Source organism: Perognathus longimembris, chromosome 22, assembly GCF_023159225.1.
Source record: "Perognathus longimembris pacificus isolate PPM17 chromosome 22, ASM2315922v1, whole genome shotgun sequence".
Lineage (NCBI taxonomy): Eukaryota > Metazoa > Chordata > Mammalia > Rodentia > Heteromyidae > Perognathus > Perognathus longimembris.
The window spans coordinates 13,862,575-14,139,508 of record NC_063182.1 but is presented as its reverse complement, the minus strand read 5'-3'; the positions used below and the strand labels follow the sequence as shown (position 1 = coordinate 14,139,508).

General features: G+C 34.8%; 2 protein-coding genes, 1 long non-coding RNA gene and 1 other non-coding gene across 4 annotated transcripts; 3 read left to right on the top strand and 1 right to left on the bottom strand.

Annotated features, from left to right (window-relative positions):
• Positions 1–63,508: 63,508 nt before the first annotated feature.
• Positions 63,509–225,955, bottom strand: Xrcc4 (X-ray repair cross complementing 4). The gene is made up of 8 exons (XM_048331064.1): positions 225,872–225,955; positions 214,419–214,567; positions 204,919–205,094; positions 156,006–156,172; positions 148,555–148,707; positions 147,535–147,641; positions 117,991–118,147; positions 63,509–63,995 (listed from the first exon to the last, which is right to left on the bottom strand). Exons 2-8 carry the CDS (start codon positions 214,555–214,557, stop codon positions 63,884–63,886), a joined length of 1,011 nt encoding a protein of 336 aa, XP_048187021.1. The 5' UTR covers positions 214,558–214,567; positions 225,872–225,955; the 3' UTR covers positions 63,509–63,883.
• LOC125339809 lies at positions 80,667–89,485 on the top strand. Its single transcript, XR_007208629.1, has 3 exons — positions 80,667–80,867; positions 86,050–86,058; positions 89,475–89,485. It is a non-coding gene; the product is annotated as an uncharacterized LOC125339809 (long non-coding RNA).
• Positions 203,749–243,832, top strand: Tmem167a (transmembrane protein 167A). The gene is made up of 6 exons (XM_048331066.1): positions 203,749–203,759; positions 218,201–218,208; positions 226,100–226,163; positions 235,330–235,439; positions 237,852–237,886; positions 242,887–243,832. Exons 3-6 carry the CDS (start codon positions 226,161–226,163, stop codon positions 242,955–242,957), a joined length of 219 nt encoding a protein of 72 aa, XP_048187023.1. The 5' UTR covers positions 203,749–203,759; positions 218,201–218,208; positions 226,100–226,160; the 3' UTR covers positions 242,958–243,832.
• On the top strand, positions 236,210–236,342 carry LOC125340260. Its single transcript, XR_007208736.1, has one exon. It is a non-coding gene; the product is annotated as a small nucleolar RNA U109 (small nucleolar RNA).
• Positions 243,833–276,934: the final 33,102 nt, after the last annotated feature.

Below are 276,934 nucleotides of genomic sequence, written 5' to 3'. Positions count from 1 at the left end.
TCACTTATAGTAGATATATTTTAATTTGAAAACCATTGTTAAACTCTTTTCCTAATCATGTCATGTAGTTCTTTGAAGTTGTTTCTGGCAGAAGATTAGATCCAGCCCCTTTCTTTCACCTTGGTCAGAATTGTGCCTTCTATGTCTCATTCTTATGGTGTGAACAGTTCATCAAGTAAATAAAGATGTGATGGTAAATGGAAATAGTAACTGTGTATCATGGTTTCTACTACATCATATTACAACAGACAGCAAACATTTAGTCTGTTTTTTCAAGTGTAAATGTTGCACTTTAATATTGGGTTTCTATTTAAAGTAGATTGAATATAAGCCAAATGTATAGTTGTTCAATTTAGTGAACTCGTTAAATTAAGAATTTAGTAAATGAAAGTTGTTGATTCATGTTAAGTAGCTTGTTAGAAACCCAGTTACACAACAGTTGAACTGTGAGGGATAATTGTAAGGAATTTGCACTTTATTCTCCTTTACCTCTGATGTAGTTCATCAAGCAACTCTCATTAAATAGTTTTTCTTTTTTTCTCTTCAAGAACCTGCTTGCCTTACACATGCCGGTGGCCGATTAACAGACAACACACTGTACTGTGCATCTATTTTGATGTGAACAGGGTACTTCATCAGCTAAGTGTGCATTTCCTGGGTTCAAAGATGCAGTGAAAGCAACCATAGCCCTCCAGAAACTCAAAAAAAAAAGCCCATCCCTTGAGACAATTTTCTCTGAAGCATTGATTACCCTTTCCTATAAAATCAGAGGAGACAGTTATGTGTTTGTGGCTTTGAATATTCTCATTAGTGTACATTTCATTATCCATCTCCTCCAGGATTATCCTTCCATCTTTACACCGCTTCAAATGAACGCTGATTCAGAAGAGAAATTACTTTAGCCTTTGGTGAAATAATTGGCAGACCACACATCTGAGAGAGTGGGGTGGGAGGCAGCACACCTTCAGGGAAGCGAACGGTTCCCAGAAGCTTGAGCAACATCTTGGACAGCCCCTCACAAGCAGGGGGTGCCCTGAGGGAAAGAGGAGGCCAGAACTAAAAGGTGTTCATTTGTAATAAATCCCTCTAATGCAGGTCCAGACTGGGAATGGAATTGGGGAAGTGAAACACCCTCAGTGAGATAAAGGGCCTATAAATGAATGCATTCCCTAAGAGCTTCTAACGTTAACTTCCTCAATGCCAAAGGTCTTAAAGCAAGCAAAGCAAGAGCAGTAATAGTAAAGAGTGAGAGAAAAAAGAAAATCCAACTGGTAAAGGCATACATTTTTAAGAATATATGAGACAAATGTTTTATCATACATTATTGAAAACTCAATTTTTACATCAAAATGTCTTTGTGCATAGAAATAACTTGAACTTAAAATAAAAGTAAATTCACAGGACATAAAGACAAATGAATCAAAGAACTTCATTTGTTCACTTGGTAGTCCAGTTTGAAGTAACACAAGGTGATTAGTAGCTCCTTAACTCTCTTAGTCAAGTTATAATGATGAGTGGATAGATGGATGGATGGATGGATGGATGGATGGATAGATGGATGAAGTCAAGGTAAAGAAAAATATCTCCTTTACATACATAAGATGGGATTCCCCAATCTTTTCTTAATTAAGATGCTTTGTAATCATGTTGAAATTAATTAAATTAACCAAGTTTTCGGCTAAAGTTTACAACTAATGTCATCAGAAGTGAATTACTATTAGGGATAAGCATATGATAGAAAACATAACACAGTTTCTTAGTATATGAACAAGTTCAATACAAGTGTTAAGCTGGAGTTTTGCAACTGTCTCTTGGTTAGAGATGTGGTGCATAGTTTAAATACTCCCATTATAGAAAATTTCATGTTACCAAAGTGATTTCACTGAGAGGATATTTTAAAGAACTGCACAAAACTGTTTCTCTGCCAAATTAAAGGTATAATGACAAACAGATAGGTAAATATCTTGGTAACAGAGTAGCACAGGAGTGCACATTGCCCATTTCTCCTAGAGGTTTACTGATTAATTCAGTCACTCTTATTTACCCCCAGAAAGAGTAGATAAAATATGATATTTAGTCTACACCAATCATAGTCAGGTGATTATATTAGGTGAGTTGTTCTCCTTTTAACAAAATCTTCAACAACTACTAGTCTTTCACTTTTTCTTCAGGCTTCATGGGTGGGAGTATTCCTTGTTATTATTGTTTGAGTTTGGTTCTCTGCTTGGTTGTTTTCATGTGTTCCTTTCTATGTTGTTCCTTATTTTTACCACTATAGGATAGCATCCCCACACACCAGGTCTATAACCTAAAAAGCTTTGAATTATGAGATATTTGAGTGCCAGAATAGTTCCATAACTGGAAACTTCTACACCTGATCTAGGTGGTGGGTTAACAGGCAAACACAGAGTGCTAAAAGTGTTGTAGAAAATTGTCTTCAGCCTATGGGTAGAAAATATATAAAAAACATATATTTCATATTTTGACTTGGGTCTCATCCCTAAGATATTTCATTATGTATTCACAAATTTTCCAGAACCTGAAAAAAAAATCCAAAATCTTCAGTGCTCCTAGTCTGAAGTATTTTTGAAAAGGTTTATTCAATCTATCTCAGCATTTCTTAGATGAGGCTAGAAACCTGCTAGCTTTAATACTAGAAGTATAGCCTATTTGTATGCAAGCAGTTAGAGCAAATACCTTTCAGTTACAGGAAAAAATTGAAGACAGTAAGGATTGTATTCCTCCATTCTTCTCTCCAACATGATCACTTCTTAAAGCATTTTAAAGTAAATGTACCTTATGCTTGAAATAGTTTAAATCACTGAAGAAATAGTAAAGCTTTCTACTGTCCCACATTAAAAAAATCCTTTCTTCAAAAACTATTAGGGTTTAGTAACTGAACTTCAATTTGCATCTGCACTAATGGTTAAAAGTTGATATCCAAAAGGCAAATGAATTTTGCCTCAAGTACTATGATATGAATTATCTTTTTAAAAATACACACAACTACATACCTTTCAGAAAACCTTGAGAGTTAGTTTGCTATGGAATCACCCACTTGGCTGTGTTTTCACTTGTTTTCTTCTTTGCAGTCTGGTTTCTGAATTGCTCCAGGTATAAGCTGGTTCTGCTGCTCCAAGCCCGTTCTGTTCTCCAGGTCTCCTCTCCGAGACAACCTCTGTTTCTGATGCTGATGTCTAGGCCATTAGTAGTTACAGATGATGAAACTGAAGGGTGGAGATAGAAAGGTGAATGAGAGAGGAGTCCAAGAATGGTCATGAAAGGGGAAGATGCAAGGAAGTAAACACCTAGCCCTCTGGGTCCTAAGTAGGGCAATCTGTCCAGAAGATGTGTTTAATTTTTGAATCACAAAGCATTTACTTTCCTTCCTTCCTTTCTTCCTTCCTTCCTTCTTTCCTTCCTTCCTCCCTCCTCCTTCCTTCCTTCCTTCCTTCCTTCCTTCCTTCCTTCCTTCCTTCCTTTCTTCCTTCCTTCCTTTCCTCCTTCCTTCCTTCCTTCCCTCCCTCCCTCCCTCCCTCTTTCTGTCTGCTACCAATTCTTGAAAGGGTTACTATTCTCATATATATTTCTGGCTTTTATTTATTAATTAGTTATTCACTAAATATTAAGGATTGATCCCAGGATCTTGCACACGTGAGACAAGCACTCTAACACCTGAGTTACCTACCATCCAGGCTTTTGCTTTTAGTTTCAAAACAGGCTTTGAATAGGTCAACCTCAAACACTTTTGACCACCCTTCCTCTGCCTCCTGTATAGCTTGGATTCCAGGTGTGCATGACTATGCCTGGCTTATGTTTCCAACTTTTCTTTAAAATATGAGATGATTAGACTCAAATTTCTATATGACAATAAATGGTGGCAACTGAGTAATGACTTCATATAGGATTTTTGCTCTCTCTAATGAACCCCAGTCCCAATCTTCTCTCCAATTCCAAGCTAGCCTCACTCTTCTAACTACTACAGGGATTTATGGATGTCTCTTCTGCATAAAGAAAATGGGCTTTATTTTATGTCAGTCTCAGACTTTCTCCATATACTTTAAGTTTCAGGTTATTTTAACAGTGCAAATTCCAAGTGTGGCATGTCTAAAGTTAAGCTCAAACTTTTAGCTGAATAAATGTGTTCACCCTACTATGCACCTGGCATTTTGTTAGAAGCAATATAACTAGTTCAGACTACTTCTCAAATTGTCCGCCTAAGATTATGACAAAAGGGAAAAATAATGCTTACAAGTCACTGATATTTAATAAAGAATCAGTGTGTTATGAGTAGAATACAAATGATTTTAATTAGGCACATCAAAGATCAAATGTCAACAATGTATGACTTTGGTTTTGGTAAGCAAACCCAAGTACAACTTTAAAGATTCCAAAATGATGAAGAAACACTGTAGTAGATCAAAGAGCTCAAAAGGATTGGTTGGAATATTTTAAAGATTTGTCATATTGTTTTTTCAGCTGTGTTACATATAAGCAAAACAATACAAATTTTAAGTAGATTTGTCTCAAAAAAAACAAAACAAACAGTTTTTGGTTTCAAGGCTGTAGATCAAACATCAACATGATGCTTCTTGTTACCTAGAAACACTACTGGGTTTCATTAATCCTATATGGTTGCATTTCCAACTTATACTCGATTACAGTAAAGGTTAAGCAGGAATTGTGGAAAGGAAAATGGGAACTATAAAAGAGATTTCATTTGATTAGTTACAATGTACTACAGTGTGCATGTATTTTTCACAAAATTTATGTTGGAACTTGCCTGCAAGGTGAGGGTATAAAGCTATACAGCTCTTAGGTCATTTGGGACATTTGGATTCTGACTCACGAATGAGATTTGTGGTCTTTTAAAAAGTCTTGAGGGAAACAGTCATTCCATTTTGTCTTTCTGTCACATAAGGTGTTGATTCTCTCCAGAGGAAAAAACAATGTGCAAAGACTCGGCCCTGAACACATACCTCAACCTCAGACTCCCCAGACTCCACAACTGTGAGAAGTACATTTCTGTTGTTTACAAATTACCCAGTTTGCTACAACAGTTTGGAGTGACAGAGTATTTATTACTGACAGTGGATTTATTCTATAGCTGTTGTAACACATTACTACAAATTTGGTGGCTTAAAACAAAAGAAAACTTATTTTCTCTCATTTATGGACTAGCATCCTGAAATCAAGATGTTATAGGAGTTCTTTGGTTTGTAGCTGCTTAATTTGAATAGCTATTTTTGTCTTCATGTGATTTTCACCTGTGTATCTATGTCTTCTCCCTCCAATCTCTGTAAAGACACCTGTCCTAGGAACCTTGAGTGTTATGGCTAGGGGGAGCATGACAAATGTTTTTGAATTTTTATTATTTGGCTTTTTTGTTTGATCTACAGACTATTCTAGAAAGCAAGCCTGTTAAACATATTTGAAAACAGTGAGACATTAGAAATCTCAACAGAGTCCTTTGGGTTGTTTAGTTAGCAATGAGGTTGCACTGAATTGCCAGTGAAATGTCTAGAGCTTGTATTCATACAGCTAGAATTGTTTTGAATGATTCTTTAGGATAAAAGGAAGGGAAGGCGGGAGGGAGGAGAAAGGGAGGGAGGGAGGAGGAAGGGAAGGAGGGAGGGAGGGAAAGAGATGTATGCAGACAGTTTCAATTTGAATAGCTACTATAATTGATAAAACAATTATTTTTAGGTTCCAAATATTCTCAAAGGCCTTTTTATGAGACCTAGTGAGAAAGGTAAGAGAAATGGAACAAAATGAAATTGTAGAGAAGTGGAGAAACTTTTTCACTAGGTTAGTCATTGTAGGAAACAAATGACTATATCATGATGTCCTAAGCTGTCTGAAAGTGTTTTGTGGCAGAAAAAGAAACTAAGGAAAAAGGGGAAATATATTTGTGAAATGGCATAAAAATACAGAAGCTTGATAATTCCATTACACTATGAATTGCTGGCCAACCTGGAGACGCTGGAAGAAATACTGACCTTCAGCTAAAGGAATGAGTTACTGCTATAAAAATTAAATAAAGTACCTCAGAGGCATCCAAACTGGGCTTGAGGTTTTCAGTGATGCTCTTGATGTTTCATTAATTAGCCAGGACTACTTTTCTCTAAGCTTCTTTCTGCCTCACTGGGCATCATTTCAGGATATTCTTCTCTGACAGGGAAAGCCACACTTAATATAATAATCATGTCTTTTCATTCATTTTAAGTAAAGGATATTTGTATTTCCTTAAACTCACTGAAAATATTTTATAGGCAGAGATTTAAAATCACACTGAAATAACGCTACCAACTCCAAACTCTGCATTAGTCTCCAAATGATTTCTGCTTAAAACAAAGAAAAAGGGAAAATGCTGACCCTTGGGTGAGAAACTGGATGAAAGGTTGTATTTTCTACTTGGGAGACTCATGAACTCTACTATCCTTTTTCTGTCTGTCTAGCCAATGCGTCTCTGAATGTTCAAGGATTGTTTTCAAAGCAAATTGATAAGAGACTCAAAAGACTTAGTAGTCTGACATGCAGGAACCTTATCTCCACCCCTCTTCCCTTAAAGGGCTTACCACGTTGTAAATATGAAGCAAATACGTAATAACATGAAGAAAAAATAAAATAATTAAATCAAAGAGTGAAAATAAACATGCTACCTTTTGCCAAAATGACTTTCTTTTTTGTATGTTTTGTGAAAAAGCAAAAACAGTGACAAGATGAAGACATGAGTGTCAAGCACAGAAAGGACAGCCTAGGGTAAGATCCATAGGCCCGAGAACAAAGCTCTCTCTTGTCCTAGCTGGGACGGCCAGCCTAGGAACGTGTCCACTAGGTGGCGTTTTGCCTCTTAGGTTGATTTTGTATTTGGAACATTAACCCAAGCATTTTGGTAATCATGAGGAAGGTAAATATGACTCATTTGCCTTAAAAACAATTTTTGTCTGAAAATGGAAGTTTTCAGTTGGATTAATAATAATAAAGAACTCCTTTTCCCCATGAAAACTTAAGTTCTATCATTTTGGAAGAGTTCATGGTCAAGAGCCTGAATATTAGGCAAAGTTGGAAAATTTTGGAGCTGAAAGCAACCTTGGATGTAATTTCACGCATTTTGATGTATTTTTGCAGGTCAAACAAAACTAAGAACCAAGTATGTCACATACCTTGTCTAAGACTACAATTTTAGATAGCAATGCCTTGTCTAAGACTACAATTTTAGATAGCAATGGAACCTTAGTATGATATTCTATCACCTTAACTGTCTTAATCTAGGTTAAACATTTTTGTCCAACAAAACTGCATCATATCTAGCTTAAGTTCTAAGCACAAAGCTCTTTGCTGAGGATGAAGAAATAGAACCATTCTAGATTTCTAGAATCAGAAACAGTAAAGGTATAGAAACAAGTGAACCAGCAATTAAAGTCATTCATTGAAAGATGACCAATGATATTGTCTACCTGGTGCCCAGAGCAGATGGTGTCATGAGACAAGGAAAGGACCAGCCATGGGAAAAGTGATTTAAGTCTGAATGTTCATGACACGAGGTGAAAATAGAAGCTGGTTAAGGAATCATAAAAAACAAAAGCTAGGTCAGATGAGCCACTGGGTTGAATGGAACACATTAGTGAAGAGAGTGGTAGTGTCAGAACTAGGCTTGCTCCAGGACTCCTATTTAGGCCAAACTAACAAAACCCAAACCCAAGCAAGACAGCAAGAGAGCCTGCCAAAGTCATGAGAACAACTTCTGGAACAGGAAACTGGGAAGTCATCAAGTAAACTAGTCTGGATACAAGAACCTGATTTGTGGGTTGGGTGTGTGGGTACGCAACTGTAATCTCAGCTCTTGGAGAGGCAGATGTACAAGGACTGAAGTCTGGGGCTGTTCCAGGCAAAAATGTGAGACTTTACCTGAAAAAAAGCAAACCTAACAAAACGGGGGCGGGGGGGGGGGAGGGCTGGGTACAAGGCTCACATGGTATTTGCCCAACAAGCTTGAGATACTGACTTCAGTCCCCAGAGGAAGATGAAGAGGAAAAGGAGGAGGAAGGGGAGGGGACAAGGGGGAGATGAAGACAACAATGAGAAGAAGAATTTCATTTACAATGAATATTGTCCCAGTCTGGGAGCTTCTAATATACACTCGGCCAGGGAGAGAAGTATGAAAGAAATATGGGCCGTTCAGAGTTTATTAACAAAAGCTCACATGTAAGACTTCATTTACTCATTTATTCTTAATAAAGGTAGACAGACACAAAGTTTATTTAACTGACAATTTTAAATAGCTATGATGTCATCCTTAGTGAATATTTAACAAATTCTTCATGAAAAATCTTGGTAGAGGTCATGGTAGTGAGAAGGCTCTTTTTGAAATGGAACTATCTCATCAGACATTTGTGGAAAATCTCTCATGATGTGTGAGCTGTGAGTATCAGCTTCCAAGAGAGAGAAAGCATTGGTTAGAAATAAAAAACTAAAGGAAAAAATGAAGTAAATAGTAAGGAAAACAAGTTATTTCTTTATTTTAGAAAATAAATGGGGGCTGGGAATATGGCTTAGTGGTAAAGTATTTGCCTCGTAGAAAATTAATGCTAGATCAGACTGACTTACCACACAACCCTCCTTTCCAAATCTTACATTTGCCTGTTTCATTCTGACAAGCAACTGACTTTTCAGATAACAGATAGAAACCTTTGGATGTATCTCATGAAGCAAAACCCCACTACAACAAAGCCAAGCCGACTGACTATATTCATTATTTCCAACTACTATCTTGAAATGTTTTATTCAAGCTAAATGTGACTATTGGCTTATGGGTTTTTAACTTACCAGGGCTACTCAAATGAGATTTGACGATGCCACTTAGCTTAGGTATTAATTTTTGAAGAGAAACGTTTGGTTTCTTTTCATTTTCTCAAAACACTGAGCTTATCACCAAGAATAACTCAGTAGCTTATGCATTTCTGAGCGGCTCTTGCCATTGCTGTATTTCTTGAGCTGTATGATGGTTTTATAATATTTTCTTTTGGAATAACCCATTGTATTTAGGCTTTCAGATTTTTGAAATAAAAAAATAGTTTTAAGACAATGTCACTGCCTATGTTTTTGAGTTTTGAGGTTTTTTGTTTTTTTTAAAGAAACATATCAAAGTGACAATAAATGTGACACTATAGTTCCAGGAAAGCTATTCACAAAGAGAAATCATTTTCCAGCTCTCTGGTTTCCTTTGTAGGAGCAATTTCATAAAATGACTGTACTAATATATGTGCCCACTGTAGTGTGTGTGTGTGTGCGCGTGCGTGTGTGTGTGCACGCATGCCTGTATAGACAGGCATCTGTCTGTCTGTCCATGCTGGGATTGAACTCAGGGCCTGGGCACTATCCATAGCTTTTTTTGTTGTTGTTGTACAACCTGGCACTCTACCACTTGAGCCACAGCTCAGTTTAAGGCATTTTTTTCTATTTTATTGTTATTATAAAGGTGGTGTACAGAGGGGTTAGAGTTATGTAAGTCAGGTAAAGAATACATTTCTTTTCAGACAATATCACCTCTTGTCTCTCTCTCTCCCAGTTTTGTCCTCCTATCTCCACACACTTCTGGCTTTTTTGATAGATTAGAGATAAGAGTCTTGCGGACTTTCCTGTCTGGGGTTGGCTTCAAACTGAGATCCTCAGATATTGGCCTCCTGAATAGCTAGGATAACAGATAGAGCTACCCTATAGGCCACCCTATACTTTTAGTAACAACAAAAAATGTAAAAAATTAACAAATACATTTGACTTTTCTTAGATTTCTTATATCCAGGTGAAAGAATTTTGGCCTAGTCAAAAGAATCCCATAAAGTCAAGTAACAGTTTCCAATATTCATTTTTTTCTTATTTAAATTCCATTTTTCTCTCTTATTTCTCAGTGTTGGGCATTTATTCTGAAGATTGATTTGAACTTGGTAAATTTACATGTGTGATCTATTCACTACTCAGAAGAATGATATTGACTTCTTTGAAAATGTTATACTTCGGTTAATGTACTCTAGGTGTGGTAGTAACAGGAAAGGAGACTGGCTACAGATGCATGTTCACTAAAACACATCCTTTAATCCTTTCCTGAATGTTCTGCTAGTTTAAACCTGTCTCCTTATCTCCCTTTGTTGGTCTGCCCCTCTAGCTCTCATCTATACAGTACTATAAGGCAAGGCTCACATTGCCAAGTTTAGATCCAGTCAAGATCTGTGGTTTCTCTTTCAACCTGACCTTGAACCTTTGGTGTTTGGGCTTGTTTAATCTTGGCAAATTTTGCTTCCTGTTTCTAAGAATGAGCTATTATTAGGCACAAAGCCTTCTTGCCCATCTAATAGTTCTTAGAAAGCCAGATTACCAATGTGGGAATGAATTTAATAGGGTAGAATTTCATGATAAGGAAATAAACCCTGAAAGAAACAAAACAACATTTTACTTGACTAAAAAATTGTGTTTAAGTCCAAAACATTAAAAGAAAGATTATAATATTATATTTTAAAAATCCCAAGAGGCAAAACCAAGTCCCTAAAACTAACATATGAGGTGTTTTACTGTCATAAAATCTTTATGAAACTATGCTTATGCAGCTTTAAAAAATCTTAAGCTGATAGTTGGGATATATGGACCAAATTTTCCTTTGGCAATAACCAACTCTCCAATATTAGTATGTTTGTTTTAACATTTGTTCATAAGTAAGTTTGTGCTTTGCTTATTTTAAAGAGTGGAAGGAAAGGTACAAACAGGGGAAGAAAGCAGAGGAGAATGTTAAGGCCTATAAAACGTACAAAGGTAGCTGGCACCAGTGGCTCATGCTTGTAATCCTAGCTACTCAGGAAGCTGAAGTCTGAGGGTGCCAGTTCAGAGCCAGTCCAGGCAGGAAAGTCTGTGAGACTCCTATCTTCAATGAACTACTTAGGAAAAGTAGAAGTGGTGCTGTGACTCAAGTGATAGTTAGCCTTGAAGACAAAGAGGCTCAGAGATAGTACCCAGGCCTGAAGTTCAAGCCCCAGAACAGGCAAAAAGAAAGTATAAAGGTGTCTGATACGAGTGCACAGCTCTAGCGAGAGCATACCCTCTCTGTTGGCCAAGTGGAGCCAGGTGTGGCTTCACGGTCAAAGTTACTGAATTCTAGGTGTGCTTGTCACAGATATATAGTCTCATATCAGATTTGGGAAACTTCTTTTGCACATATTACATGGTTTTCCATTATTGAATTCCAATTGCATTTATATGCATTTAGGTAATGTATCTCAAATAACTCAAAGAAGTGATTTCTTTAGTTCTGGCAATAATAAATTCTGCATCTTTTTTTTTCTTATTTATTTCTTATTTATTTCTTATTTATTGTCAGAGAGGTTACAGTTTCATATGGTAGGCATTGGATACATTTCTTGTACTGTTTGTTACCTCCTCCCTAATTCCAAATTCTGCATCTTTTCTGAAGGTTTTGAGTACTCTACTTCAACCATCCTGCTTCATCTACAAAGTCTACTTTGTCATTATCCTGAGGACAATATATGTCCAGCATTTGATTCTGTAGTGTCTGTGGCAGTTGTACAGTACCTGCTCTCACGTGCAGTAACTAAGAAGGTGTGACTGACACATTCTATTGGAGCGATGAAGGCCTTGGGCTTGAGTGAACACAAGATGTGCTAATAAACTCTGTGTATGCTACCAATAAAACGGGTTCTCCTCTTGATCCATGCAAAGGCAATAAGCGCAACTACAACACAAAGGAATGGAGAAATATATATTACCTGCAGAAGTAAGGGGAACACCTCAGGAGTTCTTTCCATACTAGCACCCTCAAAGTATGCTTTTATAAATATAGAAATCTCAGATAGATGGGTATTGAACATTCCTCCTAAGCCCACCATGATATGACTTGCAAAACTTTGCAGCACTGTTACTTACAATGACTAGCACTATAAATTGGCTTCCCCAAACCAATTTTAACCACAACTGTGCAAGTTTCTTGAGACAAATCATTCACTTCTACAAGAAATTAGGATAAATGGTATTTCCAAGTAAAATCAATGGCCTGAAAGTTTCAAAACAGCATGCAACCACATTCTTTTTTTTTTTTTTTTCTCTTCCCAGCAAGGTTTGACCCTGGTCTAATCTTTTTTTTTTTTTGGCCAGTCCTGGGCCTTGGACTCAGGGCCTGAGCACCGTCCCTGGCTTCTTCCCGCTCAAGGCTAGCACTCTGCCACCTGAGCCACAGCGCCGCGTCTGGCCGTTTTCTGTATATGTGGTGCTGGGGAATCGAACCTAGGGCCTCGTGTATCCGAGGCAGGCACTCTTGCCACTAGGCTATATCCCCAGCCCCCTGGTCTAATCTTAAATAACAAAATTTCATTATAACATAATAGCTAAATAACTTCAGCTTACATTTTGACTGAAGATCTGCACACATCTAAGACATACAGGTTAGCTGAAAGGAGATTATAATCAAATTAAGTCATATGCTTGATGGATGTGGTACTGAGAGAATCCGTGCAAGTTAATTCCATCAGGCTGTTTGGTTAGTGCAGTGATTGGGACTGAGCCTGAGGGAATAGGAGGCCATCTACATCTTCTTGTTCAGGAAAAGATCATTGTGAGGGCAAGGGGAAAAAGATACCTGGGGATGATGTTCCATGCCTTTAATGAAACTTGTCAATGCTATTTGAAAAGGGGAACAGGAGCAAGAGGAGGAATGGGAATATGGTAGATGGTATATATTTGTTCAACTGTGAACATTCATGTACATATCAAAACAAAACTCCTTTATATTACACATATACCTTAACTCAAAAATTAAAGTAATAAAAATTGAGTATAGAAATATCACCCTTGCATAATTCATCATTATAATTTAAAGCATTTGATTATGAACTTATATCATAACCTTTCCTTTTTTTCCTTTCCTTCATGTTGGTACTAGGGCTTGAACTCTGGGCCTTGCACGTATGCTGCTCAACAGTTTTGCTCAAGTCTAGTATTCTTCTGCTTGACTCATGCCTCTAATTTCAGGTTTTTGCTGGTTAAGTGTAGATAAGAGTCTTGAATCTCAGCCTCGTTAGAAGTTAGGATGATAGGCATGAGACACTAGCACCTCCTCATAAAAATGAAGAGATTTTTCTCTCTGAGTATTTCAAATGAGTAAGTTGAACACATTTCTGAAAATCTTTCCAAAAGAGGAAAAGTACTTATAAAAAAAAGAAATCATTTTCAGTTGTGAAATAGCATGTCTTAATAAATATTTCAGGCCACAAGACCCAAAACAAACATTGCTTTCCTTAAGGCAAAAATTTAGTTCTAATACTCTTCCTGTCCCATTAATTCCTGTCCCATTAATTCCATTGAATTATAAAGCAGATCTTTACAGCTTACTGTAGTTAATAATTCAAAACTGTATTTAAAGAAGACCTAATGTATGCTAGGAACTGGAGTAGAAGCAAGCAAAATCCTGTAATCTTGGCTATGTGGGAGCCAGAGATCAGAAGGCAGAGTTAGTTTGATTCCAGCTAGGGTAAAAAGTTAGTGAGCCTCTAACCCCTATAATTTCAATAAATAAAATGGGTATAGTGGTATAAGCTTGTAATTCCAGTTACATGGGGTAAGTCATTGGTAGATAGATTGTGTTCAAAGGCTGTTCCTGGCCAAACTGCCAGACCGTGCCCGAAAAACAACGCTAAAAGAAATGGAGTTATGGTTCAACACCTGCCTGAAGCAGTTATCTAGCAAGACCAAAAATGAAAAGACAGAGAGGAGAGAGAGAAATAAGGAGGGAGGGAGAGAGAGGGAAGAGAGAGAGAGAGAGAGAGAGAGAGAGAGAGAGAGAGGTGAGCAAATCAAACTCAATCTTAGTAATCATGACACATGATTTTAAATTGCATAGTTATAGTGATCTGCATATAAGGAATGTGTTCAATAAGTGAATACAAAATAACTTGATCTGGATGGACGTAGTCAGAAAAGACTGCTGTTCATGAAAAGATGGATCAATTTAACTTGGTGATTGGAAAGGTTTGGCTCAGATAAAGTGAGGAGAACATACAAAGGCCAAGTGAGTCAAAAGCTGCTTTAGGACTTTTTAAGCCTTCCTCAATTGGAGGTCAGAGATAGAGTGCTAATAGCTTGAGGTCAATGGAGAGACATATCAGCCTCTGACCATACAGAGCTGCAATTGACTTACATGCTTCTGATGTTCATTCTAATGAATATGGGAAGACGTAGAGGGAATTTGGGCAGGGGCAAGGTAGGACAGTTGGAATGTGAGTTGGTGGGAATTACATGTTGGGGTGTCACTCTTTGTGTAACACTGGGTAATTTTGAGGCAAGCACTCTTGACACTAGGCCATATTCCCAGCCTACACTGGGTAATTTTGAAAGGGACCAATAGTGTAGCTGTAGAAGGACAAGCTAGTATATTTTGCCAGGTAGATTAGTGGGAGGTAATGGTCTTTTGTACCAAAATGCTGTCCATGAATAATAAACTGTCCTAAGAAAATTTTGAGAGGAAATTGGCAAGACTAAAGAAATTTGATTGGTAGGTTGAGAAGAAAGAAACCACACAAGGTTTTCTTTTTCAGTGGGCAATTGCATGCTTGACTGGCCAGTGAGGCCCTTGGCTGAGATGGACACAATGTGTAAGCATGAGCACTTTCGTGAAAGCTCTGGAGGATGAGCCTGGACCAGAAGAAATTACCTTGCTAGCCTAATGAAGCCATCAAGTAAGCAACTGGATTTGTAAACCCAAAGCTTGATGGAGATGTTGACTAGGTAAGTATTTGTAAGATATATATATATATACATATATATATGTACATATATATATATATGCACACATAGAGATGGAAGTGGTAAGAGGAAAATGTAGTGAAGACAAATAAAGAGAGGAGGGGTGGAGGTTAAATATAGTCACAATATCGAATGCATATCTATGAAGTTAAGAAAATCGAGGACAGGGTTTGGGCTGGGAAGGAAGGGTGGGAATGACAAGAGGGTGACATCAATCAAGATGCATTGAATTTACAAACTGGCTTGTTGAATGGTAACCCCTGTGTGTACCTACTCAACAATAATGAAAATATAATAAAAATTTAAACTCTAGCTCATATAGATTATTCCAAACGATGATATCTCCTTCCTGTGATGCTCTAAGCTGGACGGGAGATCAAGGCACATCACTGTGATTGTGCATAGTTCTTATAACAAAACCCATTACTTTGTATGGGTTTGATGCTCACTGAAAAGTTTAAAATTTCACTCCTACAGTATCCTCTCCCAAAGCATTATCTAGCTCAAATAAAGAGGAAGCATTAGACAACCAAAAGGAACAGAAATTCTATGAAATAAGAGATCTATATTTTTCAGAGTCAAGTGAAAAACCTTGAAAGGAAGAAAAAACTGTCAAAGATTAAAGAAAACTAGAGACCTGAAAACTAGTTAGTAATAAATAAATTCAATTCAATGTGATTACTATCCTGGATAGTACAATGAGAAGTGCTAGGTGACATAGCCTCAAAGCCTCATAAACGAAGCCCTCAACTATTTGACATTAGATTATAAACTCCAAGGAGGCAGAGTTTCTCAATCATGTTTGTTACCATTCATCTAGGGACTGACACAAAGCCATTTATAATTATAATATATACATACATAATATATATATATATATATATATATATATATATATTTGCCAGTCCTGGGGCTTGGACTGAGGACCTGAGCACTGTCCTGGCTTCTTTTGCTCAAGGCTAGTACTCTGCCACTTGAGCCACAGTGCCATTCTGGCCATTTTCTGTATATGTGGTGCTGGGGAATTGAACCCAGGGCTTCATGTATAGGAGGCCAGCACTTTTGCCACTAGGCCATATCCTCAGTGCCATTTATATATTTAAGAAATATTTTGTGCCAGGTGTCAGCGACTCATGCCTGTAATCCAAACTATACAGGAAGCTGAGATATGAAGTTCGTGGTTCAAAGCCTGACTGGACAGGAAATTCTAGACTTTATCTCCAATAAATCATTTATAAGACAGAAGTGGAACTGTGGCTCAGGTGGAAGAGTACCAACTTTGGATGTAAATGATAAGGTACAGTGCCCCGGCCATGAATTCAATCCCAGTACTGGCACATACACACAAAGTATTTTGTAAAGGATTAAACATATGAGTGAGTATATACTCTTGATGTATTTTGGACTGTTCATTGATATTCAATTTTTCTGCCCCTGACTGATCCCAACCATTTAGGATTTCCAACCCTGCACCTTGCATGTCTCTGGGTCAGGAGGCATTCCCATTTCCTGAGTTTCTTGGCTATCCAGAATTAATTATAAATAGGGAAATGGTATACACGATTCTATCTGACTCTCGTAGCCTTTTGCTTCCTCTCTTCTCAGTGACTAAGCTTGACTTTCACATCTGTATTCACCCATGGACACACCCATAAGACTGACAAATTCATCTTAGTTCATTATCAAGAGAAAGTTCATTATCTCCAAATAACTTGTTTCATCAAACGCTATAGTTTCTGTTCCTCCCAACACCAGTGCCTAGAGCAAAAGGTTATTATACAGGCCAAGACTGGAGAGTGCCTTCAATCTTCTACAGTCTTATCTTGTATAATAACCTTTTGTGTTAAAAACTAAACCAACCGGGCTGGGAATATGGCCTAGTGGCAAGAGTGCTTGCCTCCTATGCATGAAGCTCTCAGTTCGATTCCCCAGCACCACATATATGGAAAACGGCCAGAAGGGGCGCTGTGGCTCAGGTGGCAGAGTGCTAGCCTTGAGCGGGAAGAAGCCAGGGACAGTGCTAAGGCCCTGAGTCCAAGGCCCAGGACTGGCCAAAAAACAACAACAACAAAAAAACTAAACCAACCTATTGGTCACTGATAAACAACAACAACAACAACAACAAAAACACAAAGAAAACCCTTTTGACTGATAATAGTATCTCCTACTAGCACTAACATTCATTTATTCAGAGAAGACAGACAGGCAGAGACAGAAATAAACAGAGAGAAATAGAAAGAGCAAGAGAAGAACAGAGATTGAAGGGAGAGGGAGCAGGAGTGGAGAGGAGAGAGGAGAGAGAATATACTGACAATCTGTATTCCAATAATTGATCTTGGAGATTTCCTGTCTGAAAACAGAAGGCAGTAGAGATTGATGAATAGACATACTGGCTTTATTTAATTGTGCTATAGAAAAGGGTTCTACACCTCCAACTGAACAGGCAATTTATGCTTCATTAAGCTTCTTCTCATTTTTGCACTTCAGGTGCTCTGATTAGATGGCAGCTCTGAGCTGAATGGTTCATTCAAGCATGACAAGATGCCAGCAAGTATTGGGAGAAACAGTGGAATTAAAAGCACCCTTTGCATCTGGAAGACTCTACCTCTCACGTCTCATAATGCAGAATTGAACTCCATGGCTCATAAATATTCATAAGTCCTAGAAAAGAATTGTAGACAAATGAAAAACAGGGACCTCTTTTTTGGGAAGCCCAATAATGGTAAAATGATAAGAAACTTATGTTTATGTAAGTAAAATATGCTCTTTTTTTTACTTTTGAGGATTAGACAGCTTATATTTATTTATTTATATTTTTTCTTATTTATTGTCAAAGTGATGTACAGAGAGGTTACATTTTCATATGTTAGGCCTTGGGTACATTTCTTGTACTGTTACCTCCTCCCTCATTCCCCCCTCCCCCTCCCCTTTTCTCTCTCCCCCCATGAGTTGTTCAGTTGGTTTACACCAAATGGTTTTGCAAGTATTGCTTTTGGAGTCATTTGTCTTTTTATCCTTTGTCTGTTGATTTAGATATTTCCTTTCACTTCCCTAGTTCTAATACCTGTATATACAGTATCCAGTGTACTCATATGAGATACAGTGATAGTGTGGGTAAAACCATAGGAAGGCGATACATTATTCATGGTAAAATATATGGAACATTAACCCTTTCATGATAAATATTTTCCAACAATATATAAAGCTTGTAAGATACAAAACTTGTAGACCTTTTATTTTTGAAGTGGCATAAATATATTGAAATACAACTGAAGAATAAATTATATGTTGGAATAATGTCTTTGAAATAAGCTTAACTTTACTCTACATATAAACTATGCTTTTATGTTCATATATTTACTTAAATTTACATAAGTAAGAATAAAATGAGTAGTAATAAGATTTTTTCAAGTTTTGTTACTATTTTTTTATTAACTTCACAGAAAATGAGACAGCCTGTCACTCTATTGTAAAAAGCTGATAGTCTTAAATTTGGGTCTCTTTGGAGATAATTAAATACCAAAAGTATTAATCACTTGTTTTAAACTTGTACCCATGAGTCAATAAAATCATGAAATGATTCCCCCAACCCTTATTTCATAAGACATATTCTTTAATGAGAAGGTATTCCCTTCCATTCTGAAGGTCTATACTTCTTTAAAAAAAATTATTGTAAAGGTGATGAACAGGTGGGTTACAGTTATATAACTAAGGTGATGAGTACATTTCTTTTTGAATACTGTTTCCCCCTCCCTCATTTTCCACCGCTTTCTCCTCTCTACTTTTCTCCTCCCCCCCCAGTTGTAAAGTTAATTTCCAACATAGTGTCTAGTGAATATCATTGTTGCACTAGTTCATCTTCTGTCCTGCTGTTTCTGTGATTCCCTTTCCCTTCCATGAGTCAGATAAACTTATATACAAGATAAAGGGCACAGAAAACACACACACACATACACACACACACACACACACACACACACACTGCAAACAAAACATAATTTAAAAAAAAACTCTTATTTCCCATTTGTCGAGGTTTTTAGCCCCCGGCACTCCCCCGACCTGCAGGAGAGATGGGGAAGGCACACCCGACCAGATGAGCCAAGAAAGGAAAGGGTCCACAGACCTCTCGCACCCAGCCCTCCCTCACTGGAGGAGGAGGACAATCAGACGGCCTGAGAGTCAAGTCAGGGCAAGATCTCGTTTATTGGGGAAGTACGTGCCACTAATATAAGGCACAGGAGCCAATCAGGTCTAAGATCGGCAGGAAGGGGAGGGATGAGCTGTCCATCAAGGGCGGAAGAGCCGGGGTGTCATAGCCCACAGAACCGCCTCCGGGTTATAACCAAAGACCCTAGTAGCAGCTGCGCGTTGTTGTTAGGCGCCGCCATCTTAGCCACACGTGGCCCCAAGACTGAGAAACAGGCGGGGCCAGCTAGTTGACTTCCAGGTGTGCCCCATACCATTCTTGGAGTTTATTTTGATATGCTTCATTATATATGGTCATACACACCTAGCAATTGGGCTATTGTGATCCTCTGCTAAGACTATCATAGACATATTCTAGTTATTACAAATGAAGGAAACAATGCAACCTACATTTCTTTGGGCCTGGTGGGGATATAGACAAAAGGAAATGCTGCTAGACTGTTGGTGGGAGTGTAAACTCAACCACTTTGGAAAACAGTATGGTGCTTCCTCAAAAGACTAAACATAGAGCTAAACGTAGAACTCTCAGCAATCTCACTCCTGGACATTTACCCAAATGACCACAAACAAGGCCATAGTAAAGCTACCAACACAACCATGTTCATTGTAGCATTGTTTATTTACCATAGCTAAGGTATGGAACCAACCCAAATGCTCCTCACTAGATGAATGGATCATGAAAATGTGGTATGTGTATGTCTTTCTTTTAAAAGTTTCCATTCATTTTTCCTGTGACTTCTTTTTGACATGGTATACTGCATGATAAAACACCTTCGTTTCACTTTCTAACTTACTCCCATCCAGAGACCTTGAATCTTTGCAATTATATTTTCTTCTTCAGTATGGAACCAAGAGGCTTTTTAAACAGTGTAGTCATGTGTCCCAGTGATGAAGGTAAATTCTAGAAGAAACTCAGCAGAAATGTAAAAATTTCAAAGGAAACCTGGAAAAACCCAGAGAAGCGAATGAGAGGAATGTCAGTGATACTCACAGGTCAAGGCCACTCTGACATGAATAATCCAGCAACAACTTTGTGATTTCACTGTCTTTTCTCCATGGCAAGGCAAACACCCTTTTAAATTTCCCTATGGCATATTTTCCATCTTGCATGAACAAATGTTCTCTGAGTGACTTCTGTGTATCTCCGCATGTCACTTTCTCTCACAGGAAACATTGTTCCCCTTTCTGGTCCTATGTATACTTTCTTTAAACAAACATTTTCATGTTAAAAAGCAAAGAAACTCTATGCTCTCCATTTTTGTTTGACTTCCCACACATTGCTGTTAACCATTTCCCAAACACAGATGGACAACAGGCGTGGGCTCTTCCAACAGTGGCTTTGTCACAAGGTCTCTGACCTTTAAATATTTTGATTTATTCTTTTGAAAAAAAATTTTCCCTTCCACAAAAACTGTTTATTTGTAAAATTTTCCATTTGGGCAGTATTAGCACTCTAGTGATGAAACCTACACCAATGGCATGGCCAAGAACTGGGCTAAAAAGCAAAATAAACACACAAACAGTAATTAATATCTGAAAGGTACAAACATTAAAAAGAAAAAGATTCATTTAGTTTTATTAGTATAGTAATTACAATATTAGTTTCACAGAATATAATGGGTTTCACTATGTAATTTTCATATATGGATATAACATATTTTGATCATACTCCCATTCCTCTCTCATCCTCTCTTTTCCTGGCTCCCTTCTCTTCCCAAATAGTCCCTGTTCATTTTGTTCTAATTTATGGCAGAATAAGGTATCAGTTTATATAAATACATTTTTTAACCAACTCATTGTTTGGCTATTGTGACTATGGTACACATGGGTATGCAATATTCTTGTTAAATTCTGACTTTGATTCCTTTTGGCATGTACTCAGAACTGGTATAGCAAAATGATATGGTAGTTATATTTTTAGCTTTTTAAGAAATCTGCATACAATTTTTATAGTAGCTACAGTAATATACATTCCCATCAAAGGTTTCTGATGGTTTCTCTATATCCTCACTGTTTGTTGTTCCTTGTTTTCTTGATGATAGTCATTCTGACTGGGGTGAGATGAAGTTGAAACATAGTTTTGATTTGCAATTCCCAATGTCTACAAATGTTGAATAATTTTTTCATGTACCTTTTAGTACTTTATTCAAAAAATTGACTAGTTCCTTTTTCTATTGCTGATTGGATTATTTCTTCTTTTCTTGATTGTTTTTTCAGTTCTTTATATATTCCGAATATTAATCTCCTGTTAGAAGGATAGCTGGCAATAATTTTCTCCCATTCTGTAGCCTAATTCTTCCTTTTATTGTTTCCTTAGCTGCTCAGGAGCTTTCAAATTTTATACCATCATGTTTGTATTCTCTCTCCTATTTCCTCTGTTATTGGAGTCTTATTCAGAAAGTCATTCCTCATGCCTTTATTTGGAAGTGTTTCCTCATGTTTTCCTGAAGTGCTTTCAAATTTTCAGGGCTTACATTTAAATCACTGATAATGTTGAACTTTTTTGTACAGAGAGAGAGAGAGAGAGAGAGAGAGAGAGAGAGAGAGAGATATCAAGTTTCTGTCTTCTACATGTTGATTGCTTTATTTATTTCACACAATCTTCTTGCCTTATTACTGAGCTAAGAAATGCTTTGCCAGTATGCTTTTTTTTTATGATTGGGATCATTCAGACTACAGTTTGGTGTTGTGCATGCAGTAAGAACAATATATTTTCACAACACCCTCTGAAAACTTAGTAGATCACTCCACTTCTGAGGGGAGAAGGCAGGCTTCTGTTTGTCCAAACAGCAATTTCCAACATGAAGCCATTTAAAAAGCTAGTAAGTGTGTTAACACAATGTTTGAAAGCTTTAAATTAGAACAGATTTAATATAGAACAAGCGGTACATGACTAAGGGACAATCCAGAAGTTGAAATTCTTAGAAGAACCTAGTACTTTCAATCTATCATTACTAACTTTAACATCTTCCTCTATAAAATAAGGAAGACCACAATCAACTATAGGTCTCCTGATAATGCTAGTACTTCCCATTTTATGAGTCATAAAATATTTTCATTTTAAAAGTATTTGTGAAGTATTTTTGTTTCAAAATGGAGGCAACTTTATTTTAAGCAAATTCATGATGCAAAAACTTTGATTAATAGTCAATTATTCATATTACTATAGTGAACTTCCTTATTTTGTTCTTTCTTCTGCTTTTCAGAACATTTTGCCTTAAATTATGAGCTTTGAAGTGAAAATTGTATAATTTGACTTTTAACTAACTTGTAAGGATCCACGTTTTCATAAAATAACATATTGTGTATACCTGAGAGTGTCAGACTCTTTGACACCACAATATTACATGCAAGAAGAACCAGGTGTTCTGGTACATATCTGTAATCTTAGCAAGAAGAACATTTCAAACCAGGTGTTCTGGTACATGCCTATAATCTTAGCACTCAAGAGTATGAGGCAGGAAGATGGAGTTTATGGTGACCATAAACTCAGTCTACAAGGGAGGTTATATCTTTATCTGATGATCCAGATATCTTTATCTGGAATACATATGGTGAGTCTGTCTAAAAACAAATAAGTAAATAAAACCAAGTAACTAAAGAAAATTTAAGATTTATTTTTATTTTAATATTCATCTTATGACTTGTACATGAGTATTCCGTGTACAAATCTTTCCGTATGTATGCATATGTGAAGTAAATACATTCAGTAAATAATAGCACTAATGTGAAGTATATGCATACACATGTATTTTAAAATTTACAATTCGTGAAACCTGATTTGTCTATTATATGTATAAATATATATAGATATAAATAAATGTATACAGACATATATATAGAGAGAGAATGAGAGAGATCTATTATAGTAATTATATATAACCTTATAATTTAGTAATTTTATAAAAGAAACCTTTTGATGGATGTACAGCTATGAAGAGATCTGAATTAAATATTTATGTAAGACTTCAATATAGACCACACAAATTATAAGAATACACACATAATATAATTATCTATGCACTGAAATATCTATCTACCTATACTGACATACATATGTCAATTGGCAGGACAAAAAGTAGGTTTCACAGAATATGGGGACTTTTTTCTTGAACAAGGTTTCTGTGCACATGCACATGTGTGCACACTCACATATGTATGTACAAAACCAACATTAACATTGCCTTTCACCAGATATTTTGAATACGTGTCTTACAGGCCCAAGGCTGGGTTGTGTTTCCTGGAGTTAGCTGAAGGTATATGACTTGCTTGTCTCATGGAATGTGAATGTAGTGGTGTATTTCACACTCAGGCTGAAATTCTGAGGCATGCTGTTCTACTCATCACATGAGGTAGTGATCATTAAGCACAGGATGACCAGAAGTTTCTTTCGGACTGGGCTCTGAGTGATCCTAATAAACAAATGTTGTTTGGCATAAAATATATTTTTGCATTGCAGTATAGCCTAGTCCAGCGTTTGGTGAAATCTTCTGCAAAAGACCAGCTAGTAAAGATTTTATATTCTGCAGGCCACATATTATTTTATATTTTTCTTTTTTAAAAAAAAACAAACCTTTCTTTAGGGGCTGAGAATGTGGCTTAGCAGTAGAGTGCTTGCCTAGCATACAGGAAGCTCTGGATTCAATTCCTCAGCACCACATAAACAGAAAAAGCCAGAAGTGGCACTGTAGCTCAAGAGGTAGAGTGTTAGCAATGAGCAAAAGGAAGCCAGGAACAGTGTGCAGGCCCTGAGTTCCAAGCCCTAGGACTGGAAAAACAAAACAAACTTAAAAAAAACAAACCACAATTTTGTCTTCTAGCCTGTACATAAATAGTATATAGGCCATTTTCCTACTTATTAATCTCAAGGTCTTGTTAGGAATATAAAGAAGAAATGAAGGTATAAATACTGTATGTTCTTCAAACTGTTATTATTTCAATTTAATGAATGATTAAAGCAATACTTTCAAACAAAAATGGGTTAAAAAAGCAAGTGTTTGTGCCATTTTATCTGTTTATTTTCCTGCAGGGAACTTATTTCAAATGAAGCTCTTATCAGACACCAAAGCATTTTTTTATAGGACATTGCATGGTCCTCTTGGAATCATACACACACACACACACACACACACACACACACACACACTACATACAATATGCACATAATCCTTTTTAAGGTAATATCTATCAACATACAATGTAATCACCCATCTGCACAGTACTTTGGGTAGTCTTGGTCTCAGATTTCTTGTTCCATAAAATATATTCATAAAATATAAATATATTCATAAAATATATTCATAAAATATATTCATTGCTAGTATGACTGAGCAGTCTTAACTTTTCCTATTTTCCCAAGTTTCTCTGTTATTCACAGCCTTATGAGCCAGCTCTAGATTTGTAACATCTGTAGGCAATTTGGACTTGAACTTTTTCTGTTGGTGATGATAAAAAATAATGTCATGCAGTGGCTGAAACTACAACAAATGCAAAAGTGATCTTGGTTTCACAAGAAACACTCATGACAAAGTACTACATGGGAGGAGCTAAGGAAAGATTTTTATTACTTCAGTTCTTACCTTTCCAGATCAATTGTTTTATGAGACTCAAAAATGTTTGCAGTAGCATATCTGAAGAACTTCAAACTTTTAAAAGCAACACATAGGGCTCCAAAGAGATCTTGTCATCTGTGATAGATATGGTGATTGGATTGTTTCACTGGCATATGTGATAATCATCTCTCTCTGCTATGCTATCCAAATTTAACTCAGTAAGCAGTCTTAGAATGAATAACAAATGTTTCCCATTTAAAATGACATTACAGTGTTTTAATCTAGCAAATCCAAGTAAAAGAAAATCATGAGACAATAAAAAATTAAAGGCTAAGTTAAACATGTTTCTTATATGTATTGCAGAAATATATATATGTATATTATAGGCTAAAATATATACAAGCATTTGATGTAACTAGAAGAATCTTGAGACACATAAGACTTGCATAGAATTATAAAAGGTTGTAACTAGGATGATTTAGTGAGTGGCCACACAATATAATACAAAAAAAGAATAATTTGATTTTTAAGGTGGAAAATAATGGTCTAAGTATAAGCAGAAATTATCCCCAACTGAATGACCTAGACTCTTTCATTTATGCTCTTCCCTTCCTACTTTGAATAATGTAAATCTAAGTGGCAGAGTAATAACACTAGACACTGGAGCCCAAAAACACGACTTTAGATATTTGTACAGGCCTTCTATAGTGTGACTATAGGAAACATAACCTCTGGGCTTTTACTAACTCATTTAAAAACCAGGTGTGTGAAACAAAAAACTTCTTTTCAAATGGTATTTCCACAGGTTTGGGTCAGCAACCTTACATTATGTGTCTAAAACCAAACAACTACTAAACATAAAAAGGTCTAGAATAGACCTATCAGTGGATCACAATAGCTCAACAGCTATGTATACATATAATCATATAAGATGAGGATAAGCAAAACAACTCCAAGAGAAGGACACAGGAGGACTCTTATTGTTGACATTACATTTAAAGTTCTAGGTGAATTTCCTTTGGCATACGCCACGTGGTTACTGTATATGATTTCGGTACACTGGGTATTGTATGTATGCCTACCTGATCAAGGGAAGGGAAAGAAAAATGAGGGTGTAAGATATCACAAGAAATGTACTCACTGCTTTATAATGTAACTGTACCCCTTTTGCACCACACCTTGTCAACAAAATTTAATTAATAAAAAAATAAAAATGTAATAAGAATATTCCACTCTCTGAATTTGTGCTGAAGGTATTTATGAATAACATAAATGGAAGGTACCTTGTGATCTATATGTGTTGCTCTGGGTGTTCATTATTATTTGTCTTCTACTTTGAAATCGTGAGCTATATAATGAAGATTTGTCAGACTACAAAGAAAAGTAACAGTGAAGATATCACTTTATAAGTGTTTTCAATATCTCATTAAGAATTTGTTTTTAAAAATCTGCCCTAATGTATGAAACTGTAACCTCTCTGTACATCAGTTTGATAATAAAAATTTGAAAAAAAAATCTGTACTACTTATTAGAGAACTCTGATAAGATTTGAAAAGAGGTTTATCAGAGAACTCTGATAAATATGAAAAGACATGTTTCATACGAAATGACAGAAAACATTTTTTAATCTTTTTTTCCCCTTTATTGTCAAAGTGAAGAACGGAGGGGTTTACAGTTTCATATGTAAGGCAGTGAGTACATTTCTTGTTCAACTTGTTACCTCCTCCCTCCTCCCCCTTGCCCTCCCCCTTTCCCTCTCCCCCCATGAGTTGCACAGTTGGTTTACACCAAATGGTTTTGTAAGTATTGCTTTTGGAGTAGTTTGTCTTTTAAATTTTTGTGTCTCAATTTTGATATTCCCTTTCCCTTTCCCTTGTTCTAATACACGTATATACAGTATCCAGGCTACTCAGATGAGATATAGTGATAGCAGGGAACCACAGGAAGGGAATAGGAAAGAAACAAACAAAAAAAAAGGTATGGAATGTTGAAAATAATAACAATGATATAACACTTGTTTCCATAACATGGAGTTCATCACTTAGTATCATCTTATGTGTTCATAAGGGCATAGCTATTGAGCTATTGGGATCTGCTGCTAGGACTATCCTAGATGTGTACTAATTATTTCCTATGAGGGAAACCATACAGTCCCGGTTTCTTTGGGTCTGGCTCACTTCACTTAGTATGACTTTTTCCAAGTCCTTCCATTTCCTTATAAATGGGGCATAGAATAGAAGCATAGAATTCCATTGTGTATATGTACCACATTTTCCTGATCTACTCGTCTACTGAAGGGCATCTGGGTTGGTTCCATATTTTAGCAATGACAAATTGCGCTGGGATGAACATTGTTGTGCTGGTGGCTTTAGTGTGTTTTTGCTTGTAATCTTTTAGGTAGATGCCCAAAAGTGGGGCTGCTGGGTTGTAGGGGAGCTCTATGTTTAGCCTTCTGAGGAACCTCCTACATTCCCACTCACAATGTAGTAAGGTGCCTTTTTGGCCACATCCCCTCCACGAAATGACAGAAATCTTAACATCTAATTTTGGAACTTTCCCATGGTTCCAAAACTTCAGGACATAATTACAATGAAGGCCCAAATTATAAGGAAATATCCAGTTCATTTGAACAGAATTAACATAAGACTTTAATTGTAAATAGTTCTTAATTCAATGACTCTGAAAGCATAGCATTATCTGAACTCACTTTTTCTGTCTATTGTAAAACGGTACCTGTCTTGTTATTTTGGGGATACTCTTTTAATTGAATATTTTTGTAACTATATATAGTTTATGCTATTCACTAATGATGAATCTAAATATTATTTTAAATGTATTTTCATAGTACTTACTCTAATTAACAATCTAACAATGTAACAATTAGGACATTACCACAGGCAACTTTGTATTGCTTGCTAAAAGCCTGTATTAATGACATCAAAGTTATAAATTCTATTTAAATATGACATGGTCTAGTTTTGTTCTATAGCCAGTGTACTTCCAAGCAGCCCTCTGGAGATGGTGGGCTTTTGATAATGTAAAATATGAGAAGAGAGTAAAGAAGGTATAACCTGCATCCACACAGCTGTTAGAATAAGGCAAAATTGTGTCATGAAGTTGGTAGATTGATGTCATCATGAGCAATTTTATGACAGTTGCATCTTGTTGAATAAATGTGCTAGACACATTGACAATGTTTTACAAGCATTAGTACATGCTATTTAATTTTCAGAACACTATAAGAAAGGGAGTATTATTATCCCTTTTCCAAAATGAAGAAGAGGGAGTTTTAGAGTTGAAGACAGTAGCTCAAAACCATAGTCACTAGCTGGCAGCACTGTGAAAGTGGTACTCTTCTTAAGAGACAGGGATTGAGAATGACACCTCAGGGGAACAGATATGGACAGTGCACTTAGTAAAGTCTCTTTAAAGTTACACTCTAGGTATGTAGTATGTATGTAGCAAATAAAACGTTTGTAATTTAAAATGCAAATAAAGAGTTTTTTCCTTGGGGATAAAATTGGATAATAATAATGACCATCAGGTAGGACAGTTATTATTGTAATTGTTGGGATAGAATATTATTTGAATGATATTATATTCTATAATTGACAATGATTATTGAGAATTTACATGACACAAATACTGCTTAAATGCATTTAGTCCTTCAAATAATCACAAGTAAGGGACAGGATTACTTCACTCTCATTCTGCCAATGAACTAAATGAAAATAAAAAGGCTAAGTAATGCCCACCAATATTGTACAACTATCCAAAGAAAGTGTTGAAGATATGTTTCCTCCATCGAAGGTTAGACCTTACTGTCTTACTAAGGTATTATATTAACAAAAATAAACAGCAAGAAAATGTTTACATTACTTAGTAAATCTATGATTAAAAATTCACCCAACTCCTTGTTATTCTGTCTTGATTTACCGTCTCTTGATTAGCTCTTAGCATAATCTAACAACGGTTTCATGACATATTCTGCTATACCTATCAGGTAAATCTTATAACAAATAATTGATCAGGATAGAATGTATTGTACTCACAAATTGACATGTTGAATTGAAACCACTGTACCACCATTTCAAGATAATGAAAAATTTAATGAAGACAATATATTTCCAGGAGTCAAATGTAGGGTGTGGAATATGTAGTTTCAAATGTAGCTTCTTTATCATTTTTCATGGAATACAGATTATTAACTAACATTTTTTAGACTTAAAGTGTCACTTTGTACTTTTACTTCCATATTTAGTCTTTTAGTCCCTTTTACAACTAAGTATATAAAATATGTCAATCTGGTTGATGAGTGTATGACAAGTTACCCATACTTAATGCATACCATCTGAGTAGTTTCATTCTTAGTGGTAGGAATAAAATTCAGTAAATTAAAAAATTTCAGGCTTTAATATGTTAATGATGCTAAAAACAGAGTATTTTAAAATTATTTCCTTCGTTCTCTCCTTTCTTTCTTTAAAGATTTTCTCTTCCTTTCCACTGTTCTCTGTCATGATTGAATATAAATTGAATTCTAACTGACACATGTGGAATTGTTATGGATCATTTTAGCAATCTATTTTTTTCAAATGAATACATTTTAAAATATAATTGAGTATTGCAGCAATAGTTCAGGCTCAGACCACATGCCTAAGTAAGTCACCAGTTCATCAAATGTGAAAATTAATGGGGAAGTAATAGGGTGAATTAGGAAACCTGGGGTGATGAGGATCCAGTATTACCTTATGTACCCTTGCATAATTAGCCACAGCCATGCTGCTTCTGTTCTTCTAAGGTTTGCACAGGGTGAAAGCTCAGGGAAGCTTACAAGTCATCGTTCCACATGACCTATACAGATGGGAGTAGATCCAAGCATCTGTTCTGGACTTAGAACTGCACCATCCACCTCACTTTACAGAAAAGCACTTGCTGCTTTATGTTAAGAGTGCTGACAACTGGCTGATATCAACCCTAGGGTTTTCTGTGGATACAGGTGACCGATTTGACCAAGAACAAATTATTTCTAGGGTTATACATATCCAGAGATTGAGCACTGCGAATTACTGTGCATTTCGGACACATAGGGCCAGTGCAGAACAATTGGGTCAAGGTTGTGTCAGTTCTGAAGACAGTTGTAATTCTCTTGTTCATTAATATTAGATCCCTCCTCAAGACTTCCAAACACACTGATTACTTATAATTTCCAGCCTACCAACATTTTAGCACATATACTTCACCAACCTAATTCCTTATGAGTTGTGCCATTTAATACGTGTCAGTTCCAAGCCAGCCAACAAAATTATCTTCACAAGACAGTTCTTTTTCTTTTATATGAAGTGAAGGCCACCGTAGGTCTTGATCCCTTGTTATCCACCTCATATAATAGCTATTTTAACATTCAAATATTTTTTGACATAACTAACATTTTTTTAAACCTAAGTGATCAGGAAATAATTTTATTTATATTTCTTTATTGTATCCACACTTGTATAAAATGCGTGCATTTCCTTACAGTGCATATCAGTCAGCCATAAAAGCAAAGATCAATGCAAATTAATTTGCATCATTTGTACAAATGCATGTCTCTTTGGTCACACCTTCTTAATGAATAGTAGCAGACATGCAACGCAGCAGCTAATAAGTAATTTTAATAGGGTGATGTAACAGCATGTGAACTGTTACCTCCTGGGAGAGTGAATGACAGATTCCACTTCTCATTAGTCTCAGAGAATTCATTAGTGCCCAATGTGGCAGCTCTGCTGAGTGCCCTTAATTTAGAAAAAGAGACAGGAGGTTTATGCGCCCAAGAAACTCTAAAGATGGATGATCTGAAGTTGAAGGCTTTTAGGGCAAAGGACTCTCCTGAGAAGACCGCAATTATTCACTGCTTTTTTCAGGCAATTGATGACAGCTCTCTTCCCTTTAGTCCATGTCATTGCATACAATAGAAACAACAAAAGACTACTAGTTTTCATCACACCTAAGAGGTGGCAGGTAGAATGTAGAATGTTTCAAAGGCATTTATATGGCTTATCTCCAATAACATTTTTATTTTATATAAAAATGAGACTGAGCAGAGACAATATAGGGAAATACAATTTACTGATGTCTATAGTATTCTATTTTTCAACAATAGTTTTAAACACTTCACAAAAGCAACAGAAAGCTGGATATTGACTTATTTAAAAGTCATATTTGGGCTATTTGTGCCACATATGGAAAAGATGTTTCATTAACAAGCTTCTTAAAAACCACAAACAATATAATGACTTCTGGACAATTAAATATATCACATATATTATTATATTATTAAAAAGCTTTCCAATTCTTCACTGTAGCCACTAATAAGAAATACATTTTACACTAAAACAACACATATTTGCATGTATTTACAAACCTGAAACCAAAATTAAAGTACCTTTGATATATTCTTATCTAATCTGTTCTATTTGAATCAATTTCTTTATATTATTGGATTCTATTTGATTTAATTGTTAAGTTGTTGCCTTTTAAAATATTGATTCTGTGTAAAATTTGACTGAAATTCGATATTGCCATTGACTAATAAATCCATATCTGCAGATTATGAACCATGTGAAAGAACCATGTCTCAGTACAAAAGACATCTCATAGTAATTTTATAAGAATTATGCCTTTTTATGTGCTTAATATTGGCCAGGAAGGCTTTGTAAAACTAATTTACTCTTCACAACAGTGATGGTAGTAGAGACTATTTTATCCATTTCTCACATAAAGAAAAGCATGCTCAGAGAAGCAAAGAAATTTGCTTCAGTACACACAGAAAAAGGGCAGTGGACCTAGAGTATGGGCACAGTGCAAGTATTCAGGAAGCATTGGTTGAATAAATTAATAATTAAATAAACCATGGTTGAGAATGAGGGCACAAGCTTACTCACTTTTGACTAGAGGATATGGTCACAGAAAAGTATCATTTCAGCATTTCTTTCTGGACCACAGTCTGAAGTTTTGGATTTTGGCTTCCTCAAAATAACAAGCCAATATAATCAATTTTTAACCAGTATATATTAATTATACACAGTAACAGGTTGATTTCATAGATATATTTCCAACATCAACATGTAAGATTATTTTACTGATATCCAATACCTCCATTACTCTCCTAGGCCCTCTTTTATTCCCTTTTTGTTGTTCTTCAATGGTCTAATGACATTTTATATGTGCATACATGTATTTCAATCATGATCTTTTCTTTTTATTCTTTTTAATCTAGGTACCTGATATGAGAGAAAATATGATATATTTATTTTTTGGAGTCTATCTTATTTTACTTTACATGATGATTTCTGGTTTCATTGATTGATAGGCACCCAAGCTGATTCCATAACTGGGTTATTATGAATAGTGAACATACATCTTTAGATAGCTCTATTGTATATGATAGATATTTCTTCAGATATTTACCCAAGGATGCTACAGCAGGATCATATGATAGTTCTATTTTTAGCTTTTGAGGAAATATTATACTGATGTATATAAAGTCATTAGCTTTTATGTGAAAATGCAAAAATCATTCCTGATTGGCAATGGTAATAATAACAAAAATAATAAAAATACTAATTATGCTCATGATGATTTTGGCTAATATATATTGATTACTTAATACATAGACTGCACATTATATATTTATACTTGTTTTAACTTGTATCAATATAAATAGTAGCCAATTTATATCACTGATATGTAAATTAAATTTGTTAGCCTTTTATCAAATTTTAGGGCATGAACTATTACTAATTCAGTTTTATAATTGAGGAGACTGGGCATAAAAAGGCTAAGGGACTTTCCCAAGGACACATAGCTGATAAAAGCCACCCTGATGTGTGTAGAACCTAAGCTTGTTACATTGCTTTTTGACTGATCAGGCAGTGCCATCTACCAGTGTTCTTTTTATCATGAATACAAGCCAACTGCTTCCAAAGGAGGCACAATAAAAAAATGCTAACTGTGGTGATGGAGTACAATGTTCATTAGGAGCCCATTATATCTCTTCACAAGCTCATAGTTACTTGAAGTGCTACATTGGTATGTAAAGGTAGTATATATTACTCGACACAAATATTTAAATTGTGATTTCATGATCATATCTACTTGTTTCCATATTTTATAAATTTAATGATAAATGTATTCCAGGAAATTAGTCATGATTTTAATAAAATAAGATCAAGAAATATCTAAATAGTTAACAACAATTCTGTTTTCATCAAGTATAAACATGAATTGCTTATCTGTGAAAATGATATGGAATTCATTGACCTAAAGAGACTGACCCAGAGCTAGAAAAGGCACAATTTGAAGTCCAGAAGCCAGGTTTACAAGTTGATCACAGAGTTTACCAAAAATAAGTGTGTACTGCAGTGTCCTTCAAAGTACTTTGTTGGAGAATGTCTCCCTTTGATCTTAGGAAATATAGAAATCAGTTAATGACTTTTTTCCTTTGATCTCCTTTGAAGCCTTTCTGCTATAACACATAAATACAGTTGGTGAAACTTACTAGTATTTGTGTAGTAGAAAAAGCCAGTAACCACAGATACATACCTCTTTTACCAGAGAACTACCTCAAACCAAATTTCCCAAACTCATGGCATTCTGACTAATGAAATGTGGGGGAGAAACTTGTGCCTGGTCTCTCATGGGACTTTCTGTTTCTATTCCTCCCTTCTCTAACTTCTAGGTAAGACCAGGCAGTATATAATTAAAGAAGGAAATAACCTAGGTCTTCAAATGATTGCTAGAGCAGGGTCCCTTTATAACCTGCATCAGACAAACAGAAGAAAATGAAATGAGCTCTTGATGTATTAGGCTTCTCAGATCTTAAACATAGATGATAGGTAAGTAGGAAGGTAGATAGATAGATAGATAGATAGATAGATAGATAGATAGATAGATAGATAGATAATATCTGAAACAAAAAAAAGTGTTTAGAGAAGCTGAATTATTCACTCTGATTAAAATAGTACTGAATTTAAACATTGGTACAACTTCTATGCATAGATAAGAGATGGTAATTGTTGCTTAGTGGTATTACCTAAGGAAAAGGATATGTTACATGAAATGTTTGGCTGCAAAATCTCAGCTGATCTTGGTGAGAATCATAACAGCAGATAGAAGTATATTTGTATATATGTGAGTATATATGAATGTGCACACATATATGAACATATGTATATATATGAATGTGTGTGTATATATGTATGTATGTATGCATGTGATCAGGCTGGCTTCTAGAGCCTGCTAGAAACCTTCTCCCTTCCTCCCTTAAAGAATAAGATGAATGTAGGACCATTCAAAGAAACAGAAAGTAGGGTTTGAGTAAATTTCCTGAGTTCAAATACTGGCTTCTACCACTCACAGCTGAGTTGCTTAGCAATTTAATTCAATTCTTAGCCACCATCAGGAAATAGCACTACACTCCTATTTATTTTGAGGATTAAAAATGCTTTAAAACAAAGTATGACATATAGAATTTAATCAATGTTCATTATCATTATGAGTATTTTAATATTATATCCACATGATTGTTCATTTGCCAGGAGCATTAAGATTTGACTCCTACCCCTTCTCTAGACATTTTTTTCACATCTCAGGATGCTGGGCACAATAATAAAGTATTACATTTTACAATCCTGTTGTTCAAGTTTGTGTTTTCTGTGTTCTCATGCAGGAAAAAAAACCCATCTCCTGTTGATAATCCTTTAAGAATTACAAAGAAGGAGAATACCCAACTTTTAACTAAAGCACTCACTTAGCAACAATGAGTGGGAGTCTGGGTGCAGGTTAAATGTTTCTGCCCTGGTTTTCCCGCCACTTACGAGGCATTTTAGAAAGCACAAACCCAAGGATCAGCCTTCCATTTTCACCCATTTCCTGCTACAGCCTTCAAACATGGTTGGAATACTGTGAGGAAGTCAAGGCCATCTTTTGCAGCTTGGTTATAACGAATGGGGAACTTCATCACAAGCCAAGATTTTTGTCAAGCATAATGATTTAGAATGAACATTACACAGGAAGGTTCTTAGTGCCTCCTCCAAACCAAATCCTCTAAGTAGAATTAATGGCAAAGGCCAAAATACAGAGTGTTTGCCCTTTTCTCTTTCATTGGACACTTTATCCTGGTGACAATAGTCTCTCATGAAGACAAGAATGTAATTATCAGCTCCATTTTTTCTTCATTTTAAAAGCCAGTTCACTGTCCTTAAAATTGTAAAGAGAATAAATGGGGTCAGAGCAGAGACCATGGATGTGACTGAAGGCAACAATAAAGGAGAACTTGCTGACATCAGTGAAAAGATGATTGCTCAGACTTACTTGTATTTCACTCTGCATTGACTTCCTTCATGGAACATGATAGAAAGAAAGTAGTACTCGGCTGATTTTTAAGTCTTGGCACAAATCAGAACTTATTTGGTTTCTTTCATAAACGAAACCATTGATTAAGTTAAATAACAATGCATAATGTATATTTAATGGTTAAAAGAAGCTTTGTGATAAAATTACAATTTTCTTTTTGTGGTACTAAAATTTGAACTCCAGGCCTTACCTTTGCTGTGCTGGCACTACTACTTACGCTACACCTCCAGCCTTGCTTTTGCTGGTTATTTTCTAGCAAAGATAGGGTATCTTCAACTTTTCTGCTCAGAATGACATTGAACCATGATCCTCTAGATTCTATCTTCCTTAGTAGCTAGAATTACAGGTACCAAGCTTCAATACAACATAGAAAATGGAGGAAACAGATTTTTCTAAAAAATGCACAATAAGGTAAATAGATATATGCGGATGAGACTTTTTTATTCCAACTTTAGAATTCTATTCATCTTTTTCTGTCCTTTTTGAGGTAATGGGTATTGAACTCTACCACTTTGAACCACACCCCAAACTCATCATTAATCTTTTGAATACATGTAGCCATTCAATATACATTCCTGATTTTCTAGAGCTTCTACTGAATTTATTTATTTTTTTGGCTACTAAGAAAAAAGATGTGACATTTAAACCTTTATGAAGATATTTTCCCATTTATGAAAATTCATTTACAAGATAAATCTTATGTACTTTGTGGGAAAACTATATGATTGGTTTCAATATATTATAATACTAGAAATTGTTTTCCTGTTATAGAAAAGTTATTGCTTCATGAAAACTCTTCATTCTTCCAAAAGGAGGAAAATAGAGTTTTACTTTGTAGTTATAGTATATGATTGAATCTAAAGACTGAAAGGTTACCAAAAGGGGAGAAAGAAAACAGGAGAGAAGGACAGTGAGAAAGAGAGACATAAACAGAGAGAGACACAGAGACAGAGACAAAGAGAAAGACAGAGAGATTAAAGATTCATACTTGGACCAGGAAAATTTGAACTTTGAGTTCCATTATTTATCAGCTATATTATCTGTAATGTGTTATTACTGTTCAATAAGGCCATAATTTCTCATGTTAAATAGTCTAATTACAACTTTCTTTAGGAATACATATAAATCACTTAGCGTGTTTTTTGTTTTGTTGTGCTTTTGTTTTTCGGGTGCTGGAGTCCTGAAGCTTGAACTCTGGGCCTGAGTTTTGAACTAAAGTCCTCAGATTTCAGTCTCCTGGGTAGCTAGTGTTACAGGTGTGATCCACCAGTGCTCAGCTACATTTAACATGTGTAACACAGAAAATCAATCAAAAGTATTCATTATTTTCTGTTAGTGTTACACTCTGTGTGTGATACCACTTTTAGTGTTCAAATTCCCACAAATTAAAATATTAATATTTATTCATTCATTCAACCACCTAATATTATCATGTATTAAGGGACTAACATAATATTTTAACCTAAAAACCATAATATTTTAATGTATTTCAACCTAGAAAAACTGTTGAAATGACCCTCAGCAAAGCAGAATTTAGGGTATTTCATTATGTCTCTAAAGAATTGGTGTTATCTTAGGTTTATTTTGATACTTTTCTAAAGATGAAAAATGACACTATGGTTTTTGGGTCAATGGCCAGTGGGAATTCTTTTTACAGCTGCCTGTGTCATTTATCTTAATCAGACACTAAATAAGCCATTTTTGGTTATCATTGTATCTTTTACATTTTGGTTCCCAGATTGTCAAAGAATATAGTGTAAGCTTTATTTTCATCTATCCATGTGGAAAAATGATATGTAACAGGGTTTATAAATCCTACATTTCAATTCACTAGCTTTTGAAAGAGAGTTGAACTAAATTGTCAACTGGTAACATAAATGTACAGAGCTTGCATTACATTAATGTTTTGTCAAAGACTTAGAAAACAGTTTTTTGAAAATACACTAATTTAGAATTAAATGGTATAATCTTTTAAGTATATTGCTAGTTCCTCTAAAGGCCTATGTGATATATATATATATATATATGTATATATATACACATATATATGTATATAAACAGTATTTTTTAAGACACCAGCCATGGAACTTGGTCTACAAGTAGCAATATTCTTATTGTTACTTCAGTTACATGTATGGCTTGCAAAAGTTAGTGAAGGATCAAAGCTTGCCCTGAATGATGTCATAACAAGGTAATACAGAATCTGATTATGTGAAAAGCTGGTTATTGACACGAAGAGGTCAGAAACCAGCTGGCTACATATAAACTAAGAAAAACTAACAAATATCCTAAGACAGTTTTTACTCTTGATCTTCTGTGAACTTGCAACTCTAGCATAATCTTTTAAGACCCAGATACTGAGAATGTTCCTTAAATCAGCACCATTCTATGAATATATATATATGCATACATATACACATATATACTATATATACACATACATACAATACATACACTACGTGTGTATGTGTGTATATAAGTGTATATAAATATATGTGTGTGTATATATACATATATATTCTGTTGCTTACTATCCGAATAGCTTGGAGAATATTTTAAAATGTATCTTTCCCTTTATATATGGCACTATTTTTAAGTTTCTGTTGAACAAAATCAACAGCAAAATTTTGCCTCTATGATTTAATGAATACACTGAATAAAACAATTTTGGAGGTATATTATTTTTATCCTGTCAATATGAACATCTGTTTAAATTGTGTGGGGGTAGAAATTCCGTTGGCCTTTCTGGACCATTGCTAATAATGATGGAAGAAACTAATCTGAATATCTATTCTGTAATCATCTATGTCTTTCCCCTGCCACCACCCTCCTTTCTTCCTTCCTATGTTTCTTCTCCTTTCTTTCCTTATATAATTCCTGGAAATATAATTGTTTATAATATAGATCACACACACACACACACACACACACACACACACACACACACACACGCACACACACACCAGCTCATGCCTACAATCTTAGGGACTTGGGAGATTGAGATCTGGGAATTGCCAGCCCAGTCAAACAATTCTGAGAGACTCAAATTGAGTGGAAGTATAGCTCGAGTGGCAGAGCACCAGCCATGAGCCAAAGAGCAGTGCAAGAACACATGGCCTTGATTTAACACCCTAGTACCAACAGCAAAAAAAAAAAAAAAATACATACACATATGAAAACCTATAAATCTATGCATATGGAATCTATAAGCAAAATAATACATGTACATAGTGCAGATTAATCATTATGAAATTTCTTGTGATTAAACCAATAGTCTTCCCTCTTTATGGTCTTTTACTCAGCCAGATCCCAAAGCAAAGTTCCAAAATTGTTTTCTATTTTATTCTCCTGGTGACTTTCCACTATTAGTTTAGGTACCTGATTCCCAGCTGTGGCTACATAGTAGAGTCACCTCAAAGTTGTTTATTTTAAATACAATTTTTTAACCACAGAGTATCAAATAGAAAACAACAACCACAACAAAAACCTGAAAAAAGCATGTAAACTACAAGCCTTCAATTTCTGAGTCATTCCAGGACATTTCACATAGAATTTTTCTAAAGTGAATTCTGGCTTTTGACATTTTGCTCTCCCAGTGGCTCTAATAGTGCAGTCAAGATTGTTTTAGAATACTGCTATTAAAACTAATGAGTTCATGAAGCACTGGAGATAATTTTAAAATGGAATCTATTGCAGTAGTTCTTAGCAAAATGTTGTGCTAAAATTTGGCTCTTCTAACAAGATTCCCCAAATTTCTCAGTCTGCAGACCACTTTGAGGTATTATATTAAGAAAGTAGATAGTGTATGTATTTTCCTACTTACTGGTTTGGCTATGTTATACTCTATACAGTGACTCCTGGAGATGTTGACAGAGATTTGCTGGTGTTCACTAAACTCCTTTGTTTCTTTGTCCTATGTTTGTTTTATTTTTATGAGTAGTTGTAATATTGGTTTCATTTGTGACTTTAGATAATAGGTCTAAAATCCCATTTCTTTAATTTTTTTTTGGGGGGGGGCAGTCCTGGGCCTTGGACTCAGGGCCTGAGCACTGTCCCTGGCTTCTTTTTGCTCAAGGCTAGCACTCTGCCACTTGAGCCACAGCGCCACTTCTGGCCGTTTTCTGTATATGTGGTGCTGGGGAATCGAACCTAGGGCCTCATGTATACGAGGCAAGCACTCTTGCCATTAGGCCATATCCCCAGCCCCATTTCTTTAATTTTTGACATTGCTATTTGCCTTTTGCTACCTCCCTTCAAAATGAGATTATTACTATATGATAATAAGTATATTATTTCTTTTTATTATGCCCTTTAAGAAAAAAAAATTGTTTCATCTCTGTTACTATTTTGGCACTGAAATAAGTCACTAACATTCTTGTACTCTCCTGCAGCTACAAATAAGCCTTCCATGCCATGTCCTTTGTCTCTTAAAATATAAACCATGAGACTTTCTGTTGCATATCTAACCATTACACTAAAGCACAACAGCAAAAGAATTGAAGCAAGTAATAGAAAAAGAAAAAGAAGCAAAATAAAAAGGCAAATTTCTTTCTCTCAAAAGATTTATGACTAGAAGTCTTTTATGAAGTAACATGTTTGTACTAAAACTTAGCCCAAATAGTGGGAAAAAACTGGAAAAGCTCTACTTTAAAGCAAAAACCAAAAGCTTCATAATTTACTATTCTTCCAGCTCCTTTTCCTTGGAGCCTTGTCAGCAATCTGGGCCTCACAAGGAGTAGGCTCAACTTGCAGTCCAACAAAATGAACATCAGGAAACTAGTACTTGGAAAGTGTATGTGTGTGTGTTGGGGGGGGAGGGGTGTAGCTCAAAGAGAGGGAAGTGAACAAATGAAGATGGGAACAGAATGGGGAATAATGCAGTCATAATATTCAATGCACACATATCCTATAAAACTAGGAAAATTGAGGGAAGGGCTGTGGTTGGGAGGGATGGGGAGGAATGCTGAAAGGGGTGCTATTGAACAAGATGCATTATCTTTATAAACTAATTTGTTGAATTATGATCCTTTTGTTGCAACTACTTAAAGACAATAAAATATAATAAAATAATAGTCTTGTAGCATGGAGATCCATATATATGTCTTAAAATTATAGCATTCAGTTGTCATAATATTCTGATCAAGAGTTTTCACTATGGACTTTTTCACTGGGAATTTCTATTAATTTCCACCTACACCTTGGAGCTATTTGGACTTCACGTTGTTGTTGTTTTTTTCATACTAAACTACATTCGATATAGATAACTACATTCGATATAGGTAACTATTATCATCAAAGCCTATTTTGTGGGTTTTACTGCCCCTTGACTTTTTTTTTTGATACCTCTCCTCCCCCATCTCTCAGTAAAAGACGAGGCCACCATTTATTCTTTTTTTATAATTCTCCTCTTAGAATTGGATGCTCAACCTGGGACATCTCTAAAATCCTCTCCTGGGTCAGATAGACTGTTCATACTTTCTAGTTTTTAAATTCACAACTTGTGTACTCACAGTTACCTTCATAAGTGACAGCACAAAGGCATCATACATATCTAGTGTTTCTAGCTTCTATGCTATTATTTATTTTTTTAGGTATGATGTTCCTAAAATCTTTTTTGAGAATGTTTTAAGAATGTTTTTTAAAATTCATTTTGTTTCTTAAATTACTTTCTCCTAGGTTTACTGTTTTAACAAATTCAGACTTTCTCTTTCTGTATGTGCTAGCTTTCCTCATATGCAAATGACTTCTGTATATTACTAAAGATGGGGACCTAGGTAGATGGATACATGATTCTGGATTTTGTGTAAGCAAGACCATTTTAATGCAAGGTCTCTTCCATTATAAGAGGTTTTCTTAACAGGTTGGTCAGACAATGTTGATTGGTAACTTTTATTTAGGATCAGTTGATTAGGGGCTAGCTGTTAGGTAAGAAATCTGCCACTTCTCAAATGTTCATCACTTTTCTTTGAGACACCAAGACATTTAGAAATTTTAGCTTTTCTGAATTTGCTCCATTTCTTTAGCAAGAATTGATCATATGTTTTGCCTAAGGACAAAATGCTTCTTGATATCTCCATGTGTATAAATTGAAGATTGGATGCTGACTGAAAAGGAATCTGAAACATTCAGACCTGACACAATGTGGTTTAACTTCATCTTTCACCCTCTTCACAAATTATGCCTACTAATTCTGTACCCAGGAAGATTCGTTGTTTTCTTGTAAACAACTCAATCTATTGCAAGCTGCTGGTCTTTCAATTTTTTTCTTTCAGAAGGCTTTCATCTACATATTACATTCAGGAACTTATTAAATATTTGCCCTTTACTGATGCACACACCCTATTCTGTGTGCATGTTGTGCCAGGCGATTTTGCTTCTTGGCTCTTAGTAATCACTCAGTGTGCCTCTGGTCTGCTTTCTGTCACTGGAAACTGATTGCTGCAAATGACATTTCTCTGCCAAATGGCTTCCATCCACATTCAGCTGTTGGGAAGCACAGTGAGATGTTGGAAAGAGGCAAGAAGGAAGAAGGCACATATCTCTCCATCTCATTTTTCTTTGGAGATCCTCTGGAGCACCAGTAGCACTTCTTTCATTTCATCCAGATCAACACTTCCTGGCCCCAAACAGACCATAGTGCCAGTTACTGAGTGATAGTCCTGGATCTTGGCTGTGCTGATAATACTGTTTTCATTGGTCCTTTCTGCCCTAGTGGTGGTAGAAAAAAAAAAGGATGTTGATAATTTATCTTCATTTTCAGATCACCTCACACAGATATATTCACTTAAAGATTTGCTAGGCTAAACTCTAGCTGTAAAACTATTTGCCTTGATTTTCCTTTTTTTTTTTTTTTTTTTTTTTTTTTTTTTTTTTGCCAGTCCTGGGCCTTGGACTCAGGGCCTGAGCACTGTCCCTGGCTTCTTCCTGCTCAAGGCTAGCACTCTGCCACTTGAGCCACAGCGCCGCTTCTGGCCATTTTCTGTATATGTGGTGCTGGGGAATCGAACCTAGGGCCTCGTGTATCCGAGGCAGGCACTCTTGCCGCTAGGCTATATCCCCAGCCCTTGATTTTCCTTTTTGAACACTTAGAAATATTCTATATATTAGAAAAATTCTAAATATGTTTCATTTTAAAGTTCAATAAGGTCTTAGAAGAAATGGGTATCTAATACACATTAAGCTTTATCATGAATTAGGAATGTATTTGTGGAGAGAGGGAAGAGAAAGAGAGAGAGAGAAGAGAGAGAAAAAGAGAGACAGAGACAGAGAGACAGAGAGGGAAAGACAGAGGGAGAAGGGGATAGAGAAACACCAAGAGACAGAGAACAGTGAGAGAAGGAGAGACTTTTTGGTACATCTATATTTTTGCCTACTAAAACATATGTATTGAGCTGCATTCCACTAACAGCAGGATAGTGTCTGTATTCTGAACTCTTTACAACACAGTGTTTCATACTGCTTTTTTTGCATCCAATGTTTGTATGGGATATCCAATAAAAATACAAGTTTCCTTAGCTCAGAGGACCTCATATTTGTCTTGCACTAACAGCTGGAAATGATCTCTGAGGAGAGAGAGCCAATAACACTTGTCCAACTTTTGGTTCCAGGTGGCTGGCCAAATTACTAAGGAACTCAGAATCCCAATAGTGTGAGAGAGATACAAAAAAGAATTTTTGTAGCCTCTGCCTCTGATGTATAAAAAAGGAGGATTTATTGCTCTCTAGAAAAGTACAAATCCCCAAATCAAGACAATCATCATTGAGATTCAAATGATCAAATCATGACTCAAAAAAGAGTGAGTCTCACAAAAAATGAGTCAAAATTAGTGCTATTTCCCCTGCTTTCTAGCTTAAAAATACATTAGTTCCCTCTCATATAGACTCCAAGGCAGCAATGAAAACAGAATAAGCATACTTAGAATAAGGAATTTATTTCTCAACCTATGGATTAATGTCATTGTATCAGACCTTACAATTATCATGTGGAATTATCAACTTGGAGTCTTGATTTGCCACATGTGTTCATGGTTCAGGCCATTTTGTGGGGGTTTCCCCAATATATTTTTTTCACTACAATACTCCCCATATTTCCTACTTTATCAACTACTAGAACGCATGCCATCCAAGACCTCCCCTGTACACTATTTATTTTGTCCAAATGAAAAGAGAATATGCATTTCAACAATTTTTCTATATTCTAGAGCATATACTTTACCTTTGTCACCTTCAGAGTTTTCTTGTGTATAAAATGAAGCTAGGTGATCTAAAGATTTCTATCCAGCTCTGTGGAAGGGTGGAGTGGTAGAAAACTGTAAGAAAAATGCTTAGCCAGGCTTCATAGTTATCAAAAACCTTAATTTGTCCTTAGACCTTGCCTTTTCAAATGGTTATTTTCTGTGTTTACAACATGATTTAAAAAGTTAATGTATCTTAAATTTTTTTCTTTCCATTTTGTTTATTCCCTTGCTTTCTTTCATGCTTTAACTTTCAAAGAAGAGAGAGAAAGAGAGGGGGGACGAGAATGAACCCTAAACTTCAGCTAATGTCTGAAGGCCTGGCACAATTATTCAACGGGTCCATTCATATCTCTTCACATCTCTTTCACATTCCCTATGGTCGATGAACAGGTCATTGTGGGATGGAGAACAGAATTGGTTTTATGAAGTGACAAATAAGTATTCTGACTAAACACAAATGTTTTGGTGACTGCTGGGTGGAACCCAATAATTTTGCCAAGTTAGGATTAGCAACAGTTCTGCTTCCCTTTGGTGGAGATTCAGCCTAAAATCATCATGGTAGAAGAACAATGATGGAAATGTAATGTGCAAAGTAACATCAATTATAGTAATCACCAAATGTAGTTTTCTAAGATCCAAAGATAGAAAAAGGGAATATATTATCAAATACATTAACACAATTTATCATTTGCCTATTAGGTATCTTCATTGAAGACTATTTCTAATGACACAAATTAGAATCCAACATGACCAACCAACTGATCCAAATCAAGCACAAGAAAGGTGTTTCCAGGGCTTCTTTATTTCATTCCACAACATTACCATACGTGTTTCCCCATGCTAATTACAGGAATAAACAATGCAGGTAACTACTTATTCTTTTAAGCTGTCTAAGTCAAAGGTAGGCTTTATAAATTATTTTAGAAAAATAATAACTTATCATTTCATATAGTCACAAAAGCTACTTTAAAATGTCCATGAACTATATATGTTAGTTTATATTTGAGTCATTAAAGTTTAATTTCATTGGATCCCTATAAAATATAGCATGTCAATATCAAAACATTTAGTATTACTAAACATGTCTGCATACGTTTGCTCATTTTTCAAGAGACACGAACTTCTGAGGGTAGTTTGCTTGTTTGTTCATACTAGAGGATTATGTGGAAAATACCCAACCAAACAAGATACATGATAAATAAGCCATGCAAAGAAAAAGATTGGTCTTTGTACAAAGTAATGTCGTTCTGTCTGGCTCTGACTGTCTCTTGAGTTTTGTAACTTACAGATAAACTTTAGTGATTTAAGAAGTGTTTCAGGGAAAGACTTCTGGAATACACTTATCCATTGTGGATCTGACTGTCTACGGGTTCTCTCTAGCTGTTACTCACACAGGAAGTACATAGAAAGAAATTTCATTTTCAAGGAAAATAACTTTCTTTTAAAAATTACATTTATACTACATTTAGTTGTACAAAGGGGTTGCTACTCAACATGTCAATTATGAGTACAGTACATCCTTTCAAAGGGAGGAGAAGAGGCTAGGTTGGGAGCAGAGAGCGGAGGTTGGGCAATGGGAGATTCCGAATTGGAACATCAAAGTTAGTGATGTGAACTCTCCATCACTTAATCCCACTTGTGATGTTGTCTCCACTGTGCTGAAATATAAAAGGAAAGTATTGCTGCAATTACCCATCACTGGAGTAGGCACTTCTGCTATTTGGAGTCTTTGGGGAAAATGTTCTCAGTCTTCAGAGGTCATCTTGAATGAGGTAGGTATGGGGATTCATTTTCGTTGGCAGCAAGATATTGAAAAGAAAAGGGAGAGTCAGAATTATCTCACAGACAACTAGAAAGAAACAGCAACTTGCACACCCTCTGGTTTTTTAAACGCTAGCCAGTGACGTCTGCTTGGTTTGAGTAATACACTTGACATTGTTCTGCCAGCATCTCAGAACGTAATCTTTAACCTCTTCTTTGAGTGGACCTTGTGGCAGTGTGACACAAGGGGAAAAAATGGATATGTCCCTTGGAGGCAGAAAGCAAGTAGAGGAAGGCAAGATTTCTGCCTCCGTTTTTCTGATTTGGTAAGTAAGTAACATTAGTGTTGGGAAAAGGAAGAGAAATTCTGCTCAGAGTGGTTCCTGAATGCTTATTTTCATTTTCCAACGTTTAACAGGGCTACTGTGTTCTGTGTGGACTAACAAGGGTGTTTGCACAACATAATTCAAAAGAACGATGAAGAAAACAAGTTTATTTATTAAGTAAATTAGAAGTGTTTGAAAGGACAGACTATTATTATACAATTATTAAAAATTAAATAAAATTTAAAATCCTCACTCTAAATTAGTCACCATTCTGGCTGCCTGTGCTTGACAGCAAATGACAACAAGAACAGCCCAGTTATTTTCAATACAAGGATTTCTTGATAGAAATTACACTTTCAATCTCTATTAGATACATGGCAATCAAAGGATGGCATTAATTTGGCAAAGAAAGTAAGAAGAATTGTACTTTTTCATCATCTTATCTATAGACATGTGAAATAGTAGTGTGCATGCAAGACATATTGTTTATTTGGCTTCCTCATGCTAAATGTCATCTGGATTTACAGTCCCATTACAATAAATTCTGTTTGCCTCGGGGGTCCAAGACCTACTGGTTGGGAACTATGGAGCAGGACAGGCTTATGATTGATGACAAGGAGCAGGGCTCGGGGCACATCTGCTAGTCTTCATTGCTTTTATCCTCCCAGCCTTCACATTTGCTTCCTGAAGCTCTGTACTCCGCTGTGTTTACTGAACATGTTTTCTATGTAAACTTTAACATGTTGGTTATGACTCTTCACAGTGCAAACATTTTCATGCTAAAAAATAAATAAATTTCACCTTGAGTGGAGATTTATATATCTGGGACAAAAGTTATTTCCAATTTCTTTTTAGTAATACTTTAGTCCTTAAGCTAGGAGGTGAATATATGGTTCTTTGCTGCATGACTGTCCATACTTTATGTGGGATAAATATTTAATAATAAATTAAAGCCAAAGGATTTCCTGTATCTTAATCCCAGCTGTTTCCCTTCATATTGTCATGGCCATGACCAACAAAATCTACTGATAAAGTTATTACTTGCTACACAAAACATTGCTAAGCAACACTGTAAACTTACTTTTTGAGTGTTTTCTGGAAATTTCTCATTTATTTGAAGGCACTTTTTCAGAAGTTGGGTTTCAAAATATGCTGGTAGACATTTGCTCAATTGTACTTCCTTTTTTTTTTTTTTTTAGTCTGACTTTTGGATTCTGATTTCTCACAAGTCATGTTCCTATCAGCAACACCTTCTTATCATGACACAACTTTTCAATTGTTTTCTCTATCTTTGGCTTCTATATATACATTGTAACCACTTCCCTCCATTTTCTGTCCTCATTTTCTTACTGAAAATACACTCCATACAGTTACAAACCACTTTAATCTAGGACCAAAGTTCATTTTGTGTTTCTCAGTTTACGGGCTCTGTGTGTGTGTGTGTGTGTGTGTGTGTGTGTGTGTGTGTGTGTGTGTGTGTGTGTGTGTGTGTGTGTGTGTGTTGGTCCTGGGCTTGAAATCAAGGCCTAGATGCTGTCTCTTAGCCTTTAGCTCAAGTCTGCTTTACCACTGGAGCCACAGCTCCACTTCTGGCATTTGGCTCCTTAACTCAAGACTAGAGTTTCATGGCCTTTCTCTCCAGGGCTGACTTAGAATCATGATCCTCTCAACCTCCTTGAGTAGGTAGGATTACAGGCATTAACCTCCAGTGCCTAGCAGTTCATGTAACACAATGATCATCCCTTTTTTAAAGTTCTAAGTTTGTTTCCATTTTATTCATTTGTTTTCTACATGCATTTATCCACAAAGCCTTGCTGAATACACAAGAAATAGAATAGGGGAAAAGAAAGCTTGGATATTTATCTGAGTTAATCTTCCTTTATACCAACGAATCCACTTCATCTTTAACACTACTATCACACCTAGGTTAAAATGGGTACAGAAAGATGAAATAATATAAGGGAAGAAAAATACTCGCATTCCATCCTTTGTTAATTTGTGCGTTTTCTTTTGTATTTTAATAGAACATACAAATCATTTCTAGTAGAATTTCTTTTGCAAGATCATAGTTTTTGTGACTTTATCTAGAACAATATGTAAACAAGCATTTTAAAATGAAGAACTATATTTTACTCACTTCTAAGAAGTATTTTATACTACTCCATATTTCTTTAATGCCAGTGATTTTTCTAACAATCTTAGTTGGAGCATTGTGCAATGAGAGGGAAAGAATTTTTTTCAATTGAGTATTGTGGTCAAAAAGACCATTATTCTGTTTTCAACATTACGTTTCTAGTTTGAGAACCATGTCACTCCACGCAAAGCCTTGTTAAGAACACCACACATCTCTTGTAAAGAATATTCACACACCATTAATGAAGTCTGCAAGGGATTACCAGAAAATCTTATGTACTGTGTCTCATGGGCTGCTCCTGTCACAAATGAGCAAATGTCTTCCAGGTTAAGAATTATGGCAGCACCTACAAGGATCAGAACTTATCAATGAACCAAGTGGTATAGGGAAAGTACAGTCAACTTCCAACAGTGACTTGCAAGAGGGTGGCCAACTCCCTTCCCCTGAATTAGTCATCGTTAGCCCCACCAGGGAGTGATTTAAACCAGCTTACAAGAAGTGACTGTTCTGTGCGAAGGGATGTGGTTAGTCACTAGCGCAGGTTCACTGCTTTTAGTATGGCCCACGATTCATCCTCCTTCCATCATAACAATTTTGGGCTCAGTATAAAACTAAGTGGCAGATGAACAGTAACCATCCCTCCGATTCTCCCAGCATTGCTTGTGCTCCAGGCACTGTGCTAATCATTCCTTATTTCACTTCATCCTCAGAGCCACCTGGAATTACTGGCTGCAGCTTAGAGATGACAAAATCTAAGTTAAGGGCAAGAAAGACGTTTCCAAAGGGTCAGCCAGGACGGAATTTGGAACTCAACTGACACTAGAGTCTGTTCTTGCAATCACTAAACCAATGCTTGATGAATTTTGTTCCCCACGGATGAGGGAGCAGAAATACAGGATCCTATCCCAACCAAAGCAATTCACTCTTTTTGTTATTTTATTGATTGATTGATATTTTAAGGTTTTAAAATTATCTTTAAGTAGTTGTACATTCAGCAAATTCATTTATAAATACAATGCATCGTGATCAGTGTTACCCCTTTCATCATTTCCCCCCTCCTTTGCAACTTTCCTGCTCCTTTCAATTTTCTTAACTTTGTAAGATATGCATCCAGTTTTATGACTATATTCTTCTCCCTTCCTCACTTCATTTTTCTGCTCCTCTCCCTCGGGCACCCCCCACCTTTCAGGTACCCCTTTCCTGGTATTTAATTTGTTGGACTGCTAGTTAGACTTTGTAAGGAATTATACCATTTGAATTCTTGCCTGAAAATTCTGTATTTTGGTTAATACATTTCTGTACTCTTGCTAAAGCCCAAAAACATTTACTAGTACATTCACAAGTTAGTTCTAGCTCCCAGATATGAGAGAAAATATTCATCCTTTGTTTCTTTGGACCTGACTTACTTTACTCAAGATGTTTTTTTTCCAATTCCATCAATTTTATTTCTGAAAATGCTGTAATATAATTCTTCCTAATAGGTAAGTAAAATTCTATTGTGTATGTGTGCCACCTTTTATCAATCCATTTGTCCATTGAGGGCCATATGAGCTGACAAGACCCTGGCCATGGTGAATAGTGCAACAATGAACATGGTTGTTCAGGTGGCCTTACTGTATTCTGATTTGGATAAGTGCCCAAGAGTGGTATTACTGGATCATAGCAGAGCTCTATTTTTAGCTTCTTCCAGGAACCTCTACATTGCTTTCCAAAGTGATTGTATTGGTTTATATTCCCATCACCAGTGTATGAGTGTACCTTTCCCTCCCACTTTTACACCAGCATCTGTTGTTTTTATACTTGATGATGTCTATTCTAACTGGGGTGATAAGGAATATCAGTGTTGTGTTGATTTGCATTCCTTTATGGACAGAGATGCTGAGCATTTTTTTGTGTATCTATCTACTGGCCACTTTTACTCCTTCTTCTGAGAAGTCTATATTTAGCTTGTTTTTATATATCTAGATTCCAAGAAGAGCTACGTGAAATAAGAGTCTATAGCTACATTTTACAAACTCTTTGGTGCTAGTTGGTCACACCTGTAATCCTAACTACTCAAGAGGCTTGAGATCTGAGGATTGAGATTCAAAGGTATTCTGCACAGAATAGTCTTTGAGACTCCATCTCCAATCAGTCAGCAAAATGGCAGACTGGTGGTGTGGTTCAAGTGATTGATTGCCAGCCATGAGCCAAAGCAGAACAAGAGCTTAAGGGCCTCAGTTCAAGTTCACACACACACACACACACACACTGTTTAAAACATTTGCATTAGCTCCCTTTTCTCTATACAGTACGTGGGTCATGCACAAGGCTACACAATGGCCTATGTCCTTCACTTTGAACCTCCAATAGATAGAAAAAAGGATACTCTGATTGCCTCTATCTTGTAAAATCTTATGTCTGTACCTCTTGTATAGATAATCACAAGTCTTACACTATTCACATGAGAAGATAGACAACTTCATTGTTACTTCATTGGTTCCCTTATTGAGAAGCCTTCTAGAGACAGAGATAGGAACAGGTATGTTTTGTTCATGGGGAATCTAGAAACAGTGAAGACCATCAAAGAAATCTGGGAGAATTGAACAAATAGAGAAAAGTTATTTTTTTAAACATCATAGAGTTGGAGTGTGAAACAGATATAAAAGAAAGAACAAAAAAGGTTTCAATTCATTGAAGAGTCTAATAGCTAATAGTTAATTTAGGCCACTGCAAGTAACTACACAGGGAGTGTTGACAGTTTTTTCTTCTCATGTTTCAACATTTAGAAGAATATTACTGTTTTCAATCTAGAAACATCTATGATTTCACAGTTCAGAAAAGATGCTGTTTGAATTTATTACCCAGAATGAAATGATTCCCATTCAAAGCACTATTAATTAAAGGTAAAGGAAGCCTAGATTATAGAGAAGTAACATGTAAAAACCACAAACATTTGTCTCCTCATATGTAATGAAGCTTCCTGCAAAGGGAAGCACTTCAAAATGTCTGAACACCAAAAGGCAGAAGCTGCAAAATCCACTATGTTTTGCACTGACAGGTATTTTCTGTATCTAAAGAAGCAGAGACCTGGAGTAGAGGACTTTGTATGTGGAAAAAAAAACAACAACAATCCAATGTGAACTGCACCTCCATTCTGAATAATGAAGTAAACACTCTCTGGTCTTGATAAAGAAATAACAACCTGAATTCAGATACTTGAAGCCCAGAAGATAGGTCTTCCATTTAGCCACCTAAAACAGAGTTCTCTTTCTCCAAAGACAATGTGTAAGGTGGAAGATGAAAAATTCAGAGCAAAAGCATTTCTTTTTATTTACATGTGGATATGTGCTGCTTTATATTAACATTTTGTTTATTGTTGGAGAAACTCTCTCAAAGAATATGTCCATCTGTGTGCATATGTGTACTGTAAATGCAAGCATGTTTGTGGTATGGTTAGTTTGCCTACGATACATCAAGATCTTAGAGTTTGAGACAGAAAAGGCAGTGGAAAAGCTGGATGGCATTTTATAAAATGTAGACTAGTCAACCAGACAACCCAGACAAGAACTGTACATGCCCCATACTTAAGATAATAGGTGACCGAATAGCTCTGGCTTAAGAGAAATGCACTGTCATATGGCGCCATTTGTCTGCTAAGGTACATTGATTAAAGCCAAGTGAGAGAGAGTGTCTGAAGCAACTCTTAGAGAATTAACACAGTCATGTCAGAAAGAGAGAGCTCCCAGGAGAGACAATGAATTCTGGGAAACAAATCTGAGGATAAGAGAAGTGATTTCTTTCTCCTTTGGAGGCTTATGATATCTATACTAGGAAAGACTTGTTAGAGGGGATCTCATTGAGGGATGTGTGTGCGTGTGTGTTGCAACACATATATGTATATATATCCCACATGGTACTGTAGATCTTGCTAGGGTAGACTGAATTACTGTGAAAGAATATGATGTACTTCCTTTGTAACATTTCTGACCGCTCAGGTTTCCACATAAGCAGTATTAAAGTGTTTAGATAGGATGAGGACTGCGGAACGACCAGTAGACTTAGAAATTTAGAGGTCTCTGGAAATCTCAATAAAAACTTAAATGTAAATTACAAACATATATAAAAGTATACACAGGGCCATATATGTATATATACATATATGTATTTTCTAAAGGACTGTATAAGCAAGGTAGGTTTGCAATGGTGTAATTCCTATGAACTAACCCATTGAACATTGCCCCATTTGTAAGGAAATGGAAGGACTTGGAAAAAATTATACTAAGTGAAGTGAGCCAGAACCAAAGAAACATGGACTCTATGGTCTCCCTCATAGGGAATAATTAGCACAGGTTTAGGCTAGTCACAGCAGAGGATCACAAGAGCCCAATAGCTATGCCCTTATGAACACCTAAGATGATGCTAAGTGAAATGAACTCCAGGTTATGGAAACAACTGTTATATCACTGTTGTAATTACATTCAACATGTGATGTGAAACTGTAGCTTCTATTGTTGATGATCTTCTTGTATCCCCTCCCTGTGGTGTACCTGCACTATCTCTGTATCTTATCTGAGTACATTGGAAACCGTGTATACTGGTATTAGAACTAGGAAACTGAAAGGGAATACCAAAATCGAGAGACATAGGGTAAAAAGACACACGACTACAAAAGCAATACTTGCAAAACTGTTTGGTGTAAATGAACCGAGCACTTCATGGGGAGGAAAGGGAGAGGGGGAGTGGGGAGGGGGGAATGAGGGAGGAGGTAACAAACAGTACAAGAAATGTATCCAGTGCCTACCGTATGAAATTGTAACCTCCCTGTACATCAGTTTGACAGTAAAAATTTTAAAAAATAAATAAATACTGGTAGCTAAAACATGTGTCACCTGGAGAAGAGGTCCAGAAAAGGGACGAATGGCGAGGGGAATGGTGAGTGAATAGAGGCATAATGTTTACTGCATGTGGAATGGAACTAGGTAAACTGAAGGGATGGGTGGGGTTGGAAGAGATAAAGGGGTGACATTGATCAAGATATTGTGTAATCATAAATTTCTATGTTGGATTGAAATCCTTTCGTGGAATTATTAAAAAAAATAAAGCACAGCCAAGTGTGTGGTGTTTTATGTGCATCAAATTGCAAAAAAAAAAAAATCTTGATACCCATCTTGGGGATGAAACAATACAATGGTCTTCAACAGATAAGGTAACCATTCCCAGGAATACAGAAATGAGCCATAATCTAAGGAAGGACAGAGAGCTAGAGGTTGAGCCACATGGCTGGTTAAAATGATAAACAATGACCAGAATGAATTTCTAGGGAGAATAACCCAAAGGTCATATGTGAAGACTAACATCTTAATTTGGATCTTTAAAAATAATATGATTTCAGTGTTAGCTGTGCAGTCATTGTGTATAGACAGAAGACTTCTGAGAGAAATATAAAACTTGAATCTTGTCAATGACAAGAGCATTGTCCATCTGACCACCTTCTTAAGTTAGATTTAGTAAATGGTTTAGTCTATGACAATGTCAATGAACCAATCAGTAAATGATATCTCATTACATTTGTACATTAATGCTCTTGTAGGTATCATGATATTGATTTTAAGTAGATTTAAAGTTGTATGAGTACCTACTGATTACCAAGTATTGACTGCTCTAAAAACAACAAGTTGTATGGGAAGAGGAAGACTAAAGTCTTGTTCTAAGTTTGGTTACAGTCTGGTGTTAAACGATGACTCAAATAAGCTTTCTGAGTACAATGCTAATCTCATATGTAGGTTGAAAAAATAACTGATCAATCAGTGGTTGGAGAGAAACAGGGACAGGCAAAAGACAGGAGACAAAAATCAAGGAGATGGGGTTGCAAGGAGGTTATTTCCTGAATCTTCTAAGCCATGGCAAAGACTGGGACTTTTATCTGAGCGTGCAGGGAAGGCATGGGAAAGTTTTAGGGAGAAAATGCATGTGAACTTGACTTTTTATTTTGGTTACTTGCTATGATGTGAAGAGCTAATTAGGAGGCTCCTGAAATAACTCAGGCTAAAGAGGGTTCTGTCTTCTTCTAGCTCTGAATTTCTGTTCAATTCTGGATGTATTTCGCTTATGAATTTGATGTAGGTTATAAGCAAAATAGATAAATCATGAAGAACTGTTGGAATGGAGGTGACATTTATGAAATGGGAAAGAAGAAAGATTGAGGAGAATTGTTAAATGTTAGATTTAACACATCTGTTGGGCATCCAGGAGAGAAGGCCAGGAGGAGGTTGACATTTTTCATTGTATTACATTACTTAATGCTATGGGCTAGCTCTGCAGTCACTTTGAAAACTGTATTAGTTAGCTCATAATGTCATCATAAGAAAATCCCATAGACAGGGAAGCTTTGAGAAGAAATTTATTTTGTTTTAGTTCTGGCTGATTAAATCTTGGCCTTTTCTTAGCTTATAGATGGCTACCTTCTCCCTTTTTCTCAGCTTTCAGGAACTGATGGAGCCCTCTTTTTTTATGAACCCGCATAGTGGGCAGAAAATGCTAAAGGAGGAATTTCCAGCTAATAGAGACCCATGAACCAAACATAAAGCGTTTTAATTTATCAATATTGCAGTGTGTCTAAGGGAAGGACTTAAGAATGGCCACTACATTTTGCAATGTGAATTTCTTGCTGACTTAGATAGTACTGACTGGTTGAATGGGAGAAATGTTGGTTGGGCTAGAGTAAACGTTAAACTACAATGGGAAACTGGGTGCTAATGATTCAGACCTATAATCCTAGCTACTCAGGAGGCTGAGATCTGAGGGTCACAATTTGAAGCCAGTCTGGGTAGGAAAGTCCATGAGCCTCTTATTTCTAATTAACCAGAAAACTGGAAGTGGAGCTGTGGCTTAAAGTGGTAGAGTGCTAGCCTTGAGCAAAATTGCTCAGGGACAGTGCCCAGGCCTTGAGTTCAAGCTCCATGACCGATAAACCAACACACACACACACACACACACACACACACACACACACACACACACACACACACAGAGAGAGAGGGAGAGAACTCGAGAACCTGCAGTTCAGTTTGACTTGGATCATAGCTTATTAACTAAGAAATATTGTAAATCTCAAAAGTACTCCTTAACAATGGAGAGTAACTACTTACATATAAGTAGCTTGAAAGACTTAATGGGGTTATTAAGAAGCCATCAAAGGTGGCACCCTTTTCTGAAGTAATTCAACAAAGGTGTATCATGCACGGTCAACAGGGAAGGCTGACTAAGGGAGGGGTAAATGATGGGTATAGAGGCATGTCTCTGTATGGTTACTCTATGTTCCTACTAAAACAATGTAAAGCCGTAGTATAATTGTGAGAACTAATGGAGAATGTAGAGTGGCTCTCTTGTCACATAGTGTTCTCACACTGAGCCATCAGAAAGCCCATCTTAATTATGATTTTTTTTCTTTAATTGACAGAAGGAATAAGGAATCTGTTTGGTAAGTGTTACTCTATTCAGATTTTTGCTTGTACTCCGAGTCTTAGATAAATTGTACAGTGATGTGCTTAACAGTGAGTCCATTGGACAGACAGTTTGGTTCTTCATGGTAATGTATTCCTAATTGGAGAGGTATGTGTCCAAAATGAAAAGATGGAGTGGAAAAATGAGATGTTCACTCTTAGTTTTCATGCAGGGCATCACAACAGTGTAAACTTCTCAGCCTTCAGAAGACGTCCTGCTTTCCCACAGCCCAGGGTGGAATCCATCCCAGTGTTCCTGGGGGCAGTGCACACATCATGGGAACAAGCCATAAAAGCTTTTACTTGCTTTATCTAACTTCTACTCTCGCAAGTTCCCTCTGCTTTTTGGCAGGAAGTGGAATGTGATGTCCTATTTCCACATCGGATTCTCAGATTCCGGGGCACCAGCAGATCCATGTCCCATCAGCTATGGCGTGTTCTCAAACAATTTATTTGAATGAGGATTTCCATTACCTTCAGAGCAGAGTCATCACCTTAAGCACATTTGCAGTTCCACAAGTGGAATTTCCTGAGCTAACGGAGCTCCTGCCTAATGGTGTCTGAGTGTAACTCGGGAATACGACAATATTTTCTGCACACAAGCTGGCAAAGGCTCACAGCAGCAGATTTTACCCCATGCTCCCCTTTGAGCAAACCCGGTTCTAGAAGTCTATTGCAGGCAAGTCACACAAAATTGTGTTTGCCTCTCTTCACCTTTCTCTAAGCTTACACCTCTGGGTTTTTGTTAGCATTACAAAAAGGATATTTAAAACTGCACTTTGGCCACCTTGTAAAATGAAAGAGTACATTGTACAGGCACCAAAGGTATACGTCAGCGCTTTTATCAAAGTCAGGGGCCTGCGCCACAGCACTAATTGGAACCATGTGTTGAAAATGCAAGACAGGATTTTCAGCTGTTCTTTAATTAAGTGGAATAAAATAAGGACTAAACCTCACATTTCTTTATAAGGCCAGGCTGCTGGAGTTGCTCCATTAGCGGGACTGATGGATGACTCTGGGCGGGGAGGCTGGCACCTGTGTATGGGCTCCCAGGCTGTTGGGAATTGTTTTATGTTAAGACACTCTCAATGATGCTATTATGTTTTCTAGCCAGGTTCATAGAAAGTCTGGCTGCAAATATTTCTCAGATCAATGGATGAGGGAAGTGATAGAAAGCTAATTACTTTCAAGTGCACTGGAAGAGTGACTAGGGAAAGTTTTTTTTTTTAATCCTTAAAAAATTCAGTTACTGCAAAAATCATCAGTGAGGTGGAAAAAGTGCTTCCGCATTCACTTGCCCCTCCTCCCCCTTTGAAATGTGGGAGAAATAAGAGTTGATCTGACAAACACCTCTCAACCTTTTCTGTTAACATTTGAAAACACAATTAGATGCTTAAAAAGTGCTATTTCTGTCACTTCTTTTGGTGAAGGGAGGGTAGCACTCTACAACTCTTAATTGTCCTGGGATCAAAATCCCAGGAAATAAAATGTCTCAATGTCTCCTTTCAGGGTGTAAACTCCCATTCACAATGCTTTATGTTGTTTCACATCCATTGAATGGCAACAGTGTATGCAACTCTACTTCCTCCTGGCACCTATAAGGATTGGGCTCAGAACTGGCACCTTCCCTCAGTGTTCCAACTTTAAGAAAGAATTGTGAAAATTCGTTAAGAGTAGTTGAATTTATAGCCTCCTAAAAGAGATGCAAGAGATGAATTAAGGATGACTCCCAAAGATGTGATCAAATCCTAATGGATGAACCGTAGACATGACTGGGTTATGTGCCAATCTATCAATAGGTTTCTACTTTTCAAAGGTGATTGGAAAAAAATGTAATTTCTACATGCTCCCTTGTATGAAGTGGAGTCTGACAATCTTCAAAACAGGCCAGAAAGAGCATCAGGGAATCACATAGTCTGCAGGAGAAAAGAGATTTGTGAGTGTACTTGGGGTGCCTTCATCTTACATCCAAGCCTCCCATTGAAGAGCACAAACAGGAGCTGACTCCCCTAACATCCTGCTAATGTTTTCTTCCTTCCTTCCTTCCTTCCTTCCTTCCTTCCTTCCTTCCTTCCTTCCTTCCTTCCTTCCTTCCTTCCTTCCTTCCCTCCTTCCTTCCTTTCTTTCTTTTTTTGCCAGTCCTGGGCCTTGAACTCAGGACCTGAGCACTATCCCTGGCTTCTTTTTGCTCAAAGCTAGCACTCTGCCTCTTGAGCCACAGGTCCACTTCTGGCCGTTTTCTACATATGTGGTGCTGGGGAATCGAACCCAGGGCTTCATGTATACGAGGCAAGCTCTCTTGCCACTAGGCCATATTCCCAGCCCTAATGTTTTGTTTCTTGAGGATTGTTTTTGGTAGTGCAGACATTTTTGCAATACTGATTCTGCTGATTAACATGTTAAGTGAAATAAGCTAGACAATAAGACAACCCAAAATTCTTTCCTGTGCAGAATCTAAGTTGTAAAAAGAGAAAACAATGTGAAAGAAGTTACTATTTGGGAGGATAAGAGGGGGAAGGGAAAAGAAAAAGCAATGAAGTATTGAGGATGATCAAAGTGTATGATATATATGTATAAATATACATATATATAAAAATTTATGTGCAATGAAAATGGGACAAACACTTTCTGCTGCTGTACATTCAGGTGAAAATGGAAACACTAGTGCAAACTTCAGGACTCTTAGTGGAAAAGCTACCTTCCCTTCCCAGCCCATGTTTTACTCCTGTTATCTGCGAACATGCCACAAGCATTTCTCCCTGCCTCACACATAGCTGTGTGTACTTCAGACACCCGGCAAAGCCCGAGTGATGCTTGGCGCTCAGCTCCCTCTCAGCTCTACCTCCCTCTCACATTTCTTTTGGCTCCAATCTCTTTTCTCTGACCTCTCCAAAAGAAATAAGAACAGCCCCCTTTTCCCTTGTGTTCCTTGAACATATTGGGTGCATCTTTTTTATAGCACCTATAGCATAACTGGATTGTGTACCGACTGTCTCCTGCCTTTGTCTAGATCTCCTGATTCTTGGAAAGATGAGGATGCTGGCTCCTTTGTTTTTATATCTCCATGGATTGCCAGAACGCTTAGAGGACAAAATGTTCAGTAAACTGTTGGCGAAAAAGTCAACGCAAAATACATACTTGTTGGGATTGTGTTCTAACTACAGCTGAGAACTTTGTTTAAGCTACAGGTGCCATGTCCTTAAATGTAGTCCAAATTTAAAATTGTTGAAAGAGTATTATGGACATGATGCTTACAAAAAAATGAAAGACTACATTGAGTTACTACTAACCAAACCTTTAGGTAATATATGCCAATTTTATATACTCGTGGAAGTCACAAATAAGGCTATAACAGAAAAGTGAAAAAGAATACCGAAATCGAGAGACACAGGGTAAAAAAAGACAAACGACTACAAAAGCAATACTTGCAAAACTGGTGTAAATGAACTGAATGTCTCATGGGGGGGAAACGGAAAGGGGTAAGGGGGAGGGGGAGAATGAGGGAGGAGGTAACAAACGGTACAAGAAATGTATCCAATGCCTAATGTATGAAACTGTAACCTCTCTGTACAGCAGTTTGACAATAAAAATTTTTTTAAAAAAGAAAAGTGAAAAAGAAATATTCTTCAGGCCTTGTTGGTTCAGGCCTGTAATCTTACCTTCTCAGGAGGCTGAGATCTAAGAATTGCCATTCAAAGCCAGACAGGGCAGGAAAATCCATGAGAGTCTCATCTCCAATTAACCATCAGAAAAAGGGAGTTGTGGCTCAAAGTGGTAGAACACTAGCCTTGAACAAAAAAACTCAGGTACAGTGCCCAGACCCTGCATGCAAACCCATGACCAACTGAAAAAAAAAAAAAACAAAAACAGGAAAGAAAGAAAAAATATATTCTTCAGAAATGGACAAATGGGGTTATGGAGTAACACAGAACTGGAATAACAGAATTAATCAAGAAAATACATGTTCTAGAAAATGCCACTACTCTTGTAGACTATAGCATTTTTAACTGAATACACAGTCTTTCAGTGATAAAAGTTTTGCCCATGAAAATCTATCTCTAAGTCAGATATAACCCCACTATAAAATTTTAAATAATTTATTTATATATGTATATTTTTTGCTATTGTTGTTCTTTGTTTGGTTTTTTTGCCAGTCCTAGGCCTTGAACTCAGGGCCTGAGCACTATCCCTGGCTTTTTGCTCAAGGTTAGCACTCTGCCACTTGAGCCACAGTGCTACTTCTGGCCGTTTTTTCCCCCCTATATATGTGGTGCTGAGGAATCGAACCCAGGGCTTCATGTATGCAAGGCAAGCACTCTTGCCACTAGGCTATATCTCCAGCCCCTGCTATTGTTGTTTTTGTTACTGTAGTTCAGGGGATTAAGCCCAGGCCTACGCAAGCACTCTTGTGTTTGAGCTATGCCCTCACTGCACAGGAAATTCTGTCCTCTGAAGCACTTCAGTTTTTATACTTTGATAGAAAATCGACTTCATACATAGGCTTATTCCATTATGTGCTGATGCAGCAGAATAGTAACAGTTATGAGTTTCCATACAGGCTTCACTTACTGTGAGACAGGCACACTGTGCTGCTTTATGTACATTACCATACTTGATTCTAATTGTATGAAGGTAAATACATCAAGGTTAGAGATCTTGATCTGTTGCTTACCTGCATTCTAATTTCCTACTTATTGTATTACTAGGTTCCAGCCAGAAGACACATGATTCCTGTCCCATACATAAAACAAAATCTACTATAAATGTTTTAGATGGCCTCCATGTTACACTATATGAGTAACTGTGTCAACTATGGGTTGTAAAAATAATGCAAATTAATAAACCATCCCAAATCAGAGTGGCTTTCAGTAGTTAGTGGTTATTCACATGTTCACCTGACAGTAAGGCTAGATGGATAGATTCTCATTTATTCATACTGGTCAGAGCTGGACAGATCTTCTAAGGTGCTCAGCTCTAGCTTGGAGATCACATTTATTTTTCATCTTTCCATATCCAACTTCCTTACGGATTCATTAGAGTGAGGGGGAAAATGTACGTGTTCATTTTCTGTGTTTCTGTGTTCTCATACACACAAAAAAAACAAGAATTTGTGTTTCTTCGGGATTATGCAAGCTCCATTAGCTGGCCCTTTCTCCGCATCCTCAGAAAACCTCATTACTTGACATTTCCCGCAAGCCCATTCCTTCTGAATGAAGTGTCTGTAAAATTGCAGAATTCATTTTTTCCTTGTCTTCATTGCATTGATTCCATTACTTAGCTTATTTTATACCTCTATAATACTAGTGATTTTTTTATAGGTTTGAACTCAGATTCTTGCACTTGAAACTTAGGCGCTCTCCCATTGACTAACCCCGGCCCCTTTTTACATTGGTAATATTTGAGATAGGGTTCATCCTCCTGCACTGGCAATCCCTGGGCCACGATCCTGCTAGTTTTCACTTCCAGCTGCAGGTGCAATACCATGGCTAGCTTTTTCCATTAATACTGAGTCTCAGATTTTCTGCCTAGTGTAAGCTGCAACAGTGATCCTTCTCGCTTCCTACGTAGACAGGTGCATACCTTTAGTGTCAGTCTGTGGCACCACCTTCCACTTTGTCTTCTTTATTGCAAAACTGTGCAATTGTCAATGGAGGCAATTATTTCACACCCTTACCATGACCTTCATTTTTAAAATTTCCATCTGATCTCAGGTAGACACCTCCTCAGCTTACTCTCCAATTCCATCTAATTTCTTTCTCTCCCTTGAGCTCTTTATTTTCTATAGTTGCTCACTCATAACTTTTTATTCTTTTTCTGTGAATCCTATCTCTCTTTATATTTCAGTTAATTACAGAGTGGGCTCAGGACCCAATTTTGATGAAATTCTTTTCTGTGTAGGCCAGTCACTACCACACCTAGCGTCTAGGATAGAGACAGGTACAAATACTTAATGAATATTTGTTAAATGTATGCTTATCTACCAATTCTGAATATGGCACAGGTCTATATTTTGTGTTATAATTGTTCTCTCACATTTGTTGAAGTAAGCTTACCCAATAAAGAGTTACTTGGCTCAAAGAGTCCTACCTTTTATAAATCTGAGTTACAAACCATGAAGCAAACTTTAAAAAAGTAGTTTTCTGATTTTTAAAACCACACAGTAAACAAAGGATTATTTTCTTTCATGAATTTCTTAATATATGCCATATTATCCACTGCAAGAGGCAAAAATGATAAATTTCAAAGTGCAAACGAATCTTCAGGGATGGTTGGGAGGGGCAGGTGGGAATGCTGAAAGGGGCGAGTGACATTGATCAAGATGCACTGTGTCCGTAAATTGCTTTGGTGAATGGCAACTCTTGTACAACTGCTTAAAGATAATAGAAATATTCCAAGAAATGAGAAATATAATCTCCTTGTCTTAGAAGGGAGGGTACTAAGATGGAAAAGGCTATGATTTGATATATTTCATGTTCTGTGCCTTACATTGATCTTCTGAAAACTTGTTTTAGAATATAGCAACGGAAAACATGAGGAAAAAATAGCGTGGAGTAGAGGGCAGGGTCTGGACATCTTAACAGCAAAACTATAGATATCCATTTATACAGGAAAGCATGTATTCATTTTCTTTACACTGGATAGAAAAGAACGCAATATTAAAGGCTTAGAACTCTGTTCTAACCAATTGAACCAACCTGGCACCTCAGCAAGGCTGAAAAGATTCAATGCACCAGAAAAATAAAAGCTTCTAAAAGTTTCTAAATACTACTGGTATGGTTGCTTAGGAATGTGTGAAAATACATCACACACACACACACACACTATATACTGATTTTAGTGAGCTGGGGTCTATTTCTTGTATAATTCCCTTAGAAATAGCTGAAGCAAATTCAGTATTGAATTCCAGTATGGATGAGCAATCGTGTATGTTTTAAAATTTTATAAAGCTTCAGATAGTGAAGTGAAATGCATAGTGAAAAAAATTTCTAATGACACCTGAGGGTCACTGACGTCATTCAAACTAAAAAATAAAACAAAACAAAAACCCAAACAAACTGTTCAGGGGAAAGTTCTTCCAAGAAAATGCCATTTGATTCTAGATTAGAACGCTGAGAATGAATCAACCATCTAATAGTGGAAATTCTAGTCAGAGGTGTCAGCAGTAGGATGGGTCTGGGAACTAGTGTATTACCAGCACAGAAGGTCAAGAAATCAGGCTGGGAATACGTACAAAACTATATGGTATACAACTCATTGTGGGGAAGGGGAAGGAAAAGGGGGATGGGGGAGGCGGGAAAAATGAGAGAGGAGGTAACAAGTTGGATAAGAAATGTACTCATTGCCTTACCTATGAAACTGTAATCCCTCTGTACTTCACTTTGACAATAAAGAAATAAAAACTGGCTGGGGAAGCTGGATCTTTATAACATGGCGAAAGTGTGGTTTAATTAAAGAGCAATTGATTACTGTTACAGTATTTATGCAGAGAAATGATACTAGCTCAGATATTAAAATTTAGTCTGGTTAGGTTTTAAGCGAGGAGAGTAAGCAAAGATACCAAAGTGGAGGCCTTTATAATGGGAAAGGCAGACAAAGGCAAGTTGAGTTTGGGAGGTAAACAAAAGCATGTGTAGAAGCAAGGACATCAAGGAGTTTTCCAGGAATTTTAGCATGAAGCAACTGGGTAAATGGAATTATAACGGGAATATAACTAAATCTCTGCTTTGTGAGTATTTAATATCCCAAGTATAGGCAGAGATGTCTATATTGGAATATGTTAAGATGTATTCAGATTTGATACAGGGAATCATTTCTCAGAGAATTTAAGAATCCTTTCCTGACATATCAGTTTCAAATTATACATGTCCATATACACATACTTACAATTTTGTGTGTATATGTTTGTCAACACATCTCTGAATATTATTATAATTATATAGATTTGAGTATACAGAAAACTGCACCTGCTTAGGTGATACTAGCATATAAAGGAGATTTAAACCACACACAGTCTAGGATATCTATACTGACCTAGATAATATGGCAAATGAACAGAAGAGTGCTGAAAACTGACTCCAGGACAACCAAACATTTAACTGTTGAGTAAAGAAGTATTTGGACAAGAAGTCTAAAGGAATGTGACCAGAGAGAAAACTCCAAAGAACAAAGATTATTGCAAAAAAAACTTGTGCTGAGAAGTGACTAACATTATACAAAGTGCTGAGCACTAAGACTGAAGCAGTCTTGGATTTTGTAACTTGGTGGTTACTGTTAATTTTGAGTAGCTCAGTGGGAATGGATGTTCAATTGGACAGAAGTGAAGACAGAATCAGAGGTTAAGAAATATAACTAGTGAGGATAAAATGAAGAGTGCTGAGTATTGCTTGCAAAATATGTTGCAAAATTTTTGTCTTCAAACAGTGCTTTTGTATGTGTACAACAGTACCAACAATCTTTGAAAAGTATATTCATTCTTTTGACACAAAGATGAGGGATTCCATAAATGTAGTAACCACTTTTAAAAGGTATTTGACCATAAAAAAGGAAAAAAAGTTAAGGTAAATAACACGTTTTAATAAGAATACAAAATTTTCAGCCATGAACTTTTTTATTATCATTATGTACAGACTAAAGATACTGTATATATCCTGAAACAATTTACAATCTCACGTTGTTAAGAACATTGTTAGCCTAAAGGAACTATAGACATTGAAAAGCCAGCTCTACATACAGCATGCATGAACAAATACAAGGAATGTGTCAGATTTCATGTAATTATAGACAAGGGGAATCGCATAGTATACCACCGTCACACAATCATATCCTCAAGGGCATGTGCAATCCAGTTTGCAGAACAGATTCAACTAAACGCACGTGTAATTAAGCTGTAAGGTACAATAAGATCTGTGGCTGAATTGACATATTCCTTTTTGATTCTGAAGTGAGTAAAAATCACAGTCCAGTGAACAACGAAGTACTTCCCAGGATTGTTAAATCTCATCAAAGAGGTCTCCTGGACTGCTGTTTCTTAGAGTTTCTAAAGACATGTTTTCAGCAGAAATGTGCTCCTTTTTCAATGGCTCAGGCAGTGAAGAGTCAAACCTGGAGTGAAAGAAAATCAAGATAACTGTGGTTAAAAATATTTCATTGTACAGTCAAAGAAAATGAAGACACATATTAGTTAAATTCTGTTTAATGATGATTTAGAGATTTGCCTCTCTCTATGCTTTTATCTGTAAGGAAAAAGAGTTAAAGGACATTTACTTTCTTTAATTATTTTAGAATTCATCTATATTACGAGCTAATAGGAATTCAAGAGACTCTAGTTATAATCAAGGTCAGGAAGTAAAATATCCTATTCTCTGTGCTGTAATCATGTTTATACCAAGATAGAAGTTTCTTGAGTTATTTATTTTTTGAGTGATTCCAAAAGAATTAACATTCTCCTGACTTTCTTCGATTTTATTGACTTCATTATAATCTCATACTAGCAGGAAGTTTTGATGGCATGAATTTCCACTAGTGGTAAGTTGAGCAGATGAGTAGATATATACAACAACTTTTCACAATTGTGGCAGTTGCTGAAGAACTATTGTAAGCTCATAATGATTTACATTGTACTTTGGTCCAGCACTGAAGTTATTGCCTTCCTGGACTGGCCTCTCTATATGTAAATGTTTTTTTTCACTTCAATAATCACCACTAATGTGCTGAGTGGAGGGGGGGGACAAGATGACTATCAAAGTAAATCTGTGAATATAGAGTTATATCTTTGAATAAGCCATTATAGTGCCAAAAGAACCTGAATCACAAATGCTCAGTATGAACAATTAGATGTAGCCAAAGAGGGAATTATGATTAGGTTGAATCAAAAACTGGTTAACTGGTTATACTCAGTAATACCTCTACATTTCCAATGTCAAAGCCATAGACAGAATCACAGTAGCTCCATATAGATGAAGGAGTTTAAGTTTTGTAGTTAGACTACAGGGTTGAATTCGCCTCCACTTCTTACTAGTGATGTGACTTCCTACGGTCAAGTCATTTAACTTGGTGACACTTCTGCTACATCAATTGTAAAACTGATAAACAATGTCTGCATCACGGGTGGTCTAAAGATTAAACAAGGTTATGTAAACACTTGTAAATCCCCACAGAACATTTGGAAACTATTACCACTATTGCCACTCGCTGCCAATACTGAATTAACTACATAAGAGTTTCTGCTAGTAAAAGAATAATCAATTAAAAATCCAAAAATATCAAGGATGTGTAGATGATGAGCACTTTAAAAACCTGCACTTCTACTTGCAAATCTTATTAGAAATGAATTCATCAAATGTTTTTCCTTGCTTTCTTGTCTACAAATAATTAGCTGGGTTGGCTATCATGAGATGTGGGATTTGTTCTCTTATTTTGTACAACTCAAGTGAAGATGACAAAGCCTTACAGAAATGCAAAGGTGCTAGGCATTAGTAGACTGTTAAGTTGACAAGCGCAAACCTCTGGAGTTGCAATGTTAAAATTAACTATATATGTGTGTGTATGTATTTATATATATGTATGTATACATATATGTATATATAAAATCATACTAATGGATAAATAGGTAAAACACATTCCAAAGAAGGACAAATGGTAACAGTACATTTCACATTTTAAACAGTTTTCAATGCCAATTTAAAACATTTTTCACATTTTGCCCTGGTAATAAATGTCTTAGATTTCCTTTAGGAAAAAGAAAGAGAGAGAGAGAGAGAGAGAGAGAGAGAGAGAGAGAGAGAGAGAGAGAGAGAGAGAGAGAGAGAGAGAGAATTGAATTATTTCAGACTTTGAAATGGCTCTGTAAATCTTTGGTTCATGGTCTAGGACATTACATAAGAACACAGAGATCTATCAATTTTGTTTTAAATAATCATCATGAGACAAAACAATCACAGCTATAAGTGATAAGTCTGAAGGAAATAGTTTCCTAGTACTATATTTATAAGTCCCATCTCCCTGGAAGCCAAGAGGTGCTTAAAATAGATTTTTGACTCCTGTTCATTCACAGTAGGGTTCTATAAGAGTTGGTAAGTGGAGATAACTGCATAGTTTTTATATCCATTGAAAGGCCAGGGAGGAAATGTGGAGCTCTTTTATTGTGAAACTTTTAGTAAATTCAGAAAAGGTACAAAGAGAATACTAAATAGTCTTTTCCTTATTTTGCACTACTTCTGTTTTTAGCAAAAATGGGATAATTTTATCTAAATGTTTTTACCCCACAATATATTTAAAATATCTTTACATGTTGAACAATTCAGATGTATATTCACCACTAGGTTTAGTTTGGGTATATTAAATTGGTACATATTTGGGTTGGTTTCATTTTTTGTATTATTGATAAATTATGCAAAATAATAATAATTAACATCTATATATACATGTCTCAGCATATTTACTGTATTATTTTTCATGAACATCCTTGTTTCTAGAAATCTTGTTTGGCTCAAGTCTGAAATCAACTCAGAGAACCTGAATTAAAAGTCTGTAGGAAATGAGCTAAACAAGTAATTTGAAACTTGGAAGTTCCTCCTGTCTGATTAAATTATAGTCATTAGTTATGGCTTAGTTTAAATTCAAAACTTTCCAAAAAAACTTAAAAACATTCACATCCAGGCTGATAGTTCTTTCTTCTGAGAATTTAGCGTATGTAATATTTGTACCATCTATTACAATACTTATATTAAGTGTTATTAATTTAATCAAAAAATTTTGGGTATGCCTTATGACAAATTAATTCATTGGGTTAAGGAAGTATGAGTGCAATAAGTATAACATATCTTAATCTCAGAAAGCCTCAATTTTTAGTTTAATTTTTCAAATATCTATTTATATCCCCAAATTAGTCTGAAGGTAAGAATATAAATATGCTCATACAAAATTATTTTTTATCAATTTAAAAATCTCTATAAATATGATAACAGTATTTAGATACCCCCCTCACCCCCTTTGATTTTCAAATAATTTTCCATAGGCAACAAGATTTAATAGGGAAGGATTCTGAGTTCTGAGTCCAGGATCAGGAGATCATTATAAATGCTCCACTACATCAAGAGTTTGGTTGGGTCACTGCACCTTTCTGTACTTCATTTTCCTAATTTAATTTGTGGAAATTTAGTTACTATAGATGATTTAGAGTTCGCTCATTCCTTGAGTTCTGAGATGGCTACACTTAAATAGTTGAGCATAAACTACTTTTCAAAATACTTGAGACACATTGGTATAATTTGCAGTGAATTGCTTGCATTTTGGAATATATTCTAAGAATATTACTGAAATGTGTCAAAGTGTCAACCAGTGCAAATTCAGAGGTCCGGAAAAGTGTGTAATGATTAAGGAAACCATGACACCTTAAACTCCATGCTCATTTGACTTCTGACAAAAACACTTGTGCTGAAATGAAAGCCATTTTATAGGGTCTAACATAGCTCAACCTACACAGAAAGGATGTGCTATGTTTCATTCTAAGCCAATATATAAAGTTGAAGTCTAGGTGAATTAAACACTTGTACCAGAAAAACCAAGTTTTTAAAGCTTGTAAAAGGTAATAAGTTCAAATGTCTTTATTATTTGGGGATAAAGAAGTTTAAGTCAGAATGAAAAACCATAAAGGTTGATAACTTCTATCCCATGAAAAATATGTACTTCTTTTATCCTCAGCACTATCAAAAATAAAAATAAAATTAAAAAAGAAAAAAGAAAAATTAAAAAAATTGCTTCTGTTTATATACAGATAGCTTAAAGGAGGAAGTACTGCCACATATTCTACTATGAAAAGGTTAGTACTCAAAATTGATCCCAAATAATTTTAGGAAGCCCAGTATATTTGAAAAACATGTGCCGAAGACAATAGTAACTTGGACCAAAAATGGACAACGGAGGTAAATAAATGATAATATATTTCTTTTATTAGCGATCAAGTAAAAGCAAATAAACCCATTGTGAAATGGTTGATGCCACTTACGAAAAATTAAAATCTTTAACAATATTAAGATTTCAGGCTGGGGATATAGCCTAGTGGCAAGAGTGCCTGCCTCGGATACACGAAGCCCTAGGTTCGATTCCCCAGCACCACATATACAGAAAACGGCCAGAAGCGGCGCTGTGGCTCAAGTGGCAGAGTGCTAGCCTTGAGCGGGAAGAAGCCAGGGACAGTGCTCAGGCCCTGAGTCCAAGGCCCAGGACTGGCCAAAAAAAAAAACCAAAAAAAAAAAAACAATATTAAGATTTCAGATTATGCAAAATAATTAGACTAAATATTGCCAGAGAGATTAAAACCACTTTAGAAAATCTATGGCAATAGCTGCTAGGAGAAGTATTTGTATGTTAATACCAAGGAGATATGTAGAGTCTTAGGGGAACTGTTGACTATAGTGAAAACTTAAAAAACGATCTAAATGTCTTTGCACAAAAAAATAGCACATAAATGACTGAACTTTCACATAATGGGTTACTGTACTGCTCATGCATATCAAGGTTGAGCCAAAAAGCAATGTACATATTAATGCACACAATAAGACTATTTAAAGTTGAAAAATATGCAAAATGAGGTAATACTAATCTTTACAGTGTGTTTGTGTGTGTGTGTGTGTGTGTGTGTGTGTGTATGTGCTCATACAAACACAGGTTTGATTTGGTTTTATCATAGGTCCACTCAAATCTTCAAGAAAAGGACCTCAACACAGCCTTCTCCACAGCAACAAAGATAAAAGACAAAGCAAACAACCCCTGCCTACTCAAATAAATTGCGGAGGTCTTCCTATAAAGTAACTAAATGGTTATCATGCTGACTGTAACAGTTTCCAGTGAGAAATAAATTCTATTATTGAAACATCTTTTAAATGAAAAGTTTCAAATAATCGAATTAAATATTTGATATCATTAAAGTTATCGGTGTATTTTCAAATTAAGCACTGCTGTCTTCAAAATCAAATGGGAAAAGTAGTCCATAAATTTTACATTGACCTTATAAAAATCCACAAGCATCTCCTAAATAAATTAACAGACTGAAGCCATGAGAATCCCGTAAAACCAGTGTTACACATTGTCTGGAATTCACTGGGACTACACGTCATTGCACTGGCCTGAGAAAGTGAAAGAGGAGAAGCTGACTCGTTCTGGCAACCAAAGTGGCAAATAAAAGAAATGGCTTTAGTTACTTTCAAAATTCTTAAAGATTTTGAATGAAACAGGAAAGAAAATGAAGAGTGGGTACATTCAATGCTAAAATGCCTCAGTTTTTTTTTTTATAGATAATGGGAAAATTTTCCTGCACAATACATATACATTTAAAAGTATAATTTCCTGCACAATACATATATATATATATATAGATTTTAAGGATAAGAATATTGCTAAGCACCAGTGTCACATGCCTATAATCCTAGCAAGTCAGGAGGCTGAGATCTGAGGATTGCAGGTTCAAAGCCAGCCTGGGCAGGAAACTCTGTGAGACTCTTATTTTCAATTAAAACACCAAAAACCAAAAGTGGAGCTGTGCTCAGGTGGTAGAGCACTGACCATGAGCTAAAAATCTGAAGGACAGCACTTAGGCCCTGAGTAATTTTCTAGTTCTATATAATTCAATTTTTTAAACCAACCTTTAAGATAATTATGGCCACAACCACAATCCACAAGGATGCTAAATACTTATGCAGAAATTTCACATAATGTAGAAGATTTTTTTTAGTCTTGCTTTACTTTATCCAGATCAGTAGCATTGTCCTGATAACACATTGGAGTTATGTTTAAGAAAGTCAATGTGTAAAATATGTTACAGTAACTTCCTTTTTGTTTTATATCCATTGTTATTTAAAAAAATGTTTTTATTGTTATTATTGAGGTGATGTACAGAGGGGTTACAGTTATATAAGTCATGTAAGTCACATAAGGAGTGCTTTCTCTTTGAACAATGTCACTCATCATTAAGTTTCAAAATAGTATATGTGATGTATTTGTTCATCTATGCCTATAAAAGTAGGAACTGTCACTTGGGTAGAGAGTTGCTTCACATTTTAAGACAGGTCAGGGGATTTGTGAGTTTACTATTACATGAAACCTCTCTCACTGATGTAGAACTTTCTTGGGGAGGAGACTTTAGCACTTATAACAATACAGAATAAAATTAACTTGTCCAAAGCCAGGTATCAATTAGTATGTAAAGAAGTAGGAATGCAAGTTAGTGATCTTAGCTTAGATTTCTGAGTATTAGATTCTGAGATTTAATTGAATATTAGCTTAGATCTCTCTCTCTCTCTCTCTCTCGCTGTCTTAACATTGCCTTCATGCTCCATGAGTACACACTAACTTGTATTTCTATTACAGAGGATTTTCCCTCTTCTCAAAATGGTAGTTTAAATGTGTGCAGTACATTTCAAAAAATAGTTTTGTGAAGTATTCTTTGAAAATGAGATCTGTGGTGCAAAGTATTTGGAAAATAATTGTTTTCTTTCATTACTTTCTCTAATTATTTCATTTACATATTATACATCCGATGTATAAAAAAGTTGGCGAAAGTTCTTCCATAAATATACTTGAAAGGCAGCTATGCTCACCACTATACCATCAACACTGACCCATAAATATACTTGTTACATAAACTTTTAGGTAAAGTTAAAATCAAGTTGTGGAAAAGTGAGTAGAAAACTAGAGTGTAAATATATATTGTAGACATGTGAATGTGTGTACACATGCATAATATACACATGCATATGTGTGCATGCATAAACGTTCATCCACACACACACATACTTGCATGTGTAGAAGAGATCTGGAAGAATATAGGAAAGTCTGGTAATGTTAGAAAGGTAGTTGTGATAAGAAATAGAGATAACATTTGATGGATATTTTCCTAAATTGTCGAGAGTTAAAAAAGTATAAATTATATTTTTAAAAGTGATTTAAGAAAGATAAAGAATGTGTTCAACATAGGTTTTTCAAATGAACTTAGAATTTGATGTTTCTTTTCTTAAATTCCTCAACCATCAACATCCTAAGCAACCAGGGTTCTCTGGAACGGGTTGTATGACTTGCCTCCGGAGAAAACATCTACCAGCCAAAATCCCAAAATTTGGTGGTCTAAAGAAGGGAGACATAAACAAAGGAAAAAGAAGGGAGAAATCTGCTTTTAGCCAACTCCATGGTAAGAAAATAGGAAAGCACAGGGGCAGAAAGAAATAGTCATGGAGATTAGTGACAAGAAACCAGGGGCCAGCAATGATGCTTTCCCCACAGTGCGAAACCAGCTGTTTCACTTTCCTGTGGTGGCTGCAACAAATTACCACAAAATTATCATCATACAGTTCTGGAGGCCAGAAGGCTGACAGACATCTCACGGGGCTAAAAATCAAGGATTGGCAGGGCTCTAGTAAAGAAGCTATTTCCTGGTTTCCCAGCTCCTAGAAGCCTCTCCTTTCCAATGTTTAAAGCCAGTAAAGTCAGGTGTCCTGACATCACCTGACTCCCACACTGTGTGTCCTGTTTTATCTCTTCCTCTTACTCACTTGCTTCTTCTCTCTGTCACTCAAGGACCTTTGTGATTTTATTAGCTTTAACTGGGTAAGCCAGAATAATTACACCATTTTAAATTCATCTGATTTGTAAACTCAATTGATTTGCATTCTTATTTTTGCTTTTCAGGTAATCTAAACAATTCTCAGAGTCTAGGAAGTGAGATGTGGACTTTGGGGAAAGGGCCTCATTCCAGCTTTAACATTATTATGATTCAATTGTTAAGCTAAACTATGAGACAAATATATTTTAGAAAATCTGAGTAAAGAAGAGAATATGTAGGTGCAGGTTGCAGAAGAGCCAGAGCTAACAACAAACAAATGAAACCCAGCAAAAACAAAGCTAACCAGTTGGAAGCAGGCAGGCCATATGCAAGGTCCTTACAGTAGGACCCGTGTTTAAAAAATGCACAATGGGTCTTCTCTAGAGATTAATTAAGTTACAACTACTGAGACAGGCTGGTGACTACTACCACCCATCACCACTTCTCAGCCCTCTGCTATTCCACTGTTGATTGACGTCCTATCAGTGGGTTGGAGACTGAGCCAAGTAGTTAAGATTAAAAAAAAAAAGAGCCCAATTACTGCATGAGCAATAATGAGCTTCTGAACTCCCCTAAACACATAGTCATCGTAGTCCTTGTCTGTAAGATAATAACACAGATTACTTTAACTACACAGTTCTACAAACAAGGCTGTAAAAAAACCATTATGAGCTTCCATAATGAGATGTAATCAGTCAGCCTCTTAGGGTCACAAGGTTGAAACGCTTTAAATTGGTGTAATGTTCTGCTGATTTCTACAGCCTTTCTATAGCTTTTCTATAAAATGGCTGGCTAGGATGACACAGAAGCTTGAATTAAAAAAGAAACTATTTTTGTCATATTACCAACATGATAACTTTTACATAATAGATATCGCATAACTGAAGCATAAAATAAAAAAAACCACAAAAATGATTTCTTTATAGAGTGCGATAATTCAGCTTGGTTTATGAGTAAATGTATGGTCACTCTTCAAATTCTAGGAGATAGTCTTTCGTAAACAAATGAGTCAGGAACGAGAAGCCTGGGAAAAGGCAGATGGAAAAATATAAAATTCCGTGGCTTTTGATTTTGAGTTAAAAATATTAAAAATTTCAGCTGATGTTTAAAAAATAACCAAACTCTAAATAAAGCCTAAGTATATATGGAAGCAGAAGGCTTTTAAAACAGATCACTATACTGGACAGAGAACAAGAGCTTCACTGTGTAGATGATAATACAAACCATGGAGGATGTAGTCTATTGGTCAAAATGTCAGTGTCTGGGCCAACATTTTTGAAAAGCCTTTAACATATATGGTATCAGGATTCCAATGAAACTTTGTGCCACTATTAAATTTCAGTTTTAACACTTAGAAGACATGAAATAATTTCAAATATTATTTAAGAGTCATTCAAATCCATACAGAAAGATCTTGAATACAGTTTTGGTATATTCACATAACTAACTATTCACTAACTAACTAAAATATTATTTACATTTCCTTACAAAAATCTGGGTCTGTACATAAATTAGCATTTTTCCCAAGACTTTGCATAGAACTGTTTGTTTTGAACAAGTATAGCATAAGTTTTAATTAGTGTATTAACTAATAAAATATGATTGTTTCTTTAAATGTCCTCAATTAATGGCTTAAGAGAAAAAATGAAAAATGAGATTCTTAATATAATCCTTTGAAATTCATAGAGGAGGAAGCTTCACATGTCGCTCAGAAATACTGAAACCAATGGTTTGTAAAAGGCAGTGGTTCAATTTGTCAAGATGCAGGTTTGGCCACAGCATTCAATTGCTCCTTGAACAAGCATATCCATAATAGTAAATTATCAATTCTAATAATCATTGCTATCTAGTACATTTTACTTTGATATTATTAAATGTAGGAAATAGTTATTAGATTATTAGTCTCTTTATTTTTCTTTTCTTTATCTTCGAGGCCATTTTTCTTTTTTTCTTGGGTACGCTCTACCACTTTAGTCACACCCTCAGTCCTTGGTATTTGATTTGTTTTTCATATGTGGCTTTGTGCTTTTGTAAAAGTCAGCATAGGACTGTGCTTCTCCTAACTCTATATTTGCTTACAAGGATATGGCACATGACTGGCTGACTGGCCCTCAGTTCATTTTCTACGCTGCTGCTACCAATAAGCTATCTATCTCCAAGATAAACCATGATTACCATATTCTACTCCTACAAGGCTTCAATTAAAACTCTCAACATAGAGAAAAAAATCATTGCCAACTTCATGTCTATGATTATAGTTCTACCTATACTACCTATTCAATGCTCTTTCATGCCAAACTGCTTTCCCTGCACAAAACATACCTATCTTGACTTCCATACTTTCCCACATAGTTTCCTTTGATTTTTATTTTTTCCTTTTTAAAATTTACTCAATAGGCTCTTAACACATCATTCAAAGGCAAATTTAAATTTCACTGCTATAAATCTTCCACAACTTTTCTAGGAGAGAAAGTCATTATCAAATAATTGTCCAAAATAAATCCTAAATCAAGGGGGTATTGTGTCACTAATAATCCATACTTTGTTTCTGTGGGTTAGCAATTTGGAGAGGGTAGGGATGGCTTGTTTTTGTTCCATGGCGTCAAAGCCTTTACCAGAAATATTACAAAGCAGTGAGTAACACAAAGGCTGGAAGCCATCTAAACAGGTATTCACATATCTGGTGCTTAGGTTGGAAGGTCTCAAAGGGTAGTATAGAGAGACTATTTGGCTTGGCTTCCTTGAAACATGTCAGGCTCCAGTAGCCAGACATTTAAAATGAAATATTAAGGCTCTGAGCATATGATTACTTCTGATGCAGCCTCTAAATTGTTAGGACGTCACTTCTTCTGCATCAGCTACCTTTTAGGGAAAGGAATATGGAAACATTATATGTAAGCCTTATAGACATTATACACATAATGCAATGTACACTCATTTTTCCTATGGAATTTAGATTATACCATCTAACCAGTTATGGATAATAAGTGTTGTATATCTACTTGTCTAAGTGTATGGGCCACACATTCTTTCTTACACATTTAAATCATTGTCCATTATTGTTTTGGAAATAAGGCATGTAAGTATAATTCAGAAACAGTAACACCTGACAAAACTTCTGGCCAGTATAAACAGAAATAAACAAATGGTCTGAAAAACAAAGGGAACTTATGTATCAAAAACTGATATTGAATTTTGATTTTGATTTGTGTGTAGCTTTGGGCATTAACTTTTTTTTGCCTACAGGGCAAGCACTGTACCCTGCATGTCATGGTCATTCCCCCAGACCTTTTGCTTTTCAAAATTGTTTCTGAGACAGAGTCTACCTGTTGTTAAGACGAACAGTTTGTGCTTAAGATCTTCCTGCCTCTGCCTTCCAAGTAGACAGAATTACACGTGCCTGCCCTTATGCCTGGCTGTCACAGTATTTATTAAAGTATGTATGATTATACTTTGATATCAGTCCTGTAACAGAAAATCTTTTCTTTCTTTTATTTTCAAACTGATGTATAGAGAGGTTACATTTCATATGTTAGGTATTGGATACATTTCTTTCACTGTTTGTTACCTCCTCCGTCATTCCCCCCCTCCTTCTTTCCGTCCCCCCCCACCCCAAGAGTTGTTCAGTTCATTTACACCAAACAGTTTTGCAAGTATTGCTTTTGTAGTCGTTTGTCTTTTTTAACCCTGTGTCTCTCGATTTTAGTATTCCCTTTCACTTTCCTAGTTCTAATACCAGTATGCACGGTTTCCAATGTACTCAGATAAGATACAGAGATAGTGCAGGTACAACCACAGGAAGGGGATACAAGAAGATCATCGATAATAGAAGCTTTGGTTACACATAGCACGTTGAAAGTAGTTACAAAAGTGATATAACAATCGTTTCCATAACCTGTAGTTCATTTCACTTAGCATCATCTTATGGGTTCATAAGGGTATAGCTATTGGGCTCTTGTGATCCTCTGCTGTGACTAGCCTAAACCTGTGCTAATTATTCCCTATGAGGGAGACCATAGAGTCCATGTTTCTTTGGGTCTGGCTCACTTCACTTAGTATAATTTTTTCCAAGTCCTTCCATTTCCTTAAGAATGGGGCAATGTCATTCTTTCTAATAGAGGCATAAAATTAAATTGTGTATATGTACCACATTTTCCTGATTCATTCGTCTACTGAGGGGCATCTGGGTTGGTTCCATATTTTAGCTATGACAAATTGTGCTGCGATGAACATTGTTGTGCTGGTGGCTTTAGTGTGTTCTTGTTTGTGGTCTTTTGGGTAGATGCCCAAAAGTGGGTCTGCTGGGTCATAGGAGAGCCTTCTGAGGAATCTCCATACCACTTGCCAGAGTGGCTGAACCAGCTTACATTCCCACCAATGAAGTAGGGTTCCCTTTTGGCCACATCCCCTCCAACATTTGTTATTGTTAGTTTTCTAGATAAAGGACATTCTTACTGGGGTGAGATGGAATCTCAATGTTGTTTTGATTTGCATTTCTTTTATGGCCAGTGATGTAGAGCACTTTTTCATATGTCTCTTAGCCATTCCAAGAGACACAGAAAATCTTTTTTAACCTTTCTCTGAGTTAATATTTCCAAGAGAAGTTTTGATCTTTAAATCTTTGCACATGGCCTGGAGTATCCCTCCTTCTTTGTTTCCTCCTTCTCTCCCTCCTCCTTTCCTTTCTTTCTATCTTCTCGGCTGTTCTGTTTTTGTTGTTGTTCAATATTCAATATTATTGAAAGTCAATAGTAGTTCATATGCCTTTAATAGTCAATATTTACTAAAGGTTATTCTTATATCAGGCACTGTGTTAAATTCCTTAGCTGTGAGATTGTCACAACAATCTTAAATTCTTACAATGTTTATTTTTCCAGATGAGTAGTGATTCCTCAAGGACCCTCAACTAATAAACTACCAAAGACCTATCTGAACTCAGGTCGGCCTGCCTTCGCCATGTCATTTCATTGTTACTCTTCTTTCCTTAATTTCCAAATGTCTTTCCTTTAATTTTATGATGATGCATGAAATTTATTATAAGGCATGGAATATACAAATGTCTTTCCTTTCATTATTATGTATGATAATGCAAGGAATTTATTATGATGCAAGGAATTCTACCTACCTTGTATGTCTTAACTCATATGCAATGTCTCTCATGATGTAGGCCTTGAAGTTGATCTCTTTAAAAAATCTCAATTCACAAAGCACTAGAGAGTTATTCTAACATAAATGGATTCTACTCAAAACAATGTGATTTTACTTGTCACTTGGATAATTATAATATGTAAAATTGAAAGCAGGGTCATGCACAACAAATACCTCTTAAAGTACAGAAGGTGTTTACAGTCAAATTATAAATGCTATTTTTTCTTAGGCTTTTCTAATAACACTAACATCACAGTCTTGATTGACAAGTATGGCCACATCCTTAGATGTGAATTATGATTTCCTAGATGCTGTCTGTATAATATGAAATTGACATGGTCACTGCCTTCTTTGAGCTTACAATCTAAAACAGATGTCATGTTATAAACAAATATGAAAAAAGATAAAGGTGCCTGCATACATCTGTTCAATGATTGAAACAGATTGCATGAAATATTTATATTATCTTCTAGTCACTGTGTAAAGTAGGTGTGCATGTGTGTATATGGGTGTGGATAGTGTATATGTGTGTGTAAGACTGGAATGTTCACATTCAGGAAGAATGGAAAGGTTGATGTAAAGATTTTGCAAGTGGAGCTTTAAAGAATCTTTCTGTATAAAAAAGTCAACAGCTCCCATCTGTGCAAGTAGGACTTTATTAGAAGAATACAGATGTCAGTCAGCTCAGAATAACCACTGTACACATGGGAACCAGATGCTTCTATGTAAAATAATCTGGGGTGGTTCACAGATGAATCACTGAAAAACGTAATTATACATCAGTCCTCATTTATTAGTAACAGGTCAATTTATAAGGAAGTCATATGGAAATATACATCCAGAAGAAGGAGAAAATATAAAAGTAGCTACTTTGAGATGTTGAAATATAAACTCTTGCAATTTTTTGCTCTATTATCTTTGTGACAAGGTAAATGATAAGTATATGTTCTTACTCAAAAGCTTTTGAAATAGATGTGTATTGCCACTTCTTATATAAAGTTGTGCCAAAAGAATTTATCTAACATCATCTCTTCTTTTTCCCCCAAAGGAGTTTATTTGAACAGAAAATAAAACATTTAGTGGCTACACAATTCTTACTGATCTAATTAATAGCTGTCAGAGTAAAAATTCACATACCAGAATGTGAGCTCATTATCAATCTTTTGAATGTTTAATTTTATATTTAGTTGAAATGCTGAAATAATATGTTAAGGATTCAAAGCAAGTAAACAAAGCAAATGTAAAAGCCCTTAGAAAGTATCTATGTTTTATAACATTGACCTTTAGAGTTCCAAGGGCCATTACAGTGTATTTCATAAAGATGTCTACCTGGTTACAGAATCTACTTGCTTGTATTTTTTCCAAGGATCAGAGTATCTTGTGAAAAATAAAAATGACTCTTTAAGAGCAAAAAATTTTTTAGAGGAGTTTCCATTTTGGCTGCAAAGACATTATTTTAAACAAAGAAGATCACTATGCCCAAATCTACTTCTATGGAAGACTGTGGTTACAAAATTTCATTGGGAGGGAAGACAGACCAAACATGTGCGGAACAAAAAGTGCAACTATTCCATTTGTACTTTGATGGTGAGGAACATAGAGACTGTTTTAAATGTCTCAAATAACAAAAGCCTTTGGAATACAATACTAACCTATATTTTAGTGTTCTAACATTGAGGTTGTTTTTTTTTTTTCATTTACTGTTTGGCTACGTTATGGGTAGATCTCTTTCCATCTTCTCCTTTTCTTTCCAGACTTGACATATCTTCCTGAAGCTCGCTAGGTATGGTGGCATATACTTTTAGACCTAGCTACTAGGGAGGCTAGATTGGGAAGATTGAAGTTTGAGGCCAGCCTGGGCAACAAGTTTGTAAGACCACAGCCAATTAGAAGCTGATGTAGTATATTATATATTTGACATCACAGGTATATAGGAAACATAAATAGGAGGATCACAGACTCAGTAAAAAGTGAAACACTATTGGGAAAATAACAAAAGTAAAAAGCTCTACAAGTATTGTCTAGGGCCTGGAATATAATATTGACTGCATGTCACTTATGCTCAAGAAAAATTCTGAACTGAGGTGTGGCTCAAATGGTAGAATGTTTATTTAACAATTATGAAGTTCTGAGTTTAAACTCTAGTAAAAAACATAGTTTTTTATTTCTTTATATGAAAATTGTAAATCCTAACTTGTAAATTTAATCATGTCCAAGTACTGAATTTAAAAAAAAGTTGCACTAATTGGGTTCATCATATAATATCCTCCTTTGATAAATGTGGTACGGTATGATGATGATGATGATGATGATGGTATTATTATTATTGTAATATATCTTTTTTGTCTTACTGAAGTTCAACTAACAAACAGAAATTGAATATATTTCAGGTATATAAAATTTGGCAGTTTTTTTTTTTTCTGAGTAGAAGAGAGAACTTTATTCAGCCGAACTGCTGGCCTACTGCTAAATCCTAGGCATGTGTTGCAGGCTCAAATTTGGTGTTTTGATATTCATATCCATTATAAAACATGCACCATAGTCAAACTAATGTTTTTGGGTAACATGAGAATAAATGTCCTTCTTTAGGAAGTTTCCATTTACACTTCAGTATTTTTGATTATTGTCCTATTTCTGAACTTAAGGCCTCTATGCCTTACCCATCTTCATAACCAGAGCTATGTATCCTTTGTTAAACACCTCCTTCTATTTCTCCTTCTGAACCTCACATTTTTTTCTAAAACATGACCGTTAGATTTAGTTTGCTGGAACTGTTCAGGAATTTTTGTATAGATGTTCTGGAATAATACTGGGCTGCAACTTTTCTTTTTAAAACTCTCTCCAATACTTTCCTTGTTGAATCAAAGTTATGTGAGTCTCTTAGAATGAGTTTGGAGTATTCTTCCATTTAATTTTCTGGAAAAGTATGATAATATTGAGATGGATTTGTTCCCTTTGAAACCTTAGAACTTTCCTTAGAGAGAATCTGTGTTTATTTGTACTGAGGGCAAAGGGAGCTACCCAAGGGTATTCACGGGACCCAAGGCGGTCTTCAGCCACTGTGCTCAATCAGCATGTTTCAGGTAGCCCTGATTGGTGGTTTGTTTGTTCATTGCTTATAGCAAACTGGTTACTTTGGCCTCACATTGTCCTTGTCTTGTCTGTGAAGACCTTCTACTACTTTAACAGCTTTTCTGTGAGCATTAGAAATATACATATTTATGCCTAGTTTCCTACATTTTCAGGGAATTTTTAAGAATATAAAAACAAATATAACTAGTAAAAAGATGAGGGAATTCAAATTGTTAAAATTTATGCTATATGCCATAAAACATGAATCTTTAAAAAAATGTAACAAGTGTACATAAGCACTTTAAAATAATAGCTGTGGTTTATAAAGGTAGTAATGATAAATAATAATAGTGATTATTAATATTATTATTGGCAGTATAAATAATGTATAAGCAAAATGGATAAGCAGTGGTATGATTCCATGTGCAGCAGCAAAAATAAAAATAAGTGAAACACTGCTATACTGTACATGGAATTATCTCAAAGGATTACACTCTATAAAAGAAACTGGATTCAAAAGGTGACATACTGTACAATTTTCTATAGCATTCTAGAAAAGACAAATTTATAATTACTAAAACCAGGTCAGTAGTTGACAGGGTTGGGGTTAGAGAGAGAACATGGACTATAAAGACATGTGTGGAAAATTTCTAGGAGGAAGGAAGTTTTCCCAATGTGATTGTATTTGGAGCTGCCACAATACATAAACTGCTCATTTAAAAATTCAGAATTTTATTTCACATATTGACTTATATAATTTAATTATGCCTCAACAAAGTAAAACAAACAAAAAATAAAAAGTAGTAATCTTATTCCACAAGAGCATTTCTCAACAATTTAATATTCACAGTAAGCTTTTATTTTTAATTAACACAAGGATTTATTCTGTTATTTAAAAATCTGATTTGTAAACAAAATTAAGCTTATTTCATATCTTGAAATATCTACGCAGGGAACAACAGTGTGGGTTCCTTCTCAATCCTCTGGGAGTGAAAGAAAGCAACAAGCAAAGGAGGGTTTGCTAGTGTCAAGCTGTCAAGGGCCACCTACTATGCATATTTAGATTTTTCTATTTCTTTCTATTTTTTTTCAGAAATAGATTGAGTCAAAAGTTGCTTTCTGGTAGGAATTGATTGCAATAATATAAAACATGTGCCTGAGTGTAGAGCTCCACAGTGATTCTCCTATCACCAGCACTCAATTTGAAATGGCTCCAACTGGGTTAGAAAGATTACTTTGAAACATTGTTGGCACATTCTACTTTTTTTTCTTACATCTGAGAGCAAGAATGAATGAATCCTATTGAAATTGTAAATAAATTTAAATAATTTCCCAAATAGAATTGATATTTTTGTAAAATTTGTGCTGGCATTGATTCAATAGGCAACTTGTTTTCATTCCAGTATCTCTAGTGTAGTTAAATGGTGAGAATGGAAGGGATTTGATTTTTAGAGCTGATGCAGATCAAATGATTTTGAAATCGCTCAAGTTTCTGGACTCAGACAGATGCAGATTAAAATTGAAGAGACAGAGATAGCATAATAGTATAAGACTCTCCCACGCACATGCAAAGAAGAAAGACAGAGAGAGAGAGAGAGGCACCGATAGTTAAAAGAGTAGACAATGACATAGCTTATGAAAAATATATAGAAATGAATGTCTGGATAAATGGTATTTTCAATACATAATGAAACACCACAATATCTAATGATGAAACTAAGAGTTAAATATATTTAAGATAGTTGCAGTAAAATTAGAAGCAGAAATTGTAATATATTTAAGTGTATCTTTTACAGGTGAATATTAGCACATGTTTTGTCACCATAGGTGAATTTACTGCAACACTACTATTCTGATATTTTCATAGAGTGATATATGCCAGGAAAAACAAAATAAATCTATGCTTCTAGGAATAATGAGAGAGGATTTCCTAGACTATGTACCACTGATTGTTTAAGCAAAATTGTACACATGAATAAAACATTTTAAACGTTGTATCAATGGAATTCTCTTAGACTACAGATAAAACCAAACAGAAAACTGAAATATGCATAGATGAATTACAATCTCTTTTGCAGTTCTGTGTGCATTTGCATTAATAGCAATGTGACATAGACTGCAACACAGGCCAATTATCCCTTGAAACCCTTTGCCAAAATAAAACATGAAGTGAGACCTCCCTGATGGGCTGAGTTTGCAAACCTGCATCTAATTGGGATGTAGACATGGTTCAGTTTACTAAGGGTTTGGGCCGAAAGCCAGGAAGAGTGACTGGAAAGGAGCCGTGAGCTCCATGGTTCTCAGGTAAGCTGGGGGCACAGGGGAAGCCAGCAAGTGTTGGGTTTCACCTGGTACATATGGTCACAGTATCATTTTTAATTCTCGTAAGTTCTATAGAGGTATTTGGCTTCTTACCCCAGGATATTGAATAGTTAGATAATGTCTAATGCTGTGACATGGGAATGAAATTCCCAGTGAGTGATGATTGGGTAATTCATTTTGTTCATTCCGGGTATAGAACTAAAAGGAACAGTTGAACTCTTACTTTTCTTGTCCTGTCTTCTTTGTCTTTTTAAAAATTTGTCTTTTCCCCTCCTTGTTTCACAAATGATAGATACCAGATGTATGTCATAGTAAGTCTTCATTTCTATAACATATCTTGCAATTCTCTCAATTACAGAAATCATTATTTTAAAAACAAATTTCAAAACTCACCCAAATTCTCCCTAATCTACAAAACTAGGAGCTCAAAATGGAAATTTTGTGCACACATCACTACAACTACTTTTACTTTTCAAATATCTACCTTTTACTTTTCTAATATCCTCTAGGCAAAAATTCTTACTAAAAATGAGAAACTGTTGTTCCTTTTTTATTAAGATGTAAAGGACATCTGGTAACCTTTTCAAGATGGCTTCATAGACATTTCTATGAAAAAACTTCTCTAAAATTCTCTGTAACTTTCTATGACAGGAAATAATTATTCTTTACTTATGTAATCACTGAAATATTACTTTCTCTTTTTTGTAGCGTATGTGCTACTCCGCTTTAAAAAATGCCCATATATTTATATATACTTTTGATAAATGTCTATCAATATGTTAAAATGAATGAAGATTATTATAGGGCTTAATATTTTCTGATATTAAATGTACATTTCATAAAGTGGTTTTGTATTTTAAGGTTCAAAAGGCTTTTTTTCTGGGGTGGGGAAGGCTTGAACTCATGGCCTGAGCTTTTTTTGCTCAAGATGAGCTCTCTACCACTTGAGACATAATTCCACTTATGGATTATGGACTTTGTTGCTCTAGGTAGCTTCAAACAGTGAATCTCAAGATCTCAGCTTCGTGAGTAGGTAGGATATCAGGTGTGAGCCACCAGTGCCTGGTTCATACTTTTTTTTTTAATACCTAAATCTTCTATAGCTAATGTGCTTCTTGTGTATTCCTTTTTCTTTTCCCACATTCCAGTAGGCTCTCATTTACTCTTCTAGCTTTTGTGTTGTTTTTTCCACTGGACACTGAGTACCTTGATGTATTTGTTTTCTATGACTGCTATAGTAGATTACCATAAATTTAGTCATTCCAAACAATACACATTTATTCCCTCACAGTTCTATTGTCCAAGGTCTCAAATTAAATCACTGGAACAGAATGAAGATGTCAGTAGTGCTGAAATCCCTCTTGAGCCATTAGGCGTCAATCTGTTCCTTGTCTCTTGCAGCTTCTGGGGTTGTGGCATTCCTTGGCTTGGAGCCACATCATCACAATCTTTGCTTCCATTACTACACTGACTTTTTCTCCTCCATCTGTGCTAGGTCTACTTGTGCCTTTCTTTCTTAAGAAATATGGAATTGCATTTGAGCCTATGTGAATACTCTAGGGCAAATCTAAGTTAATCTCAACATCTGTAGTTTGATGGTATCTTCAAAGTTTTCGCCTGCTGTGGTAACAATCGCCTGTTCAAAGGATTGGAACATGGACAAAATTGGGGAGTTATTATTCAGTCAGCCACACTGAGTGAGGGAGTAATTTCTTATTCAGGCTGGTACCTTCAGTTCTTACCATATTACCTGGCATAGAGTAGGGGCTATATAAAAATTTAAAAAGTACATATGATATTCTATGATGTTGATAATTACATATAAATTAATGTTGTAAGTTTGCAGAAACTCATGGAAAATTATTGTGTTCAATGGAGTTTACTTTGAGAAAAACTAAGGCATTAACAGGCTAGTTGTAATGTCTTTAATGTTCCTATATAGTAAATAACTGACTTTGCTTTATAGTTAGACTCCACTTAGTATCTAATGATATTTAGTACTCAGTGTATTTGTATCTTGTGACTGATAAACAAATTAACATAAGCTTAGTGGTTTAAACCCATGCATTAGCCAGAGAATTTACTCTACAATGTACAAATGGTTAAGTAAATGTCAAAAGTGAAAACACAGAACATATACTAAAATAAATAACTAACCAGTACAAGTTCATTATTTTATAATTAAAATAATTTCCCAAATAGGCATTTTATTTGAAATTATAGATATTAAATTGTGACAAATTTTCATTAATAACAAAATACTCACTAGTTAATAGGTGTCAAGTGGGCCTCTCAGAGGCTGAATGTAAATGTTTTAGTGGACAGATGGCTAGTTTTTGGTCTTTGCACCTCTTCAGAACAATTTCATCACGGTTAATGAGGTATAACAGAACACATGCAACTTCTGCATCTTGGTCGTGGAATAGTCAATGTATCCATAGAGAAATTCTTCAGCTATTAGTACATTCTTCAGGTATTACCACCTTCCTGTGGTTAAATGTAGTGGACTAAGTACCCTATCTGTACCTAAATGGTGGGTAACAGATCAAATATAGACGTACATTTTATTTTCCAGATATGAGACTGTTTCTGTGTATGACATATTCTTATTCTTATGTAATATGTTCAGATTAGCAACAATTTTAAAAATAAAAAATCAGCAGTCTTATTCATGAATGTCTGCTGTGCTTAAGAAGAACATGCACAGCTAAAATGATTTAAATTTTAAAGGAGATAATTTCATCTACTTTTTTATATTACTACATAGAAGTTTCCATGGTGGGAGGGAATGTAAAAGCTCTGATAACACCTGTGAAAAGAGCTAGAAGTTTTATTGATGCATTCTGCTGCGTCATACCAAAATAGCTGATGAAAGTTTTGGTAAATTTTTGCAATTCAATAAAAATAAAGTAAAAACCAATAGAAATTTACTGCAATCATAATGTTTAAAAATACTCTTTAGTGAATAGTGGATAAACATTATTTATTAAAAGCTATTTGGGAAGAAGAATGCAGTCAAAATTTAAAGCATATTCTAAAAAATTAAAATTGAGGCCAAGAGTAGGGCTTGAGGAATTGGGAAGAATGATGAAAAGGGTAACATTGATCAAGATGCATTTTATTCATAAACTGATGTGTTGAATGGCAACTTCTTTATAAAGTTACTTGAAGATAATTAAAAAATTAAAATATAATACTTGTATTTTTCTATATCATTTAAATTTGAGCTACACTCAAGATAATTTCATCCTATTTTGGTTGTTGAGAATCTAGACTACTAATCATATCAATTTCATTTACAAACAGAATCTGTATTATCATATCAAATAACTTCCTTATCGTATTCAATGTACTTATTACCTAGAAACTATTTGAAAAGGTAATTATTAAGTAAATGACTATTTTACTCATTTTTAGAATAATGGATCTAATTTATTCATTTGAGTGAAAAATATTTAAAACGTGTACCTTTGATATGCTGTGATTATTCTTTTATTTACTTTAGGAAAAGCATGTTAGATGTTAGAGAATCAAACAGGCAAGGCTATGAGTCAGTAATATCTAAATAATAACACTAATAAGTAATAAAGTATTATTTAAGAGTTTATCCTTAGTTGGACACAAAATATCTGGAAATTCTTTACTCCAAAAATGACTAGTAATCACACACACAAATCACCAGTCTTTTAAAACTCACTTTATAGTGAAGTGAGTCCTCAAATAAATTAGAATATAATGTTCTTGAAAGTGGTATGACCAATACAGGAAATTTATGAGACATCAAGATTAGGAGTGGGGCAAGTTATCATGTTAAGCATTGTATCACTGTGAAGCTGAAATGGGGGAGCAATGTGCTACCTACATAAATAACATTCCAAAGAGAAATGCTTGTGTGAAAGCAGGATGTCTGCTTGGAGAATATGCTGAGGCTGTTGTACAAGAGCAGAGCAAGTAAAGAAAGAACAGGACATGATCTTTGAAGGATAAATAAGGCAGATGACTTAAGAATGGGAAAGAAAGCCTACATAAGTATCCAGTAGCAGTAACTGGTCACATAGAGTATTAGAAATCTATACAATGAGATATTTTTGAGATCATGGTTTTTAAATATTATGTGTAAAAATAAATCTCAAGGTATAGGGTCAGTACCATGAATATTTTATGATTCCCTTTGTGTACAATTCTATGTGGTATTCACATCAGAAAACTGTTTTACAAAAGGATACAGAGGTAATAAGTTTGATAAGAAATGCACTTACTGCCTTACGTATGATACCATAATCCCTCTGTATATTACTTTGAAAATAAATAAAATATTTTAAAAGATGCAGAGGATTTCCTTTTGTGCTTTTCTGTATTGTGGTATTTGGTGCTACCTATGTTGTCACTTGTATACTGGCATTTGCGCAGGCAAACTTCATTAGCTGTCCATGGAAGATTTTTGCCTTTTGCTCTCTGGATGCCATTTCAGCATCATGATGTGAAATTTTGCAAGTGTTCTGTTTCCTAACTTCCTTTCTCAGAGCTTAGTCCAAAAGATTTACTAAGTTACAACGATATCCCTAAGAAGAATCAGTTCCTCAATTTGTGCTTCTCGGTTACTTAGCAACAACATCAATCTTTGCACTCTCATTTCCATAACTTCTCCCTGCTGAATCCTGTACCAACCAACTTCAATCACACAAAGGAATAAATTTACTCTTGCCTGTCTCTCTCCTCCCCCATCCACAAATGTATTTACAACTCTTCCACAAAAAAGTCTATTCTTCCAAATTCGCCAGCCATATGAAAGACTGCTGAATTCATTTCAAACTTTGTCACTCATAAGAGCTAAAGAAAATTTACCTGCTCTATTCCTATACAGGCATTAGTTCTCTTTCTGCTGAATACATGCACACTATCTAAGAGCAGGGTGAAATCTTTCTATTCTTAAGTATCTCCCCACCAAGAAATCATGTGATGCCCCTCATATAACAGGTGTTTGCTCTATGATGCTCTCTTCACTGATACCATGCTATTTGATCCACACTGTTTACCAGGCAGGTCTTCTACCACTTTAGCCATATCCCAAGCCTTTTTGGCTTTATTTTTCAAGTGGGTTTCACATTCATGTCCAGATTAGTCTGGACTGTGAACCTCCTATTTATATAATTAGGATGGCAAGTAGATCCTACAGTGCCTAGCTTTCTAAAGACCTAAACAGAAATTTCTTAGAGGGGGAAAAATAATGGCTAATAGATACATGAAGAAGTGTTCAACATCTCTGGCCACAGAAGAAATATAAATCAAAACAACACGAAGATTGCACCTCACTCCAGGAAAATAACAATAACAAATGGTAGATGGTTGTGGCCAAATGGGAACCCTATTACACAGTTGTTGGGAATGTAAACTTGCTCAACCATGGAAAGCAGTATAGAGAGGTTCCTTAAAAGACTAAACATAATGGGCTGGGAATATGGCCTAGCAGTAAAGTGCTCACCCCTTATACATGAAGCCCTGGGTTTGATTCCTTAGCACCACATATATAGAAAAGGCCAGAAATGGCACTGTGGCTCAAGGGGTAAAGTGCTCGCCTTGAGCAAAAAGAAGCCAGGGACAGTGCTGAGGCCCTTAGTTCAAGACCCAGGAGTGACCCAGTAATTCCATCCTGTGGTAGGGCTAGAACTCAGGACCTGGGTGTTGTCCCTGAGCCTTTTCTGCTCAAGGTTAGTATTCAACCACAGCTCCAGAGACAGACTCACAGACTTTTCTGCTAGGTTTGGCTTTGAACTACAGTCCTCAGATCTGTCTCCTGAGTAGCTAGGATTAAAGGCATGAGCCACCAGCACCTGGCTTTATTTCCATATTTCTTAAAACAAATTATCTGATTCTCCTAGAAAACAGATTAGTCATTGGCTGTTCCACTACCTGTTCTCTAATGAGGCACTTTAAACCCTACGTTTAAAAAGAAAACAAATCTTACTTTCTGCTTCTTATGTATATTTGTTATGTATGCATGTTACATATGTTAGGCATGCTATTCGATTTCTGTGTTTCTGAACCTATCAGAAGATGGTTCCTACTTACAAATCCAGTACCACTCCACTTGACTATCAAGATTCCAGATAGTTACAACTGAGTACGCCCTTATCCTCACTTTGGTCTACGACCCTCTGCTTATGACTAAAACAAACATATACATTTGATTCATAGTTTTCTTTATATGCATTCTATACTGTCTCTTAAGTGTGGATCTTGTTTTTGTGCTCATTTCTTAATTTGTAAGTATATTTAGAAGACTGTTTTAGAAAGCTCAAAGCTTCCTCAGGGTTAGAGATAGAAGAGAACCTGTCAAAACTGCTGTAGAATGGCCAAAAATAGAGCTACTAGGTAATTTCGCCAATTTCCCCCCTCCAAATGAACCTTAAACATTTCCAGGGACAATTTCCTATCCAGAACATACAACAAACATTACTGTTTTGTATTAATGAAATCAAAATTCCCACCAGAATTAATTTTGAGCTTCTAGAGTTATTCTACTAGTGCATGCATTGAACTGAAGTATTTCAGAAAAAAAAAGAAAAACATTTGTGTTTCTGTTTAGTATTTGGTCAGGATGAGCCTGGTCAACACAACAGGACAGAGAATGAAGCAAAGTCTCCCTCTGACACAGTAAAGGGTCTGAATTCCAAATATGAGCAACTGACTACTTACTACCATAGAGAACAATTATGAACACTGATACACATTAGGGACTCATGAAATTTCCTCTTTTCTGTTCTCTCTTTCCCCTTTCACATTCTCCTGTCTGTTCTGGTGTGCTGAGTGATTCATCTAGGAAATGAAGCCACAAAAGGATGAGTCAGGATTTCCAGCATATCTAACACCCAGGCTGCCCAAGCTGTGGTATTTCAGTGATACCGGCTCCATTGCCTAATCAGCCCTCTTTCCCTGGAGTGAGGGAGGGAGGCTGTGGCTGCACTTTGCTCACACCACTCACTTTTACCAATGCCAAGTAATGCTTCCTTATCTGAAAATCATAAATTGGGCAGTGTCATGCTACAATGGTTGCCCCTGTATTTAATAATCCACTGCTTTGGCATCAGCATTTCCTGTTGATTAGAAATCATTCATAACTATATAAAAACATCTACTCAAAGTCAATTTTTTAAAAATGGATTTGAACTCAGGGAACTGTGGATATACTACCACTAGAGCCATACCCTAACCCTCTTCATTCTCCAGTTCTTTTTCATATTAGGCCTTTTTTTCTGAACTGGCCTTGGACTGTGATCCTTCCAGTTACAACTCCTGTATAGCTAGAATGATAGGTGTGCACCACCATGGTCTATTTATTTATCAAAACAGGGTTTTACCAGCTTTTTGTTTGGGCTACCTTCAAATTATTATCCTACTGATTTCAACCTCTTGAGCTGAAATAATGGGTGTGAGGCACTGTCCAGCCTAAAAGTCAGTCAATATAAAACTTGTCAGCCACAGTGGTCACACTTAAAGAGCTAGCTACTCAGAAGGAAGTATTTGGGAAAATGACAATTCAAGGAGATCTCTGGCAAAAACCTTTATGAGAACTCAGCTCAACAAAGAAAAGCTGGGTATGGTGGCATGCACCTGTCACCCAAGTTATGTAAGAAGTATAAAAAGACGCTTAGGATTCAAGTTGTCTGTTGTGCATACACACCTTATTTGAAAAATAAGTCAAAAGTGATCTTCTGTCTCCAGAATTTACCATCAAATTACAAGTTATTCATAATTATCTCAAGTTACTTTTTGTAGTCACTTTTCAAAACACAGCCTTAATCAATAAAAACATCAAGTGAACAAGTAAACTTACAAGTATCTTCCATGTAAAGATATTTACTTAAGAGGATATTTCTCCATAACAACTTCTATGAAATGTTCTCCACTTAACTAGCTCACTCATCCAATCATTATGGAAAATAAAACATATTCCAGATGCTACTCTGACATTTACATTATATATTTTAAAAGTTCTGAGTTTTTCAAGTAAATTTTCAATATAATTTTATTTAAATTAAATTAACATTTCCTAAACTTATTTATCCAAATAGCATTTCTTTCCATCTACACACTGGAACAATGATAAACAATCTGTAAAATTAATTTGGGTTATACAAAGCTGAAGAAATTTTAATGAACTGTGGACTTCATTCTAGTCTCAGCTCTACCTCCATCTGGTCTCTAAAACTAATTCATTAGAGTTTTTGTTTCTCCAGTCTTGATAGAATGGTATCTAGATAGTAAAGATTTAGAATTAGTCTAATTCAAACTTTGTTTTAATTTGAAATTTCAACTTCATTAACTCAGTTTTGCAGATATTTTGAGGTGACTATAACATGCCAGTCAACTTGGACTGTGTCTTCCAAAAAACTGAAGTTGTCGTTTTCTGAAGAAAATTAAACATTGTTCAGAGTTCTATATGACACCCGACATACAAAAAAATCAATACATTATGGGAAAATTATTGAAAAAATTATAGAAGTAAAATAAAAGTAAATTTTATAGTTTATCTAATTGGGAAGGTATTTGATTATATGACACTGTATTTAATAAAATAATTAGATATGAAAGAATTACTAAAAATTACCTATAATCCAAAAAATACAATATTAAAATAGCTCCAAATTGTCTGCTTACCAAAGGCCATTAACCCTCAACAATAGATCAAACTGAATTGTGAGAGATGACTGCAACAGGCTCACTCTCATAGGAATGAACCTTACCAACAACTTTTTTTTTTTTTTTTTGGCCAGTCCTGGGACCTGGGCTCAGGACCTGAGCACTGTCCCTGGCTTCTTTTTGCTCAAGGCTAACACTCTGCCACTTGAGCCACAGCGCCCCTTCTGGCCATTTTCTGTATATGTGGTGCTGGGGAATTGAACCCAGGGCCTCATGTATAGGAGGCAAGCATTCTCGCCACTAGGCCATATCCCCAGCCCTACCAACAACTTTTTATAGTTATCCTATGCATGTGTACCATATAGTGCTGTTTTAGACAATGAAAAACCACATATATGATATTGGTGTTATGAAATTTGCCATTGTTTAGTGATACAGAGCTGTTTTAATGCCATGGTACAGGATATACAGTGAGAATAAAAATTTAACTTACTGGAATTAATGCTATGACCAAACAAGGGAATGTATGTTAAAGACTTTGAAAAGATTTTGTGGGTGCTGAGCAAGTTAAATTATTGGAAATGTGACATGTACACTACATAATGATTGAAAATAATACTACATAATAGTAGCACTTGATAATAATGAAAAACTATATTTTGACTGGTAAAAAATAATGCATTTCACTAAAATGGCCAATAATTGCAGATAAAAGAGGAAAAATTCAAAGGATAAAATACATGAAAAGTTAAGTTTATATAAAAATTTGAATAAACCTTAGCTATATTAAATAAAAATAATAATTGTTATTACTTTGAAAAAGAATACACTATTTTCACATAGGCAAACAAACATCCACATAAGTTGCTAGGAGTTTTGAAAATAAATAAGTAAGGAAATTAAATAAATTTTCTTTCATTAACTTAAACTAAATGTATCTTAATATATAAAACCAAAAGAATTTAACATATTTAGGAGAACTTTTCTTTTTAAATTTTTCCAGTCCTGGGGTTTGAACTTAAGGCCTGAGGGCTGTCCCTGAAATTTTGTATAAATTTAGCACTCTACCACTCGAGCCATAGCTCCATTTGTTGTTTCTTTGTGGTCAATTGGAGATAAGAGTCTGGCTGGCTTCAAATCACAATCCTCAGATCTCAGTTTCCTGAATAGCTAAGATTATCAGCCTGAGCCACTGGTGTCTGGAAAGGGACTAGAAACTTTTATATACGCATATGTTGTACAATGCTTAAGTAAAATTAAGTGTATCTATTTCTTTCTTTATACTAAAAACATTTTAAACCTTTTTTTCTTACCTTCTGACATATACAGTGTATTATCTATAATCCCTTACTGGGCAACAATAAACCAAAACTTCTTACTCCTTTTCAGTCCCTCTCCATAGATAATTAAAATTTTAAATAAAGCCTTCTGGATATTGTCTTCAGGAGCACTTTTATTTTGCACTTTTATGTGTTAGGAAATTGTCTTGGAAATTTACAATAGACACTAAAAGAAGAGAAAGCAGGATTTTCTCTATAATCCTAAAGGATAAAACTACCAGATAGAAGTAAGAAAAAATTTCTTAATGATAACAAAAATAAATAAGTAAACCCAGCAAAAATGCTGTATGTGATTTCTAAAATGCAACACAAATAAAGGCAGAAGAAAATGAGGACAAAAATACTATAATTATAAATAGAGTCTTAACTAAATAAAGCTTTGTACTTATATTAGTAACAGATAAAACAAGTTTTGAGATAAAAAGATTATTAGAAATGATAAAAGGATTTTGGGGATAATTACTGATTCTATTCTTGTATTCTTTAGATGTCACTATTTTTATCTTATAACGGAAAAATTGGTGACTACAAGTTGTTTTCACAACTGGAGATTTTAAATGTGTATGTTTGCACTTTAGTAGCATAGGAGAACAGACTGGGGATAAATCTTCAAATCAGATCAGAACCATTAAATATATACAACACAGTTTACCCAACAACTACAGATACTTTTATGCCAGGAATAACTGTAAAACAGTAATCATCAATCATCAATCATCATCATCATCATCATCATCATCATCATCATCATCAGAGAATGCTTCCATTGTGTAAGGCAGGGACAGAACAAAGATACATTAACTGTCCTACTTATGATGAGAAAATTATCCTGAATAAATTTAAACAAGATATTATATGTTGTATATAGAAAGATAGTTTTGGTAGCAAGGTAAAGAACAGCTTAGATGAAGGACAATCCAGACGTGTGCAAATATATCTGCAAGGAATGATCATAAACAAGATAAGGAATAGACAAACTTTTGAGCCTTTGTCATCCTGCCCTATACATATCCTCTATTGGCTTCAAATACATATGTTCCTTTGGCCTCAGTGTTCGAATATCTAGAAAGTTATATAATTTATTATGTCCCAGTATGTGTGTATGTCATTCAATGTATTTATTTGTTGATTGATGGGCACATTCTAGCTACCACAAATGAGGGAAATCATGCAACCTGTTTCTTTGGCTCTGGCTTACTTCATTTAATATAATTGTTTGCAAGTCTTTGCATTTTCTTATGAATGGCAAAATAGCATTCTTTCTGATGGATCAGTAGAATTCTATTTGTATATATAACACATTTCATTATGATCATATAAAATAGTATTTTATGAAACAAACTCCAAGTAAAGGAAACAAGGGATATTTTTTAGTTGCTGTTTTTGTTTTCAGTTCCTTTAGTCTTTTTTGTTTGTTTGTATTTGGGGGAGTAAAAAGGAGCACAGAAAAGGTGGAATGACGGGTGAACAAATACAACACTGGTACTCGCTACACATTATGTGGGAAATGAACTGTACATCTTGTGGGTGAAGACTGGAGGGTAAAACTGTGAGAAATGGAGGGAAGAAGAGACATGGTTGAAAAAAGAATTGTACCTGACTCATGTTATGGTAACCCCTCTGTATAGCACCTTACAAGAACAACAATAACCAAGAAATGCAAAAGCTTCCAGTACACAAAAGGACTTGGAACTATATAATGAATAACATACTAATACAAGTCCTATTTACTCCTTAAGAAGGTGAAATCCGGAAACAATCTTTGATGTAAATACCACTAATAATTAGAAGAACCTGAATCAGAGTGAGTCTATTTTTAAAGTATTGTATAATCTGAGTCTTCAGTACTATCTGCTTTTAATAATCATCACGATTAGATATTTTTCATTGGTAGTCATTTCATCAAAGCAAAAGTACTTGTTATTCTGTTAACAACTATTTAAATTCATACCTATTACATATTCACTCCAAAATCTTAGAAAACTGAAGAGAAAACATTCATAAGTATAGAGTGTTGGAGAAGCCACTTGGTACATGAAAGCTAGACAAATCCAAAGCCAAACTGTCTATTTATTTTCCTGATAATGCAAATTTAATGTGGAATTTGGCTGACATGAAAGTGCATAAATTGTAAATTTGAATTAATTTAAATTAATGTGCTTAATATTTGAATATAGCACAGCATTCTACATAGAAGAAGTTCATTCATAAGTTAGTTTTGTTTTTAATTTTTTGTATTGCGTCCTCAAAGCTTATAAATAAAATGCTGGCAGTAGAAATGATATGATGAGAACATTGCTATGAGCATGTGCCACTTGGCACATCCTTTCCAAAAACATCTTATTTATTTATTTATTTATTTTTTTTGGCCAGTCCTGGGGCTTAGACTCAAGGCCTGAGCACTGTCCCTGGCTTCTTTTTGCTGAAGGCTAACACTCTACCACTTGAGCCACAGCGCCACTTCCAGCCTTTTCAATATATGTGGTGCTGGGAATTGAACCTAGGGCTTCATCTATACAAGGCAAGCACTTTACCACTAGGCCATATTCTCAGCCACAACATCTTATTTCTCATAGTATTAATTTATCTTTCATTTGTATGTCTCTTGTATGTGAAAACAAATCATGTTCACTCAAATGAATGTGTGTTGAAAAATTAAAACACTAGAATAAGATGAATGAAACAGGCAATAAAGAAAATGTGATTTGGAGGGATTTGACACATCGGATCAATCATTTTGGAAAACTAGAACTGCTTCTTAGGGAATCGGATATGAAAACACATTTGTTGACTTGTTTATTACTTCAGATATATTTTTTGCACACCTATCTCTCAAAGAGGAGTATGGAAGATGTAGATGCAATGGCCAAGCCTTATGTAATTTACAAAGTAAAAATGGAGGAAAGGCACATAGACAGACACAAGACAATGGGTTAGATTTGATGATATGCATGATGTGAATAACAAAAGAGGAAAGAAAAGTTACTTTTACAGTTTCCCAGAAATCTTTGTAGAAGAGATAATTTACAAATAATAAGACAAAAGCTATGAAGAAATAAAATTATTCAACAAATATCAGTTTAAGGGACAACAAATGAAACCTTGAAGGAATAGGGAAAATTCTGAAGAATTCCAGTAAGTCTAATTTCAGGGAAGCACTGATAGGTAGGTCAAAACTGAGTTATGGTTCTTGAGATTTGGCCATGGAAAAAAACAGAGTTTCCTTTGGAAAAGGGAGAATAAAGTATGGGATATATAAGAAAAGTACCACTGATGATAACAAAGAAATAGAAGAGAATAGCTCCTGGGACCAAGACTGGAGACACAGAGTCTCCAGTGTGGTGGCCTGGGAATGAATCCATGGAGAGAAGAGCTTTGTCAGTTGACGAACACTGAGTTCCACATCCTCATTTACAATGTAATTCCTAATTGCTAAATAAAATTACATTGAGCAAGAAACAGGTCTATAATAAATTTCATTGTATTTCTTATTGTTTTCGACAATTGTGACTAATTCTATCCAGATTGTCATATACTGAGATTTGAAAGATCACTTTATCCTCTCATTATATGAACAACTTCCTCTTTTTTCTTGGGAACTAAGAGAAATCCAAAATATACCCTGTCATCTAGTCTAGATAACAAAATAACAAAAGACACACATCGATTAAATAGTAAATACACACAAAAAAATTCGGTTTAAATGCTATTACACCAACAATTGAGTTAAAAGGAAAGGAAAACAAAGAAAAGAAAGGAAAAGAAAAAATTGTCTTATGTATTCAGGTTTTTGTATTTTTAGGTGGGGGGAAGGGATGTTAATCTGGAAGAGTAAGAATACCTCTTTTTTTAAGAAGTATAAGTTAATTTAATCTAGGAAAATAAATTAAATCATTCAATTTTGTAAATACAGTACCATTCGAAAGGTCATTTATCAAAATTTTTCATTACCATAATGCAAACAGTGAAAATGTCAAACACATACTTAAATATTTGTTTTAAATTAGATTTTGAGTTTAACTGTGCGGAGTTTTGCAGCAATTACATTTTTAGTCACACCTAATTATTGTAGGGGATAGATAGTTGAAGTAGCAATAATTATAATAATAAATTGCTCTGGGACAGAGCACTACAGTTAAAGTGATCTCAAATTCAAACACATTTGGGAAATGTTAATTCAATAAAGCTAGCATGCCTGGATGTACTGTGAATCTGAGGCAAAGGTTATAGCCTGAAAAGTTTTCCAAAAGGGCATGACTAGAGAATATGTTATTTGCCAGGCACTTCTTACCATTTCAAGTAGTAAATGCTATCTGAGATTCTACTGTATACAAAATTACAGAAATTATACTTTTCTTGACAAAGGTTGCTAGTTTTGATTCACTGTGTTTTTTTTTGTTGTTGTTGCTGTTTTTGGCCAGTCCTGGGCCTTGGACTCAGGGCCTGAGCACTGTCCCTGGCTTCCTTTTGCTCAAGGCTAGCACTCTGCCACTTGAGCCACAGCGCCACTTCTGGCCATTTTCTGTATATGTGGTGCTGGGGAATTGAACCCAGGGCCTCATGTATACGAGACAAGCTCTCTTGCCACTAGTATCCCCAGCCCCAGATTCACTGTTTTTAGAGCTCTTTCATAGGATGCCCACAGTACTTACCTTATACCATAGAATACACATCCTCTACACACAAAAACACACACACCATATATAATGATTATGAAAATATAGAAATAAAAATGTATATCTTATCTGATCTACCTATCGTGTATACATCTATTTAAAGATCAACATTTACCTGTCATGGGTAATGCCTAAGGATCTAGTTATTTTTTCTTACCATTTTCCCTCATTTTAAAAAGAATATAGTGTTTCTGAGTCAGATGTCATAACACATTGAGATGATTTGGTAAAGTTGATAAGGTATAAAGGAATAGAAGTTTTAAAAGACTATGTCTGACTGCTTAACCTAAAACAAAACTAACAAAAAGAATCACCCATTATGGAACATTGATAGATGAACTATGGGGAAAGATATTATACTTTGCTGACCCAAGAATAATCCTGCACAAGTGTCTGTCCACTTAACGTAAGTGCCATCCCAAAAATAAAGTTCGGAATAAGAAAAGCAATGCTATTTTATGCCATTATTGTTGTTCTCCCCTTATACAAAATACAGAAAAATATGAAAGAAAGTTTCAGACAAAATTTAAAGGCATCTAACTTATTGAAAAAGTCTATACAGTTCATAATTGCCTTAATACATAGATTTGCTGTGGACTAAATTATATGTAATGTATAATCTCAAAATACTCCCACTAATCATCTAGATCAATGTTCAAATCTGTGGATGAAATTTTGAAGAGAGAGACAGATCCTCAAACAATCTGTCTGAAGTTTTCCAGGTCCCCATGTTGCCTTCCATCACTTTTTATTTCATTTTTCTTCCTTTTGAGAATTTTCCACATTTTATGTATTTGTGTTTTACATACATAGATAGTTTAAGAGACTAAAGCTGCCAGAAAAAGTTCATTTTATAGTCTATTTAAATTAATTCAGGGCTGGGGATATAGCCTAGTGGCAAGAGTGCCTGCCTCATATACACGAGGCCCTAGGTTCGATTCCCCAGCACCACATATACAGAAAACGGCCAGAAGCGGCACTGTGGCTCAAGTGGCAGAGTGCTAGCCTTGAGCAGGAAGAAGCCAGGGACAGTGCTCAGGCCCTGAGTCCAAGGCCCAGGACTGGCCAAAAAAAATTAAAAAAATAAATAAATAAATAAATAAAAAAAATAAATTAATTAATTCATATTATATCTATGTAAAATCTATCTAAATTGAATAAAATATAAAGCACAATAAATTATTGATTTTGTGAGTATGCTACATTTCCTCTTGTAAAATGACACATGTCCAAGGAAGAATACATTTTACTCACTATTCATAAGTGATAATTTTATAGCAATTTATTTTTATAGCAATAAAATCATGAATATTGACAAAAGGATAAAAACTTAATTTTAGGGATTAGAGAAAAGCACATTGTTCTGAAAATATGACTTCTTTGTTTTTATAAAATCCTTGAACCATCTAAGTTGCTATATGCACTCTGAAGAACTTTTGCTTTATGCAACCATTAGATAAAGTGAAACTGATTCTTTTGAGTTATATTTCAGACAAAAAATTGATACAAAGATATTCTTCACTACAATCTTTGTAAGACAAAACTAAGCAAATTGAAATTCAATGACTTTTCATATATCAGTTAATTAAGCTTGCAGAACACACGAGCACTGCAACACCTAGTGGCAAGTGAACTGCAAGAATAACAGCTAAGTTTCAGTTACATGAAATAGCAGCCACTGAAGGCCACAAATGGTTAGCAACAATTGCATGGGAATTTTAATATGTTGCCTAGAGGTTCTGAATGCAAATGACAGCAAGACATAACCATCTCTGGGAATATCTAGCCTTTATTAAAGAATCCTACCTGGTTGTCATGGATAATGTGGAAGGGTGATGATGATGCAACATGTTATTGGTTTAGATAAGGCCTTATAAACTTTGTACCTTGACTGGTCTTTGAAATGATGATTCTCCCAATAGCTATTGTTACAGATGTAAACAACTGGTACCTGGCCCATAATTGTTATGTAATCAAGATTTTAGATCTATCTATCTATCTATCTATCTATCTATCTATCTATCTATCTATCTATCTATGTGTTAAAGACCAGGACCTTAATATGCTTGCCAGTCAAGCACTATTTAACCAGTCTATTTGCTTTTGGTTTATTTTTCAGACAAGGTCTCCTAGTAATTTTGCCTTGAACTGTGATCCTTCTACTTCCTCCTCTATAGTGATCATGAACAGGCTCAGCCTGTTCATACTCAGCCTACAATAATTTTGACTGAATATAGCCTATTTTCAATTTTCCAACTCTGTAAATGTTTTAGTTATTAAAGGACAATTTTTTCAGAACCATTTTTACAGTAGCAGAGTAATATGATTGGCAGAGATCATCAGAGTAATGTGGAGATTTAAAAATAGCATATGATATAGCCTTTTAAAAGCAGAAAAACACAAGGAAAACTATAAGTTGTCTTTCTGAAGTCAGACTTGTATCTGCTTAATTTATAGCAAACATCAAGCTTAAGAGAAAACTAAGAGGTGGTGAAGAACTTATTTTGACAGCAACGTATCCGTTTAGTTCTTAGTGTTTGCTAGCACTTGAGAGTAAAATTTACTACTGGGCAGTAGTAAATCTTGGAACAATACATGGATAATATATGGATCTAACTCCTTTTTTCTTTTATTATTGCTATGTATGTTAAGACATGGTACATACCCTCATATTTCTTTTTGTTCACATTTTGGCCCCACTTTGCAAAATTATTACAGACTAGGGAGAGTCTGTATGGTCTGTAATCACAGCTAGGTATGTGCTGGCTATCATAGCTATCACTATTACGGTTATCATTAATACAGAGGTTTCCCAAATCATAAAAAAGTGCATCTTAGAAAACTAAACCAGAGAGCCATTTAGCAATCACTGCTGGTTGCTTTGGTCATAGGATAAAGGTTCAGATTGACAGAAAAGCAAATGTGTAAGCTAGAAAGGTCAGAACAAAACTGTGAAAGGAAGCTTCTTTTACACATTTTCAGACTCCAGTTGATTCGTGGAGAAGGGAAACTGAAATTCACACAGACAGACCAATTCATAGTTTGTCCCAAGGGTGGTTTTTAGATTTCAGTCAGAGACGTGTTTTGCCAAGTTATTCCATCTTTAAAACCTCACCCAGCTATGAATATTATCTTACTAACCAGGAATTAAAGTCTGGATCCACTGGCTTTTCTGCAGTAAAATATGCCAAGGGCAGAAGTATCTTACACTAATCCTACTTTTAATTCAAGTACACTTTGAAGAAAAAGAAATAACAAGTTCCTTCAAAAAATCATAGTTTTAGCCTTTGGAAATCAGTTGCTACATTCCAGGAGGGTGTGGTGACAGTGGAGGGAATCACAGACCATGCCTCCGCCCCTCTGAATAAAGCCCAGAGGAAATTCCAAAGAGACCAAAAAAAATTGTAAAACTCAGAATTACAAGAACATCCTCATGATGTTCAACTGAATTTATTACTTTTAATTTATCAAGGCTATTGTAATGAAACAAACAACCCCCCTCATCTCGATTGATATTAATTTGTTGCACAATATGGCACCACAGTCAGTATTTCTTGGCTGAATATTTCCCCAAATCTATGAACAAATCAGAATTATTCTGCCAAGATGTTTACTTTCAATTCCTTTGTTTCTGCAAGCTAGTAGGTCAAAACAACTAATGAAAAATATTACGTAGATATTGCAATGATTGTGTAATGACCTGTTTTTATTTACAGTACCTAACTCATATACCTTTTCTATTCTTGTCTGGCATAGTCAGGAAAGCAAAAGGTATATCTGTTAATTTCTTAGAATTAAAAAAACATATTAACTTTACCAGGCCTGCATGAACATAATCAGACTAAACTCTTCAATAAGAAGCTTAGCCTCCCTCATTTATTCCAGCTCACACATTCACCAGAGACAAGCACTATTAACAATAACTGTTCTGTCCATTAGGGTGCCAGTAGAAAATATGTGGAACTTACTGTTTTTATAATGTGTGTATAATCCTACAAGTTTCTTTTATTAATATACAGGGAATTCTGGTTTAAGTGTACTTATTTGTAGAGGTTAAAAATCAGTGGTATAATCCATAAAATGCAACAAGTTCTAGTCTAACCTATCAAATAATAATCAAGAAATTATGTGTGCTTTTCATTTTTAAGTATTCTTCCTTTGTTTCCTCTCTCAGTTTAGATACAATTGAATGAAGTAATGTCTGTATGTCTATTTTGAAGACTACCTAGAAAACAGTACTATTTGGGAAAGAATCTGGTTTTATGACTACTTTGTAAATATATAATAACAAGTATTTAACTTAAAATTTTAATCAAAGTATGTCTCAAGAAATTTTAATAGTGAACATTTGCTGGCAAAGTCATTCTTATGCATGAATGCTCTATTGGTAACAATATATTAAAAGTTTATTCACAAGACAATATATTTGCTTATAGGCTCAAATTGCTAAATTGACCACTTATAAATCTAACTCCATTTTTTAATGGTACTGAATGCTTGAATTCCAGTGCCCTATAGCTGTTCAGGTAGAGCTCTACCATTTATACTACAACTCCAGCTTGGGTCTGGACTGGCTTCAAACCAGCCTTCTGTGTAGCTAGAATGTGAGCTACTGCTGCCTACCACTAACTCCATTTTCAAGTCTGTAGGCATCTATGCTTAATTATGAGAACAAATGAATGATAGCCCTAATACAATGTTTTTTAAATTCACCTAAGTCTTTTGCATGTGGTATTTGTAGGAATTACCTAGTGATTCCAGTTTAAAATTTATTTAAATAAAGTGTTCTGTGTATAATGCGTTACAACATTAAAATTTCCTTTACTTTGTGATTTACAGAACACTATTGTAAGGTTAACTATAGAACTGTTACTGGGTATATTTTCTTTTTTTTAAACCATAATAATTAAACACAAAAATGAGATGAATGGTCAATACTCTCTCTTTTTCATGAACAGGACAATCAATAATAACTATATCATATCCATCTTAAAAAATGCTCTATACATTTGTTTTGATTGTCTTTCATTATGGTCTATTTGGTTTGTGGGGGTGAGAGTAGGTAGATCATTTGTTGGGAATAAATGTTTCTTAATTTTATTTATTGGAAAGGATTCATCTCACATTATTTCTGTAGAATTTTCAAGTTCATCTGGATATGCAATTTTCAATATCAACATTAAAATGAAAATAAAAGACCTATGGGAAGATCCTGACATATACATAAGTAAAACTATTACCCAAAGCCATTACACTTTGTGTGTGTGTGTGGGGGGGGATGTAATCATAGCAAGATAGCTCAGAGATGAGTTAAGAACCTAAAATATAAAACAGGGTGCTTCACAAGCACATTCATGTCTGAGAAAGAAGGTGGGGCAGATGGAACAAGTATCTAATGTCTTCCTTCTAGATGCCAAAATGAAGGAACATAGTATTTGGATCAGTTTAGTTCATTTCCAAATGTTAAATCTAAATTTTAAATCTAATATTTAATGAATTAGTGAAATGAAACAGTAATTGAAGAAGCCAGAGAAGTGGATGTCATGTAAGTTTTAGAATCTACTTTAATGTCCTAATTCATGCCATTTTTTTCTACACAGGAGAAAGTTTGGAGACTAACATTTCAAAATATTAGTTTTCATTCAAGGGAAAAATTAAGAAACAATGCAATGATGGATACTCCAACCACACAGACAGAAATGGAAAAAATGAGGATTAAGAATATCCACTTGTAAGTTGGGTGGATAACAGAAAAAGCAATGAAATAAGAAAACCACAAGGTTCCACCTAGGGATAGCGTCAGTATACTGAAGATTTTGTCAACATCACTTCAAACACAATAATCATATAGCCTACTCCATGAGGTCTCAAGTTATGGATGCTCAGACCTATTACATGTAGAGTATAAGCATATTTGAGCAATTATAGAGGACTGAAGAATATGCATACTGAGCAAGAATGATCTTCAGTGGTAGTGTTCTCAGAACAATGCAATGTTCCTGCTGATATGCAGTTCAATGCTTTGCACTTGCTGATACCAAGGGTTTTCTGTGCAGTTTAGTGTTATTAATGATGAAAACTAAAAATGGTTAGATAGAAGGAACCAGTGGGAAACAAACTCAAATGCCCCCCCAAAAAAACCCCAACCCCCAAACCTTTAGAAGAGTAGTTTTAGTAAATTAAAAGCTAGTGTCCTCTTAAAAGAGTACAGTCATTATAACCAACTGATACTAGATGTGAGAATAACCTTTTTAGTTCAAGAGAACCCAGAAATCTCTCATTATTGAGTTAATGTTCAGAAATCTCTCATTATTGAGTTAATGTTGGTGCAAAAATGTATTAAAGACAACAAAGTGAAACCAAACACATATGGAGCTAGCTTTAGCTGTGTCTGCCACTTCATTACTCTGGAACTAGAGTTCAATTTTAGTGCATGAAAAGCTCTATGGACTGAGCAAAAGGGTTTGTTTGAACAACTATAAGGAAATATCAAGAAACTTGAAGCCAATTAACATCTTAACTCAGTTTAGCTGATGTGCTGAAAGGTGCTATGTAAGAAGGCACTGATAGATTTGAAAAATGTTAAATAAGGAATCCAGTTAGAAAATGATAGAAGTAAAACTTGAACCCAGATCTTCTACATCCAGGCTTGACACTTTCACAACTAACCATTATAAGATATCTTTTTCCTTATTATTATTACAGTGGGATAAGGTCTTGTTATGTAACCCAGACTGTCTTTACAATCATGATCTTCTTGCCTTAGCCCTGCCCATTCCAGAGGCACAATTATAGGTATGTACCATTGTGCTTAATTATGACATCTTTTTGAATGGGGTATTGTTTTTTGTAACTTTAGAAGACATAGAGGAGATACTTTGCATATGTACAGAGTAGGTAGAGAGTACACTAACAAAAAGTTTAAGACAGAGGATGCAAAAAGAAATTGTGAAGAAAAAGTTATTGGAAATAGACATTGACTATGAATAAGACTTCCTTGTTGCAGGGTACTGGTGGCTCATGCCTGTAATCCTAGCTACTCAGGAGGCTGAGATCTGAGGATCACGGTTCAAAGCCAGCCCTAGTAGGAAAATCGGTGAGACCCTTATCTCCAATTAACCATCAGAAAACTGGAAATGGTGCTGTGGTTCTAGTGCTAACCTTGAGCATAAGAGCTCAGGATAGCACTCATGCCTAAGTTCAAGCCCCAGGACCAGCAAAAACAAACAAAACCACCAACAAAAAAAGTTCTCATTTTGGAAAAGTTGTATTTAATTTACAAGCCAGTAATGGATAAAGCTATTACAATGACTTGAATGACAGTATTCCTTTCACAATTCTCACTGAAACTTAATCCCCATATGGGAGCATTAAGAAGTAGGCATTGAGGACTCGATTAAATCATTTTGGACTCTGACCTTATTCATGGATTACAAAGGGCTGAAAGGAACCCAGTTATTCTTTTCCTTTTCTCCAACTATGTTAGGAACCAGCCCTGACCTCTTTTACCTTGTGAAGATTCAGCAAGAAGGCCCTAACCAGACAATGAATGTCAATCCCTATAATTTGTACTTCAAAGAATCCAGAGCTGTGACAAACAACTTTGTATTTATAAACTGATTTGTTGAATGCTAACTCCTTTGTACAACTACTTCAGGATAATAAAGAAAAGTTTAACCCAGTCTTAATATCAAAATGGATGAAGACAGACATTATTTAAATATGAAATAGAGGAATAGCAAGCACTACCTAGTTTTATCGGTGCCTCCCAAATTCTATGACTACAAAGTATTCGATTAATGTTTCTGGATTGTCTTCATGGTGGTCAATCTCTGCATGTTTAGTGAGATGAAGAACACAGTTTCAATTTAGTTAGTGTACATATATTTTTTCAGTTCAATGAATAAGCCAGACAGTAAACAAGTCAAATGGAAAGTGAAGTCATTAGGTGGGGCGAAGTGATGTCAAACCACTGTTTTCTCTCTTAACCTTAACCAGAGTGCCTTGACTCCATTTGCCCAACTGGCACAGAATGAGTTTATGAAAGAGCATTTGTTAAATAGTTCTGTGAATAATAAAATTTGTTCTTACCCCCTGCTTGAAAAATGAGCTCAAAATGCTGTCTTTTCCATATTAAAAAGATACTTTTCCTACTTTGCAAAATTATCAGAGAATCTTTAGTTAATGTAAAGTTTCTGTATTACATTGGCAAAATACAAGAGATAATTTTACTTATATCAGTACTGAGAGAAAACAAAATGCCCAAATTATATCATCCAAAAATAAATTTTATGCTTATAAATCTGTTAACAATAAAGCTAGGCAATGTTCTTTCTCTAATCCTCTATTCGGAGTCAATATTCACTTCAGAGAAGTTAACATATTTAGTTTAGTGTTTGTTTTTAGAAGGACAGAGGAATGTGATGGTACTAAGAATATGCCATATTTAGACAAGTTTATGTATCCTAACAATCAGGATAGGTTAGATTATACGCAGTAACAAACACCATACATCTCCCGGCTTTAAACAAAGATTTAACTTCTCATCCATGCTGTTTATCACAGGTGGCCCAGAGCCTCTACTCCTTTGGTTCTCATTCCTTAACTTACAATAACAGGCTAACCATCAACATTGCCAGCCAGTAAGGCAGAAGGAAAGGCTCTCTGGCTGGGAAGTTTTACATGTCAGTTTTAATCAAAACTTGCTGGCAATAACTAGCCTAATAGCCTCATTCAAATATGGCCACAAAATGTAATTTTATCTTGTATCCAGAGGTACCAAGCTGGAAACATGTGGTATATAGAACTAATGACTATCACAGTTATCCAAATAATTGCTCTACTTTTTTTTAAGGCATCTTTCTTTATTTTCCCTACTTGACTAGAGGATGAAATAGGAATCTGTAACTTAAAAGGCGCTGAATGAATTGTTTTGACTCACTGACTATACAGGAATATATAAAGAGCTCAAATTAAAGTGTGATTTAAATAAAGTAATTATACCACTACTCTTTCCCCTTTTTTTCTTCTGTCTCCGTCTTCCTTCCTTCCTTCTTTGCTTCCTTCCTTCCTTCCTTCCTTCCTTCCTTCCTTCCTTCCTTCCTTCCTCTTTCTCTCTTCCTTCCTTCCTTTCTTTCTTTCCCTCTCTCTCCTTTCCTCCTTTCTCTCTCCCTCCTTCCCTTCCTTCCATCCTCCCTCCCTTCCTTCCTTCCTTCCTTCCTTCCTTCCTCCTTTTCTTCCTTTCCTTCCTTCCCCTCTCTCTTTCATAGTATATATCATATATTACACACACAAAACACACACATACACAAACACACACATATTCAAATTCCAACTGCTTTTCCCTCCCATGTATGCTGTCATCACTGGACAATAAAGCATGGAGATCTAACAATACAGTAACAGCTCTCTATAATGTTCCACAATGGAAAGACTTGGAAAAATTATACTAAGTGAAGTAAGCCAGACCCAAAGAAACATAGACTCTATGTTTTCCCTCATTGGTAATAATTAGTATATATCTAAGAAAGTCCTAGTGCTGAATCACAATAGCTGAATAACTATGTACATTTGGTCACATAAGATGATGCTAAGTAAAATGAACTCCACACTGGAATTCACTAATGGAGCGTCAAAAACCAGCATGCCTGTTACCTGTTTTCACTTTAAGATCATAGTCATAAGTACCAAATGTCCAGGAGTCACACACATCTTTATCTCTAGATCTCATTTATCCCAGGAACTTGAGACTCATATATCTTGATATGTCAGTTTTGATGTTTCTAATGTTTTTTAAGCTTAATCTAGCCCAAACAGAATTCTTTATATTGTTTAGTAAATCTGCTTCTAAAACAGTCCTATCCTTTTTTGCAAACTATATCATTCACCTGGCTCACCAACTGAAGATAGGAATCCCCACTGATCCCCCTTTTAGCCTCTGAACTGAAGCCTACCAGCGAGTCCTGGCAATTATACTGCTAGTACACATTTAGGTATGCCTCTATTTTTCCAAGTCACCTATGTCACTACCAACTTTCACCTGAACTGTAAAATCTCCAACATCTATTTTTCACATAGCATACTCTAAAAGTTCCTACTTGATTACTTTTTTTTATTACTGCTCTTCAAAGAGTGATCACAGAAATATCTGAAAAGTAACTTTCTACTTACCATGATTTACTTTTGATTAATAATAAAATATACCATGAAAACATACAAACTCTTAATAAAAACACTGTATCCTTTCCCACTCTTTAAAGAAGGCAAGAAAGGCAGATGGAAATCTCAGTATTTTCTCTGAATGATAACTTGTCATTCGAATTTATTGTATACTTTTAGAGTCCTCCATATAAACTCTTGAGAATATAGAACTTCAGAAAAGGAAAAAAAGAACAGAATAGGAAAGGAAACAGACTTGCAAGCTACCACTTAAAAGATTATTCTGCCACATATCAAACAGTGGTACTGGAGCCATAACACCAAATAAGGTGGATCAAGCCCTTTCTTTAAAGGAGGGACAGAGGTAGTGATAGCATTACACCAATAAAATAATTAGTGTGATAAGGAGGCGATGTTATCTAATAGGTTCAGGTAGAGTTGGAAGGCTTAATAAAAAAGATTAAAAAGGCAGGTATAATGGCTGAAGTTTATAATCCTATCTACTTAGGAGGTGAAGATCACAGATTTCAGTTCAAGGCCAGCCTGGGGAAAATATTATCACAACTTTATGTCAACCAGCGACTGAGTGAGGTGCTATATGCCTTTTATCCCAGTAACAGGGAAGCACAATAACTTGGCACGGTCATCTCCAGAGACCCAAACAAGCACAAGTAGAAGAATGCAAACCAAAGCAGCATAGAACGAGATGCTGCCTCAGAAATAACAAATGGAAAAAGAGCTGATGGCAAGGCTCAAGTGGTAGAACATCTGCGTAGCAAGTACAGGCCCTGAGTCACATCCCAACTTCCACCTTCAAGACAGAATTATAACCAGTTTTTAAATTAACCAAGCAAAAATATGTGTGTATTTGTGTGAGGTACAAATGACTAGAGATGGGAAAACTTCTAATATTCTTATAGGGTATAAAAAGTAACATGCAGCCTGCTGGGCACTGTTGGCTCATGCCTTGTAATCCTAGCTACTTGGGAGGCTGAGATCTGGAGACCACGGTTCAAAGCTGCCCAGGCACATAAGTTCATAAGACTCATCTCCAATAAATTACCAGAAAAGCTGAAAGTGGAGTTATGAAGTGGTAGTGGTCTAGCCTGAGCAAAAAGTTCAGGGATAGCACCCAGGCCCTGAGTTCATGCCTCAGGACAGGTATACACATAAACATACACATACCACACAGCCATAAGTAAAATGCAGCAGCCAAGTGCTGGGGGCTTAGTCTGCAATTTTAGTTACTCAGGAGGCTTAGATCTGAAAATCACAGTTCAAAGTCAGTCTCCACAGGAATGTGCATGAAAATCTTATCTCTAATTAACCACCAAATAATACTAACAGATTGCTGTATATTTATAGTTTCTTAAGTTTATTTTTTATTCTCATTAATGAGTTATTTATTCTATTTGCTAACATCTCAGTTACTTTGGGAGTTCACATCTTATTTGGGCACAACCAGTATTTTATTTAGAAAACAGAGATAACATTCATTTCAAGTGAGGTTAAAAAGTTTTTTATTCCTAGTAGGATAAAACTTTTTCTTTCTTCATATTTTAATATCCAAAATTGCTTATTTTATATTTAATTATGATGCAGTAGATATAATGTAAGTTGACTATCTCACTATAAATTTTGAACTCACAAGATAACAAACACATTTTAAGATACTAAAATACATATTACCAGCAGACAGTAATTTCTTTCGTGAAATAATGCCATTAAACAGTTATGATGACTATTTACACATTATTCAACTTTGTTAGAGTGCCCAAAGTGTAATATGGCTTAAATGATAGTGATTATCAAGTCAGTTTGCATATGACACATAATAAACTATCTTTCCTTTTCACTTTTTTTCTTCATTTCTTCTTTTCTATGGCAGTCCTAGGGTTTGAACTTAGAGCCTTGAACTTGGTAGGCAAAAATTCTACCCCTCAAGCCACAAGCCCTTTTTGCTTTAGTTATTTTTCAAATGTGGTCTCCAGGTTTTGCTTAGGTTACCTAGACCATGATCCTCTATCTATGCTTCCTCTGTAGCGGCAGTAATAGGCATCCACTGCTACATCCAGCTTTACAGGTTGAGATGGGGCCCTTAACGTTTTGGCAGAATTGGCCTCAAGCCATGATCATCTCAATCTCCACCTCACAAGTAGCTAGGATTACAGGCATGAGCCACTGTACATTACTACAATATATTCTCTTTACATGAAACTCTGAGAGTTTATAATAGACCACTATTAAATTTATTTTTAAAGAGAAATCTAAGTTTTTCAGTAATTTGACATTTAAATGTCTGTAACAACTTGGAGTTTGTTGCAAGGGCTCTTTCCACAGTAAATTATAAACATGGAAATTCACATTTTTAAACACTTTTGTAAGCTGCTTCAAAACATATTATCTTCAGATTTTGTTAAAACAGAATGTAACATGTATTCATTTACAAGGTAAAGTTTCCTAATCATTTAATAATACTGGTTTAAAAGGACATAAGCTGTTATTAATACTGGATAAAATATTTTGCAATTCACTCAATTTAAATTCACTCAGAAAACCATTGCTTTAAAATGTAAGTCCTGATTTTATTGGCAAATACATAATAATGCTTATGATTAATCTTTACATATTTTGAGTTGCAAACACAATTAATAAATCATCTTTGAAGTGCACTGACCATATTCAGTATACTCTGGAACACATTCAAGGAGCCATTAATCAACATATGTAGCAAAGAGAGTCAGAGCTTCAGCATGATCAGTTAGGTAAACAATGAGGGAAGCTAATAAAAACCTATCTACTTTTAAAACCACCACATGTTTACTTTTACAACTAACATAAACATTATGATAAAATTAAATCTGAGTAAAAAAATGAGGTTTGTTCACGATGACCAAAGTAAATACACAGCAGTTGAATGCTCATTTTGTGTTTCAAATTTGACACCAAAGATGTTTAAAGCTTGCATTCTCCAACAACATTGAACATACAATACACCCATGAAATTTAAAATAGTTTGGGATTTGAACTAGAAAAAAAATGCAGTAAGTTAGAAGTGTTTCTTAAGAATCAATGTTTAAACACAAAAATAGATTCTTTTGGAAAAGCAGATAGAGAACTATCACATTTGAAATTGGTACATGAAATTTCATGTATCGATACATATGAACACATGTATACAAATATATACCTAAACACATATATGTGTGTATATGTGCATACATGCATGTCTTAATTTTAATCAAGTGTTTGAACCACAGACATTTAAATATATTGTTTTCATCCAACATTTTATCTTATTTATAATGTTGCTTATAAAGTTAAAACATATCAATATATCTTATTGGTTACTAAATAGAAGGGAAGAATATTTGCTGAATTAACATATAAAAAACTATGGGCAATTTTCATTTTCAAAAGATTTTTTTTTTTTTTTTTTTGGCCAGTCCTGGGGCTTAAACTCAGGGCCTGAGCACTGTCCCTGGCTTTTTTTTGCTCAAGGCTAGCACTCTGCCACTTGAGCCACAGCGCCACTTCTGGCCATTTTCTGTATATGTGGTGCTGGGAAATTGAACCCAGGGCCTCATGTATAGGAGTCAAGCACTCTTGCCACTAGGCCATATCCCCAGCCCCAAATGAAGATGCTTCTTATTTATCTTAAAGTTGTTTAAGATGCAAGTTTTCCTTGTTTTTTTTTTTCTTTTCTTTTCTTTTTTTATCAGTCCTGGGCCTTGGACTCAGGGCCTGAGCACTGTCCCTGGCTTCTTCCCGCTCAAGGCTAGCACTCTGCCACTTGAGCCACAGCGTCCCTTCTGGCCATTTTCCACATATGTGGTGCTGGGGAATTGAACCCAGGGCCTCATGTATAGGAGGCAAGCACTCTTGCCACTAGGCCATATCCCCAGCCCCTCAAAAGAATTTTTTAAAGAACTATTTTATGTTTGATTTCCATAAATACAGTTTCCTTTAGAAAAAGCATTCCAAGGTTCAGCCAAAGTCAGGGGGAAATGGTGCTTTAAAAAAATTATAGTATAGAATACTCCCAGAACATCTGGCTTCCTACAGGATTTCACTTGATCTCCATGGCCATCAGAAAGGGAGGGTGGAGGAGTGGGGTGGGGTGGGGGTGGGGGGAATCATTAACCCAACCCCTACACTCACAGAGCTTACAGCTCTTTCAGTTGTGTTATTGCAATGATGTCAGGAGGAGTCAAGCCTCACCAAAACTCTACATATCTCCCTACTTCACAGAGTTGTGGAGAGAATTACATGAATTAATGGAAAGAAATTCAAGTGCCTAAATGTATCTAGAACATATAAATAAAGAAATTATTACCCATATTACTTTTGAAGCAGTATAAAAACTGCTTCAAAGTATGGACTTTGGAGCTGGGCACTGGTGGCCCACACCTGTAATCCTAGCTGTCCCAAAGTCTGAGATCCAGAGAATCTTTTTTTTTTTTTGCCAGTCCTGGGCTTGGACTCAGGGCCTGAGTACTGTCCCTGGCTTCTTTTTGCTCAAGGCTAGCACTCTGCCACTTGAGCTACAGCGCCACTTCTGGCCGTTTTCTATATATGTGGTGCCGGGGAATCGAACTCAGGGCTTCATGTATGTGAGGCAAGCGCTCTTGCCACTGGCCATATTCCCAGCCCAGATCCAGAGAATCTTGAGTCAATGCCATGTCAGACAAAAAAAATCCAAGAATTTCCATCTTAAGATAAATAGCAGACAGCAGTGCTGGAGGCACGGTTTAAGTAATTGAGCTTAAGTTGATCATGAGAAAGGTTCTGAGATCAAACCCAGTTCCACCGTAAATCTTACAAAAGTATGAGCCTTGAAATAAGATGATCCTCAATTCAAAAATCACAAAGTAAACTACTTTGAGCAAATTATCTAAGTTCTCTACATTTGAGCTTCCTTATCTATGAAGGGTTTAGGATATAATACATATTCAAAAATGGTAAGTACTATTAACATTACATAAGAACTTTATCCATAATTTACATGAATACAAAATGTAATATACAAAAATTTAGAGAAAAATGTCCAACTGAGGAAAGCAAAAATTAATATTTAGTATATAAGAGCTCAGATAAAGCATTAAGCAAAAGATCTCCATTGGAAACTGGCTAAAGTTATGATGAGTAGGTCACAAATAAAAGATAAAATGTAAATAACCAGAAAACGTGTAAGACATTGCGGGCTGAGATGCATGCCTGTAATTTCGGCTGTTTGGGGGGTGGATGCAGAATGACTGTGCATTTGAGGCCAGTCTGGCAACACAATGAGAACCTACATGAAAAACAAACAAGTAAATAGTGGCCTTAATTTTAAAGATTAAATATGAAATTTTATAAAATTTCCAAGGTGTGCTAGTTTTATCATCCACTATTCACCTGAAATTCTGCAGCTGCAAAACTTCCTGATGGGACTACTTAAAAGGTGACTCAGAACAAACAGCCCAGACTCCGTTATGTCTCAAGGAGCAACATCTGTGAACTTTTAATATGTTTAGAATTTTTGGATAGTATATTTAAGCTCTGTTTTCAAAAGATATTTATCATACACAAATCTAAATCATGTGTATAAACCTCTGCATAAAATATGTCATCCTATATATTTTTTACCTGCTAGTCTGTAGAAACAAATACCATGCATAGTTTTTTTTTTCTTTTGGCCCCAACTACTCTAGTAGATTTATTTTGCAGGAAGGATGTTACTGAATAGCTCCTGTCAATGACTTCCCAATTCTGTTCTTATCATTGAAATTGTCTTAGATAAAGGCCCTGTAATCCACAGCTAGCAGACAAGTCCCTAGGTATTGGTATTGTGGGAATCTAAGGGAGGCCTCACTTTTTTTTTTTTTTAAAGTAAGTCATTCGGTTTAATTCCTATCATTCTTATAGAATGATGTGGCTGAAATTTTTTTTTTCAAATTTTTATTATCAAACTGATGTACAGAGAGGTTACAGTTTCATACCTTAGGCATTGGATACATGTCTTGTACTGTTTGTTACCTTGTCCCTCATGCCGCCCTCCCTCCCCCCCTTTCCCTCCCCCCCCCCCCCCGGGAGGTGTTCAGTTCACTTACACCAAACAGTTTTGCAAGTATTGCTTTTGTAGTTATTTCTCTTTTTTTACCCTGTGTCTCTCAAATTTGGTATTCCCTTTGAATTTCCTACTTCCAATACCAGTATCTTTTAAAAATCACTGATATTTTACAAGTGTATATTCCAAACTATTACCCTATAGAATGTGTACTCTTTATGCCATTGGTACTATTTATCCCATAAGCTGTTACTGAAGTCTGTTTTTTTCTCTTTTTTGTGGCTAGAGGCAGCATGCTTGAGAAGGATATTCTTAAATGCATCTGACAACTTAAATGAATTAAAATTACTTATTCCACAGTTTCTCAGAGATTTTCATATATAATCCTTCAAGTTTTGAGGGTAGGTGCACAAAGCTCCTAGAGGTGTGGTAGGCTCTATGTACTTCCTTGGAAGTGAATTGCTTTAAAGAAAACTAATCCTTTATATTGTTTACAGAATGGAGCCTGTGAATGGCTTTCTAACATAAAGTTAAAATACATCAGCAAATGTCTTAGCATTCTTCCTTAAAGATTAGTATATAATTAATACACATATCCTCTTATATCCTTAAGATTATATCATCTCTATATACATATCTCTTAAGTGAAAGAACATTGCTTATACTTAACTTCTGATAAACAGGGATGAATTTTGTATCCCAAACTTGAAAACTGAGTGAATATGGTACATCTCCATGTTTTATTTCCTTCTAGGTCTCCAGAATAATCCTGGTTTGATTGCACTTTCATTTTGCCTCTCCAGTTTGGTCATCTTTCCTAGGGTCTGAAGCTCTAATTCCGAGACAAGTCTTTGTTTAGATGGTAATCCTATATCTCTTAAAAATTAGTTTGCTTTTGAGAGAAACTACCTATAGAACAAGAAACAGAATATCTAGAAGGAAAAACTGAATATCCAGATGGAGAAAAGTAGGTGGCCACAGTTTAAAGCATTAAGTTATTTAATTTGAGCATGTTGTTGGTCGATTTTATTGCATAGCTGTGAAACTCAATAAAACTGAAAAACAGACTAAATTTCACTGAATAAGTAGTTACTCAGAAGTGACTTCCAGGCACATAAACAAAATTTGACTTAAAAATTTATATACTGATATGAACAAAGGTAGAGCTGTTTGTGTTTGTTTTTATAATATTTTGGAAGAAAGAAATAATAAAATAATTAAATATTTAAATAAGTATTTCCTCCTTAGCCCTTATATAGTATAATAAAGCATGATATTAAAACTTTAAATCCAGTATCAAATAAAGCTCAAATTTCATTTTTTTAAATTTTTGGCAATACTAGATTTTGACTTCAATTAGGCAGGTACTTTATCACTTGAACCATGCCCTAGTCCTTCTTTCAGTTATTTTTCAAATAGGGTCCGTGTTTGGAACCAAGGACAGACTTGGGTCATGTTTCCCCTACCTATACCTCCCACATAGTTGGGATTTATAGGTGTGTATTACCACATTCCGCCTGCTATTATATTTTTATAGAAAGTAGTTTTTACAATGCTCTTTCTTTATATTCATAATTTCATCTGATATTATTGAAAGTAGATGACTATGTAGTAATTTCACAATTTCTGCTGTATTTGTCAGCAGAAATCATTGTTCATTGTGTTTAACTTACAGAATTAAAAAGACCATAGGGAATGACTATAAATCACAGCTGCAAGTAGTGCAAGATAGTAAACAGCAAGGGATGCACAGCATATGGTTATATTCATAATAACTCTCAGTGTTGATGCTAGCTGACAGCACAGGATGAGTGTTCCTGAAGTAAATTCATATTGTGTGGATCTGTTACACTAATTTTTAAATGAATATTTATCAATATATACCAGATTCAAGGATTTCAGCTTAACTAAAAGTGGGAAATTATCAAGAATTGAAAAATACTGCTTAAAAAAAAAAGCCCACAGAATTCATGTTTACCAGAAAAAAGCAAAATGGCAGCACAATTCAGCACCTTACAACTGGCAACATATGCCAATTTAAGTGATTACCGCTGTGTGTACTCTACATAAATTTCACTGTTTTCAATTTTCTATTTTTTCTGTTTCAAAAGTTAACATTTTAGTATGGAGTCTAAAATTGGTCACACTGAACAAGTTATTGAGTTTAAAAGAAAAAATAAAAATAAAAATAAACAAAATAACTAGGGAGCTTTGAAATGATTAAGCTTAAAAGATAGAATGCTAGCCAAAATATTAAGATTTCTATTTGATCTTCAATTTGATCATTCCTAACAAAAGTTACAAAGCAGTATAAATCATAGGAAGACAGAAGAAAAGTGCTTTGCAGGCAAGAAGCAGCAATGCACTCTTACACAAGAGGAAAGGCTGAAGTCCTAACAAGGCTCAAACAAAGAAGAGCTCAGCCTCTGAGCTTACACCCTGCCCTGTTCTCGCAACCCAGACTCACAGCAGCTGCTTCTGCTTGGACTTACTGCTTTTTACTCCCTATTACTATGTTTCCCATCTTTATCCTTTGTATTCAGATCCAATGACAATTTTTCCAACAACACCATCTTTACTATGTTTCTATCAAATCCCAATTTCTTCAAATATTTACATTCATAAATTCATGTAATGATAAAACAGGTCTTCTCAACAGTTTTCTAGTCTCCTAGACTAGTAGGCTATGTGGGGTCACGATGTGATGGGAAATCACAGAATTCTTTTGTTTTCAAAAAACATCAGCAGTTACTGCGCATGTTCTTAGTCAATGTCCAATTATGGAAGTCCTACAGTGAATATAATCATGACTAAGATTACAAAGGATATAAAGAGGAAGTAATACTGAAAGGAATTGACAAATGTGTGTGAGATCTTACATGAGATTAAAATGGAACAGCTGATCAAGTCAGGATCCCAGATGAATTCACTGGGTTATACTGGTCTGTATGCCATGGTGATGTAAACTAGAAAAATCACCACTTCCAGTGCAATCTACTTTTCATAATGAAGAAAGATAAATGTGGATGTCCTTAGGAACTTACTTAAGGACAAAATTCACGAATGGTTAATAAGTTTTATAAGTAAATGATTGTTTCCTTAGTAAACTGATAAAAAAATCATGTAGTTAAACAGTTACATAAAATGCATGACTGGTTACTGCTAAACTAACAACTTGGAAAGATAATAAGAATAACACAACAATAAACTGATTATATGTGATTCTTAGCAGATGATTCAAAAATTTGCAGTTTCTCTCAACTATTAAAATGTGAAAAGCCAGCAAGATAAACATGGACATAATCAAAAGTGAAAAAGAACATGATATTAACTGCATGGATGTTTGTAGAAACAGTGCCTTTTCAAAAAGCTATATTTTCTTGGCACTGGTGGCTCATACCTGTAATCCTCGCTACTCAGGAGGCTGAGATCTGAGGATCTCACTTCAAAGCCAGCTCGGACAGGAAAGTCTGTGAGACTCCTATCAACTACTCAGAAAAAGCCAGAAGTCGTCTGTGGCTCAAGTAGAAGAACACTAGCCTTGAGCACAAAGAGGCTCAGGGACACAGCCCTGGCCCTGAGGTCAAGCCCTAGAACTGGCAAAAATACCACAATAAACAAAAGAGCTATATAAAGATATTTAGTCATGCTGAGCTCTGGTGGCTCACGTCTTAATTAGCTACTTTGGAGGCTTGAGATCTGAGGATTTGGGTTTGAAGCCAGCCTGGGTAGGAGAGCCCATGAAACTCTTTTTGTTTTTTCTTCTTTCATTTAATTTTATTGTAAAGGTGATGTACAGAGGGGTTACACTTACATACATAAGATAGTAAGTATATTTCTTATTGAACATTGATACTACCCCCCTCATTTTTTTCTTATTTATTGTCAAAGTGGTGTACAGAATAACTACCAAAAAAGCCAGAAATAGAGCTGTGGCTCAAGTGGTAGAGGTCTAAACTTGGGCTAAGAAGCTTGGGAGAAGCACTCAGGCCCTGAGTTAAAGCTTCAGGTCTAGCATACACATTTCATCTTTGTACCATGCATATCAAAAGCTTAAGGAATATAATGATTAGAAAATGAAAAGTGGAACGGATATGAAGAAACTGTAGCCTCACAGAGATTTGGAACTAAAGATGGGAGGACCTTGTGAACCTCTACAAATAGCCCTGAGGACTCCCCCCTGGGGTGGGGGTGGGGTTCATACTTCCACATTATGAAAATCACTTAAGTGTCATAAGTTGGAACATGACCACCATTCAATAACTATTTGCTAAATTAACCAAAATCTTAGAGGAAAAATTCCCACAACTTATGCACACGTAGGCAAATGTATGAAATGTATGTACACATGATCTGTATATCCATTGCAAATTAAACTATTAATATTATTTACAAATGTTCACCTACTCACCTACTTGATGTAATGGAATATCACTGATTCTAACTCTTCAGTTCATTACACCTAAATTTGAATGCATATCGATGGGAAGTAGTATAAAGAAGAAGTAAAAAAAACACAGTAGAAATAAAACATAAAGTGCAAAAATTTCATAGAAATATTTCAGCTGAAAAAAAAATACCAAGCATAACCAAATCAAGTAGCAAGTTTGAATGTTGCATGTGTCTCTTTTAAGCAGTAAATTGGATTAAAACACTTTACTAAACACAAGATGGGCTCTAATATTTTTAGTAGGTTACATGTCATTTCTAATTAATCTCTAAAAATCATATGAAAAATATATTTGGTTATATTTTCAGCTTTTCTGCCTTAAATACTAATATGAATTAACCAAACAGCAGATAATATATTGACTGTTTATAATATCTGTAAGTCATATTTTTTCTTCTTAAAAACATGGAACCTCAGAAATAAAAATAAACTTAAAGTGGGCTGGGGATATGGCCAGAAGGGGCGCTGTGGCTCAAGTGGCAGAGTGCTAGCCTTGAGCGGGAAGAAGCCAGGGACAGTGCTCAGGCCCTGAGCCCAGGTCCCAGGACTGGCCAAAAAATAAAAATAAAAAATAAAAAAATAAATAAACTTAAAGTATATAACAGCTTTTAAAGACTCGTCTCATTTTTTGACAATGAAATGCCTTACTTTTCCATCTGTGCCAGCTGATGATCCTCTGGTAGCTGAGGAGCCATTTTAGGTTCTGTTCCAAGATTTTTTTGCATACGTTGCCTCCTCTTCCTACTTGGTGCGATATCAGTAACATCGGGACTCGAAATAATGGAGTCATCTTTACTTAATGTGGCTAAAATAAAGAAAGGTAAGTATGAAATTCAATAATATTATGCACATAGCTTGTAAACAAACCTTCAACTTACTCCTTTAGCAGTTAACACAAATTGTTACAAGGAAATTACAGTAAAACTAATCTCTCAAACATTCATGTGCACTTAGTGACATGAGTCACTTGAAGCGTTGTTCTACTCCACAGTGAACATAAAACATTATATATAGTGTACATATAGAATTATTTGATCCATCTTTGCCTATTTCAGACAAGAACCTTCTCTAACACATTGTCAGTCTACTTAATGTTTTTTATGCTAGAATTCGATAGAGTATGGCATCCACAAAAGGTTCTGGGAGAAAAAAAATGCTGAAATGCTCTACAAATGATCTAAATAAAATTTATATTCAACAGGAATCATCCACAAGTATCTTAGTGAATCAGGTAATGTCACAAACATGTTTTTAAGTACTGGAATTAGAACCTAGTCTCACTCCAGCTACCTAATTGCTCTCAACTACCAGATTTGTCCCCTAGTCTTTTATAATATGTCTAGATCAATACCTTGTTTTGACACAAGTTCTTGCTCTCTTTTTGAAAAGGGTTCCAATCCTTCCTCCACCTCCCTGTAAAACTAGAATCACAGGCATGTGCCCCACAATCATCTTAATTGCATAGACTTTTAGACAAATTTTGAAGAAAAAGGAAAAGGAAAGTAGGGAAATAGTAAAAAATGTCTCCCATTTGGCTATTATTAAAATATACTGCAGTGTTTGGTTCATGTGAGATAGACGCAACAATAGGGTTGAGTTAATGTTCCTATATTCTCAATTAAAAATTTAGCTCCAGAAGGCTTAAGAGTCTCCAGAACATTCACTCTTTCATACAGTACACACTATGTTCTGTTATAATACACATTTATGTAGGAAAAAGGGGAACTCTGAACCGGGCATTAGTGCCTCACACTTATAATCCTAGTTATTCAGGATGTGGAGATCTGAGAATCAGTTAAATGTCAGCCCAGGAAGGAAAGTCCCTAAGACTCTTACCTTTAACTAACCACTAAAAAGCCAGAAGTGGAGCAGTGTGGTCCGTCCAAGTGGTAGAGTACTAGCCTTGAGCAAAAATCTCAGGGACAATGCCCAGGCCTTGAGCTCAAAAATTCAGGACCCGCAAAAGAGAAATGTACTCACTGTCATATGTATGAAACTCAAACCCCTTTATACATCACTTGAAATGGAAAAAAAAGAGAAAGGAGTGGGGGGTGTTTTGATAGTAGGAAATATTATAATGATAATACTTTCTCATTTGGAATCTCAGTATATTTGAATTTTTTTTTAATAGAAACATTCAAAAGTGGCTAGGGGAAAGTTTTTATTCTAGTTAGAAAGTTTTGGCAATGTGCAAACATTAAAATGAGAGCAAACAAAATTGAAAAGCATGTATAACTTAACTATTGTAAATAAATACGGTCAGGTTTAGTGTAGATGAGTTAAAACCTACATACCTTCAAAAATTAGCATTGATTAAAGTGCTAATTATAGCAACAGAAATTTTGAGAACATTCCTCTTTGTATGTTGAATCAGATGTGTGTGTGTGTGTGTGTGTGTGTGTTTGTGTGTGTGTGTGTGGTACTGGAGCTTTAACTAAGGGCCTTGTGCTCTTGTTTAGCCTTTAACGTCAAGACTTGTGCTTTACTACTTGAGCCACACCACCACTTTCAGTTTTTTGCTGGTTTAATGGAGTTAAGAGTCTCATGGATTTGACTTAAGTGCCTGGACTAGCATGGAACTTTAATCCTCAGATCTCAAACTCCTGAGTAGCTATGGTTAAAAGCACTTGCCACCACGTACTAGCTGAATCAAATTTTAAAGTTAATGAAATGATTGGAATCACACGCACTCAGAAATTCTCATTTCCTTCTGTTTTAGATAAAGTGTGATACAAAGGATTAGCTGACTAAGGACACTGCTTATGAAGATGTTTGTTAATAGAATTTTCACTAGAGACCTCACAACAGCAATGATGTAACTGCATGGATTATGAACTTCCTACATAAATTTTAGTGTGAAGTTCTGAAGAAAAATCATTTCACAGATCCATGAGTGAGTGTGCACACACACAATTTCTAGCAGTTAAGTCTGCATGCTGAGTTCTCACTCCTAAAGTTCATACCTGATTTGATCTCTCTCGATTAGCTGACACTGTTGGCTACTTGCTTGAAACTCTTCTCTATTCTTTTATTTATTTTCTCTTAATATGTAGTACTTTCGAGAACTCACATACTGGGTAATGTGCTATAGATATTATATTTCCTTAAAATAACTCAGTGAAATATTTATTATATTAATTACATTTACGGGGAAACCAAGACTTTAGAGATGTTAAATGACTTATCCAGATCAAACCAACCACCAGTGCTTCCATTTTATTATTTTGAAAATTAAAAAATATTTTCCCTATTTGGTAAACTATTCCTTGATCAAATCTTAATTCAATGTCTACTAAAGCAAACTTTATTTCCAATGCTGTTTAGTTATTAGGTTCCACCAGACTTCGTGTACATTATTTATTGACCTCCAAAAAGCATTTCAAGAATAAAGGATGTTTTATTTATTTTACTACCTTCAAGATAAATGGTTTCCTAAATTTATTAAGCTATGATCTATCTTATGAAGACACAAGTGCAGACTCTATGAAAACCAGGCTCGAGATAGAGGACATTTAACTTTTAATTAAAATATAAGGTAAAAATTTAAAAACAAGTTGCAAAAACTTTTGTCATTTATTTTACAATTCCAAGTGACAGCTGACATAATAGCAAGAAGAAAGGACATGTTATATGTGATATGATTATACCATTTCTAGAATGTATACAACTCATTTAAAATACCATGTGATTTGATCTGATGTGAAATCTAAAAAGGTTGATCTCAAGAGTTTAATTTTGTTTACCAGAAACCAGGGAGAAAGGACTGGGAGAAGTTGACCAGTGGGTACCAAGTTATAGATAGATAAGTATAAGAAGTGTTTGTATATGTTTGAACAGCAGAACAATTATACATGATGTATTATATATTTCAAAAAGCTAGAAGGTAAACAAGGAATTGTTTAGCTTACAAATGTAAAAGAAAAATAGTGTCCCTAACTGTATGCTAGAGTGAGCTATAACCCAGGTAATAGACAAACCAAGAGAACTTTAAGAAGAATAACAAAAAAAAAATGATTCCTGATTACTACTCTAGGCATTTTTGCTATTTATAGTTCAATCAATAACTAAAAATTTAGTAGTTAGTAGGATGAACTAAAAATATGAGCTTTTTAGTAAAAACAAGACATATATTTAAACTACTAGATTGATGAATATGGCATACAGGGCTGTCATGTGTGAAATTAGATAACTGAGATGCTTACATTGGCTAAAATACTCTAGAGCTACTACTCACCATTACATGTGCATGTTATAAAAATCCCACGAAGCCTATTTATTTTTAGACATAATTTCTTATGCTAAATGCTCTGGGATGTTATGCTAAGTCATTCTGTGTTCAGTTATGAGATCTGGACAAGGTAGCTGCATGAAGATATCATCAATTTTACTTCAGAACTCCTTATTTGCCAAAAGTGGATCCCTTTACATGGATATGACTGGAACCTGAAAGAAGAGGTAGCTTGGAACTTGTTCAAGCCTAAGAGCAGGTTCAAGGATTTAGTAAATATTTAGGTAACAATTCTATTTATGAAAAATTTATTTTGAAACTTATTATTTTGAAGCAAACGGTGGGCAATTACACACATATATAAGTGCATACATACATATATGTGTATAAATATCTATGTATATACAACATGTATATACATATACATACATATATTTATCTCTCTCTATATATACACATAATCTCACACTTCAAACTTCTTGGTTTATCATTACTTATCACAATGAAGCTGAAGCTGTGATTGACCAACTATTGTTGGCAGTTCACCTCAACATTATGATTCATTTCTCTTGATAATTACAGTGGAGATTTTCTAAAATTGGCATGAAGAAAAGGGGCAGCTGTATAAGCTTAGTACTCTTCCAACAGACTATATCTTTTCTTGGTTTGTGTTTACACTATGGGAAACAGGGCTTCCTTCAGTTTCTCAGGCACATGTAATAACTGATTCTACTGTAATCAACTCTCCTTTATATATTGCTTTAAAAGGGAATTTTTATATTGAGATAGTCTTTAATAAATATCAAAACATTCTATCATATCTTGGAACATTTCCACACATGTACATATATTACAATCAATTCCTACCTATATCATTCAACTTACCCACTCTTCCTAATACTACTTTACCCTAGCATTATTTCAAGAGTTTTCATTGTTCTATTTTTACACTTGCTGACAATATGTTTTGACAAAATCCATCCTCTTCTAACCTTGTTAGTCCAAATCCCTGTCATTAGTACTCTCCAAAGAGAACCTTTTTCTCTTTCCCTACCTTCTCAACTATTGATTAACAGCTTTTATTTAGGTTTGTCATTCTGGTTTCATATATAGTTGGAGTGTATCACAAAAGAACATCTCTCTTCCTTTTTCCATTGCTTTAGTGTTTCATATTAATTTCTATTCTAACAAGGAGGTCCTTGAAACAATGATTGTGAGTCCACATGAAAGTACAATTGTTTCATTGAAATAGAACTACACTGATAGAAAGCCAAATATAGAGACTTCCAAGATGACTGCTTTATCTACAACTTCATAGACACTTGCAGCTCCAGATATGTGGATTCCACATCAATGATTTCTCAGATGAAAAATGTTCAAAAATTTGTGAAAGTAGTCACTTCTTTTTGTCATTCTTCCCAACACAACACAGAATAACAGCATTGATGCAGAATTAAGTATTCTATAGGCAAAGTTGTGTGTAGGCTATATAAAAATACTACACTCATAAAAGTAACTTCAATATCTCAGGATTCTGGTATCCACAGAGGGCCTGGAACTAATCAACCATGGATATTCTGATGTGACTTTATAAATTTAACAATTCAAGTTTTCCCTTTTAAATTACGCATCGAATTTAAAAATATATTAAATTTACCTTGTCATCTGCCCTTATTTTGGATACGCAGAAGACTGTGAATAGAGTTGAAAAAGAATAATTAATAACAAGGGGATACATGGCTGGTTGGAGTCATATTCATGAGAGAAAAAAATGCAGGCAACAAATGTCGAAAAGTATGGAAAAGTAGAAAAGAAATGGAGAAAGTGGAGAAGACATAGACGTACATTATAGAAAACTGTAAGCTTTCCAAGCTAGGCAGAAGAGTATATATCTGACTTTCTCTGGGGAGCATTCACCTTCCAGAATTCTCAGTTTTAAATACTATCATAAATTTCTTCATCATGACAATGTGTCTTTCACCATTTCCAGTGATTTCTTTTTGATTTAAAACAAAACCAAAGCGGGATAAATTCAATTGCCAATTAACCTACTGCAGCTAAAGTACTGACTGGCATTAGCTGTGGGATGAACTTCAAGTTCTCATCAGGTTCAGTGCATCTAGAAAATGGAGAATCTCTCCACAAGCTCTGCTATTGTGAAAGGTGGCTCCACAAAAGCCACACGTCTTCTCATCTGACAGAAGCTGCAGGATCTTGGCAGCAAAGGAAGACATGAGATGAATGTTGGCTTCCTTGGCCATTCTCAAGGTCAAAATGAAATGACACTTGGCCAAATGGTCAGGAATTTGGGTAAGTCCCATGAATTAATAAACTACCTGGTAAACTACAGTTTCTTGTCAATAAATTCTACAGTGTTAATATTCTGAAGAGTAACATTTCTAAAATATAGTGTATTTTATGAGGTTAGCATTGTGTTTACTTTTCTCTCTTCATCATAGTATCCCTAGTATAAACAAGACAATATTCTAAAGGAGACTGCCACCTCTTCTCTACTTTCTATGCCACAGCCATTTAAATACTCACTTAATGTTTTATACATACACACAAGTGGATAACACATAAACATCCTGAAGCATCATAAAGATTATCCCTCAGATTAAATTATAGAACAAGGAAACCCAGTCAGGTCCTTTGACCAGGAAAACATAATATGTGCTGTTTGTATATGTCATAACCAAGCAAATACTAGCAGAATTTCCCCAATACTCACATAATAAAATTCTAATGTTTTACATCTGCATTCAAATTCCTCCACAATGTGACCTCCCATACATCTTCTACCATTGTCTCTAAGGTATATTCCAAGGGTGGGACATCTGTCTTCATTACTTTTCTATTTTAAATATTGTCCACTGCTATATTGGCTACCTTAATGTTCTCTTTCAGTATAGCTAGCTTAATTCACTTCGGCCATGCCAGCATTCCTAAATCACAGCAAGTTTCCTCTTTTCTTTGGACTTAGAAATTATATCATTCATTTTACATATACTATCTCATACTGTTACTCTCTCCATTTATCTTTCTTTTCCTGTTGAAGTATCCATATTGCTAACATACTACCCAACAGTTTCAGATGTGAGAAATATGAAGGCTGGAGCTCTTGTTTCCAAAAGTGTATTTCACTTATTTTTGTGAAAACACTAGTTGTAGACCTTCCAATGATATAGAGAAGACACTACTTACCTTGGACATATTACAGAGTCTCAGAAGGACCCTGGTTGAGGCATGTACTAACCGTGATTTCTAAAATGATCAGGTAAGTCACATGTAAAATGATTCAAATCACTTTTTGGCCTTACACATTGTTTTGTAAAGACAGAAGTATCGGTTACATTTGATATCAGCATTATTGCATTCTTTTCAAAAGGTTTCTATTCTTCTAAATGATCAAATTGATTTTCAAGGCTTGAGGAAATTTTAGACTATCTTCTAGATCTTCTCACAAATATAAAAAGAAAATAAAATCCATAATACAAGTTAGTGTTTTTCTAAATTCAAAATAATTCAGTAGTCACAAAAAAAAGCCATCTGTTCTGCAATAAAGAGTACCCAAACTGTCATGATTGTTTGGAGCTGTTTTATTTATTTATTTACTCATCCTCAAGCATCCATTAAAGTATTTATAACCAACAAGTCATTGTGTTTTAATTTCAAGTTATCAAACAAAAGAGAAGTCAAACCTTAATATACAATCATAAATAAATCTGAAGCTTAAAAACAGATTCTTTCTTCAACAGGGAAGGCCAACAGCCAATGCCTCTGGGTACTTTGTGTCTCTGTACTTTGTCTTACAGACAAGAATTTAGATAATCAGGAAGAGGAACTGAGATAAAGTGAGCACACTTCAAAAAGAAGCATCTTAAGTAACTTATCTTGAGAGTCAACTTCCAGTCTGACCAAACAAGTAAACACTATTTTTTCAGATAGGTTGCCATTTGCAGCCTTGTTTTCATAATCTAATCTGAGTAACTGATCATTATCTTATAGTAAAGCTCATTAATCTATCCTTTTTTTATTATTATTAAGGAGTTGTCCAAAGTGGTTTTCAGACAATGTCACACCTTCTTCCATCCCCCCTATTTTTCCCTCACACCTCTATCCACAAGTTACATAGCTCCTATTTTTCATCCTGTGTATTTAATACAATGACTGTATTTGCCATTCCTGTGTTCTCCTTTACCTCCCCTCCCCCCAAGGATATGGTTTTATTTCCTGCTTTTTTCCCCCCTGATAAACAGTAATTTAGTTGTTCAGACATTCCATATTTGAATTCTCCTAGTGAGTATGCCTTCCTTTAATCACTTTGTTTGTGTGTAAATGCATTTGATCCCTTTATCCCTTTATCATGCCTAGTTGGATTTTAGATTTAACTTCCACATATGAAAGCAACCATACGCATTTTGTCTCTTTGAGTTTGGTTTACTCCACTTACCATGATTTGTTCTAGGTCCATCAATGGTCTGATCTTTTAATCAGCAATCATCAAATAAACTGACAAATAGTATAAAACATTAAGAAGTATGTGCGAGGGCTGGGGATATAGCCTAGTGGCAAGAGTGCCTGCCTCGGATACACGAGGCCCTAGGTTCGATTCCCCAGCACCACATATACAGAAAACGGCCAGAAGCGGCGCTGTGGCTCAAGTGGCAGAGTGCTAGCCTTGAGCGGGAAGAAGCCAGGGACAGTGCTCAGGCCCTGAGTCCAAGGCCCACGACTGGCCAAAAAAAAAAAAAAAAAAAAAAGAAGTATGTGCGTATGTACATGTGCATTCATATACATTCACTTTTTCAAAAGTAAGGCCTATTGGGTGACATAGCAAGAAGCTTAAAAAAAAAATCAAAAACCTATAAAAATTGGGTTAACCCAAGAGGTCATCTTTGGAAATACAACACTTTCAGTTTCAGAGACAGGGTGGGCCATGAAAGACAAACTACACAATCCAGAAGTATCTAAGCATTCAGATTTAAGAAAATCTGGTTTTGAGGACATTTCAGTCTATGACTTTTCCTGCAGTACTGAGCCCTGAGCCTCACACATGTAAACAAATGCTCAACACCGATCAACATCTTCAACTCACAGAGGATGTTTCAGAATGAACTCAAGCAATAAATGTGAATTGAAACTGTTCAGTCATCTTTTGGAACTCTTTCTCAATAATCTTTAGATTTCACCATACTTGGAATATTTATGGAATATTTATAAGCACCATAAAAGCAGGGCTGAAATTTTTTCTGTTCACTGTTTGTATTAATACAATGTGAAACAGTAATTCCTCAACAAATACTCATTGATTAACTGCTATAAATTCTTAAATAGTTATGAAGCTACTAATAAATAACTCCTTAAGAATTACTTAGCATACATGTGAAATACTATACGGTTATTTATCTATACCTGCTCTGTCATGCGAGGTAACTCAAAGAAAAGAAATAGGTTATTTGAGAAAAACAGCTTATGAAAGAACAACATTAAGCCTTCACTTGATATCATATTGAAGTTAAAAATAACAAACCTTGGAAAATACTTTACTGGTTAATAAGTTTTCAGAAAACAAAACTACAATTTTTCAGCTTTCAACAGCTGCCCACATGGAGACATGGTTGGAGTCAACATAAAGCTTTCATTGTTGTATCCAGTTAGGAATGGACTTTGATCAGCCTAAAACATTTTGTTTTGTTCAGGCATATCTTGAAGGATTTTTGAAAGTTTGTTTTTTAAATTTGGGTAAATTTTTAATGAAATCTTTTCTTTCTCTTTACAGAACTTAGAGGTAATTTAATCGAGAGACAACAAATAGACAAAATTAAGTAAAGCTATACAGAAGTTATCTTGGAGATGCTAAGTAAACAAGTGAGAATTAGGAAAGGATGGCTAGCTTGATTACTACTTTAAAGAGTCAAAAAGTTACAAGATTACCAGGTGAACTGGGCAGATGAGACACAGTTATGTGGGGTGCAAACTCTCTAATCATTGCCAGGCAGTGAAAGGATTTGGCTGAGTTTATGTGGCATTACTAATTCTTTCTATTTTAATTTGCCATGCATTCTTAATCTCAGAAAAAAATTGGATTTATTTTCATGCATTGGAGAAAGATATTCTGTCTGTATCTCTTTAAGATATTTAATAATAGCATTAACATCTTTGTGAAATAAATTTGAAAGAGGAGGATATGATGACAAATTCAGAGTCATCCCTTGAAAAATGCAGGATGACTTTTAAAAAGGAGATTGACAGATTATGATGCTAGACATGTTTCAAGTAGCTTTCAACCCGAAAGCCATGCAAACTTTTACAAGAAATCAACAAAAAGACTTCTTTACCAAACAACCAAGTAACTAACAAAACAATGTACCAATACACAAGGTAAGAAGTATCACAAACATGGGTCTGTTAATCATTTACCAATCTAACTATAGGTGGGTTACATAAAATTCTTTGAAGATTTTATTATTAGGTATACAAAATTTTGTTTGGGGTTAGTATATTTAAATCCACACTATATTCACGTCGATATCTATATTTTACATCTATATGTATAATTTCTAAACATTTTAATTAGTATGAAATTATTAGTATGAATTTCAAAGTAATACATCCATGCATGTATTTAATTTACCCCATCATATTCATCCCCCTTCTAGCTTAATTAATGCAATTTCAGCAGGATTAATTATTTTTTCCAGATATGTGTATACAGTATTTCACAGTACCCATGTTACCTCTAATTACACTCTTGTTACAACTGCTGAGACTCATTCTAAATAAAATCTCATTTACATTCCTGTCATTCTTTTTTAAGTAGGGGATTTTTGCATATGTGAGAGAACATGTGATATTTGTCATCCCTACTCTGATGAGGATGACAGATTTGACAACATGATAATCTCTAGTTGCATTCATTTCCCTGCAAGTGACTTCTTTTCATTCTTCTTTACAGTTGAATAATTCTCCAATATATGTGTGTATATGCAATATGAAAATTTCATTTCCTGTTCTCTTCGTAAATTCTACATTCACAAAAAATACAATTATAGGACATCATATATACATACAAACATATATGTGTATATATAAACATATATATACATACGTGTGTGTGTGTGTGTGTGTGTGTGTGTACTATGACCAGGAAGTACAAATTTCAATTTCTTCAGGTATTTTAGTCTTAAAACCAGAAAGTTGGGTATGATAGCACTACTCAGAGTTTTCCATTTTACTCTTTCTGAAATCTATAAAGCGGACAGTTGCATAAAACATTTACTTTAAGGCATAGTTAAAAACTAAGATCAACACGTTTACTATGAGTGGCATTGTAGTATTGTCACTCATATAAAATGGGAGAAAAAAGGCTTTTAAAGGTGCCTATCCAATAAATGTCTAACAAAGTGAATACTTCACTTATGTACATATTTTGATATTTCAAATAAAATTGAAATTTGTGAAATGGCTTTTCATGTCTCTTGGAATATACTAGCTGCCTAAAAACAGTACCAAGATAAATACTGAAGAGTTTATAAATTCAACCTAAATGACAAGCAATAATATTAAGTACAGACTTTTAATAAAAACAACAAAGTAAAAATTTGACTGATTATCGAAAATTTTTCATTGCATGGACAACCCTGAACTCAAATTCTAATATATTATACTGAAGTCAGCATTTAAAATGTCTCTGTAGAAAATGTAGTAATGTTGTAGAAAGAGCACATTATTTGTAAATAATCATTTCTAGATATCTTAGCCAAGAAACATGATTACATAAGGGAGGTTACAATAACACAGCTGGGAAAGTACAGATAAAAAAGCTTCAATTTGTGTCACTATTGCAGATATACATATAGAGCATAGAAAACTTAAGATGTAAGAAACAATGACCTTCAATAATGGATGTTCAATAAGCAATGATACATTTTCAGTAGGTCATGAGATTGTTGTAGAGGCAAGGAAAAAGAATGATTGGTGGTGAAGGATAAGAAGCATTAGGGGAAGAGGTAGAAAGAGGAAGCAGGAGAATAGATACAGGATATTTTACTGAACCTTTTCTAAAATTAATTTGTATTTTCCTTTCTGATCATGTGAAATGTTTCCAGTTGTCTTTCAGACAATTATTTATTATAAGTTAACGTCTGTTTCTTTAAGTAAATATTTTTTTAAACACAGATATAGAATGAACATTGCTATTAGAAATGTAAACACCAAAACAATACAAATTTGGAACCACTGGTAGCTCATGCCTGTAATCCTAGCTACTCTAGAGGCTGAAATTTGAGCATCGCATTTCAAAGCCAGCCCGGGCAGGAAAGTCAGTGAGGCTCTTATCTCCTGTTAAGCACCAAAAAGTAGATGTGGAGATTGGGATCAAGTAGTAGAGTGTTCGCCTTGAGTAACAAAGTCCAGAGACAGCACTCAGGCTCTGAGTTCAAGCCCTCAGGACTAGCTCTCCCTCCCCCCCGCCCTCCCCCCCCTCTCTCTCTCTCTCACACACACACACACACACACACACACACACACACACCCCATATTCTTACTTTCTGGTAGCTGCACATTTCTGATTTGCATTCTGGACAATAACTTATTTCAAATCTACAAACGAGGTAACTACACTAAACATGACAGGCCTAAGATCAATAGTCATGCAATTCATTTCCTAGACTACCTTCAACAAGTCTATAAAGCAACAGATTAATTTCAAAATCTTGCAACAGTAACTATAATAAAGAAAACAGTCTACCCTAATGGTTTTAGTCTGGAGGAGGATTTTTTTTCTCTTACAAAGACACCTGTTGCTTTCTCCAAATTTATTTTTATTAAACACAGAAGAATATCTTGTTACTCCAGGACTTCAAAGGCAAAGAAAACAAACATTCTTAATGGGCCATTCTCAGAATACTTTTCTCAACACAAGTAATTTTTAAATGTTGCTCTTTCTCAGGATGGGGTTTTTATGAAGTGCTTTACATTAATGCTTCAAGCTGATATGATTTATCTTTGATGTATTGCTAATATATGTGCACATTTACTTTCTTTAAAAAACAAAAGCATTACTAGTATGTAATACATAAAACTGATGTCAGCAAGAAGCAACGTTTAAAAGTTGAATTTAGGGGCTGGAATGCATGAAGCCCTGGTTTCAATTCCTCAGTACCACACATAAAAAGCCAGAAGTGGTGCTGTGGCTCAAGTAGTAGAATGCTAACCTTGTGCAATAGAAGCTCAAGGGCAGCACCCAGGACCTGAGTTCAAATTCCAGGACTGGCAAAAAAAAAGTTGAATTTAGTTTTATATAAAACCTATGTCATAGATACTTCCAATTTTTTTTTAAACATTTTTTTTCTTCAACATTGGATAACAGTTTGGGAAGGATTTTGCTTCCTAAAAAGATATAAAAGAGATGAGACTCAGAACCCCTGTCTTTCTTCCTGAAGGCACTTTCTAGATCTCAACACAGAGAAATGTATGAAGCTAATAAGCAATAATATAACTCAACAGAAAAAACAAAGGTTAGAATTTAGTGTCATTAAAATAGTTGGGATTTATAAGGCAGAGTAGAAAGTAAGAGATGACTGCATTGAAATGTACCACAAAAGATATCATCATAAGTCATTGAATAAATAGTAGGCTGTACATGCCCAGAGAAAAGATTCTGTTAAGAGCAGAAAGACAACAGTTTGCTGATGGGTCATAAGATGTTTTCTGAGTACAATTCCAGATATTACACACAGGTGCTAGGAGATGGAGAACTTCCAAGTGGCAGAGTAAAACATTTCACTAGAAAGCTGGAGAGTCAGATAACACTCTGATGTCCCTGACTTACAGAAATTTTCACTAAAAATCAGTGGAAAATGGGTCAAGTGAAGTTGACAGCAAATTAATTGCTTGCAATAACAAAAGTCAGATATCTTTAAAGGAAGAAAAAAAACTATACTGACTTCAACTTAGTACACCTGTTTACTGTGTAATAATTATTCAACATATGAGATAACTGATTGTGGAGGCATAAAGAGGAATGTATCTATAATACTTCAAGATGAAGAAGAGCTATATTTGTTTTTCAATTATAATTCTGTAAGAAATAGAATACTAGGTTTCAATCATAGTTCCTTTTGTAATTGTCACCATAATGGTTGAAAGTAGAAAAAAAGAATAACTTTAAACTAGTTCTACTATTTCAATTGTAAAATCACGGCAACTTCATGTTTACAGTGATATATACTCTGAGACATGCTTCACCTCCACACACTTACTATTGCTGCCTCCACTCATTATTACTTTAGACATTGTTTTTTACTGGCTGAAGCAAATGGCAGGCACATAATATCACTATTTCTGCTTGCAACCTGATAGGTAGGTTAGGTCAACATAAAATATAGACACTTTGGGATAAGGCCTACATCCAAGAGAGGTCTGTACTTTTCTCCTAATGTAGCAATAGAAAGCAAAGGATGAACTTACATTCAATGAAAATGATTACTCACAGGATTTAGAAGATAACTGAGCAAGATATGCTGTATCCATGAATAGACACGTTCAAATTAAATGTCTTTGTAGTATGAATTGATGCTAAAAATTCCTACATCAATAAGAAAACGTGATATACCTGACTTTTAATAATAAGATCTCCTCTAGAGTGCTTAAGGATGAAGAAAAATAAAGACTGCTCTTATTCTCGCTCTCTGTTCATTTCTCAATAAAATCAGAATTAACTGGCTTCTTCAATTGGCCTATTGCACAGACAGATGTAGAACAGGTTACACAATTCAAAAGTGAATAGAAAAATATGATTTGTATTGAAACAAATACAACATATTTTGAAATTTTCTTTTCAGATTGATACTTTCTGTGCATCCAATTGACTTTTAACTGATGGCTCAGTGCTTTCCAGTATAAGTGACAACTTCATATTTTCACCTCAATCTTCTTTATTATAAACTCTGTCATTTTACTCACCCACATCAAACAATTAATATTTGCTTACAAGAAAAGTGTAGGTATTAGATGACAGAAAAAGACCCTAAATAATTCTGAGCAATTAAGTAGCATGGTCTTTGCTGCCACTCACAAATAAGTACAATGTTCAGCTGTTCTTCTTAATCATTATGTAACTTTGAACAAATGATTATTTCTTGAAATAAAAACTGTAAGGCCTAATATTGATCATGATCAAGATGATATAAAATACATTATGCAAATCAAAACCAGGAAAATATTCCTAAAAGAGCAGCATAAAAATAGCGTTCTTTGACCTTCCCTAATTGCACAGAAACTTAACAATATTCAGTGACACTCTCCTTGAAAAAAAATTGATTAAGATAATCCTAATCAGACTTTAGGCATTGTTTAGAAAGGAAGCGAAGAAGTGATGTGGGGAGATCTGTAAAAACTGAAGTGTTCAGTTCTCCCAAGCAAGCTGAACAAGTAGTTTCGGATAGAAGACTAACCTCTGTAATATCATACGTTTTATCTACACATTGAGAATTATGTGCAAACTCAGGTCTTCTTTTTTTTTTTTTTTTTTTTTTTGGCCAGTCCTGGGCCTTGGACTCAGGGCCTGAGCACTGTCCCTGGCTTCTTCCAGCTCAAGGCTAGCACTCTGCCACTTGAGCCACAGCACCGCTTCTGGCCGTTTTCTGTATATGTGGTGCTGGGGAATCGAACCTAGGGCCTCGTGTATCCGAGGCAGGCACTCTTGCCACTAGGCTATATCCCCAGCCCCAACTCAGGTCTTCTTGACATTCTGGCTTTAAACAACAGTTCTAAGATTTTTGTAGAGCATTCATGGTAAGGCTTTCTGTACAGATTTTATACAAAAGTAATAGGACATGAAATTTGACAAAAGTATGTTAGTTACTCAAGAAGTATAAAGAATATGCTGGTGCTAGGCTGATAACCACGGCTTTATCTGTTTACCTACAGAGTTCTCAATCAGATGAGAACATATGCGTAAAACAAAGGCTTAGATATTCTAAAATTTATCAGGAAGGCAGAAAAGTTTTTTAAAAAGTGATATTGCTGCAAAGATTGACAGAAAGTTATAACTTTATTTTTATGTAGGTATTTTATAGAGGTAAAATTAGCTTGCACTCTAGATTTTAAAATATCCTAAGATATGATTTCACAGAAAGAAAAGGATAATGAAGAATAAAAATTTCACTGGGGTCATGTCCAACAAAATGTATTTAAACCAGGCTGACCTGCAGAAGAAAAGCATACACTTTGTAGGGAAAACCATTAAAAACACCTTATTACATGTTGTAAAATCCAATAGCAGAGGGAATTGTGACTCACTTGAAATACACCAAATGACGAATCCGTGTAAGTAGGTTTCACTGGCAGTTTATAATCAATCATAGTCAATGAATTTGTGAGTAAGTGGCACACAAGCCAAAGAACAGGGAATGAATAGAGTCTTTTAGACTAATTTGGGTATAACACAAATGTTTTAAATAAGTGTTATGGAGCTTGGAGAAAAACAACTAATATGAACCATACTTCATCTTCCTGAAACAGGTAGGAAATTGTGCCAAATAAAAGCCATAACTACTGGCATTTCTTTTGATTTTAAAATAAACTTTTTGTTAGTCTTGTTATGCAAGAAAGTAATGCAAAAAGGTCACAATTGTCAATATTTTGGAGATGGTATTTAAGTAACATGGCAGGTAATATTTGAAATAATCATCCAATTCACACTTTACTTTTGTCTCTATTATATTCAATTATTATGTAAAGGACTCATTTACCACTTAATAAACAAAATGAAAAACCTACTAGGAATAAGGCACTGAATTGGGTCATATAGGAGTAATATCTGGTCATCTGAATTACCTTTTAGAACACAGAGAACAAGAGTATGAAATGCAGTAAACAAAGAAAAAGGTATCTGTATGTTCTTCTTTAAACTAGAAAGATTAAAACTCATAAGAACAATACTCATCTATACCCTACAAAGTGCAAATATTTGTACATCTATATGGCTTTCAGAATCCTTCCTGGATGTATGAGTAAAGGATGTCTATCATTCACAGTAAAAAAGGGATGAACATGAGCCCTCAGTTTACAGTCTATATCTTTCCCATTAAAAAGGGTTATGCTGACTCTACTTATGACAAAAACAGCTTGGTATTGGCACCAGAACAGGACTGAAGACCAATGGAACAGAATTGAAGAACCAGAAATGAACACATAGAACTATGTCTACTTAATCTTTGACAAAGGAGCTAAAAATATAGAATGGAAGAAAGATAGCCTCTTTAACAAATGGTGCTGGCAAAACTGGTTCAACACCTGTAACAAACTAAAACTAGATCCTTATATATCACTCTGCACGAAAATCACTTCCAAATGGATCAAAGAACTCTAAATTAAAACAGAAACCCTGAAAACACTAAAAGAAAGAGGAGGAGAAACACTTGGGCTCCTTGGCACAGAACGAAACTTCCTTCACAGAACCCAGAAATGCTACAAATCAAAGAAAGGATGGACAAATGGGACTGCATCGAACTGCACAGCTTCTGCAGGGCAAAGTACATAGCTTGCAAGATAAACAGAAAACCCACAGATTGGGAAAAGATCTTTACTGGCCATACAATGGACAAAGGCCTCATATCTTAAATAGATGGAGAACTAAAAAAGTTAAATTCCTCCAAAACAAAACCGCAAAGAACTCTCAACAAGTGGGCTAAAGACTTAAAAAGAGACTTCTCTGATGAGGAAATGAGAATGGCCAAGAGACATATGAAAAAGTGTTCTACATCACTGGCCATAAAAGAAATGCAAATCAAAACAACATTGAGATTCCACTTCACCCCAGTAAGAATGTCCTTTATCTAGAAAACTAACAATAATAAATATTGGACGGTATGTGGCCAAAAGGGAACCCTGCTTCATTGTTGGTGGGAATGTAAACTGGTTCAGCCACTCTGGCAAGCAGTATGGAAATTCCTCAGATCCCTAAACATAGAGCTCCCCTATGACCCAGCAGCCCCACTTTTGGGCATCTACCCAAAAGACCACAAACAAGAATACACTAAAGCCACCAGCACAACAATGTTCATCACAGCACAATTTGTCATAGCTAAAATATGGAACCAGCCCAGATGCCCCTCAGTAGACGAATGGATCAGGAAAATGTGGTACATAAACACAATGGAATTTTATGCCTCTATCAGAAAAATGACGTTGCCCCATTTGTAAGCAAATGGAAGGACTTGGAAAAATTTATACTAAGTGAAGTGAGCCAGACCTAAAGAAACATGGACTCTATGGTCTCCCTCATAGGGAATAATTAGCACAGGTTTAGGCTAGTCACAGTAGAGGATCACAAGAGCCTAATAGCTATGCCCTTATGAATGCATAAGATAATGCTAAGTGAAATGAATTCCATGTTATGGAAATGAGTGATATATCACTGTTGTAATTACTTTCCACATGCCATGTGAAACCGTACCTTTTTTTTTCTCTCCTATTCCATTCCCTTTTTGAGAGACAAAAGATAAAAAGACAAACCACTGCAAAAGCAATACTTACAAAACCATTTGGTGTAAACCAACTGTACAAATCATGGCTTGGGAGAAATAAGGGAAGAGGTAACAAGTTGGATAAGAAATGTACTTGCCTTACGTATGAAACTGTAACCCCTCTGTACTTCACTTTGACAATAAAGAAGAAAAAAATTGAAAAAAACAAAACAAAACAAAAAGTAGAGAACTTGGCTAGCCAGCACAGAGCACTGAATTCAATTCCCAGTAAGATCACCAAGCAAGCAAACAAACAAAGAAAAAAAAAACATCTAAGTGACAGCTTACCATAAAAAAATAATATTTAACAAGAATTCATTAATCCTATTTCATTTTTATTGAAAATTATAGGTACATAATACATGACACACATAATCCTTACAGAAATTGTTCATATGAACCCTGATCACAACAATAGCAAAGTATAAATTTATTTCAGCTTGGAAACCTGTATTATAATATAGCAAAGAAAGATACTCATAGGCTTCTACATCATTGAAAAATCCTGAAATAGGGGCTGGGGATATAGCCTAGTGGCAAGAGTGCCTGCCTCGGATACACGAGGCCCTAGGTTCGATTCCCCAGCACCACATATAAAGAAAACGGCCAGAAGCGGCGCTGTGGCTCAAGTGGCAGAGTGCTAGCCTTGAGCGGGAAGAAGCCAGGGACAGTGCTTAGGCCCTGAGTCCAAGGCCCAGGACTGGCCAAAAAAAAAAAAAAAAAAAAAAGAAAAATCCTGAAATAAATACTCAGAAATATTCAGATTTTTGTGATTAAACTCACTGTAATTAGTCTCTGGACTTTTCTTTTTAAATAAAAAATGTGGCAAGAGTTTGTCAGGTAAAGTAAAACTATTCATGGGGCTTGGACTCAGGGCCTGAGCACTGTCCTTGGCTTCTTTTGCTCAAGGCTAGCACTCTGCCTCTTGAGCCACAGCACCACTTCTGGTCATTTTCTGTATATGTGGTGCTGGGGAATAGAACCCAGGGCTTCATGTACATGAGGCAAGCACTCTTGACACTAGGCTATATCCCCATATCAATTTTTTTTAATTCCTTAAAATTGATAGTATTACATTTTCAACTTAAAAGAAAATTTTGCCTAACTTCATAATTTTACATTCCTAAACTGAAAATATTACACATATCAGTGGGAAGGAGAATAGCAATAAAAATATCAATGACTATATAAATAAAGGAAATTCCTATTTGGGGAGATATCATTTATTAAATGTATAATTCAATATCAATGAAATTGTTTCTAATAGAAAAGATATTGAAATTATATCAAACATTGCTATGCATTTAGTTAATTTTTTATTTCTCACGTTCTTTTGGTAATTGACTTTTTAATAATGCAAATATCAAAATGTGGGAAATGGTGTATGCTCTATTTTCTAATGTAACAAAAGTGAGATTGCATATTAATTACCATATTAAAGACTGAAAAACTTGTAAGTAAAGAAATATGTTTAGTTTTTATTAACTCACTGTTTTCCAATTTCCTTTGGTTACAGAGCACATGCCTAACATAAAACATTTTAAAAGATTTTTGTCTTTTAGAAAATAAGTATAAAAGAAAGATGGTCCTTTCTAATTTAAATTTACCTTTCTTGTTTTTACACTACATTTTTTATTTTTATCAATAAAACTATTGGAAATTTACCTAGAGCAGAAAAAAAAGTTTCTTCTTCAAAATCCACCACTGGTCTTTTCATTTAGCAATTTTAGAAAACACCACTGATCTCTATTCACCATTGTCATTACTTGTAGACCCAGTTATCTGGGGTTCACCAAGATGACATATTATTAAAGAAAGAATTTACATTGACCTGTAAAATATTATTAAATACATGTGGTAGTTATCATAATATCTATCATTTGCATGCCTGAGATTGGTGCATATGTCAATGCCTCATAATTCAAGTTCACCTCACACAATTATTTTTCAAGTTCTCATTCATATTAGGACATGATTCTGAGCTCCATTTCAATTTCTCAAAACCAACTCCAGGGAGAGGTGGTAGAGCTAAATATTAAGAGGTTGAAAAAGTTGAACTTCAGTGTTTATATTCTAATGCTACTTACATTTAGTTAAATCATATTTTCATGGATTTCAATTGAGGCTAATGTCCATTAATCAACTCTCGTTTCTATTTTGTAGCAGAGAAACTATAAATATTAAAAATGATAACTATGATATTTGTCAATTATTTATATACAGATTATATATTGCAAATATATAGATGTTGCAGGTGCAACATTTGATCACATCCTAATTTTAAAAAGACACTAATATTTAAAATGAAAGGCAAAACAGAGGCAAAGGGGCAAAAGGATAGTGAGAAGCATTGGCCTTTTTGACTCAATGAATGAGAAGAATCAAGTTACTCAAGACAGACTATATTCTGAGGACAGAAATAGAAAAGCATGAAAAAGGTAACAAGACAACAGATAAGTGTAGAGAAAGAAAAGCAGAAAACTGTTAAAGCAAGAATTGAAACCATTCTCCTCAAATTGTTCCATAAAGCAGAAAGGAAATACTACCAGTATTACTTTCACATGAAAATTGGATAAGCCCACACAGAAAAAAGAAGGGTATAGAACAATTACCTCGATGAACATAGACATGAATTCTCAATGAAATACTTGCCATTTAAATTCAACAACAAATTTAAAGAGATAATACACCACTTTCACACTGGTTGCTTTCCTGAGATACAAGGATGGCTCATTATACACAAATTAATAAATGTAACTCAACACATGAAGAGAAAAAAATGAATCAGGCATTCATAGCTCAAGCCTATAATCATAGCTACTAGAAAGCTGAAACTGATAAAATGGAAGCTTGAGGCCTGCTTGGGCAGAAAAAGTCTGTGAACCCTTTCAACTAAGAAATTGATTAGGAGAAATCATAACTGTTATACGAACTACCAGGAATTCCAACATAGGTGTCCAGGCATAGACCAGGCAGAGAAGACCATATCTGACAAATAATCAGCAAAAGTTATATAGTGCCTTATGAAAGAAAATGAAGGCAGGAGCTGTTGGTTCACATCTATAATCCTCACTAATTGGGAAGGTGATATCGTCAGGATCTCCGTTTAAGGCCAGTAGGAGCAGAAAAGTTGGAGAGATACTTTCTCAAATGAAGAGCTGGAGATGATGATGTACAAGTGATATCCCTGCAATAAGGAGTTTTGCCCAGGTGTTTATGTGGACAACACTTGAGACATTATCACCAAAATTACCAACAGGAATTAGGACTGGGCAGGTCGGTCAGAGGACAGAGTGCCTGCCTAACAAGTGCAATTACCCAATTTCAAACCCCAGTAACAAAAAGGTGGGAGGGAGGGAAGGAAGAAGAAAGGGAGAGAGAGGAGGAGAAAAAGAGGGAGGAAGGGAGGGGGGAAGAGAGAAAGAGGGAAGGAGGGAGGAATATATTGGCTGATTTTATGCTAGAGCAAGCTGTCTTGATTTCTGTATCTTAATAGTAACTCAGAAATGAGAGTTGTCCAAATTAGTTCTTGATTTTCAACAATGCTTTGTCTATCTGACTGTTGAGTTTGTGGATGCATTTTAAGATGAATGTGTTGTGTCAATTATTGATGAAGCACTGAGATTTTACCAGTGATTGTAATAAAACTCTATCAAATGAGAAGTCTTTGACTTAACATTGTTAACATTTCCAATCTGTGAGCCTAAGATATTTTTTCATTAATTAAAGTCTTCTTTCTTTAATCAGTGCTTTTAAATTTTCAACATAAAAGTTTTGAATTTTTTAATGAAGAAAATTATTTTCTTAATAGTTTTTGGTTTACTCAACATATGTAAGTATATTATAGATGTATATGCATATGTATATACAATTTGTAGATCGATGTTAATTAATGTACATTTTTTCCTGAAATTTTTTGGTGGCTCTGACATATTTAAGCCTCATAGAATGATGTGGAAAGGGTTACCTCAGTCTCAATCATATGGAACAAAGTTGACTAATAGGAACTGGAATAACATATTCTTAAAATATTTAATAAAAAGTAAAAGTGAAGCCATCTGGACCAAAGAGCTATTTCATGAAAATATTTAAATAATCTATTCAGAGTAATAATAATCTATTTCAGAGTAATAATCTATTTCAGAGTAATGTTATTCTAATACTGAGCCAACACGGAGCATTTACTACACTATAATTACTGTCTTATTTACATTATTTACTATCTATAAAATCTATCTCATATGCCCAACATCAGAATGTTATACTTATTGCATTGGATAATCTGCTGTCAAAGATATAAAAAATAAGCAATGTTTCAAAGTATTTTACATTGACCAAATATTTTGTACAGTTATATTTATTTCTTCCTGCAGATTTTTTGTTACTATTGGTTATCAAGTTGTCTCATCCTCAATGGTTTCCTTCAGTATTTCTGATGAGATAAATTAGCACTAGATATATTAGTAAGTATGCTTTATTTTAGATTCATTTAGAAAGAAACCTTTATGGGTATAAAACATCGGTTGGTATTTTTCTTTTCTTTTAGAACTTTATAAATATTACTCATTATCTTTTGGCATCCATAGATTCATTGGTACCAATAATGTAATATAGGTGCTCCCTTGTAACTGATAGTGATTGATTTATTTAATATAATCTATATTTAGTTGCTATCAAGATTATCTCTATAGTTTTCAACTGTTTGACTATATTAATGTGTCTCAGTATATATTTCTTGGCATTTATTCTAATCATGTTTGGAATTTCAGTTTGGAAGATCTTGTGCAATATTTCTTGAAGTATTTTTCCTACCTTCCAATTTTTCCTGTTGAATTTGTATTACACTTATATTGGCACATGTGTTATTGTCTCATAAGTCTTTAATTATCAGATCTATTTTCTTTCATCTTTTATTCTTTGTTCTTCAAAAATGGACTCTATTGATTTATCTTCAAAGATATTGCTGTTTCTCTTCTATCATCTTAAATGTGTTCCTGAACTACTCTAGTGAATTTATCATTTTAGTTATTGTACTTTTCAACACTAGAATTTCCATTTTATTATTTCTGAAATAATAATTCTGTTTTTTATTGAGAATATTTATTTGTTGTTTCATATTCTCACACTATTCTCCAATTCTTTAATATGCTTTGAGTTTTTCTGAAGATATTTTAATTTTCCTTTGATATTTTTGCCTACTAAATTCAACATCTGGAGAAAATTTGAAAGTGTCTACTGTATGTATGTATGTATATATGTATATACATATGTATATATATATATATATTGAGCTTAGAATCCACTCTCCTGATTTTTTGTATGTATATTTTTGTTGAAAACTAATAATTTAAATAATTAATATATTGTAAAAAATCTAGGTCCTTTTTTTTTTTTTTTGGCAAGTTCTGGAGCTCGGACTCAGGACCTGAGCATTGTGTCCCTGGCTTCTTTTTGCTCAAGGCTAACACTCTCCACTTGAGCCACAGCGCCACTTCTGGCCATTTTCTGTATATGTGGTGCTGAGGAATCGAACTCAGGGCTTCATGTATACAAGGTGAGCACTCTTGCCACTAGGCCATATCCCCAGCCCCAAAATCTAGGTCCTTATTGGTTTCCTTGTGAAGGTTGCTATCTATCATTGCTTTTAATTGTTTTGTTTAGTAAGTTGCCTGCAGGTAAATAAGTGAATCTCTTAATGTGGGCACTACTGATACCTTCATTTGTTTTTGTTATTGTTGCTCTTATTTTTTAAAGCCTGATTTCCAGTAGTTACCTTGAGTATGGAAAGCTTATATCACCAATTAGTAATTTTGGGGTTGTGTCAAACACTTCCAACTGTCAAGATTCTTTTCTTTGACATTTATGCTTATGTAGTTCTTTCAAAGGTCAAGCATTAACTTTCATTTTTCTCTATATGTGTATATAACTTCAGGGTGGACCAGAACTATATCGATAGCATGAATCCTCATCATTCTCATGGTAAATGTGCATGCATACTCTCAACAATAAGTTGATTCCACTCATAAACATAACCATGTCAGTAAATCCATTGGGAATGTGGCCTTAGTGGTAGAGCACTTGCCTAGCCTGCATGAAGCCCTGGGTTTGATTCCTCAGCACCACATAAACAGAAAAAGTGTCAGAAGTGGCCCTGTTACTCAAGTGTTAGAGTGCTAGCCTTGAGCAATAAGAAGTGAGGGACAGTGCTTACTTAGCCCCTGAGTTCAAGCCCCAGGACTGGCAAAACAAAAACACAAACACAAAAAACAACAACAACAACAAAAACCACTTGTAAATAAAAGGATCTATGAGAAACAAGCTGGAGAAGATTAAGAGCATAATCTCTGATTCTAAAATTGAGTTTCTGAGTAATTGCTTTGGCAGGACATGTTGTTATCCCCTGTGTGAGCAGACATTCACTGTTTAAAGCAACAAGCCCTTTGATACTTAGAAATTTTGGATTCTGTTCTATTTTTAAAAAGCAACTATATCAGTATTCATCAACTGTTTAACATAGCCATTCATTTATTTTCAAAAAGGCCATTCTATAATCACACTTCCTCTCAGGAAGACTACCAATTAAGGAAAAGCCCAAAAGACTGATAACAGTTATACTGGGATGTCCTGTTGGCTAAGAAGAAGGATTAATTAAACTAATGTGCTAAATCTTAGGATAATAATTACACAGAGAAGTGGAAAGAACGCTTATTTTGTTTAAGATGATATTGAATATTTAATATTAAGTTAAGTAAGGTATAACATAGAAAAGTATTTTCTATCTGTATTTTAATAAGCCTAATTCAACTATCTGTAATTACAAGAAATATTGTCGATTTATATTAATAGAAATAAAAACAACACAAAACAGTGTAATAACATTTTAAAGTAATTCTGCATGTCATAGCGAGCTGGGAGCCAATTAGACACAACCTCAGACTGTTTCACATGAATAATCAAATTAAGTAAATTCAATTTTTCCACTAAATATTTGCATGCTTATTAATTAGGTTACAGCTAAGAAATATTATACAATGGCTAAAATCTTACAGTGTTTATATATACTAACATTGCTTTCATATATAGTTCTCAAGTTATTACAGCATGAAGAGTAAAGAAATAATATTTTAAAACTTCATAATAATAAATTTTTTAATGAAAATTGATAAATTGACACTATTGGAGAAATGAAAGACAGTGGGAGAAATGGTACTACTATTGGTCTCTTTCTATATCAGTGGTATATAGCATCAATCAGATTAGACTAAGATGTTCCTTTAATTTATATCCAAAGAGACAAACTTTTCTATACACAAAGTTTCACGATTTCTACAACAAATAAAAAATTCCTATTACAAATGCATACACACACATATTTTGTGGCATGTGTACACAGCATTCTTGCCAGAACATTCTTAAAGTCTATGAGGTTTACACCCATTCTTCCTTGTAATCCAGAGATAGAGAATACAAATAGAGACCATAAAAACTATCATATGTATTATCATCTTAATATAAATTAATACCTTGTGAAATCTGGAGTTAATAACTAACCACAGTTTAAGGAATAAAATCACTAATGTCATTATGATCTATATAGAAATTTTGTAAGAAAATACTTTGGGAAAATATTAGCAGAGATAAATATAAAACATGCTGAGGGTTGGTACTGCCTGTGAGATTCGAATTTCAAAATATTTAGGATCCTCTTTTAGCTAATAAACAGTAAGTGTTTTACAGGGTTTTTGTTTTTGCAGTTTTACGTTTTTTGTTGTTGTTGGTATATTTTGTCTGTGGTTTTACAGATGCAACCCAGTGCTTTGCCATAATACTAGCATAATGTTCTACCAATAACCTCCATATCTCTCCCCTTTTAAAGGTTTATCATGCTATCCAGTGTACTATACATGAGCTTACTAATTCTAGTCATGAGGAATATTTAAGACTTAGATCTCAATTAATGCATAAAAATAAACAGATTTAATCTTGACTATGGTATCACTAAATAAACTTTTTAATATATATTAAATGTACAAAAAAATTTCACTGCAGTATTTCCCTACAAACATGTACGTTGATGAAACGCACCCCTTCTATTGCTCTTTTTTGTGCCATCTTCTTCACTAAATAATAATTAACAGCAAGGTTTGGTGGCTCATGTCTGTAATCCTAGCTACTTAGGAGGCAGAGATCTGAGCCATCATCCTTTGAAGCCAGTCTTGGCAGGAAAGTCTGTGGGACTCTCCAATTAACCAGCAAAACAGCCAAAAGTGGAATGGTGGCTCAAAGATAGAGTACTAGCCTTGAGCAAAAAGGTCAGGGAAAGTTTTCAGGCCCTGATTTTGAACCCTGGGACCAGCACCAAAAAAAGAAAAAGAAAATAATTAGCTAACTAAACCTTGTCTATGATAAAAATGTGAAAATGTGTCAGAAATATGAGATTTTAGTATTGATAAAAATTCATCTGCATAATGAAATTACTACCAAATCACACATTAGAGGTGTGAGAAAATAACTTTTTAAGAAATAAATGGATAATTTCCATTGATTTCTTTCACCTTTTTAAATAACAGAAAACATATATGAAATTGCAATAGTTAAAATATATTTACATACATCCTTGCATTTTAAGAAAAATAATTATCAAGATGGCAGAGTAAGTTAAAGGAAAAAGCCCCAAATACAGAAAATGACAAAAAATTAAAATGGGGCTAAAAACAAAAGAATATATAAATATATAAAAACATTTTGTCTCTGTAAAATAAATGATCACTGAAATGGCAAATTGTATTTTATTAGTTAATATATGTAGCATTTTTTCTCAGATTTACAGAATCTTTAATCAGTTTAATAATTTCAGATCTGAGATTTATTTCCTAAAGCTATTTTTATTTATTTATTTTGACTAGCATATATTAACTGGACAAGGTGTTTCATTGTGATCTATCCTTTCATTTATCAAATTCATTCCACTTAGTACTTTTCTGTAATTGCTCCTGTTTTGTAATTTGTAATGGTTTCCTTTTTTAGTTTTTATGGGAGTATAAATCAGCTTCCTATTTACTAATATAGAAAAAACCAAAAATGGACGTAACTTTTCAAAAAATGATTTACATTCCTACCACGAAAAACTTAACAAAGGGAAGTTAAATGCACAAAAAATTAGAACTAGAGATCTTTTTATCAAATATATAGTCAACTAGAAGTAAAACACAGTAACTCCTGGAGCTGGTGGCTCACATCTGTAATACTAGCTACTCAGGATGCTAAGATCTGAGGATCATGGTTCAAAGCCAACCTGGGTAGGAAAGTCTATAAAATTCTTATTTCCAGCTAACCATCAAAAAACCAGAAGTGGAGCTGTGTCTCAAAGTGGTAGAGCATTAACCTTGAGCAAAAGAGCTTAGGACCCTGATTCCAACACCAGCAACCAACAAGAAACAATAGTGAATAGAATACAAGAATAACATAAAATTAACTAAAAGAGTAATTTTCCAAATTTCATACAATAAAATTATAGATTGCAACTTTACTCTAAACTCATAAACTACTCTATTCTCATACACACATAGCTTATGACACGTTTTCTCTTCAACAGTAATTTTCATTTCTTGACAATGACACCATACTGTGAATAAGGAACAAAACTGAAGGTCACTGTATTTATTTAAAATTCTAGAAAGCTCAAATTGAAAAAAGATTCTTTTTGTAAGCTTTTGATAGTATGTAATTTTTTACAAATAATTTCATTTTGAATGAGACAAAATTTAAATCAGGTATAACCTCCAAATTAAAAGAAATTAATTTTCACTTGAACTAATGTTTGTGTGATCTAAACTAAATCTGAAAAATCAATCTACTAGTTTAACCAACTTCAGTCAGCTTCCACTATTGTCATCAATTAATCTGTATGGATTTGTCCACTCATTTTACCTTCTCTCTGTCATTACTGGAATGTCTATGCTCCAACTTACAGAAATATATTAGCTGACTATTCACTCCAATCAATATTAAAACATATTTAAATACAAAACATTTTCCCCTCCAGCCTCTAACCCCATGTCTTTCCTCTTACAGTGAGAATTGAACTGTTGCCTCTATTTACTACCTCATTTCTTCCATTCTTTCCTCTTATTTCTTTTGAACTTTCTATTCTCCCATATCTTCGAGCATACCACTTAAAATATATTAGTCTACAATATGTGAACCAATTTAAAATTCTCATTGCCTTTGCCCCATAAGCAACAGTCAGCTCAGCTGGTCACTATCTCCTCCTTTAATTCTTTCCTTACTTGGGTTCAACATTTGCAGTATTGCCTCTTATCCTGACTGCTAACTGTCTTCACTACTCACTATTCTTTTTATCTAACCTCTTCAGTGGCTGTATCTAAACTATCTCAAACTTGCTTGTTGCTCACTAATTTTACTACCATTCACACAGTCATTTAAATAGCTTCCCATCTGTTACATCTTCTTCTGTACTTGCAATCCCACATTCTATTATATACACAAAAGCCAGATTAACATTGTTAAAATATAAGTCTCATAATTCTCTCATTCTTGATCTTTCCCCTTTACCCATATTCACTTTGAGTTTTGGCTTAAACATATCAGATGTTTTGTACATAAGTATATTTTTCTGCCTATTTTTTCCCCAATTAGTCACCTTCTGACTCAATTCCATTTCTGGTATTTTAGACAATCCATATCGTATTATGATCCTGGCAATGCTATCATCTCTTTTTAATTTATCTCTTGATCACTTACCACAACTCATATATTATAGTTATTTTACCTTGCTATGTTTCTCTGAATGCAATTTAAATCCCATAATTACAAGGGTTTTGCATTGGGTCCCTACTGTCCAGAAAAATCCCTAGCAACTTAATAGGTTTTCAAATATCTTTTCTAAATGAATGAATTGAATATTCATTTTATACGGTTTCCAATCCCCCTAGGAAATTTATAAAACTCTAGAAAAATAATCCTTAGATGTAAACATTTGCTGGACACTTGATCTTCACTGAATAAGGCTGCACTATTTCAAACTGAACTGTTAATTTGCCTTCTTTTTTCCCTCTACCCCTTGGCAGCTTTTTCCTGAACAGCGAGAGAAGGTATCAAGTTCAGAAGAAGCTAATGTTATCTGTAATGGAGCTAGATTACTCTGTTATGATGTTTATCCTATAGCCTTAGCTAGATAAGATCTAAAAAGTTAAACTAGAAAGTGTATTTCATCATTGCTTATGATTGCCTTGCTCTTACTAATGAACTGATACATGTTACCATAATACTTTTAACACTAAGTATTTGAAGTTTTAGAATTAAAAATTAAAGACAATTTTTAGGAAAAACAAAGGCTTGATAATATTTCTCATTGGTGTTTCTTATTATTAGAGTGAGATAATGAACAAATACGTATATGTCTCTTACCTGGAGCCAACACAGCTGGGCCAGACATGTTTCCACCTTCCTCATCAGTACTTTCATCATAGATTGCATTTTGGTCAGCATTTATTTCAGAAAAAGTTGTCGTTTCTCTAGAAATGGGTAAAGCGCAATTAGTAAATCATTGGTTCACTACTAGGTAAATACCAAATTCATCAATATACAATTATATAAAACATTCCTGGAGATTCTAATGGAACAAACATATAGTGAAACATACAATTTAGATAAAACTTGTATTGAATATATTAACCATTAAGTAAAAGTTTCTTTTACATATCAATGTGAATGTGCATATTATTGCTTTCTGGATCAATTTTTCATCACTTTCTATTCTTTTATCAAAATATCATTCTAATAAATTACCTCTGTAGGTCAGAGCTTTTAATGTTTTAATAATAGTAAAGCAGTTCGACATTTTATTTGCTTATCCCAAAAATGAATCATGTAGAGTTAAAGGACTTGCCTAGGGATATATACTAATAGACCTAGTGTCATATAATATCTGAATTAGAACAGTCTGTCATTTTATACACTGTAAAACCGTGCTTCCTTTAACGCACGCCAACTACTAATGACTTAAGTATTTTTCCTTAGCAATCAAGCATGCGCACACTCAGGAAGATCACACTGTAATCAGGCAACATAAATGCTTTGTGAAATTAAACATTAATCACATAATTCCTAAACTAAGCAGTTTAGACATCAAATCATATATGTGCATCCAACTTTGCAGTCTTGAGGGAGTTAGTCTTATTTTTTTCTTATTGGTACCTAAGAATTAAATAAATACCATTTAGATAACCCTCATGCAGTAGGCACATATGAAAATACCATTTTGAGAATTCTCTATTCTGTGATTTCGTTTGCCTTACAGCAGAATTTCTACAAACAAACTAAAAAATGATCTCATATTACTAACAACTGATACCTAACTTTTATTAAGTTTATGAGAAATTCTGTTTTTATTTATGAACCTGTCATTTAAACTTAGAAATATCATACTTGTCATCTTCAGTATTCTTCTCCACTTCTTGATATTCACTTAACAGTTTATGCAGGCTTCTGATCTTTGTTTTCTTTTCATTCAACACCAGAATAAACCTTTTGTAAAGATCGGACTCTAATGCTTCTTTGGCATTCACACATTTTTCAAACCTAAAAAATTAACCAAAAAAAATCATTAGATTTTCAAATACTATTTTTATTCGGTTTAATACTCATGAACATTTCAAGAAAGCTTTTCAAAAAATACAATTAAAATTTATTTTGTATTTGTTTTTTTTTGCCAGTCCTGGGCCTTGGACTCAGGGCCTGAGCACTGTCCCTGTCTTCTTTTTGCTCAAGGTTAGCACTCTGCCACTTGAGCCACAGCACCACTTCTGGCCATTTTCTGTATATGTGGTGGTGCTGGGGAATCGAACCCAGGGCTTCATGTATACGAGGCAAGTACTCTTGCCACTAGGTCATATTCCCAGCCCCTTGTATTATTTTAATTGATATAAGCATCTTAAGGATAGTTAAATTAGAAATTATTTTAGTATTTTTAATTTACATGCTTTGATAATAAAGACAAAATCTGATAGAAATAAAGCTTTACAAAGTGTTAATATCTAAATGTAAAATTTTATTCACATATATTGTCTTTACAAAAGAATGTTTTGTGGGATTTATTTTAGGTTTGTTTCTTGTTTTTGTTTTTTGGCAGAGCTAAGGATTTAATTCACTAATCAGGCAAGTGCTCTTCCACTGAGCTAAATCCCAACCCTCAAAACAATATTTTTATGCAAACAATTTCCAATAAGAAGATATAGCTTTCCTTCTTCAGTACTTTGTTAATAGTACTGTAACCCATCATGTTTTTGTTTTATGATGAAGCGGTGGAATAGCTAGGCTGCTTGATTGTCCCAATAGACCATAAGAACTTCAACACAACATGAATGAGTTATATTTATAATCCTGTCATGTATACAAACAGACACATACACATACACACATGTACACAAAGATAATTAACTAAGGCATTTGATATTTCCTAGTTGATAATAATAAAACAAGAAAGATAAACATTTATCTTCAGTTTTAGATATAAAAACAATTTATAGAATTCTGTATTATTTCAATTCTTCCTACTATATCTATATGAACTAACAAGTGATTTCACTTTATTTTTAAAAAATAACTATTGTTAAGTAGCTATACAAGGTGTTTCAATTCAACATGTCAGATTATGAATACAAAGCCTCTTGATCAGTGTCATACCTTCCATCTGTCACATGTCATCAAATTTACAGATTAAAATACAAATTATTTCTTTTAAAATATACTTTGAAATGTAGTTATGTTCTGCCTCTTTTTCTCTTTTTCACTCTGGCAATTGATACCCCAGTTGTTCTTTTTGTGTGTGTATTAGTATTTTTATCCTACATATATATTCACACAAATAAATTTCAGTGAAGTAGAATGGAAAATGTTAAAATGGGATGGTTTTCACAAAAGACCAATAATTTCTACAACCTACTTATTTAGAGACGTAAAAACTTCTCACAGGATGCAAAGGAACATATGTCAGTATATTTCTGGAAGCAACGACAGCAATTTTTTTACAGCATAGCTTCTGTTAGGCTGTGAACTTCGTAAGAGCAGTGAGAGCATGTGTGTTTCTCTGGCTAACTTATCGTAAATGCCCATAACATATTGGCATTTGACAAATGTTGAGTAGGTATTTATTGGATAAGTAAAGTGGGTGACTTAATAAACATGTATTTTCCATTTGTAATGCTGGTTCATTATACATCTCTGACAATATTTTTTTCTTCCTGTTCTAGACCATTTTTTCTGTGATGCTATTTGCCTTGAGATGTACAAAGACTTTCAAAGATGCTGAAGTTCCCTTTCTTGGTTGATGACTGGCTTTTAGCTGTTTCTGGAAGCTTCATATGAGCGCCACTGGTTCTGAAAAATGGGTAGCCAACGGTATAGATCAATCATTCAATTATATATGCAATTGAGATACGTTATACACAAGGTCAATGAGGCTATACTTGGTACAACACAGCATACTGCCTAAGTACTCATTCATCTTTGAGTGAGTAGAAAATATTCACTTTAAAAAGCATGATAAAAATTACAGTAGATACACAAATGAGTAAAATTATTAATATCAGTTTTGATGTACATACACAATTGTATATATTGCAATTTAAACAACTGGCAGTGTAGTAGATGTGTTTTATACTACAATCACTACCAACATATGAGTAATACATTGAACTAAAATGTTAGGAAAGCTACAACATTATAGAGACAGAAATTTATGTGCTCCATCATCTTATTAACAGAAACTGTGTTAGCAGAAACATCATTATACTGCATGACTATTTATGGATATTTTACTATTTAAAAGCTATGCATCATAGCCAGGTGCCAAAGGCTCACACTTACAAACCTAGCTATTCAAGAGGCTGAGATGTAAAGATTGAAGTTCAACAGAAGCCCAGAAAACTATAGGTTGGTAAGACTCATATAACCAGCAAAAAGGCCAGAAGTGGAGCTGTTGCTTGGATGGTAGAGTAATACCCTAGAATACAAAATCTAAGGACAGGAGCAAGACACTGAGTTCAAGCTCTAGTACTAGCATATACACATAAGTACATGTACATAGATATTCATCTTCATTGGCTTTTAATTTTGTGGCAAATATTATTAATATTTCAGATGCAAAACGACATAAGTGTAGTATAATTATTATATTTTCTATGTAAAAGTGTATGTATGTATAGCTAATCACATAGTGTCTAATGCAACATGATAACAAATGCTTACTATGAATAACTAAAATAATTTTATATGCTATAATAAATATGGTAAAAATATTACATATTACAATTTCTTAAATAAGATTTCAGAAATTGCCATCAATTAGACATTCATGTAATTTACTTGTCAACTCACAAGCCTAATTAAACTTAACACGTATATACATCTTAATGTTAGTTATCACAATGAAATATTCATAATGTGCATTGAAATATTATAATCTAAGTAACTGGCACCCAAAATACTTGTGGTATCACTTCTTTAATAAGAAAAACAATCAAATAAGATGAATAGTTAACCTTCATGTTATTTACAAGTTTGTTTTTTGCAACCAAACTTTTTATGGTGATGATGAATACACTTTTCAGAACTGTGAATATGAATAGTTGCAGGACATTAATCTACTTTTACTTATTATTTCAATACTTAGCAAGAAATACATGGTATATGCTATACCATATTTTTAATAGTATTCCTCTTCTATAGAAGTATGAGCTTACTATGCCCTCCATATTACTATGCTTTCCACATTAATTGACTCCTGCTAAGCTTCTGTCTTAAGAATTGAGCAGATATTACTATGTGAGATTATTAGTACAGGAGAGATGTAGGATTCAGTGCTAAGTCTAGGTACACTAAAAGTCTGCCCACATACCATTAGAACAGAAGACAGTCTTAGATGATATCGAAGATCAAACTAGATAAAAACACAAACAGTAACAAACAAGAAAGATTTAATTACGCTTCAAGCTTTCAACAATGACTATTAAAAATAGATCAATAATGGAAACTTTAATGTAGAACCTTAGCACTGAACTAATACCTGTATTAAAAAAGGGTAAATAAAAAATGATAAAAGGATGAAAAGACAAATACAGAAAAAATGCAGAATATTCAAAATAACATTTCTGAGTAGCAAATATCTAGGGAGTAATAAATTAAAAACAGTAAGAAAAACATGAGCAAATGAAATATTTCATGAAGAAATAATATCCAAATAAAATAAAGGATAGCCAAGAATAAAACAATAAATGTGCATGTTTGCTAGTGAAACACTGTAGAAATCATTATATTTATAAGGAGTTCTAGACACATTTAAATCCTGATCAAGATTGTAAAGCAAAAGAAAATCTGAGTACACAAAACAAAGAATGCCAAAGACAGGGAAAAATGGTGGTATAAATTTATTAATAAGGCTTAATTCTTGAAGAAGATGGTAACCAGCTGTTCCTCATGCTTTCTGCTGAAAGAACAAGAGGAATGGCCTTCAGCAATAACATGAAACATTCTGATTACCAATAGAATAAAGCAGAAATTTTCTGCGACTATTCTTAAATTCTTCAATGGGCTACCATGGAGGGTCTTTAAACATCATATTTAATTATCTGTAGATAATGTGATTCTCTATCTTGAAGGCAAAAGGAAAAAAGGAAGAGTGTTCAAGGTCTTCTATTCTAATGATTCCATGAGTGTCAACTCAATTTACTAAAATGCCTAACCAGAGAATTTCTACATACCTATTCAGTAACATGAAACTTGAGCATTTTTTATTTGAAATTAAGTAGGAAATACCACTGAAATAAATAAATATAGCTAATAAGATGATGATTCATATAGAAATTTTCTAATTATTCATCCTTAAATTAACTTAAATCCTCTGATACTACTGGTTGAAAATTGAGTAAAGACCACAATTTTCTATATATATATATATATATATATATATACATATATATTCAATATATATATGGTAGCAGCAATACATTTATTGCTCTTTATATTCATGTTGTAATACATCTTTCCTCAGTTGAGCTTCTTTTTGTAAACCCCCAAATAAAAAGAAGGTAATATTTGCTTTTAGATATTTATGTCTATTATTGACACTTTTTTTCCTTTTCCAGATATATTCTCTAAACAAACACTTGCAAGAATGAGCTAGAATTCATATTTTTGGTAATGGATGTCTTTTCTCACTATGTCATAAATACCTTTCATGTTAATAAACTCATGTGTACCTGATTGATTTTTGCTCATCATATACCCTACTGTATAGTCAGATGTATTCCAATTCATCTACAATAGCTGCTAGAGGAATTCTCATCCCTTTCTTTGTGTCCTTTTTCCCTTCTAGCATCCCGCTTTTCCACATGCAGTCTGGGACAGGTGAGGAAGGAATTATTGTATGGTGGATGAATACTGTCACAATTAGAGCCTGCGTGAAGACCCAATTAATGATAGCCAGGCCTAACATTAGGTCTCACATTCGAATGGTTCTTTACTCAGTTACCTAACTTGGTGCACTAATGTCTTTTTTCTAATTTCTCTAAAGATGAGTTTTAGTTTTGCTACCTGTGAACGTTGGAGCTGTAAATATGATTTGCTAAGGTATTAAGATTGTAGATAGCGCTGTGTGACTGGCAATGACCAGGGAGATTTACAGCTCCCGTTTTTTAATGGGTCTCATACTATTTATTTTGATTATGTTTAAGTAATTATACAAAGATACTTCAATTCAAAACATTTGACTGTGAGTACAATGCACCTACATCAATATTTCCGCTTTACAGCTTTTAAAACCACTTGCTCCTCTCAGATGGAAGCAAACCAAATTTAGGAACTAGATAGCACAATTCATCTACATTCTGGTATGCAAACAAAACCGCAGAGAATTTTCTAGAGGGTGCTTTTTCCTCTTGGTTTGTTAGTTCACCCAGTGGCACATATTGTCAGCTTCCAAAGAAGGCATCTGACCCAAGGTAAACAAGAACTACCACAAAAAAGAAAAGACACCTGAACAAGAATAATAAAACTGGTAATAGACACATGGATGTGCTTTTTAACAAACATGAAATCACTTGCCACAGTAAGGCAAAAGCATTCTCGGGGAGTTCAGAAAGAGCAAATCAAACATCTGTGTTCCACATAATATTTGTATCCCTCACACAAATGGTTTCACAGCACAGGGTGCGATTGTCTCCAAGACCTCATCTTCGTTCCCTGCCGCTTTCAATTCTATGGGAGTGGTGTTGCATACTGATGAGATAATACTTCTTTCAACCTCTGGCACACATTTTAAAGCAATTTGTTCAAGTACCAAGTATCCAGTCTGCATTTTTTGTGGGCAATTTGTGGATGAAATTTCCATCATCGTGAGGGTATTTTGAGTTTTAAAAATAAAAACATAATGGCTTATCATGAACACAGTGCATCACTTTTGATTTGATTTCATATAGAAAATAAAAAAGACACCCAAACTACAGTACACATGCATGAAATGCTTTCTAGCTCTGACATTTAATATTGATTCATACTAAATGAATTAAACAGAGGTAAAAGAGAATTTCACTTATTTTCTTATATGGCTTTCTAATATATAAAAATTGTATTAGACTCTGTACTACATATTTATTTGGTAACTGGAGATAAAAATTAATTTATAATTAAAAGAATACGACACATTTTCCCAATATAATAAAAGTCAAATCTAATTATGTGCTAATTGTATTAAACATTTTCTATGAATTGAATTAATTAAATACACAGAAAAATAACTTCTTTCAGTTATTTTCCACACACATTCATTCATAGGAAGTTGTAAAACTCAGTATTTCGTGTACTAACTTATATACTTATAAATAGTTTTGTAGAACAATAATGGCTGCCCTCAAAACACTTTTACATGATACAGGTTCTCGTGTTCAAGAACAATCAACTTAGATGAGAGATAAGAAATCTAATGAATGCAATTATTACTATGATTACTACAACTAACACATATACACGATACACATTTCATCTGTCTCTATAGGTATATAAATGTTCACAAAACATTTGATTTCTATAAAATATCTTTTTTTGTAATTTATTAATTAAACACGAATTTTTTGACAAGGTGTTGTGCAAAAAGGGTACAGTTACATAGTAGGGCAGTGTATAAAATATCTTTTATACAACACAATACAAGATACATAAAAGATATCTAGATTGTGATATAGGTGAGAAAGTTCATAACTGAGAAAATATGCAACTTCCTTTTTCATCATTTAAAAAATAAGAGACAAGCTAGGAAAATAAAGAGCTTCTAAACGTCTTCTCCAGAAGCCATAATTGCTTCATCTTTTAAAAACACCTATGGTAGGAGTTTCCAATCAGGAAAAAACAAGTCTCTAGTAAGAGCCAAAGCACACATTATTTGAAATAGTTACCATTCTTTGATTCAATTAAGGAATCAATTGTGCTCATATATGTTTCAAGTACTTTCATTCATTAACAGTCTGATAAATTATGCTGAATTAATCTTTTTATTGTAAATATATGCTATTTGGGGAGGTGCTAAGGATGGAGTCCAGGGCCTTGAGCAGGCTTAGCATACACCTGATTGCTAATCTATACCTATAAATATATTACCTAAACATTAGTAAATGACATTAAAATACAGGCTTCTAATGCTCAAATTTCAATTACTACTTGGATTCTTATAAGCTTTTTGCTATCAAATAGTATAATTATTTGTATAATTACTTAAATATTTTATTTTAAATAGAGGCTTTTATACATATGTTAGTTTGTGAATCATAAACCCACAAGAATATGAAAAAGCCCAATGTTCTTTTAATGCAAGAACAGTGTGTACATACCGTCCTTGAATATCATTCCAATCTCTCAGAAGCCTTTCATTTTCTTTCTGCAGGTGCTCATTTTTGGCTTGGTTTTCTGCAATGGTGTCCAAGCAGTAACAAATAATTTCTCTAATGACTTCAGCTGTGTTTGCAACTTTCTCTAAGTTGAAGGAACCAAGTCTGAACTAAAACAAAAGGAAAACATGATTAGTTTAGGAATAATATAAAGATTAAGCAATTCAGTTTTAAAGATATATGCTTCATTTTTGAGTAGAAAAACACAAGATTAAATAGAGTGAAACAAAAGGGAGCTACTTCCAATTTATCTACTGTTTATCATAAATGAACAAATAACCTAAAAATAAACTATATAAGTGGTAAATCACTCTTACTTCTACAATAAAAAAGAAAAAAATGTAAATAACACTAGGTAATCTACACCATCTGTTTGCTTTATTTTATTTCACTCTGCTCACAGTCATGAAGACATGTAATAGGTTCTATTAATACAAATTGTAAATTTGAATAGATTGTATATACTACTGAGAAATACAAATATTTTGGTATTTTTTAAAAGTAGAATTTTCAAAACGTGCACTGTACTTTTCATTTAGAGACCAATTTCTCATTATAAATTACTTTAGAATAAAGATAACAATTAAAAATAATCGAAGCACTGGTGGCTCATGAAGAGAAACTTAGCTAGTAAAGAGATTGAGATTGACCTTCCACCCTGGGAAGAAAAGCTTTCTGGAGCTGTCCTAAATAAGTTTTCTCTAATCTAGCAAGTACATAACCCTGTGTTCAAACCCCAATACTGCCAGAGACAAACAAACAACCCCAGTTATTCCCCTACTATAAGATACTTTAAATAGTATATACAGCTTTAGTTATACTTAGGCAATTCTGAAGAAACACAGGTGTTACTGATTCCACATATAATACTAATGGAATGTAATGATTAGTAATAATACTCTTTAATATTAAAATTATTATCATAGCTTTAAAATATTAATAAAGTAAAATAAAAATAATTATGCAACTGTCACATTTTGTGAAGTATAACTCTAATCTATCAGTAGGATACTTATAATAAGAATAGAACTCATCTAAGAATAAATGAAACTATTTTGACAGCATGTCTCTTCCCCTAGAGTAGATACTTGAAAAAAATAATACTCTTGTTGTAGTCATTTCTCAAACTCATTAAAAGTTCTTGCTGGATACTGGTGGCTCATACCTGTAATCCTAGCTACTCAAGAAGCTGAGATTTGCGGACTGTAGTTTGAAGCCAGCCCAGGCAGCAAAGTCATTTCCAATGTACCAAAATGCCAGAAGTAGAACTGTAGCTCAAGTGGGAGAGTGCTAGCCTTGAGCACAAAAACTCGGGGACAGCACCTAGGCCCTGAGTTCAAGCCCCAGGAACTGGCACACACAAAACTATAATTTAAAGCAAAATGTCTACTGACCTATATTTATTGTTCTACAAATTATTAGCATTCAAGGCTATGCTAACACTTTGTTATATTTTAAGGATAATGAAAGTACTCCCCCTTTTTGAGGGGGCTGGTTCAAGGACTTGAATTCCACACCCTGAGTTCTTGCTTGGCTTTTCTGCTCATAGCTGATGCTCTATCACTTGAGTCATGCCTCTGTTTTTGACTTTTGTACTGGTACTTTGCCTGGGCCGGCTCAGAATCACAATACTTAGATCTCAACCTCCTGACTAGATAGGATTCTAGGTATAAGTCATTGGCTCCTAGGCACGTAAATATTCTTATATTGGTTATTTTACTTTGAAGGATACTTCACTACTGTCTTAAAATAAGAGATGATGAGTCTTTTACTTCACATGAATTACAAAAACATCTAAAAGATTTATCCCAGTTGAATTAGGTATTTAAATTAATATGGAAGATTATTCTGTATACAGAATCAAGTACGACAATTCAAGTTAAATAATTGGATGTGGGGAGAAGGGTAGTTATTATATATTATTTGCCTAGCACTATTTTCCTTGTATTATTATGTGGCAATACATTCTGTTAAAGAAATATTTATTGTGACTTTTCAGCACTTTCAGTCATCATCATAAATATCCAGTCATATCTTCTCACTATGTTTTTCTATCTTCTACTCAGATGTTAAATTGTAAAACTTTTTGGAATGATTACTACACCTACTTCACATTTTACTCTAGAGAATTTTCACATTCAGAGCTTCTGTTATTACCTATGCTTTAATACTATCAAATCTGTATCCCTAGGTGGGTATATATATTTGTATTTCAATTTTTACATGGAGAAAAAGTATGCATTCATGCATTCATTAATCAGAACTTGTGAGTATGGACTATATGTTAGGCATTAGAGATCACTCTGATCAACAAAAACATATATTTTAATGAAGGTGGCTGATGATGTATGGTGATCAAACTAGATCCTTAGGATCTAATCACTTCTCTAAAGTCCATTAGTTGACAAGGTAGTTTTGAATACATGAGACTGTGGAAGACATTTCATATTAATAGCATATCATTATCTAATCAATAGTTATTTTAATTTCCTTTGGTTAAGTTTCCCAGAGCTTATTTTTAAGTTATACTTTCTGTATTATAGTTAATGATCTATCATTTGAGCTAGGACCGTAAGGACTGTATTGTTCTTCAGCCATCATTACTATTATTATTATTTTTAATGGTTATTATTGTACCCATTGGTCATATCCATACAATTGTACATTTTATATGAACCTTAGAAATCATTGTTTTAGAATCTCAATATATTGACATCTACCTGTAGAGGGCTCCTGAACGAGAACAACTGTAACCTCTGTGCTCCAAGTTATGTGAAATCCTACTGGAGGTTTGTAAACAATATCCAAGGCCTGTCATGAAGGATTTTACAAATATACTATAAAGGAAATAGCACCTAAACAGACACACAACTTTGATCTACTTATTCAGAATTAGATTTGCTTTTTAACATAGTTGATTACTTTAACATAGTAGCATTCCAGAATGCTAAGACAGAGAAATATCTCATTGGGGCAGAATCACTATTTGTGTTGCATAGCTTCTGTTGCTAACAGAAAGTGAGCAAGTAAACACTGGAAAAAAGTTGCAATGTTAAAAAATGCTGCACTTTGGAACTACTAGGAAATATGACTGAATTGCATGCAGCGTGAAATAAGAAGGGTCATATCTTTCTGAATTTGAGCAAGTTTGTTCTCTTAATTAGTAATTAACCATCTGTCTTACAACTTTCCCTAGGACAATTACAACAACAGCAAAATTTGTTGTTGTTGTTGTTGTTGTTTTTTAACCTAAATATAAATACAGTTTTGGTTTCTTCTCATTTGGGAATGTCAAATACTTAGGCCAGCCTCTTCCTTTCCCTGCTCCAGTCAAAAGAAGCAATGATCTCCACCAATTCACTAGTCTAGAACAACATGATTGGTTTGAAGGTATGATTACACTGACATTAGATGCAAAAAAAAGTCATAAACATTATTGTGTTAACTAAAATTCAGTAAATTATTAGTTTACACAACAGGATAACTCCACAGTAGTGATTCTTTAAACCCATGCAAAAATATCAGCTGTCCCTAAATTTCCAATTTAAATAAAATGATAAAATATGGAATTGAGAAAATGCTAATTTTTGTTTGGTTTATTATTGTTTTGTAAATTATAGGTGAAAAGTCCTCCTGCCAATGTATTTTTATTTGAAAATATTTACTGAATCAATCCTTACTTAGTATAATTTAGTTCAATAATCAAATTTCCTCAAGATAGTTATATAAAATAACTAGAAATATTTACTTTTGACTATTCTCTTCTTTACCTAGAGACAAGGCAAAAGTATATTATTGGTATAAAAATTTTAATTTTTTCTAAAAAGATTTGACTGTGAAATATAAAAACAACGTATTTTCTGAAATTGATAAAAAGTAGAGTGCCGTGGACAGCAAACATCTTGATTAAATTTTTTTTTAAAGCGGCCAAGTAGGTCATTCTAAAGTGAGTTGTACTTGACTAGCCCTCCTGACGATAATTATAAACTATGGGAATAAACAAAATCAAAACCCAAAAGCAACAACCAACACAAGACTCTTTCAAGAAACTGGGGAGTGATTGAGAACAGACAGCGGACAATCAAATGGCAAAATCTATGTGTACATGGCTCTTCTCCAGAGAGCACACTCTAGAGTCTAGAGTCCTGTAACTTAAATATAAATCACACTTACTCCTTCAAATCCCAAAGGATGAGGATAATGTACACACATCTATGCAGATGGATATTCTCTCTATTTCTCTCTCTCTCTCTCTCTCTCTCTCTCTCTCTCTCTCTCTCTCTCATACCACACACACCATGTAAAGAAAGAAAAATGAAGGGGAAATATGTAATGCAATTGGCAAATTAGTAAAGGATAAGTTTAAATTCTACATAATAGAATTAGGCAAAATCTACATAATAGAATTAGGCAAAAGAGAATATGAGATGGGATTTAAAGATCAGGCCAGCGAAAAGAAATGTAAGTAAAAGATTTACATTTCCTTTACATTTCCAGGTAGAAAGGATTGTCACAACTCCAATGTACTACACTAAAACAGTATTCATATTAATTCCATGGAATCACTAAGTTTCAGGTATGTCTGACAAAAAAGGAGATTCTGAAAGCCTGCGGAGCCAGAAACAGATAGCATACAAATAAACAGGAATTGAAATGCAATTTCTTTCTAATTAGAAATTGAAATTCATTAGAAATTAAGTCATTGACTTCTGTTTTTCAGAGGTTAATAAACTAATGCATTTAAAATGATAACATAGTCTGACCAGAAGCTATTTAAGAATATAGTCATTCTTACTGGGGTGAGATGGAATCTCAATGTTGTTTTGATTTGCATTTCTTTTATGGCCAGTGATGTAGAGCACTTTTTCATATGTCTCCTGGCCATTTTCATTTCCTCATCAGAGAAGTCTCTTTGTAAGTCTTTAGCCTACTTGATGAGGGGGCTATTGGTTCTCTGCGGTTTTGTTTTGGAAGAGGGTAATTTTTTTAGTTCTGCATATATTTTAGATATGAGGCCTTTGTCCGTTGAATGACCAGTAAAGATCTTCTCCCAGTCTGTGGGCTTTCTGTTTATCTTGCGAGCTATGTCCTTTGCCGTGCAGAAGCTCTGCAGTTTGATGCAGTCCCATTTGTCCAACCTTTCTTTGATTTGTAGCCTTTCTGGGTCTTTGTTAAGGAAGTTCCATCCTGCGCCAAGGAGCCCAAGTGTTTCTCCTACTCCTTCCTTTGGTGTTTTCAGGGTATCTGTTTTGATTTCTAGGTCTTTAATCTATTTGGAATTGATTTTGGTGCAGGGTGATATATAAGGATTTAGTTTTAGTTTGTTGGATGTGTTGAGCCAGTTTTGCCAGCAGCATTTGTTAAAGAGGCTATCTTCCTTCCATACAAGTGTTTTAGCTCCTTTAACAAAGATTAAGTAGGTGTAGTTCTGTGGGTTCATTTCTGGGTCTTCAATTCTGTTCCATTGGTCTTCAGGCCTGTTCCGGTGCCAATGTCATATATCAAGAAAACTAACAATAACAATTGTTGGAGAGGATGTGGCCAAAAGGGAACCCTACTTCACTGTTGGTGGGAATGTAAACTGGTTCAGCCACTCTGGCAAGCAGTATGGAGATTCCTCAGAAGGCTAAATATAGAACTCCCCTATGACCCAGCAGCCCCACTTTTGGGTATCTATCCAAAAGACCACAAACAAAATCACAGGAATGCCACCAGCACAACAATGTTCATCGCAGCACAATTTGTCATAGCAAGAATCTGGAACCAACCCAGATGCCCCTCAGTAGACGAATGGATCAGGAAAATGTGATACATATACACAATGGAATTTTATGCCTCTATCAGAAAAAATGACATTGTCCCATTTGTAAGGAAATGGAAGGACTTGGAAAAAATTATACTAAGTGAAGTGAGCCAGACCCAAAGAAACATGGACTCTATGGTCTCCCTTATTGGGAATAATTAGTACAGGTTTAGGCAAGTCATAGCAGAGCATCACAAGGCCCAATAGCTATACCCCTATGAACACCTAAGATGATGCTAAGTGAAATGAACTCCATGTTATGGAGACAATTGTTATATCGTCCCATGTGTATCTGTAGCTTCTATTATTGATGATGTTCTTGTATCACCTTCTTGTGGTTGTACCTACACTATCTCTGTAATCTTATCTGAGTATATTGGAAACCATGTATACTGGTATTGGAACTAGGAAATTGAAAGGGAATACCAAAATTGAGAGACACAGGGTAAAAAAAGACAAACAATACTTGCAAAACTGTTTGGTGTAAGTGAACTGAACACCTCAGGGGGGGAAAGGGTAAGTGGGAGGGGGGAGGGGGTATGAGGGACAAGGTAACAAACAGTACAAGAAATGTATCCAATGCCTAACGTATGAAACTGTAACCTCTCTGTACATCAGTTTGATAATAAAAATTTGGAAAAAAAATTAAAAAATTTTAAAAAAAGAAAGAATATAGTCAGACACTAGTGGCTCAGGAGACTAAGATCTGAGGATCATGGTTCAAAGTGAGCCCAGGGAGAAAAGTCTATGACACTCTTTTCCCCAATTAACTACACACTCACACATCTCTGACAGAGAGAGAGAGAGGGAGAGAGAGAGAGAGAGAGACAGTTGGTCCATTGTTTAGTTGATTCATGCCAGTGACATAAGATATAGTTAAATAATGTATAAACAAAAGTAATTAGTCACAGGTTTAGAGGCTGGAAAGTTGAAGATGTAGGCCCCAGTACATTCAGTGTCTGGCTAAATTCTGATCCTCAGAGAGAATGCCTGGCAGAAAAGGATCCCTCAGCCTTCCTTTATGAAAGCGCTAATATCATTCCTGAGGACTTAACCCCCAAGACCTAATCTAATTCCCAAGGCCCTACAGTTCTTCTTAATACTAACATATTGGACATTAAATCTCAACATACAAGTTTTGAGAAAAGAAAAACATTTAGATCATAGCAAAATAAAAAGCCAAAGAAACTTAAAATTTAGTACAAAAAAAATCTTTCACTTAATAGATGAGAAGAGTATCCACTAATTTAGGTATTATGTATCAAAAGAAAGAATTTTAAAAAATAAATACAATTAAGAAATGTTTATTTATATATATACATATATATATATTTTTTTTTTTTTGCCAGTCCTGGGCCTTGGACTCAGGGCCTGAGCACTGTCCCTGGCTTCTTCCCGCTCAAGGCTAGCACTCTGCCACTTGAGCCACAGCGCCGCTTCTGGCCGTTTTCTGTATATGTGGTGCTGGGGAATCGAACCTAGAGCCTCGTGTATCCGAGGCAGGCACTCTTGCCACTAGGCTATATCCCCAGCCCTGTTTATTTATATTTTAAGAGGTTATCTGATGTATTTGAAAGAGGTTACTGGATTAAAAATACTTGTACCATTACAAAAACAAAAGAGGAAAAAATTAAAAAGTGACATTTATTATGTGTCATAATAAAAAGTCATTAGATAATATTCACAACAAAAAAGTGGAAATAGAAAAAACAGACAAAGGCTAGAGCTGAGAAAGCAAAGTCCTGAGTTCAAAGACCAGTACCATACATACAAATATAAAAGGGTAAAGTTATTTATCATGGATGGGGAACAGATACATGTTGTATGATATACTTCTCTACATATTGACAATATTTGAAATATTTCAACCTATTTTTTGTCAGTTGTGGGGCTTGAACTCTGGGACCGGGTTATTGTCCCTGAGCTCTTCACCTCAAGGCTAGCGCTCTACTGCTTGAGCCACAGTAGCACTTCCTGAAATAGTTCATAACTAAAAATTTAAAATGGAGAAGAAACTCAAAGATTTAAATGCTGATACTTAAAATAATACACAAAACATACTGAATCAAAATCTTTTGCTAGTAAGGACCAGAAATCACTAAATCTCCTAAGTAATTTGCATGTGGCACAGATTTGAGAAGTAGGAGTAAAAGAAAATAAACACACAATGTTGAAATCCCTTAATACATCATTCTTTCAAAGAGATAAATTGATTCTCATGGCAATCACAGCCTTATTCACAAAAGCCAGTATATAGACCCAGCCAAGGTATTAACAGGCAGATGAACAGATAAAGAAAATGTAAGACATATATCTAGATCTAAATCTATATGTATAGATGTAGATGTAGATCTATACAAATATAGAGAGATAGATCTATCTAGATATATACATACATATATATGTACACAGACATATGAATGTATATACACGCATATGAGTGTATGAGTGTGTATACAAATGCACAGACACATGCTTCATGTGATATGTATATATGTATATGTGTGTTTATACATGTATATTTGTACATGTTATCGTTCATAGGAAAATGGAGTATATTATGTTAAAAGAAAAATCATAGCCCCAAAAGAAAACTCCATGGTCTAATATGTAGAAACTTAAAAAATATAAATTCAGTAGTAAATAAAAGTTGGCAAAAACAGTTGAAAGTCGGACAATGAGAGATGGAAGACAAGATTGCCCTTTTACTCAGTAAATTTTGTGGAATCTATTTGACTGTTAAGAAAGTGAAGTATTTATAACTCTGATAAGATAAAATGAAAATAAAAACAAACTTTGAGATAAGGTGAATTATTTCTATTTTTAGGCTATTTGCTATGACTACAGAACTTTCTGTAGACCTAGTACTATCAATAATGCTACAAAAGTATCCTTTTATAGTCTGATAGCATGGCTTTTATATGTAGGAGGCAACAATTATCTGAAAAGGTTAGGCCCGGTAAAAAGTGATCTACAAGAACTTCTAAGTCTTAATGGTGCTGAAAGAAAGACTGTTATGTGAGGACTGATGAGAGGAGAGAGGACAAAGAGGCAACAAATTTGATAAAATACATTATATATACATACGTATATGAAAATAGCATAAGGAAACCCACTAAGAAGTATGAAAGGTTGTAGGAATGGGGAAAAATGTGAAATAGAAAGGGAAATTTGATCAAAGTATATAATATGCAATGAGAAATATCCTAACAAAACACATTGGTAAAATTAATATATGCTAACAAAAAAGAAAAAAAAACCCAAACCACTTTTCTTTGATAGAAAATAATTAGTACATGTCTAGGATAGTCGTAGCAAAAGATCACAATGGCCCAATAGCTATACCAGTATAACACATAGGTGATGCTAAGTGAAATGGATTCCACATTATAGAAACAAGTGGTATATCATTGTTGTAATTATTTTCAACATGCCATGTGAAACAGTACCCTTCTTTTTCTTTTTCTTTTTTTTCTCTCATATTCCCTTCCCATGGTTTTACCCCTGCTATCACTGTATCTAACCTTAATAACCTGGATACTGTATATACATGTATTAGAACTTGTAAAGGGAAAGGGAATACCAAAATCGAGAGGCAAATGATAAAAAAAAAAAACCATTCCAAAAGCAATACTTACAAAACTATTTGGTGTAAACAACTGTACAACTCATGGGGAGGAGAGAGAAAAGGGGAGGGGGAAGGGAGAGGAAAAATGAGGGAGGAGGTAACAAGTTGGATAAGAAATGTACTCATTGCTTTACATATAAAACTATAACCCCTCTGTACTTCACTTTGACAATAGAGAAAAAAAAACTCTTATGCTTTATAGTATTTGTTCTTGCCAACATAAAACTTAGTTTGAAAGTTTTGTATTTTAAAACTTTCCTTAACATTATTACTTCTGGCATTACAGACTTCTTTCTCGTCTCTTTCCATTCTGCACTGAAACAGGGACTGCCATATTCAAAACAAGAGAACATGCCACAGTTTTTAGTTTATTTGCACTAGTTTTGAATCTATGACAACAAATCTGCCTGGTTTTCAACCTTTATCCCCTCTTGCTCCTTATCAGTTATCAGTATCCTTTGAACACTTCTATTTTTGTGCCAGTTCCTTAATAAGTTACACTGTCTCAACTCCTGTTCTTTCTCCTCATTCACTCTGAAAGTGAGTTCAAATGCTCTTATGGTTCACCTAGTGACAATAGGTGTCTAATCATCCATTTATCCCACAATTCTACTTCAGGTCTCATAAGCAAAGCCTCTACCCTAGTAGACCAAATTAAAGCCACCTAGTAGACCAAACTAAAATCTGTAGCATCATCCTTGTTTTATTTTCTTTTGCCTTATCACAACATCCATTCAATCACCAACTGTGTCAACACCACATCCTAAATAGTTCAAATATATCACCTTATCTCTATCTCAGTTACTTTGATCTTACTTCTAATGCCCATACTGCTGTCACTTAGATTACTGTGACAGCGTTCCAACTACGCACCCAGTCCATTGATTCTCATTCTCTACCTATACCAGAGAAATCTTTTATAAAGTAAATTTCATTATCACAATCCGGGTTTAAGATATGAAAGGCTTACCACTGCCAAAAACACAAGACTCATTTTGGTGCTCCTCTGCTTATCAATTCAAACCTCTCAACTGGTTCTCCTTCCTAAAATATTTGTAGTCTGTCACTCCAACCCTAGTCTTCATACTGTTATCTCACGCTTTTGTATGTTGGTGAATCCATCTATTGTATAATTGAACTCTTTCAGAAATACTTTAGACTCTTTCAGAACTATTTTTATCTGAGATTTCAATGAATCCCAATGCAAACAAAAGCTCTTTGCAAGGCAGGCTCCACAACTGCTATATAAGGTATTATTCATTATTCCTCAATGTCCTTCATATACTTAGAACCATGATCAATACCTTTGAAGAAACAAAATCAATAAAAACATTTTAAAATGACAAAACTCCACAAATCTGATAATTCTGTTTTACAATTTAATAGACCTAGAGATCAATATAATAAATTGTTCTTCAGGATCTTTAATCAATCTTTGAAAATTAATATTTATACTTTCAAAAACTAAAGCTGTTCAGAGAGTTTCCTCTTCCACCTAACTTGATTTCAGCCTCTTTAAACTCATTGATTCTGTACATGCTTTCTATTTTTAATAAAACCTCTGTTTTAAAGTAGGACAATAACTTATAGACAGAGTAGGAAAGCTACATATTTAACTGTTAGCTCTCTGTTTGCTGGAAGCAACATTTAAAGCCAGTTATAGAAATAAGAAATAGATGTGAGTTAGCGATTAGAAACGATAAAACATTTGTATTTGCAGGGAAATGGTCAGAGCTTGAACAAATAATGTTGAGCGACACATGCCTAGAACACAGAGAACAAAGGGGCATGGTCTCCTTGATATATGAGTGTTGGGGAGGGGGAGGGAACAGTAGAGACCAGGTCTGCAAAATAACAAACTTCGTTTCAAATGGTATTTCCACATGTTTGGGTCAGAAACTTTACATTATGTATCTAAAACCAAACACTACTAACCAACATAAAAAGGTTTAGGATAGACCTATCAGTGGATCACAATAGCTCAACAGCTATGTATACATGTTTATATAAGACGAGGATAAACAAAAACAGCTCCAAGAGAAGGACACAGGAGGATTCTATTGTTGTCACTGCATTTAATGTTCTAGGTGAACTTCCTTTGGCGTACCCTACGTGGTTACTGTATATGATTTTGGTACACTGGATATTGTATATATGCCTACCTGAACTAGGGAAGGGAAAGAAAAATGAGGGTGTAACAAATATCACAAGAAATGTACTCACTGCCTTATTATGTAACTGTACCCCCTTTGCACAATACCTTGCCAATAAAATTTAATTTTAAAAAAGGAAAAAAATAGATGTGAGTAAGGTACTTATGCAGGTTTCTTATTATGAGAGAAAACAAAAACACTTTCATATTTTCTAAGAGTACTGCTGTATTTAACAAAGAGAGTTTTAATTATTTTCTTCCTGGAAACATGATTTATATTGTAATTTTATTAACCTTGACTTCAAGGATCATTTCCCATTATTTTGTATGAACATTTTCTCTGAAAAACCACTTCTACATTTATACAAATATATGCACATACACCATACACACACATATACATGTATACAACTTTGCAAATTAGACAAACTAAATGAAATTGCTTTATACAAAATGCATTTAAAAATTGGACCCGTTATTTCTTTGTCTTCCTTCCTAGAAAGTTCAGGAGAAACTATCTGTAGTCTTCACTTTGAACTAAATATTAAATCATATTTCTTTGTTGTCTTCTTAATTTATTTTACCAATTAAAAATTTCTCAAGTATATTTGTGGATTTTTTATTTTCCAATCAACCTACTCACTATTAGAAAAGACCCATGACAGTTGTCTAACTTCTTTATCAAACAATCTCTCTACCCAAATTTATTTGTTGGCTCAATAAAACTGAATTAATTATGTTAACCACTGGCCAAAGGTTTAAAAAGGCAAATACAGATTATAATTTAACACTAATTAAAATACAGGCTAGAAATAGCTGTACTGCCTTCCTTAGGTGTCATTAGTGTTACTAAGGGTGGTCAAAATAAGTTGAATTGCAAGTACTTTATCTAATATTTTAAAAAGTCTTCTAATAACATGTTATGATGTTCCATGTTACATTATATATGTATATGCATATGTTAATTTTTTCCAAATTTTCTTAATATGGGAGAAGAGTAAAATCAGTCATTTTAGTTTCATTAAGCATAACTCTATGGAGGTATAACTGGAATAAAGTGGGGAAAATTGCAATCAATACCATTGTATTTTTATAATTACTATTACTAAGCATAAGTAATGTTTATTGAGTATTTAATATATTTCAAGTATATGTCAGTTAACACTTCAGGAGTTAAATAATATAAATTCCCTACATCCATAATCCAAGCTACTATAGAAGTTGAGATAGGAGGATTACTGTCTCAGGCCAGTTTTCAACAAGAGACAAGAACCTATTTAAAAATAATTTAGAGATAAAAAGACTAGGTACACTGCTCAGTGTTAAAGGACTTTCCTAGCAATCATGAGGCCTTCGGTTCAAAAATAATGCATTCTGGATCTAAGAGTAAATTAGTGCAGAGAATATGTTAAATGTAGTCATTAAATTTGCAGAATTCTACAGGAAATCTTGAAATTCTTTCTGTAATCCTGTCATGTATATGAATATAATAATGTATATTTATAGAAAAATGAAACAATATATCTTTATATAAATGGAAAGAGTACTAATAATTTATAAGGCCTACAATGTTAGTAAATTCATTATTGTAAAACATAAGTATCCATGAATGTTCAACAGTTAAAGCTCCAAATATAGAGAAGACCTGAAATATTACTGCACTAAAATTACTGTTTATAGGGAAATAATGTCCTTACTACATAAAATACCAAATGTTGTGTGGTAACTATGTAAATAAGTCACATTATATAGAATAGCACCTGGCTGTTAGAAATATTAAAACCAGAAATACACTTTAGTTATGTCCAAAAAGAAATCAACTGTTTTGGCATGCTCTTCTTTTACTTCTATGAATTGTTTTCTATGAAGCAATCTCAAAAGAGAACATTCACTCAATTGCCAAAAAGAAAAGTCCAAATAGTACAGCAGTCATTGTTGTGTTTTGAAAAAGTCATAAGTCATTCAATAGGGAGTTAAGGAATGAAGTAGTAAAAGAAGAGAAAATGTACTTCTGAAAACACAATATATACTAAGATGCAAAATTACAGAAAAACACATATTGGTGAGTAAACAGCTAATGGAAATGAATATTTGAGAAAATTTTTGTTTGTTCTTGAAAGAAAAAAGATTTATATTCAACTATAGAAATGTTTGGTAATTACTGTCATAGTTACAATAAAGTAAGGAGGTTAAATGCACTCTCCTAAGTTAAAAAATCTATGGAATATAAGTTCTTAGACTATTATCATAAATGTATATAAATAAATACTGGGCTACAAATTCAAAGAGGGACTACGCTGCTTTGTATGTCTGTTACCTACACAGTCCCGTCTTAGAAAGATAGCTCTTGAAGCTTGATTTGATTTTTAAACTGATAAATAAAAATATAAAAATTCATAATAACATTTTACAAGTTCATGTTTTGGATAAATTCTGATTTGCTATTGTCAACTGGATCAACGCACTAGTCAAGAAAACGGTAAAGATTGAGTACCAGACTGAATGACTGATTCTAAATTATCCTGACCTAAACTTATTCCTACAGTATTCTATAAACTAAGTGTGGAAAGATATCATATTCCATCTTCCTTGTTAATTACCAGTGCAGAGACTTAAAAAACAAACAAACACAAACAACTGCAAGTGGTGCCTAGGAGTATACATAATTATTTTAACTACACTGAACTAATATATCAGTTCCTTGCACATTACTTCTATAGAAACCAGAAGAGAGGCATAACTGATGTCAAAAGAGGCCATATTCCATTTGTGAATACCTAGCCCCTAACATAGTCTCATTTGTTTTGATCTTTCTAGTACATGTCTACCTTCAAAGGTCATCTATATAGGTCTCTGTACAATCAAAGGAAACCTGATAAATTTGATATCATAATCAAGAAAGACATTGTGAAATTGAATATCTGTAATCATTTTCTTGCCACCCACATAGTAACACTTAGTTTAACATGCAAAAATATTGGTGAAGAGTAACTTTTATACAGAACAAATATTATTGAAAAATATTCATTAATATTTGATCTGTTTTTCATAAGTACACTACTTTCAAATTTGTAAGCTGGCCAGGCATCTGTAGCACATGCCTATAATTCTAGCTATTCAACAGGCTGAGATCTGAGAATCATGGTTCGAAGCCAAACCAGACAGGAAAGCCCAAGAGACTCTTAACAGCAATTGAATACCAAAACAAAAAGGGAAGGCTGGAAGAGGAACAGTGGCTCCAGGGATAGAACACAAGCCTTGAGCAACAAAGCTCAATAACAGTGCCCAGGACCAGAGTTCAAGCCCTAAGATTAGCAAAACAAAACAAAACAAAAAAAAGAAATGCACATTTTAAGGATGAAAAACAGACATATTAATATACAATGACATCAGAATTCCAATGGGACTAGAGATATGCAAGACTTATATTGAAGCTTCACTGAGTCAACAGTGAAAATTTTAAGATTCCTTATTTTCTTTTTTTTTAAATAATTATTTATTGTCAAAGTGATGTACAGAGGGGTTACAGTTTCATATGTAAAGCAGTGGGTACATTTCTTGTACAATTTGTTACCTCCTCCCTCATTCCTTATTTTCTAAACTCTGTGATTGACCTGGCTACCTCTATCCATTCCAACACAAAGTACCAAGTATCAGAACTACTTCTATCCATGTTTTATTCTTTCTTTCTTTTTTTTTTTTTTTTTTTTTTGGCCAGTCCTGGGGCTTGGACTCAGGGCCTGAGCACTGTCCCTGGCTTCTTTTTGCTCAAGGCTAGCACCCTGCCACTTGAGCCACAGTACCACTTCTGGCCATTTTCTGTATATGTGGTGCTGGGGAATCAAACCCAGGGCCTCATGTATATGAGGCAGGCACTCTTGCCACTAGGCCATATCCCCAGCCCCCTTTCTTTTTTTTTTTTAGGAATGTGGATTCAAAAGTAGAAATAACAGAATGAAGAAATCTTGGAACAATATCTAAAAACGAAATCAGAGAGTATTCCAAAACAGTGACTAGCACCAGAACACAGCAGAAAACAGTTACTTGTAGATATCTTACCTCATCACTACTATCATTGTAAAAAGAGAACATAACATAAAGAAGGTTTTGAATCTATGAGACACGATACAATAATAAGATCACAAAATCACTTTGTTTTTAACAGAGATAGAACTTTTAAAAAAATCAATAAAATGAAGTTTTCCATTGTTATCTCATCATTGAGTAACTGAGAGGAGTCATCCTGATTGAGGTTATAATGCCTTTTTGTTTGCCAATAGTTTTATATGATTCTTTGTAACACAAGAAGTTTGCAACTTTCTTGAAAAAATGCTTTGTGAGAAAACTGATGAAAAAGATATATTCTTACAGTTCAATAGAAATATATGAAAACCAGAATAAAAGTCTCTGGACTCATCTAACAGGACAATGCAAGTAAGCAGAGTGCACTGTAAATTTAACATTGCTATCATTACAGTTTAACAATGCCATTTACATTTTCATGTGCAAAGCTAATCATAAACATAAAACACTACTGTGAAAATTACATTGCTCATCTGTACTTAATTCTCCAATAACCAAACCCCTCATTTCAAAAGATCTTAAATAATCCATTAAAAATATACTTTAAAAGAGTAGTAATGAGGAAGTGGCAATGTGGCTTAAATTGGTAGAGTGCTAGCCTTGAATAGAATAAAGCTCAGAGACAGTGCAGTGTCCAGCCTTGAGTTCAAGCCCCAAGACTGACTACTACTACTACTACTACTACTACTACTACTACTACTCCTATTACCAACACTAAAGGAACAAATACATAAATAAAATAGAAAACCAGTAATGACCAAAAGGTACAAATATACATTGGTTGACAGTGATCAAAGCTAGAATGACTTTCAACATTGTCCCAAGAAAGAATCAAAAAACAACTAAAAGTCCTATTTTTTTCTCAGTGTGATCCAAAAAACTGAGCATAAGCACTGTCAAGACGTCTCAATTCTCAGTTCCCATAAAGAATGTAAGACATTGTGGTACATATACACAATAGAATTCTAGGCCTCTATCAGAAAAAATGGCATTACCCATTCATAAGGAATTGGAAGCACTTGGAAAAAATTATACTAAGTGAAGTGAGCCAGACCCAAAGAAACATGGACTCTACGGTTACCCTAACAGGGAATAATTAGCACAGGTTTAGGCTAGTCACAGCAGAGGATCACAAGAGCCCAATAGCTATGCCCTTATGAATGCATAAGATGATGCTAAGCAAAATGAACTCCATTTTATGGAAATTATTGTTATATCACAGTTGTATGGAAACAAGTGGTTTATCATTGTTGTTATTTTCAACATACCATGTAAAATTATGCCCTTTTTCTTTTGTCTTTCTTTCCCCTACTTTTACCCCCGATATCAATATAACTGGTTTTAGTACCTTGGATATTGTATATCCCTGTATTGGAACTAGGGAAGGGAAAAGGAACAACAAAATGGAGAGACAAATGATAAAAAGACAAACCAATGCAACAGCAATACTTACAAAACTATATTGTGTAAACCAACTGTACAACTCATGGGGGGAGGGGAGGAGGGGAAAATGAGGGAGGAGGTAACAAATTGGATAAGAAATGTACTCACTGCCTTACTTATGAAACTGTAACCTCTCTGTACATCACTTTAACAATAAAGAAATAAAAAGAAAAAAGAATAAAATAATCAACACAGTGATAATGGTGAAGGTATTTCACTGAACCAGCACAGTACCATTACAGTAATTAAAATGGTCTTGTTGGGTCTTTTGTTATAAAGTTTTGCTTTGAGGTTTTCAAATATGCTAGTGATCTGATACATACTTCTAGGTGGACTTTTGGCCAAAGTATCTGTATCCACAGGGGCCTGGTCATAGACTTTTCATAGATACTAAAATTGCAAGTTCTTTATGTCACATAACCTAATATTTACACATTTTAGGGACTGACAAGAAAAACATGCCTGTATATGTTCAGCAGATATGTAGTCTTTAAAAAGTATTTTAGATGTATATTTTGCATAGTCTGTGGATGTGGAACTTGAGTTCATGTAGGGTCAACCATACACGAACCCAAAGTATCAATATGTCAGCATGAGTACAATCAGCACCATTTCAATCACTTTAACAGAATTTCCTCTGTTTCTTAGGTATTGTTCAGGGGCTGAAGGTGGAAGCATAAACACAGGACACTTTTTATCTTTGTAAAAATTCTAACATGGTAGGAGAGAAACTGAAACATAGTCATGAAACTAAAAGACAACAATATCTGAGAGACTGAATGAAAAGTAGACAGGAAAAATCTTGAATGCCCTAATAAGGCACTGAGCTATCTTTGTAAAGTCAGATGTCCTTGGGGACAGAATAATATGGTTCAACAATAAAATGAATGGAAAGGCAAACTGTGGAAGGCATTATTCATCCTTAGGGACAGCTACTAGATAGTAATATTAAGCACTGTTTTAAGGGATGAGGAAAACAAAACAAAACAAAAAAACAAAAAACACAACAAGACACAAGCTGAGTGTGAGAGATTGATCACAAGCAGGTATAATTTAGAAAGTGTGGGAAATATGAGCAGGGAAGAATTTAGCCTTAGAATAAAGTTTCTTCCTTTTCTGAAATTAGAAGAAAAAAGGAATGTAGCCACATTTGAAGATGGAAAATGAAAAATATATATCTACTGCCTTCTAATACCTTAGTGACTAGACATAATTCTCAAATGGCTCTTATGATTCATACACACACACGGTATATAAATATATATGTTGTACATATTCTCTCCTTTTTGTGTAAAAGTAATGAACTAGATAGGATAGATATTCTTAAAATTAGTTTGAGATTTAAGAATGCTTATCAAATGGACATTATTTCTAATCTAATCAAATGAGCCTTCAGGAAGTCAGAGCTCTTTCCTTAAAGAGTGGAAATTGGGTTAGGTTTGGTGATTCATATTTGTAATGCCAGGTGGTAGAAACAGCAGTGTAGTTTGATGTCAACTTAAGAAGAAGAAAAAAAGTTGCCGGGCACTAGCAGCTTGCACCTATCATCCTAGCTACCAAAGAGGCTGACATTTAAGGATCACAAGCCAGCCGAAGCTGAAAAGACCATCAGACCTTTATCTACAATTAACCAACAAAAAGCTGAAAGTAGAGTTTTGGCTCAAATAGGAGATCACTAGCCTTGAGCAAAGAAAAATAAAAGAACAAAACAACAACAAAAAACTGAGTGGGTATCCAGGCCCTGAGATCAAGCCCCAGGGAGCAGCATACACACACACACACACACACACACACACACACACACACACACAGAGAGAGAGAGAGAGAGAGAGAGAGAGAGAGAGAGAGAGAGAGAGAGAGAGAGAGAGAGAGAGAGAGATCTTATCCAAAAGAACAAGCTGAGTGTAGTGGCCCCCACTTGTAACACCAGTTACTTGGTAAGTGAATTTATGAAGATTGGGGTCTGAGGCTGACATGAGCAAAAGTGAGACATTACCTGAAAAATAACAAAAGCAAAAATGTCTGAAGATGTGGTTAAAGTGTAAAGCATCTGGCCCAAGGAACAGAGGATCCTGAGTTCAAGCAGCGGTATCACCAAAACAAGTAAATAAAAGAATGGAAATTAGATTTGAGGGAAGTTTTGTGTTGCTGGCCTTCAAGACATACTATGCCTTAAGAATGGGCTTCTAGGAGCTGAAAGCCACTCTGAGCTAACAGGTAGCAAAACACTGAATCCCCCAACACAAGGTTGGAAGAATCTAAGTGCTAGCTAACAGTGCAACACAGATGATATTTTGATATCAACCATAAGAGACCCAGCCCAAAATACTCCATGGGTTCATTTCTAGGCTTCTGACTTACCTATAAAAACTGGCATTAAAAATACCTATAGGTTTATAATGCTGTCTATAAAACATCATTATACTTCAAAATAAAACTAATATCATTACATAGAAAATAGATGTATTTTTAAAATAAAACTACAGAGATGAATTACAGTGAAGTTAAGCATCTGAGTGAGAGTAAAGCTAAGTTTATTTTCTAGGAATAAACTAGAAAATAAAGCTTGGGTTTTCCATGCTTTATTCAAATATCATATTAGGCACAAAATTATTCAATACAAAGAGAAGTAATCATTGTGATATATAACAGTAAAGGAAATAGACAGTTAACTAGATTTGTTCATGGTGTACATGAAAAGACTACAGAAGGCAGATGGATACAGCCAGCTCATGACCTGGTAATATTCACAGGTCGCTCATGATCCTCAAATATGATGTTTTCCTGTGAATTTAATATCTCCAGAAAGTTCCAGATATGAATTGCTAAAACAAGTTAAACCTTAAAGATTCTCTAGTCCGTAGAAAATATGACTAAGCTTCTACTAAAACATGTGTCAAAATATTGACGCATACATCACAAGATTATTTCATAAAGCACATTTCAATAATTGGAGAAAAATAAACTTGTCCTCTTGGCATGCAGTCACTTGGGCTTTGGAAATCATTCTATTTACACTTATGTTGACTGTCTGGTTTCTACAGTAATAAACACAAAGCTTTTTTTTTTAATTTTAAATGCTACATTCTCAAATGAGATCGGTTATTTTCCTTCTAATTCCAACTGAACACTAACCAAGTTCTTGAGCCAAAAAGAACACAGGAGACTGGATATTTGTAAGACAAGTCAGATCCAATATGACCATTTCCAGTCTTTACTTTTAGGATGAAAAGTGTCATTTTCCAGATGTTCTAGCTTAATATAAGGATGGCCCAGATGGGCCTAGTTATTCTGTTGAGGTAGACAAACAACCTAAGATGCAATATGTGCATTTTCTTCACGTTTGGGCCTAGTTATCCTTTGGAGGTAAACAAGAAACCTATGCTTACTATGTCCATTTTCTTCACTTTACATTAGGAAGCAATGCCCTTTGCCTGTGTTTCATCTCTCTGGTCAACTTTCAATTCTCTTTCCCAAGAAAAAGAAAAAGCATTTCTCTTTAGAATAAAAGAAACCATTTATCCTAAATCAGACAGTACCAGAAAATCAATTTCTGATAAAGCAGAATTTAAATTCATGATAATAGAATTCATGTGTGTGAATGTGTGTTTGTGTTTGTGTATGGGAGAGAGACAGGGGAGAGAGAGACAGAGAGAGAGAGAAGAAGTTTCATATAGAGCCCAGACTGACCTCAAACTCACCATGTAGTATATAGGTTGGCATCAAACTCATGATCATGCTGTCTCAGCCTCTAAAGTGTTAGGATTATAGGCATGAACCACTATGCCCGGCTAGCATGTGTTTTTAATGGAACTAAAGTACTTTAAGTTCAGTAAAAAACTAAAGCGACCTATAAGAGGCCAGAAGAGAGATCATGAAGATGATGGTATGACATGGACTTCTTGAGAAGGTTAAGTAGTATAGAAGGAGGCAGTGACCTCTCTGGCCCTTACCTCTCTGGAAAAGAATAAGGCCCGTGGTCAGAGGATCACTATGAAAACAGTTTCTAGCACATGGCTGGTGGAGTGCTTGACTTTTGCCTTCCAGTTGCATGGCAGATGTTACCAGAAGGTACTCGGATCTAAGCTAGGACCCAGAAATCATGTACATTACTCAGGTTTCCCTCATTTTTCCCAGGGATATTAAGAACTAGATAGGGTCTGAGACATGAAGACTGAAGGCATGATTGAAATCTGAGGCATTCCAAGTTAGTCTTCCCACTCTAATCTAGAATTCAGAATTCAGCTTGCTTTCTCATTCCATCATACATTCAAGGGATACCTTCAGCCTTAGATGCTTGAGGTTCCTGAGGTCTCAAACTAGGGGGTGAGTCTATGGAACAAGTGAGAAGGTAAGTTGATAACATAAGACAAAAAAGTTGCAAAGCTGTCTATGGTGAGTAATGTCTTCTAGTAGACAAAGAAGGAAAGCTTCTGGGATGAAAACAGTCTTAGAAAATTGGCTGTAGAAAGGCCCAGTTCTCTACATATATACAACACTAGCCTGTTGGTTGGGAACTGGAAGACATTCCAGCTAAACTCCCTCTCTTTGAGTAGTGCTGGGGATTAGGCACAGTGACCTGACCATATGGGTATGAGTCAGACCTTCTAGTCCAGTGGCAAAAAAATTCCCACCAACTAGTCCACTACCAGTCCTGACTACACTTTGAGAATACTTCAACTGAAAGACTACAGAAGATGAAAACTTCCAACCAATAACTTGGCATAATTGCTTATGAACTGGCATATGCAATGTAAACACACACACGTGCACGCACACACGTGTGAGCACACACACACGCACGTACACACACACATACACACTCTCTTCCAATTTTCCTTTCTGGCTTGTGATGAGAAAATAGACTGAACACACAATGCCACCTGGCTATTTTGTTTTGTGGAACATGCAAGGGAACTGCTGTCACCAGGGACAGCCATGCATTTCATTATAATTGATAAACAAGAGACTTGAGAGACTTGTTTTACCCATAAAAAAAAACTTAAGCCAATATTTGAAAAGTTAAGTGACCTAACTATAGACAGAGCTCCAGTCACAATCACAGCATAAAAAGGGAATAACTACATTTATTAAGAAAGAATTGAATTGCCTTATTCTTGACCAAAATGATTTATGTACCACTCCATCCCATATCAAGAAAGTTCCTGTGCACATCCATCACAGTTCAACAATGTCATATCAACAGTAGTTTCATGCACATTTTTTTAAAAGAGAGGTTTTAACAGCTGCTTTATGAAGTTACTGAATATTACTGATATAGGCATCTTACTTATCACTGTGAAGCACAATAGCTGAATCACTGAAACATGCTCAAGAGGTTTTATCATCAAAGCTCATGAAGATGAAGTGAAAATTATCAAGGAACTCAGTGAAAGAAAGTGGCTCTATGTTCTAGAGCTCATGATGGACATGTCACTTGAAGCTAAATTAAGGTTGTGGAAGGTGCAGCTTGAAAGGAATAACGTGGTACCCTACTTGATAGGATAAAAGCTTTCTACAACATTTGAATATGCTAGTGAATGTGCAAACCTAGTTAATGCATTTTATGGAAAATTAAAGGACATGAAAAGTAAACAAATAGAACTGAATGACTTCTTGGAACCAGTCAATGTAAAAGCAGAAGATATGCCTGGAAAACCTACAACATGAAATTATTCAGCAGCAAAGCAATGAGAAGGTCAGATGAAACAACAACTGTTGAATTCCCCATGTTGCGGAAATATGCATTGAAATATACATTTGTGTTTAGTATAACTTATTGCTGGCAGCATTTTTTTTCCTTCAAAATTTGCCATCACAGAGTTGACTGTGCTCCATATTAATCAATGTTTTTATAGAAATGTGAGTAGCTAATCATCAATACCATCTAAAATTATATGCTTTTCCAGAGGAGGAGTTCTAGCCAGCATAATTGGGGTGAGTTAATTAAATATTTGACCAACTATAGCAATTGATAATTCTGTATGACCCACAAATGATTTTATATTCAATTGGCCCTTGGCAAAAAAAAAACAAAGCAAAAATGTTTTTCATCTATGCTTTAGAACTTCAAACAGTAAAGATCAGAAAAGAACCCATTTGTATCATGTTACTTTTGAAACACCAAATATACCCAACAAAGAAATAGTATTAGAATATGCAATAGAGAAATGCTAAGTCATATATCAAGAAAACTGCACATTTATCAACAAAACCTCCAAAAGTGAGGAGAACATGGGATAAAATAACTCAAGGGCTGAAAAAAATACCTTACTTACACAATTGTTTGGGGGGTAGTGGAGAGAGGCAGGTTAGGGAAGAGAAGCACTATTTAATTACACAAATACACTGGATGGATGAAAAAAGCATAAGGAATATCATTGAAAGGTGTTGAGCAATAGGGGGTGGAGGGATGGAAAAAGGGCAATACATGGACTTACTCTACTTACTCTGATTAAAATATAATATTTGCATATGTGAAATGCCATGGTAAAACTCTTGATGTAATTGATACACACACACACACACACACACACACACACACACACAAATGACAAAAGAATGAAACAGTCTTGATGAAGGGGAGGGTTGAATGAGAATGAATGAGAAGTACTTTCTATACATATATGAAAATCGAACAATAAAGAAGGGGGGATGGAGTGGTGGGGGCTGAGCTTGATGGAGTACAATGTGTGCATGTTATGAAAGTGTCACAATCAATCTGTCCTTATACAAGTAACGTATGCTAATGAAAATAAATTTTAAGCTTAGCATCTGCAGTGATAGTATTTCTTGTAAAATTCCATACAGAGGACCTTTGATACTCTGTCTGGATACCCTACAACCTTAGCAATTCTGCATATCGACAAAAACAGACAAATTGTTCTCAGCTTCTGGTATTTTCAAAGCAACATTGCTCTCAAGGAATGTGATGCTAGTGTATTTTGTTACTTCTCAAGAGAACATCCAATCTTCTCTAAAATTTCCTTTATTTAATGACCATTTGTCTAGAAAGCCAAAATATCTGAACAGTAGAAATGTTACTACAGTAACAATCACAGAACAATGTCTCAAATATATGGCTGAATGAAGTCACTCTGTCACCTAAGAATATGGTGGGGTAAAATTAAAATTCATAGCTATATAAAAATGCTGGACCATTCCATATAATTGGCCCTATAAATTCTTATGACTTGGATAAAGCAATAAATACCAGAAATCTGTTAATATAATCCATGATTTAAATGTTTACATTTGGTCTTCTCTCAAAGAAGATTAATGGATTATTTTGCTTTACAATGCTGTGTCAACAAACATAGATATATAAAAATATGTTTAGAAATATTTCATTTGGAAGTTATATTTCCACATTTAATAATAAGTAAAAGTTTCAGGATTATAAGACAATCAAAAAGAAGTGCATCTTTACTTGGCACACTTTCTATATTTTTTTCTCAGACTCATCAATGACAAAGAAACCTGGTTGCTTGAAAATAAGGTACTGTAAGGAGGACAGATACAAGACCTGGGAGACTCCAAGCAGCAGTAGAAATGACTTCATACAGTCACAGATGTCCACCACATGACAGCTAGGAAAGGGGCCATGAGAGATAGGATGAAACTCTTCTGTCCCCTGGTATTCAGAATGAGGTGTGAACAGCCATCTGTTCTTTATTTATTTTTCCACAAAGCCAATATTGGGCTTCTAGGGTTAAGAGAAATATTCACATGGAAAAGTACGATCAGCATTATGAAATGATTTTATGGTAAAATATATCTTATATATACAATAAAGCAGAATTGATATGGCACATATATAATTGCATTTAATAACAGGTGGATAAAGAGTTGTCAACATGATCTATGAAAGTTGATTGCTGTTCACTCATACATCTTCTCTTTTTGTTCTCTCAGATACTTTAATTTCCTCTGAAATTATTAAAACTAATGACTTACTAAAGTTATTTCTTAACTGTAACCCCTCTGCACATCACTTTGACAATAAATAATTGTTCAGAAAAAAATAAAGTTATTACTTTTTAAGCCTCACAAAAGTATAATCTGACAGATCTAATTCTGTTTAATTTCAAGAAAGTGAATTTAAAAATTAAAAGACAAAAATAAGAAATACTTATGTTTCTGCTTTATTTTTAATTTTTCTGACAGAACACTGGTAAATGAAGAAACACCATGGGAAAGAAGGTGCTACATCCTATAATCCTAGCTACTCATTATCTGCAGATAGGAAGACAGGGGGTTCAATGCCAGCCTGGATAAAGTTAGGGAGACCCTATCTCAAAAAACAAAATGGAAACAAAAGGCGTGGGAGCATGAGTCAGGTGACTGACCACTGCCATGTGCAAGGTGCTGGATTCATCTCCACTACCAGAGTTCAAAACAAAACAAAACAGATCTTTAGGATCTCTTCAAAATGTTTACATGTAACAAATTATATATTTTAGTTTAAAATTATATGCATTTATAATCATTTATGTAAAATTGTATGACTTGCAATCATAATAAAATTACAGGTCTGAAAATATTCATAATATAGGAGAGAAAAATAAAACCACAAGATTTACTTTTTTTTTTTTTTTTGGCCAGTCCTGAGGTTTGAACTGAGGGCTTGACCACTGTCCCTGGCTCCTACTTGCTCAAGGCTAACGCTCTACCACTTGAGCCACAGCGCCACTTCTGGCCTTTTCTATATATGTGGTGCTGAGGAATCCAACCCAGGGCTTCAAGTATGGGAGGCAAGCACTCTACCACTGAGCCATATCTCCAGCCCCAAGATTTACATTTTTAAAGATGTTAATATATTCTTCCACCTTAGGAAGTGTCTCTCTAGAACTCTAACTAAAATCTTATTTGAAAATGATATACGGGCTGGGGATATGGCCTAGTGGCAAGAGTGCTTACCTTGTATATATGAGGCCCTGGGTTCGATTCCCCAGCACCACATATACAGAAAATGGCCAGAAGTGGCGCTGTGGATCAAGTGGCAGAGTGCTAGCCTTGAGCGGGAAGAAGCCAGGGACGGTGCTCAGGCCCTGAGTCCAAGCCCCAGGACTGGCCAAAAAAAAAAAAAGAAAGAAAATGATATAGAAGTGTCTGATAGCATCTTCTGTAAATGTGAATTTTATAACCAAGAATGTTCCAATGTACTGCTCCAGGAGATTCTGATTATCATAAATTTCACTTACCAACTTTTATAAAAGTTTGTAATCCTGTCAACTCTTTCTCCCCTACCCTTCATGACTACAATTAACTTCCACATTTTACATACAAGAAGACATTAGTAAATAAAAAAGAGATTCAACCTGTGCTAAGTAACATCACACTTGTTCATTGGCCACCAAAGCAAAACTTCCCTATATATACAAAAATCGTGGTAATGCAGGAGTATAAAATAGTTGTGCACTCACCATATATACTAAATATAAATATTTTTTTCAATGTATCCACATAAATTTCACTCACACAGTAGTATTTTGGAACACTCATAGATAATCTTTACTTCCATGCAACAGCAATCTGGAGCAAATATTCTCTACACTAAAACATTTTTATAATCCTTGAGAAACCTAACAATTTCTGAGCTTATAAATTCCCTAAGGATAGGATCTGTTTTTCAAATAGATCAAAATGTGGTTTTAAAATAGAAACATATTGGAAAGGAATAAGCATTACTACTTTAAATAATGAAAACATGGAGCAATTTTAATTATTTTTGAAGTTATAAAACATTTTTACATTTCCAAACATCTTTCTATTTCCTCATTTTGTCTATATTAACAAACAAAATTCAACAAGTTATAGTCACTTAACTTTATTTTACTTTTTAACAGCACTAAAGGTTTAAGCCCAATCTCATATTCACTCACTCAACTGGCACTGTATAAATTGATCCATGCCTTCAACCTTGCATTTTTTTGTGTGTGTGGTTATTTTGGAGATATAATCTCATGGACCTTTCTGCATACATTGCCATCTATATCTCAGCCTCCTAAATAGTGATAAGTGCAGATGTTGAGTCACTGAACCCACTTCAGCAATTTACCTTCTAATAAATTTCTTCTTTTACTTTGTATAAGAAGGATCAGGAAGACCTTAGGTTGTTATTGATGTTACTTCAAAATAGCATACATCATTTGGATAAACAGAATCAATTTGGTGAGGGAACCATAGGATAATCATAAAAAGAATTAGCATAATTATACCAATTGAAAACAATAAGCATTTCATATTTTTGCTCAATGTTATTAATACAAGATTAGTTACTTGTGATAATCTTATTTTCTATTTCCTAACTGGAAAAAGCTACAGTACTTTTATATAAAAGTGGGCAAAAATACCTTAAATGTGTGTAATCAAAATAATTTGGATAGATGTAACCCAGTGTGCTACTGTTTTGTAAAGGAAAAATAATTAAGAAAAATTTATTAAGAATCATAAAAACAAGTTATCAAATTATCCTTGTCTGGACCATAATTACTTTCACTTTATACTCATCTTATTTTCTCAAAATCTACAATTTTACAGTATTTGATACCATTAACATCTTTATATAAAATATATATTTAGTATATGTAAAATAAGTGAATTTAGTTGGTTTATTTAAAAATATATACCCAAGATAAAGTTTTCTTAATAGGTTGAACTTGATCTTGATTGTCAACAGAAATCCTTTTCTATTGATACTAGAAGTCAATGTGTTTCAGTCTACAAGACATCCAATCTCTGTTATCATAGGTCATGTGAATATTTTTCCTGGATTTATTAAAAAGTAAACCAGAATTTTCAAACAGAAAAACAGATCATGTGACCTATTTGTTTTAGTGTATTTGCCTCCTCACATAGAAAAAGACCATGAGAGGATGTTGTACAAATCTTTTACTTGGTAAAACTCTCATCATTTGGCCAATTTAGTGAGAACTTCCAAATACAGGAAAAAATAATGGAGCAGTCAAATTTATATGTGTGAATACTTCTAAATTTTATTTGAGTAAATAATATACATATAATGCACAGTTCACTTACATGAATATGCTTGATAGTCAGTGGGACAGATAGGAAATTTGAAAGTGGGGAAAGGCATTTTCAATAATAGAATGACAAAATATTTTAAACCCACGTTTTATTCACACATTTGTTTTAGTTATTGTTGTGTTGCATTCAAGGATACCCCTTTCCCCAGGTACCAATATTTGACATTTTTCTCTTGATTAGCTCCTTCTTGTACTTTAGAATTATTGCATAGCTGCTACTATCTTGGCAAATGAGGAAGGGTAGGAAAACAGTTTCCATTTTTAACTATACAGAATCCTATTCAATCCAATCCTCGTGTACTTGGTATAGTCCTTCCTCATCTGTATTTAGTAGTGTAAATGCAGATTTTTTCCTTCTAAAACTGAGAGGAAACAGAAATAGGCTCCTAGCTGCCAGGTGATCTAAGTGTCAATGATGAGCCTTCATGGTTTCCACACTGTTCTGTACTCCCACGTTCAGATTTAACCGAAACCTCGATTCCTGAAGCTCTGCTTAGCTCTGAGGTTTGCTCCTCAATCACCCTTAATGGCCCTTATACCTTGTTTCCACAATACTATTTGTCCATTTTCCTACTATATTCCCAAATCGTCCAGCTAGTTCTTATATATCCTCTATTATTCTCAGCATTTTAAGTTACTTTTCAGCATTTTAAGTTACTTTCTGCCATGTTAACAAAATGCCCTTATGAACTATTAGAGCAGTAAAAGACACTCAAGGCAATTTGACATTTGTGCAAGCTAATAAGCCATATGCCTAGTTTAAAAACTCTCTGTCTAAACCAACAGTTAAATGGAAGAATTTGAAGACTACATCACTACATAAAGAGTCTCTGATATTTAAAAACTAATGTACAAGATTGTCAAAATCTAATTGCTCACAGTTTGTTTGCCAGTAATATTTGACTTTTTTTCTTTTCTTCTCCCTTTCATTATAGGTTTGTAATTTATCCATAACTGGATATACTGTCTCCCCAATTTTTCTCCCTCTCTCTTTCTCTCTCTCTCTCCCTCTCCCTCTTTCTCTCTCTATCTCTCATTCCCTCCCACCTTCCCTTCCTCCCGTCCTCCCTCTCTCCTTCTCTCTAATATGGTAACACATTTCTCTTTAGGCAACATATTTCTCTTTCTAGAATTCAAACAGGATAGCACATAAAAATGAATGTTATAAGTATAATCATCCCCTATATTTTCCACTTATGTTTCCAAAAATAAGTTGAAATAATTACATATGAATTGTAAACATAAACAAATCCTTAATTCCAAAATAAATTGAAGTTACCAAATGCATATTGATAACATGATAATTGAGTTTATGTTGATTCAATATTTGAACAGAACAAAATGTCACTGTAAAGATCAAAGCAAAGCAAACTCGTTAAATGCACTGACAAAATAAAACAAGGGTGAACAATAAGGACTTCTGCTCTGATTGTGGCAGACAACTGGTACCAGGCTTGTATTCTTGTACTACAGTACGATGAATACCTAATACAGTCAATCTGGAAACATCTTGAAATCACTTCTCAGGAAGTAGATGCAACACACATCTGATCCTTGGGAAAGTGGAAATGCACAAGCTTAACTCCCAATTTGTGAAGATTTCTGAGGATACTAGCTACCACAATGAAGAAAGGGAAAGCTTCATCTCTTACCAAGTGATGGATGACCTCACTGGGCAGATGAGACAAATCTAAGAGTTCAGGAAAGCTGTTTCTTATAAAACTGAAAACTTCAAAACTAGCTCTTACAAAACTTAAAAACTTGTATACTACTTGCTTCTTACCTACTTTCCAAAATGTTTTCCTTCCTTGGTATTTATTCAAAATATACATTCATTAAAATACTTATATATAAATATTTACAGTAGATTTATTTATAATAGTGCTATTCATGCAGCTGTCCATCCACTGCTATAAAAATAGTGGTATAACAATAGTGTAGAATACTATATAACAATGAGAAGGAAAAGGCTAATGATACCAGCATTAACATGGATGAATCTCAGTATTACGTTGAAGGATATAATCTCAATATTATATCAAACTCAGTATACTATCTGACTATTTCTGTACAGTAAAGAAACAAGCAATATTAGTTCATCATGAGAAAAAAACGTAGAAGACGGTTTGCTAATAGTTGATACCAATGGCATGGGGAATATTTGACTTGGTGTTAAAATCTTGTATTTTGATTAAAGTGGTTATTTGACAGTCCCAACAGGAAAGAAAAAATGGAATACAGAATGAAGTAAAAAAAAAGTGTGCATGTCTACGTCTAGTTAAATGGCCAAGTTTTGCAACAAGATTATCAATATATTGAATGAAGTTGCATATATTTTAATATACATGAGAGGTAGGGAAGCGGGGGAGAAAAAGAGGGGTAGGGAGGGAGACGGAGAGGAAGAGGGAAAGGGAGAAAGAATGAGTAAAAAGACATACCCGGATACACCTGAAAGAGGAAAAACATTCTCTTAAAGAAAATTCTATTACATGATTCTTTTGAATCTCCCAATACAACAGCAATATTCACAAGACAATCTGTTGGGGGCTGGGAATATGGCCCAGTGGTAGAGTTCATGCCTCTCATACATGAAGCCCTGGGTTCCATTCCTCAGCACCACATAAATAGAAAAAAAAACCCAAAAACTAAGACAGTATGTTGGAAATTAACTGTACAACTTGGGGGGTAGTGAACTAGGGGAGGGAGGAAGGTAGGAGAAAAATGAAGGAGGAGGTAACAATATGACAAGAAAGGTGGGTGAAAAATGAGAAAAAGGATAACAAGTATGACAAGGAAGGTGGGAGAAAAATGAGGAAGGGGGTAACAAGTTTGACAAGAAATGTACTCATTACCTTATGTATGTAGCTATAACCACTCTGTACATCACCTTGACAATAAAATTAAATTCAATAAATAAAATAGATGTTAAAAATGTAAAAAAGAGATAGGTAGTGGGGTACTGATATAATTATATTGTTCTCTGTTCTTTTATGGATGTCTGAAATATTTAAAATAAATTTAGCACAAACAAACAAAAAATATTCCTAGGAATGCAATGAAAACTCTCTTAAGTTGAAAACTAGCCCAGACAAGACACTCAAGAAAATTCCGCAGCGACAAGAGTAGTGTTGGCAGGGGAATTACTTTGATGAATGTCTTAAATTTTCAATTACCTTTATTACTCAAATGGCAAAGAGGTTACTGTCCCTAAAGAATATATATATATATATATATATATATATATATCTGTAAGTGAATGACTTGTTAAAACCTCACTTCAAATGAAATACTGTAGTCTCTGTTGATTTGACCTTTGACAAATTTCAAAATAAAATTAACAGTACTTTACCTCTAGACAAATATCAGTCATAATAAAGATTAAGAGTTTAGTTTTTGTAAGTTACAAAGGAATTTATATGACAAATCAATAGGTAAAAATCATGAAAATTCAATCAATTTCTATTACTTTTGTAAGTAGAAAAAACAAGTAAAAATAATAATAGGGCTAAAATATCCTAAAAATAACTGTGGTTAAAAAGATTTTTAGTGACAAATCATTCTTCTAAGAAGTTTTCTTAAATTTAATCTTGTTAGACAATTAAAACTGTGCATACTTTTTAAGCACTGCAAACAGTGAAATTCCTTTTATATTAATAATATTTTAATCATGTCTCTGTGTTAATTGCAATTTAACTGCATGTTTTGGTATGTTGAAAAAGTATTTCATCTATTACCCTCTAAGCTACTGTTTACTGGCATAGTTTTAAAAATACTGTAGTATAGCTACATGACTCAGCTTCACATTGGAATTCAATATAGGTACACAAAATATTGAAAAATGACTCCTGATATCAAGGTTAATGAAATTACAATTTAATTTCTACTAACTCATTTTCACTTAACTGCCAATAGTTATAATACCCCTTGATCAGAACACTATGAATTACACACATATTTTATTGAATAATTAGGTTCATCTTTATCATGGAGGTAATATTTCCAGCCTCAGTAAATCCAAGAAATATTTCACACTAACATATAGCTGTGAGAATACAGAATAAATTTCCAAGAGGTTGAGACAGTTTTAGAATATATCTTGGAGCATAAAAGTGCAATGCCGTAATTCAATTTTTGTGTTTTTGTATGTTTATATTCTGTCAGCAGATGGATGTGTGTGGGAGGATGACCCTTCACTAAGCAGTAGACACAGTCAGTATTTAATTCATATGCAGTACAGTCTTCATTGCACTTCTGTTTTCTTGACCCCTAGAAACACCACTTTGAATAGAATCTTTCCCTCAGTTGAACAGTTAAATTACCTGAGGTATTGGGTATTACAAATGACCTTTGCTTTCTAATAATATATCATCTGCCCACATAATTATATTGACATTCAAGTTCTGACATATCAAATCATTTTTAGAAAGTGTTTTTTTGTTGTTGTTGTTGTTGTTTTTTGCCAGTTCTGGGCCTTAGACTCAGGGCGTGAGCACTGTCCCTGGTTTCAACTCTACCACTTGAGCCACAGCGCCACCTCTGGCCATTTTCTATATATGTGGTCCTGAGGAATCAAACCCAAGGCTTCATGTATAGGAGGATAGCACTTTACCACTAGGCCATATTCCCAGCCCCAGAAAGTTTTTAATACCAATAAATTTGCCCTGAAAAGTAATATACTTATTTACTGTGATATATTGCTTTGAATGTTAAATCAAGGATATCCAATTAAATTAATGAAAGAGTAACGATTGCTTTTTCATATTTGCAAAAACCATACTTTAATTCTAAACTATAGAAAAACAATACAAATGAAATATTTAATAAACATGTTGTTCAAACACTAAATATTATTTAAAACAATCATAATAACCTATACTAACACAAAGTATTGTACTTTAGACTTCATTGAAGTCTTTATCAGACTTTCAATTGTACCAAAGAGGTTTCTTTCAGGTTTTTTAAAAATCATTTTGTTGTTATTATAAAGGATTTATTATTTTTTATTTTTTCATTCAGAATCTCAGTAGCTCAAGCATTTGAAAAGATTCACTTCTAAGTAGTCACTTAGACCATACACTACATCACAGAATGGGAAATGGTATTTATTTAGGTGGCAGTAGTTTAGGGAGCCAAGGCCCAATAATCCCTCCCTAGTCTCTCTGTGGGTCTATTTCAGTATTGCAGCTGGTTTAAAGCACAAGATACCAAACAAATTGTTATTTTAATAGAAAGATAACATGGCATTCTCACAATTCAAAACCCTAAAAACAGGGCTACCACATAGAACATTTACAACCTACCAAATAGGAGGTTATAGGATTAAACTTATCTGTACAAAGCAATTCTAACAGCATTATCTCTTTGTATGAGATACTATTTTGAATTGGAACTAAGTATTTGAAAACACTCAAAAATTTAAAAAGTATGCTTCAGAAGATAAAGTAAAACATTTCATTACAGTCAGCCATTTGAATACTTACTAATTAGCATCATAAGAGCCAAAAATAAGCTTTGTGGAAAACAGAAGAGCATATACATGGTAGAGCCTTTCATATTTCAAGATCCATCAAAAAAGTATCAACAGAGTGATCTAAATATATGCATGGATGTAGGCACCATTAAAAATAAGAATATAAGTCATATACATCACTGCAGTCTGATTAATATGTCAAGGGTATACAATCTGATAAAGAAATACACATTTCTGGTGAATAATACAGTTTTTATTTTATTAGTAATCTATGTAAAATGTTGCAGAAATAAAATACCATAAATACTTTGGCTGGTAAATGTTTTAAGTTATCGTAGATGATTAAATATGGTTGCAAAAGTATATTAGATCATTTTTAAACATGATAAAATCTCCTTGTTTTATCTTGTCATCAATTGAAAGTTGAACACTGAGCCTATCAAGTAACTGAACACTATCAAATCAGGCTCATGGAAGTCAAAAAGTAAGTCTGAAGCAGGAAGATGACAAGATTCAGTTCAAGTCCACCTATACTACAGAGTAAAATCTTATCTAAACAAATAAACAAACAAAACAAAACAAGAAACTACAAAGGAGATCAAAAGGAACACAATAACCATTACAAATGCATCTTTAGAGTAGCTACTGTGTATATATGGTAGTAATGATTTTATATACTACACTCATTTTAAATTCACTATTTTCATATTAAATGTATTACCACACGTTATGAATCATTTTTATTATTAAAATTTTCACACATTTGTCAGTTATAAAATGTTATCTTCAAATATATATACAGAGTAGGAATACCTGTAGCCATAATTTAAGGTCAAGACTCACTAACTTCAGATTCAGTCTGATTAGTCACTTTGTTTAATATTCCCACTTCCAACAAAGGCTTTTGATATTCTGCTTTCCTTTGATATATTCTGCAATCAGGACAAATTATTTTTCCTGTTGCCAACATGATATAGAAAATGAAACACCTAAATTCATTTATCTAAACTTTAAAAAAAAGGAAAGTAGAGAATATGAGAAATAATGGGAATCACCAACCTGAATTACCAGTTTCCATAACTGACATCAATTAGGATTATGTGACTTTGTAGTTAAGCAGAGTATGATCGAAAGGGACATGAGTACTATTGAATACCTGTATGAATGACACTCTGTTGGATCCCCAAATTACATATGTACAAGCCAGTTCAAGTCTCTGCTCAGGAAGATTTTCATGAAGACTAGAAACAAATGAATAGCATTATACAATTCTAGTCATCCAAGATGATTTTTTAACAGTCATATTTTTAGAGGAATCAACATTCCTATTTCAATTCATATACTCATACTAATACTACAAAATCTAAAGGCCCTTCTGCTAATATCCACACAGTTATATGGCCACCGGGAAAGGTAATTAATGAGATCATACAAACTAACTGCTAATTCATGTTCTGACTCATTTTTTTTAAATTTTTTCTCCCCCTAGATTTTCTACTTCTGTGTGAAATAGCTCAGTTATTTAGTCTCACTCATGAACTGATGTTCAGCCTGACTAAATCTTTGCTTACTTTCATTTCATAAAACCCTTCAGCGTCAGTTATGAACTGCTTAGCTTCCCAGCAAATGTTCCACTTTTCAAACAGGCATGACTTTAATTAGACAAGGCATAAATTACAACAGCAGAGAGACTGATTCCAAATAATTCTGTCAGAGAACCAATTTCTGAACAAGCTGAATGTTCAACAGTATAAACATATTTGGGTGAAATATGGAGAACGTCATGAGACATGAGAACTAAAACTCAGGAGGTACTGTAGAGCTCTGCCTCTAATCATGATCAGGTTGTTCCCATAGTCAACTCTTCAACAGATAATAATTACAAATTCTAGACAAAGAATTTTTAAGACAAGGTAAATCAACAGGAAAGAGAATGAAAAGCTGATTTCAATAAAAGTAACGCTTACCATGATAAACTGTTTTTAGGGCCTTAAGAGACACAATCTTCCATACAGAGCAGCTAAAACAATGGAAGTCATAGTCTTATACTTGTGAAGACTTACTAGACAAACTCTAAGACTTTGGAAATTATGAAGGGGAGGAATAATTCTAGTAAGAAAAGAACCACAGAAAGTAAGCTCTAAATTCTATAGACAATTCAAATCTCTTGCTAAACCTTAAGTATAAAGAACAGACCTAATGTTGCAGCTAGCATCATCTCACGGAGAACAGAAGCTGACCTTGGAGTAAAGACAAATTAACTAGTTTGGAAACAGTAAAAAACATATGATAGCCATCAAATGTGTCTAACAGAATATAGTCTCTAGAGCATATTATTAAGAATATCCAGTATAAAATATAAATGTTCTCAATAAAAGAGAATAATTAGTAGAAATTGGCATGAGTTTATCCAAATGTTGGAATTAGCAGAAAAGACTAGAAATCACGTGTTCATTTTTTAAAATATCTATAAGTAGCTGTTTGGGAAAAAAAGTAAAATGTGTTGATAGCAAATGAAAAGATTGAAATCAGGAGAGAAATAAAAACTACAAAGAAACCACAAATAATAGAGACTTTAAAAAAGCTGTTTTCAAAAATCACTAAATTGGGATAAAAAGGGGAATGAACAGGAAGATCAATTCTGGAAGAAAGAGAGAAAAAAACGACTTAAGACCTTTCAGAAAGAAAGTAGAAAGAGAGAAGAAGAGAAGAAAAATAACTGGAGAAATGCCCAAGAATTTTCCAGTTTTGGTGAAAGAAATAAGTTTAGAAGTTTAGTCAATGTTACTAATTTAAGTCTTTTTTTAAAAAGTAGATTCCAAGCCACATCATGGTAAAATGCTAAGAATCTTGATAAGCAGAAAAGATTAAAATCAATTACATAAAAATTAAAATCAACTATTTGCTGAACAATAATCCAAATGCATATTAACTGCTCATCGGGGAAATATCAACAAACTGAAAGGTTGACTTGAAATCCTTTTCTATAGCTACTCAAAAATATTTTTAATCAAAATGAAAACAGGAAAACAGCACATTGAAATTCCTGAAAAAACTTAGAACAAGGAAACTTTCATCCAAGACTCTTTAAAAAGTTCCTTTAAGATTGAAGGCATTTTAGGGCTGGGGATATAGCCTAGTGGCAAGAGTGCCTGCCTCGGATACACGAGGCCCTAGGTTCGATTCCCCAGCACCACATATACAGAAAACGGCCAGAAGCGGCGCTGTGGCTCAAGTGGCAGAGTGCTAGCCTTGAGCGGGAAGAAGCCAGGGACAGTGCTCAGGCCCTGAGTCCAAGGCCCAGGACTGGCCAAAAAAAAAAAAAAAAAAAAAAAGATTGAAGGCATTTTAGAAAAAAAAAATCAGTCTATGAGAACTCACTGCTAGCACTTGTACTAACTACATAAAATGCTAGAGAAATTTACTTATCTAGAACAAAATGATACCAGTTGGAAATATCAAACAGGACAAAGAAAAAAAGGAAGTTAAAGAAATAGTTTTAGCAGTCCTTATTTTTGCTTAAGAACAAATAGAAAAATGAGTAAATCTTCAATGTAAAAGAGCGAATCCAGATAGGAGCAAGATAGTGACACTGCCACAGATGACATGATCCTGTATTTAAAGAACCCCATAGACTCTAAAGTGATTGGAGCCGATCCAAAATGTTGGCAAAATAGCAAGTTATGAAATAAATCCTCAAAAATCAATGGCTTATGCCCTATTCATAGGAAATGGAAAGACTTGGAAAAAATCGTATTAAGTGTAGTGAGTCAGACTGAAAGAAACATAGACTCCATGGTTTCCCTCATTGGTAATAACTAGCACATGTCTAGGATAGGCCTACCAGAAGATCACAATAGCTCAATAGCTAATACATATGAACACATAAGATGATGCTAAGTGAAATGAAGACCAAGCTGTGGAAATAAGTGTTTTAATCATTATTGTTGTTATTTTCAACGTATCATGTAAAATTATGCCTTTTTCTTTTGTCTTTCTTCCCCATGGTTTTACCCCTGATGTCACTGTAACGGATTTTGGTACCCTGAGTATTGTATAGATGTTTATCAGAACTAGGGAAAGGGAATATTAAAATGGAGAGACAAAGGGTAAAAGTCAAACCCATGCAACAGCAATACTCACAAGACAATAGGCTGTACAACTCAGGTGGGGGAGGGAGTTAGAGAAGTGGCAAAGTGGGAAAAATGAGGGAAGAGATAAGAAGTTTGATAGGAAATGTACTCACTGACATGTATGAAACTGTAATCCCTCTGTACATCATTTTGACAACGAATTAATTAATTAATTAAATTTTTAAAAAAAGTGAATCCACTTAAAATAGGTCAGGCAGCCATGTTATATTAATTACCTTAAACACCTTATAACTAAATGCTTTCAATGTGGAAGTAGGTTATGATAATAACAAAACCAATCCTGAAAATATCAGATCAGCACTGTCCTACATTTTTTAATACATTATTTATCTGCACTCTACAGTACCTATGTTGTTCCAAACCAGAAACACACCAAACAAATTCTGTTAACACTTTGAGAGGCAAAGTACTAATATTTAAATACTAAAAGAAAAACAAGACAAAAAACCAAACTTAAAATTTGAGGGACCAAACACTAATATACAAGAAGACACAAAAATATATAAAATTCCCTTTAGGTAAATGAAAAAACGTTCACATTTACTCACAATTACAGAATATGTAAATTAAATTCAGAGCTAGCACTTCTTGTTGTCAGATAGAAAAAAAAACTTAAAAAGTAAAAGCAGTATACTCTATAGAGGAGGCTGTGGGTTAGTAAATAATATTATATGTTGGAAGTTTTGTAATAACTGGTCCAACTCCTCTGAAAAGAAATTTAGCAATATCCAGGAAAATAATATATATGCTTGCTTTTTGATTTATCAAAAAGGATGTAAAATTTGTTACAAAGATAAACCCCTGGGCTGGGGATATAGCCTAGTGGCAAGAGTGCCTGCCTCGGATACACGAGGCCCTAGGTTCGATTCCCCAGCACCACATATACAGAAAACGGCCAGAAGCGGCGCTGTGGCTCAAGTGGCAGAGTGCTAGCCTTGAGCGGGAAGAAGCCAGGGACAGTGCTCAGGCCCTGAGTCCAAGGCCCAGGACTGGCAAAAAAAAAAAAAAAAAAAGATAAACCCCTAAATTCACAAAACACATATGTTATTATAAAAATACTGGAAACATTTTAAATGTCAAGCCACAGGGGAGAGGTAGAAAACTTGGTATATCCACATAATGAAGTATTAGACATTTAAAGAAACAAAGAAAAAAGATCTTTATTAATTAATTATGGAGTAATTTCCAACACATGTTGAAAGAAAATCAGTGTCAAAATCTGCGTATGTACTGCACTACCCTTGATATAAAAAGAATTCAAAAAATGTATGTACTCATTTGCACAAGAGAAATACAAGACATATAAACCATAAATGAGCAAACATGATTGCTTAAAGGAGTTAGAAATGCAATGAAGGAGTAAAAACATGAGGAGTTTGAAAGGATAATAGGGAAATGGCATGTCTCTGAACGTATCTTTCTATATAGTTCTATACCATAATTGTTCAAAACCAGTAAGTAAATAATATCGACTAGAATTTGGATACACATAAAATGAAACGGAAACATTTAAAAGGGTAAGAAAGAAAATAACTAGTTCTAGACATTTTGAACCTACTCTATGGATAAGGATAAATATAAAAGCATTGGACTATGTAGAAAATTCGTTGGCCTGCTGCAAAGACCCAGAGAAATGACACCTCACTAACAATGAGCATGTGGAACACTCAGAGCTTCATTACTAAATACTATTTCAAATAAAGGGAATCGTGGCTATGACAACATGGTTTACTATAGGGTTGAGTCAAAGAAGATAATAGGAATCTGGTATAGGAATAGGAATCTTGTCATGCAAGAAATAAGGTGCCCCAAAATAACTGACAAACACTCTGACAAACAGCTCAGAGTGGATTAAAGATCTCAGTGTCAGACCTGAAAGTTTAAAATTAATGCAAGAGGGAATAGGAGAAAGACTAGAGTTTATAAGCATAGGCAGAAACATTTTGAAAAGAGTCCCAGGGGCACAGCAGATAGGAGAGAGACTTGACGAATGGGATTTTATGGCAAAAAGTTTCTGTACAGTAAAGGATACTGTTACTAAACTAGAAAGCATCTAACAGACTAGGAAAAGATTGTTACCAACTGTTCATCTAACAAAGGTCTAATATCCAAAATATGCAAGAAGCTCAAGAAATTAATCCCTTGCAAAGCTAATAAATCAATCACTAAGGAGGCAAAAGAGCTAAGGAGAGACTTCTAAGAAGAGGTAAAAGTGGCAAATAAACATAAGAGGAAATGCTCAACACCCCTGGCCAGAAAGAAAATGCAAATCAAAACAACTTTGAGATTCCATTTCATCCTAGTTAGACTGGACAACATTAACAATTTGAACAAAAAAGCTGGCAGGGATATGGGGGAAAAGGGAACCCCACTGCACTGTTGGTGGGAAGGTAAAGTAGTATAACTCCTCTGAAAGGCTATCTGGAATTACCTTAAAAAATTAAACAAACATAGATCTTCCTTATGACCCAGTCATACTACTCTTGGACATCTACCCAGAACATCACAAGCCAGGATATCATAAAAACACTTGTACATCCATGTTCACAGATGCACTCTACACAACAGCCTATTATGGAAACAGCCCATAATAGATGAGTGTATAAAAATATGTGATACTCACACAAAATGGAATTTTACACACCCACAGAAAGAATAAGATATGTCATTTGCAGGGAAATGGATGGATCTAGAACAAACTGTGGTAAGGGAGGTAAGCCAAGCTCGGAAAGACAAATGGCACATATTCCTCTTATATGAAGAAGCTAGGTCTAAAATACACCAGAATAAGATAAATTATACATGATTCAAGATATTCACACACAAACAATGAGACTAAAAGAGGACACTCTTAGAGGAGAAATTCCGAGAAGCAATGCCTTTGAACATTTAAAATACTATTTATTGAAAGGAATTACAGAAAATGGAAACAGGATTTTATTTTTTTGGTTGCTGTTGTTGGTAAAGATGGAGTAGTTTTGCTTATGGTTTTATTTTTGTTTTTTTTTGTCATGTTTGTTCTTTTGCCTGTTTTTTGAGGGACGGAAGAAGGGGGAACAGAGAAATGGAGCTACAAAAGGTAAAAACAAAATGCAGACAGAGTACTCAGTAGACGCTATGCTGAAAATGAACTATACAAGTTGTGAGCAGAGACAGGAGGGGAAAAGTGTGGGAAAAATTGACATTGTTCAAATGAATGAACTTATTACCTCATTTATAAAACACCTTAATAATAAAATAACAATAAAAAATAAATTTTAAAAAGTTTTTAGGGCTGGGAATATGGCCTAGTGGCAAGAGTGCTTGCCTCATATATATGAAGCCCTGGGTTGGATTCCTCAGCACCACATATATAGAAAATGGCCAGAAGTGGCCCTGTGCCTCAAGTGGCAGAGTGTTAGCCTTGAGCAAAAAGAAGCCAAGGACAGTGCTCAGGCCCTGAGCTTAAGGCCCAGAACTGGCAAAAAATAAAAAAATTAAAAATAAATAAAAAATTAAAAACTTAAAAAAAACAACTAAGACATATGTACAAGATGCGACTCATTGTTAAATTTTCCAATGGTCAAATCTGAAAGAATTCAAACAACAAAATAAAGAATGATAAAGATTTAATACACATACAAATGTCTATCAATCCATACAAAAAATCATTCTAGTGGCTCATTCTTGAAACCTTAGCTACTCAGGAGGCTAAGATCTGACAAAGACAGTTGAAACAGACAAATCTTAGATTCAAGTTCAAACCACACAGTACCAGCACCAATAAGGATAGATGAAGGCTAGATAGATGAGAGCGAGAGAAAGAGAGAGAGAGAGAGAGAAATAGATAGGTGATAGATGGATAGATAGATCGACAAAAAAGAAGAGATACTTTGCTCTTCAAATTTCAGTGAATAAAAGTAACAGAAAAATGACAAATAAAATCATAATTTAGTCTCTTAAACTGCCCTGGCTAATTGACTACTTCTGGTTTTGTAGCCACTGAATTATATTTTCAGCATAAATTTCCTTGGTTTCTTTTCTTTTCTTTTCTTTCTTTTTTTTTTCCAGTCCTGGGGCTTGAATTCAGGGCCTCAGCACTATCCCTGGTTTCATTTTGCTCAAGGCCAGCACTCTGCCACTTGAGCCACAGCGCCACTTCTATATATTTGGTGCTGAGGAATTGAACCCAGGGCTTCATGTATAGAAGGCAAGCACTCTTGCCACTAGATCATATTCCCAGTGCATGAATTTCCTTGGGTATAATAAGTAATGCTAAATGAGGTAACAAGTCATACAAGAAATGTACCCACTGCCTTATGTATGAAACTGTAACCCCTCTGTACATCACTTTGACAATAAATAAGTATTTTTTAAAAGAAGTAAAGCTATTGCAATCAAGGGTGGATCTCGTCTGTAATCCTAGCTACTAAGAAGCCTGAGATCTGAAGGTCACAGTTTGAAGCTAGCCCTGGCACAAAAGTCCATGAGATACTTATTTCCAATTAACCACCTAGAAACCAGAAGTAGAGCTGTGGTTCAAAGTGGTAAAGCACTTATCTTGAGCAAAAAGATAAAAATGCACAAAGATACAGAATCAGTCTTTTTCTCTATGACAACATTATGAGAAAAGACACCAAAATAGGAAAAGCCAAGTTACAACAAGAGATTTGTTTTGTTTTAAAGATATTTACATTTTTCTTTTTATAAGTTCTAGACACTATTTTAACTCTTAGAACAATCTTTTATAGAAGGCAAATAATTAATAAATCACATTTTACAGGTGAAAAAAATGCTCAGGGATAGGACCCAGGCCTTGAGTTCTTGAGTTCAAGGCCCACCACTAACAAAGGGAGAAAGAAATGAAGTAATGATAGGAAGTCTACTTGAGGATTGAAAGAATACATGTTAAAGTAGGTAAACAGAGAATAAGCAACTACTAGCATTAATAATAATAAACAGTCATTTTAAAGCTTAATTTTTATGTCACTTCTGTTCTTTTGGTAAGTTATTTCTATCCTAAATAATTTTGAAAAACTAAGATGTAATGACTATGTTGTGTCTTTTTTATTTTTATTTTATTTTTTTATGTTTTTTATTTTTGGCCAGTCCTGGGCCTTGGACTCAGGGCCTGAGCGCTGTCCGTGGCCTCTTCTTGCTCAAGGCTAGCACTCTGCCACTTAAGCCACAGCGCCCCCTCTTGCCGTTTTCCATATATGTGGTGCTGGGGAATCGAACTGAGAGCTTCATGTGTAGGAGGCAAGCACTCTTGCCACTAGGCCATACTCCCAGCCCGACTATGTTGTTTCTTATATGAAAGAAAACATTCTGAATCCAAGCAAAGCAACATCAGAAAAAAAATGGAGTACTCAAACACTATTCAGTATGATTAAAAGTAGTAATTATGATTTTTATTTTCAATTTTTTTGGGGGGGGGTCAGTTGTGGGACTTGAACTGGGGACCTGGGTGCTGTCCCTGAGGTCTTCAGCTCAAGGCGAGGGTCTACCACTTAAGCCATAGCACTACTTCCAATGCTCTGGTGGTTAATTGGAGATAAAAGAGTTTCAGACACTTTCCTGTCCTAGCTGGCTTTGAACCAACATCCTCAGATCTCCTTATTAGCTAAAATTATAGGCATGAGCCACAGGTGCCTGGCACTAAATATGATTTTTAAAATAATTTTTTCTATGAAAACAATGATATATAATTATACTTTTTAAACAAGGGTTTTCAGCCAGCCTCACACATGTAATCCCATATACTCAGAATGCTAAGATCTGAGGATCAAGATTCAAAGTCAACTTAGGCTCAATGAAAGTCTGTTAGGCTCTTATCTCCAAGTAACTACCAAAATACTAGAAATGAAGCTATGGCATAACTGGTAGAGAACTAGTCTTAAGAATAAAAACTCAAGGACAGTACTCAGGCTCTGAGTTCAAGCCTCAAGATCAGCATAAACACACACACACACACACACACACACACACACACACACACACACACACAAATGTAGGGAAGAGAGTTTTCATGAAACCCAAGAACATATACTTTGAACATATTCAATGTACCATGCACATTGATTCAGTTTCCAAATTCCAAAAGCATTAACAAATTCTGAAGTGTTTGCTATAAAAATGGCATACATATGCAAATACTTTTATCACAAAAATAAAGAAAACCCTTTCTTTTTCAGGCATTCGAATAACACATTTGTAACCCAAACTCCCACAAACCTGAAAGTCATTACTATTTTTGACAAAGTCTTTGGCAAAGTACCACAATAAATGCCCCAATTCCGATATTTCATCTGGAAACAGCCTTTTGAGTTGAGAATCCTTCAAACCACAGAGACACATGGCAATAATATAAGATTTTTGGAATGTTGTTTATAAAAGCAACTTTGGCTAGTTATTTTTTAGAGAAAGGCAAGGCTATTTTCCCTCATTTTCATACATCAGAGAAATTTAAGTTCAATGCAAAAAGGCTTTGAAGATACATTTTCCCACAGAACTATAAAGAAATAAAAGAACAGTAAGACACAGAATAGTCTTCATACATCTTAACTCTTTTTAAACTAAAACAAGACTAAAATAGTTATTTGAAATGAAAGAACCAGAGAAATGCAGTGACAACAATAAAAATAGAGCATAACAAATGATGAATGTTACATTTTCCTGATACCTATCTTCCTTTTTGTATAAACTGAAAACTTCTAGGCACAGAGGACAGCTGAAGACCACATTTCTCCAAATGACTTACATCTAGATGAAGCAATCTAAATAACTTCTGGCCAATTAGATGCAAAAAGGAAGTTGTGACCTTAAAATAAAAAGGCATATGCTCTTTATTTTCCTTGTCACTCTGTCCTGTTGAATAAAAGGTGCACACAGTAGTAAAGCTGGAGCAGCTATGTTGAGCCATGACATAAAAACTGTTACAGGTGAAAAAGCAATATAAAATCCTGGTCTCTCTAACATTTTAAGCCCATACTAAACCAGGACTATTTACCAGACTTTCACACCATAAACAACAACAACAACAAGGTCTCCATTCTATTTAAGTAGAGAAATTACAGACTAAGCCATCTGCTGGCAGGGAATAGGGACATATACAAATATAAAAATGTCCAATTTTACTTTAAACATGGTGGTTTTCCTTTGTTATGAATATACAAACATATGTATATATGCAATATACATATAGGTGTATACATATATATGTAAATGTGTATATATGGCTATATTAAGCTTTATAATTATATGTAGTTGATAGACAGGTGATGTAGACATGTTAGTACAATATACAGAAAAAAATAGAACAAATCACTTTAAAGCTTTACAAATGAGAAAGCAAGAATTATGAGTAATCAAGTTCATCAATTTGTTACTTTTTAGCTACAATAATTTAGCCTTTTTACTCACCAATGAAATTTTTCCTGCTTAAATAGAAGAAAATTTGAAAGCAAATGGAAAAGGATTACTTTATTTAGATAGACTATTACAATGACAAGTTGTTTACTGCCAATCAGTATGAATTTTGGAAAGCAGGTTAATAGTAACAAAACATACAGGAATGTTGTTATGAATGAGTGAAAGGACTTCTGGTAAAAAGATGATAAACTCAAAATTCTGGCACTAGGATAAACCTGAACTTAAACTACTTTCTGTCAAATACAGAACACATAGTGGGGTCATAGAGGTTCATATTGTACAAAGAAGAGGAAGTCGTATCTATCTGAGCATGCAATATTTATTCCAATGAGATTAAACTTAAATGAAAACATCTACATGAAAGCTAGGTGTGGTGTTGCACACCTGTAATTCCAAATAATAGGGAGATCAGAGAATCAAGGGTTGAGACCAACTTATACCAAAGTTAGCAATATATTAACTCAAAAAAGAGCCAACCATAGAAGGCATGCCTGTAAAACCAACTACATGAAGGCAGAGGTAGGAGGATCAGGGTCCAAATATGGCCAGGGTAAAAATTACAAGATGCAAACTGGAAAAAAAAAAGAAGAAGAAAGAAAGAACTATGATGTAGGTCAAGTGATAAAGCATTTACCTACCAAGCCTGAGAAACTAAATTCAATGCCCATTATCAGAAAAAGAAAGGAAGGCAGTAAAGGGAAGAGAGAGGATAGGAAAGAGGAAGACAGGGAAAGAGGGAGGGAAAGAGAGAAGAAGGGAAGAAGGGAAAGGAAAAATATCTGTCATCTATTTTTTAGTGGGGAATTATCAGCTGAAAAGTACTCTCATGAAAATTCCTATTCATTCCAAAAAAATAAACCTAGACATCAACAAGCTGGTTATGCTTTTTAAATAATGACTTTAAAATAATTGTTTATTTTGGAAACTAACAATTCTAATACACAGATCAAAGCTAAATATTTCCCAAAGATCAGGTCTCTATGAATATAAAAATTAGTGGTTCCTTTAAAAGACAGAAGGGGTTGATAAAATGTACATTTCACAAATAGTACATAACTTGCATATTAAATGTACAATGACATATAATACACAAGTAAGCAGATGAAACTTGAATCCATGGCAACAAATCCCTAAACACCTTGACTCTCTGAGAAAAGAGTCTGGTTGGAAGAATGCTTAAAAGTAATAGCATTTTCTTTGCCACAGAAACACTTTGTCAACACAATAGAATTCATTACAACTTCTTGTGTTCAATCAATATTAATTTTTTCCCTTTCTTCTAAGTCTAGGAGATCTAGGACTTTGGCAAAAATCAGATGTCCGTGTTATGAAGGATAGAATTAAAAACTCCTTTCAAAGTTTTAGGTCATCCAAGAACAATTAACCTTAAAGAGTATTCTGCTATGTTTCAAACTGTCAGTGGATGAAGTTACAAAATTTAACACTCTATAAAATCAATTTGCAGAAACAAATCTGATAGGTTTCCCAAAGTACTTGGGCCAAATAAATTTGTAATTTTTTTAATCTACAATAAAAGTTTTACTCGATTAAATACCAGAATAGATCTGTCAAATAAACAACACAAGAATAAACTCTCTCTCATATTGTTTGCACAGTAGCCTGCCTTTTTCATCATGAACAAATAAATGAATAAATAAGGAGACAGCTCTGAATAAGACATACTGCTTTAAGACACTTCGTTTGCAGGAACTCATATACTCTGCAATACTGGTAATCTTTACTTTCCATTTTTTGAGAAAAGCTGTTAACTATGTAGTAGTAGTTCAAGGCCTTGACTCAAAAAAAATTGATTAATTTCAAAATAGAAAATAAGAAATCTTTCAGGATTATTGCTAGCCTTTGGTGTTGATACATGATATATGACATGGCAACTGGGGAAGAAATGAGTTATGAGGATTCCGAGTCCATTTTCCCAAAAGCATAGGTACTACTACCAATCATGGCAAGTACATGAACCATCCCCATTGCACTAAGTCCCTCCTTTCACCATGTCAAAGATACCAAATGGCTTTCAGCTTGCCAAAAAATAATTACTTAAAATTTTTTTCCATCAAAGTCTGCAAAACTGAAGAAGGCCAGAAACTGGTCACATAAAATAATACTATTTGTTATATATAAATGCTGATAAATGGAAAATAACATTAGTCCCAATGTGAAATGATCGACTCCAAACTACTACTGTAGTGTTTTGTGTCATCTGATTGAGCTTCTACCAAAAAAAGTGCAAATATGATAACAAAATTCTAGTAGTAGCTCATGTATTTTTACTCTATGTTAAAGTATTATTTTGAGAGCCTCCATCCATTAAAACTTACACAAATTGATAGCTGATTAAAGAGTATATACCTTCAAAATACAAATTACTGAAGACAGACACTTTATATTATTACCTATAATATAGCTGAAAATATTCACACTCTATTTGTCTCCTAAAATGTATCTCTAGATGATTACATTTCTTTAATCATTCTGAATTCAAAAAATGGTTCTCAATTTTGTCTGTAATTTAGTGAAGATTTTCTTTCTTTCCTTAAACTATAGAAATTATATCTAATTGGTAAGCCAATGGTAAAATATAAATTCAATGTCTAATCTACTTAGGGAAAAATATGAAGATGATAATTACAGGAACTTTAATAAGTAAACCAGCACCTTGTATGAACTGAAGCAGGAATTGAGTGATATAAGTAATAGATACTACTGTCTACAAGTCATGCAATCTTTGAAAGCTAGGGCTGAAAGTGACTTCTATTTTAGTATTTCTAAGTTAAATATAAATAATGCATACTTAATAAAACATATACATATTACAATCAACTGTCATTTTATAAGTCTGAACATATTATAATAAAGTAGAAAATAACTCATAATTACCAATATCCAAAGGTAGATAAAACTTTTTTCTTAAAATCAGTATTTTCCAAACTTATTTTAGTAAGACCTTGTCATAATCTTCTAATTCCCATTTTTAATGTGCTATTGATGTATTTAATTATATGATGTTATAAAAATAAAGCACTCAAAAATAAGTAATGGCTGGGAATGTGGCTTAGCGGTAGAGTGCTTGCCTAGCATGCCCTGGGTTGGATTCCTCAGTACCAAATAAACAGAAAAAGCCAGAAGTGGTATGATGGCTTAAGTGACAGAGTGCTAACCTTGAGCAAAAAGAAGCCAGGGACAGTGCCCAGGCCCTGAGTCCAAACCCCAGGACTAGCAAAAGAATAATTATAATAATAAAGTAACTATCCAATAGTTACTTTTAATTTATTAATATGAAACTTTTTAAAAAATGTGCTGCTGGTACCAAAGTTTGAACTGAGGGTCCAGAGGCCTCACTCAAGCCTTTTCACTCTTGACTGTTGCTCTAAAACTTAATTTATGCTTCCAGTTCTGGATTTCTTTTTTCTAGTTGCACAGGCTGGCTCGGAACCAGTACTCGGTCACCTGAGTACTCAGATTGTAAGCACGAGCCTCTTGGGTTTGGCTAACATAATGTTTTTTTTATCTCTGAAGCATTCTTCTAACTTGGAAACCAAACATTCTCCATGCTTATATTTCCAAGATGTTCTAGGAATAATTTCTAGTTACTTAAATATTAAACATAATTCCTCAAAGGGCGTGACATTATGTAAAGCTTTACTTACTGATATATCTTTCAGGCTTTTTTCCAAGGTTAAATGACTAGATTCTTTAGAAAAATTAAACTTGTACGTGTCCATTGATCCAGCTCCTGACACCAGAGCTTTGCCCAGTTCATCAACGTACTTTTCTTGCTCCATTGCCATGTCCTCAGCTTCTTGGGAAATCTCTGATGCAGAAACTGTGGGAACCATATTAATAAAAATGTTAATATAAAATACTCTAAATATGAAAATATTTAATTGAATTTTATTCTATTTTAAGGATGATGTATAGAGGGGTTACAGTTATATAAGCAAGGTAATCAGTAAATTTCTTGTTGAACATTGCTACCCCTTCCTTCCTTTTCTCCTATTTGCCCTCCTCCGCCTAAATATGAAAATTGTATTTACCAGTTTCTACTAATTTGTCTTACATGTAAACATTTGAAAAAAAATCAATCCCTATCCTATACATTTTACAATCAAACATACCATCTAATGGAACTAATAATTTTTGAGACATACATCAAGTTAGTCCCAAATTTTATCTAAAAAGCTTTACTCCCTTGGAAATCTTTTCAAATCTGCAATGAAATATAAGTATTCTAAGTTGCCATTGAAAATGCTTTTATGGGCTGGAAATCTGGCCTAGTGGCAAGAGTGCTTGCCTCCTATACATGAATCCCAGGGTTCGATTCCCCAGCACCACATATATAGAAAATGGCCAGAAGTGGTGCTGTGGCTCAAGTGGCAGAGTGCTAGCCTTGAGCAAAAAGAAGCCAGGGACAGTGCTCAGGCCCTGAGTCCAAGGCCCAGGACTGGCAAAAAAAAAAGAAAGAAAATGCTTTTATGTACCTTCTCTAAGGTCATAATCAGGTAGATCATTATCTATGACGATTAATAGGCCCAGCACTTTATAGTATCTTTTTTCCTTGTCTCAAAAATGCAATAATCTCTTGTCTGTTTCTCATAAACATGGACACACAAATTAAGTAAAAGTTTTTCCTCTCATGTACCAACAATAAAAATTGTCAATGAAGAGAAGAAATAAAGAAGAAATTGGAAAGAAACTAGTTATTGGAAATTTCCTCTATAATATATAGACTATTATACATATGGGTTCCCATTCTCTTTGGTAGGTATGTTAAAAGTTGATATTTTTCATCCATGAAACTATTTCAATTACTACATTTTGAATTCTAGATAGCATCTTTATTTTTGACAATATCCTGAGGTTTCTTATTTTGTTGTTTCTGATACTGGGTTAATTAATTCAAGGTGCCTAGATAGCTTGAACAGTTGGCACCCTACCATTTGAGCCACACCACCAAGCTAGCTTATTGCTGGTTATATTGCACAGGTTGGCTTTAAAATGAGATCCTCCAGTTCTTGACCTCCTGAGTAACTAGGAATACAGGCATGAGCCAAGGTACCTGGCTGCCCTGTTCTTACTCTACCTTCTGAAGCTAAAGTTTGGATGTGGTTTCTCCACCAAAGTTTCACGTGTTGCCAGTTTGTTCCTCAATGTGTTTCTCTAAGAGCTGGTAAAATCGTTAAGAAGTGAGAAATACTATGAAAGGCTTAGGTCATGCAGAACTCAGCCCTAGGAAAGAATTGACATATTTCTCTGGGAATCATGCGTTCGTTTTTCAAAAGAGAATTTTTCAAAGGGGATACTGATTCTAATTTACTGACTTCCTGATTCAAGATGTGATCTCTTCCTCCTACACAGGAACACATGTTTTTAATGCCATCTCCCACTAAGTTCTCAACAGAGGCCAACCGAACAGTATCATTTGATATTGAACTTTCATCCTCCTCAACTGTGATTTCTGTGTGCTACTATTCTTTAATTGTATTATTTCATATATTTGTTGCTATATTTTCCTATCACTGCATTCTTTAAATTTACATCTAGTGTTTTTTAATTATCTTTAATCCTAAAAAGGAGCTGCCATTCAAAAATAGTCAGCCTCAAGTATTTCATTACAGTAACGAAAATGAACTATTGTACTTTCTTTAAATGCTTGAAAATTTTAAACACATGTAACATTTATTTTAAATTGGTATTATGGTTGTTTCCTGAAGTATTACTTCCACTTCATTTTTGTGTTAAAATCTTTCGTTGTTTTTTTTTTTTTCATCCATATTTCATGTATTTTCTTTCAGCAAAGGAAAGTGTTCTGGTGAGAAGTCATCTTAAATGGTCAATGGCTGCCTTTCTTCAAGTCTACTTTCAGGTTTCTCCAGTTCTGGAACAGTTTTGAAATTTAATGTCTTAGCATGGTTTTTACACTTGAGACAGAGTTCAAATTTAACCTTCTTTCATAAACATATAAAACAGGCTTAGGGTTCTAATAGTTTGCCAACTTTTATACATGTATAATCCTGAGGGAGTATTCTACTGAATCCCCAGGTCAGAGAGCAGTGTTTTTAAGATAATTTCATTAACAGGATGACTCCTTGAGTTTATTAAACAGAGAGTTCAACTGTAATTACTTAAATAGCTTGTAGTCTCAGCATTCTTCCCTATTCTTTCATTACAATTACAATCCCTTAGACATATATATCATCCAGATAGTCCATAAAGCTACAGTTACTTCTAGTTTTCAGATACCTATTCATTTATGGCATTGGAAGGTTTTGTTTCCATATCTTCGCAAATGGCAATGCATCTTGGATTAGGTTTCTTTTTTAAATACAAAATGTAAAAACTGGGCACCAGTGATTCATGCCTATAATCCTACTCAGAAGGCTGAGAACCAGAAATAACAGTTGAAAGCCAGCCTATGCAAGAAATCTGCAAGACTCTTATTTCCAAAATAACCACCAAAAAGCCAGAAGCAAAGCTTTGGCTCAAGTGGTAGAACATCACCCTTGAGGAGAAAAGCTCAGAGGTAGTGCCCAAGCCCTGAGTTCAAGCCGCAGGATTGGTACAAAAAAATGATTTTTAATCTAACATTAGTTTGGAATGTGTGGTCAGTTAAGTGATTTCTGGTGCCAATGCAAGCTGTTAAATAATAAAAATAAATAAAAGGGCTCAGATAATTTTATAATTTTTAGTTACATATATTATTTTATTCCTCTTAACTCTAAAAGATAGATATGATCTTCATTTTTCAAAACAGTAAGGTAAAGCTTGGACAGATCATATCCAGGGTAATAGAGTAGGAAAGTGATCAGGCTGGGATTCACTTCAGTCTCTCTAGTTGCTTTGATTTGAAGTGAGGCAGAGAAACTGGATGAATTATTTCCCTCCTTAACATTGAAAAACATATCAGTCTGAAACATTTTGGAATATAAGACAATGTTGATTAAAACACATCTCTATGACTTTGTCTACTTATTGTAAATCATCTAGAAACTCCATGACAAATGATGCAAAAGGGGATCTCATAATGTATCCATCATCCTATATGATCAGTGATAACAAGTACTGATAATAAGATATGATTCCCAATGTCATGTAGCTTCTGAACGAAGGTAAAAAAATATATAGTTTTTATTCCTACATGATCTTACAGTTTCTTAAACACTTCCAGACACTTATTCTCTGAAGTAGATAAACATTTAAGTATCATCACTGGCAAAGCTATTGGGCTTTGAAATACCATAGTTGCAGGACAAAAAACAAAAATGACAAATACTTCTTAATTTAAAATTCTGTGTTTGAATCTTTTTTCCCCCCCCAGGCAAAAGAGAGAAATTTATTCAGCTGATCTGCTGGCCTGCTGCTAAATTCAAGGCATGTGTTGAAGGCTTTGTTTGAATCATTTTAAAGCTACTAATACTAAAGAAAAAAATACTTAACAGAGGAGAAAATAACTCTGTTGCCCTTAATACCAGTAGAAAAGAATGTAGAAAACAAAACTCAAAGGCCATCTATTGACAAAATATCAAGTTTAGAACATTCTAAATGTCATTAAAAAGATACTTATCAGAAAATATTTAACAGAAATTATCATTCAACTCCTCAACTTATGAAATATTTAATAGCAAGCACTATGTTCCATGCATATGACAAGGAAAATATAACATTTCATCATGAAAATAGAATGTCATCTACATGGAAAACCAAGTTCTTACAGCTTATACAATGCTTTAGAAACCCACTAAGTCACTTTTTTACATGCCTACCACTATTATTATATTATTATTATTATGAGCACACTCAATTCATGACAGAGAAATAACATATTAAATGAAGTCATTTTATTTTTATATTTCTCTCGTTAAAACCACATAACAAGAAATATGGATTTTTAAAAAAATTAAAACTCACTTTAACAAGGAGCTACACCTACTGACGGCATATACTTATAATGCTAGCTATTCAAGATGTTGAGATCTAAGGATCAAGATTTGAAGCCAGCCTAGGATGGGAAGTCCATCAGATTCTGAACCACAAAAAGCCAAAAGTGGAAATTAAAAAAAAATTAAATTAAAAAAAAAGCCAAAAGTGGAGCTGTGGCTCAAGTGGTAGACCACTAACCTTGAGCAAAAAACCTTAGAGACCACACCCAGGTCCTGAATTTAGGCTCCAAGACTCTCTTGCCTGCCTGTCTGTCTGTCTGTCTGTCTGTCTCTCTCTCTAAAATAAAAAGGAAAGTCAAAACCTAGCTTCCTATTTAACATGGTGGCAGGTTGAATTTTATGCTAAACACAGAAATAAAAAACAGCTGTAGGGGGCTGGGAATATGGCCTAGTGGTAAAGTGCTCACCTCGTATACATGAAGCCCTGGGTTTGATTCCTCAGCACCACATATATAGAAAAAGCCGGAAGTGGCACTGTGGCTCAAGTGGTAGAGTGCTAGCCTTGAGCAAAAAGAAGCCAGGGACAGTGCTCAGGCTCTAGGTTCAAGCCCTAGGACTGGCAAAAAAAAAACAAAAAAACAAATAAACAAACAAAAACAGCTGTAACTGGCCAGGCAAGATGATCAACACCTGCAATGACAGCTACTTGGGAGATGTTGACTGAGGAAAATCTCAAGAAGTAGTTTGCTTAGCAAATGCAAGTCCCTGGGTTGAAACCCCAGTACTGCCAAATAATGAAACAAACAAGTAAATATAACTTCAATGAACAGAAATAAAAAGAAATAATAAATTCATTAAGAATGTGAGTGGAGTGGTTCATACCTGTAATACCAGCTACTTAGGAGGTGAGGAAAGAAGTATCTATGTCTCACTTCAACCAGGTTAAAAGTGACTCACACTATCTAAAAAGTAAATTAGAAGCAATAGAACTGGGGATGTGGCCCAAGTGATAGAGCACTTGTCTAGCAAGTGAAAGGTCCTGAGTTCATTCCACAGTACTACTACCAATTAAACAAACAGAAAAAAAAAGCTAAGCTACATCATAATAAGCAAATCAAAACACAAGAAACTATCTCAAGCTAGAAGAAATTAAAAGCATCACTTTTACATTGTAGGTATATTAAGATGTAATGAAAAAAGATTGTCTCCATTGTGTACGAATAACTGACAAAAGCATACATTTTATGTTTCTTATAGCTCAGAAAACAGACATCATTAATGTCCCAGTAAGAATCTTAATGGTATTCCATCATAAACATATTTCATTCATTCATTACAAATCTTTTTCCCCCTGAACTCTGTCATATTATTTCCACGCAAGACACCAAATTAATATGTTTAGGACAATTATTAGTGAACTCAATTACTTGAAAACTTCAACTGCTGTTTTATAAATTATAAACTACTCCAGAGTGGGAAGACATTAAGTTTCTTACTGCCGACATGAATTATTTTAAAGAGTCACAAACTGGTCATTCATCATTAACTCACTTTGCAACTAAACCCTCTAAAATACTCAAGTGATGATAGGCCTCATGTTAATTAGATCCTTTAACATTCAAAACAACAGTCAGTTTAGTATGTGAGAGATTAAAAGGAAGCCCACATCCTTTTAATTTAATTCAAATGAAAAGAGAAAAAAATTACCCTAATTGAAGGTTACAGCAATCAAAAAGATGAACTACAACAACAGTAAAGAAGAAAAAAAACAAAAACAAGAAAAAAGCTCAGGATGAGGTATAGAAAGGAAATCTATTGTCATGCTTCAATTATTTGATTTTTTTGAACATTCATAATCATTTTATACCTATATGCTAAATACTATACTACATTTACACAATAAACCTTAGATGAACATAAAAATGGTGTTTTATTATTTGCTTACGTGTTTTCCCACTGAAATTTAATCAAGAAAACGGAAATGAATAATAAAAGAAATAAAAAATAAGCAAATTATTTAAAACTTTGTTATATATTCTTAAAATGAACATACACTACACTATATATAAATACCCTGTTTGCAAGCTTATTCAACATAGGAAGGCAAATGCCTTAACAAATCACTAGGGAATATAGGAGTTTTGATACATTTTTGTCACACTAAATTCCATTTGTTATAAAACAAATGGTAGTATATGAATTTATGATTGCTCACTATAAACAAACATAAACGTTTTTCACTCAAAAGGAAAATGTGCCAACTCTGATTGAAACATTCATTTTTTCCTTCTTATTAATTAATTAATATGCTTGTACTGGGGAAATCAAAGCTTTTCAGCTAACAGCTGGTATCCCACCACTTGAGCCAAGCCTCTAGTTCCAGCTTCTTCTTCTTCTTTTTTTTTTTTTTTTTTTTTGGCCAGTCCTGGGCCTTGGACTCAGGGCCTGAGCACTGTCCCTGGCTTCCTTTTGCTCAAGGCTAGCACTCTGCCACTTGAGCCACAGCACCACTTCTGGCCGTTTTCTGCATATGTGGTGCTGGGGAATCGAACCCGGGCCTCATGTATACGAGGCAAGCTCTCTTGCCACTAGGCCATATCCCCAGCAACTAGTTCCAGCTTCTTGTTGGTTAATTGCAAATAAGAATCTTGAAGATTTGTCTGCCTGGGCTAGCTTTGAACCTTGATTCTCACATTTTCAGCCTCCTGAGTAGCTAGGATTACAAGAATTAGCCACTAGCATGCTGCTCATTTTCTTTCTTTTAAACCAGTGTTTTTAAATAATTTTATATGTTTCCATCAAAAAAAGATCAGCATTAACCTAAATTCATGGTATTTAGCCTTCTGTATTAGCCTTAGTGGGGTACTATTCTCCAGCAAACAAAGGACTAACTTGACAATTCCTCCTCCACTCACTCCTCTGTAACACCAACCAATCAACAACCAATTTCTCTGACACAGTCATTTATAATTTAAAAAGTCATCATAAGAATTTGTGCCCATGAGTTTTCCTTATTTTGTAAAAAATCTCACTGTCAACATTCTTATTCTGTCTTGAAAAATAAATGATCCTGCAAGTATAAAATCCGTTTGTGTCATTAACACAATATGTCTCATTGAAGAAACAGAATTTCACAATGGGGCTGGGAATATGGCCTAGTGGCAAGAGTGCTTGCCTTTTATACATGAAGCCCTGGGTTCGATTCCCCAGCACCACATATAGAAAACGGCCAGATGAGGCACTGTGGCTCAAGAGGTAGAGTGCTAGCCTTGAGCAAAGAGAAACCAGGGGACAGTGCTCAGACCCTGAGTCCAAGGCCCAGGACTGGCACAAAAAAAAAGAAAGAAAAAGAATTTCACAGTATACTTAATATTTTTAAAGATATAGTCATTAAAAGCAAAACTGGGGTAAATATATTAAAAGTTAGACACTATAAACATCATACTTGCTTAAATACACAATTTCTTAAGTATTCCCACAAAATACTTTAAAATGTTAAAACTCTGCTATGTGAGCAAAAAATACTAAATATTTTTACTTTACATCAGTCATTTTCTATACAATTCATTTTTTCTATATTAGCTTTTGCAAAAATTTATCAACAAAATTTTATGAAAATCAAGTCTATTATGTAACATTCCAAATCCCATTCCATGGATTTGCACATCGCATTACAAAAGTTTTGGCTACCTTATTGTCCTGTTTTTGTCACAAGTGAAGTACATATTCTTTGGAAAATAATTTGAAAAATTAGTAATGAAGTAAAAAAGAAAAGCACTTGAGAACCAAATGCCAATAACTCACATCTGTAATTGTAGCTATTCAGGAGGCTGAGATTTAAGGATAAAGCTCCAAAGCCTGCCTGGGCAAAAAAATCTATGATTCCCTATTAATCACCAGAAAGATAGAAGTGTTTTTTTGTTTGTTTGTTTTTTGCCAGTCCTGGGCCTTGAACTCAGGGCCTGAGCACTATCCCTGGCTTCATTTTTTTATTTTTTATTTTTTTTTTTGGCCAGTCCTGGACCTTGGACTCAGGACCTGAGCACTGTCCCTGGCTTCTTCCCGCTCAAGGCTAGCACTCTGCCACTTGAGCCACAGCGCCGCTTCTGGCCGTTTTCTGTATATGTGGTGCTGGGGAATCGAACCTAGGGCCTCGTGTATCCGAGGCAGGCACTCTTGCCACTAGGCTATATCCCCAGCCCTCTGGCTTCATTTTTGCTCAACACTAGCACTCTGCCACTTGAGCCACAGCACCACTTCTGGCCATTTTCTATATATGTGGTGCTGGGGAATCGAACCCAGGGCTTCATGTATACAAGGCAAGCACTCTTGCCACTAGGCCATATTCACAGTCCCTAGAAGTGTTAGGTGGTAGATAGAGCTCTATCCTTAAAAGAAAAAACTAAGGCCTGAGTTAAAGAACCATTAGGAAGGGAGGGAGGGAGGGAGAGAGAGAGGGAGGGAGGGAAGGAGGGAGGGAGGGAGGGAGGGCAGGAGGGAAGAAGGAAAGGAAGAGAGGGAGGAGAAGATAAAAGAAATGAAGGAAGGGGAGAGGAGAGGGAAAAGGGTGGGGAGAAGAAAGGAGAGGAGTTCCATGCCCACAATATAACATAAACCCTTTACCCAGCCAAAGCCACTTCTTCTATCTCTCATTAGAGATATATGTAAAAGGTACTGTTTTGTAATATCGGTCTTCTAATCATAGTCTAGTTCAGATGATAAAATAAGAGGTATATAAATGGCAAATGACTGGCACAAGAAATGGAGCTAAATTAAAAATGCCATCTGAAAAATATGAATAGATCATTTTAAACATCCTAGGTCCAAGTACTAAGACTCCTATGGTATTCACAACTACCTTGAGTCAATCTTTATTTTTCTGTTCATATTACAGAAAAAGCCATTAAATATCAGTATAAATTGAATAGATGAAACAAGCAAAAGTCACTAATAGTTTTAATCTATCGAAGAAATATTTTGATTTCAGGTATCACTGAGGATTGAAGAGTAAATTTTGCTTTGAAAATATTTACTTTTTTTTTTTTTTTTTTTGCCAGTCCTGGGCCTTGGACTCAGGGCCTGAGCTCTGTCCCTGGCTTCTTTTTTTTGCTCAAGGCTAGCACTCTGCCACTTGAGCCACAGCGCCACTTCTGGCCGTTTTCTATATATGTGGTGCAGGGGAATCGAACCGAGGGCTTCAGGTATACGAGGTGAGCGCTCTACCACTAGGCCATCTTCCCAGCCCTGAAAATATTTACTTTTAATATTACCTTTCCCCGTCCATGCTGAATGACCATCAGTAAGTATGATCACAAAACCAGATCCTAGTGTTTTCTCCCAGGACACTTGTAGAAAATGAATTACATTAGGTTCAGAAGCAAGCCAGATTTGGCTTACTTTTCTCTCCATTTTGGGAAACCTGAAATGAAACAACAAAATTAACATTTTTTAAAAGAAAAAATGACAGCAATTCTCAAATGATATTTTCTGCATGGGTCTCTCAACTACACAAACTCCCAGAAAATAAGAAATAGGAAAAACCTGTACAATCGAGGCAATTGAACTCAATAAATCAGTTCAATGTTCATTCATTATGTTTGCACATGGCAAAAGCAGAGGTATAAATGGCAAATGATTGCAACGTATAACTAAGCTAAACAGAAACTGCCACCTCAACCATATAACAACTGTAATTTAAACCTCTTCCTTCAGCAAGTCAAAAGCATTATTTCTCTACAAGTAAAGAAATGGTCATAAAAACTTGTGTGAGTGACCTGAGAACGATCTTGGAAATGGATGTTATTATAACTAGTGAGCATAAATTGACAAGAATCTTAACTGCTAGCTGGAGAAAGACCATGTGAAATGAGTAAATCATAAGAAAATATCTGAAACCCAATAGTTACCTTTTCTAAGGAAATGAACTGAATAGTCAATTCTCAGAAGTACAAATGGCTAATACATGAAGAAATGTTGAACATCCTTATGCATAAAGAATATGCAGATAAAAGCTACAAGGAGATTCCATTTCACTTTAGTCAGAATAACATTCATGAGGAAGAAAAAATAGAGATGTGGAAAAAGAAACTAATGCAACAAATATGGAAATCAGTATCAAGTTTTTTTTTTAAACAACTTAGAACAGGTCTTCCTTATGAGCTCATCACGTAATTCCTGGGTATATATTAGAAAGAGAAAAAACATAAGTACACATGGAAGTCCATGTCTCTTTTAGCTTTGTTCATAATAGTCAAGCTGTGGAATCAGCCCAGGGTCCCCAAAACCCATGAATAGATGAAGAAGATTATATATATATATAATATATATTACATATTATATATTATACATATATGCAGATATGCACATGTGTATATATGCATATATGTATATATTTCACCATGGAGTATTGTTCAGCCTAAAAGAGAGGTTAAATTATGTCATTTCCAGGCAAATGTTCAGAACCAGAAATTACATGTTGAGCAAGAAAGAAAAAGAAAGCTCAAAAAAATGCTTTCCCTAAAATTATGATGATGATGACTATGATAAAAATAATGGAACGTAAGTATTAAAGGAACTGTTGGAGGAGTTATCAATGACAGAGTAGAAGAGGAAAGAAATTACTAGAAGACAAAGACAAAAAATGCATACATATATATCCATATATATATACACACATGTTTATATACACACATACACAATATTTAGTCATTTTCATTGAATATCTCCATATATATGATTTTATATAGATAGATATAGACGATCTTATATAGATATATATGAAGGGATAACGATTAAAGGCTATAACCAAAGTAATGAACTGGTACAAAATATACTATACTTATCTGTGGAATTATTGTAATAAAACCACCTTGTATTATTAATGTATGCTAATAAGTTAGTTTTTTTAAAAAAAGACATCCAAGTCTATGACTCAAACACTAACCACTGATACAAGAGCACCGTAAGATAGAGAGACATTGCTAATGAAGATACACATAAAAGTCAGTAATATGGAGCTATATCAGCAACACAACTTAACAAATTTGACAACTCAACAAATTCATGTGTATAATAGTGAGATCCTAAGAAGAACATGGTGGCTCATGCCTGTGATTCCCAACTATTAAGGAAGTAGAGATCAGAATGGTTGTGATTCAAGGTGCCAGTCCAGATAAAAAGTTTGTGAGACTCCACTTCACCTAAAGAAAACAAAAGCTAGTATGTGTATCATCATACTGATGAAGAAACATAAATAGAGGGACTGCAGTACAAGACCAGCCTAGGCATAAACATAAGATCCTATTCAAAAAACAATTTTAAAAAATAGGCTGGGTATGACTCAGGTGGTAGACTGCTGGCCTAGAAATTCAAGCACAATGTCTTGAGTTCAAATGTCAATGCCACCAACAAAATAAAAAATAAATAAAAACATAATGAATAAATGTATATATATAAGCCAACACTCATTGTTACAGTCTCCCTTCCTATAACAAACCTCCTCAATTAACCACTATCCTGTCTATTACAAGGACTATAGTTTTGAGTGCTCTACTTTACATAAATATAATTGACATTATGTTCTATATTGTACCTGGCTGCTTTTGCGCAACATATGTGTGAGAAATCATTTAGACTGTGTCTTACATTTGTACATCTTTCTAGGGCTTATATGTTATATTCCATTAAACTGATAAAAATAGAAGATATCTATCCATTTTTCAGAGATCAGCATTTAATACTTTCAAGGCTTAGCTATTACAAATATTTTTGCCATGAACTTTTGGCAGCAATATATATTATTTCTGTTTAATATGCACCTATGGCTAAATGCTATATCATAAAACATGTATTTTGATATATGTATAGTGAATCATTTGCTTTAAAAGTTTTTCAAATTCACAAATGATATTAGAATTCTGATTAATCCACAACTTTGCAAATATTTCCTATCATTTTCATTTCAAGATATCAATGTGTATAACTAGTATTATTACATTATGAGTTAATCTACATTTCCTGAAATAATAGAGGCTGAGTTCATTAAATACACTGTTGGGCATTTAAACACCCTGTTCTATTGAATCTTTTATTTAATTGCAGACATGTACCTCATATTGTCATCTTTTACACATTTACATACAATTAGATATTTTCCAATGCTAGACATTAGAAAAAAAGCTATACTGATTGCCTCTATGCATATCCCTGAGCTTGCATGTCGGAGTTCTCTATCAGATGTGTTTTAAATTCTGAAACATGGAACACTAATTGTGGGCAGAGATTTCCTTCGTAGGATTCTTGTAGTTCTTTAGTTAGAAGTAATCCCATTCTCTTGTATCTCTGTGGAATGGTGCCAATTTCTATTCTATTGCATAAACTTCATGTTCTCTTGTGTGATCTACATCAAATTTGCCTCCTCTGTTAATCTTTTTAGTCTTCCCATATTAGTTCTTCTAACAGTGTTTAGTAGGTTTTGTTTTGCTGTTTACACACACACACACGCACACACACATATACATGTATATATTTCAATACATATTCATCTACATTTATCCTTTCACTTTACCCTTCCCTCATCCACTGGTTCTCCCCATAAAACAATCCTTCTTTTCACAAACCAATTCTTATTTTAGTTCTATACGGCAGGAGCACAAATATATAACTGCTTTTTTTAAGCTTGACTTATATTTCACTCAACATGATGATCTTCATTTTCATCTTTCCTTCTGCAAATAATATAATTTCATTCTTTTATAGCTGAATAACACTTATTTTGTATATGCACCATATTTTCTTCAATCACCCACCAGTTATTTGACACTAAGGCTGACTCAATAGCTTGGCTATTGTGAAGTATACAAAAAAAAAGGTATGAAGGCATCTGAATTGCATGTTGACTTATATTTCTTTTTTCAGATACATATCCAAAAGTGGCATAGAAGGATCATACGGTAGTTCTTTTTTACAGAGTTCTGTACTGATTTCCAGAGTGACTGTACAAACTTAGATTACTGTCAACACTGTTCAAAGGTTACCTCTCACATCCCATCAGTCTTCATGGTTGCTTTATTGTTAATAGTTATTCTGACCAAAAGGTGAAATTTCAGTCATCTTAATTTGTATTTACATTAAGGCTAAGGATGTTGAACATTTCTTCATGCATTTTGAAATATTCACTGAATTCTTTCATATCTCAGATTATCTTTCTTAGTTCATTCAGCCTTTTATTTGCATTCTTTTGAAATTCTTCCCCGAAGTTTTCCATGATCATATTCTCATTTCTCAGGATTACAAGTTGTTTTATTATTAAATCAAACACTATCCTTTTGGTAAATCATCACAGAATCCTCTCCAGTTTGACCTTAATTATACCAGACTGTAGTGTGATACATATTCTTTAGTTCATAGCAACTATATTTTTATAATTCCAGAATATCTTTCAATTATGTCGGAGGAGGAGGAGGAGGGGAGGGGGAGGGGGAGGGGGAGGAGGAGGAGGTGGAGGAGGAGGAGGAGGAGGAGGAGGAGGAGGAGGAGGAGGAGGAGGAGGAGGAGGAGGAGGAGGAGGAGGAGGAGGAGGAGGGAGAAAAGTGTGTTGCTCATCTTTTATGGCAATCACTGAATGTTACACTCAGAGGCTCATACAATTCTAATGGTCACAAATGCCATAATTTGGAGTAGAAGTTGAAGTTAAAAAAAAACTACCTAAGGAATGTCATTTGTTGGCTCTTTAGTCCTCATGTACAAACACACACAAATGAACACACACGGAGGTTCACACTCACTGAGATTATTACTTTTCATTTGTTTGGTGCCAGTCAGGTCTGGGGCTCAAGGCCTGGGCACAGTCTCCGAGGTGTTTCTGCTCAAAGCTAGTGCTCTCCCACCATAGCCACAGTTCCACCTCTGCTAGTTAACTGTAGGTAAGAGTCTCAAGAACTTTCCTGTAAGACTGGCTTTGAACATTGATCCTCAAATCCAGCCTCTTGACTCCCTACGATTATAGGCCTGAGCCACTCGCATCGAGCTCAATCTGATTATTTGTCTGTAAACATGTCAAGAATCTTAACTAGTGTCAGTCATGGCTTCAATTTTGTGAAAGCAAAACACAGCACTTTTAATTGTTCCAAAAGTGCAACTGGTTTCATCGATTTTGTTTTCACCATCACAGTTTGAACTAGGGACAAATTTCTAATTATAGAGACAAGCTCATTTAAAATTCAGTAAGTCATGTTATCACAAAATTAAGTGACTTTATTTTTAAGAACTATTACTTTACTACACTTGGATTTAAAATTTTGAATCCTACCTGTGAACCACATTCAAGCACCTAAAATAATAGTGAGCTTACATGAGACAACTCAGTATCCTACATCTTGTACTTCATTAAATGTTTGTAAAGTGCTTCATTCTTTTACTTACTGGAGGTACCCTCTCATAAAATATCAAATATAAAATACCTTATAATCAATGACAGAAACAGAAAGAAGAAATATTTTGAACATCTTATATGACTCAATAAGAGCATATCAATTCTCTCTCCTCCAGCCAGCCTTGTAAAAGGGAAACAACCATAGGTTTTTATACCCCAAAACTTGAAAACTTGAAGAGGGAGAATTGCTTTCAAAGAGATAAATTAGGGCTATAAGAAAGCCTGTGTTTTGTTTTCTAAGGCACTAAAGGTCATAGTAGTATTGGTACCTCTCCCAGTCAGAGCAAAGGATCTAAGGGAAACCTGCAGGTGGAAACAGTTGGGTCCCACCCCAATTTGTACATCAGTAGCTTTATTGAGAACTCAGAACAGTTGAGAATTCAGAAGCTTATCTTTAGTACTTTGTATCTTTGATACATGGCCTCTCTCTTAGAAGAGAAATAAGTTGTTGGCTGGTATGCAATTGATGTGATCGTAGTCTGAACAAATGCCATTCACAGTTGCTTCTGAATAAACAAGACGCTTTTTAAATTAGTTTACAAAGAATTTTGTATGCTCTTTTGGATGCTGATAAGGAGCAGTGCAGAAGCCAACTCTTAGGTCAGTCTAAGTCACAACACTATATCATTGATAACACTATTTTGAACTTGAGCTTCTTTCATTTTCCTTTATAATCAGTCAGCTATGGCTTCTTTTCAAGCTACTTGGACTCCAAGTGTTCAAACTTTGGCAGCGTTGTACTTACAGATCAAAAATGGCTAAAATGCACGTTTTTAATGAAGCAATTATGTATCCCTTGTTGAAAAAAGAAGGTTGATACCTAAAGTGAGTTCAGAACAAAGATTAGTACATAGTACAAGCTGTTAATATTTGTAATTAGATACCTGGTCACATTATTTTGGACAAGATTATTTTTTTTCAAATTTTTATTATCAAACTGATGTACAGAGAGGTTACAGTTTCATATATTAGGCATTGGATACATTTCTTGTACTGTTTGTTACCTTGTGACAAGATTATTTTTAAGCAAACAAAAACAGAGAGGAAGAGGAATGGGGAGAAGAGGAATATAGAGAAAGGGAGAGAGACAGGGAAAAGGAGAGGGAGCAAGAATAAATGTATTTGAAAACTAAAAGAATGTGATAGGTATTTTCTAAAGTAAAAAAGTTCAAAGACAGGAACATAGATATTTGATAAATTCAATGGAAAGAAAGATATGTTCAACAATCATTGTACTGTTTACTTTTAAGAAAAATATCAGATACAAGATCAGAGTATAAAAGAAATAATCCTAGGGGGAGGTAACTATCAAATATGAATTATGATACTACCTGTAATTTAACCACATAAAAATACTTAACCATAGGGAAATGCCCATATTTAATATTTAACCTATAAAATGGCAATTTTCTATAGTGCAAATAATAGTAAGAATTATAGTTATAAACAACACATGTGTACTTACATACCTATTTGGATGAGTTAATATTTATTTCTCATGCAGAAATTCTAACTCTAAGCTATTTTCAACCACACTCCTGAATATATTTTGGGCAGCTCTATGTGTAGGAAGTTCTAAGATACAAGCATATGTTTACATTTTGAGATCTTTTGTCGGACAGTGTCAAAATAAACCAAAACTTTTTACCTAAACTATAAATCAAGAAGTTCTTTTTAGCAAAGATATAGGTTCTAACAGCTCATAAGTCAAGCTACTCAGGTAGCAGTTCGTTTGTATTCATTCTTCTGTGAGGGGTGGAAATTGTGGTAAAATGGAAACTATAAAGTGAACATATAAAGATGGTAGCAAATAACATCAATCATTATTATGAGAGCAAACCAGATTAGTATGGGTACCAGCTATTGTTTCTCTGGCATTCTGATTATTAAAAAACTGAAAAATCTTTATTTTTACAAATGAGTCACTTGAAGTCAGTGTCAGCAGATACTTTGGAAAACACTGGGCATGGGTGTTTTAATTTTTTTGAAAAACTTAATCTTTATTCCTTAGCTTCTGCCACAAAAGATTGAAAACCCTTGAAAACTCCTGAGAGATAAGAATCACTTTTGTTATTCCTACTGATCCCCTTTCCACTATATAAGATTATATAGGGGTGGTTCTCCAGAAAATCTGTTGGATGACTGGGTCATCATAGAGACAAAGGAAAAAAATTCCTCAGAGCTATAAAATACATTAACTATCCCATGTTCATTTTAAAAGATTTTTTTTTTTGGATTTTAAAGATGACAACCTTTTCTGTAAGGGACAAGATACAGAAAATAAAGCTGCACTCAGAAGACCCAGCCTGGAAATGGATAAATACTACTTCTTTGGTCTTTGTCCATGCATCAAAAATTTCATTGAACTCTTGTGTTTCCAAACTTTGATATTCCAAACACAAGAGAAACTTTCAACTCTCTATTGTGACTAACATCCATATAAAATTACAATCTTGTAAATTACAAAAACAAGACAAGAACGTACCACTAAAAAGTGGTACGATTTTGGAAGACCATCCTTTCATTACTTCTCATATGATAAAGGAAAATGGAAAATATTTAGTGATAGAAGAAAAATAAAGAAGGGCACATGAAGCTAGACAGTCCACAGGACCAAAGGAATGATGGCAAGAAATAGAATGATACATTAAAATAATGAATAATTTAATGTTTCATATAGCCTATCAGAAATCACAAATTCAGATACACAATTAAATTTATTTATTTAACCAAAATTGATCCTGTATGTCTATACTTTGGATAAGTGCTTTAGAACTTGGCCTTGGGCTGGGATGTAGCTCAGTGGCAAAGTGCTTGCCTAGCAAGTGCAATGTCTTGGGTTCGATCCACAGTTCAAAAAAATTTTTTAAGTACATTAAAAAAAAAAAATCCTGTCCTTACAATTTTACTTTTTGTGTGCTGTTCCTGTGACTTGAACTCGGGTCTGGGCTTTGAACTTCTATCCTCAGCTCTCAGCCTCCTGAACATCTAAGATAACAGGTGTGAGTCAATGATGCCTCTTAGAATTTTATATTTTAATAAATGAGAACAAACACTTAAAAATACTTGCAGCAAGTGTGATGGTAAGTTCTACAGTAAAAAGAGAAATTAAGGCAGAGGATTGGAATGTAGCACACAAAATGTGCATTGTTGCAAAAGTGCAATCAGGGATGACTACTGAAAAGATTGTATATAGGCAAGTACATAAAAGAGATGAAGGAATAACTAGTTCCATGGTTAGCAGAAAACATTCCAAGTAAACAAAGCAGCCTATGCAATGACAGAAGTAGGTCCTAGGCCTGTTGTTTTCATTAAAAAGGTGGCCACATTAGCTGGAAAAACATAAGAGAGGGTGAATGCACAGACATAGGGGTGCAAAGGTGAGGTAAGACCAATTAGTGTAATCTTGTAAATTAATTTAAGGACACTACATATACCTTGCCTCGAATTAGTAATAAAAGATTTTAAGCAAAAAAGTAACATTGTTTATTAATAAACTTTACATCAGAATAATTCTGCACTTACAACAAATTTCAAAGATCACACGACGCTCTCTGAAATTACTCATCTACTTTCTTCTAGTATTACCATTTTATATCACCATGATGCATGAAGTAAAACAATGATGGCAACACTGTCACATTACCATGCAACTCCAAACCATTTTTGGATTTTGCCAATTTTTCCATTAATTTTCTTATTTTGTTTCAGGATCAATCTAGGATGACCAGTTATACTTACAAACCTGTATTTTAATACCATTTTTAACTTATATTTTAGTAACTTCATTGGCTAGTACATGAAAATCAACTGTAAAAGGGCAAGGATTGAATAAAGTAGGAAGACTAGTGAGAACACTATGACTATAATCCAAGCATGAAATGACAGTAATTAATAACAGAAATTCAAGTGGGAGTGTACTAATACAAAACATTCAATACATACGAAGTAGAGACAAGATTTGCTGATGGTTTATTAAAGCATCAAAAGAGAGATTAATTGGGAAATATACTATAAAGAACTACATAAATTTTATTGTTAAAAACGAGCAAATTAATAAGGTTGAAAATGGGAAAAGGTTAAAAGAAGCATTTAAGGTAAAAGAAATAATATGCACATCAAATAAAAAGCTTATAGGTTATAATTCAAGAGTCATGGAGTAGAATGAAAGTAGGGCAGCTAGAGCAAATATTGAAAGGCAAATAGATTCTACCCTAGGCTATGTCTAAGTGAATATAAGTAAATGTAAAACTGTAACTAATAAAAATCAACCACCAACACTACCAGTAAACAAAAACAAAGTTAAAATACAGAGCACATGGTCTGGTAGTATAAAAATGATATCAATTTAGTTCAAAAACCTCTTATTGTGTACTTGATATTTGCAAATGAATCATTATTCTATCATTATACAAGCAGGGTGAGGAGAAAGCCAAATACAGAACAGCCACCATTCACTGAGTGCTTAACTGAGTGGCAATCATTTAAAAAGTTTACATTAATTTTTATTCCTGAGTACAAGGAAATGTGTGTACTCTCTCCAAAGAAAAATGTCAGTATGTCTATTTTTATATGCTATTCTGTGGAAATTATAAAATCAATACTGAAAATACTCTTCTAGATTATGGAAAGACAATACTGAATAAAGAAACTACATAGGTTTTATTATTAAATTTTACTGTTAAAAAGATAATGATTCAAGATAATTTAAATGAGAATTCAGGAGTAGCCCATAAAAGACTTTTTGAAGTAGCTGATGATATAAGATAAGAACTAATTTACTGGCAGTAAAAATCAAAAGCAGGTGGTCAGCATGCTCACTATAACGTTCCTAAAAATCTCATCACATCAGATTCTTTGTTTTCTATTTTACATGAACATAACAGACTATACAAATACACACACACACACACACACACACTTAAAAAGTTAATGACAAATATTCTCTATTGTTTTGAAACTTAGGTGAATGAAGAACCTTTGTTTACAACAAAATAATTGCAATTTCTAAAACATCAGCATCATGGTACTCTTCTAAGTCAGTTAAGCATATCTGTATAATAAGGTATCAATCTTCACATGAAATGAAGGGGAGTTATAACATCCAGGGTGTTTAACCTGTAAGGGAGTGTACTATATGGCAGTTACTGCAGCATTAAGAGACCTTATTTTGACAGGTGGAATATATGGGCATTTTTACAATAAGTTATTATCCTCTTCCACATCCCCATAAATGTTTCAAAAGAACTGATCATCTTTCCCTGCTGCTGAGTCATGATATGGTAAATAAAGCAGATGCTCATGGAAAACTTAATGAGTTGTATATTTGACCAAGTCTTGAAAATTAAATACAATAGACTCAAAAATATAATTCAGATTTAAAACAAAAAAAAACTTTGTGTGTTACTTAACAAACAATTTCACATTGCAGAGACCCAAATGTCCTAGTAATTGTGAGGAGTCTCCATTGGGTGGATGCAGATCATAAATCAATACCTCAATAGGCTTTCTTCCCTCACTCTCTATTTATCCCAAGTCAGTAAAATTTAACTGGTAACATTCTTAAAAATACTATATACTGATGGAGAATTCGGCTACTTGGAAACAAAATTTGCCATACATTTTATTTGCTAGAGGTTAGAGTGTGAAACTATGTCATCCTATTAACTGTCAAGTTCAGTGCATGAGAATGCCTGTTTCTTATTTAAAATGAATGAAGAAAAATAGGGTTAGAATAATGCCTTACCCAACTGGGATGCTACTTATCAATTACTGCAGTCAGGAAAGGGCAATTCCTTTCCACTGGCTACCACAAAGTGTCCTTTCCTCTCTCCACAGGGCCAAGACTGTTGCAGTCCTGAGACCCACAGACATTCTGCAACAAGCCTGGGGAGTTGGGAAAAGGCTGGCTAGGAAATTAAATTAAAATTTTTTTTAAAAGTCAACCAACACAACACAACCCTCAGGACTCAACTGTCAATATAATTACAATAAAGACCTTTCAAAATGCTTTGCATTCCTAAAACTCTCCTGCACTGAAGAAAAAAAAAAAGAAACCAAAAAGTAAATGCAACAGGTGCACGTGTAGATGAGGCCCAGAACCCTGGCATCCCTGAAAACCCTCACCCTGAGGGAAAACACAGGCAGGAAAGTGAAGAGGCTGTGTAGTTTTAGAGATAAATATGAAGAAATTATTTAATAAATGATAATAATAATAATAATAAAAGAAAACCTCAACAAAGCCGCAAATGACTATTATTTAAAGAGACCTCCCCCCTTTCCTGGCCCTACCGCTCAATGACTCCACTTCCGGGGTCCTGAAAAATGTGGGATCTTGGAACATCAATGGGGTGAGCCAATGACAGTGTTAGCTACTTCCGCGGGACAGGGTCTCGCCGTTAAATCCCGCCTCTTCCGGTAGAAAAACCTATCAAACTGTCAGAATCTCGGGACCTGGGCGGAGACGCGCAATCAAACCAATCGGATTTCCGGAGAGAGCGAGAAGTCCAGGCGGGTCGTACACACCTCTTCCGCCTGGGGCCCGGAAGGGTGATGTGGCTGGGGTGTCTCTGGTCTCACTATGGTAAGAACTGCAGCCGCTGGGTCGCGGCTGGGCTTCTCGGAGGGGCTGTGGGTTTGCGTGAGGGCCGGAAGGCACTACAGCCATCCTGTGTGCGCCGGCCAGGGAGATCTTTCACTAACATAATCCTCCCGGGGCTCGGGAGGTGCTGTGGCCGCAGAGCCTTGTGCCTCCTCTCTGCCCATCCGTGATGTACCGGGTCCCACCTTTCCAGGAAAACCCCGGGGGTTTTCTAATTGGAGCCCCAATTCTAGGACGCTCAGAGAACGCCTTCCTGCCTGAGGAAATGTGCTAACTTGCTTTAATCCTTCGTTTACATAGATTATCGGTTTCGTTGACCTTTGTTGTATGGAGCGTCTGGACTTTCAAACTGTCTTCTGTTTCCGTCCCTCCTCCTTTATCTAGCCCCACTTGTTTCACTAGTTGTTACTGTTGTCTAAACACGACACTACACACTTTGTATATCACCTGTTGAATCAGTGGCCTTTCCTTGCCACCCTAAAGATGCTGCTTTTCGAGGTACAGGTTTCAGTGACTTCGAGTTCTCTGCGAAGGTTCTTTTCTAGGAGCTTCATGGACTTCACTTAGTCATACCTGGCCGACAACTTGGGGAGGGGGAAGGAGGGTCGTACATGTGTGGATTATTTTGTTCTGTTGTAGATTGGGCCTCCAAGAAAAGCTTGCACTGTAAATCAGAATCAAAAGAAATTGCCAGACTAAGAAAAGTAAAGCCTACATGGATGACCTGAGTGTAGTAGATGGTGGTAACAGGAAAAATATGCCTGGAAGTATTTGCTTTTGTAGTGGAATATGCAACAGCCCCTACAGAGCTCCTGGATGTGAATTTGCTAAATCCATATGCCTCAGGGTATATGAACATGTATGAAAAGGATGCATATTATGGCTCAGACACATCTGTGACTTCCCCAAAAGTTAAGAATTGCTTCAATGAAAAGTGTTGAAGTGTGTGTTCCCAGAGGTTACTGCAGAATCCGATATAGCAGATATTTGTTAACTGTCAAAATTCGTTTTTAATCTTGACTGCTTTGTGTAAGTTGCTTTGAATATGATCCGGGCATATGTCAGGGGCTTCTTCCATGAAAAAGCTTACTACTTGATGAAGAGGAAGATTACATACACATTATTCCTTTAGGCAAGTCTTTTATTTTCTGTTTCAGCCTACCAAATGATAGCATATACTTTGAGTTAGACTGACTTGACTACCTACATAGCTAGTAGGTAATAAACCCAGGACTCAAATTTACTTTATGTATACCAGAATTCTTCATGGTGTTAAAATAACAGCAAAACTCTGGATAAAAGCCTTAGTGAAATAAAGGTAGGCCCTCATCCCTGGTGGATTGGTTCCACTTTCCATAGATGCCAGATTCTACAGTTGTTCATCTTCCTTATGTAAAATGGCATAATATTTATTATACCTGACGCACATTTGCCAGATTATCTCTTGACAGTATTGAGATTTGAACTCAAGGCCTTGTGTTTGAAAGCAGGCACTCTACCACCTGAGCCATGCCCCCTTGTTCCTTATTTTGAGTTTGAGTTTATACTCGGAGGACTGTCCTACTTACACTTCCATAGTAGCTGTGATGGAAGGCATATACCATGCCCACACTTTCTTGGTTCAGATGAGGTCTCATGAGGTTTTGTTTTTGTTGTTTTGCCCAGACTTCTGTCTTATTCTCCACCTGCCAAGTAGCTAGAGTTACAGGAGTAAGCCACTGTGCCCTCATTTTCCAGAGTATTTCAAATTGTTTCTATACTAGAATACTACAGAAGTATACTATACTTGTTATACTCCATTACTTAGAAAAAAGAAGAAATGTCTGTTCAGTAATATTTTCAATCCATGTTTCTTTGGATACATAGATGTTCAGCCACAGATATAGAAGCCCAACTGTATATATTCTTGTCTTTTCAAAATGGCTGTGGAAGGATATAAGTGACTGGTCATTTCCATAAGAATTTGAACTTGGAGACTGTGATAACTTCTGAATATTCTCTTACACTGTTGGACTATAAGAAAATATTTTCACAAATTTTAATTTTTTACATACTTTAGGGAAACACAACCTTAACAAAGTTTTGTTGGAGCTGTTACTGGCCATATTTTACACATAGGGAAAAAAGGCAAAATGTACTGTCAGTACTACATTTTGCGTATACATAGGAAAATGAAGATTTAAATTTAATAAGTCCCCCTCTTGTCACCAAATCCTATAGCCTTTGTGTCATGCACAATGCTGATAATTCTATAGAAAACTTAAGAGGAAAATAAGTTTTGAATAGGGTATTGGGGGAGTTAAAGTGATAATTTTATACCCATAATTTCTTTTTACATTAATGAGAATATCGCAATCAGACCAATACCTTAATCTAAAAATAGTTTTGTCCTCAAGGGCCCATAAAGAATTCTGAGAAACAACTTTGGTTAATAGGATTCTGATGTTGGAGGTTGATCCACTAGAAAAGTGCTTGTAATTTTACAAGTAAGAAGAAATACAGAGAGACTAAATTTCACATGGGTAGAGATTTGGGGGTTTTGGTTGTTTATTAAAGCCCCAACTAATTCTAGTATGCAGCCATGATTTATACTATGTCTGGTGCCCAGTATTCAAAGGGTTTATTTTTTTTTCCATTTTGTTAATCTGTCTTTGTCTTTTCTTGAGTGTAAGGCCAAAGTACTTTGTTTTATGGCAAAAATTTCTTTGTCCTTGAAAATATCTTTTCTTGTGAATGATTTTATCAAGAACCTATGTGGATTCGCTTTTTAAACTGTACTACTGACTATTTTGATTCTACTTTTAACACCATTATTGAACTATAGATTGCCAGCAATTTTGCCAGTCTAGAACAGAGTTAATATGCATCTACTACACATGACAATGGAAAATTCTTAAGCCGGAAAGTATAAAAAGGAATGCTTTCCAGACATCTTTGAAACAAGACCAGTGAAATGAAATGCTGTTTAACAAATGAAGCTAACAAGTAAATGTAAAAGTGTTGATTTTCTCAAGGACAAATTGCCTCCAGGGACAGGAGTAGTAATTGTGTTTGAACTTAAAGCTTTTAGCTTGCTTGGCTATTACTTGATGTTTAGATTTTGAAATAGGTCTCACTTCTACCACAGGCAGCTGCCTAGACTGTTAACTGCCTGTTTCAAGTTTGTATCTGGGGTGACAGGTGTGTACCACCAGACTTTTTCTGTTCAGAATCAATCAGATTTTTCTTCCCATGCTGGCCTGAAACCTGGATCTTCCCAGTCTCTCAAATAACTAGAATTACAGTTGTTAGCCACTGCTGCTGAAGAGATGAGATATATGTTTACTCATGTCTTCATTATCTTTGGCAAAAAAAAATTCTGCTTGTGTGTGCTTTCATGTTCATTTGCAAGCAAACATCCCTGTATTTCCATTTTTTCAAGTTTGAAAAACACTAACAGTATGTAGTATCGTGTGCCTGTAATATACATAGTATATTTACATAAAAAAAACTAGCTGGAAAATACTGACCTGACCTAATTTGTAAAGGAAATGATGAAGTCCTGACCCATTTTTTTCTAGTGCAATATAATTTTTATCATTAATTAATCAAGGATGTCATTTCTGATTTTCTTTCAATCTCCAAAGAAGAGTAACTTTTTAATTCCTAGAAAAAAGAGTTACTACTTGGAATTTTAAATTTTTTTGCAATATTTAGCTCTCACTCTTCTGAAGTATAATGCTGGAGAAAATTAATATGTCAAAACTTTACAACATAAGCAATCTTGAAAGCTCAAGAAAGACTGTGTTTAACTGTAATCCCTTTGCACATCACCTTGACATAGATTAAATTAAAAGGAAATAAAATAGAATACTTAGGATTTAACTTTAAAAAAAAAAAAGACTTTTATCCATAACAAAGTCCCTCATTCAACAAATTGGTTACATTATATTGTGTAAGTTACCTGGAGCCAGTGATTCATTCCTAATGAAAATACTGTAGGTTCAAAGTCTTTTCTATAGATTATGTGTAGATAGTAACCCACTGAGCAATCTCTAGGCAAAGCATGTTTAGAATATTAATGTGAGTATTTCTTCTGTTTTTCCTGTTGTTGTTTTTTTTGGGGGGGAGGGTCTTTCAGTTGCTTAAATGCCTTTCTTTCTCTAATATTTCAAGTTGTTTCCTAAGATTTCTAATTTGAAAGTTTACCTTGAATGACTTAGTGTTTTTATTTAGAAATTTATATTTTTTTTAAATCTATGTTGCTGTTTTACAAATAACAATTTTATGAATATGATTTTAGAGTTGAAAATTACACTGATAGTTAGAAATGATATCTTAATGCATGATAACAAATGAAATGTTAAAAGATACTCTTTTCAAATTGATTTGACAGAATTTTTTAAAGGTTTGTCAAGATTACAATAACTTAATGTTCAAAGCATTACCCTTTGCATTGATTAGCCTTTGTCTGATTGTTGAGAAATCAATGTGACAAGTATAAATAGTGGCCAAATATGGTTTGCTTCAGAATGCTTATACAAAGTATCTGAGTCATCAAATTTATTTATTGGGGAGGGGGTGTTAAAGTAATTCAGTGCAGTAGCATTAGTTATTTAAAGCATACTGATTAGTTATGAGTGATGTGATAGGCCTGTAGTTGAGAGGGCTAATAGAAGGCCCCTGTGGGGTAGGGGGAAAGATAGTATATCTGAGTTCCAGGGATAATAGAAGATGTGACTATCAGTTAGAAATTACATCAGGTTTTTATTTTATCTAAAGCTCAGACCCTAAATATAAGCCTAAGGAATTTTTTCTGCTTCATTTTCAGAAATGACTTTGATAAATCTAAATTCAAAGTATATATAGAGATTTCTCTTGAATAATTAAAAGAATGTAGTATTCAACACTGATCTACATTGGCTTTTAAAAAATAATGTTCATTGTTAATTTGGAATTTAAGTATGTTCTTGAATTGGTTCTTAAATTCATTATTATTCATTTACCAGTTATCAGTGACTGCTGTATACTATTTTGTTTAATATTCATGAAACTGATAAGAATTTCAGTGAAATAGAGAAGACAATTATAGTATAGATGGATGGGTTAAATGAAGACAGGGATGACTTCACAGAGCAGGTAATTCAAATTAACACTAAAGGAATGAATCAATTCACTAATCTATCAAGAATAACCAGATAAAAAACAGGACTTTGAAAAGAGTTCATAAAGAATTAAAAAAATTAAACTCAGTGAATGATGTTTACTTTTTTACTACTTTTGTATTATCTATTTTATGATTATGTAGACTTAGCTTTGTTTTGTCTTTTTAGTGATATTTTCATATTGAAATTGCTCTTTATTTTTCTACTGAACAGGGACATCTGTTTCATCTAACCCTGAAACTTCAGTTTTATACCAGGGAACAGATGCAAAGTATTAAGAGGAATGTGATAGGTGACAAGCTAATGTCTATAACTTAGAAACACTCTTTTGACCAGAGTCTAAGTACATCTAAAAGGCTTTACCATCTAAGATTATTTGTTTAAACTTTGGAGTCTCTAAGCCCTAGAACAAAGTTGTGTTTATCTTTTATTTTGTACTTGTAAATGGTTTTCATTTGTAAATGACAGCACACAGGCAAATCTATGTATATATACACTTCACTTTAATAATAGGCATGTTCTCAAGAGCCTTTTTATCTTTTATTATGAAATGCTACAAACATATGAAGGTAAAAAGAAGAGTAAAAGACTTCCCATATGCTCATTTTATCATCAACTACAAACAGAATCATGGGCATCATTTTATTTCAACTTACTATATACGATACTCACTGGAGGAGAGAGAGAACATATAACCAAATTCTGAGCTTAGAAACTATTAGGAAGATGATAAACCCATTTGACAAATATCCTTGTAGGAATGTTTTTACTTTGTACAGTATATTTTATTCCTCTCTGAACATAGAAAATCCTTATTTCTGTTTTTTACCTCCATGTTTCTGTCTCAGCTAGAGCCTGCTCTCTGTTCTTTGCCCAGCTTAGTAGTCCCCTTGGTGGGTCGACTTTTCTTGCTTTCTTCTTAAGGATTTTCTTTATGAAAACAGTCTTTATCCCCATAGTTCCAGACTTTGCTTGAACACGAACAGTGATTTGCTATTCAGTTTTTAAAGAGTATGTCTTCATCTGACTTGAGTGTATCTGCTGTTTCTCAGTAGTATGTTTGATAAGGATAATAGTAATGTCTACCTCAGATATAAGGATAAATAATACAGAACAGCCCTTATGGAATATCAGTAATTGTTAGTTATAAACTCCAGGAAGGAAGGAATCGTGTCATGTACCTTTTAAATCCCCTTTGTCTATCCTTATTCTCCAGACACATTTAGTCATTTGCCTAAGAGGAAATCTGCTTTGTATTTTTAAAATATTATCTAGTACTATTTATTAATACATTCATATAAATGCTCATCATTATAACTATTAAAAGATAGGCATTTTGAAACCTGTGTTTTTTATCTGAAATTGATCATAGATGTAAAATTAAAACCCAGTTTAGTTAAAATTCAAGCCACATTGAACTCTACCTTTGCTATAACCATGAAAAAAACCTTTGCACGGAAAAACAAATATTTAAGGGTTAATTGCAAATCTTTTGTTATCTTTTTCAGACTAATAAAAGCAACAAAGTCTTTGAGAAAGCCAGACAAGTTGAGAATTAGATGAAATCTAGCAGAGATCATACTGAATTCTCTTACTCATGCTTAAAGATTTCCATAGCTAAAGCTATACTGGTTGTGAAATCTCCCATCTTGTTTTTCCCACCACATAAGTTTTTGTACATTGTACATAAGTAGTATTTTTTAAAGAACCAGTAAATAAAATGTGTAACCTTTTGATTTTTTTGTATTTTTCAGTTAAGTGGTAATATAATTATGAAAGTCATTGATGTAAATATTTTGGTTATATCTTCAGCCACCATGATTAGTTCCTTTTAGGTCTATAGCTGTTTTTCAGTAGGTTCTTTTTGGCTTTTCAGATAAGCACTTATACTTGCAAGTAAGAAACTTTGCCTCTTTGCAATTATTTTATAATTATTATTCATGATTTTTAACAAGGTTCTGAGGCATATTTCTTTCTGGTTCTTAGTTTTTGAATTATTATATATTTATAATATAAGGGGATCTCATTGTGATTTTTTTCATGCATCCATACATTTTTCACCCTCTCTATGCTTCTATTCCCTCTCCTTAAAAAAAAAAATTATTTATTTTTATTGTAAAGGTGATGTATAGAGGGGTTAAAGTTACAAAGGTCAAGTCTTGAGTACATTTCTTTTTGAACATTGTCCACTCTTCCCTAATTTCTCCCAGTTTTTTTTCCCTCGCAACCCCTCCTCTGCAAGTTTATTTTCAACATAGTATTTAATATCACTGCTGAATTAATTTGCTCTTTGTCCTACCATTACTGTGCTTCCCCTTACTCACCCCAAAACAGATAAACTTGCTTACAAGACAAAATACAGAAATTTTTTAAAAGGCAACAAATGAGGGGAAAAAATGCCAGGCATTGGTATCTCATGCCTGTAATCCTAGCTACTCAGGAGGCTGAGGTCTGAAGATTACGGTTCAAAGCCAGCCCAGGCAGAAAAGTCCATGAGACCCTTATCTCCAATAATCCACTCATATTAATAGAATTTGCGCTATGGCTCAACTGGTTTGAGCTGAAGAGCTCAGGGACAGCGCCCAGACCAAGAGTTCAAGCCCCATGACTGACCAAAAAAAAGGAAAACAAAACAAAAATACCCTCTTGTTTCCATTTCTTAAAGTTCATTTCAATAAACATCATTTTATATGATCACATGAACGTTGCATCAAACCGAAAAGTTTCTGCATAGCAGAGAACATAACTAGAAAGATAAATAGCCTACAGAATGGGAGAATGGGAGATCTTTACTAGCTATGTATCAGACAAGGGCCTCATATCTAAAACAGACTTAGAGCTCAAAAAATTAACCCCCCCTCCAAAAAATGTCCTCAAAGAAACCCAATTAATAGATGAGCTAAAGACTTAGAGTGAGTTTTCAGAAGAAGTAAGTGGCCAAAAGGCACATGAAGAGATGTACATCTTTGACTATAAAAGAAATGCAAATCAAAAGAACACCATTCTTCAGCTCACCCCTAGAATGGCCATTATCAAGAAAACCAACAATAAAAGATGCTGGCAGGGATGTGGTAGAAAGGGAACACTACTGCACTATTGGTGGGATATCCATTTGACCACAAAACAGGACACTAAAGCTAGCAGCACAACCCATTTCAGCATTGCTTACCATAGCCAAGGTAAGGAATCAACCCCTCTCCTTTTCAAATAGTCAACTTTTTTTTTTTTTTGTTGGCCAGTCCTGGGCCTTGGACTCCGGGCCTGAGCACTCTCCCTGGCTTCTTCCGGCTCAAGGCTAGCACTCTGCCACTTGAGCCACAGCGCCGCTTCTGGCCGTTTTCTGTATATGTGGTGCTGGGGAATTGAACCTAGGGCCTCGTGTATCCGAGGCAGGCACTCTTGCCACTAGGCTATATCCCCAGCCCTCAAATAGTCAACTTTTGACTCTTCTAAATGGCTTGACAGGAAAAGCAGTTGGTTTTTCTTCCACCAGTATGTCATAGCCTCATATTTGCCAGGATACCAGAAGCATGGTCTATTAAGTATCCCAGAAAAAAATTCAGAATTGAGAAATATGTTAGTCACTACTGCAGTCTCCAACCAGCTTTATAGTTGTAGGATAGACTGAGAGGCAGTGATGCATATAGCAGGTGATTGGCAGAGCTAGTAGACTTTAATGTTCTGTCCAGTTGTCCAGGCTCTTAGAACATTTGTAGCAATTATAAGCTGACTCAACTTTAGACAGATATTTTGGATTAATGATATTTTTCAAGTTTCACAATTTACAATTTCTGGGGCATCTCCTGCATTCTTTAGCCCAGAAAATGCATAAGAAAGTGCATCTTTAGAATACTTCATGATTCAGTTTTATCTGACAGTTCACATACTGTGTTCTTTGCTTTATTGAAGATATAAAAGCACCTTTCTTAATATGAACTTGTCTGACATTTTGCTAGGCAGTTTTGCTTGCAATATTAATTTGTTTTATTTTGTTTTCTCTTTAGTCTGCCATTTTCAACTTTCAGAGTCTGTTGACTGTAATCTTGCTGCTTATATGTACATGTGCTTATATCCGATCCATGGCACCCAGCATCCTGGACAAAAATAAAACTGGGTATGTAGCTAATCACGGCTAATCATCCAAACCACTTCTTATAGACATTGGATATAAATTGCCATGAAAATGCTTAAGTCATGCTAAATCAAGTTAACATTTACTTTCTAATAACTTCATTATTTTCCTTTATTTTTTCAAAATCCAGACTCATAGTGTCTCATTAAGTTAAATTTCAAATCTCATCTAATATGGAAACTGGAATATAATTATGTTTAAGAAGAGAAATGAAGATTAAAACAAATACTACTTGGCCGATTCTCATGGTAGTTTAACACTCATAAATATTATCTTATTTTGTTCTCTAAACCACTACTTGACTTACTCTCATTGATCTGATATTTGGGTTTTGAATGTAAATGCATGGACATTGTGGTATATTTTTCTAATAAAATTATCACATAAGTCAAATGCAATGGCTCAGGCCTATAATCTTAACTAGTCAGGAGGTGAGGTAGAGAAGATCATGATTCAAGTTCAATTTGGATAAAGCATATTCAGAATCCCATTTTGGACATTTAAAGCTGAGCATAGCGATGTGTGACTGTTAGTCCAGCTGTTCAGGAAGAACCAATAGGAAGATTGCCGTCCGGGGCTCTTTGTGGAATATGTTTGAATATAAAATGGAAGAATACCTACTTAGCAAGTGTAGTGAATGCCCTGACTTCAAACTTCAGTACTGCTAAAAAAATAAGAATTACGTAACAGTACAATAAAACATTTGCACTTTGTAATGCTACTATGAATTTTATTCTTCCATGAAGAAGACTTTGCATTCAAAATGCCTGCCCCAAATTTCTTTGGGATTAGTATGCATCCATAACATGCTCCATTATAAAAGGAGTTCTCAGGGCTGTCAGCCTTACAGTAGAGGTTGAGTGGTAGTATGTTCCTCCGAATAAAAAAAACAGACAAAAGGCATGCCTATATTGCAATTCTAGTCTAAATTTTAGACAAATACTACTGTTTGAGAGCCATTTTAAAAATCTTTCTACTTAACTAGGTGTTAAGCACTTTTTATTGTTATATATAACAAGTATTTTTGTAAAACTTCTAGATTCTTTCCGTTTCTATTACATGTATTTTTGTGACACTCACAATAAACTCCTCTTTGTCTTTTATTGAGTTTTTTTAGACCTAATAGGATGACCAGCATTTATACTAAGCATTATTTGTATTGACTATTCAACCTATAAAACATTGATTTAGTGATCAAGGAACACTTATGGCTTTGTGTATTTCTATGCTTTATCTTCCCTTTACTGACAAAGAAAGGGAAACTGATTTTAAGTAATACCTGTAAATAATGTCACATGTGACTTTAGCCTGTATGTCACTAAGCATAGCCCACATTAATCACTATTTTGGAGACTTTCTGTGTAATCTAACTTATGAAGGTAGATGCTATTACTAAAGAAATAAGTAACTTGACCATAGTCATGGATGCAATAAGCATGACTAAATTAAAGCACAATGTGGCCCTTATATTTACTTGTGTTCTTTTTAGAAAGGTATTTGGGTATAATCCTTTAATTCCTAGTGTAAAATTATTTAGAAGTAAGTCCATCCTTCGAAATAAACTTGTATTTTTCCCATTCCACTTAAAACTGAGAGGCTTCTTGCTTTGAAGTCAGGAAGGTGTTATACTTTGGAAGAAAAATGTATATAAAGCTTAAATTGAAGCATTATTTCCTTTCATCTTAATTATCTTGGTCACACATTCCTTTAGAGGGAAAAACATTTAATAAATAATTTACTGTACTTTAAATATCGTAATTTTATTGAGCTACTTTTATATACTTACCTTAATTCAGAATTTCAATTCATAGTGTTCTTTTTTGTAATTCTTATTTCTGGGATATGTTGAAAGTTTTTCCTTATATTAAAATCCTAGCCACATATTTTTGCATTCTTTATTTAAAGACACAGATAAGTAAAATGTTTTTTTAATTCAGATTGCTTAAATATAAGGTTATATTGTATAAGAAATAAAATTTTAGGATAACTGTTAAAATTCATCTGAAACAGTCATTTTTATTTGTCATTTTCTCAGAACTAGTACTTGATCAAACTGACATAAATGTTCTTGTTTTGAAGGTGGCAAAGCACTTAATGTTGGTGAATTAGTACAGTAAGCCCTTTGGCAAAGTTTTGCCACACTCACATTAACTCATTCTACTTTGGACCTGTTACACATATTGTAGTTTGTAGCAGTTTCTTTATATCAGTGATTAGTAGGCAATTGTGTCCTGCATTCATAGATACATGATGTCTCAACATTTCAGAAGCGAGACAAAGCCTTCAAGGCTAAAATGTCTGTCTGTAATTACTGTTTTGTATGACACTGGCAGGAATAATTTACCTTTCCCAGTATTCAGTAACCACTTTTGTTCTTTTTTTTGGTTTGTGCAGACTCTTGGGGATATTTTGGAAGTGTGCCAGAATTGGTAAGTATTATACTCACTCTCCACTCCTTCAGCTACAGATTGTTGATAAATTTACTTATGCCATAGTCACAGAAATCAAATGTTAGTTCTTAAAAGTGCAGTCTTCCCAATGATGTGTACTTTCATAGAGTTCCACCAGTTGTTTTTTCTACTTGTGCTATTTAAAACTAGATTTGATTACTTCTTTACAATAGTTACATATACAGAAGCAAATCTCTGTAACTCAGGTATTAAATACTCTGATGTTGAAGAGATTTCAACAAGTGAATGTGTAGTTTCATGTACACATATTTACATTATATAAGTATGAGACAGAGGTGATAAAATTTATATATGTGTTGATAGATATGAAAACATATAATAACATTGTGCCCATCACATAGAAGACTCAGACTGAGTATTTTGGAATAACAAACTCTGTCCTTTTCTTTTTTTTTTGGCCAGTCCTGGGCCTTGGACTCAGGGCCTGAGCACTGTCCCTGGCTTGTTCCCGCTCAAGGCTAGCACTCTGCCACTTGAGCCACAGCGCCGCTTCTGGCCGTTTTCTTTATATGTGGTGCTGGGGAATCGAACCTAGGGCCTCGTGTATCCGAGGCAGGCACTCTTGCCACTAGGCTATATCCCCAGCCCCTCTGTCCTTTTCTTAACATGTCTGATTCCGTGAGATGTATATAGATATATGGATATATATGTATGGAATTTATACCTGTACCCATGTGGGCTGATTAGAATGAATATTTCTTGTCCTCTTTTTAAGTTATTCTTATGAGCAAAAACACTTTTCACTTTTTATTACTCTTTATCTGATGTTAAATTTATGCGTGACTATATTTTCTTTCATGCAGTTATCAAGTTTTCATATGCAAAAAAAATTTATGCATCAGAATAGCCAGTTTAACAAACCATAAATGACCTAAAACTAGCTCTTTAAATATGATAGAGAATTTAAGAGTCACTTTTATTAGAAAAGCTATGTTCCCTTTATTTTTTTTCAACTTCTTGGAGATGTAGAATATTTAGAAAGTAGATCTAGAACAAGAAACAATATAGGTTAGAGATTGAAGACTACAAAGTTCTTAAAATATTGAGAAAGTTTTCTAAAGAAAATGATTTGAAAATTACTATACCCAAAAACAGTTTTTGCATAAAAAGTTACTACATCTTTAAAACATCTTACATTGTTAGTCATTGAATTTTCACAAGATTTTTGTTTTTTGTTTTCCATTAAACTTTTACTGATACACAAGTGGAAGTCTGGAAGTCGTAGATATCTAGAAGTCCTTTTCTGAATCTGATGATGAGAATAGCCTTTCCGATTCATATTGTGATGACATAAGGATAATGGACTTCACAGAAAAGTACTTCTTTCAAGGCCCTTTTTCTAATATAGTGGCTATGAAACAGACCTCTTGCAAATAATTCAGTGTGCTTCTAATGTGTTCAGTTTTCCTCCCCCTGTATTCTTTGTCCTACTTCATTTTTGTCTTGTACATGAAAAAAATTGTGGCTTAAATAAGTGTGTATGGCAGGGAACATTTGCGAATATCTAAAGTTTTTTTATTGTCAACACTAGAGTAAGGATATAGTGGTTTTAAGTCAGGGACCTGGCTAAGATGTTCAGGGCAGCCCCTTATAACATAATGATCCAAGCCAACATGCCAGTAGTGGAGTTCAGAAGCTCTGGCCTCTATAGAGATTTGTGGTACAGACTTATCTGGCACTGAGACATAGAACAGCTGCAAACCCTACAATAACAGAAGAAATCTTAAGTACTTCAAAAGGAATCAAGAAAAGAAAGATAGAGATAAAATAGCACCCTTGGTCGTTAATGCTAATAGCTAACAGGAAATGTAAATATATGTAAACCAAACTGCTTGTTTCAGAGGCAAGTCACCCTGAAAAAGAAAGATAAAAACATTGCCAAGGACCAGAATTAGTGCAATTACTCCAAGTAAACTGCAAAGAGAAAATAAATGACAGTGTAGTTCTGGTGTGAAGAGGCTGAGTTTCCATCCCAGTTTTATTTTTAACCTGCTAAACAAGAAAATATTAAGGTATTATAAGATAGTAAGGAATGTGTACAGTTATTTTCAGGAGCCAGCCTATGTAGCCTTGCGTTCAAGATTATCAGGAGAATATGTAAAAGCTTTAATTCAAGTGCCTATGTCTAGAATCCTCGCTACTCAGTAGTCTAAAATCTTAAGGATCACAGTTTGAAGCCAGCTGGGACAGACAGATCCTCCAGTCTCTGTCTCCAAATAACCAACAACACAGTTGGAAGACATCAAGTCTGTAGCTTTCTTAATTATTTTCTGTAATACCTATTTTTATACCTAGTTATAAATGCTCCCCTTTTTTTTTGTTGTTCACTTATTTTTCTATTTCTCTCTCAATTGTATGAAGGCCATTAGTTGACTGGATCTAAAGTATTCACTCTTACCAATTATGTGAAAACATTAGCTTTTTATTTTGGCAAAGTATCTCCAAAAATGTTGATGCTGACATGCTGCTTTCCCAAGCACATGCTCCTCTCTTCTTGACACACAATATATCCACAAAGAAAGGATGCAATTTTAATGAGAAAAGCCCTAGCCAAATCATCTTATCATGTTACACATCACATTACAGCAACTGTTTCACATTCACTTACACAGACCTAAGACTAGACAAGAAGTAACATTTTTATTCAAGTACAGCCTAAAATGTTTAGCTCTACCACATGGCAGTCTCTTTTAAGAAAATTAAAAACAGGAAAATGAAAGCCATATGTAAATTATACTATTTCTAGGTTGGAGGACGAAGAAGAAAAGAACTTCCACAAAAATTAATTTTCATCAGATGGAAAACTTAGGATGTTATTAATTACTTCCTTTAGATAATGAATTAGACTGTCCAAAATAATGAGACTATCTAGCTTTAATTAGAGTAACATGTGTGCTTATAACATCTACCTGAAATTTATGTATGAAATGTTTGATTTTCTGTGAAGTCTTGGATTTTTTTAACCTCAAAAGAATTACATTGTTTAAAATGGTAACCCAGTGTATTTTTAAGTTATTAGAGATTTTTTTCCAGTTCAACTGATAGTATTGTGCACTTTCTAATTCTTCCTCTAACTAAAGATTATATATTTCAAAAACTTTCGAGCACCAAATATTTATTATATATATATATGTATTTCGAGCACCAAATATTTATTTTTAATATAGGTGATATTTTGTGACTTTTCTTTAAAGAAACACAATAGTAGGCTTGTGTTTAGAAATAATGTTTGTTATTTTCCATTTTTTACTAACATATCAAATTGTCCATACTAAGATTTTACAAGGTACTTCCATATGTGTGTATATGTGTGTATATATGTATATGCATATATACATATAAATCAATATACATTTAAAGTATTTTAATCATTTTCACCCTCCCTTTGCTTTTGTTTATCCTCTCCCTCCTTCCTTTTGTTCTTTGCTCTTCCACCTCCCTAATAGTATCCCCTTTTACTGTTGTAATCTTGGTTGTTTTATTTATTTTTCCTTGTAGCTTATGTTGGTAGGGGTGGATTATTATACATAGCATGATGGTTCTAGTTCCGTCCTTTTTCCAGAGAAGGGCATAATTTCATTTTTCTTAATAGCTAAGTAGAACCCTATTTTGTATATTCCTGCTACATTTTCATTGTCCATTCACCAACTGATCAGAACCTAGCTGGATTCTATAATTTGACTATTGGGAATAGTGCCTTGCTATAAAACATCAATGTGAGATCAATGAAAAAGCTCTGGAAATGAAAATAACCTTTTGAGTTTTAGCTGAAAGATTGGTTTAAAGATTGGCATTTTCCTAGCAGTGGTACTCACTAGATATTATGTTGAAAACGATGTGGGTGGGGATGGAAGGGAAAAACTAATAGCAAAGGAAGGGATGGCATTTTCCAAAAAGAAATGTACTCATTACCTGACTTATGTAACTATAACTCCTTGTTATATCACCTTTATAACAACAATAAAAAGTTAAATTTTTTTAAAGATTAGCATTTTCCAGAAGCAGTTTTTATTGAACTTGCTAAAGAGCTAATTTTAAGCTTAAAAAAAAATAGTACTTAAACATTACTAATGAAAAACACAAGGATAGCCAGGCCGCAATGGCTCACTCCTGCAATCCTAGCTACTCAGGAGGCTGAGATCTTAGGATCATGTTCAAAGCCAGCCCAGGCAAAAAAGTTCATGACACTGTCATCTCTAGTTAATCAGAAAAAAAGCTGGAAGTAGCAGTGTGACTCAAGTGATAGAACAATACCCCTGAGCTAAAAAGAAGCTAGGAAACATCACCCAGGCCCAGAGTTCAAGCACCAGGACCGGCAAAAAAAAAAAAAAAAAAGAAGAAGAAGAAGAAGAAAGAAAAGAATCATACCAGGGAAAGCAACCACAAACATCTCTAATAGAGAACTCTAGAAGAGGGTTGTTAGGGGGGTTATTGTTGTAGTTTTTCCCTTCTTTCTTATACTTGATGTCAGCTCTGGGGCTTGAACTCAAGGCCTGGGCACTGTCCCTGAGCTCTTGGGCTCAAGGCTGGTGCTGTACCACTTTGAGCTGGCTTTTTGGTGTTTAATGAGAGATAAGATTTTCAAAGGACTTTTCTGCCCTGGCTGGCTTTGGACCAAGATCCTTATATCTCAGCTTCCTAAATGGCTAGGTCACAGGCCTGAGCCACTGGAACTTGGCTCTGCATATTTTTTAACATTCAGACAACGTGGTTGCATAGGAATGGTGCTTTCAAGATTTTCCAATGAAAATTAGATTGTCTCAAAAATCAGTTTCATTCATTCTACATTGAACTTGTTTTTTCATGTTACAACCAGTTTCTTATTTTGCCCTCTCTCTCATGTTTGAATAAGCAAGAACTTTATCTTCCTTTTAATCTGTCCCTCTCCCATAGTAATGACCTTATCATATCCATGTGAGTCACTCATTTAACCAAGATAAGTATCTTTTTCTCAACAGGTGAACGGAAGAGTCCCTATGTCGCTGTGTGCTGTATAGTGATGGCCTTCAGCATCCTCTTTATACAGTAGTTTGGAAAAATGCCGAATGTAATTACCATCAGACTTCAGTGTGAACAAGGACTTACCTATGGGAAATAATGGAAAGAATGTTAACTGTTTTATCTCTGAACACTGAATGAGATAAATTTCCAGATGCATTTCCTCTATTTTTATGTTATTGGACCAATGTTCTAAATACATTATTAAGATGTAACCACTTACTACACAAAGAGTCTTACAGTCTGCAGCAATCAACCTCAGTACTGTCATTTTAATATTACATTCTGCAAAGGCCATTCTGTTGTGTAAGACATGAATTTTTTTAGTATGGTCTTCTTAAGGTACATAGTAGAAAACAAAATTTATAAATTGCTCGAGTACCTTTCAAGTTCCTAAAAGTGACAGATCTTTATAGAAGGAATCCCTTTTTGGAATAGCCTTTTATATTTAGAAAGATGGTCCACTTTTGTGTTGATAAGGGTTACATTCATGTCTAGTGATGTTTACTTTTCCTTTGTACACATCTCAATCATTAGCCAGTTTACCTCTACTTTTATTAACTTCTGTAGTTGATTACAGGTGTTAAAAGTATTTAAAATAAGCATGCTCAGTTTTAAGAAGATAAATGAGATGTGATTTAAAGGAGTACTGGCAAGATGTTCATATTTAACATAAAAAGCAGTTTAAGAAATCACTGGGTGTAGTATCCTCCAAGGTCCATGGTCAAGTATAAGTATCTTAAGCATGACTGTGACTAGCTAGCTGTCATTCTCTGAAAAAGACAAACTTCATAAGATGAAAAGAGTAAAATATAATTGGAGAATAATACTACTATATGTGCATTTTATGTCATTTTAGTGTCAAATCTTAAAAACTGAATGCATAATTATATTACCTAAAAATGCCCTGGATTTTCATTTTTTTCTTTATATTTAATATAGCACTTTAAATCTAGTTTATGTACTTTCTGTCAACATGAACTGGAATCCCTTGTGTAACTGTCAATGATAAGCAGATCTCAGGCCTACTTAATCTGTATAGTATAGTATAAGTGTCTTTATTATTGAATGAAAACTCAGCAACTTTAACCTACACAAGAGAAATACTGGTAATGTCACATATATTAATTGAGCAGTTATAAGTTTAGGGTTAATATTTCTGAAAGTTCAGCTAAAAGTCACTTAAAGCAAGAAGGAACTTAAATCTTAGCTAAGAATTACTTGTTATTGGTAGTATTTACTTATTAAACAGTCTATTTGCAGCCATTTCTAGAAAAACTTTTTTATACAGATTCCTTATACTGTGTCTCCTAGTTGACCTTGAACTGACAGTCCTTCTGCCTTAGACTTAGCAGTGCTGGGATGAAAGGCATGCAACACAACACCCAGCTAAGCAACCAATTTTTAAAGACCATGTTAAGTTATTTTGAGTTAATTATAGGGAAGCATCAAGAACGCTTGTTTTGTGCTGATTGTTCTTTCTTTTTAATTTTTATTTTTTGCAAATGAGCTGTTGTAGGCTTTTGAAGTATTTGTATTTTTGCATGTCTATGGGCAGTTAAAGTATTATATTTTACTTTGGACAGAGAATCATGTTATGACAGTTGTTCTTCTCTGAACTGCTTTTTGGATTTTACATTAGGTCAAAAGGTTTTAGGGTGTCTCAAAATAGAACTCTTATCAGCATGGCCATGCAGAGTAATTCACCTTTCGGACTCTGATTTCTGGGTGGCCATCTGTTGTCCATTTCTGCTGCCAATAGGATATTTGAATTCAAAAGCTTTTCCAACTTTGTTGCTAATGCGAACACAAATCTAATATAAAAAAGAGAAGAATATGAAGTCTGATCTAAGGCATTTAATTTGACATTTCAGTGGAGGTAGGTAGAAAGGACAGGAAGAAATACATAATGGAAAACTGGTAGCATTTTACTATTTATAGATACTAAGTAGTGGGGAGGTAGCTTTTTTCTAACTCCAGTCATACTGACTTTAAACACAAGAACTTTGAAAGATGAGAGAAAGGCTGAGAGAGAGAGTGTGTGTGTGTGTAAGAGAGAGAGAGAGAACCCTGGGGCATAAACTCTGGGACTGGGTAATGTGCCTAAGCTTTTTTTCTCAAAGTTAGTGCTCTACCACTTGAGCCACAATTTGACTTCCAGCTCTTTTAGTCATTAATTGGAGATGAGAGTCTTCTCAAACTTTCCTGTTCAGGCTGGTTTTGAACCACAATCCTCAGATCTCTGCCTTCTGAGTGGCTCGAATTACTCGTGTGAGCCACTGGTAACCTGGCTGAGTATAGGTGTGTTTAAAGTCACAAAACATTCAGATATGTACTTCGTGGGTGGGAGGTAGTTGATTTCAAGGAGAATTAAAGATCAACTTGCCCATCAATAGTCTACTTCTGTTGTGGACTGCCACAGGGCTTAAAAGACAGATGCTGAAGTCCACAATTGGTTTGGTTCAAGTGCTCTTTAATCTCCATTTTTCACTCTAGAATCTTTCAGTTCCATATCTCTTGTAATTTGTTTTGTGCTGACATTTGATTCTTGGTTGGGCATGTCTTCTTACCAGGAAGATATATGAAAAGGCATTATAGTCAGTAAAATTCCCTGTATTCAAGCCCAGTGTCGTCAATACCTAATCTGTGACAGGCATAATCCTGAATGCTCCCAGTTGTTCAAATACAGGCATTTTCCTGCTGGGGATAAAAGAAATGTGTAATAATTTCCTTCATTTTGGTAATAAGATGATACATCTAGCTTTACTTGATAAAATAGAAGTTTAGATGTATTATCTTTTCTAACTTTAGAAGTCAAAAATAAATCTGACACTTGTAAATGTATTTCTTTCAAGAAGCATTTATAGAATACATAAGTTCAGTTGCCATTAAAAATAGACTCAGTTTCTTCCCTATAGTACTAAGATAGTAGGCTAATTTATGTGTATAAATTATATGTGATTATTAATATAATCACAGGATTCTAGAAGAAAACAAAGAGAAGTGACAATTTGAACTTGCACAAGAGCAATGGATAAGCTGAACTTGAGAGAACTGTGCAAAATCACAGTGAACAGCAGCTGCTTGGGCCAATTTTAGAATATTGAGACATAGGCCAAAATAGACAGTGGTAAGATTCTAGAGGGTTTTATATTTCTCTTGTTCCTCTATATTACCTACCTCAAAATTGAAGTTGAGTGTGTTTTTCCTCCTACCTAACACAAAAGGTCTTCAGAAAGTAAAACTGTCCATTGACCTGTCTACAAACAAGGTTGACTGTTTTCATGGCCACTTTACTTTTGGACCTGGAATACAAAAGTATATCCTACAAAGACACATCTAAGTAGTGTATTGATAGGGTAGAGAATATTAGCCAAGAGAGCCATAGTTTTCAGGAACTCTTCAATAGCTCCTATTCTGTCCTTGCCAAGAGCACACACCTGAGTAAGAAGAGGTGATTGCACTATCTACATTTCCTATTGCACAGAAAAATAACTCCAAAAAGTAAAGATTTGTGCTTTTATAAAAGCCTACAAAAGTTAATGGCCACAAGAAACAAATGGAATAATCTTGCAAACCACTCTTTACTTTCTTTGATGTCCATCTAGTAAGAATACACATGCAAAAAATATAGCTAATAGCTTTTTGGACATCTCACAGCCTTAATCAAAGTCACTACTAGCTTCTGGAGACTTGCTTTGTAATTGTTATTTATATACTACCTCCATTGGTTTCTTTGCCTCAAACTAATCCTAAAATAATCTGAAAATGCCAGGAGGAGATGGAAACGTGTTTCCTATACTTTTCTTTTTTAAGAGTTCAGATAGTCATTCTCATGTCTCGTTCATGTGTCTGGTATACAATAAAAATCAGAATCAACTGTCAAGAGACTTCTCATTTTGTCTTATTGCTAGAATTGTGAATAGATTGTTTAGAGGTGGAAAATGGGTAAGATTAGTAAGACTCATGAAGAGAAACTTTTACCTACACCTAGTTTATGGCTGGCCATAATTAGCTTTTGAGTGGCAATGCTTTTGTTGTTTTGTATTTTAAACTGTTCTATCTGGCATATTGTTTTGATTCCGTAGGCTTGCTTTGGGTGTAGAGTCTTTAATTCCCCACAAAGGAGATGAAAGTGACAATTGCTAGTAACTAACAATTTTCTATTTTCTAAACTGAGATCTTTCAGATACATATATCATTTTCTAGCAAAAGTTTGATTAGCTACTAAGAATCAAATTACTCAGTTTATTTCTGCATTTTGAAAAATGTAGGAAAAGTCTTAGAAGAACAACACAAAGTTCTGTTAAATCTAGAACTAGAAAGATTTTATGTAACTAAAGGAACTACAGGGGCTGGGGATATGGCCTAGTGGCAAGAGTGCTTGCCTCGTATACATGAGGCCCTGGGTTCAATTCCCCAGCACCACATATACAGAAAATGGCCTGAAGTGGCGCTGTGGCTCAAGTGGCAGAGTGCTAGCCTTGAGCAAAAAAAAAAAAGAAGCCAGGGACAGTGCTCAGGCCCTGAGTCCAAGCCCCAAGACTGGCCAAAAAATAAAAAATAAATAAAGGAACTACAACTGTTTTTGGTTATTTGTTTTACAGGTGTGTATAAACAGTTCTTAGTGGTTTCCTTGAGTGTACATTGTAAACCTTTGTCACTGCTGACTAAACAATCACATACCCAGGAAGCAAAGTCTATTCAGTCCATAGGGTTTTTACATTTATGTCATCACTAAAACAGAATTATCTGTCTGAAGGAAAAAGAGCAAAGGCATAAATTTGGGAATTAAAGTATGTTACCTCACATATGTTTTGTGGTAAATGAAAATACTCAGGAATACCATGACACCTAGATGTGTATTATTTTTTTTTCTTATTTATTGTCAAAGTGATGTACAGAGAGGTTACAGTTTCATATGTTAGGCCTTGGGTACTTTTCTCGTACTGTGTGTTAATTAGAGCATTATTTAACAAGAGAAGGGGCTGGGGCCTAAGACAAATGAGTAGGGATGTAGGAGCATAGGGCTTTTTGCCAGAATGCCAGTACCTGGAGTTTATCAGCCTCTTCCAACATAATTGATTACCTACTCATTTTAGATTAAATACAGAAATGGTATTGGGAAAAGATACGAAATATTGTTTAGAGAGAGAAAAAACAAAAAACACCTATCTTGACAACTCTTGAAGCTGAGGTCTGAAGATTTCAGCTCAAAGCCAACCCAGGGAGGAAAAGTCCACAAGACTTATGCCCAATTAACAACAGTAAAAAAAAAAAAAAAAAAAAAAAAAGCTAGACTATTGGTGTGGCTCAAGTAATAAGTGGCAGCTTTGATTGAAAAGGTCAAGAATACACAGAGGCCTGAGTCCAAGTCTGCACAGGCACATAGGTACATACACACACACACACACACACACACACACAGTATTGAAAGCACAATTTTGAAAAAGCCAGCATTAAAGAGAGACTCCTCCAAATATTACAGTAAACTTATGTGCATGTTCAGGATAACACCAAAAGATTCGACCTTGGAAATTAGAGAAATTGTGGAAACGCTGAGAATAAAACATTTATCAGGGCTCCTGGGGAAAAGATAGTATGACTATTTCATAGAAATGCTGTTAAGTCTGTTTTTTAACTAGCGTTAAAATAGGAAATCCTGGGAGATAAAAAGACTGGCTTGTAAAATGCATTATTAAGCTTACAGCATGAAATTAAGAAAGTTGCAGAAAACAACTAATAAGCTGGATTTGTTTTCTTAAACAATTGCATAGGTATGTACTCATTTCTGCTAATGGATCACTGCTTTTATTTCTAAGTGGATTAACACCCAAAGTATAGTGAACGGTCTAAACCATAATTCTGGTTGGATTGCTTTTACTTTTCAGTATGTTATTTCTTATTCTTTTCTAGTATTTAGTCACAAGTATCTTCAGAAAAGGCTACCAACAGATAACAGAAAAAAAAATGTAGCATATTGAGATGATCACTCAATCCTTAAGCAATTAGTGTCATCTTCCATGAAGAACAGAAAAAGGTAAACTCAGAATAAACTTTAAGCCATCTGAAGAATGGAAAGGCAAGGCCTCTGTCATTCCAAATCCACAACATAGAGTCCTCCCATATCTCCCCATCCTAGAGGAATCCTTTAACATCTGGTATGTACCGAACTGCCATATGCAGCTAGCAAATACAGCTTCCAGAACAAATTCTATTGAAGATTCATTGAAAACATTACAACAGCATACACAACTTTTAAACACTGGCAGGGCTGGGAAAATGGCCTAGTGGCAAGAGTGCTTGCCTTATATACATGAAGCCCTGGGTTCGATTCCTCAGCACCACATATATAGAAAAGGCCAGAAGTGGCGCTGTGGCTCAAGTGGTAGAGTGCTAGCCTTGAGTAAAAAAAATGGAGCCAGGGACAGTGCTCAGGCCTTGAGTCGAAGCCCCAAGACTGTCAAAAAAAAAAAAAAAACAACGTAAACACTGTAGCAAATAAGTTCGATAATTTAAATGGGGTGGTCAGAGATGACCAATCCAAGAAACTGATGGTTAGGCTACAGCCTATTTCCAATAAAGAGCATGATCAAAGAAACAGCAAATTTAAAGAGCCAGTCCAGAAAGAAAAGTCCGTGAGACCTCTACCTCCAAAATAAGCAGCAAAAAAGTCAAATGAGGTATTACTCAAGAAATCAAGAGAATCAGTCATGCAAGCATAAAACTGATACTGGCAAATACACAGAGATAAGAGCTTAGAATTTAAGAAACTGATAGAACCCTAATATGAAGAATAAACATAATGAATAGGGCAAACAGTGCTGTGAATTGAAAGATTTGACCTTACACCATTGTAAGAGCTAGGATATAGTCAATAAGACTGCTGTAATTAATGTTGGATTTAAGTACATCTGTCCGATAGATAGTGGTTGTTGACCCACACATTGTCTCATAGCAAGTTTAGTCAGCAGGTCTGTGGACTGTAACTGATTTTTAAAAAAATTGCTGCTCCAACCTTTGCCAAACAAGTTTCACCTCCTTCCTGTGATCTACACTAACCAGAACTTTACAAGGAGGACAAGTCTAGGAAATGGAGCAAAGTTGTAAGACCCTTCTAAATAGACTTCCTCCCAGTCACTCAGTATTTGCCAAGGTGATCTTTCTAATTTGCTTCTTGGTTTCCCATCTTCAAAAAAGTACCTTCATCTCCACATGTTTGTGTTCTAGATGCCCTTCCTTATGCCCCAGTTGCTATCACTCATCTGCAACAAATTCCATTGTTTTACCTCTACAGACCCTCAAACTAAATGTTGAGTTCAAACTCAACAGTGGTTATAAAATCCACACAGTGATTCCCTACTTAGTTTGATAAAAAGTCCCCTTACAAAACCCAAGAAGTGGGCTGGGGATATGGCCTAGTGGCAAGAGTGCTTGCCCCGTATACATGAGGCCCTGGGTTCAATTCCCCAGCACCACATATATAGGAAGTGGCACTGTGACTCAAGTGGCAGAGTGCTAGCCTTGAGCAAAAAGAAGCCAGGGACAGTGCTCAGGCCCTGAGTCCAAGGCCCAGGACTCCAAAAGTATGAACAAGGAAGTGAATGATGGTGGAGGAGCTAGCATGCTGTTACCATTATTTAAACCAAGAAAAACACTGTAGACAAGCTGAAAGATCTAATAAAAATGTGTTCTTATTCCTGATTCTAAAACTTTTAACAGCTGGGCTTTCCCGTGTGGGATAGCGTTACATAAATAACTTAGCCAGGAAACACAGGGGCTGTGAAGAAGTCCAGCAAAATGATAGATGATCTTGGATCCTTTGCGCATCACACCCAATGGAGCTACAAGGAAATAAGTGGTCGCTGAAATGTACTGGAGAAGCTGTTGCTGGCATGTGTGGTCAGTGTCACTTTACAGAGCCTCCCAATTACCTGAGTCGTGTATCACCAATTCTGCAAGACTTTTCTTTCTACATAAGTATATTAACACTCCCTAATCTCTCCCAGGGGAGCCTTTTCTGCTCCATCCAAGCTTGTCATCTTTTCATTAGCCATGGAAATCCAGAATAATTTACTCTCAGAAGATAGATTTGATAAGCTTCAAATATGAAATAAGTTGTCAAATGTTATATTTAATTTTCTTTTATAGAACATGACTTTCTTTTTTCCCCCATCTAGTAAACTATATACAATCACTGGTATGTCACAAGTGCCGAAAGAAACTATGATGAAACAGAAAGGAATAGAATGTTCGGCCTGAGAAAATGAATGCAGTTCTCCTTTTCTACTCACAGGAAGGGGAAGTGGTGGGGGTGGGGTGGTAGTAGTAAACAGTCTATATGGTAGGTGCAGAATTTGGGAATTGTTTCCTCATCTCAGCTTTGTGTTAGGAAATCTCAAAAGCCTTCTCAGATCTAAAAGTCAATGACTATCCTGTATTTATAGCTCAAGTTGTTCTTCACTTAGGCCCACTTGTATTTCCCACAAGTTTTATAAACATGGACAAGGTTTTTAGAGAGTGATGAGATTTTTTTTTCCTGGTCCAGTTTTGAAAAGCACTATGGTTGGAAATTCTATATTTATGTAAGTTACTAGGACAATCATCTTCCAGAAATGACTTACTAGCACACTAATTCTTTATGAGGACTTAGGGGAGATAACTATAATTACACCAATAAGTACTTTGGTAGGAAATACTCATGGAAAATAGACTTATTACCTTCTTGATTTAATTATTTCATTAACCTTATCTAGGAATATCTACAAAAATCCACTCACTTATTGGCTATACCATGCAAAGGGAAATAGCCACATCAACTTAAAAGAAGATAAAGAGAAAAAAATACAGAAATAAAATTACTTCTGGGTCTTCAATTACCTATTATTTCCCCCTTCTCGCTGCCCTCTCCGTGTTTTTACTTTCTGTGATCCAAAGCAACACACTCATGTTCTTACCTCTTACCAAGTGATTCCACGTAGCACAGTACGAATCACTGTGCAAGAGATGGTTCTGATGTTCCTCTTAAGTTTCAAATCCTTTGCCCAAAAGATGGTGCACTAAGTCCTTCAGAATCCCATAAGAGACAAAATATCATACACCTCACTCTAAAGATGTTGAATTTTCTCATTACAAAACGATAATAGGACTGAAGTTTGTAGATGTCCAAAATGTACAAAATATTCCATTTTTTTCTCACGAAGAGAAAAAAGGTTTCCAGCCCAAAGTACCCACTACTAATGAAACATTGAAAGATACACATGTAAATAAAAAATACCATTTATTTTCATTGAATAAAATGATTGGTACATGCTGGTTTTATCTTCCCCTTGCCATTTAGCAATACATTAGAAGCATCTTTGCATAACTTACAGATTTTTGCTATTATACCGTTTGAAATAAAAGATGTTTCATTGTAGAATATAATTTATTTAACCAACGGCCTGTCATTGGATTCTTAAATTGTTCCTACTCAGGAAATGATGTATTCTGAAAGACAGCATGGCAAAAATCACATCAGTATCCTTTGAAGATCAATTTATATCACACATGTTTTGAAGTTAAAATGCTATCTGCAATTTTCACTGATAGGTCCATGAGCAGTTCTAGATATACTGCATATACATTGGCAAAAATGTTATTTTATTTTGAGGTCACTTGGAAATATCTCACCCTACTTGTAACTTGAAATTGCACTTTAATGAAAGCTTGGTATTTGTACTTTGTACCCTTTTAATAGAGAGAGAGAGCAGAACACTTTTACAAGTTTTAGACAATTCCCTTCTCTCACCATGAGTCTGGATGAAGTTCCTACACACAATAGGTAAGGGAATCAGCCACTGGAGTTCTGTATTTAAATCTTCTATGAAGAAATTCAAGACATTGATCAAAATGAAGATGAATAACTATTTAAAGCTTCTGATTAAACAATAGGCATCTGGAAAGCAGTAGAGATAGAATAATGGACACAGGAGCTATGAAAGTGAACTGAGATGGTGAGCTTCCAGAGAGCAGCCCACTAAACCAAGTCCTTTTGAGATGACAGCAAGCATGTCCCACGGATCATTGTCTCAACTCCTTTGCTGCTAGTTTTTTGAACCTTCAGGGTGCAGTGGGGCAATCGTTCCAGGTTAATAATTGAATCGGAAGGGAGTCAATTTCTGGGATTTTTAAAAATAGAATTTAATTTACTGCAAAACAGGAGTATGAAAATGAGGAAGGGGGGGCTGGGGATATAGCCTAGTGGCAAGAGTGCCTGCCTCAGATACACGAGGCCCTAGGTTCGATTCCCCAGCACCACATATACAGAAAATGGCCAGAAGCAGCGCTGTGGCTCAAGTGGCAGAATGCTAGCCTTGAGCGGGAAGAAGCCAGGGACAGTGCTCAGGCCCTGAGTCCAAGGCCCAGGACTGGCCAAAAAAAAAAAAAAAAAAAAATGAGGAAGGGGTAAGTAACACTGTTAAAAAAGAAATGTACATATTACCTGACTTATGAAAGTAACCCCTCTGTCCATCACCTTTACAATATTTTTTTTAAAAAACAGTAAAAAAAAAAAAAAAAAAAAAGGATGAGTATGTACACAGTCACAAGCATATATGAAGTGAAACTTTGGAATGAGCAGATGTACATAAATTATGAAGACGCATTATAGAATAGTTTATGGAGTGTCATCCCTTACTGTAATACTTCCAGTATCTGTGTATGTCTATGTGCATACACTTCCAGGAAAAGAATTATAAATTCATGCCCATTTGATATCCAAGCCATCAAACTCGTATTGTAAATTTCTTTATTAAATTTTTACTTCTTGGTTTCATTCTCATGAGAATGTGAAAAGCCTTTGTTATTTTTCTCTCTGAATCCTTGTTCTGTCTCTTTATTATGTTTCTTCACACTCACTTTCTCAAACTGGATGTTTTATATGAATTAAGTCTTTAAAGGGTGGTCACTCCTTATTTGTCTTGGGAAATCCAGAATGTAAGCAGTATTTAGTAAACTTCCGTCTATCGTGTAAATTCTTAATTCTTTGAAGAAGTACAAATGGACTGAATTTGCCCTCTAATGCCTTGACTTCAAGCATTTTCAACCATCAAGAAAAGCAAACCATTTGCATTTAAAACTGACAAGAAACAGACTCGGTTGTCTCCCAAATGTATATGCATTTTAAAAAAACGTCTACCAAAGGATTTTGCCTAAATTCAAAAGATAATAAACTTCAAATGTATATACTAGTCAAGAAAGTTTCACTTATACAGCAGAGTGTGATCCAATTTCTAGAAATAATATAAAATAAATGTCCAGTAAATTGTTTTATTTTTCAAATGAAGATATACATTTTTCTTCCATCTGTCATAAGTGAAATACAGTGTATCTATCTGGGATTTCATGGCACAAAAGTTTCAACTTTATAAATTTCCCTGGTTTATGACAATAATGGCAAACATATCTCTATTCACTTTACATACCTTGTAAAATACTGAGGAATCTGGCATTTATTATACAATTCAACTGTATGCACTTTGAGAGTTTTGAAAAACTGAAACTTTACCAAGAACCAGACCCTTTCAAAAATTAACTAATAAAAAAATAAAAAATCTGTGCAGGAATGATTTTGTGGTAGTTAAGTCTGGCTTTGAACATTTTAAAATGTTTTCTATAATCATGCTAATTATTGAAGCAAAATTAATGGTGGATACCATGTTAGAGAAGTGTATTATATAGAATTTATGCCTCCCTGTTGAAATGTTTTTGATTCAATGATTTATTCTACCTTTCCCCACTAGGAGTTCTTAACATATCAGAATGTTTAAGTACAGAACTGGCTCAGAAGTGCTAATGTGGTACAATTAGTTTGCAGATTATGATGATCAGTTTACTGATTTAAAAAATAATAACCATTCCTTTTAAATTTTATCCTTCCCATCTACCTTATGATTCAAATGAATTGTATGATGAGAAACTACTGACACATCTCAGAAATACAAAATAAAAAGACTTATCTACAGTATAGAGAAGTTATTCTCTACATCATTGCCTATGGCAGTTGCTGATTTCCAAATCTTCTACTTCCAATAAAACATAAAGACAAATTCAGGCATGGCTTTTATTTGCAAATAGCAGATTTTAATTTAGACCAGATTAAGTAGAAAAAATATGTTGGCATAATATCAGCTATCTCATAGAGCAATCTAGAAAATGTACAAAGCAAAAAGAGAAATTGGACAAGAACTAAGAAGAACCTTAGCCATATTAATGATACTGCTGCATACTAGACTGATATTGGACTTTCTTAGAGTACCAAGCCGTTTTCTTGTTTTTTTTCAAGAGTAACCTTACTTGGCTGATACATCCAGGTGTTTATTGTACTTGACCAACTGGGAAATCCATCCGTTTTGACTAGGGATTAATAGAGTCAAGATACATTAATGGGAGCATTCTGATGAGATAATCATAAAAACATTCAAAGTTCTCTACTCTTTTTCATCCATTCTTTTTGCTTCCATTTTTCTCCTCTTAAACTAGCTTGACTATATCCCTGTTACTTCAAACTAAACTAACACTGTCAAATATGCTCCCTGTGTGGACAGATAAATTTAAGGTATGTAAGCCTCCCCTAGAGAACTTTACCATAGGGAGTATTGTTGTATACTCAGCAGAAAACCTAAGAAGAACTGAGTGTTAAGTGTGCCCTATTACTGTCCTTGAAAAGAAGAGGCTAGCTACATAGTCCCCATCTTCTTACTAGGAAAGGGACAAGTAGATCAATTAAACAACAGCTTAGTGATGCTTTTAAACCAGAAGACTCTACAAGACTTGTCTAAATTGGTATCTAACACTACTTGAAAAGTCACACTTATACTTTTTATTTGTCAGGCACTATGTTTAAAAAAAAAAAAAGAAGAGTCCCCAGAAGATTCCTCACAGTATCCAGATGTTTCCAGATAAACCATAGGTCATCCCATAATAAGACACTACATATTAGAGAGAATCAAAAACTTCTTATAATTCCTGCCAGCTTGTCTTGAAAAATCCTTTGTCTTCAAATGATTTTTTGATAATAATAATAGACAGGAAGAAACCACTTCTTTATGCCACACCAAGAACTTCACAGACATGGTTTAATCAGTTGTCTTGTTATCCCTTACTTCTGATGCCGAGTTGAAATGTATGCCACAAGAAAAAAATAGAAGAGAAATATTTATAAAATTTTCTTCATTGTTGCTGAAGTTAATGGATTTTATAAAGCACTGAATCAGTTAACACTTTAGCTCTCCAGTGCCAGAAACAGTGCTATTTTTTAGTCCTGGAAACAGCATCAATGTGGATATTAGTCCGTCTATAAATGAAAATGAAGGTTAATAAGTATAGTGAATTGTACCCATGGTTAGATAATGCAGCACAACTTACACTCAATCCCACATCTGTCAAACACCTTGGTTTTTTACTCTAATTTCAGCCTCCAGATTACTGCATGTGATTCTTTTCAAACTAACACTTTTAAAGATGTTGATGATTCCTCTAGATGAAAACAGTAAGCATAAATGAATTCCAAACCGTAGACATACTCTCTCATTGGTCTACTTATTGTCTGTGTCTGGTTTTGAAATATATCATCTAGTGCCTTATAAAAAGTTTGCCAATGTCTGAATGGGGCTTTATTTATTTAGGCAATACTAGACTCCATTGTGTCTGTTAAGCAGGTGGTCTAACACTTAAGCGATACCCCTTTCAGCCTTTTTAGAATTTTTTTTTGTTATATCTCAAATAGAATACCATGTTATGCTTGAATGGTCTAGACTGTGATCATCCTATATACTCTTTCCATACATTTTTTTGACAGGCCCACACCACCACGCCAAGCATTTTTCAGTTAAGATGGGGTTCTTGATAACTTTAATTTTTTTTTTTTTTACCCAGGATGGTGTTGAACTGTGATTCTTCTGATGTCTGCTTTCTGAGTACCTGAGATTACAGACTTGAGCCAACCTACCCAGGTACAAAATATAGTTCTTAACTAGCAATATTATGACTACCTAGACATTTGTTAGAAATGCAAAGACTTGGGCTGATGCCAGACTTCTGAACTGTAAACTCTGGAAATGAAGTCCAATAATTAATTTTAGCAAGACTTCCAGGAAATTCTGATTCAGGCCAAGCATAAGAACCACTGGCATAGAAGGAAAGTAAAATGAGAAAGCTGCAAGACCAGGAGAGGAACACTGAGGCATGTTTCTTGATTTAAGAGCACAGAGTTTAACAATAATAAAAATTACATTGATAACTATGATTCTGCATGCCTACTGTATCATATTGTTTTCTACTCATGATCTTATTAAACATGGACCAGAACATTATTAAGTAGATACTATTATTATTTCCATTTCATAAATAAACCACAGCTTCACAAGTTTCAGTCACTAGTCACAGTGTTAATGATGTTTCAACATATAGGTGGTTGACACCATGATCAGGTTTCTTCATGTCACACAAGTCTGAATGTGGTGATAGCTACACATGAATGTCATCAGTGTTGAAGTTAGTGGAATATGCATGTAGAAAAGAAGAAGCACTTCTAACTTTTTTTCCTCTAGTTTCAAGTATAATGAGCATGTGGCCTTTTCCTTGAGCAGATATAGAGAAAGCTCTGTCACTATTTGTGGACATTCATTTCATTGTCTCCTTATATTTTAAATGAATTTTCAAACCATAATACCCTCCCCCTAATTTTCAGATTACTGTGATTCTTTTGACTTCTGTTACTACAGGTTAAACAGTCCCTACCTGAAACATAAAATGCTCTAAAATCCAATTGTTCTTGAGTGATGTTATGATGTCACAAGTGAAACATTTTGCACCTAACTTCATATGACAGGAAATAATCAGATGCAGCTACAACAGGAACATTGTATAAAAGTCAGTAAGATAAAAACACATTTTATATTTACACTTGGCTCTCATCATACAGCTCATCATATGTATTCAAGTATTCCAAAATCTGAAAACGTCTGAATTTTGAAACATTTCTGATCCCAAACATCTCAGATAAGAGACAATCACCTTGAATTTAGATGAAATTACTTACAAAACCAGAAAGGCATTGGATTCCATACAATTGTCAGGATAGTTTGTATTGGTCCATTTTTCCTTAGCATTGCAAATTTCCTTTTCTTTTTCTTATTAAGAAAGCAGAGCAGGAAGGGGAGAACACAGAACATATGTGACGAGAGAGGTGGAGGGGAAAAGAGAGTAAACAAACACCAGGAAAAGTAGAGTCTGAAAACAAAACAAATGCAGACCCTCGGGTACCTCAAGATGTCAGGTCTAGGCAAAAGACAATGCATACCCATGATCTGACCTTTTTCTATTAGGAAAATACAGTCATGTTGAGAAGTGAGAGACACTTGAAAGATACTATTTGAATTTTGAACAATGTTTTCCATATGGTGCATATGTCACCCATAATCTTTACAGGTTTCTAGTTCACTCCTCAATGAAATTCACATTTCCGATTTCAAGCCTGAAATACTCTAAATTATAGCCCTGTACACCTAACTGATGTATTGGAGAAGTCTGAATATGTAAAACAGTTCACTTTTAAATGGCTTTATAAAACAGAAATTTAGTTTTTAAATCCAAAATGAATTTATAAAATATAAAGATGTTTAGTTTATCTAGTTTAAAATAAAGCAATTGACCTAGAAAAACAAAGATAAGTGGAGAAAGTTTTGTTGGTAATGTCAAATTTTGGATTCTGCATATATGTCCACTGTACCAACTGCTTACAGAGAATTTCACCAGGCACAACTGACTACATACAGAATGTTCATTCATAAATGAATTAGCCTGTTACATAAGGGAAAAAAGTATAGTTTATTTACTCATATGATAATATTGTATATATTATTATAGAGAAAAAACTTATGGAGGTGAAAATTTAAGTTAATGAACAATGTTTACATTTCCTTAGGTCATAAATCTCTTAGAAACTGAAGTTATTACAAACTAAAATCGTCTTCCTAAAAGTATAAACATACCTATAAAAATTTAGCTTTCATACTCAGAAGACTTTAGAAACTCTAATTAAAATCTTCCAGATCAAGTGTTCAGGGCTTCTTCTGACTTAAGAATGATTTGAGGATATCAGTCCATTTTCTGGTCATGTGGATTAATCATCACTTAAGATCAGGAAGATGGCTAATCCCATAAAATGTGGACATGACACTGATTGATCTGAGGATATTTTGCTCTTTAATTAATTTTAACATTACATTTTTTTCTTAAGGAATGGTTAATCAGAAAAAAATTAATTGGCTATAATTGTTGTATACTAATATAATACTGGATTTCTGATTTTAGCTTGAGATTATAACTAACCTTTATAGGTCCTTTTTATGGTCCACAGAGGATAATTACTAATTAAGTTTATCAAATTTAAATCCTATATGTACTAGGCCAAAGGGCACAGTTGGTTCAACAAATATTAGATTATCAATTATCAAATATCAGGTTAGCAATGATATTCAGAAGAATTGATTTTATTTAGGAAATAATAACATCCTCGCACTTGCTTGTGCTAATTGTCTGGTAATAGAATTATGTTGGTATCTGAAGGAGTGTTATTATTTAATTGTAATTTTGTCTTCATTTTGCATATTAGAGATTTCCCCATAGAAAAATTTTTTAAAAATAAATCTAAAAACTTGCAGAGCCCTTTGAGAAAATAAGTGGTATAATTATATATGACACAAAAATAAATTAAGGGTCTCTCTTTTTCCAATTTTACTTCTTCCTAATGACTACGATAAAGTGTTGGGTTTTATTAAATAGAGTAGAAGTGAACTCTCTGGAGATTAAGATAGCTATTAGGATTCATACCTGCTGAAAGGGAAGAAGCCTTCTTCCTCTGCGGTTGACAGATAGGCCCATAATGAGCACGTTTTATAGCTGAAGAGAAAGAAAATGAGGATGAAAGAAAATCTTTTGAAAACTAGAAGGGAAAAAAAAGGAAAATCCTTCTTACATAGTAAAACCCCTTAAATTGTTTTCTAAGAAGAAAAAAAAATAAACCAAGAACATGATTGAAGCCACACTGGCTTGTCTGAATTAGTTTGGTTTTCAAGGGCAAATGTGTATGGGCATATAAGAATATCTGCTAGGCCCACTTTCACGTAATGAAGAAAGGAATCATCCTTAATGTGCGATTAACCAATGTTACTTGTTTAGTACAAATGCTCCTTTTAAAGGCTTTAAATAATAAAGAAGTCCCTTATTAATTGGCTGACGCATTGTTCAGGACTTCTAAGCGATTTAAGACTACAGATTGCTTTAAAGTTTTAATTCCTTAAAAAATATATATATATGCAGATTTTTAAAGCATGCTTGCTGTCACTGGAATAGCGTTGCCCTCTTTTTTGAGTATTACAGAGGTAATCTATTGTTCACATCCAAAAACTGCGCTGAAGTGTTTTGTGTTAGCTCAGTGGTTTTAAAATAGACATTTTAGTTTTCCTCCCCCCCCAAAAAAATTCAATCTATAATAAAATTTGATTTGAAGACCAAATAGATTCTGTAACTTTAAATGCAAATTGTTCCTGAGGCCAGTAAGAAGGAGGATTATAACCATCATGTTGTTATTTAAAATAAAATTTAACCCCTTAGAATCACTACAATCACAAAACTAGAGCACCACAAACAGAAGTCAAAGAGTCTGTTGGGAAAAGGGCTGCCTTTTTTTTTTTTAATAAAAATAAGCTGTAGCAATAATGCCGTGGTGAGCAGTACTTGTTACTGAAATGATAGATTTGACCTAGACAACAGGGAAGTTGAGGCAGATTTTACACTGAATAAGATTTGAGCTGCTTTAAACAGTGAGCTAGTCAAGATCTCCTTAATTTACCTTCCCACACTGCACACTAGGATCTATCCATTACTTTCTATTTGAAATGACTGATACCCTCTTGGTTCCACATTACCCAAATCACACAGGAAATTGTAGTTTGCTTTTTTTTTTTTTATAATTTCTTGTTGCTTTCTTTTTTTTTTTTTTTTTGGCCAGTCGTGGGCCTTGGACTCAGGGCCTGAGCACTGTCCCTGGCTTCTTCCCGCTCAAGGCTAGCACTCTGCCACTTGAGCCACAGCGCCGCTTCTGGCCGTTTTCTGTATATGTGGTGCTGGGGAATCGAACCTAGGGCCTCGTGTATCCGAGGCAGGCACTCTTGCCACTAGGCTATATCCCCAGCCCCATCTTTTTTTTTTTTTTTTTAATGTTTTAGATTTATTTCACCTAGCAAATAGTTTAAGCTTCACAATCTATTGTTTGATTTATAATACACTCTATAAGCATGCCTTATGAATCACAATCTGCTTATTATTATGTATGTGCTTGCCAAATACTTAACATTGGCTGTACAATAAATTAAATGAGATGTTCCTTGTAGCCTCATAGCTGCCAGTGGCTCAGTTCTTCAACAAGAGAAAGGTGAAGACTACTTCATAGTAGTTTTGTGCTAAGGCAGCTCTGTGTCTACTCAACACCAGGTCTTCTCTTTCTTCAATGTGGCTGGGTGCCCAGGGGAGGAACCAGCTAATGCCTGGAAGAGAAGCAGAATCATTGGCACTTGGCAGGGGTTTCAATTCAGGCAACTGCTGAGTGCTAAATTATTTCTGATGGGCTTCTTCAGCCATGTGACCTAGGGCTGGCCTATGACAGGGAGAGTTTTGCTGGACTTTAGCTCTGCAGTTGAGTTTCAAAGCTGGAATACTAGGAAAACACTAAGGTGGCTCCTGCCCTGAGCAGAACGACAAATGTCTATCTTGCATAAGGGCTTAAACACACGGACATGTTTTCTATGAGGACATATGTAAGACTCCTACTGAGAGTGTAATGTGACAGCTTTATACGTTTGACAGTTTGAGGGTTTTTTTGCAAAGGTCTGTGAGTTGATTAAATTGAGCCCTACAAGGCAAAAATAAGGCCATTTGGGAAGAGCCATAGCAAAGCAATGAGAGCAGCATTCACCAATGCTAGGCAGGATGGTTTCAATGGGAGATTGTGCTGTAAAATGAGGCAGGTGGCTTTTCAATCTCTGCTTAAAAAGAATCAAGCTCCGTTCTCCTACACTTCCTCAAAGGGATAAAATCAGGTGTCCTACAAGGCATTGGTATTATACATTAGTTGACTATGTCTGATCACATTTCTTTTTTATGAGAGAGGCAGAGGAGAACCCCAGATAAAACGTATGACACCAGTGTCACCTTCCAATCACCAAATATGATTTAACTGCAAATAACTGAGCCTTTCTGTGCTTACTTGTCTTTCCCAGGTTTTGTGGGGGCCAATATATATATAGATTACAGAACCAGGTTATTTCTTATAACTTGAGGAATGCAGCTTTTGTAATTCCATCATTGTATAAATCATAAATTATGGCATCACAGTTTTATACTGTCCATCTTCACATTCCCCGAAATAATGTCTACTGATCAGAGTTAGGCAAAAGCCACATTGAACCTTGTTAAAATAGAGAAGGAAATGTATTATGCAAAGTGAAATGAAAGCTACTATCAAATTGAAAAGATTAAGATTTTGTACTTGAGCTGCGTTCACTAGGTTGGGAGGTTTTTAAAGATAAAAAGGCACTGTGTACAATGCACTTGTATATAGCATACAGTATTTCTTAAACTGTTGGGTCGAATTGTAACTAATTTAAAAATGTTGACTCTTATTAGTAATATAAGCATACAATGTGGTAATATTCTAATCGTTAAAAGAGAATACAAATTTCCACACACTTGGGTAACCAAGGCAGTAGAATCACCAGTTCAAGTTCTATCTGGGTTACATAGAGAAACCTTGTTCTTTTTCCCTCTGCCCCTGTCCAAAAAAGTGAGGCAGTTCCTCTGGGAAAATAGGAAGAAATGCTTGCCTAACAAGTTCAATGCCTCTACACTAGGAATAAAATTGTACTTTGGTCTGGATAATTGCCAAATTCCTTGTATTACTCCTCTTTTGCCCCAATATCACAAAATCATGAATATTTTCTGTCAAAGGAGTCATCGAATGATAAGAAAAAACTAGGCTAAGCCAAGTGACAATTGCTCCAAGACATTGCATTGAAACTGGGCTTGGCACGGAAGGGAGAATACTTACTCCTTCCAACTACAGACGCTCGAATACAAACCGTTCTGATGTTCGTTTGGATTCCTTAGTTTCAAATTCGGTATTATTCCAGGCCTGCTACATCCTGAGTTGGTAACCCCACTCTCTTTATCTAGCCTCTTCATCTGGTCAGCCCAACATTTTCGACAGAATACTCCACTCAACACCCTTATTCCTTCTAGTCTCAGCCATATCTTCAGACTTCAATGTATCTTCCTTCCACTTGAGATTAATACCCAAAATACACACCCTTAGTATTCTTCAAAGACCCCAAATTAAATCCATACTACCACAGACTTTGCTGAACTTTGGAACAAAACCTATACAATTACAAATTGCTCAACTTCTTACATTTAAAGCTCTGTTAAACTTGAATTTGCAGGTTTGTTCACAATCTGATCAAACAAAAATTTTGCTTAATTTTTTTTCCTTTTTGCTGGTTATACTGGCTAATGCTTTTTTGGTGATCATAGTAAGGTCTGAATTCACTAGGAGTTTGGGCTTGCTGGGTAGGGTTTCTACCACTTAAGCCATATCGTAGCCCCATCCATTTTTGCTCTACTCATTTTAAAAATAATACCTCACCTTTATGTCAGGCTGTCCTGGACTGAAATTTTTCAATTTATACTTTTCAGACAACTGCATGGTAGATACATGCCATCCTGTCCTGTTTTGATTGGTTGAGATAGGAGTCTAAAACACTTTTAACTAGGCCAGCCTCAAGCTATGATCTTCCCACCCCTTGACTTATGGGGTGACTACAAGAATGAGCATCCCACCTAACCCAAACAAAATTTTAGGAAGACTGTCACCTGTGTTCTCAATAATATTGTTACTTACATTATATTGTCATTTAATACAAACATTTCCTCAAATCAAACCACTTTCTACAAAATCCTCATATTATATTTGTATTTAACACAAGAATCTTCATGGTTTGAAACACACTTCCTTGTGGTCCTTGCTGTTTCAGTTGGACAGGTCAATCTGTGGAAAGCTATCTTTTAATTGAAATGAAATGTATTTCATAATTTGTACCTATCATTCCTGAATCAAATCAATAGATATCACATGTACTTTTTCTAAACAGCAAAGTACTCAATAAATATAAAATATATCAATATTAATTCTGCCACCTAAATTTCAAAAATTTAACAAGCATGCTATACTGTCTGATCCAAGTCATCGGAATAGCTAATAAAAGAACAAGGAAGATAACCTGCATAGATTTCTAGATGACTACATTGGGTCTTCCCTTAATTTATTAACTATTTTTCTTTAAACTTCTTCATTTAAACTTTGCAAGGCAAGCACAATACTAAGCCAGAAACTAGAGAATAAAAATAAAGTCAAAGCCAGGAACTAAGGACTCAGGCAGACTAGGGTCCAGAAGAAGCAAAAGAAAGTTTGATGTGGTTGAATCAGTTCTGCTGTCATGATAAATGTAGTCTTGAGGATTTGATTTATGGAAGCAGTGGTTGCATTTCTTAGTCTTGTAAGAGTCAATTATTTGATAGATAGTGCCAGTTCTAAGTCAAAAGGAAGGGAGAAAGGACAGAAGGGAGGAAGAAAGGAAGAAAAGAAAGAGCGAGAAAGATGAAGGAAGGAAGAAGGAAGGAAAGAAAGAAAGAGAAAGAGAAAGAAAAGCACAGCAGTAGTCTGGAAGAGAGCCTTTAGTGAAGGCTTAAAAATAATCTCAAGTTTATTCTCAAAACAACTTTTGGGAGTAGTCTTTACAAGTTAAATTAGATGTGCTCAGCTTCCAAATTGTATTATAGAAGCAGTTTTAGATTTGAAGTCCAGACCCTTTTGTCAGTAGAATCTCAACAGTGACAGGGTCTCCCATGTCTAATTTCCACTTGCTGTCTAAAACCACTAGAAAATCTGTGGTATTTCATAGGGTGTGAGCCTGTGAACATCTTGAGCCATGTAACACAGAATACTTTGGAACACATGACTAGAATCCATTGGGAAATTTCAGCCTCATAAAACTCAGGAGGCAGTTCTCACAGAGAAAAATTGGTTCAATACATAACATCAATAATTAAATATGAGTAAATACTAGATTGAATTATGGAATGAAAATTTGTACTATAAATCATTAGGAACGTAAATTCAGAGTTCATGGTAAAGTCTAAAGTATTACCTTTACCATGGTAATGAAGTCTTACATCCAGTGACCTTATATATTTTTACACGGAGTCTTCAAATACTTTCTTGATCTTATCATGATCCTTTCATAATTGTTGACTTTAGTACCAATCTAAGCTTAATGATAAAATAGGTAAGCTAACTAGAGTATTTCTGAGATATTTATTGTACATATTACTGTGCAATGTAATTAAGAAAATATATACCTAGAAAATACTATTGGTCCAAAAGGGATCAATACTGATAGATTTTTCAAAAAGTTTTAACATTGAATATTCACATTGACTATTTAGCCAGTATTAAAGAGGATTTTAAGGATTTTATATAGCACTATATATTTTAAAGTATAATACAACAAGCAGATTTTAAGTGGAAGTGTGCTAGGAATTCTTGAATGCTGATTGATACTACTTAGTAGAAACAATGACCCAACATGTCATTTTAGGACTGAAATTTTAGAATATAAAATGAGATTTTCCCTTCATGGGAAACTTTCATTCCAGCATTGTAGTGTGTGTGTGTGTGTGTGTGTGTGTGTGTGTGTGTGTGTGTGTGTGTGTGTGTGTGTCTATACCAGGTTTCAGGACTTTTACAATAGTCTCTATATTTTCTTTTCCATTGTTGTTTTTTTAAACTGTCATTACTGGGCCTTAAATGCAGGGCTTCACACTGTTGCTCAGATTTTTCACTCAGGCTGGTGTTCTACTACTACTACAGTCTTGCCTCCATTTGCAGTTTTTGTTGGTTAGAGAAAACAGTCTTTTGGATTTTCCTTTTCTGGCCTGGTTTCAAATATGAGATTAGCCTCCTGAGTGGGTTTGCATTACAGATTCAGCCAAGAGCACTGACTTCTTTTTCTCTTTCTGAAAGCAATAAGTAAGAGTACACAGAGTTAAGTCAGTTTGCTGGCATCGGTTTGCTCCTTGCCTGTAACTGCTGCCCAAGCATCCCACAGTAGCATGGACTTTGTTTGCGACTCACTTCCTCTTTTGTCTTAACAGAGGTCATTCCAGCCATCCATCATGTAACTAGCTACTTAAAAATACGTTTCTGTGGAACACCATAGAAGAAACCCTTTGATCCTATCCTACTTGCAGACTAACCTTTCTCCTAATTTCAAAGAAACCACCCAAGAAGCGCCTAGGTCTGAAGCACATTCCTTGACCCCAGAGACTCTGCATTGGAAGGCAACCCCCGAAGGTCACACAGATCAACCACTCCCACAAACACTCTCACTTCTGAGCTACTTCTGGATTATGTCACCTCCTTTAGCTCCCCATGGAATGAGACATTTACATTTCAACAGTCCATTCAGAAACACACAGCAGCAGCTGCCATTTGTGTTGGAAAGAGGGATTTAGTTGACTGATTCATTCCAGAAAATTATCATAGATGATGAAGATAAGTCATGTGACACATGGTTAAAAAGTAAGCAGTCCTGTTTTTGTTCTTTTGTTGTTGGTTTGTGTTTCCCAGTCCTTAGCATGGAAAGCCAGTCCGTCTTTTCCTATAAGGCTGAATTTCGACTGTGTGAACCTTGGGGTATCTTGATAAGTAAATATGGTCTGATCAAAATTTGCTTTCTGCTTAGCAAGAATCGACTACCAAAACTTTTGTAATGAGAGACACTTAGGAGTCCTTTCTCCTTCCATGCATTTCTTGGCTGCTGCATTGCTGACCTGAGGCATGATTCATGCAATTCATTTAGAAAAAGAAGAAAGCATAGCTACTTGGAGTGTTAGATATAGAGGCAATAAAAAAACCTGCAGGTGGGCTCTTTTCCAGTATGGCTGGGGTGCTGATTTGGAAGATAACTGTTTTTATTTTCCTATGACCAATACCGGTACTGTACAAATGAAATAGATGAGGTCGCCAGACTCAGAATAATCTTTCTAAAATGAATATCTAAGCATATCTCAGCTTTACAGCTTTTCAATGGCACTCTCACCACCAGATAAGTTCAGATTTTTAATATGACATGTAATTTAGATTTCCCACCCAATAAATAGATCCATTCTAAATCCCTGCTCCATGGGGCATGTCTCGTTCTGCCAGAAAGGCAAAATCTTTAAGGGTACCACACCTAATTAGATAATTCTCTTTCTCTATCTTTCTCTCTTTATCTCTCTCTCTCTCTCTCTCTCTCTCTCTCTCTCTCTCTCTCTCTGGTTTACTGTCTCTGCCTGGATTACCATTGTTTACTTGCTAATGATTACCTTCTACCATTCAATGTCTATCTTAGTATATCCTTTTCTATTAACCATCTTTAACTCTCCTATTTCTCAGTGCTTTTCCTCCAATTAGACCACATACAGTAACACACTATGATCATCTGTTGGTTTACTGCAGGTTTTCCACATTAGGTAATGTCTTCTTCACTCGTCAGATACATGGGAAGAATCTAATAAATGTTTATTACATGACTGTATGCAAAATGAATTTTTTTCCTCTGGGGTATGATTTTGACCTGCCTGAATTGTATTTCTAGTCTCCTCATTTCTGTCAGAAACAGGTTGATTTGAAAATAAGGAAACTTTCTAAGATGTTGTATTGATAATATAGAAATAACTACATGAGTGGTTATAGTTTCATACATAAGACAGTGGGTACACTTTGACAATAAATAAATAATTATTCAGAAAAAAAAGAAATAACTACATGAGGACATCAGAACTTGTTCCAAGGGCAATCTGACTGGAATAAATCTGACTGGAAATATAACTAGAATAAAGAGATCAGATATGGAGAATGTACCACCATAAACATTAGAGCAAAAATCCACTAGGATGATACATAGAAAATCAAATCAGCTGTTTTACAAATACATTGGAAATAGTGATTCAGGCAGATCTGAGTGCATAATGTTTCATTAGTTTCTGCTGACAGATACTTCCCTTACCCCACATCTGGCTCTCTGTGTCTGCTGCTTGCTGTGTGATCTTGAGGAATTATCTTAGAATCTCTGTACCTCAGATTTCTCAAATGTAAAGTGGAGGAGAAATGTCTGTCTTGCCTGCAAACATGCTTGTTTTGAGTGTCACAAACAAGGACTATTGTTTCATTGTTTTGGCCTGAAATAAGTTCTGAGTAAGTGAGGGCAGAGTAGAAATGATGGGTTTTATGGCCATTTGTCATCTAATGACTAATGTACCCTTTAGAACATATAATTACACTAAAACTCAACACTGAGACAGTCATGTTGTGCTTTTCAATGAAAAATTTAGAACCTCAAATAATGAGAGAAAGCTTTCCTTATCAAAATTCTGGAGTGATTTTATTGCACAAGTCCAACTCAGAAATGCAATTATCCATGAAATTATAGTTTGTATTTGAGATTGCAATTTATCACATGAGTAGTTTCTTAGAATGCATATCACACATAAAGTACTGAATAACCTAACATTTTAAAATAAAATGAGTGAGTTTAAGAGAGAATATGATACTAATATGCTTTTTAAACATTTTATAGACATTTCATTGCCATAATTGCAATAGTAAGCAGCGACTGACAAAATTAACATAAAGATCTTCTAGAGTTACCTTTCTTTATAATAAGTAAATAAAAAATAACCAGTAACTGGCTAGTTAATAATTTGCATATTACTAGAGATCGATTTTGGTTTATTTGCCTCCTTTTACTTTTATGTTTGATAAATATTTCCTGCCCAAGTAGTAAACACGTGAATGATGTGAACTGTTAAAGGTATGTGAAAAGTTAAACTAGCCTTTAGTTTGTTCTCTTTTACCTTACATATACTATTCACTTTTATTGTCCAGGTGGATAACATTTTTAAAAAGAATAATGACTTCTTTATTCTTAAAATGATGATAAATTTCCAATTCTTCTAAAGAAGAAATATTAATGAGAACTGCATCTTAAATCATTGTGGGAAAACATACGACAATAGTTAGTTCTATAAATAAAGTTTCTATGTATTTTTTGAATAAGGTATGATGCCATCAAAAAGCACATGAACTCTCGTGAAATATGAGGAATTTCAAACAAGAAATTACCTGCTTTACTAAGTTCCTTAAAATGTGCAACAATCTTTCTTCATTCCTTTGTGAATGGTGGGGCATTGTACAACTTTTTAAAGATTTCATGTGGATAATGTTAAGTTCCAAGTACAGTACTAAATGAATTTATTTGTGTGGTCAGATTTGGGTACCTGATGCTATAAACCTGAAGACCTAATTAAAAATGTGATACTAATATGCTTTATTTTAAGCATTTGCTTGCATTGATTATTCTATATGAAATAAAGCATGAAATTATAGAATTTTCATTATTCTAATCAAGAACTATCTGAAGCTTCATAAATTAAAGTCATTTAGATGTCAAAGCAATCAAGCCTATGAAGTGAAAAAGACCAGCTAGCTGGTTAAAAGAACTGCCATGGGTCAAGTTGCTCAAATAACACAGCCTAGAAGGGAAGGGAACTATTCTGTCAGATAAGTTATTTTGTTTTAATGTCATTAAAAATCCCCTCTGGGTTTGATGTAAATCTTTTCTCTAGAGGTTCGGATCTTAACAAGCTTGGGAGTTACTATGGAAATAGGAGAATGCTCTAGAGAAAAACTCTCAAAGGAATCGAGTCAGTTTGTACAGTCTGCTCTGGGATAAGAGAGAGTGGTTAGGAGGATTACATGGGCAATTGCTGTGTCTGCCTCACCTAGTGTGACATTATGCAGAAGAAGAGCTCAATACTCAAGAAGTCATAGACAAGATAAGAAATTGGAAGATCCTCTTTAGTAGTTGACTTCAGATGCTCTAACTTTTGTTTGGTTTGTGTATGTTCAGATGTCTCAAAAACTTGCTCTTTTAGCCCTAAAGCATACACTGTTTAGAGAATCCTTGTCTTTTAAAATTCATTGTTTTAACTGGGTGCCACAGGGGGCTCATAGCTGTAACCTTAGCTACTCAGTAGTTTGAGACTTGAGGATCTAGGTTCAAAACTCTTATAACCAATTAACCACTGGAAAACCAGAAGTGGAGCTGTGGATCAAACCTAGCCTTGAAGGAAAGGAGCTGAGGGGCATTGTGCAGGCCCTGCATTGAAGATTTAGGACTAAAAAAATGCATTATGTTATTCATTCAAAAAAATATTCAGTGTCTGTTATATGCCATTTAATACATTGGGTCATGAGCTATAGAATGGATGAAAATACGAGATAATTTCCCTTCTGGGTGGTAGCAATACCAAGAGTAATAAAGCCCTGAAAGTGTTTCCTTCTTAATCTTCTCTCAGTCTGGGAATTACAGGCTATGTTCAAGTCTTATGACTTTGTTTGCAAATCATGAGCATTAATTAATTAATTCTTTGAATATATCAGTGAGAGAGTATAATTTTCTAACACTTGAGTGATAGAAAGATGTATTAGTTCTACCCTTAAGTATTTTGTGATTTGTATGTGAGACAATAGGTGTATATACATTGTGATGATGAGACCACTCAGTAGAATTATGCAAATCTACATAAAGGGAGATAATTTCTAATTGATTCAGAAAAGGCTCCATGGATGAAGAAGCTATAAACTGGGTCTTATGAACAGTGCAGGTATTACATGTAGTAAATGAAAGAAACATTATTGCAGGTGAACGACAAAAAAGGCCAGATCAAAAGGGGAAAGAACATCATTCAGTTTGACTGACTTCATATCTCACTTTTGGTTGAGTGAGTTTAGAGGAAAAGAAAACAGTAAAAGAAGAATATCAAAATACTAGGTACTAGTTGCCAACGACCATAGAATTCTCACTTGGAAGCTCCTTTAGAGGATGTGCTTTTAAATCCAGGTGTTGTACAACCCCCCAAGGCTCCAAGTGTTACTCCTCTAAGTTCTAATTTTCTTTTGCATTCTAGGTATTGAGGAATGCACCACATTAAAAGGGACTGATATTAGGGCCTAATAATTAACAGTAGTTGGAAACATCTCTTGGAAAAGACATGTCTTAATTTTGATATTGAGCCTCAAACAAAACTTTTGAATATCAGGTTGGATTATGAATGTGTAACTTGTATCAAGTTCACCAAAGTTCACTTCTAGGGAGCCTGGGGTCAGTTAGGCATAAATCAGAAACAGGCTTGGGAGGGAGCCAAAAAGCATGTGTTCAAAGGTATGGACAGATGTGCTCTCATCATTCTTCCTTTCAGTTGGAAATAATGTAAACCACCATGATATTAAAAGGGAACCCTTCTACATTGTTGGTGGAAGTGGAAACTTGTTCAACCACTCTGGAAAGGAGTATGGAAGTTTCTCAGAAGGCTAAACATAGAGCTTCCCTGTGACCCAGCAGCCCCACTTTTCAGTATCCACCCAAAAGATTACAAGCAAGACTACACACACTAAAGCCACCAGCACAACTATGTTCATCGCAGCACAGTTTGTCATTGCTAAAATATGGAACCAACCCAGATGCCCCTTAGTTGATTAGTGGATCAAGAAAATGTGGCATATATACACAATGAGATTCTATGCCTCTATCAGAAGGAATGACACTGCCCCATTCATAAGGAAATGGAAAGACTTGGAAAAAGTCATACTAAGTGAAGTGAGCCAGGCCCAATGAAACATGGACTCTATGGTTTCCCTCATAGGGAATAATTAGTACACATCTAGGATACTCCTAGCAGAAAATCCCAATAGCTCAATAGCTATGCCCGAATGTAAGATGATGCTAAGCGGAATGAACTTCAAGTTATGGAACCAAGTGGTATATCATTGTAGTTATTTTCAACATGTCATGTGAAACCGTACCCTTTTTTTCTCTTATATTCTCTTCCTGTGGTTTTACCCCTGATATTACTATAACTGATTTAGTACCCTGGATATTGTATATGTGTGTGTTGGAACTAGGGAAGGGAAAGGGAACACCAAAATCAAGAGATAAAGGATAAAAAGACAAATTAATGCAACAGCAATACTTGCAAAATAATATGGTGTAAACCAACTATACAATTCATTGGGGGTAGAGGGAAATGGGGAGGGGGAAGTAGGAGAAAATCAGGGAGGGGGTAACAAGTTGGATAAGAAATATACTCACTGCCTTACATTTGAAATTGCAACCCTCTGTTCTTCACATTGACAGTAAAGAAGAAAAAAAGAAAAAGAAAGAAATACCATGGCCTTGTACAGCTTTAGGAGGAAGTCTAGGCAGTTCAGTGTCTTTCACTGAATTTTTCCCAGTGGTTTTATTCCAATTGGATCCTGAGGCTAATTCAGGATGTCCAACATGCCCAGCTAAAATAAAAGGCCTGCTGAGGTAGTTAGGCCCAAAACATTTACCTGTCCTACTGCCTAAATTTATTTTTTATAAAATTGACACCAGATACAATCATCTCGCATAACCATATAAATAGATGACAAGGAAATTTGACTTGCTATGGCTTCCATGATTGAATTTCCCCAATTGGTATAAACTTCTGTTCATTGATGGAATTACTAAAAAAGCAAGAAGTTAACAGGGCAAATTTTATCATCTTGTTCCATCCATCCCTGATTATTGAAGGTTATTAATTATGTTGCATTTTGATGAACTTGTAAAATATGTGCATTTATTATAGTGTAATTGTTTTGAGTGATATTTGACTTTGAAAGAAAAAAATGCCTATTTATGCTTTTGGTGTACTTTTCTAGTTAAGTAATCTTAGGAAAGGTTCAACACTTTTTTTTTTTATATAATTCTGTTGCATAAAAACCTCAGAGATTCAGATGCCATGCCAGATGTCCTTGTGATCCTGTCCTGTGTCCTTTCTCCTGGCTTGTCTCCAGTCACCATGGGGTCCCAATTCAGTTGAAGCTGAATGGGTTTGTTGGTTTTGTTTTTGTTCTTTCTTTCCTCTCTGGTCTGTTTCCTAACAGTGTTATGTGTGTTTATGGCCTGCAGGCCTTTGTAACAATTGGCTGCTTGCAGATTGTTAATATTCTAATAAAGACTCCAAGATTCAATCCTGCAAAATTTTCCTTACAACACGAACTCTGTCAAAATAGATCTTTGGAATTCAAGGTGATTTTCCCATGCATTTGATGAGGGAAGACTGAGACTCAGGGAGAGGAAGATAGGATTGAAAGACAAACAGGAATAGACAGACACAGCTCTCCTTCCATTCAGAGAACACTCTGCAGGGAGTGTCACTTTCTCTACCAAGCAGCTGCTCATTTAAAAGACACCCTTTGTAAAACTAAAAATGACAATGACAATGACATTGCCAGCTGTTGACAGCTCACAATGAAGTTCATCTTTAGCTTTATTGGGTGGGGGAGGGGAAATAGGTAGAAGCTTGGGCTGTTGGTGGTTTCAAAATTGGTGTAAATTTGCCTACATGGTGGAGATGATGTCATCAACTGTGAACCTATCATTTTCCAGCCTCAAAATCTGTCATTATTTCCTGGTGCTCTCTAAACTTTAATGTGAATAGCAGTCCACTGGGAGCCTTACCACGATGTCAATTTGTTTTATTGAGTCTGAATTGTGTAAATAAAAAATATTCTATAAGTACCTAAAGATTTCCTGCTGCTGGTGGTTCATGGTTCACTGTCCATTCCTAGGAGCCCAGCCTGCCCAGTCTCACCTCCCCATCCTCTGGAATTTTGGTTCCTCAACCAAGTGGATCCACTTGTGCAGGTGGCCTTGGGCTCTCATGCTCTTGCCAAACCCATTTCTTACACATTTGCTATGGTCTCACTCTCTGTGCCCCCATGGATAAAATAAAAGCATGGTTTTTGTTGCATGCGGTCGGTCACCCTGCCCATTTCAAGGGGAGATGTAAAATTCCTTCTTCTGTAGATCTATTTGCTGCTACTTGTGTTGTTGCGAGTTAAACTGTACAAAATCAGAGGATTCATTATGAAGTTTCCATACATTCATTTTGTATAGTTTTGTCACCTCCTCTATTTTCTTCTCTCATCCCACCCACTACCCTTCTCATTTTTTGCCATTCCCACTTCCTGAGTAGTCCCCTTGGCATTGCTTGGTTTGCTTTGGTTTTCTACTAGCTTCCACAAATGAGGGAAAGGATGTCTTTGAATCTGGCTTATTTCACCTAACATAGTGATCTCCATTTGCATCCATTTTTTAAGCTGTTACTGAGTAATAATCCATTGAGAAGATGACATCTTTTTACTCATTATCCTCCATCTGTTGATGGACATCTTGGCTGATTCCTTGGTTTGGGAATTGTAAATAATGTTGCAATAAACGTAAGTATTGGGTAGCAGAAAAAAACCTCAGCGATTCAAACTGATAGACAATTAAGAGTTTCCTCTCTGAATGTACTTGGATAATATGCACAATACTTTAGTACTGTGTTTCAAATATTAGACTTTAGGTAATGTGCGATGTGACATAGTGTGTATTCAGCATATGAACTTAAAACATCTGAACTTGATGTTTACTCCTCCCTTCATGGTTCCATAAAAATATTCCTTAGGCTTAATATAGTACTAAAATTCTTAAAAGTCAACTCCTATGACATATAAATAAAATGCGCAAATGAGAGCAATGTGTTCTAATGTTGTGAAATATGATTTAAAGGCTGCCAAAAATGAGACTCTATATTAAAAATCTGTATTTCTGTATTTTCTACAAAGAGTATCAATTTATTGCCCTTTTGCAAGGCTTAATCCAGAGAAGTACAATATCCCCTGCCTATAGTAATCCAGCAATTTTCAGATATTTTGGCTCCTATAAAGGCAAAACATACCTTATATGTGTTTTAAATTGTATCATTTCAAGACCCAAGTTGTCTATAATTGTGAGAAAAAAAGTTTATGTTTCCATTTTTGTTGTTCAAATGACTTGCCTTCTTAGTTTAAACCATTTGATTAAAAATGAAAAAGAAAGAATGTGAGGGGAAAAGCCCACCTTTAAAAGAAAGGTGCAATCATTGATTTCTCTTGAAATTTTCCACAAGAAAGCAGCACCAGTGAGTGATGTATGCACCCCAGGGCTTAACAGCTGGAGGGCAAAAACCACCTTTTATCCATGATTGACAAATAATACATAATGAGGAGAGAGGCAATTCAAGTCTTGAGTTTCACTCTCTCTTTGGCTTTTCAGGGCAGCTGGGCACTGCTGTTCTCACTTTGTAACCTTTGAGGTGATGCCAGGGAAATTGTCACTGGAGTGACAATTGTTTCTCTCCTCTACAATCCCCTAAAGCTTTGGTAAATAAGTGTGGCTTACTCTTTCAAAGAACATCCAGCTGCAAACAATTCCACCATTTCTCTTTAGAATCAAATCCTGGGGTCTGGAAATGTATTGTGGGGTTATAATGACCACTGAAGACTAAGTCTGAGCTCTAACAACCCCTACAAGTGGTATCTGTTAAGTGGAGAGTCAGCTGGTAGCTGATGAGTAAGCAATTGGAGAAAGAGCCAGTATAAAGACCCCCCCCCCCCCCCGCAAAAAAAAAATCAGAGCACAGGTTGGGTATAAGCATGTTTTAGAAAGTAATGTTATGCTGTGGTTATTCAAAATATTTTTTTCCATTTCATAAAAATAAGATATATTTATTGTAAGTCATTTGGAAAATATGTGAGAATAAAGAAGTAACCATTAATGATCTAAAACACTAGAGTAGCTCTTGTCAACATTGTCTCTTTTAGATCTCTTTCTAGATATGTGCATCATTATTATACATTTTTATTTCTGCCAGTATCCATACTTATGCCTTCATCTCTCTATAACCATGATTCCCATCCTTTTACATATGTATCTGTCTATTAACCTGTAAGTAGTCACATGTAGTTTTGGCCCTAATCCCTCCTTCTCCAGTTAGGTCTTTCTCTAGTATTTCCCATCAGAACCAATGACAATTCTGTTTTCCCAATTGCTCAGGATAAACTTCCTCTTTCTCTACTAGCTATTCCTCATAGAACTTGCTGATTCCATCTTATTTGTTTATGCTCAACCCAGGAAGTGTGTGCATCTATTCTTTCCTATTTTGGCTAGCCAACTACTATCATTATTCCTACATGTTTGTATTTGACAGTCTCTTTCTCTGTCTTTCCCCCTTCCTTCCTTCCTTCCTTCCTTCCTTCCTTCCTTCCTTCCTTCCTTCCTTCCTTCCTTCCTTCCTTCCTCCCTCCCTCCCTCCCTACCTCCCTCCCCCCTTCTCTTCCCTTCCCTTCCCTTCCCTTCCCTTCCCTTCCCTTCCTTCAGTCCTTCCTTCCTTTTTCATTCTAGCTGGATCTCATTGCATAGCCCAAACTGGTCTCAAACTCATAACCGTATTGCCTTTTATTCCTACATGATGGTATTACAAGAATATACCACTAAACCAGCTTTGTATCAGTCTCTTAATTGGTCTCTGTACCTCTACCTGGTTACTTCCACCTCCAATGCAAAGGCTAAGCTTAGTCTTGAATAATATAAATTAGACCATTAATTCTTCTGTGCTACCACTTTGAATCATTTCCAATCTTATTCTAAGTAAAATCAAAAGTTCATATAATAGTTAAAGTTACTCAGAGTCTCTCAAAGTGTTACTGTTGAGATTTGGGATGGAACAGTGTTTTGTGTGTGCAAAATATCACTCAAATGCAATTAATATTTTGGAGAAAACAAAAGTCATTCCTGCAAATCACCACAGATCTGAAAGCTATACCATAACCGGTGAAGAACTGTTTGGGCCCTCCTATTCATACTCTGCCATAACTCATCTCTACCTCTTTCCATGTTTTATTCCGCTACAAACTCT

Bases quoted from the DNA above. Each gene is read 5' to 3' on its own strand.
- Xrcc4 (XM_048331064.1), bottom strand. From the start codon at position 214,557: ATGGAGAGAAAAGTAAGCCAAATCTGGCTTGCTTCTGAACCTAATGTA. The intron at 148,708-156,005 runs GTATGTACACAC...TTAATTTTTTAG, and splicing joins TGGAATGATATTCAAGGACG to GTTTGAAAAATGTGTGAATG. The intron at 63,996-117,990 runs GTAAGGCATTTC...CTTTCACTCCAG, and splicing joins CAGCTGGCACAGATGGAAAA to GTTTGACTCTTCACTGCCTG.
- Tmem167a (XM_048331066.1), top strand. The intron at 235,440-237,851 runs GTATGTAGCTAA...TGGTTTGTGCAG, and splicing joins CTGGACAAAAATAAAACTGG to ACTCTTGGGGATATTTTGGA. The intron at 237,887-242,886 runs GTAAGTATTATA...TTTTCTCAACAG, and splicing joins TTGGAAGTGTGCCAGAATTG to GTGAACGGAAGAGTCCCTAT.